At 41.2% G+C, this 288,358-nt stretch overlaps 3 protein-coding genes and 1 pseudogene across 6 annotated transcripts in view; 1 reads left to right on the forward strand and 3 right to left on the reverse strand.

Annotated features, from left to right (window-relative positions):
* Positions 1–9,866: 9,866 nt before the first annotated feature.
* STIM2 (stromal interaction molecule 2) lies at positions 9,867–136,253 on the reverse strand. Of its 4 annotated transcripts, XM_058670241.1 has the most exons (12): positions 135,681–136,246; positions 89,104–89,234; positions 62,619–62,733; positions 40,031–40,142; positions 37,603–37,718; positions 33,702–33,879; positions 33,206–33,383; positions 27,011–27,178; positions 26,291–26,391; positions 25,816–26,054; positions 15,447–15,720; positions 9,867–11,551 (listed from the first exon to the last, which is right to left on the reverse strand). In XM_058670241.1, the coding sequence occupies exons 1-12, from the start codon at positions 136,072–136,074 to the stop codon at positions 11,074–11,076; spliced, it is 2,484 nt and encodes an 827-aa protein (XP_058526224.1). In that variant the 5' UTR covers positions 136,075–136,246; the 3' UTR covers positions 9,867–11,073. The 4 variants fall into 4 exon arrangements, with proteins under 4 accessions (XP_058526224.1, XP_058526221.1, XP_058526223.1 ...); XM_058670238.1 differs by lacking the exons at positions 9,867–11,551; positions 15,447–15,720 and having other exon boundaries at positions 25,920–26,050; positions 26,287–26,391; XM_058670240.1 differs by lacking the exons at positions 9,867–11,551; positions 15,447–15,720; positions 25,816–26,054; positions 26,291–26,391; positions 27,011–27,178 and adding an exon at positions 30,994–31,230 and having other exon boundaries at positions 135,681–136,253.
* A 29,812-nt stretch (positions 136,254–166,065) lies between these two features.
* On the reverse strand, positions 166,066–166,800 carry LOC101525008 (acidic leucine-rich nuclear phosphoprotein 32 family member E-like; annotated as a pseudogene).
* Positions 166,801–211,912: 45,112 nt separating this feature from the next.
* On the forward strand, positions 211,913–217,013 carry LOC101528615 (ret finger protein-like 4A-like protein 1). The gene is given in 4 exon segments (XM_004579332.2): positions 211,913–211,977; positions 215,951–216,008; positions 216,107–216,505; positions 216,507–217,013. Coding segments are annotated over 4 exon segments (1,029 nt in total).
* Positions 217,014–231,336: 14,323 nt separating this feature from the next.
* Positions 231,337–288,358, reverse strand: part of TBC1D19 (TBC1 domain family member 19) — a 97,950-nt gene continuing 40,928 nt past the window's right edge. Inside the window, exons 10-21 of the mRNA XM_058670242.1 lie at positions 285,438–285,476; positions 283,810–283,922; positions 277,754–277,828; positions 274,465–274,527; positions 266,195–266,279; positions 263,962–264,006; positions 250,188–250,220; positions 245,061–245,170; positions 242,146–242,237; positions 238,445–238,560; positions 232,742–232,812; positions 231,337–231,752 (exon numbers count right to left, since the gene is read on the reverse strand). Coding sequence (XP_058526225.1) covers positions 231,678–231,752; positions 232,742–232,812; positions 238,445–238,560; positions 242,146–242,237; positions 245,061–245,170; positions 250,188–250,220; positions 263,962–264,006; positions 266,195–266,279; positions 274,465–274,527; positions 277,754–277,828; positions 283,810–283,922; positions 285,438–285,476 — 917 coding nt within the window. The 3' untranslated portion in view covers positions 231,337–231,677. The remainder of the gene's footprint in view (positions 231,753–232,741; positions 232,813–238,444; positions 238,561–242,145; positions 242,238–245,060; positions 245,171–250,187; positions 250,221–263,961; positions 264,007–266,194; positions 266,280–274,464; positions 274,528–277,753; positions 277,829–283,809; positions 283,923–285,437; positions 285,477–288,358) is intronic.

Here is a 288,358-nt window from a genome sequence, read left to right on the forward strand (position 1 = left end):
AAGAAAAAAAACTTTGTATTTATTTTATTGGCAAGGCCAATTTACAGAGAGGAGGAGACAGAAAGATCTTCCATCTGCTAGTTAACTCCCCAAGTAGCTGCAACAGCCAAAGCTGACTCGATCTGAAACCAGCAGCCAGGAACTTCCTCCAGGTCTCCCATGCAGATGCAGGGTCCTAAGGCTTTGGACTATCTTCAATTGTTTTCTCAAGCCACAAGTAGGGAGCTGGATGGAAAGTGGAAAAGCTGGGACATGAACCTGTGTCCATATGGGATCAGAGCATGTGCAAGGGGAGGATTTAGCCACTATGCTATCGTGCTGGGTCCCAGTGAAGGAAATCTCGATGCATTTTCTTTTCAATTTAGAATTAGACAAAGATATTCACTCTTACTGAATCTAGTACTGAAAGCTTCAGCTAGAGCCTTTGCTGGGCAGGCAGGAGAATGGCCAACAGGAAAGGAAAAAGAAAGACATCCTGTTTGCAGCTGCCATTGTTCTCTACAGAGAGAAACCTAAAGAACCTACAAAGAAATGATTAGAAATGATGAATAAATTTAATGCCTTCACAGCCTGAAAAATCAACACATAAGAACCATCGGCACTTTTATACACCAGCAGCAAATTCAATGAGAAAGACATAAAAGTCATCCTGTTCACTGCAGCTACTGGGTGTATTGGGAGCAGAGGAACTCTGGAAATAAATTAAAGCAAAGATGTGAAAGACTCTTACAAGGAAAGTTACAAAACATTGGTTACAAAGTAGAAAAGGACACAAAAAATGAGCAGACCTCCCATGTTCATGGAGTGGAAAAATCACAATTGTTAAAAAGTCAAAATGATCCAAATCAATTTGCAGATTCAGTGCAATTCCAATCAAAATAATACTGATGGGCCCAGTGTAATAGCCTAGTGGCTAAATCCTCTCCGTGCATCCTCCAGGATCCCATACTTCCCATTCAGCTCTCTGCTTGTGGCCTGGAAAAGCAGTAGAGGACAGCCCAAAGCCTTGGGACCCTGCACGGGTGTGCGAGACCCAGAAGAAGCTCCTGGCTTCAGATCAGCTCAGTACTGGCCACTGTGGCCACTTGGGGAGTGATCCACTGGATGGGAGATCCTTTCCTCTGTGTCTTCTTCTCTCTGTAAATCTGTGATTTTCCAATAAAAACAAAATAAAATAAACTCTTAAAAAAATAAAGTGACTGGCCTCAAAAAAAACCACAAAGCAATCCAAAGAGTCACAGGAAAGCACGGAAGACTCCTAATAGCCAAAGCAATCTTTAACAAAGCTGGAGCTGAAAAACCAGACAAGGGGGATCCCAGTTAAGAAGCTGCTGTGCAGCAAAGGAAACAACGAGCAGAGAGAGACAGAGACAACTGACAGGAATGGAGGAAATACTTACAAACTGTGTGTCTGCCAAAGGCTTCCCATCCAAATTATCTAAGCAACTCAAAAAAACAAGCAAAAATAAGCAACCAGTGAGGAAATGGACAGAGAACTTTTCAGACCTTTCTCAGAGGAAGAAACACAAATAGTCTCACACACACACACACAAAGAACAGTGCCCAATGTCACTCTCCATCAAGGAAAAGGCAATGAAAGCCACAGCTAGAGTGAGGTCTCATACTCACATAGTGTATATATTGGTATCTTTTAGGGGTTCTGTCTCCCTATGGGCTTGTAGATAAGTCCTTCCCCTTTCTTTACGGACAGTCTTTAAGATCATCGAAGCACGGTCCAGCTCGCCACAGTGCACAAAATTCAGACACCCTGACTGTTTGCACACTGTCATTGCCTGCTTCCACGTTCCAGTAGCTAATTTGAGCACACATCTTACAGATAGGCATAGCCCCAACCGAACACATCTGTGCCCGTGTAAGAAGAGTGTGCTGACCTCTTTGTCGGATTAAGCTTTTACATACTGAAACGAAATGTTTCCATAGTGTTTTGTTCTTACTGAAACTCAAAATTCAGGGATAAGTTTGTTGGTTTTTGTTTGTTTGTTTCTTACTAAGTCTATTTTTGGAAGCTGAGTAGTCTCCTGTATGGAGTCTACAAGTACTCCTGTTTTTGCTAGCCAGAATATAGTCAGAAAAACCAATTGCATAACCAAAGCTACACTTACCATGTCATAGGACAGTAAGTCTCATTTGATCAGATGTGATGAGCCCTCCAGCAGGGAAAGAGCTGGGCTTCATACATGGAAATGAGGCTCACAAAGGCTTCTCACGATGCGAGAGTGTTCTGTGGCTTTGGGAGCATTGGACTTACAGGTGGAGAGAGCCATTTCCTGGCTGACCAGGTGTACTAGCAGATCAGGAGCGGGTCAAGGAGATAAACAGGTACTTCAGGCATAAGTGGTGGAAACACAATGCTTGCATTTTGCTCAGCCTCAGAATACGAGCACACAAGTGCACTGAAACTCCATTGAAATAATGGAGCCTGTTGAAAACAAAATAACAGACTTCCTGTGAGTTCTCATGACAGAGGTTAGTTTTCTGGCTGGATTTCTTAGCTATATTTCAAGGGAATTTGTATATTAATTAGCACACCTTGCTTTAATAATATTAATGAAGCAGAACAAAGTAAAAGCTCAACAGCTTTTGTGCTCAAGAATAATCTTCAGGGATTCCTTTTGATCACAGAGGACAAGGACTTTGAAAAAGAACGCAAAACCTGTGACAAGCACCCTAGCATAAGATGTTAGTAAGGGGATTTGGGCTGATAGGCATGTGGGAACTCTTTGTATTACTATCTCAATTTTTCCTTGTAAACTTGAACTATCCTGAAATACAATTTTGTTTTATTTTGCTTTTTGGTGTTTTTTTTAAATCAAATTGCTACTGAGATGAAGATTTGGTGGTTGGTGGGTGACATGAAGCTACCTCAAAGATTTCAATAGCTCATCATAGAAACAGGAAAGCTGTTTCATTAGGGCAATCTAGGAGTCAGGAGCTGGAAGGGGAATTGGTTTACTAACCTACAGCTCGAAGTCAAGGATGAATGAGCCAAGTAATGGGGCATTGGGGCGAGGCATTACCGAACTTGGGACCACAGGGTAGAGAAATCCAGGAAGTGTCTGGTGCACACAGAGCATCGGAGTGGTATCAGGAGAGTAGGATCTGGGAGGATGCTGAAGAGAAATGGGAACAAGGGTGCCAGCACCCAGAGGAGTAGGTGGCAGGTGACAAGGGCAGGGTGTGAGGTGCACAGGTGGGCCATTCCATGGTGACCTGGCTTCTGTTTGAGCAGCATAAGCATTTAGCGATCACGCAGGTAACCAAAGATCTTAGGGTAGGGCCCAACATGGCAGCCTAATGGCTGAAGTCCTTGCCTTGCACACGTCAGGATCCCATAGGGGTGCTGGTTCATATCCTGGAGGCCCCACTTCCCATCCAGCTCCCTGCCTGTGGTCTGGAAAAGCAGTGGAGGATGGCCCAAGACCCTGTGACCCTGCGTCCACATGGGAGACTTGGAAGAAACCCTGGCTCCTGGCTCCTGACTGGATCGACTCAACTCCAGCCATTGCAGCAGCTTGGTGAGTGAATCGTCAGCGGGAAGATCTTCCTCTCTTTATATCTGACTTTCCAATAAAAATAAATAAATCTAAAACAGAAAGAAAAGAGATCTTACGGCCACTTGTCCAGTCTTCGAGGTGGGAGGCAGGGCAGGACTTCACTGAAACACGTGGAGGTGACAGGAGGCTCACATTCGGAAAGGAGCAGAGTGCTCTGCGTGGGGATAACACGTGCATAACTCTTGGATTTTCCCTAGATTTTTCTGTGTGACCCAGGGTCAAAGATCACATAGTAATATTAATTTCCTCCTTAAAGAAATGTTTATTTGAAAGGCAAAGTTACAGAGAAAGACAGAGACAGAAACAGATCTTCCATGTTCTGGTTTACTTCCCAGACAGCTGCAATGGCTAGGGCTGAGCCAAATGGGAGCCAGGAACGGGTGCAAGGGTTCAAGCAGCTGGGCCACCTTGTGCCACTTCCCCAGGCCATCAGCAGGAAGCTGGATCCGAAACAGATGTTTTCCTCTCTGAAGTCTTTCGATTACCACTACCTGGGTGACTCAGACTTCTCCTTGTGTGCTGCTGTTCACCTACAGAGTTAATCTCCCGATGACTCCCTCAGCAAAACCCTTCTGGATCTTCAAAGTACATATGACATCCTTTATAAAAACCTCACAGCCCTGTGGACGTGCTGTTCCTAGCCCTAGTATCTGGCATGGGAGGTCAAGTATTATGATCTGACTCGTTTCCTTGTCCAGCAGATTTAGACTTACTACATGAATCTTGAAAGAACAGCATCGAATCACAACAGAAACCACTCTAAATCCCAGATGTGTGGTATAGCCAGTAAACGCAGGACTCAGGAAAGGAGGCACAATGAGGCCTGAGTGGGGTAACTCACTCTACTGAACACATACTATTCCTTTTAGGCGTATTCTGACATTGCTCATCAATCAGAGTACTCCTCTAAAAGCGCTTCTCCAAGAAAACCTCCTAGGCACACCATACCACCTTGACCTCCTCTTTGGCTCCCTTCCTTTACGAGACAAGAAAAATACAGGCTCACCTGTGTTGGATAGTAGTCTCATTCTCTAATTATGACACTTTGGAGGCTCTTAACCTGGGACTGGAAGGCAGCATAGCCTCTATTCACTTACTCATTTTTCCAGCACATGATGCATGCAGTATCCCCAAAGTCCTGGCTCTTGGAAGTCCATATCTACGTAAAGCAAGGTGCACACCCCATACCCTTATGCAATTCAGTCTATTGAGCAAAATAAATAAATAAATAAACAAACAGATCACTGTGACAGGTGACAGGTGTGATAAGCACTGCAACTTGTGGGCATTTCACGGAAGTGATCCAGACTGGGGCATGCAAGGGAGACTTCCTAGAGACACTTGAGCTCAGTTGTAGACTTGGGAGCTGATGGCCCAAGTTGGGAGAAGACTTCCCAGGCAAGAGGAACAGTGAGAGCAGTCAGGGATGTGGATGCGAGGCAGCCCGGCTCATTCTCAAACCACAGGAAGTGATGTGAGAACCATACATGGCCGAAGGAATAACAAGCAAAGCCCAGAGCATTGGCTCCTTTAGCCTCTGCTTATCTTATCTGACCGGCAGTAGAAGCCATAGAAAAGTCTTGTTCCAAGAATCGATTGTTTCATAGGAAGTTCACCACTGAAGGATGAAAGGGAGTAAGGTTGGGTTCAGATAGCTTTTTGAAGCTTAATAAAACGAAAGAGCAGCATCAAGTGTAATATATTCAGAGAACGGGTGTTTGATATTCAGGGATTAGAGGGACAAGTTTGGTGATTCGATGCTAAATGTACCTTTTCCTCCCCTCCTCTTTTTGCCCTTACTGAAATTCCCATGCCAAGTCTTATTTCCAGGTTCATTTTCTCACTTTTAAAGGTCAAAGGCAACTTCTGTGAAGAGTAGTTCACACCTAGCCTTTATTTTACAGCCCCTAGCAACTCTTCCTTTCCGTTTCTTGCCAATACTTATTTTCTGCCGACAGTTGCACATCTTGAATGTTAATAGCGTTTTTCATGATCAAAAATTACATTTTTTACAAAAGCATTCTCTTTCTGGAAAGCTTTTCTAGTCCCTAAGGGCTATTTATCTTTACTCTTTCCGGAATGAGGCCACCATAGTTCATGGGTCACAGGCCTGTAAGAGGCTGTCAGCAGCTAGCATTCCCATAATGGGAAACAACCCATGTAGATTTAAAAAATTTATTCACTTTTATTTGAAAGGAAAATTTATAGAGCAAGATAGAGAAAGCTTCTATCCACTGATTCACTCCCAAAATGGCTGCAACAGCCAAAGCTGGGCCAATCCAAAGTCAGGCGCCAGGAGCTTCCTTTGGATTTCCCATGTAGGTGCAAGAGCCCAAGGACTTGAGTCATCCTCCATTGCTTTCTGAGGCCATAAGCTGGTGCTCATATGAGTTGCTGGCTTGCAGGCAGAGGTTTAACCTGTTGAACTCCTGCACCAGCTCCCACCAGGTGGTTATTTTGGAACTAAGGCTCTAGTTAAAAGTGTGGTGATTGCTGCAGTTTGTCAGGCCACCACTTGAAAAGCCTATATCCTACTTTAGAGTGCCTGGCACAAGCCCTGGATCCCCCACACGTTTGATGCAGGGTGAAGGGGAGTTTGGGTCACGCACATAGACCTGGATGGAGTTCCTGGACCCTGGCTTCAGCCTGGTCCATATTTGGCTATTGAAGGCATTTATGCAGTGAACCAGTAGGTGGAAGCTGTCTCTTTCAAATAAAGAGGTATTGTTTAAGGAATAAACACAGGATAGTCTTGTGAAAACTGCAACACCAGAGGGCTGCCACATGACAAAGTATCTGAAACTAAAATGAGGCCACCTACAGCAACAGAGGAAGAGCTCCTTGGATCCAGGGCAGACATCTCAGAGTCCCGTTTAGGAATTAGAGTCTGCAAGAGCAGCTCATGGAAAACATGGGCAGCAGGTGCACAGACTTGGACAGTGCAGCCTCTGTGACCCTGGGGGCACACCTGCAGTGCCCTTCTCCCTGGTGCCACTGAGCAGCTGCCTTATCTTCTGCTTGTTGCTCGAGTTGCAAGTTTGTGACATTGTGATAGGTCTGCTAAAGGTTGAGCAATTGGATTAGCAGACATTTTATGATAGGATGTGGGCGCTAAGAACCCAAGCTATGCGCCGAGGCCAGTCAGCAACGTCCTGTCTGTGTATCCAGTGAGCACTTGCAGAAGGACTCCCTGAGAGCCACTTCTGGGACTCAGACAACTGCAGAAAAGCTTAATGCTGGCACTGTGGTGACATTTTCCATTTGGGCCAGATGCCCATGTGAGTCACGGTAGGCTCAGGCCCCCCTCGACCAATCTTCAGGACACCTGAGGACCAGAAATGTGGGCAGCATAGTTCCTTCATCAGGGGCCAGTGTTACTGGAATCCTATCTGGAGTCAGTTCGAGTCCCAGCTGCTCCACTTTCTACCCAGCTCCCTGCTCAAAAGCCTGGGAGAGTGGCAGAGGATGGCCCAAGTCTGTGAGTCCCTGCACCCTTGTGACGGACAAGATTTGTGGCTTCAGCCTGGCCCAACCTTGGCTGTTTCGCACATTTAGGGAGTGAACCAGCAGGTGAAGATTTCTTTCTCTGTAATTCAGCTTTTCAAATACAGGAATAAATCTTAAACAAAAAAAAATTATTGATAGCACTATCAGGGACTATCCATGACGACTCAAATGCAATGCTTTTTTGGCTAACAACTTATCCCATGGTCTGCACCCTCATAGCTCCTTATCAAGTGTTGCTGGAACCCAGTAATTGCAAGCTCATTTGCAGGAACTAGACTACTGGTTGGTAGGTCAAAAGCTAACTTGTTTTTTTGTCCTACATGTGTTCACCACGATCAATCTATTCATCCTGGACAAACAGCCATTAATTTGATTTATCTTTAGTAAGTATTTTGAATTATAGAATTCTTCTTTATGGTTGACATTTCTATCGCTCATTAGAAGGATTTGGGGCTTGGTTTCTTTAAAAATAGGCTCTTGTCCTATTAGTCTTTACACCTTGGAGCTTAAGCAGGGGGGTGTGGGAGAGAGTGGATGGTAGGGGGTGACACTCAGCCATTTAAGATCCCAAAACAGAACAGTAAGTCTAAAACTGAAAGCTAAGAGTTCTTTTTCATCACCTATACCTTTAAGTGTGAAGCATACATATTCAGGGGTTAACACGGTGGCACTGTCACTTGTGAAACTGGCATCTTTCATTGGAGTGCCTACTTCCCACCTGGCTTTCAGCTACTGTGTCTCAAGGAGCAGCAGATGTTGGCTCAAGTGGGTAGGCCCTACTGCTATTCATGTGGGAGACCAAGATCGAGTTTCTGGCTCCTGGCTTTTGCCTGGCCCAGCCCTGGCTGCTGTAGGCATTTGGGCAATAAAGCCAACAGCTGGAACATTTCTCTTTTTCATATAAACAATCTTAAAGAAAAAATCAAAACAAAAAGGAATGCACTTAATCTTTTGCACAGTATTTCAAATGTAGCTATTACATTTGAACTCAATGAGCAAAAAAAAAAAAAAAAAAAGGACAAATCACTGAAGTGAAACATATAAGGCTAACAAAACAAGAAAAAATTTCCAACCTTTCTAGTTATTATTTAGGTCTTAGCTACACTTAAGTATTGGACAGTAAAGAAATTTATATGGATAAAAAAAAAAATCTCAAAAATTGTTATACCCAAGATATGCAAGTGAGACCATGTTTGACAAACACACACACAGAAAAATGTAAGCTACATATTATATTTCTTATAATTGTCCAACAATATATATCCTAAGAAATCACAGTGCTGGTCAGAATGTATGCACTCATTCAGAACATGGTTTGCCACTCAGCTCTGTGACCTTGCGCACATTATTTTCTGGGTTGTTGCCTCATTAGTAAAAAGATGAATCAAAAAGAAAGCAATAGTGCCTACCTTACAGTGCTGGTGTAAAGACGAAATGAGAATATTTAGTAAAGTTTAAAACAGAGTCTGGTATACAGAGTCCTCCCTGGGTGTGAAACGCCATTACTCCACATATCAGAGATTTGTAAACAGCCTGATGTTTAATGACAAAAATGGTTTAAAGCTCATACAATGATATTATACAGTCATTAGAATGCTCATGAAATCTTTAATGAAGTTGGAGAAATGCTTGTACTAAATGAACGAGCATAATATAAATTTCAAGATAAAAGATTTTAGATATGCAAAATATACACCAATATGTAGAAAAAGATCTAGCACAAAAATACCAAATTATGAAAAGTGGTTATTTTGAATAGCAGATTGTGATCTGCTTGAAATTGTTTTCTTAAATTTCTGTCATTAGTCTCTTTAGTAACAGTAAGAAAGGTATTTTAAGACGAAGAATACACCATGAGGTTAAAACAACAAATGGGTAATTTAAAAAATTGATAAAAATGCCCAACTTTTCACATATAAGTTTTATAAAATACAGAAATTAGTGTCGCTTTCCAAAGCCCAATCATTTTCTGTGAAATTACAAATATAAAGCATGTGTTAAAGAAAGTCATATACATGTATGTTAAGGCAGTGACTATTCCCTGACTTGAAATCCACACTGGCCCAAGGGCATCTCCCCCTGCTGGGTGGGCGGCCGCGTGGGAGCTGCAGCCTTGGACAGCTGGACCCCGCTGTGGACTGCTGGTCCTCCCAGCCTCACCCTGCAGCCCAGTGGCTTTTGCCTTCTGTGTCCACCAAATCCCAAAGTTCCCCTCCGCCTTGCATTTTCAAGGCAAAAAACTCCATTCTGGGAAAGAGAAGGGTGATAATGCTTTCCTTCACTGTAAACTTTCCAACTCTTTCTGCAAAGAGTTTTCACCTTCTTATGTTTCTCAGTTTTGCCTTTCATTAGCCCCAAACACCACTGTTTAAATCAGCCAACAATTCCATCTGTGTTAAATCTAAACTATGAACCTATATGAACGCCACTTGACCTTAACAGTTTTCAACAGGAGGGAAAAAAACCAATCACAATTTACAGGAGACTTGAGGAAATTGCTCATACTCTTAAAGGGTTTCTTTGAAGCCAATCTAAAAGAAACCCTTTGGTATCAGGATTTTCACTGATGCAGGTGGCACTGCCATGGACATGTGTGCAGGCTGGAAAACCAAGCTAGCTGCCATGTGTCTGCTGTTCACCCAAACATCATTCACACGTGTCTTTATGACTAGGGGTTTAGAAATGGTTTGAGCAGAAACTCCCCCAGGTGTCAACATTAAAATCCTCTTTGCTGCTCCCCGTGACTCAATCCTCACAGCAAAAGTTACCCTTGTAATCTGTCAGCTTAATGAACCCAGAGCTTTACAAATTAAAACAACACAATCTAAATGCACCATAAATTTATATTTGTTAATCTTGATATTAGAACATTTAAACATTTCAAACTACATAAAAATATGACAAACAATATAAAATAGAAAGAAATTTGTTGACAACTTACTTCCAAAACATCACCGTTTTCTTATATTGCAATTTAGCAATACGACAGCTTACCCGGCCCTCCAGGAAACATACAGTGTTTTTAGTGGAGTGTTATCAACGAAAATCAGCACAATCCCATACAAGAACGTCTCCAATTTATTATCTTTTCCACAGTACAAATTTTTCACAAGCCATAAATCCTTTGCAGTTATTCAAAGTCTGTAAACAAGTGCCTGGCTCCCCACAACCCCCAACTCAGTTTAAACTTGTGAATGTTTTAAGTCCTTCACTCAAGTTTCAACTCTTTGACTTGCATAAGGAATAAAGAGCCTTTTCTCTTTAAATTATTCATATTTTGTCATACAGCCTGCAATGCAGTAAATCACAGTGAAAGCCCTGGGGGGGGGAACAAAACAACATGATCTTTATAGCAGAACTTGAAACTTTATAGTAGTAAATGCATTGAAAGAGGCTTCCCATAATAAAAGCATGGGTTTTCATTTCCAGAAATCAAGTCAATTTAGAAACCCTAGGTTCTACTTAAAAACTCATTTTGATCTCAAAGTGAAAACAGTCCCCTACCACAGTCATTTTATAAACTCTATGCAGTTTCACTTGCAGGGATTTTTTTTCCAGTCTGGAAAACAGTAGTGCAATTAAGTTTTACTTATTTTAAGTTATTTAGTCCAGATGTAAATAAGCTCTGTGGAAAGATAAGAAGATGCTCTGGTAAACAAGGAACTCCTGCAAGCCCATGCTGGCTCATGAGTCCCTTAAAGCTGAAGTCCATAGTGGCTCTCAACAAAACACTGTATTTACATCACTAATAATGAAGCAGAAATAAATAGGCAGAAATGACTGTAAACTGTCCTGCATGATTTTTTGATAATAACTGCCTTGACAAATCGATGATCTAGTCACTGAAATAAGCAGACAGTAGACAGCTGCCCTTAGGGACAGTCCACGGGGGTGGGTCCGGAGAGCCCCCATGGATTTACATTCCTAAAATGAGAACACGACACGGGAGAAGTGCAGATGCCGCGTGGAGGGAGGCCCAGCGTCTGACTGGTCACTTGGACTTTTTCTTAAAAAGGCTTTTGATTTTAGATGGCTTTTTGCTCTTCTCCCCGTTGTGACAGAGGTCGTGCGGGATGCTGCCGATCAGGGCCACAGCGGGGGCCTCCAGGGCCGCTTTGCTGTCCTTGCCCGCCGAGGAGCACGACGTGTGGCGGGGCTTGGGCACTGGGATGCCGCTGGAGAGCTGGTTCATGCTACACGACTTCTCCAGGATGCCATTGTACACCTTGCTGGCGGGGCTGAAGATCATACTCTTGGTTTCTGTCAGCCCCATGCAATCAGGGGAGCCCCTGGAGAGGTCGGCGGCGACCGGAGACTCCCCACGGGAGGAATCCTCCAGCGAGGTTTCATCCCGTGAGACCTTCCGAGAGGATAAGGTCTGGTATATCTCCAGGCTCGACGGAGGAGACTGCTTCCTTCCGATGGAAGAGTTCAAGGAGTCACACTCGGAAGCTGTGTCTGGCACCTCCCTGAAAGAGACAGAGCAAAGCTAAAGGCTTGGGACCTCGGCGTCCCTCAGTGGCCTGGCTGGTGGGCCAGCTGCCACGGCTTCCATCGGTTCATCACTCCCATTGAAAAGGGGGAAGAACGTTATGGCTGTGTGCACATTTTTGCAACAAAATCAGAAAACTTACTTTATACAGCTTATCAAAATTCATGTTGAATTTTCAAACTATAATAATGAATTCTTAAATATTCAGATGAAAGATTTTTAAATTTTACAGGTTTCTGGGGTGTGTGTGTTAGGATTTCAGCGATGCAGGTAACACTATTTAGACACTACATTTTGGGAAATATCCACACTGCCTGTAATTGCTTACTTACTGCCTGGTGCAATGCAGCTTTCTAAAGGACAGGCAGCATACCCTAGACTCAACACAAGCTCTTCCAAGCCTGAGAAGGTGAGTGGGTAGCCGGGGTGCAGCAGGCCGTGGGAGCGTGTGGGAAGTGAGAAGGATGAAACTGCTTAAGAAAACAAGCATCCACCAATTGTCCGAGGGTCCTCCTTGTGAAATTCCCCACCTCCCCTTCTCTCCACAGTGCGAGAGAGAGCAAACAGGAGGAGAAAACTGTTGCCAGCCATTCACAACCACCACTTAAATGACTGCACCAGCTGCCTCACTGGTCTCCTTGCTTCCACTCTTGTTCTGCCCTCTCAATTACTCTCCCAAAGCACTAATAAAGTGATCTTTAAAAACACAATCAAAACAACCTTCATTGGCTCTGAACTCTCCTTCGGGAGTGGAGCCGGAAGTCCTTGTCAAAGCCGGCACTGCGCTGTTTGCCCCCGGCCCTCTCTCCAAGGGCATCTCTGTTCTTTCAGCTTGGTTCCTGGGGTGTCCTGGAGGCTTTGTGCTCTCTCTTCCCGTGGCTAGATGGGCACCTTCTTCTCTACGTAACTTCTGCCTTTCTGGCTGTTGTAGCTGCCCCAAGCCAAGGCCAGAAAGTAGCGTTCTGTTTCCTTTACCTGACCCTAGCACCCCAGAACTCAGGAGTAGTTACAAGGACATGCCCAGAAGGAAACACTTAGTAAACACGAAGGGGAGGGCTGTCTTTTTAACTGCTCTATTCCGTGTAATAGGATAGTGGTACCCTCACAGTGGGTACGTCATAAAACTTGGGTAAATGGATACAGTCAGATCGTGAAGAATCAGGATCCTGCCTTACTTCCATATACGCTGAGCCCACTGTCAATTCTGTTCATTTCATGAAAGCGACCATGAAGGACAATGAAGCATGAAAGGCAGAGACAAGGTGAAAAAAAGTTAACAGCTGAAAGCAACAAAGTGGGAGAAGGAACAGAGCTGAATACACCACAGAAAGGTACGAACATTTACGCTTATAATCCATCAGCAGGGATGAGGCCAAGACCTCGTATCAGCTCAAGCTATCAGCAAGTGCACAGCACACAGCAAGGACTGCACTCACACGCATAGTGAGTGAACTAAACTACCGCTGCGGATGGCCTACAGTTACTAACACTATGGCATCTGCTTTGGTTTCTACATTTAGAAGTCACTGAATTTCTGTAGCTATATCTACATAGCTGACTTACACATATACATGAAAACTGTCTTTCCTACACACTATGCTTCCAGAAGGCACAGAAGTCCCTGAGCAAATACTTACAATGTTTCCAGATAATACCTGCATGCATGTGTGTAATTTTTCAGATGCTTTGAAAATCTGATAATGGCCAGTGTGCTATCAGAAGGTAAAAGGCAGTTCAGATATGAAGAAATGGATTAACTCAAGAAAAAACCCAAAGCTGATCTGATTATGATTTTATGAATTTACTTTCTTTTGTGTGCGTATCTTGATTTGTTCGTGGAATTCTAAACTAGGTTAGAAATACTTATTTTAAAAAACGGTCTCTAAATATGAACAAAGCACATAAAGATACAGGCCTGGACTCCAGTCCTGGTCCTGACATTAACCAGTAGCATAACCATTTAACAAACTAGTTAATTTTGCTAGGCCTTAATTTTCCCATCTGCCAAAGCAAGAGAACTTCACGCATCTCTGATGTTACTTCCAACTTTCTAATTCCCAACCAGCCAACCAACCACACAAAGCATTCCTTCTACAGAACTAATATGATTTGGAGTGTAGGTTTTGTATAACTGAACACACTCTTCATGGAGTGTGCCCTTTTGTAAGTTTAATGTGTGTGTGAACAGATTTAATTAGAGGGAGGTTTAAATGGTTGTATGCACACCTACACACAGTTCATACAACATGAAGATTAGTAAATCCTATTATCATTTTGTAAGGATTCCAGTGACTGAATAGTGAGAAAGTGAAATTGAAGGGGAAATGTTTTCAGAATTGAAAGTTTTCCCTTGTTTATGAACTAGCTACGAATTCCTGACACTGCTATTTGAAATGAAGGCTAAAGATTTCCTTTAATGCAAAAAACGTCGTACTGGAGAGTGTAGCACTAGTTTCCCTAACAATTTCCAAAAGCCACACAAATTGTTTTACCGGCATGGCTGTCCCACTGGTGACTCTATATGGCCAAGAGTCCCTTACAAAGTGCTAACTACGCAGAGGTACATCAATTTCTCTGACTGCAACGGGAATACAACACAAGGATCACTCCTTAGAAATGTGCTACAGTGATCTCTAACTGGGCAATTTTCATAACTACTAGGAAAGACAGTTATGGATAGAAAATGGTTACCTAGAGAATCAGATGAGCTATGAGGGACACTGAGGGAATACAGCTCATGACTTTTCTGTTGGGGGGATCATAAGACATCAGAGTCCCAGGGCTACTGGGTGGTAAAATCAGAAACTAGCGCAAAGTTTTCTGTCACTCAATACCACACTGCTTCAGGAGCTCAGGACTCATGCAGCATGGCTGTCCAGGGGCTGTAGCAGCAGCACTACAGCCGCTGCCCTCTGCTGGCTAACGGAGGCAATGACCGACACCTTCCTCCTCTAAGTTGCTTTTTTTTTTTTAAAACCTTTGGTAAGTGGCACTGATTGTGGGCAAGTTCCAGCACCTAACAGAATAAATTATTACATAGCAACAAATATTTTTAAAACTAAGTGGCATTTGATGTTTTCTTATACTCAAGCATAGTGAAGCTCATGTTTTGTATTTTACAAATAAAATTGCTTATATGGTTAGCTTGTGTTCAGAGATCTCAATTAGCTGTGCCCTGTGGCGTCTAAGTAGTTGTATCTCAAATGAAATGTCCGTTAAGCAGAATGCTAAAATGGTCCCCAATCCTCAAACACACAGAGGTGCGGCAGTGAAGGCATTGTGCAGATAAAATTAAGACCTTCAACGAATTAATTATCATACGGAGAGATGATGAATTCAGGTGAGTGTGGTGACCACGTACAGAGGAATAGTTGCAGAGTGAATTTCCCTGTGGCTGGCTCTGCAAGAGGTCAGAGGGCAGGGAACATCAGGCATCCTTCAGGAACTCAGATCAGCCTCCGGCTGACAGTGGGCAAAGACGCTCCTACTTTGGGGTTCTATCCACCAGGAACTGAATGAACTCTGCCACACAGCCACATGAACTTTGGGAAAGCTTCCAAAATTCCACATGAGCACACAGTTCTGATAATACCATGGTTTAAGTTTGCTAAGAACCAGAACAGAATGAATGAATGAATGAGTAAATAAATAAATAAATAAACCAACCAACCAACCCAGTCCTGCCAGGCTTGGCCTTATAATGCAGGGAACTGAGAGCTGAGACTGGTGCTGTCTGAAGCCAGTGAGAACGTGTTATTTTTTTCTGCAGAAGCAGAATGCTAAAGCTGGGTACCCGCCGCCCTCCCAGAGCACTTGGATCAGTTCATTTCCTCCCGGAACCCCCCACACTGCACTGCCTTCATTGCCAATACCATTGCTTTTCAGCAGAAAAGTAAATCGCCTCCTCCTCCTCCTCGTTCCGGTACAGCGCAGGGCAGCTTGACACGGAGAGGATGTCTGGGTCGGGGGAGGGCAGTGCGTGCTGTGCGTGCTGGGGAAGGTGTGCAGGCCGAGGGAGAGGGGGCGCAGGCGCCTGCGGAGCAAGCTGAGCCCGCTGAGTCTGCGGCGAGGCGGGCACTATGCTGCGACGAGAGCGGCACAAGCTGCCTCTTCTGTTCAGTGAGCTAGTAGATTTAGTCATGGTCCCTGGAAAAGACAGACAAAACGCTCAGTCAGTGCCACGTCCCCTTCACGGTGACTCCACACACACTAGGGAAATGATGTGATTCCAACTACACACATAGGGAAATAATGTCACCAATGCGCCACCATTTCATTTCCCTTCACTGAAGTAACTGCACATCTATCACCATTTTCTATCACCTACGCTAGGAAAGTTAATAAAAATGTAACAAAAATGAAAATATCAAAAAAACTGAAAGAGATTGACACAGACACATTAGGTTTTAATATAAACCCTAACATTGCTAATTACAGAAGTGTGGAAATTTTCAGTAAGTTTAGAAATCAGTATAGCATACTAACATAGGATCTGTATTTCACTGCAAACCTTTTTTTAAGAATTAGCATTCAGGGCCAGGCATGGTAGCCTAACAGGTAAAGTCCTTTCCTTGCATGCACTGGGATCCCATATGGGTGCAGGCTCTAATCCCAGCTGCTCCACTTCCCTGCCAGCTGCCTGCTTGTGGCCTGGGAAAACAGTGGAGGAGGGTCCAAAGCCTTGGGACCCTGCACCCATGTGGGAGACCTGGAAGAAGCTCCAGGCTCCTGGCTTTGGGTCAACTCAGCTCCAGCCGTTGCGGCCAGGTGGGGAATGAACCAGTGGTTGGAAGATTTCTTCTCTGTTTCTCCTCTCTGTAAATCTGACCTCCCAATAAAAACAAGTAAGTCCTTAAAAAAAAAAAAAAAGAATTAGCAATTAGCATTCAGACAGGAGAACCATAATATAAAGTAAGCTAGAATTTTACCAATGGGTATGTCTTGAGGTAACACAACTTATTTGAACTTCAAGGAATTTTAATATCCATATAGTCTCAGAGCTAACTAGGCACAGCCAGGACCAAAACTTTTCTCTTCTGTACTGAGTACTGTGGAATGAAGCAAGCCTTAAGTCACCCTGTTTCTGCTATCAATGTCAGCCAGACCCGTGCAGTTGGTAAACAAACTTCACCCACATCCTCAGCGTCTGCACTGAATGGGCATTCTACTTCCTTCTTTAGCTGAAATGGAGCTCACCAGAGAACCACCTCCCCAAGTCGAGGCTGGCTGCTGCTGCAAGCCTCCTGTGTTACAGCCCTGGGATATGTGGTCAGGGGCTCTTCAAGCCCAGTGCTGTCCTCTGCACCTTAGAGCGCGTGTTCCTGTAAAGCTCATACTGTCCAAGAGCTGGAGTGTTCTGCGTCTCCACCACGGGCCTCTCCCCGCCCCTGTCTGCTCTCTCCCAGCAGTCCACCATGTGACTGCCACCCACACCAGCAACTCCTCTACCACATAGTTCCTTTCTCATCTCCTCAGAGCTTGGGCTCTGCCTCTCCACCCACATGCACCACTTGTCTTGCTATCAGTCAGAACTGTTCAGTCTATAAAACTCCAAGTCATCACATCTCATACTTAGATTCTAGTTCCGCTTCTTTCCTTCTGGCTCACACATTTTGTTCCTCCCATTTTGCCATCCCATTCTTAACCCAAAATCCAAGGGTCTTAGTTAAGGATAATTTCACTTGCCTTTATTTACATTTCTATCTACTTTCCACCAGCATTTATAAATAAGTACTGAAAAGGTAATCCTAAGAAACAAGCAAACAATAGAAGCAACAAAATAATCTCTACTTCAGACTGACTTCCAGCTGACAGCTCTCTCTTCCTTCACACCCCTAAGGTGAGATTTACTGAGGAGTAACTCATACACAGTAGAACTCTCCAGGTTTTGTGTACTAGTCTAGGAAGCTGGACACACATACCATCATTATAAAGAGATGGCAAATTTCCATTAACCCAAACAAAACTCCTGTGCCCCTCCCTAGCTTCCACCCACCACTAACCGGTTTTCTGTGAATTCCCTACGTTACCACTGCTGGTGGATTAAAACCATTATGCCACTTTCCTAAATATCCTTCCTGACCCTTCACCTTTTATTTACTGTAAAATGGGGAAAAACTGACATTTTGCTGATTAAAATTCCTAAAGATTTATTTTTATTGCAAAGTCAGATATACAGAGTGGAGGAAGAACAGAGAGGAAGATCTTCTGTCCGAAGATTCACTCCCCAAGTGAGCGCAATGGCCAAGGCTGTGCCAATCCAAAGCCAGGAGCCAAGAACTTCCTCTAGGTCGTTCACATGGGTGCAGGGTCCCAAGGCTTTGGGCCGTCCTCGACTGCTTTCTCAGGCCACAAACAGGGAGCTGGCAGGGAAGTGGGGCTGTTGGGATTAGAACCTGTTCATACGGGATCCCGGCACATTCAAGGCAAAATTTTTAGCCACTAGGCCACCGCACCGGGCCCTAATGATTAAAATTCTTGAGGCTAAACGCTAACACGGAATGGACTGCCCGTGTAATGTAACCTCTTCCATCTCAGAGGTACACCTCTCTCTGTTCTATGGACCTTCTCTCCTGTGTCCCTACCTCCTTGTCCCCGTTTTACTCTTGACCTGGTATCGCAGGTCTTTGGATAAATGACAACTTCTCCAATGCTGGAGTCCAGCTCCAGCCGAGAGTTCGGAGCTCGGGAAGGGTGCGTGGCGTCGGCGATAAAGAAAGACACAGACACTGACACTTGGTGCGTTCTCACTATATGCTTTTTTCTCCAAAAGAAGCTGTCCTTTTTATTTACTTAGACACATCACTAGCCTCTGCACAAACGTTTGATTTTTTATCTTTAACTTTAGAACTAAGACAGCATACGCAGATGTTCAATTAATTTTTACTTCATGGTCAACCAGGTGCTCTTAAAGATAATTCTGTAAGTTACCATAATCAGTTTCTTTAAAGCATACCATTATTCATTCTTCAGAAGTAGCCATTAGGTGACAGCCAGAACTCCAAGGCCGAGGCACAGATGGTTACCTACTAATCAGTAAAACATTCCTACCTACTACATTTTATTTTCACAACTTATCTATCACATAATGGGAAAAATACATCAAAAGAAAAAGAACATAGGGATCTAAGGCAAAAAATTTCAAACATTAAATCCCCCTACAACTGCAAACCCTACAACCCCATAAACAATTAAACAATAATCAAAAGTATATCTCTGTGATGTTAGTAGAATTGCCATATATTTCCTCTAGTTAAAAAATTATAAAAACGGCTAAAACAGCTGCATTTTCTATGCTCTAAAAGTTGCAAGGACAGGCTAACCTTTAAGGTCACAGTAACTATATTTTTTTGCCATAGCAGTTTCCACTCATACTCCCATAATTCTGTTAGTTTGTAAAATTCTTATTAAGCCATTTCCCAGAAGGCATGCTATATGTCTGGGCCAGATTTCAGGACAATGGGTAGGTACACAACAAGGTGTCCAGAAGTGGCATGGGTTTAACTGTACTCCTGTGCGCAGTTAAAGGCCCACTCACCAAGACATTATCAGTAACATTAACTCTCAAGCTCATATTACTTGCCAAAGCCATCTCACAGGGGCAAACAATGCCTCAACAGATTACAAGATTCTTAGTGGGGTGCTTGAGTGTCCATGCAAAAGGGCGGTGAGACTGCATCAAGGTGGTCAGAGAGAAATCCGCTGGGCCCTGCCAAACAGCTGGAAGCTCCCCCGGGCCCTGCCAAGCAGGGGAGCTGTTCTCTTCACACCTTCATGCCATCTACACCTACTGCACGGTCCCCTGCACTCCAAGAATTTTTCTAATCTCTTCAGGTTTCAGGAGTTTCCCCTGTTACGCTCACTTAGTAATATATTTCCCTGCCACACAACACATCTCAGTGCATTGTTCTTGTCTCTCCTCGATTGGACTCCGTGTTCCACAAAGATAATAATCACGAATCATGATCAGTATTACATTATAACATGCAGCACAGGGCTGGGCATAAGGTAAACATCCAATAAGACTTTACAGAGTAAACCAAATGCCTGATGCTAACAAAGACTGCCAGCACTACGAGAGAAAGCTGCTGCCTGGAAACCAGCATCACACAGGGCTGGTGGTTTGTGTCCTGGTTGCTGCACTTCTGATTAGCTCCCTGGTAATGGCTTGGGAAGAGCTGGGGAAAATACCAAGTGTTAGGTAACTCTGTGTAACTTTTCCAAAAAATAACTAAATAAATCTATCCTTAAAAAAATAGCATTAAATGACCTGATGGATTGAAATGGAGAAAATAAGGCAAGATCAAAGGCAGTATTTTAGAATTTTTATTATCCCTCTCAATAGTGAATAAGTTTTTTTTCCAAATATAAACAATATTGACTGGAAATATCTGTAAGTAGTAGGCAAGCAATCATCAGGCCCTTCTCTCACTGGTTTGTTGTAACAGGTCATAACACTTGTGGAATCATTGGAAATCTGCAGTCTAATGTCTAATGTTCTCACTTTGTGGAAGGAAGGAAGGAAAGAAGGAAGGAAGGGAGGGAGGGAGAGAGGAAGGAAGGAAGGAAGGATGTACGGACGGACGCAAGGAAGGAAGGAAGGAAGGAAGGAAAGGAAAGAAAGAGGGAAAGAAACTACCTCTTACAAATGCTAAAAGTATACTGAGCCAAATACACTGGTAGTGTCACAAAATTCACAGATTAAAGAGCAGTGCACTTTGGCCCTGAAATACACTTTCATTTGATGTAATGTGAATATGAATGTTTCATGATACCTTTGGGTCATTATTAATCCTTAATGAAGACATTCCTACCAGTGATTTGTAAGAGCAAACGACACAGTAAAGGTCACTGTATAGAAATTTATTTCTGAGGTAATTTTTTATTTCACCAGAACCCACCAAAAATAGTAAGTATATTCTGCTTGCTCTAACAATGACGGGCGAGATAACCTGGTCAGCCATCCTGTCCTAACACACAATGAATACTCCCCAACACTGTTTGAATAGGAATAAAATACAGCAACAGTTTTACATGCATAGCTGAACACTGGCGCCACAGAGAGCCTCAGCCGACCACTCCATGGTGCCGGCCCCTAGCTGGCGTATTTTTAAACTCCATCAAGTTCAAGGCATGGCAATGATGATGACAGCCATTTAGCTCATTCCTAAAAAACAGAAGTTTCTGGGAATTCAACCATATCAACGCAGTGGTTTTTTTCCCCTTTCTTACATTATAGGTACCCTTTAAATATTTTTTTTCTAAGATTAGGAAATAAAAAAGAAATCAGAAGCAACCAGCAGTGTGGGATAGATACCTGGTGATTTCCCATCTCTTGCAGAGCTGTCTAATGAGAGGAATGAGTAAAAGCCCTGTCATGGTGGGAGCAGGCCCGGGTGACGCCCTTCTGCAGCCTGGCTCTAGGGCTTTGGCTGGCTTTCTCAGAAGACTGTGCTAGCAGACAGATGTTTCCCTCCTGTGACCCTGCAGAGTTGGTCAGTAAAAATGTCCTGAGCATCCCCCAGGCTGCTGCCCTAACCACTGTTACAGCTCCATCTTTAGACTGCCTCAGTTTGTGCCTTCAGCATGAACTGGTGAAACTGGGGGCATCTCTTACTCCAGCTGGGTACTTTTCTGTTTGTTTCTATCGGAAAGTCAGATTTACAGAGAGGAGATACAGAAACATCTTCCATCCACTGGTTCACTCTTCAAATGGCCACAAAGGCTGGAGCTGAGCTGACCCGAAGCCAGGAGCCTGGAGCTTCTTCTGGTCTCCTATGTAGGTTTCCAGGTCCCAAGGCCTTGGGCCATCTTCTACTGCCTTCCCAGGTCACAGGAAGGGAGCTGGATGGGAAGTAGAGCAGCCAGAACACAAACTGGCACCCATATGGTATTCCAGCACATGCAAGGCAAGGATTTAGCCACTGAGCCATTGTGCCAGGCACCTTGCTCCACTTCTTCAAGCAGTGCTTTAGGGTCTTGATCTGGAAATTCCCACTGAAAGTTCTGCTCTTGTCTGCAGCTTGCCTGTATGCAGCAGTCTTGGCACCTTCCAAGCAAAAAGTTGGTGCCTCTAATTTTCCACCAAGATTGTATATGCTGAGCTGATGTTCAGGCCTGTGATGCTGGCATTTGTTTTTGCTGTCAGTCTTCTTGCAGGGAACAAAGGAAATAAAAATTTTCCTTGTAAATTGACCTGGGTGAATTGCTGCTGCAGGCTTCATTTTCACCATTGTCTCAACCCTTTAGAACAATTTACTGGGGCCCAGCGCAATAGCCTCATGACTAAATCCTTGGCTTGCATCTGCCAAGATCCCATATCTGCACCAGTTCATATCCCGGCTTCCTGCTTGTGGCGTGCAAAGGCAGTGGATAGCCCAAACCCTGCACCCATGTGGGAGACCCAGAAGATCCTGACTCCTGGCTTCAGACTGGCTCAATTCTGGCCACTGTGGCCACTTCAGGAATAAACCAACAGATGGAAAATCTTTCTGTCTCTCCTTTGTATATATCTTATCTTTTCAATTAAAAAAAAAAATTGAAACAGAACAAACCAAAAAAACACCCCACATGCTACCGGGCCTGGAGTGGTAGCCTAGTGGCTTAATCCTTGCCTTGTATGTGCCAGAATCCAATCCCATACGGCACTGGTTCTTTTTCAGGCTGCTCCAGTGTCTCATGTGGGTACCGCTTTATGTCCTGGCTGCTCCACCTCTGATCACACTCTCACTCCTGGCTTGTGAAAGGATGACTCAAGTCCTTGGGTGCCTACGCCCACATGGGGAACCAAGAGGAAGTTCCTGGCTCTTGGTTTTGGATCTGCTCAGCTCTCGCTGGCCAGTCATTGTGGCCACGTGGGAGTGAGCCAATGAACAGGAAGAGCTCTCTCTGAGTTTCACCTCTCTGTAACACTGCCTTTCAAATAAAACAATAATAATAAAATAAATCTTTAAAAAAGGAAAAAATGTAAACGTCAGATTAACACAGGGAGGAAGAGCCAACACGAATAAGTCATTATTGGGAACAGAGAGATTGAAGGGCTTTTGGTTTTGTTTTACTTATCATTTCTTTGAGACAGAGAAGGAGCTCTGCTCAGCTGCCCCACCTCCCACAGACCTTCACTGGGTCAAAGCAAGGAGCCAGTGATTTCATCTCGGCCCCCATAGTGCAGCAGAAACAGCCTCCCTACAGCCCTCAGGGTGGCCCCCCAGGCTCCACACCAGCAGCAAGCTGGAGTCAGGAGTCGAGAGCCAAGAACTGACCCTACGCACACTCTGATCAACTATGTAAACATCATCAAAAATAAAATTTAAAAATTCTAATACAGCAAAACACAACTTATTATAAAAGCAGTACATCGTTCAAAAACAGTTTCACTGATATTTTTCAAAATTTACATAAATAAAATTCATGAGACTAAATAAAAAGAAATGAAATTAAGTAGGGCATTAGTATTTCTATAAAACTATGTGGGGGCTATGGAAGCAGAGAGCTGGACCCATTTTGGAATCTCTGGAAGGAAGGTTATTACCAGTGGGCAGGGATGGGGCAGGAACGCAGCTGGGACAACTGTCTTACCCATACATCAAGAGACATATTTAGATTTCAACCTCACACTATGAACAAAAATAACTTCTAGGTGGATTAAAGGACTAAAGGATTAAAGGAAAATGCAAGAACTTTTTGAAGAACAAATAGCAGTCTATCAACTTATGAAACAGAAATAGAAAACCCAAGTCAAATGCACAAATTGGTCAGCAAAGCCAACAGAACCACCAACCTCAGATAAGCAGAAAGCATCAAGAATGATTCCTGCTCAGGGAGCAAACTTTGGAAGGATTCCACAAAAAGACAAGCAATTCAGACTAAATCAGGACAAATGCAACAGATAAAACAGTAGTGAACCTTGGCATTCACCAAGGAAACAGACATTTAGAACTAGTAAGGTGGCACTTCACACCCTATCCTGTGACCCCCAGGACTGGAGAGGACACAGTCACACAGGTCCTAAAGGAACTGCGAGTGTAAAACGGGTCAGAGACACACTGAGGGCAACTTGGCAATGACTAGTGAGAGGTGTCTTTCCAATGACCCAGCAATCCATTTCTAACCGTCCCTGCTGAAACTCCCATCATTCCCAGAGCAGACAGCAAAGAAGATCTGCTGCTGAGCCATTTGTAAGAGAGGTAGGAAGAACCCATTACAGTCTGAAAACCAGAAAAAATGTGGTCCTTTACCACAATTAATTGTGCTTAACTCATCCTAAACAGTCTCATGAATCCACATGTAAACATATTTTTCAGCAAAAAAGTTATACAGTGACCTCTACAGTTTAGTAATAGATATGCAAATTTAAAATTATACAATAATTGCAAATATCACTATGGATGATACCTATGAAATGCAAAGTACAACAGCTCTCAGAGAACACGCCATGTAAGAAGGGCGCAAGGGAAAGCTTTGTGTTCAGATCCTCTATCATGACTGACTGCAGAACAAGACAAACCATGGCACAATATTAAGAATGAAGGGAGGGGCCCGGCGCAGTGGCCTAGCGGCTAAAGTCCTCACCTTGAACGCGCCAGGATCCCATATGGGCGCCAGTTCTAGTCCTGGTAGCTCCACTTCCCATCCAGCTCCCTGTTTGTGGCCTGGGAAAGCAGTGGAGGATGGCCCAGAGCCTTGGGACTCTGCACCCGTGTGGGAGACCAGGAAGAAGTTCCTGGCTCCTGGCTTTGGATCGGCACGGCACCAGCCGTTGCACTCACTTGGGGAGTGAATCATCGGATGGAAGATCTTCCTCTCTGTCTCTCCTCCTCTCTGTATATCTGACTTTCCAATAAAAATAAAGAAATCTTTAAAAAAAAAAGAATGAACAGAGGCCTATTCTTTCCAGCCACTGAATGACTTTATAATGGAGCTTTTAAATAAATTATTAGTGCTTCCACTGCGAAAGCACTTAGCAAATACTAAAAATAAATAAACAAATAAATAGATAGTAGAAAACAAGGGACATCCACGTCTATGTACAAGGATGTTGACATTGCCTGCATCCTTCTCTAGGTACAAATAAACATAGACTGCATTATTCTTTGTATATATTGTTACAGTTTTTTTTTTAAAGATTTTATTATTATTGGAAAGCCGGATATACAGAGAGGAGGAGAGACAGAGAGGAAGATCTTCCGTCCGATGATTCACTCCCCAAGTGAGCCACAACGGGCCGGTGCGCGCCGATCCGAAGCCGGGAACCAGGAAACTCTTCCGGGTCTCCCACGTGGGAGTCCCAAAGCCTTGGGCCGTGCTTGACTGCTTTCCCAGGCCACAAGCAGGGAGCTGGATGGGAAGTGGAGCTGCCGGGATTAGAACCGGCGCCCATATGGGATCCCGGGGCTCTCAAGGCGAGGCCTTTAGCCGCTAGGCCACTGCGCCAGGCCCATTGTTACAGTTTTTGTTTTTTAATTTGCACTTAACACATCACAGGCAGGTTTTCTCAGAAAATGTATACATATCCATCCATGAAGAAGGAAATAGCTGCGGCTGCTCAACAGGATACAAAACTACGGGGTCCTCACCCCACTGCACATGCTACGCTCCCACCACAGGTTTCTTCCCAACTAGACCCAGCAATGTTTCTAAGCTTAGGAATGGTGTACCACCGAGGTGCCACTAGATGGAGACAGAGCTCTCAAATTGCAATCTTTAGGCTGAGGTTTTTTGTTTTAACATTTATGTGTTTGAAAGTGAGAGTGAATGCGTGAAAGAATTTTTTTCCATCCGCTTGTTCACTCCCCAAATAGGCAAGGCCAGGCCAGGGACCAGAATTTCATCTGATGTCTCACATGGGTGGCAGGAACCCAAGTATTTGGGACATTATCGCTCCTCCCATGTGCCTCAGTGGCAGCTGGATTAGAAGAGGAAGTGAGACTCAACCCAGACCCTCTGATACGGGATGCAGGTGCCCCAGGGAGGGCTTAGCCTGACGCAGCACAAGGCCTGGCCCAGCCCAGCTCCAGGCTTCTTAACCATGTCAGCATACCTTATACGTGTGAGACGAAGAAACACATATGCATATGTACGCACCTCAGTAGTTATCCTCAGAGTAGGCACTTACCTTTCTATGAACAAAAGGAAAAAGCAGCAAACGAAGGATGGATTTCAGTGTACATGACTTCTAAAAGAGCACAGTTGAAAATGACTGTAACACCTGTGGCGCTGCATCCTGCCGCACTCCGCACTTACCAGGAAACTGTGACACGATCGGGGGTGTGTCTTCGTCCAAGTCATCGACTCCTCCAGCAATCGGGTAGGGTGGGATGGAGACTCTGGGCATGACGACCCAGCTGTGGTCTGAATAGAGGGAAGAGGTCAGGCTGGGCAGCCCCGAGTTATGGGCTATCTGAAAGCCACAGATCTTCTCAATCTGTTGCCAGCGAAAAAGCCGTTCTCGCAAACAAGTTGTCAACTCAGAGAGAGCCTTCCTGGAAAAATCGAAATGGGAATTACTTGTTGCATCAGGAGTCTTTACTACGGCACTGGCAAGAGGCAATCTCAAGAACAGACCATAGCAGTTAACTCATTTCAAGAAGAAATGACTCAGCATCGGAATCAGTGTAGGTTATATAATCATCTATGATTAAATGATGCCTTAAATGTGAATGGCCCGTAATGACTTAACTCCACACAACGGCAAAGGAACAGCTAACAGCGCACTTACTTTGCTTCCAGAATCTTGTGGTCTACTTCGTCCAGGGAGGAGCTGTGCGCCACGTGGAGAGTCCCAAACACCGTGTTTCTCTTCTTCTTAATTTTTTCTGCCTAGAAACGGAAGGGGAGAAAAATAAGACAAGGTTTGCAGGTAAGTTTATTTTGGTTTTGAATATAATGATAATCATTAATCTAGTGGAGAATTCTTAGGCAAGACAGAACCCGGTTTTCTAAAAAAGAAAACAATCAGTATACTTCAGAACTCCGTTCTGGAGAATTTTTCTCTCAATGGTTTAGAAAGACCTGAATGTTTAAATCAGAAGAATATTCACTAAGTCCTGCTACAATGGAGGGGTTAGTGAGTGAAATCGTTTTTTTCCCTAGAATTTAGATTGTCTTATTATACAAAGTTTAGTAAGTGTCAAATATTAATTTCTAGTAGCTACTAACCTGAATCACATTTGAAGCAGCAGCCTAAAGGAGAAAAGCTCCGTATAAAACATTCATGATAGTAAAAAAAAAAAAAAAAAAAAAGATGACTTTTAACTGCCACTGGGGTCATTTGGAAAGGTATCCACCTCTATAAATAATTTTACTTTAATTTCAATTCAATACATGTCAATTCAGAAAAGAAACTGCAAAAGTAAGTCTTCTCTTCAGACACTTGTATCTGCTGCATTCCTCTAGCACTCAGCTGACCCCAATTGTGGACCATCCATAGTCTGCTTACCTCATCCTTAGCAATAGCTAACTGCATTTCGGCATTCTGTCTTTTAATATTGTAGTACTGGACTTCCACCTCATGTGTTAACTGAAGCCACTTCTGAAGCGCGTCTGGAACAGACCAGCTGCTTCTCAGTTCAAATTCTTTTTCGGCCTTTTTTAGGGCCATGCGAACCTGGAAGAAAAGAGGCAAGAAGAAAGGATTTAAAATATATTTCCAACATCCAAGCTATAAACAAAAAAAGCAATTTTAGTTATGTTCTCTGTAAACATCTTTTTAAATCACTATGTCTAAGAATGATACATTTTTAATATTAAGATAGCAGGCCAATTTTTTTTAAAGATTTATCCATTTTTGGGTCCAGTGTGGTAACCTAGCAGCTAAGTCCTACCCGTACATGCACTAGGATCCCATATGGGCTCCAGTTCATGTCCCGGCTGCTCCAGTGCCCATCCAGCTCCCTGCTTGTGGCCTGGGAAAGCAGTTGAGAATGGCCCAAAGTCTTGGGACCCTGCACCTGCATGGGAGACCCAGAAGTAGCTCCTGGCTCCTGGCTTCAGATCAGCTCAGCTCCGGCCATTGTGGCCACCTGGGGAGTGAATCATTGGACGGAAGATCTTCGTCTCTCTCCTCCTACTCTCTGTGTATCTGACTTGTCAATAAAAAAAAAAAAACTTAAAAAAAAGATTTATTTATTTTTATTGGAAAATCAGATTACGAGGAGAAGGACAGATCTTCCATCTGCTAATATACTCTCCAGGTGGCAGAAATGGGTTGGAGCTGAGCCAATCTGAAGGCAGGAGTTCCTCCCGGAACTCCCATGCAGGTGCAGGGTCCCAAGGCCTTGGGCCGCCCTCAACCACCTTCCAAGGCCACAACCAGGGAGCTGGATGGGCACTGGAGCAGCTGGGACATGAACTGGCACCCATATGGGATCTCGGTGTGCTCAAGTGAGGACTTTAGCTGCTAGCCGACTGCACCGGGCCCAGCAGGCCAAGTTTTAAGTGTCTTAAATCCCAAGTAAAGTTATGAAGCCAAAGAAGATAAAGCAGACTTCTATATGTCTTCAAGCATCAAATTTGTTTAGCTTTTAAATTTTGTATTAGAGTTACTGAGAGAAAAAAAATCCACATATATACAAATTAAAATGGACCATACTCATTCCTAGTACAGTATGAACAGAATATAAAGAAACATCCAAACCTAAATGACCAGCTGTTCTATTTCCTCTTCTAACATTCCCACATGGTTCTACGATATAGCTCCGTAATTATACATTCATTTCATTATAACGACAGAGTTTACAGACAGGGAAAGATTGGCAGAACCATCTGTTGATTCACTGCCTAAATGACTGGAACAGGGCAGAGCCAGCCTGAAGCCAAGAGCCAGAAACTCTGTTCAGGCTTCCCAAATACTTGAGCCACCACTTGCTATTTGCAGGTGTATTAGTGGGGCTGTCAGTCAGAAGACCGGCAGCTGGGGCGCAGACGGGCGGCCATACGGGGTGATGTTACGGGTGGCAGCGTAACACCCTACGCCACAATGCTGGCCCTTACACACTGACCCTTACATTACTAAGCCTTTCCTCGTTAGCTTTCTATTACATTTTTCTCTATATCAGTTATTTGTCACTCTATCTTCCTTATAGAATCAGTTTTGCCAATTCTGTAAATTCACTGTTTCTAATATATCAGAAAGCAGGTGAGTATTCACAAATATGCATAAGGAAAACACATTCTAAGTAAGAATCCACTGGAGTTTTTCTTGAGAAACTATGCATTGTCTTCACAGCTTTCAGTGTGAGGATGTCACAGTATTTTTTCTTTCCACTTGCCTCTTAAGGTAAATCAGAGAAAACTGCTCAATGTGTTAAGGGGAAATAACTGAAGGAGAAAAAAATTTCTTTTTTCTTTTTTTTTGGTTTTCAGATTTATTTATTTTATTTTTATTAGAAAGAGAGGAGGAGAGACAGAGAGAACGATCTTCCATCTACTGTTTACTGCCCAAGTGGCCACAACTGCTGGAGCTGAGCCAATTCGAAGCCAGGGGCCTGGACCTTCTTCCAGCTCTCCCTCATAGGTGCACAGATGGGAAGCAAAACAGCCGGACATGAACCAGTGCCCATGTGAGATCCTAGCATGTGCAAAGTGATGATTCAGCCACTGAGCCATTGCCCTGGATCCGGGAGAAAAAAAAACCTTAAGAAAAACTTTACTGAAGGACACAGAAGGAAGAAATGGGTCCCTCTTGCAGTGATTTAACTTAAAAACTAGCAAGAGCCCAGGCTACGGCTGCATGGAGGCACATGACAGGACATGGTCCTGTGCCAGCACACCCGAGCAGGCCAGACTGAGTGTGGAGCCTGCTGTGGCACACTCGAGCAGCCTCATTTTCCTCCAAGCTCCTAAGGTAACTGGGCCCCACCCACACTGGAGTGCACAGGAATGTTTGGTCTGAACAAACTGCGTTTATTTAAATAAACTTCATTATGTGCCAGAATAAACCAAGAAGGGGACTATATACAAACTTCGGGTACAGAACTAGAACAGCTGTCAAATACCGTAGAAAAAAAGAACTGTGTAGAAAAATATTTAACTCCATTTGTTTTTCAAACTCACAATGGGACAGTAAATAGACGATTGAAAAAGAGAGGCATTAAAAGTAAAGGTAAGACGGCACTTAATAAGAATGTACCCTAAGCAACATGTGCCTGGCAGGATTCATGGTGTGTCCATGGTTAGTAAGCCGGCAGGGTAAGCTGGGTGGCGTCCCTGCTAAGCTCCCAGGAAGACAAAACTGGAGCCAGGTCCGTGACCTGCACTTCTACGTTAACACCAAACTGTGCGGCAGCAAGCGCCCTCTTTCCTTCCTTTACAAGACTTAAAAGCCGTATTTTCTAGTTCCAAGAAATTACACAGAGAATCATAAAAAATTTCAATCAAATTATTCTCTTGAATGTTTTTCTTAGAGTTACTTGCATAATTTATTTCTCCTAAAAGAACTCACAAAGAAATACACTTCAAAATACATACTGATAAGCGTAAGCTGAGACTCAACAATGTTTATAGTGATTGTTAATAAATATTTCACACTTGTACAAATATTAACCTTATATACATGTCAACTTCTTAACTGTTTTTCTCTGCTATCATTTACATATTTATCACTTAACCTGATACCAAATCCTCAGTCTGAATCACTTTGTTGTTTTATGGTGAAACGGACAATGTGAAAATCATGCAATTAATATTTTTTTCAAATGTTGAAGTACTTTTAAAAACTATGACACTGTTACTTACATTGTCTTTGTATCTTAGGAACAAAATAGAAGTTATACAAAAAAATAAATGGTATCAAATAAAAGAAGTGGTCTATGTGAATAAAAACCTGGTGTCTAGATCCAGCTCTGCAGCGCTCACCCCTGTGATCTGCAGCAGGGCCACTGCGACTCTCACTATCTCACAGAAAATCGTGGCCTCCAACCTGTCTTAGCTCTGGCTCCGCACACAGTTTTTAAAGAACAAAATAATTCCTCTTCAGACTACTAAAATCACACAAAACCCACAACATGTAAAGTTGTCCTTTCAGTTACCAGTAAGTCTTTGTTTCAGGGGAAAATAACACTACACGAAATATGTGCCAGCTTTCCCTGCCTTCTAATTTTGAGAAGATAATTATTCCCCTACAAGATACAGTAATTCTTCTAACTATCGAAACATGGGTTAGGTACCATCATACATAAAATAACTTCTCAGCTAAACTCAGGTGTATAAACAAAGCTTTTAACAGCAGTAGGGAAGACATAAACTTCAGGATACAATGCAAATATCTTGCCTGTGACGTAAGATAGCTAAATAGCCCAAGACAAATTATTTAACATAGAAATCTCATTAGCACATGAGAATAATATTCATGAATTGCAAGGATTATGCAACAAAGTAGTTAAGCTGCAGTTCTTTAAAGACAATAAAATTGCATTTAATAAAAAAAAATTACCAGCAAACCACTGACCACATATGTAAGATCCACTTATGGCATAAAGTCAGTCTCCAGAGAAACTGGATTTCAGGGGTAGGCATTCGGCACAGAGAATAAGACACCTCTTGCGACGTTGCCTCCCACACCAGAGTACCTGCTGCGTGTCTCAGCTCTACTTCTGATTCCAGCTTTCTACCAACACGTACCCCGGGAGGCAGCAGGTGATCAAGCAGTTGGCTGGGCTCCTGCTACCCGTAGGGGAGAACTGCAATGAGTTGCAAACGCTTGGCTTTAGCCTATCCCAGTCCTGGCTATTGTGGGAATATGGGAACACACCAGAAGATCCAAGCTCTCTCATGCCTATCTGTGTGTCTGCAGCTCTCGGCCTTTCAGATAAAATAACTTTTTTTTCCCCTAAAATTGTATTTCCTATTAATAACTTCTCCTGAAATAGTTGCAAAAGATTTGTTTGTTTGTTTGTTTGAAAATCAAAGTTAAGAGAGTGACCACCCATCTGCTGGTTCACTCCCCAAGTGGCCACAAGGGCCAGGGCTGAGCCAGTAGCTTTATCGGGGTCTGCCATGTGGTGGCAAGGCTCCAAACACTTGGGTGGTCTTCTGCTGCTTTTTTCAGGCCATCAGAAGAAAGTTTTTCAGAAACATCACAGATAGAGGCTTAATGTGCTTTACCACAATGCTGGCCCCTAAGTCATTTCTTAACCGACTCAAGTTCTATTATGTTGGTATCGTAACCTGAGGGGCTACTGTGGTGTAAAAGGTCTCCACATGAAACCTCATGGGAGGCTGCTGCCTTTTCTTTCTGAGTCAGACTTCCCCACTGCTGCCTTCTGAGTCGCTTTCTGAATCTGCAAAGTTTAGAAAAACAGCCAAGAGTTTGTTGGCAGTACTGGGAACAAACTAAGACACAGGTGGCTCGAATGGGAACAGGCTGGGAGTTCTCCCAGGAGCGAAGCTCTTGACACATAACTTTTGGACATGGTATGATTTCAGTAAGATTTCCTTGCCAACAACCAGAGTCTTTCCTAGTTCTATACAGATATGGTTGTCAGGTATGTGCAACACCACCACAAAATATGTTCAGGATTCAAAAATGTATTCCTTCCAGGAAAGAACTCCAAAACACAGATGTCTGGGCGGGGAGGGAAAGAGCAGTTAGCAGTGACAAAACAGACTGCTGTGCTCAGTCACACAAACCCTCCCAAAACGACAATCCTGAAAGAAATGGCCAGAGTACTTGTATTTTTCATGAGGTGAAATGAAAATGCAGGCTTCCTGTAACTCTGACAAACGACTGAGAAGGCAACTAGTCATAAAGCAAAGTGGGACATGGACTGTCTAGGTTTTAGCCTCTGGCTTACAACTGAGTCGCTCTGTTTTTGGGCAAGTGTTCTAATCCTTATTTTGTTGCTGAGTTTCTTTGAAGACCAAGTAGCAACGAGACTCTGGAAGCAGAGTGGAGAAACGCATGCTCTAAGGACAAGGCAAGGGCTGCTGGACAGGACATGGATGAAAACGACCTTCCCTACAGCATGCAGCAGGATCCCAGCCTTCCACTCCCATGTTAGGCTCTGGCCTTCTCCAGAACTTTAAGACACTAACTTTGTGTTTACCAAAGCCACTATGTTCATGCTAACATTTTACAGTAAAATTAGAAAACTAATACATCTGTCTATAATTAAGTTTTTCAGAATATGATTGCTCTCAAAGCACCTAGGAAATGCTAGAATGCCTACATTCTATCTTAAGCATTTGAACAGGAGAAACAGATATTGGCAAAGGTATATTTTAGATCTTAGAAAGCTTAGCAGATTATATTCAAAGGCATTTGGCAAGATTCAAATGGATTTTTAATAAAGATCTACTTATGCAGAAATTTTTAAATTATATGGACTTCATTATACCAGATAATACTCAAAATCAAACAGATTACAGATACTAAATTAAATATCTCAGTTATACAAAACAGATTACATAGAATCAAGTAAGATTTCATGAGTGTACAGGATGGTAACCTTACCTTTTACTACTTTGTTATTTTATGAAACAGACTTTGATGTATGCTAATAATACAAAGACATGATTCTTTTATTAAACGGAGGGATAATATCTAACTGAACTAAATATAAGAGACTGAATAAAAACGGATCCTGTATCTCCAATGGAGAGCTGTCTCCTGATTAAGTCTGGAGACCGGCCATACCTGCTCAAGCTCCTGCTCTGCGTACTGGCGCCGACTGAGCTCGCACTCGGCTCCTTCCCTCAGCTCCCTCAGCCTGCAGGCCTCTTCCTTGGCATAGTTGATTTCATCCATCATTTTGCGCTCCAGATTTTGCTTCTCCACAGCCACATTTCTGTTTTCTTCTTGTGCCTTTTCAAGCCTAGGGAACAATAGTAATGGATGATCTTCAATCTAAGAGACTTCTAAGAAATCCATCATTATTGAAATCAAGCTAAAAGTAAAATTCAACTACACATTTAACTTCATCTATATCTGACTTAGTTACACTGGTCTTCTATGCATTTATTCCCAAGCATTATTTAAAAGATGTCTGTAGTTAGACAATTTTATGATACTTTTCTAAACATGAGATAACACATGCAAAATCCTAATATGTGCAAGCATAGGATCATACTACATTTTTACAAATTGTAATGTCCTGTGTAAATACCAAAGACTTACAATTTTTGGTACTTACCTTTCCTGTAAGTCCATGAGACTTTGCTCTGCAGTTTGCAGACTCTCTAAGTCTTTCATCATTTTTGCAACATGTTCTTTCGATGTCTTATTCTGTGTATAAGCAAACCAGCATCCTCCAACACCAATCACTATAGAAACTGTGAGGATGAAATCCTTCATCCAATTATGAGGGGGACCTATGAAGACAGTTAAATTAATCTTTGATTATAATAAAATGGATACACAGAGGTACTTCTTATGGTATTTTTTATTTTTAAAAATTGTATTTGTTGGAAAGCAGACACACAGATAGAGATCCTCCATCTGCAGGTTCACTCCCCAGATGATTGCAACAGAACAGCTGGAGCTGGGCTGCACCAAAGCCAGGAGCCAAACATTGTATCCAAGTCTCTCATATGCAGGGCAGGGACACAGCTAGTTGGGAGCATTACCTGCTACCTCCAGAAGTACACATCAGTAGGAAGCTGTGATGAGTGCCACAGGAACTGAAACCCAGGCAACTCTTACAACAGATGCAGGCATTCTAACTGATGACTAAGAGCCAAAAATCCTGAATCTCTCCTTCCTATCTACAAGCTCTACCCTTTTAAAATCAGTATACGAATTATACCTGATACACTGTTAGGCCCACCAACAATGCATATCCCTGCTAGTGATGGAGAAGACCTTGGAAAAGCACCTATGTCTCCAAATACTGCTAGGATGGTCTCCTGTGGCATAAAGGGATTGCAAACGCCATCATCATCAGCATCCCTTTTTTGTCAGATACCCGTCATGCTTTGAAGCACAAACTAGAAACCCAATCATGAACCCGAAAAAGCATTTGCCCCAAGCGTGAGGCTATATAACTAATTAGGTTAATCATTGGTCTTCAATGGTGGGTGATTCTTGGTTGTCAAGTGTGGGAGTAAAGGGCTGGAGGAAGTTGTGAACAGAAGCCAAGATACTGCTCCACATCCTACAGTACACAAGAAAATCTTCTTCCCACTGCCACTGCTAGTAACAAAGAATCAGCCAGCCCAGAATACAAAATGTGCGAAGTCTGAGAAACCCTGCGCTACGTAGCCCTAACAAGCAAGACTTCCCTCTTTGCTGTTTCAAGCCTGGTGTGAATCCCCAGCACTGTGTATGAGGTAAGCAACAGGGAGCCAGGACCTGTGGTCTATAGTGTCCCAAAACACAGAAATTGCTATCCATATAATTTCCATATTGAGCCCTGACTTTCAATGTGTGCTAATTTTCAGGGAGCTCTTCTAGAAAAATACAATGTGGTTAATCAACAAAATACAGTGCATTATTTCAGTGCTCCAAAGAAATAAAGTTTATAATGAAAGACCAACTAAGTGGCCAGGCCTCCAGCAAGAGAACACTACAGGTGTGATGCAGTAAAGAGTTTTACAGAGTCCCCTAATTCCTGTGCTGAAGGTCCTTGGGTTTGTTTATGTTTGCAGAGCATGCACAGACCCGGAGTGTGCGGCATTCCCGGGTGTGCACCCTCACCTAGTGTGGAGGAGACACACTGCAGCAGGCTAGCGACTCTAAAAGGTCAGTCTTTATTTCTATCTTAAAGTGGTTTGGTTCGGGCTCTACTGCAACTATGACCCCTGCTCTCTGACTCTAGGTGAAACAGAACGGCCAGGAATAACAATAGGACAAGTTCTCAACTCTATAATAAGCAACATAAACTGGAAAATATATCATTGTTCATTCGACACTGTTGCATTTAACATGAATGTGGGCTTGTGCAGGAGGATATGATTATGGGGCTCCTTCACTCAAATAATAATTTTCAAACACATTTAAAGTAATGCATCATTAACTTCTTAGTTGATTTATCTAAACAGTTTCTGTTCACAACATTCTCTAAGACCAGTTCAATCCCTTTTCAAATGACTTGATAACATTTGTATTTTTTTTGTTTAGAAGGTGATTTGTTTCCAGATTAATAAAACATAAATATTTCTGATAGAATTGAATATAAAGACAAACTCTAGGCCTTAATTTCTTTGTCAATTGTCAAAGTGAAAAAAAAATCAGAATATCACACAAGACAACCTCTAATGGAGTCAGCTGAGAACTCAGGGCAGGGGAAGGGCTAGAAAAAGGATCAGCTCTGAGGAATGCTTGGTATTTCATTAGTGTTGTGTTTCCTTGCATTTGCGATTTCCACCCACACTGCATTTCCACCAATTCTCACAAAGGGGAGTTCCAGCTGCTGGACCAGCTGCTCACTGCCTCAACCAAGAGCCACCAGCAAAGCCATGGAATCCATTCAAACCCCACCCATCCCCACAACCCTCGGAAGGTATCACAAAAAACTGCAAGTCTGTGAAACCCTGCGAGCCATGCGAAATTTCCTGATTTATAACTTATGGAAGGTTCTTGGTTGTGTGCTTCCACCACTCTGGCACTCTGGCTCTTGGCTTCCCCAGTACCTGCTTCCCGCAGACGCCAAGGACAGGAAGCCCCTGAGCATGGCCCTGCGTGTATATTCCCCACCCTCTGTTCTCTGCCTGGGTGGGACAGTAAAGATGGTATCACTAAGATGCTTTATATTTCTAATTTGTGTACTTTCAAGAGTTCCAGGAGAGGTGAGGCCTAGCAGTAGTGGAATGTGGGCAGAGAAGCCAGGGACAGGTGAATGTCTGCAGCTTTGTAAGTGTGTCCAGGCTGTTCACTGCATGTCTCTTAGGATAACTTATATTGCTGGGGAAGCTGGAACATAGATCTTCAGTTTAATGGATGGAATTCAGGGTAATGACCCATTTGTTCCTCTTGGGGTTTCAAGAGGATTGACCGGACTACATATGGACTTGTCATTTGCTAATTTCTAGTGGACCCTGTTATCACTAAGCTTGATTAATAAAGACTGCTTAATACACCCTAAAAAATAAGTTATGGCAGAAATTTTCCTTGCATTAATTTTACTATTCCTTTAAGTCTTCTGAAAAACATAATACTCCCTCTCAAATCTTTATGAAATCTGAAAATAAATGAAATAAACATATACTTTATCTTTAGGGCAAAAAAGTTTTCCTGTCAAAGAAGAGGTAGAAAAAGTTTATTTTCTTTGAAAGGATGACACAACACTACTCAAGTAACATTATCCACTTTGGGGACCTGCCAGGATAGTCTTGCTACCCTATAAAGCTAATCATTGCTTTTGTCTTTTGTCCACACCTTTAAATAGTCTTTTTTTTTTTTTTTTTTAGTTCATAAAATCATTAAGAACTACCACTTCAGAGCTGGCACTATGGTAAGACAGGTAAAGCCACCACCTGCAACACTGGCATCTCATATGGGCACCCAGCTGTGTTCCAGCTACTGCATTTCCAATCCTGCCCATGAAGAGCAGCAGAAGATGGTCCAAGTGTTTCGGATTCTGTCATTCATATATCTTCCCAATGTGGGAAGTGAAAATGAAGCTCCCTGGCTCCTGGCTTTGGCGAACATCTGGGGCGTGAGACAGCAGGTGAAGAGTTCTTGCTATGGTTTCTCCCCCTCACCCCAACTTTCAAATAAATAAATAAGCCGTTGAAAAAAATGTCTGTTTCAAGGATTCTTCAGTGAACATTCAGCTAAAATTAATCTTTAGAGTGCTACAGAGACTCAAAGTTTAAATCAAGAAATTCTAAATTATAGTTTATCATTATTTTTTACAACTGTTTACTATAATAACCAGTTTTAAAAATTTACACTCTGTGTTTCAATGGCAGAAAACTTCCACCTCATAGATCTTTTAAGATAATATTAGTTTTCCTCTGACAGATAATCCTTCTGAGACGTCTACTACATTTAGTTTACGATCTTCCTTATTTTTATCTTTCTTAAGTAACACAGAGTTCACTGGATAATTTTTTTTTTTTGGTACCATATTCCGGGTAAGAGAGAATACTAACGTGTAAGAGGTCCAAACAAAACCACATCCAGTGCCTTGAGCTGCAATTTTTGTCGGTGGCTCCGGTCGCTGATTTTCAACTGGGAGATCATAAATGAATGTTCATGCACTGCTATCCTGTTTAAAACAATGCACACATTAAATAAAAATACCTCTAGTACATAATATTTGAATATTTGGATTAAAATTTCAATATTTTATATATTAGTGATGATAACTGTAACAGCTTATCCATTTTTATTTAATTCTTAATACATGTTTCCTAACTCTATCAATGAGAACTTAAAGACTCCTGTATGCTAATAATGCAATTGATGTATTGATGAGCTTTTTTTCTCTCAAGCAAAAAAAGATTTATATTAATGAATATTTTACAATCATTAATTACATCTGGCATTTTACTATCATTTCATTAGGAATGGCAAAAAACACAAGTTATTTAGTATCAATGGCAGATTTTAGAAAATTGTCCACAATTTAGATCATGTTGATTTTCTTTTAATGTATCTGTAAAACTTTACAACCTTATATTATAGGCTTTAAGTGATTTTAAAACTGAATAAAGCACACAGAAGTCACATTAGGAAAGTTTTGAAAATACCTGAATGAATGCAACGATAGATATATGAATGAATCAATATCATCAGTAGACCAAATTTAAGAAAGACAACGAGTTGTAAAAAAAAAAATAATAAAACTATGTTATGGGATTTTATGCAAGAGATACTATGAGCCCAAGTGTATGGAGATGTCAGGGAAGGCCACCCGGGTCTGAAAGGAATGAGGCAGCCTGTGTCAAGTGTGTAAGTGTGAGCTCTGGTACAGTAACTATTATAGATTACATAAATATACATAATTTTGGTTATTAACAACTAACAGAATGACAATTTCTCATTTGAAATGTGCAGATCAAAAGGGTTTCAGATTCCACGTTTTTGTATTTGTGAATACTTGCACGTTCATGCATGCACAAACACAAACGCACAAACATAGACCCACACTTGAGATGGGACTCAAGTCTCATCTGTTTTTAATGCATACATTACACATGTGGCCTGAAGGTAACTGTATTCACCGTTTCTGGTGTACCTGGGTTTTCATGGATATCCTTTGCATGTGAAAGTTTACACTTGTAACATTACATGCATATACTTTAAAAACTTTCACATGAACTAATAATGTCCTCTAACATTTAAAGTGACTCATTAATTATCATTACCCTATATTTGGGGTTTGCTCTTTTACTCAAAAAGGTTTCAATGGGCTGATATGAAAATTGAACTCATACCCTTGTACCTTTTCTATATAGGAAACTGTTCATTATTTTAAAAATTAATCTGGTAAGTGCATAAAGTTGTCTCCACAATTCTCTACCATTGAAAACTTGAGGTTTCTCTGATAAACCTTACTTAAAGAAAAAAGAGGCTATGACATTTACTGACAGAACATTTTCAATCTGGCTATTTTATTTTGTGTTGCTGTTCAATATAAAGAAATTTCCCAAAAGACAACATAAGAAAAACCATTATGGGTTTCTCCCCTCTAAGATAACATATTTATTGGAAAACCCTAATACTATTTTAATGCCCTGGCCCATTTTGCTTAATTTATTTTATTTATTTTTGTGTTTATATGTAAAATAAAGTCTTGGAAAAATATTCAACATGTTTCTGACCTGGAGATTTTTAATCTACAAAATGGGTATGATACTCTATAACATTTTATTCAAGAGATTTAAATGAGATAATACAAATAACTTTCATGTAACATACATTCTAAAATGTTGCTACTATTTAATTTTATTTATTAAACTTCAATTTTAATTGACGTATAATTCATGGCAATTGTAACTACGTGGTTATAATGGTCACTTAAAAAACACTCATTAGGGCTCGGCAGCGTGGCCTAGTGGCTAAGGTCCTCGCCTTGATCCCATATGGTTGCTGGTTCTAATCCCAGCAGCTCCACTTCCTCTCTATCTCTCCTCCTCTCAGTATATCTGACTTTGTAATAAAAATAAAATAAATCTTTAAAAAAAAACACTCATTAACAAAGATCTGTGCATCAATCTATTCAAATATTTGTCTTAATGAAAATGCATCAACATCAAAAGAGAGTTTGTTAGCTCTGTCAGGTGGTCAGAGTTAGACCCCTTGATGTTATTTTAAAAAGATATAGTTGACCCATATTCTAACTCTCAAAATTACTTTCCTTGGGAATAAAGCTTTTTAAGTGCTTGATTATTTAGACAAAAAAATCAACTACATTAGAAAACTCACACCTTTGAAAGACTAGAATGGATATAAGATTTTCTTTGTGCCTTCAACCACAGAAGTGACTAAGTAACCTACAGACTTAGCACTGAAAAATTACATCTAGTAAATCCATCTCCATGAGTAGAGAAATATTCTTGAATAATAAAGACCCACCTGGGAAGTGTTGTTCCTTTGACATTATTGTCTCTAAAATTCTTCTCATACTGTGGTAGTTCAACAAATTCTATCAACCACTGAAGTGTATCCTCAAGGGTCCAATTATGAACTGCAAGGGGTACAAGAACAAGGCACATTTTCAATACATCTGCTTTCTGAATTTTTACATACATTTGTTTATGTACATGTAATAACTTCAGAGGAAATAAAAGTGTTAGGTTGAATTTTCAAATCAATGTTATCAATGGTACTAAAATGGTATACAGTCTTCTCCGAGAAGTTAGAAACAATGAGAAACATTTTATTACCCTTAAAATTATATTATGTAAAGCACGAGAGATAAAAATAATTAGAAAAAGTATTGCCATGATTAACTGTAAAATAAACCCTATACAACATTTATTTAGAATGAAACACTCCGTCATCTTCCTGGCTGTAGAGAACACAGCATATATATACTTCTTCACTTTATTCTTATAACACTCTAATAAACCTGCGTACCAGGTTGCATTCTAAGCACCAGGCTAGCAACAGGCAGACAGCAGCAAATGAGACAAAGTACTTGCCCTTGTAGAACATAAAAATCCTTTGGGATCAAGATGGGACAACTTATAAAAGAAAGGGGAAGGAAATTTCAGATAGTAGTGGGTTATTCTGAAAGAAGGGAATGATGTCAAGAGAAAGCTGCTCTGAGGAGCTGACAACCGAACTAAGATCAACAAACTGCCAAGGGCCATACTCTTAGCATCCTGGAGAAAAATACAGCTGTCAAAGGGAAAAGCTACTGTAAAAGAAACAAAGTCTAAGGGGACAAGAGAGTGACTTTCCTGAATTCTGGGTTTCTTCTCACTTCACTAACAAGGAAGGGGGTAAAATCATCATCACTCTTGGCTATGGAGAGTGGGCTGTATAGGGTAAGGTTGGACACAGGGACAAAAGCAGATCATTTCTTTCCTGTCAGGCAACAAAGGTTACTGAGAAAAATGCATGTGGACTTGGACTCTGCTGGCAATGCAGAAGAAAGCACCACGTGGTCACATGCTCCGTGGATAAGACCAACAAGATGAGCTGAGGAAACAGACAGGTTGGCAGCTAGGGAACGTCAGATGCACAAAGGGTGCTGGCATGAACTGAGGTGGGACAGTACGGGGAGAAGCTGATTTCACAGACAAGCAAGGGCAGGAGATGGCATCTGAAAGCCAGTTCTGGACACGTTCTTCTTGAGTATGTGTTCAACATGAAAGTACAGACAATATAACAGCAGTCAGAGGCACAAGCCTGGAGCTTCAGACAGAAGTTAAGGGGGAGTGATGAACATACAGTTCAGAGGGTCTCTGTGCAGAGCATGAAGGACTATGGCCAGTTTGTTCAAAAGAAACGGCAAGTATGCTTTAAAAACAAGAGGTTCATATTGTCTGCACTTAATCTGAGGACTTGGGAAAACAAATAAAACCAACCAACAAAAGCAGACCTGGGAATTCTGATGTATACACTTAAATCTTAGGGAAGATCGTTCTAACTAAAGAAAATCATAAATTCACCTGGCAAGAAAAGTCAGGTTGCATTAAACTTTCATTAGAGAAAAATTATAAGTCAGTCATAAACAATTAAAAAAATCTTATTTAAGAACTATATGTGGCAATTAATAATTTTACACTAAGACAAAGCTGTCCCTGAGTTTTCATGTTCTCTCCTTGTGCTCCTGCTGCAGAGCTAGGACACCAGCCTGTGGCTGCTGCATCCACACAGCCAGGTAACTGTGGACATGAGGCAAAGGCTCAGCCCCTGGCTGCTTCCACTGCATTTCAAACCTTCGCAGCAGCCCTTCTGAGTTTCCTCCTATTGCAAATGAACTGCATTGAGAAGGGCCCCGGCTCGGCTGCCAAGAAAGCCACAGCGCAGCTGCACCTCACACACCCACACAGAAACCTTAGCCAAGAAAACAGGATGAGATTCTCTCTGCCATTCCTCTGACTTCAACAATGACTAGCCCCTAATCTAAACACTTCAGGATCTCAAAACACACCCTCCATTGGCAGCAAGACAGTAAAGGGAAAAAATGCAAATGAAAAAGCATACATATTTCAACCGCCTAAATCCTAGTAGTAATACTCTAACAAATAAAAAATGCTGGTGGTACTGCAGTAACTTCCTTCACAGTGAATCTTTAAAACACAGTTCACACAATTTACTTTGTGGGAGGTTCACTTTTCCTTTTTGCTGTCTGGTTTCCTTGATGATGTCACACAATATCCTCATTTCTGATGACCACAGCTTGCATTTTAAATTGGCTTTCTCTGCTTCAAATCCTCTGCTGTCTCTGACGCTTCAGATGACAAGCTCTCCTTCCGCAGAGTTCACACATGCTGTTTCCTCGAATGAGATCCTCATTTGCCATCCTTCTGCCTCATTTTTGCTATTTTATCACAAATCCATATCCTGGCTAACACTCTCATTCCTAAAGGAAGCTTTTCCAAATATTGGTATGTGACCAGAAATCACTCTGTACTTTTTATGTGTACCATTTAATCGGTTATTTGTATGATTATTCCCTGAATACGTGTTTACTCCACTAAAATACAGTGTCTTGCTCACTACTCTGTCCCTAACAGCACGGCACACAGAAGGAAATCAACCATAACATCTTCTTCTGTGTTGGACACTGCTGAATAAATGAAAAAATATTCAATTGACAACTAGTATAAAAATCTTTTATGTCTTCATAAGGGGATTCAAATCAACAAACTGATTTTCTGTATCAGGAATTCTTGGTGACCAAGGAGTCACTCATTTAAGAGCTATCTGGTTTCTTACCACCTGCTTCTTACAGGATTTTTATATATGGTTGTTACTAAGTTACATTTCCACCAGAGGGCAGGCAGAGAAGGATATGGTATTCCTTAAAAAAGACCTGTAACTGCAGAGCTATAGAAATGCTAGTTTCTACCTTGTAAAATTAAATTCTTCCTGCTTGAAATGGTAGACAAGCGTATAATTTGGTGTCTCGCTATAATTTTTAGCAATTTACTCCAAGACTAAAAAGAAATCTGGAGACCTTATTCCCAATCGTGTCACTGATTTCATGCTGACCCTACAGCCAGGTTATTTAACCATATGGCTCAGTTTCTTAACATACATACAAAATACTACCATTGAATTAGACTTTTAAAACTCATTCAAATTCTGTTTCTATGACTTCACTATATAACTCCACAGTTAGTTGTATGCATAGGGTTAAGCCACCTCTTGTAATACAGGCATTCCATATCACCAGAGCAGCAGAACTGTCAACTCCACTTCTCATCCAGCTCCCTGCTAATGTCCCTGGGAAGACAGCAGAAGAAGTGCTTGTTTCCCTGTCTCCCATGTGTAAAACCCAATGACATTTCAGGCATTCATTAGGAGAGTGAACCAAATGGATGGGGTATCTCTTCGTCTCTCCCTCATGCTATCATTCTGTTTTTCAAATAAACGCATAATTTGGGGCTGCTACTGTGGCTTAGTGAGTAAAGCAACTGCTTGTAGCCTCAGCATCCCGTATGAGTGCCAGCTGGAGCCCAAACTGCTTCACTTGCAATTCAGTAATCTGCTAATGTGCTGGAGAAAGCAGTGGAAGATGGCCCCAGTGCACAGACCCCTGCACCTATGTGGGAGACGCAGAAATTCCTGACTCCTGGCTGCAGACTGGCCCAGCTCCAACACTGTGGCCAGCGGGGGAGTGAAGCAGAGGACGGATGATCTCTCTCTCTGTCTCTCCCTCTGTCTCTGTAATTCTGCCTCTCAAGCAATTAAACACATCTTCAAAAATAAAAAATAAGTACACAATTTAAAACAAAACATTGCTAACAAACTGTTAGTCTCGAAGGGTAAATTGCAGGAAAAAGAAATAACTCCAATAACTTTCTAGTTATCAATAAAAGCTTGCTAACATTTATTATTAATTAGAAATCTGGAGATCTGCAAATGTTATTTTGCTACCTTTTGACATGGACACTTTTATCTTCATATTGATCCTAAAAGTTTATGAAGAAGACATCAGGATTTAACTTGGTGCAACAGGTAAGTAAAGGATCAAACCAGATTTTGCATTAAGCAGTTTCTTAATTCGAAACCTCCTTGCAGTGAGCGGAGTGGCCTGCCAGCCAGCGGGGCAGTTTCAGCACAGAGGTTATGCCAGGGTCACACTGGCTGCCATGCATGCAGTCCTCTGCAGACACCATCTTCTCCCTGCCCCAGCCACACCCCCGCTTTGCAGGCTCTGCAACTCAGATCAGGAACAGCAACTACGCAAGGTGCAGAGGGAGCACCACAAAAACTCAATGGAGCTAGGGCAGTTTGTCATAATGGAGGCGATTCCTCCAACATGAAGAGGGGCTGTACAGTCTGAAAGGAAATATGCACGGAGTCACGCAATTCCAACTTAGAGCAGGATTCAGAAACAAAGGTGGGGGGGCAGCAGAGACATGATGATGAGAAAAAGCAAAACTCCAGAAGATGCAAGGATGTGGATTCTTCTTTTCATTGCCCCATGACCTTGCTGCTAACAGGACAATTTTCTAAACAGGAAATAAAGTTTCTGATTCTTCACTGAAGTTTCCGTTTCTTCCCTTTCTTGAAGTCAGTCCCACCACCATTTATACCTATTTTGGATACCCATTAGAAAAAGGATACAGGCTGTGACCAAGCAAAGAAGGTTTGGTGACAGCTGTAGGGTCTTAGTAATGGGAACAATCCAGAGATTTGAAGGGTTGGAAATAGCTATCAACAAAGAAGTAAAGAAGCTGGCCTTCCTGCGGCCACCCAGCTGAAGCAGTCATCTAAAAGAAACACATGAGTCATGTGTAGGTATACTCTCAGTTGGACAACTAGATCATAAGTAGAAGAAACACTCCAACTGAAAGCATCTTCTGCTTCCCAGAATTTCCATAGGGCTTACTATTTCTGTCAAATAGCACATCACATGTGTTCCCTTATTTTGTAACTATTTCTTATGTTCTTACTATAATGAAAACTTCCATGAGACAAGGATAATCAGACCAGGCATAAAATTACCATTTGAACTTTTAACTGAGTGTCTTTTTCTTCCTTTATGAATTTTGCTTTCCTTCCTTTTTAAGAATCTACTTGCTGTGTTCAACATGATGGCTCAGTGGCTAAATTCTCACCTTGCGTTCTCTGGGATCCTATATGGATGCCATTTAATGTCCCAACTGCTCCACTTCCCATCCAGCTCCCTGATTTGCGGCCTGGGAAAGCAGTAGAGTAAGGTCCAAAGTCTTGGGACCCTGCACCCACGTAGGAGACCTGGAAGAATCTCCTGGCTCTTGGCTTCAGATGTGACCAGCTCTGGCCACTGTCACTACTTTGGGGAATGAACCAGCAGATGAATCTCTCCTCCTCTCTGTAAATCTGTCTTTCAAATAAAAATAAACCTTTAAAAACAAAAACAAAAAAGAATCTACTTGCTATTCCATGGTTTTGTGAAGATGACACTGCTTTCATGGTAGCTCATTTCAAAGTACTGGAGAATCCTTGGCTCCAGAATAAGCGCATGGAGCCCTATAACACATTAGAGGCACCAATCTAGATCTCTGTGGTTGACAGCATCATAAGATGAGAATTCATAGGCTGCCAACCCATTCCCTGCCTTAAGCAAACCTCATCCAGGCCAGTGTGAAAAACTAACTCCAATTAAAAGATTAAAATAATTGCATATATTTATTCCTTTCATCTGTAAAATGCAATCTTATAAAACCAACGTACCCATGTAATCGTGTATTAAGTTACAGGCCTAAAAATACAAAATTGCCTTATGAAGTAGCACCATACAAATTTTCACCTGTTATATTTACCAAAGGTATTTGGTATGATAAGAATCTTAAAAATGATTTGTGCAATTATTTAAACATATTAGAAAAAACCTAATTTCTAAGAATAAACCATTTTTATACATGTACAACCATACTAACAGTAACATTTTGTGAGGAACTGGTTAAGTGCCAATAGCTACTCTAAATCCTTCCAGAAATGATCTCATGGCATTCTCTCAACCACGCTGAAAGTAGGTATTAGAAGTAATATTATAATCTTCAGTTTACAAATCAGGAAGCTGGGACACAGAATGCGTACTATCCAAATTCAAACAGCAAATAAGCAGTGGAAAGTTTTCAGCATTGGATCGCCTTACTCCAGTGCACTCCTAACCATCCTGTACTCCCTCCTCCTAAACTTAAAGTTGGTCACATAAAATGTTTATAGAACAAAGTCCTATATTTTGAAGTTTGCCTGATAAAATTAAAAAGTTATAGTCTGAAAACATTTAAAGCATTTAGCATGCTTGTGTAAAATGTTGTATTCTAAAATAATGCAGGAATATACTCATATTCACCTCTTTGATATTCCATTTCAACTGAGAATTTCAAGTTACAATAACCTCAGAAACCCCCTTTGCGCTGAGATAATCTGTCAAAGAAAAATCTAATTAACCTAAGGTTCATAACAGCAGGGCTACGATAAGGAAAATAAATTAAATGTAATAAACATGAAAGAAAAGAACTTTTTTAAAAAATACAAGCTGAAGAAAGAAGTTTAAGTCCTTCCACATTTCATGTGGACTCGGTTGGTTTTCTAGGTTACGTGGTGTCACTCAGATCAGCTGCTCAGCACAGTCAAGCAGGCTTATGTGAGAATGTGAGCTCCTCATGTGCACGCTGCTCAGCAGGGCATGTCTTTGTAACATGTACAAATTCCTGCAGCATGCTATATCTGGATACCTAAAACCACACCCTGAACTTGCTAAGCTCAGATGTTAGTAGATGAACCAAAGAAAAACATACACTTCTTGCTCAGGATATCTTTGCCTTGTAGCAACCAACAATTTCTTGTCACAGGATAAAGGTTGGTAAATGTCTGAAAAGTCAGAACTTAAAAATTATCAAGGTATTCTCTTCCCTATTTCCGATATAAACCACAATTCTATCAGCATTTTTACTACAAGTATTGTGAACACCAAGGCCCACAAAGATGGTGAGAAACAACAAAAACAACATACGTTAAAAAAATGGATGCTGGAGAAATATTAAAGCCCCAACTCTTACAATTGTTCTAAAGATCTACATACAAAGTGCACTTGGGTATAATTACTACAAATGTGCTCTACAAATAGAAACATAAAAAAGGACAAGTATAGGATCAGAAATGCCATAAGTCAAGAAAATTAAAGGAATGTCATTTCTTCGTATATCATTCAATAAAACCAATTGAGGTCAGTGGCTGTAAGAAATATGATAAATCACGCTTTCTTAAATATGTCATTACAGGCATAACTGAGGCTATTTATCACCGTAGCAACACACTGGCTAAATCTCAGATATTCATTCTTCATTTTACATGCAACTTTATACCTCTTCTTTTATTATCACTGAACTGGGAATAAAAATGTTATTTCACATCAAATGAAACTCTTAAAGGACAAAGAATGTTCCCCGTTCATTTCTACATTCCTCACATATTTCTAACTCCACATGTCGAACTGCAGGTATATAGTAGAAACTCAATCAATATCATCAGACAAGCGAATGGAGAACAAAGCGAATCAAGGATGTCAGGAAAATGTCACCTTGACTTTTCCATCACAGCAACATTTGTAGATAAAGCAGCAAGTGGACTCAAAGTGTGATGGAAGTTCACAAAGTGAAAAGCCTGCTATTATCCAAATAATATATTTTTACTTATTTTTATTTTATTTATACTTTTAAAAAGATCTACTTTTTAAAAAAGATTTATTTATTTTTATTGGAAAGGCAGATTCACAGAGAGAAGGAAAGACACAGAGAAAAATCTTCCATCCACTGATTCACTTCCCAAAAGGCCACAATGAGCAGAGCTGAGCTGATCTGAAGCCAGGAGCTAGGAGCTTCTTCCTGATCTCCCACATGGGTACAGGGTCCCAAGGCTTTTTTTTTAAAAGATTTATTTATTTTCATTGCAAAGTCAGATATACAAAGAGGAAGAGAGACAGAGAGGAAGATCTTCTGTTTGATGATTCACTCCCCAAGTAGCCGCAAAGGCTAGTGCTGTGCCGGTCCGAAGCCTGGAGCCAGGAACTTCCTCCAGGTCTCCCACACGGGTGCAGGATCCCAAGGTTTTGGGCCGTCCTTGACTGGTTTCCCAGGCAACAAGCAGGGGGTAGCTGGATGGGAAGTAGGGCTGCCAGGATTAGAACCAGTGCCTATATGGGATCCTAGTGCATTCAAGGCAAGGACTTTAGCTGCTAGGGCCCAAAAAGATTTACTTTTCTTAATTGGAAAGATTTACACAGAGAGAACAAGGGAGGGAAGGAAGGAGAGAAGGGAGAAGGAAAGAGAAAGAGAGAGGAGGGAGGAAGGGAGGGGGGAAGGAAGAGAAGGAGGAGGAGAGGGAGAAAGGGAGAGGAAGAGGGGAGTGGGGACGAGGAAAGTGCGGAGAGGGAGGGGGCTTCATTTTAACTAACATTACTGATGGAAAAAGAGTTCACTTAACTATAAGCAGTGACACAATGATTACAACATTATATTACTCAGTAGCCTCCGCATTCACAGGGGACTTTTGTCAACAGCTTCTAAGTTACATGAGGAGGGCAAAATGTGAATAATCAACTTGTGCAATAAAAGCAAACTCTCTGCAGAGGATACCTGGCACCATAATAGAGGATTGAACAAATCAATTAACGAACCCAGCCATATGTTGGCAGTGAAAAACTGGACAAACAAAGAATCTAAGATGGCTTATGTCAGCCAGTGGATTTTGCAGCGACTTCATCATGCTTGGAATGGTGAGACTGGCAGCAATTCATAACTGTTGAACTATCAAAGCCACCTGAGCAGGACCCTAGGAGTATGCCCCACATCGTGGACCTGGGAATGTTGTGAGGCTGGGTGGGGCTTCTCCCTTTATCTCCCCCTTTACCCCAGATACAGAAAAAGACAATGTGGAAATAATGGTCTTACCCACTTTCCTATAGCCCTTGACCCTTTGTACCCTAATCAAAAAATACCAGTTGAATGAATGAGCAAATGAAAAAAAAAAAAAAGGGCAAACTCTCAAAGCTCTCAAAGACAGTTCTGTTAAAACAAAGTCACAGACTTCTGCAAACTTCTTCCTATTTATTCTCAAATTCATTTCACATCTTTCAACTACCTAGAGTTAGTAAGTTGTGTAACAGGGGCTAACAGTGCCTGAGTCTATCCAATGTGGACAGTGGGGAAACAGTACCTGAAAGCCACAGTGTCTGAAGACAGCTATCGACAGAAGGACTGAGAAAGAAAGCCAACACAGTGAAGTCAACACTGCCAGGTCTTTAATTGTTGATGAAGCGGGTAGAGTGAAAGGAATGTAGATATAACCCAGGGGTGTTGGACGGATATTGCAAATAACATATATGCATAAAATCATGCTTTTTAATACTGAGACAAAAACAGTGGGGATGGTAAGTAGGCAGGTATGGATGTGTGTGTGCACTTAATTAAAATCACCAAAGAAAATAGTAAGCTGCAGTCCGGCACGGTATCCTGGTGCCTAAATCCTTGCCTTGCATCTGCTGAGATCCCATCTGGGTGCTGCCAGATCATGTCCTGGATGGTCCACTTCCCCTCCAGCTCCCTGCTTGTGGCCTGGGAAAGCAGTCAAGGATGGCCCAAAGCCTTGGGACCCTGCACCCACGCGGGAGACTCAGAAGAAGCTCCTGTCTCCTGGCTTTAGGTTGGCTTAGCTCCAGCCATTGTGGCCGCTTGGGGAGTTAATCATCGGACAGAAGATCTTTCTCTCCATATATCTGACTTTCCAATGAAAATAAAATAAATCTTAAAATAAATTAAAAAAACCCAACTCTTTACAACCATGTAATTCAGTGGTGTTACGTGTTCATTGTGTAAAACGATCACCACAATGCATTCCCACAATTCATCTCTTGCACAATTAAAACTCTACACCCATTAAAGAACTCTCCATTTTTCCTTCCTTCCCCCAAAGCCCTTGACAATTAGAAATCTACTTTCCTTCTTTGTTGACTTTCCTTTCTCTAAATATCCCATATAAATCATAAATTACCGTATCTGTCTTCTGTGATTAGCAGATTTCATTTAGCAACATAAGTTTGTACCAAGTACCAGGATTTTCTTCCCATTTAAGGTTTAATATCCTATTGCCCCTTTGTTTATCCAAGCATCAATGGATACTTGGGCTGCTTCAACATTTTTTCAAGACATTCCATATGTGTCACACCAATATTTAAATTGATTTGTTGAAGATTAATAATTTTCTCCTTGCCAAATCTACTGTTTTTTCCACATTACTTCTATCAAAGTCCTGCTTAGATTTACTTAAGAGAATAAAAGATAAAAGATGCTACTGAACCCAGAAAATAAAACGGAAGTTGAATTAAAAGCATGAGCAAAATATATGAGATCCCTAGTAATAGCTGTAACAGGTAAGAACAGAAGGAATCAAATTAGTCACAGGATTTACAAGATAAACACAAAACATCACTGGGAGGATGATATCATTCTTACTGAGACATAAAATGCATATTTCCATGAGTACTTTTGGCAGACATTTTGCAATACGGTAGAGTATCCTCTCAAAAATATGACCATCCATTCCTTCCTAGAGACACTCCTCTCTGGATATTCACAACAGCCTACCTTCCCATCTCTTTCCATGTCTCTGACGGCTATTACTGCTTGCATTAGTCCCTCACCTTTATCTAACTGCCAGTGTTCCTCAAGGTTATCATTTTCTTTCCTTTTCCATCTTTTAGTAAACTTGATTATACTCTTCTGTAAGTGACTCAAAACTCTATTGTTCATTTTATTTCAGAACATAACCTTTAAGCCACTATGTACTACTGGTGATAAACACCTGTCTTACACTTAAAAAACCCATAAAATGGTGACATTTGATATTTGCTTTTGTCATACTTAGACCCTTGATTTCAAATTTGATTATACTATGCAATAAGTATGGTCCATTATCAACATCCTGCAAGGATTTATATTGCTACCAAAAGAGAAACAGAATCAGAATCTGTTATAGAAAAGATGCTTATATTTAAACTATGAATCCAGCTGAAAAAGGCAATATAAGCTTTATTTGATATGTTTCATCACCGTGAAGATTTTTAAGTATGATATGTGTATCCGTGCATGCATAATCATGTGAGATTTAGTCTGTATAAATATTTATTTGCTTATTCATTTCTCTACTTATTGGAGAGGCAGAGACATAGCTTGCATCTGCTTGCTCATTGCCCACAAGCCTGCAACAGCCAGGACCAGAGAAGGCCAAAGTTAGGGCCCAGGAACTTGAGCCAGGTCTCTCACTTGGATAGCAAGGATCAAACTACCTGAGCCATCACCTGATGCTTCCCAGGGTGAACAACAGCAGGAAGCTGGAATCAGGAGCAAAGTCAAGAGTGAATCTAGGCACTTCAACATGGTACCTGGAAGTCACAATCTGTAGCTCCATCACTGAGCCAAAATCCACTCCTGATTCACAGCATGTTTTATCAGCCATTTTCTCTGAACTATGTATTCATATATCTAATAAAACAAATTATATAAACCTTTATAGTTCAGAATTACACAGATAAAATTTTTTAGCAATGAACCACAACCATATTCAAATCACCAGGTCTGGCTAATTGCTAAAAAAATTTAATTTTTCAATGTATTTTAAATTTATATTACTTCTCAAAAAGTTTATTTTAATTTAAACTTTGTCCTATTTAAAAGATTTATTTATTTTTATTGGAAAGGCTGAATTATAGACAGAGGGAGACAGAGAGAGAGATATTCCATCTGCTAGTTTGCTGCCTAAATGACCACAACGGTTGGTGTTGGGCAGGTCCAAAGCCAGGAGCCAGGAGCTTCTTCCAGGACTCCCCACATGGTACAGGGGCACATAGACTTTGGGCTATAGTCTTCACTGCTTTTCCAGGTCATCAGTAGGGATCTGGATTGGAAGTGGAACAACTGGAACTCAAGTGGTTCAATATGGGATGACAGGCAGAGGCAGAAGCTTAGCTTGTTATACAGTCTCTTAAGTTACATTAATTTTATTTCAGTAGCTTCTAAAATGTTAAATTACATCATGTGATTTAGGGGTGGAAGGTAAGCATAAGATTTGTTAGTAAAGGAGATGAGTTTCTTGGGCTGATCATTTTTGAAGAGAACACAATTACCAACAAGACTCTTAAGCAACTGCACCAGGAATATCTGTTCCATGTAAAGTGGAGCTGAAGATAGTCTTCTGCAATAACATATATTTTCCACAGCTATATCTTACTCTAGTTTACCCTTCCACATCGCTAACCAAGGACTGATAAAGGAAAACTTGGCACATATCCACATGCAAGTGATTCCCTGCTGTTGGGTAAAGGGTGGAAAGGCAGAAAAAAAATAATCCAACATTTCAAAAGTCTAATGTTGATAGCTCATCATAATCACACGTAAGATAGAAAGCCCTCATTTCTACCTTCTGCAGAAGGTTCTGGCACTGTATCTAAACAAGGTATACCTTGAGTCTTTGAGCACAAGCTGAGGAGAAATGTACCAAAAAAAAATTCAGGTATAAAGAAAATCACAGTAGGGCAGAATCACAATCTCAGGGAAGTTTCATCAATGAATGACATATTGGGAAACTCTGTTGTGGGGTGGAGAGAAAATAAGACTCAAAACATGCTTACTTCAATGATCCTACAGAACAAAACTTCTCAAATTTTCCAAACTAAAGAAAGATTTGATAAGTAGTTTGTCTCTGCATTCTCTTCTCAGAAGCAGACCCTATTTCAGAATACAGTCAAGAATGATCTAGAAGATGAAGATGAAGATGGAATTGCCTCAAAGTATATTCCACAAATTAAAAAGGCCTAATTAATCCTGGAAAGTTAGCATACATAGGGAACCTAAATTTCCAAAATTCAAGCACCGTAAAGTAAGAGAACAAGAATGTCAACAATACAAGAGAAAAGGGGTCTGATACTTGGTGCAGTGGTTAAGCTGCAACTTGGGGTGCTCCCTTATCAGTGTGCCCGGGTTGCAGTCCCAGCTCTTGAGATTCCAACTTCCTTCCAACGTGAACCCAAGGTGGCAGCAGGTGATGGCGCAAGTAATTGGGTTCCTGCCAACCACAAGAGGAAACCTACACGGAGCTCCTGTCTTTTCATTTTTTCAATCTGGCTGATTATCAGCCATTGTGAGATTTTGTTGAGCAAGCAAATGAATGTGAGATAATTCGCTTTTCACTGTCTCTCAGATGATTTTTTTAAAAGCAAGAAAAGGAGAAATAGAAAAAATAAAAACAAAACAGTTCGCCTTGATGGACAGATCTGAAATGAATACAGGATCATCATTACAACAGATCAGCAATTTAGTTTGAGTGCTCTGAACTCATCTGGATAATATTACAACAAGAAGGAATCTATTCGATTATAAAAGAACAAAAAGCACATTCAACATAAAGCAGAAAACCCATCCTGATTAATATATAAATGTGCTTGACTAAACTGTAAATTATTCAAGAAATGCTGACAGTGTTTCTCAAACAAAAAGTGTTGGGTTGATAAGGATGACTAAGCGGTCTATCCAGAGAAGCACCAGAGTCTCTGCCCTTGTACATACCTACGATGTCAGGATACGCTGAGAGGGCATAACGATGGACTTGTGACTGTTCTGGAAGGACTATACTATTGTGGTTATATAGGGGAAACTAGTGTGGAGGAAGGACTTGGGGAGAGGGTGGAATCCCACAGTCTATGGAACTGTATCGTAAAAAAATGGTGATAATAATAAAAAATTAAAAACAAACAACACAAAAAAGAAACTGAAAATATGTACTTTTTAAATTAATTTACTTATTTCAGAGACAGAGTCACTGGGGACCCATGCATGGATTCAGTCCTTTAAGGCCTGCAATGCCCCGAGGAAGGCCAGGCAGAAGCCAAACACAACGTTATCCCTGCCCCCAATGTGGGCGACAGGGATCCAGCCCCCTGAGCCTTCACTGCTGCCTCCCCAACACTGCATTCCAGAAAGCTGGAGTCAGGGGCCAGAGGGAGGGATAGAACTGAAGTACTCAAATGTGGGGTGTAGACATCTCAATCACTAAGCTGTATTCCCGTCCCTAGAAAAAAAAACTTCATGATGTAACTTTTATTAGTGGTATAAATAATGGCATCTGTCATTCTGAAACTGGACTCCACTTCAACAACCGGCCTCCCAGTTTCCTGTGCACTATTTGTATGGACAATGAGAACCCAGTAAATAGTTTAAATTATGCCTAACAAATATCCTAAATGTAAGAGGATGGCATGAACGTTGAGAAGTATTAAAATCTGATTTACTAAAATGGTACCAGAATTTGTACTGTCCTAAGAGACATATTTTTTAAACATCATCCATTAATCCAGTGAACAAGTGAGGCGATAAAAGGCACATGTCCCTGAAACAACTCCCCACCTTCCCTGACCTCCGTAGGCAGAACAGCCTTCTCTTACTGCATGGAGCCTTCCACATCACCTCAACTACAGATCACAGGACTTCCCTTAATTACTTGTTAACAGATTTTCCTCCATCTGCAGACTATGCACATGAGGAAGACAGGAAATGAAACTATGATAATCAATATACTTATAATAATGTTCAAAATTAGGCACTTATTAAAAAAGATTTGCTGTATGATTCAGTTCAAAGAATCTCTTCAAGCCCAGTGGGTCCAAAAATCACAATAAGGAAAAAACAAAGCTCATGCCAAGCACAAGGTGAGAGCTGAATTCAATATTTTTTTGAAAGACATGTCAAAACTCATTATGTTTCACTCTTCTTACTAAAAATCCATCTTGCCATAACGGATTTTCCAAAACAAGATGCTATGGTAACTCCTTAATACAACAATGATAAAAATGCTAACAGGCATACCACTATCAGCTCCCACACATAGTACAAATATTTCCAATCAATCAATTCTACAAGTCTTTGCTACCAACACCAAGCTCCCTAAATATGGCATTCCACGCCCTGGTAAGCACTGGGATATAAATGGCATCTTGTCAGTCTGGGAGTCAACTGACAGGTTTAAGTTGCACATTTCACTTTGTCTGGTCTCCCTATTTCCTCAGTTTCCCTTCTGAGACATTTCTTTCAGCTTTCTCAGTTCACAATGGCCCATGAATATGCCGTGGTAATAACAACAGACATTAGTTGAGCCTTTTCAAGATGTTAGGCAGAGGTTCAAGCACTCTACATATGAAAATTCATTTCATTCTCAATAATCTGATGTGGTAGGAAACTTTTATGTGCACTGAGCACATAACAAAGCTAAGACACATGTAGCGTCTCTGGCTCTTGGGGCTGGTGTTGTGGCACAACGGCTTCAGCTGCTGCCAGCAACACCAGAGCTGGCTACTTCACTTGTAGTCCAGCTTCCAGTGGTTGTGACCGGAAGGGCAGTAGAAGATGGCCCAAGTACTCGGGCCCCTGCCACCCAGGACGGAGACCCAGATGGAGTTTCAAGATCCTGTGCTTACCTGGCAAATCTCTGGCTATTGTGGCCCTTTTGGGGAGATAACCACTGGAGCAGGATCTCTGTCTCTCCCCATCTCTCTCTATAACTATGTCTTTCAACTAAATAAACACATAAATTTTTAAACAAAAAGTTTCTGGTTTATAAATTATATTATTTGAGTAATTTAGCATGTTAAATCTACAATTGCAACTACATATTTACTTTTATTTTAAATGCTAATCCATATAGCCTTCTCTTCCTCATTTGTGCATTTTTCACTTGATTTTAGCCAAAAGGCTGAGGAGCAAAACAATTTTCACTTTTAAAATCTCACCGAGGAGCGACTGCCTGAATGAAAATTCACCTGTGGTAAATCTAGCATCCTTTAAAATTCCTTAATAGTACCAAGTATTTACTTAACTCTACTTATACTGCTATTTAAACTTATGTACATGCAAGATATTGTGAAACTCCTTGGAACAAAAAGAAAACAAAAATGTTTTACATATCCTATACCCTAGTAGTGACCTACAGGCATATTGTTAGTACACAAATACATACGTTGCCATCATTAGATTTCACAAAGTTCCCTTGTTATCTGCATGGCTTTCATTCCGAGTTACTCTTGTGATAACATGTGAACATCATGCACTGCTTTTTTCACTTACACTCTTTTTTTCACTCTAGTTTTACTGCAACCAATAACACACAGCTTTAAAAAGCTGACAGATTTTTACCAACTTTTAGAAATCCATTTATACTTTCATATGCAGAAGAAAAATTAAAAGGACAATAAAGGATCTATATAAAAGAATTATTGATAATTCCCTTCACTTTCAGAAATTTTATCATTGTAGTCAGAAATCTGTTTACTACATTTCCTTTTTCTGGGAAGTTAGTTTATGAATGTTTATTATATTTTGTATTAACATGATGGCAGTACTTCAATCTGAAAGACAATCAGGAATTCTGTTTAACGAAATGCAAATCAACTCTCAAACTTATTTGTGACTCATAAAAAATTATAAAGCCATGTCCAGGCAAAAAAGAATGATGAACAATAATATTGCATTTTTCCTGTCATTCCTAAACAGGACAAAAATGTTCTGGGTCATTTTCTCACTGGTTAGGCTTAAGACACATTTGGAAATAGTATTAAATGTCTGTATCTTTTCTCTTAATTTCATTTCCTTTAGGATCTAATCCTCTAAAAGAAGAATTACAATATTTCATAAATTTCCAAAAGACTATTCAACTTGTAAAGCCTAAAATGACATGGTGGCCTTAGGTATCTTAAGACTCTTGTTGAACAGGATGAAAATACTACCTCATGCTGTCATAATACCTTAAAGACCTAGCAAATGCTAATTTTAAAAACAGTATATTTTTATTCTATTGTAGATCTTAAATCTTGTACCTAAATAATTTACTATCTACACTTATCTTCAATAAGTATCTAGCTTCTATTCATCTTATCAAAAATCTATCTGAGGGCCCGGTACGGTAGCCTAGTGGCAAAAGTCCTCACCTTGCATGTACCGCTGAGATCCCATATGGATACCAGTTGGTATTCCAGCTGCTCCACTTCCAATCCAGCTCCCTGCTTGTGGCCTGGGGAAGTAGTTGAGGACAGCCCAAAGCCCTGGGACTTTGCACTCACATGGGAAACCTGCAGCAAGCTCCTGGCTATTAGCTTCAGATTGGCTCAGCTCTGGCTGTTGTGAACTAGCTGATGGAAGATCTTTCTGTATGTCCTTCTCTTTGTAAATCTGACTTTTCAATAAAAATAAAATGAATATGAAAAAAATCTATGTGAAACCTATATTAGTTTTTAAAATGGCTTTCATTTTCACTGGACTGCTGCCATGCGCAACTTGGCCAAGTATTCTCCACATCAACAAAAAACTGTATTTAATCACTGCTAAGCTCTGCTATCCGGAGGCAAGGTCAACTTCTGCATAACACATTTTTACTTTTCCCCCAACTGAAAACTCCATGAAAAGATTGTGAGAACACTCTATCATTTGGATATTTGCACATTACAATGGTAGAACAAAGCCAAATCTATTCATTTGATTGATGAATATTATGAAATTGAATGAAAACATTAGAAAAAAAACTTTAAACATGGCTGAATATGTTTATTCAGCATTACTAGTAAGACAAGTCATTTACCAGGTATCTACCAGTTGTTGCCAAGAATACTTTTATTACAGTATTCATTTATATCACGCAAGAATTATACAAGAGAATTTTAAAATGTGTTTAATATTCATAAACAGAGGAACCATGATTTAAAGTTGCATAGCTTTAAAGCCTACACATGCCACGTCCACTTCGAGCAAAGTTTCAGGTAATGAGACAGAACTGTGGCTCAGCAGTTCAAGCCAACACCTGTGACGCTGGCATTGCATCTAGCACTGGCTTACGTTGGGCCACTCAGATTCTAATCGAGCTCCCCGTGACTCCCGGGAAAGCAGCAGAAGACAGCCCGACGGTTTGGTCGCTGCCATCCGTGTGGGAGACCCATGCAGAGTTCCCGCTTCTGGTTCCAGCCTCATCCAGTCCTGGTCACTGAGCCTGAAGTGGGTGAAGGAATTCTCCTTTTCTTTGTCATTTAGCCTTTTAAATAAACCAAATAAAGAGAAAAAGAGGTGGCTGCGTGTGGGGAGGAAGAAAGGGAGGGAAGAAGAAAGGCAACCAAGGAGCTGCCATTTCCTTATCCTCTTTCAGAACTTCAGCTAACCCTCACAACCTACCCCAAACACCAGCTCTGTATAAACCTACTAAAAAAGTAATCATTCTTTTCAGGAAACTATCTCTACATCCTAAACTTACTTCTATTAGTATACACTTGTTCTCATAATTATATGCTTACTTTGTGTTTCCCAGGCAGCTATTTGTACTGCATACCCTGGTTCCATGTTTTTATCCTGAACACCCAGCTTCTGGCGCAATTCCTGCTCAGCAAGTTATAGGCACACACAGTACATTCTGCACAGGCTTCTGTAACATGAATTAGCTTATGTGAAACTGTTAATGAGTTGCATTAATATTAAAAGTCACATCACTTCATATGTGATTTTTTCCAACCACATTAAAATCCTGCATCACAAAGTAACTGCAATACCAACCCCAACATAGCACACTAAATGCTGCATCCATGCAGCACTTCTTGCTCGTAGTTCAGTTTGCGCACAAGTTCACTTGGGAATGTGTGTTGCCCAGTCATCGCACACAGGTACTTTGTGCCTGATCTTCATTTTTAGCAGTCCTTTTTTGAAAAATGTATCTATTTTTTGTCTATGTTACAGGTTACCATAGGAGATCATCTTTCCCCCTTCCAATCTCCCCCGTTTAATGTTAAACCTACCTAATATTTCTTCCAATAAGTTATCTTCATTGCGTTTAAGATAAATGACTGATCTACTACAGCATTCATTAGATACAACTTCTCAAATGCATTTTAGCTGTACTAGTATTTTTATTGGTAACTAGTGCTCCGGTTAAAAACTGTAAAGACTTTTTTTTAAAGATTTCTCTATTTGTATAGGAAAGTCAGATATACAGAAAGGAGGGGAGACAGGAAGATCTTCCGTCCAATGATTCACTCCCCAAGTGGCTACAACAACCGGAGCTGAGATGATCTGAAGCCAGGAGCCAGGAGCTTCTTCTGGGTCTCCCACGTGGGTGCAGAGTCCCAAGGGTCCTCTACTGCTTTCCCAGGCCACAAGCAGGGAGCTGGAAGCAAAGCAGGGCTGCCAGGATAAGAACTAGTGCCTATATGGGATCCCAGCGGCCGGGTCAAGGTGAGGATTCTGGCTGCTAGGCTACTGTGCCGGGGTCCAAACTAAAGATTTTGAGTGCCTGGCTTCAACCTCATTTTACTCCTAAACTGTCATATTCAAGTCTGCAAAATGTAACTTTTCTATGAATGTATGTTAATGCATTATAACAGAATGCCTATAGAGAAAATACCAGGGTAAGTAAAGCCTAGCTCTAGGTCTTGGAGACACACAATGATGGAAAAAGAATGAATGTGGATTGTGCATATACATGGATACACACACACGTACAAATTTTTGTACATATTCAACTAAAAACCTTAAATTATGAATTACTTGAAGTATAACTGCTACTCCAACTATATTCACATATTTTCAGAAGAACCATTCTTTGTTTCCTAAGAGAAATCTTATATAGAAACAAAACAGCCAAACGTAAACCCACCTATCCAGCAGGCCCTGTTCACAGGAGACTTCCAGGAACCCTTCGGTTCATCAAACTAGGACTTCAAAACTAGTACTCTAGCAATAATGCCCCACCCCTCCATGACCCCTTCAGTAAATAAGGAGTCTGATATGGGTTAGGAAAATCAATCAGGGCACCATTCCAGGGAATGCCTGAATCCCTGAACTCTTCTTCCTTTTCCCACCCAAGTAACTGTGTTAACTGGGGCCCTCAGACACTTCCTCACAGGCCCTGACCATCTACTGAACTTGGATGGACTGGTTTAGGACAACTGGCTGGACTGAGGGGGAAATCATATCCCCATCAAAAGCTTAAGATTTCAGAAAGTGAACATATAATATATAAGCCGAAAGAAAAAAGAGGGTTAAAGAAGCTGTTCAACTTAAAACTGCTGTAAACTAAAACACAACAAGCAAAAATTCTCAAAGATTATAAACAAGAACATCAAAGTCATTTGGGTGGGAAATCAAAACGTGAGGACAGAGTCCCCTCAACTTGGGATAAGTAAAATACACAATACTCCCAACTCTGAAGTTCATTCTTAGGAGCAGAAGAGAAAGAAGGGAGACACTGAAGCACCATGACAGTCAAATTTACAACAGCTCAGAAGCTGATAAATGATATCAGGAAAAGACAGTATGAAGCTAAGAAAGATCAAGAATGCTTGCAGTTTTAACTAGGCTGGTCAAAGTGGCCTTCACTGGAAAGAACCCTTCTCAAAAACGTTAACAAAGGAGGTAAGGGTGTTACCCAGAAACTCCTGGATGTGTGGAATACCAAAAGGTCCAGCTTGAATGGAGCACAGTGTGTGAGGGCATGGATGCAGAAGAGCTTGTAAGAGAAATGACTGGGCGAAGAGGGGGTGACGTAGAGGCGGACAGATCTCTATACGATTTCGGCTTTTACTCTCAACTACTAGAATGCACTGATCAGAATTGATTTATACTTTAAATAGGCTTGTCTGCAGAAAGAATTGCCTACAGCAGAGTACAGGGATACACAGGGTAAACCATTAGTAGGTGGCTGCTTCAGTTACCTAGCAAGAAATGCTTCTGCCTGAACCACGGGGGGCAAAATTAGAATTTAGTAGTCAAATACATCTTTCTTCACACATGGTCAAGTGAGTACCACTCACAGTACCATATACCCCAATCTTAAACATACATATACTCTTGTAGCAACAGACTCTGTAACGGAATCTCTGTAGCGATAGCAACATGTTGCTGAGCTATTTCTCATGATGCACCATTTAATCTCTTCCTTGTGAAGTTTATACTCTTATTTCTATTCCTATCAAAGTTGATGTTATTTTTAGATGATGTTAGGAAGGGAAATAAGAATTTTTAGGTCTATACTTTCAATTTCAATCTTATTCTTCTTCACCTTATTTTATTTTCCTTGTATCTCAGCAGATGCCCCTTTTGAAAAAGCTGTAAACAAGCTAAACTTTCTTCTAAATTAAGGAAATACTGTGCACTGAGAGTTTTCAACATGTTTGCTTTTTCAGATGTTACCACTAACAGCCCAGTAAGTTTATTATTTCCTTACATTCTTACTTGGTAATCTGCTCCCGCTTTCAATTTTATTTCAGTATGCAGATTTTCAGAGAAAAATGCATACTGCAACATAACTACTTGACTTACATAAAAGAACAGGAATTTCAGAAAAAGACTTTATGGTTGCCTGTGATACCAAGCTAAGGCGTCTGATAATAGAGTTTTCCTACTTTCCACAGGTAACTTAAGAACTTAAAGGTAGAAAAAGGAACAAAACATAGTTTTATTATATAATTAGAGCAGATCCCATTACCTGCAGTTTCACATCCCTGGTTTCATTTACGCATGATCAGATCATGGTCTGACCTGCAATCATAATCTGATAATGTTAATGGAAAATTCCCCAAACAAAAAATTCCTAAGTTTTACATTGTCATTGAGTTGTCTGAGAAGATCTCTCCCCACCCTGCTCAGGACATGAATCATCCTTTGCCCTGCACATCCACGCTGTATATACTTCCCGTCCATGGCAGCTGAGAGCAGAGTGGCCACATCCACATTAAGTTTTGCTACAATTTTACTTTCTTATTAATTTTTGTCATTAATCTCCTAATATGCCTACTTTGTAAATTAAATAATGCATGTGTATGTACATTAAAAAGCAGAGCACACACAATGTGCAGTACATTCCATGGTGTTCAGCTAGGGGTGTCAGAAGGATGTAACACATAAAAGTAGGCTACGATAGCCAAGCACTTCAAAGGGATTTACTTAAGGAAAAGGTTAAAAGTTTCGGCCTTCTAAAGATGTTAGAAGCTGTTCTCCAGAACTGAAAAGAAAACAGGGTTTCCACACAGCTGTTTTATTAAATCTTTTATTTTTTATTTTTTTTTAAAGATTTATTTTATTTTTATTACAAAGTCAGATATACTGAGAGGAGGAGAGATGGCGAGGAAGTGGAGCTGCTGGGATTAGAACCAGCGGCCATATGGGATCAAGGCGAGGACCTTAGCCACTAGGCCACGCTGCCGAGCCCCTTATTAAATCTTTTATAAAGATGCCATTTAAAAGCTGAAACCATGCTGCACAACCATTCTCTCAGACATCTCATGTCTCTAGTGTAACAAAATATTTGAAACAGTCTGATTATTAAAGATTCTAAGGAAAATAAGATAGATCAAAATAAAGCAAACAAAAATATTTGCCAAAATTTAAAGGCAAAATTATAGCAATTAAAGATTTAATAGCAGCTAAAGCAGAACATGTACACAAAGGGACCCAGACTGATACAACAGTCTTACCTTCTGATGTTTTCCACTGTTTCCATAAATCTTCCACAGTTATGTGCTTGTCTTCCCTATGCAGATGGCTGTGTTTATTTGTAGCATCCTTGTATTTCATATCTTCTCTGATAAACTGTGGAAGAGAAAACACTAAGTCAAATATACTTAAACTTAATCTCAATATAATGATAAAAAGAAGGTAACTATTTTTCAGACAGTAACACTTTTTTTTGGTATTTTACAGTCACACTATGCTTAATGCATGTAAAATATATTTAATGAGATGTCTTGTGCTACCAGTCCTAACAATGATGACAACAGCTACAGTAAAAACACTTAGTCAATGCTTATTATTTAACAGGTACTGATCCAGCAAATGCATCCATATCTCTTCAAACAGACACAGACAATCATCTAATGCGATGGAAGTTCTATTAGGAAAGTATCAATTATTGCCATTTCATAGGAAATAAAAGGACTACAATGTTTAATTGTGTTGCCCAATGTTGGAAAAATAATGAAGAGCAGGGTTAGTATTTCAAGATCAAGCCATCAGATATTCAACAGTATATTTTCTCAATATTGTATTCTACCAAATATTTAATAATATGGTATTTTAACATATAAAAACACTATTCTCTTAATTAGTATATCATATTTCTATATTCTCTTGCCTTCTAAGTTATTACTTATAACTGAAGAGTACTTAATTATGGCCTTTTAATGCCATTAAAACAATCTGTTCTACATCTCTAATTTACTAACCTGTACCAAGATAATAGGATTGTTTTTCACAAGAAACAACAGCTGAGATCATAACAAGTTGGATCATGGTTGGCTGATGCTCTGTATTTTTAGGGTGACAAAAACACTAGTGTTGAAGGCATCGTTTCATTGGCAGTCATAATGGGCCGGGGGGGGCGGGGGGGCGGGGGGAATGAAGCCAATCAATTTGCAGAGAAAAAGAATGAAAGGAATGGCACTAGGAACTACCTTGGATTCTTTAAAGGTGTTTTAAAAACTTAGCTTTTATGCATTTATTTTAGAGGAAGAGAGGAAGAAAAGGAGGGAAAAAGTGGAGGGAGGGAGGGGGGAGAGGAGGAGGAGGAGGAGGAGGAAAAGAAAGAGAGAGAGAGAGAGAGAGAGAGAGAGAGAGAAAGAGAAAGTTGGTTAGTTGGTTGGTGGTTAGTTCACTCAACAAGGCCCAGGAGCTGGGAACTCAGTCTAGGTCTCCATATAAAGTAGCAGGAACCAAGCCAGCTGAAGCATTTCTGGTGCCTTCCAAGTGAGGACTGAAAAGGAATTTGGACAAGGCGCAACCTTGGCATCCCAAGCAGTGTCTTACCAAGCAATGCCTGAACTGCTGTGCCAAGTGCCAACACTATCTTGGTCTTCAGGGCTCTGGGTCACACAAGTTCTATCATGCTTTCCATGATATAAACTTGTACTTCCTGTTTTGTTTGAAAATGTCCAAGTTAAGACCTCCATACTTAAGAGCAGTAATGGATCAACAGAATTAAGCATTGAGACTCCAGTCTGATAAACAAAAGTGACCTAAGTTGTGATACCTATAAGTTTCTCTTCTGTAAAATGAGTAAAATAAAATCGCTTACCACAGTTATGAAGACTAAGCTTAGATCCATGCACAGGATTTATTAAAGTGTTAGACAATTAAATATCTGGAGCATGGGCCAGCACTGCAGCACAGTGGTTTAAGCTGCTGTCTGAGGTGCTGGCATCCTATATGGGTGCTGGTTCAAGATCTGGGGTGCTCTCCAGTCAAGTTCCATTGTTAATGTGCTGAGAAGGCGGCAGAATAAGGTCCAAGTGCTTAGGGCCAGCACCAGAAAAAGTTCCTTGCTTTGGCTGGCCCAGCCCCAGTCACTGAGGCCAAACTGGGAGTGAACCAGTGGATGAAGACCTCTCTGTGTTTCTTTCTCTCTCTCTCCCTTTCAAATAAATCAAACGAATCATCAAAATTAAAAATACTCATAGCGATATTTAAACAGCTATATGCATGTGTGAGTTCTACATCTACAATTCACACAACCATGGGGGAAAAAAACAATCAAAACAAAATAGTATCCATGCTAAATATATAAGACCATATCTTTATGCCACCCACTCCAAACAGTATAACAATATTTAAAAGCATTTTCATTGGACTAGGTGCATGTAATCTAAAGATGATATCAAATATATTGGGCAGACAGACACAGGTTACATACAAGTGCATTGCCATTTCATAGAACAATTTCGCCTTTCTAGGTTGGTATTCACAGTGAATGCAAGCACAAATCCCTCAAGGACACTGACAAACAACCATGCACGAGTGTGGTGTTACTGTTGAAGAGAAAACTGAATAAATGTAGTTTCAGTCTCATTATAATGGGTATGTTTAACACAGATTTTGGCGAACGTCTGAATTTAGTAAGTAGAAACGCCTGATACTCTTTAAGATACTGTGAAATAAAATCTGTAACACAGAGACTGGAGAAAACCACTTCTCTTCACTGTGATACAAGCAGAGACTTGCCAAAGGACACCTGTCATCAAAATCACACAATGTCCAATGTGCATGCAGCATGTGAGGTAGTTAAAGCAGATGGATTCCTTACAGACAACTGCGGGGCCTTCCTGCCTTGAAAATACTACTAAAATAGTTTAGTAGACTGTTTCAGAGACAGATAAAAGAATACCTAATAAGTACTATCAGTCTCACTTTAAAAATGAAAAAAATAAATAAAGGAGCATTAGCAATTTATCCTATTTCATTTAACTATTTAAAAAGATCTACTATTAAAGAAAATTTTATTCTGAAGTTTAAAATTGTTACCACTGGGCCAACCTGGATGGTCTATAAAAATTCACTACTTCCTGAAGTCAGAAAAGTGTTGTCATGCTAAGAAAGCACTAACTGCTATGTGCCTCTCTCTATCCTAAAACCGTTACGTTAAACAGCGCCGCACAATTTCCTGGTTATAATCTGGAAAATAAGCAGTTCATTGAGGGATGTCTAGAAAGCCAAACATCACGTATTGCATGCATTTCCTAACTGAAGACAAAGATGATTATAAGAAGCAATTCTCTCAATACATAAAGAACAATGTAATTCCAGACATGATGGAGATGTATAAGAAATATCACATTACTATATGAGAGAATCCAGTGAGTGAGAAGAAGTTTAGGAAAAAAAATGAAAAAGAACCCCAGCTGCAGGTACTTTCCTAGGTTGCACTGTACCGAAGCAAGTGTTACACTGCTGGGAGAAAAGCACCTAATAGCTGGCAGGCATCTGGGCCTGATTAATGTCATATTTGTATTAACTATACCAGTGTGCCAACATAGTCACCTATTCTATTTTTTTTTAAAGATATATGGTGGCAGATACCAGCACGCTAACAGACAGGGTCTGGGGGCCTGTACACGAGTGTGAGTGGGTCCTGGGTAGGCAGGCAGGGCACAGGCTGGTACGGCACACCACCAGAGAACAGGGCACAGTGGGGCAGCGGGGGAAGCCTGTGGATTGCTCAGGGGAGTGGGTCTGGAGATTTGTGGGAAGGAGAACTACTGAAGGAGAACGTGACAGGTGAGGAGTGACTTCCGGGGGACTTCCACCAGCCTGGCTGCTGCAGCGGCAGGTGAATGAGAGGGCGGAGACATGGTGGTTTAAGCGCTGGAAACCAGAGGACGTTTTGGGGCCAAGCCAATACACCCGCCCAGCTGGGAGACCTGAGCTGGGATGGTTGGTATTAACCACTGCCTTCTGGCACACACAAAAGCCATGGTTAGGAGGCCTGCCTGGCAGGGCTTGACCACAACACCCACCTTGTGGGTACTGGGGAAGTGGGTGGACCTTGCTAGGCTGGGCCATGACACTAACCAGCTCACGAGAGAACTGGGTCTGGGAGCAGATTCTCTGGGGGATTTGTGGGCTCACCCCTGTGGGACTGTGATACCAGCTGATTTGCTTGAGGGATGGCGTGTTGATGGGCTGAGCTAGACATGACCATGAAACTCAACAACACTCTTGGGTACTGGGGTTGGGGAACACTCCTGGCTGGTCCAAGCTGTAGCACCAACAGGCACACTCAAGAACTGGGTATACGGAGATTGGGGAGGGGCGTGACCTTGGGCCTGGGGGTTTAAACTTCAGCAGCACCAGCAGGAATAATCCGCCCAGCCTGGATTTTCCCTGATCTAGTCCACATGAGGCACATAGGTGTTGCAGCCCTGTTTAGTCTGGTCTGCCCCCATCCCAGCCCATGCTCTCCAGTGGAAGTAGCTGTCTGGCAATGGGAACCCCTCTGATTTCCCCCTGCCAGCTCTGCCCCCTCCCTTCCTGGTTCTCACGCGTGCTGGTTGGGCGCTGCGGTCACATCCGGTACTGAGCAAGAATCTCAGAGCATGCCGCACATCTGGGACTTGGGGTGGGTGGGAAACTGGGTGGGGTTTCCACCTTAATACCCCCCTTTACCTCAGATACATGAATGAAACAATATGGAAATAATAGTCTTACCCCTTCCCTATAGCCCTTGAACCTTTTTTTCCCCTAATTAACTATGTAAAGATTGTCAAAAATATAACAAAAAAATCAAATTAGAAAAAAAAAAAAAAGAATTGGGTATACGGTGGGCCAGACTGCAACATCCACCAACACACACAAAGGCTGACACTAAGGAGCAGACAGCCAGGTAAGGGCCTAGCACCTGCCTGCTCGTATGAGATCTGAATCTGGGAATGAGACTTGTGGGGGAACTTGGGGAACTTCCCTGGTGGGCCATAGCTCCCATTGGTGAGCATATGAGTCAGGGCTGAGTGTTGGTCAGGCTGAAAAGGGCTGTTTCACTTGTTGGCAGGTATGTGGCTTGGCTCTGTAGGGGACTGACTGGGCAGGGCCAGGCCAAACAATAGTAAACTGGCATGTGTTGGAGCCAAGATGGAGTGTGGGTCATGCTGAGCTAGGTTAGGTTACCACATGTACCAGTATGCATGAAAGACAGGAGTGGGAGCAGCCTGGGTAGGGCTAGGCTGCAACTCCCACCAGTGACAGTTGGGACTGGGGCCAGGCCAGGCCAGGTCAGGTCAGGCCAGGCTGAAGCATCTAATGGCAAAGGCCAAGTTGGGTGATGTTGGGCTGGGCCAAAGCAGCCACTGGCATGCACAAGATCTGTGGCTGGGAACAAGGCTGGTCAGGGAGCTAAGAGAACAAGGACACCCCTGCTGAGCTGTGGTTCCCACAAGTGAGTGCTAGAGCAGAAATGAGTGGCAAACTGGGCTGGACATGCCTGTAGCATCCCTTGGCATAGGTGTGGACTAGGTCTGGGGTTGCCAGACAGGGCTAGGCTCCAGTACCCACTGGTGCTCACAACAGCCAGGGAAGGTGTAGGACGGGCTGGGCTAGGTCTCTATATCCAGTGAATCACGTAAGAGCTGGGACTAGGGGTGGATCATTTGTAGCTGGGTTCTAACACCCAACAGTAAGAGCCGGGATGTGTATGGGCTGGTCAAGCAAGGCTGCTGGGACAGGAAGTGGGCCAAGTCAGGCTGGGTCACAGACTCACCAGTGTGCTTGAGATTTGCCACTGACAGGTGACCCAATAGGGCAATTTGGGGAATTCCTCTTTCAGAATGCTGTCTCTGCAGATGAGGGCAATAACCAAGGCTAGGAGCAGCCCAGAGCAGGCTGGGTTACAGTACCTACTGGAATACATGTGGGTCAGGTCTATGGGTAGGCCAGATTGTACCAGCTTGTAGCACCCACTGCCAGATGTGAGATCCTGGATGAGGTACAGGAAGAAAGGCCAGGTGGGTCACAATATCAGCTGGACTGGGCTGCAGCACCCACCAGCATGAGCTAGAATTGGGGGTAGGCTAGCGTAGGTCAGGGTGAATCAGGCTGCAGCATCTACTGGTAGATCCTGAGGTGAGGCAAATCAGGCCAGTCCAGGCCACAGCCCCTACCAGCACGTGTAAGACCTGGGATGATGGGGTGAGGCAAGCAGGGCAGCTGCAGAGGCTCTCCTGCTGGGCTAGTGCTTATTGGTAAGCATGAGAGCTGTGAATGGGCACAGACCAGGCTGGGCAGAGTTATAACACATGTTGGCCGGCATGTTAGCTGGGTTGGAGAAGAGCCAGGCTGGGCTAAGTGACTGTATCCACTGATGTATGCATGAGCCAGAGTAAGTGCAGGCTGGCTGGGCTTCACTGCAGCATCAGTTGGCAAGTGCTGGGAATTGGGACAAGTCCGTCAGACTAGACCACAGGACACCTGAAAAATGCAGGGCAGTGAGCCCAGTAGGGAACTGGGCACCTCCCTGATAGGCTGCAACTCCCATTGGTGAGCATGAGAACCAAGACTGGGGGCAGGCATGGCTAGATAGGTGATGGTACCCACCAGCATTAGTGTGAGCTGGAAAGTGGGGTCAAGCTGGACTCCATACATTAATGTGTATGAGAACTGAATAGGATATGGGATATGGGACAGACAGAACCAGTCTGGTGCACACAGTGGTATACACAGGGACTAGGTCTAACAGTGGGCCTAGAGGGAGTTATTGGGGGGTCACTCTGACTAGGCTGCAGTTCCCACTTGCATGCATGAGGGAAGAGTATGTGGTGAGCCAAGTTAGGTTGGGCAGCACCATCCATTGATTTGCATAAGAGATGGGGCTTGGGCAGAATGGACTAGGCGACTGCAACCACCAGTGTGTATAGGCTGATGTGGGTGATGGATTGATCTGGACCACACAGTCTGGCAGACACCTCTGGCAATGTTTCTTTGGGAAGACCTAACAACTTGACCACTGGAATCAGAACTCCACCAGCATTTGTGGTCTGACTGTGGAGTTCAACTGGGTCTCAATAGTTGCTAAGACCTGTACGGTAAACGCCATGGTCAGAAGCTCATTGGGGACATAACAGCTAGTTCATTGTGTCATACAGAGGACATCTAGTATCACGGAGGCCAGAACAAATCGGACAGCTCTCCTGGATAAGTATCTGGGCAAAATGAGATGCTAATGTGGACTGTCAGCTGATGGACACTGGAAGGATTTCCTCAGCCTTGCAGCAACAAAATCAACAGCATCTCAGATCAAAATCACTTAAGCAGTATCTTCAGAACATGTCTACATTGAAGACCCTGAGATGACATCGAGAGGTCATCCCTTGTTCCTGGGTACTAATGAGGTCGGGCTGCTGGGAGCGGCCCTTTTCGTTTCTCTCTCCACTTTTCCCAGATTCCAGAAGAAAAAAGGAGATTGGAGGTAGTTGTCTCATCCACTTTTCCCCGTTTATCAACCTTCCCTGCCCTAACTGGTGATCCACATTACCCATGTATTGCATCCCTCTCAACTACGTAAACATTATCAAGAATAAAATGAACTTATTATTTAAATTTTTTAAATAATTAATGTTTTTAAATTAAAAAGATATAGAACCATAACAAAAGATCAGACAGCTCAAAAGAGCAAGCTTTCTCAGAGCTCAAGAGTGGACTGTTGAGAGCTAACATATTTTCTATGAAGATTTTTCCATAAAGACTACAAATTTATTGACCAAACAAAAAAGAAAGGTAATTCAGCAGATATTAAAATCCAAACATTCAAAAAGCTTTTAACAGAAAACTCAGGTTAATGTGACCAGTTTCTGTACTTTGACAGGAACATAACTCCTGTCCCATCTCTTATCAGTGTCGCTCTGTCGCTATAGCACCAACCCAACTCTTAACCCCATCCTCGGCGCTAACAGACTCCGAAACCCTCAGCCAATGCCCAATCTCAACAGACCAAAATGTCCAGGAGGCCTCATGACTACTACCAAAACTACTTAACTAAGATCACAGTCTTTTCTTAGATAGCTGGAGTTTTTAACATTATTTTTAATATTGACTCATTTGACTCATCACTCAATAGACAAATCTAAGGTAGATAATAAACGCATGCAATCAACTGGCTTGAGATATTATAAAACAAAGGTTTTTTTAATTTGGAATTTGCATTATCAGATTGCTTTTTTTCAAAACCAATACAGGACCTACACGACTCATGTCACAATTACTGTGGATTATTTTTTATTATAAACTAAGTATCTCTAATAAAATAACCCATGATTCAATTACTCTGCCTACTAACAATCAAAATAACTACACTAAATTGTCATGAAAAAGAACTCAAAAATAAGAGTTCAGACACTAAGGCAAATTGTCCTCTATTTCCTGTTCTCATTTGGAAATGAAGCTCCTGACTCCCACCTTCAGCCTGGCGCAGCCCAGCTGCTTGGTCGTTTGGAAACTGAAGCAATAAACTGAACCACTATATGGAAGGTCAACCTAGAATTCTTGCAAGACAAAAAAATAAATAAATAAACATTTTTTTAGAAGTATAAAAATGAAAATAACTAAGCACTGTAAGTTCCATAATACTAGAAAGGCTAAAGGGATTTCCAGAAAAGTGGAAATTGGAATCCTCTAAGACCTAGCAGCACTGTAAATGAAACCACATGGAAAAATACGTGCATCCGACAGCAGACCTATGTGACTTCAGGAGCGTTGTCAGAAAACAAAACCAAACATGTCTTTTACACAAGTGTGGAAAACAGCACGTCCATGCACCTGCAGGAGTACAAACAAATGTAGCTTTTGTGGAGCGTAATTTCAACATTTTCAATTAAAGTATTAAATGTTCATTGCCTTTAATCCGCTTTTCAGGATTTATTCCACAGCAACACTCATACAACTAAAAAGTTCAAGAGTGTTCTGCCAATATTGTTCATAATGGAAATTCTCTAACTACATCAATTTCCCACCACTAGGACAATTATCAAACTGTGACACCAACATGGAAATATTTTTTAAAAGTATCCATTGATTCTTAACAAGAAAGAGACACACATAGCCATCTAGCCTTTAATAAAATATTATCAATTGATCACTTTAAAATTTTTCAGGCTGACTAAAAATAATGGCTGGTTCTTACTTGTCTAATATATTACAAAAGAAAAATCAAAGACTCTGACGTACATTTTCACTCTCATAACTTCCTGGATGCCCTAAAGCACTGCATGGAATCCCAGAGAACAACATGGAACTACACTAAAGCAGACACTCCTAGTGTAAAGTTACTCCTAATGTAAACTGTATCTGAAAAACAGTTTTGACTTATTTTGTATCGACAAGAGTATCTGAACTTCGGTTGTTTATGAAGAATAAAAATTTATTTTTCTCCTACTTCTGGAGGCTGTAAAGTCCCCAGTCAAGCTAGCAGCATCTGGTGAAGGGCCAACAATCTGTGACCTCTTACTTGGAAAGCAGCATTCATTCATTCATGTACACACACACACACACACACACACACACACACACACACACACTAAATGACCTAAACACCTCCCAACATTGTTGCACTGGGGAACACATTCAAATCAAAACAAATTTCTCTGAAATGTGAATTTGTTGTTGAAGAGAGAAGTGAAAGTGTCTACAAAGAAAGGTACTTTGCAAGGCACACAGCTTCTACAGATCTGAGAACATAGTGAGACAGAATTTACATAGTGAAGATGTTTCTACTTAAAATCAACTGAAAGCTGTTTCATGTCAAAGAATCATTTAGTTTGAATATTCTGAGAATGAAATAACTATCACTGGTTCTGTTTTATGTTAGAATTTTAACTATCTAATATAGTTGCAGAAATACATTAGCTACAAGACTCAAACAGTCTGATGAAGTTTTATATAACAAAAATGCATTGTATACATGTTTATGTGTTCCTATGAACATAACCAAACGTTAGGGGAGAAAACCCAAAGCAGTAAAACTGCCTGCCAACAGCAGGATGAGCAGAAGGGCTAAGAAGCAGACATACCTACCTATAACATGGGAGCACCAGGGATGTCAGCATTTTAAATGCCACTCCACTTCTTATCCCACTCCCTATCATGTGCCTAGGAAGGCAACATAACACAAATACCCAGGTCCCTGCCATCCACATGGGAGACCCAGTTGTTGTAGTCATTTGGGGAGTCAATCAATGGATAGAAAATCAATTCTTTTTATCTCACTCTCTAATTCTATCTTTGAAACAAATAAACAAATATTTTTAAAATAAAATCACTACCTGAGCTAACATGCATGAGTTAACAAGTTCAACAACAAGGAACTGAACCAAGACTAGGGATCCAGGGTGGAACACATGCAAACAGACCTAAAACTGAGAACTATTCCTCAAGTGCAACTGATTAAAGATTAGTATCAATTTCTTTAGAAAGTAAACAGGATGCCAATTTTATAACTACTATGTGGCCTTTATTTTACTGTACATAAATATTGTAATAAGTTAGATAGTTCTTAGTGAAAAAGGAAATTTATGTAGCAATTGTCAACACAGATCCTTTTTCTCAATTTATCTAACCACCAAAAATATTGCTAATTAACTACTTCAAAATGCACAAAAACCTGTGAAATAAAGGACCATAATTTAGATCACAAACAGATCATAACAGTAAATTCTCAAGTGGCTACTTAGAGATATGAACACAGCTATAATTCTGAGAAAGTCTTGTGGTACTCAGCATTCAAAAATATCTCTAAAATTTGGATAACAAAGTCTAGATAACAATGTATAAACATTAATCTTTCAAGATTCTGTGTCATGCAATAAAGTATAATAATAATATATAACAAAAGGAAAAATAATTCTATCCTAAATCAAGATAAAGTGGTATTGCCAGATTAAGGTGTGAAACAACAAATACATTGCTTGTACTGCATCAATTCATTATGTATGTACGCAATGGGTTATTCATTATCATTCTATATTCATTCTGTTTTGTAATTTCTCTTGCTTTTATTTCTCTGAAAAGCTAAATGTATTCTTCATTAGTCAAAGACTCAACTTGCAAGAAGTTACTAGCCCTTTGTTACCCCAACATTAGTCATTTATACTTTAATGAATTAATTACACTTTTTATGGCGCCTATAGGGTAAGCAGAGTAACAGCTAATTTATCCAGCTATGTCAGAAAGTTACGGCACTTGTAGAATAATGAAGGCTGCTGCTTTTAGTGCCAAAGCATTCTAATTTTATACACTGTTAGTAGAAAACATTCTAGCATAAATTATTTTTTACACATGAAATATGTTCAAGGTCATCATTATGAATATCACTATTTCCTGCAGTCTCATGCCCATATTTTCCTCGTCTCCAAGTTGCTTCCTCTGTGGAGAACTGAGGACACCTGACCAACAAGAATGTCCCTATTCCTGTGACTACAACACTGCTGGAGGCGGGGACACTGCATCAAAACAAGTACAGCCAAAATGCGACCCAGCCAGCACATTTTTCTGAAACACCTGGCCAAGTAAGTTCTGCTTTTTTTTGGTGGGGAGGGGGCGGCTACAAAACCAAGAGATTTATGAGTTGGAGCTGTTGATGACTATCTGGCTGCCACACAGGAACAACCAGCTTAAAAACACAATCAATAAAGGAAAATGAGACATACAGTTCTGACCAACAACTGTTTCAGCACGTGAATCTAACCACACCAATCAGGCCTGGAGTCCTGACACCCAACATGCTTCCCTTTACATTTCAGCTTATCAGAATGGGATTTATTTCCCCTACAATGTCTCTCCTATGCAGTGTTTACAGAGTATCAATTTTTTTTTTCATGCAACAGAGAAATCCCTGTTGATATTATTGTCAACCTCTAATCATTTCCTTAGGCTGGACTGTTAGAGACAGACACACAATTCTAAGGCTCATGATATATACATTGTCCTGAGAAACGCTGAGTGAACTTACGTTTCCTCCTAGCAACAGTATTATGCAAGAGTTCCAAATTTAACACAGTTCTGCAGTCATTATCTCTTGGAAAATCAAACGTAATATATATATATTTTTTAATTTCACAATTTTGAGCTTATTAATTTGGAGACATTCGCTAATCATTCGTTCTTCTTCCATGAAATGTCTATTCCATAAGTACTTTATATATGGCAATGTGTGTCATTCTCTTTAGATAAAGCAAAGAACAGAGGCAGAGGAGAAGTGGAACACCCTCCTCACCACATCCTCACTTTTGACATTATCTCAAAAGGGCACAGGGCATGATGCTACGGCAGTCATCATCAATCAGAAGAGAGTCAATGGAAAAACAGCTAATAGGGCCTTGCACATCACTGAACTGCTACAATAACCTTGACACCATCAAGCCCATGACTCACAATACTGTATTTTCAAATATTACACTCATTGCTTAACCCACTTTAAAACCTACTATTATTTGAAGCCAAAATCATCTAAAAATATATAGCTCTCAAATAAAAAATGTTCCTACCTTGCTAGCACCATCACTTAGGACTAGTTATGATATTCCACTGTCCCAATAACTGGGTTTGAGTCCCATTCTGATCCAGACTGTACCTTCTGACTAAGGCAACATCTGAGAGGGCTCAGGTACTGGCCCAGGTATTTAGACACTCATCATCCACACAGACACAGGCTGAGGCCCAGCCTCTCAGCTTAGGCCTTGTTCAGCCCTAACTGTTACAGGCATCTAGGAAGAGAACTAGTGGGTAAAAGACAGCCAGTCTCGCTCTCTCTCTCTCTCTCTATCTATCTATCTATCTTTCTATCTTTCTATCTTTATTTCAAATACAAATATAAATTTTAAATTTCAATGCTCAAATAACATACTTCTTAGCATGCGGGACCAGAAATTAGAAAACAGGCCCTGGTGCAGCAATTTTCAGCAGTCACTTTGAACACGCACATTCACTATGGAAGGTGATTCTAGTACTGGTGCTCCATTTCCAACTCAGCTTCCTGATGCTGTGTCTGGGAAGGATGGCAGATGATGACCTAAGTGCTTCAGTCCCGGACCTTCATGCTGGAGATACAGAGTTCTGGGCACCTACCCTCACAGCATGGCAGTCATGATGACTGCTTGGGAAGTGAACCCATGGATGCAAGAGCCTCCCTTCATCATTCTCTCAACTAAAAAAAAAAAATTTTTTTAATCTCTAAAAGTCATAAGTGAAATTAAACAACTGAACTTATGAGTGGTAAAACCATAACAACTGAACTTATGAGTGGTAAAAACATAAAGTTAAAAATTATCCCCACTAACATGAATCACATATGTTTAATGAGATACATTCTATAAATACAAAAGATATGAAGGAGAAAGGTTTAAAGCTGTTCTCAGTAATTAAATCACTGTTGTTAACATTCATTACTAATACTATCCTCAGACTGTTGTGTGCATTCTCAGGGATAAATCTAACAAATAAAAATCAGAGCTTGCAGTGTGATCACAGGAAAACATGAGGATAAGAGCAATAAAGTTAGAGAAAAAGAAACCCTGTAATACTAAATCTGTCAAGTCCATACTATCCTTTTAAAAAATTACAAAGTACTTCTTGAAAAGACACAGAAACAATGACGAATGTAGCACTGCTAGTGTCTCAACTGAGGTCTGGCAGATGCTGAATCCCACTAAAAGCAATGAGGTCCTTGAAGAAATAGTTGAAGAGACAGACGCTAGGGGTCAGAAAGGTACAAGATGAATAAAAGATCTTTGTGCATAGAATAAACATCTTACATAACACCACAAAGAGTCAAGCATTTATCCTGTGTTGTTACACAGAGAGTTAAGTTACTGCCTGCAACATCAGCCACCCATGGCATCCATTATGGATTCCAGTTGAAGACCTGGCTGCTCCACATCAGAATCAGCATCCCGCTAATGCTCCTGAGAAGGCAGATGATCCAAGCACTTGGTCCCCTGTCACCTAGGTAAGTGATCCAGATAAACTCCAGACTCTTCGTCTAGACCAGGCTCCAGCTGTTACAGCCCCATTTGGGGAGTGAAGCAACAGAGGCAAGACACCTCTCTGTCTCTTTCTATCTGTAACTTTACCTTTCACAGAAAGAAAGGAAAAAGAGAGAGAGAGAGAGAAAGAGAGAGAGACAGACAGACAGACACTGAGTAATTCCAATAAAAAGAACAACAGAATTAAAATACTGGCATTTTCAGCCTCTAACAAATTCATGGATTGTGGCAACAATCACTCATGGCAGATGCAAACACAAAACAGTAGGGCTAAGGCTAAAACCTTTGTTCCACTTGAGGAATTTTATGATGCAGCTGTTTAAACAGGAATTACACTATAAGAAATGAGGACAAGAGAGAAGTGATATGAGTCATGGAGGAAAACTAAGACTCAATTATGAACACTTAAAATGATTATGAGATATCCAACTGAAGAGAGATGCTGATATAGGAAGATGTGAAAATCTGCACCTAAAGACTCCAACGAACAGAGGGAATTTAAAGTCTAGAAACAGACTAAAACAACCAAGGACATCAGTACAAAAAAATGTGTACATGGAACTCAGTAAAGAAACTAAAACAAGAAATAATATGAAATAAGTGAAATGAATGCAATACAGCTTCTGTGAGCTAAGCATGCCATTACTCAGGGAATGTGGATATATACAAATGAATTCTGCTTCCTCTTCTCTCTCACTGGCTCTTTCAATTTCTTACATCCACGACTTCTATCATAGATGACACAGCAAGGCCCTTGCCAGCTGAAAGCCTCAACTTCTAGGCCTCTAGAACTGTAAGAACATCTTTTTTTCTTTTTAAGTTTACCTAGCATGTGTGGCACACAAAGTGACCCTAAGACAAAGTATATCATGTCACTGGTGAGGGATGTGAGACTGACAACCATTCCTGCCCAGCAGCACAGGGCACAGGAAGAACAGCTAGGGCGGCGAGTTCACGAAAGGGCAAGAGGTGACAAACAGAGAACAAGTACTTCTCAGGAATTCGTAATAACTGAAGAAGAAAGAATGGGGCAATCAGGAAAGGAGAAAGGCTTAGTGAGAAAAGTTATTTTGCTGTGCTCCTAAGGTGGAAAAAAATAATGGCAGAGTTCAAGAAGGCAGGAAAGTTTCAGAGAAAATGGAAAATACAGTGCTGATGAGAAAAACCGTTAGAGCATTGCCATAGTGCAGGGAGTACAGAAGAGATACAATATACAAATTTACTTTACAAGGAACACAACAGTGAATTCTCAGGAATAAGGCAGAAGACAGAGTCTGTGGAAACAAACCCAGATGGGCAGTCCCAGTGCTTACATATTCTCTAACAATGTGACAAAAAACTTCACAAACCCAACCCCAGCATCTTTCATCAGCTATTATATCACTGAGATATTAAATACACTGTAACACAAAGTATGGGAGATGAACTAGAGACAGAGAATTAAAAAGAAAATCAATAATTCTACAAAGATTTCACTGTCTTCCATAAAACAATGTTCTGGTTCTCAACTGCGTTCATCAAAATGTTCTATTCTCATTTAGGGTGATGCTTACATAGTTGTGTAGCATTTTCAAAATTCAAACTAAAATTTCTGCATTACATTTTAAGAAAAATACATCTGAAATCTTTAAAAATTTTAAGAAATTCAGTATCTTATACAACTACAATTTTATCTATTAGAATATACTATTTGCTTTTAAATGCACCATTACACTCTCAGGATTTCTAAGAAAGCAAATTATTAAGAGATGTCACAGTTCCAAAGAAACCCAATGTAAAGGAATGAAACTGTGATTTTATGATTTGATTACTGCTTAAAGCCCTTGTCTATACTCCTGTGGAATAACGGTGTTCTACTCCGTACTTGCTGAATGCCATAATGATGCATTAAGACCGTGATTATGCAGTAAAATGTTATTGCAAAAATTTTTTTAAAAAAGGAAGAAGGTGGGGACTGAGTGAAGGAAGGAAGGTTGGAGATACAGTTGTCTTCTCGGAATTGTATATATGAAGGCCCAGCTCAACAGCCTAGGGGCTAAATCCTCGCCTTGCATCCACCAGGATCCCAAATGGGAGCCAGTCTGTGTCCCGGTTGCATCACTTCCCATCCTACTCCCTGCTTGCGGCCTGGTGAAGCAGTCAAGGATGGTCCAAAGCCTGGAGACCCTGCACACACACTGGAGACCCAGAAGCAGCTCCAGGCTCCTGGCTTTGGATCGGCTCAGCACTGGCTGTTGCAGCCACTTGCAGACTAAACAAGCAGATGGAAGATCTTACTCGTCTCTCCTTTCTGTAGATCTGTCATTCCAATAAAAATAAATATTTTTCCAAAAAAAGTTTATGAAATACTTGATATCTGTTCTACTTTTTAAAGATCTATTTATTTCAAAGTCAGAGCTAGAGAGAAAAGGAGAGACAGAAACAGAGATCTCCCACCCACTGATTCACTCCCCAATGGCTGCAACAGCAGGAACTGAGCTCATCAGAAGCCAGGAGCTCTTTCAGGTTTCCCAGACGTGTGTGCAGAGGCCCAAGTTCTTCAGCTGCTTTCCGAGTTACATTGCAGGGGAATGGATTGGAAGCGGAACAGCAGGGACTCAAACAGGTGCCCACATGGGATGCCAATGCTGTAGGAGGAAGCTTAACATATGCCATGGGACAAGCCCCGTTCTTTTTATACATATATTTTTAAGATTTATTGATTTTTATTGGATAGGCAGTTTTGGAGATACACAAAGATCTTCCATCCGCTGGTTCATTCCCCATAAGCCAGGTCTGAATTTCTGTGAAGCCAGGAACCAGCAGCTTTTCCTGGATTTCCCACGCAGGTGCAGAATTCCCAGGCTTTGGGTCATTCTCCATTGCTTTCCCAGGCCACAAACAGAGAACTGGATGAAATGTGCAGCAGCCACAACATGATTTGAAATGACACCCATAAGGGAGCCCTGGTGCTTGTACGCCGAGGATTAGCCAACTGAACCACTGCACTGGGCCCAGTTGTTTATAATAATAATAAACTTCTAAGTCGTACCAAAGGACCCAGTGTAGTGGCCTAGTGGTTAGTCGTTGCCTTGGGGCCTGGCACAGTGACCTACCAGCTGAAGTCCTCGCCTTGAATGCACCAGGATCCCATTTGGGTGCTGGTTCTAATCCCGGCAGATCCACTTCCCATCCAGTTCCCTGCTTGTGGCCTGGGAAAGCAGTCAAGGATGGCCCAAAGCCTTGGGACCCTGCACCCGCGTGGGAGACCTGGAAGAGCTCTTGGCTTCCAGCTTCGGATCAGCGCAGTACTGGCCGTTATGGGCACTTGAGGAGTGAATCATTGGACAGAAGATCTTCCTTTCTGCCTCTCCTTCTCTCTGTTTATCTGACTTTGCAATAAAAACAAACAAATCTTTAAAAAAAGAAAAAAAAGTCCTTGCCTTGCACACGCTGAGATTCCATATGGGCCCCGGTTCTAATCCCGGTGGCCTCACTTCTCATCCAGCTCCCTGCTTGTGACCTGGGAAAGCAGTCAAGGATGGCCCAAAAGCCTTGGGACCCTGTGCCCATGTGGGAGACCTGGAAGAAGCTCTGGGCTCCTGGGTTCAAGTCAGCTCAGCTCTGGCGTTGCAGCCACTTAGGTGGTGAACCAGCGGATGAAAGATCTTCCTCTCTGTCTCTCCTCCTCCTTTCTGTATATCTGAGTTTTCAACAATAATAATAAATACCATGGACTACACAAATAAAATAATCATTAAATGATACCAGGAATTTGCACATAGTATAACTTAATGTCTTTCTTTTTTCTATCATTTACTGATTTTTTTAGAGAAAAAAAGTTTAAAATATTCTGTTAATGACTTCCAGGATAATAAGTAAAACTCATTTATTTCAGCGTGAAAAACATATATTACAGAACTGCTGACATTCTAGACTGTCAAGCTATAGCCTATACAGTTTAATTTCCTTCAGTCACCACACATATACTATGTATCTAATAAGGGATAAAGTGAAATTCAGACTGGACTAGATAAAGTGTATAAAACAGAACAAAGTAAGGTTAAAATCACAAACCAACAAATCACATGGCAAAACAGTGCAATGAATGGGATTACTCTGTCTTTAAAGCGCAGTTGGGAGAAGGTAGCAAAATAATGAAAGAAAAAAGTAGGGAGCACTGTATGGAGAAGGTTCTGCTTATCTGAACAAAACATTTAAATCAAAATTAAAAGGTGGCTATCATTTAAGAAGTTAAATGAGAGACAGAAAAATCTCAAGGAAATGATGCCATACGTGTGAGAATACAGGATGTGTAGAAAAAGCCATCTGTCTGCGTCACCTTGGCTCAACAGTTGACAAAAAAGATGTGTAATAAATGACTGTGGGTTAGAAAGGCAGATTATGGCCAGACCCTAAAAGACAGTGAGTGGCAAGCTAAGATGCGCAGACTCTATCTGGTTGACTATACAAGTAATTCTCAGTGTGGTCACCTGGAACCTGGTGGAATGGCAAATTCCTAGGTCTCTTCACAAAACTGCTGAACATGGAAGCCTCAGGGCAGGCCTGTGCTTTTCCCCCAAGTAACTGTAAAGGATGCTGAGATTCAAAATCACAGGACTATATGGGTCCAATATTAGTTGCTAAAGAGGGGAGAGAATAACACTATGTCATCTTTACCAAGCAATAATGGCTCAAACGACTTAAAAAGAGGAAAGACTGGTTAGAAACAACTAATGATCATAAAATTCAACAACTCAGAGAAGGCAAAGATGAGACTAGAACACTGAACTGATTTAAACAACTAATGTCATCAGCAAAGTAAAAAACCATACTTAGGAAACTTTTTTTCAGAGAAAGCAGTGACATTTTTCATATGAGACTTTCTAGAAAGGAAAATGTTATTAGGAGAAAAAGCAATGAAAATGTTAGCATTTATGACACAGAGTTGGAGGTCCCAGTCAACTCTGAGCCTGGAATGCTATACAAAATCCATGATGGAGCACTTGTAGAGTGATCATCAAAGCTATGGCTGGCCATATAAATGGTCAATAAAATGTCCTAGAAAATTGAAACGAAGAAGAGGCCCAAAGACAATAATCTTATGGAAATATATTCTACTCAGAGTATAAAAAAACTAACATATAAGAAATTAGAGAGCCAGGAAAAAAGCAAGAAGGAAAAAATCAAGCAAGTTTTTTTTTTCTTCTCATCCATCCTTAACACGCAATAATCCAGATAGGGTGACTCACTATGGCGTATTAGGTATCCTACATTTTTGTTTTAGTGCTTTTTCCCTACCCTGTCCCCGTGTCTTAGAAGTACTACCTATAATCTCAACCCATGAGAACCATACCTACCCTAAGAACATGTGGAAACATGTTATGGGGAGTGAACTCTCCTCACGCACACTATGTGACCTAAAGAGCTGCCTTGGTCTAAGCCTATATACATGGCCACCACCTGTCATGGCCAGCTATGCAAAACACTGCTGAAAATTATATGAAACAGTATAAACGATTTGTAAACCCTCATGTCAAAATTATATATGCTCAGGGCCCGGCGGCATGGCCTAGCGGCTAAAGTCCTCGCCTTCAACGCCCCGGGATCCCATGTGGGCGCCGGGTCTAATCCCAGCAGCTCCACTTCCCATCCAGCTCCCTGCTTGTGGCTTGGGAAAGCAGTTGAGGACGGCCCAATGCATTGGGACACTGCACCTGCGTGGGAGACCCGGAGGAGGTTCCAGGTTCCCGGCATTGGATCGGCGCGCACCAGCCGTTGCGGCTCACTTGGGGAGTGAAACATCGGACGAAAGATCTTCCTCTCTCTCTCTCTCCTCCTCTGTGTATATCTGGCTGTAATAAAATGAATAAAAATCTTAAAAAAAAAAATTATATATGCTCATGTTTATTATTTCATTCCAGTTGGAATGCCTACTATCCAAAACTAAAATAAATAAATAAATAAATAAATAAAGTTAACAGACATTGGTGAAGTTTTGGAGAAAAGGATACCCTAATGTACTGTCAGTAGAAACGCAAATTAGTGCAACCATTATGGAAAACACTATGTAAATTCCTCAAACAACCAAAAATAGACCTGCCATACGATCCAGCTTTACCACTTCTAGGAACATAACCAGAGGAAATGAAGTCAGCATATGAAAAAGATACCTGCACTCTCATGTTTAAAGCAGCCCAATTCACACTAACAAAGACACAGAACCATCCTACATGTCCATCCACTAAAGACCAGCTAAATAAAAAATATACAACATACTATTAGCCAGCCATAAAAAAACTGACACAACAAAATGAATGGAACTAGAAATAGCTAAACTAAGTGGGAAAAAAAACCAGACACAGAAAGATATCACATTTACAATTACATGTAGAAATTAATATAAATACAAAGTATAAAAATGGTGTGGGTGTTGTATCATTTGATATATAAATAGTGGTAAATATTGTCTCCACTGAATTATAGCATCTACATGATAATCTTTCTTTCCACACTCTAATGATCATTGTATTGAGAGTTTGTATTTTATATTAACAAACCTATTTTCAAGAAAAATTAGGGCTCGGCGGCATGGCCTAGCGGCTAAAGTCCTCGCCTTGAACACCCTGGGATCCCATATGGGCGCCAGTTCTAGTCCCGGTAGCTCCACTTCCCATCCAGCTCCCTGCTTGTGGCCTGGGAAAGCAGTCGAGGACAGCCCAATGCAAAGGGACCCTGCACCCACATGGGAGACCCGGAAGAGGTTCCAGGTTCCCAGATCGGTGCGCATCAGCGGTTCACTTGGGGAGTGAATCATCGGATGGAAGATCTTCCTCTCTGTTTCTCCTCCTCTCTGTATATCTGACTTTGTAATAAAAAATAAATAAATCTTAAAAAAAAAAAAGAGCAGGTGGGTGTTTAAAAAAAAAAAAGAAAAATTAGTGTATATGTACAGATAGCATTTACATATTAAGTATATAATGGCAAAATACTTAAAACTGTTAAAATTAGAAAATGTTTCAAAAACTTGAAACTTCAAAAGCAGTTTGGTACTACTAATTCTTCAAATATGTAACTATAATTAATTTCTGTAACACTTCTGAAACTGTGTCCTCTGTTCAGGAACTCCACAGAAAATCAATGTCCACAGGCACAAATAGCCTATGTTAAAAAGGCTTAAGCCCAAACGTGCTCTTCATTAATCTCAGTGTTCTTTTTTTAAAAAAACAAGATTTCCTAACCTTGAATTAAACACAATATTTATTTATTAACCGTCTGTTTGAAACTCAATGGTTCAGAGAGAGGTCTTCCAGCTGCTGGTTAATTTTTCAAATGGCTACAAGGGCTGTGGCTGGCGCAGACTGAAGTAGAGCATCTCTTTCAGGTCTCCCATGTGGGCGGTAAGGACTCAAACGCATGGGCCATCTTCTGCTGCTTTCCCAGGCAATTAGCAGGGTCCCAGATAAGTAGCAGAGCAGACAGGACTCAAGTGGGTGCCCCCAAGGGAAGCCAGCATCACTACCAGCAGCTTCATTACCTATGCCACAATACTAGCCAACATATGTTTTACTTAGCTTAATTTGGTAATCACCTCACATTTGATACATGTATCAAATCATACATAATCACATACATTTTTTGGTCAATTACACCTCAAAAATGCAAGGGAAAGAATTTTCTCCCAAAAAGCAAGGAGCTTTCAGAAAGCCAAAATAAAATCTATCACTAAAAATATGTTCGAAAAATCAATGAAAGGATCAGCGAGTACTAGTGTAATGTAAAACATTTTTCATCTGAAGAATTTAAAAAGACGAAAAAAATCATCTAACTTGCAAAAGGAAAAAGGAACAGGAAGATTTCTGAGTGTCTCTGTCATGTTACTGGAAAACATGCTGTGCAATATTCACAGCCTTGGAGTGATGCACTAATCTGAAGTAGGTCCAAGGTTTACTAACTGCACAAATTCTGTCAACAACACTCAGATCCATTTAATAGACTTGGTGAGGGAACAAAATATAAGCCAACAGTACAACAGAAAGCAGAAGTCTGTGGTCAACCAAAAGATGAGGGTAACTATATGACTCGTGTGCCTGGGAAATCCTGATCGTCACGCACAGTCCTTGTATAATTATAATGTCACAAATGGGAAAATAACTCAGCAGCAGTTGGTAACAAGCTGAAAAATCAACAGATCGGGAGTGAGCCCAGGAAAGTTAGCATAATTGTAAGGCATGACATAACAGTGTGGATATTCAATTCAATATATGCTGAAACAGGGCAGATTCATAATATAAGAAATACTCTAATTATAAAATAATAAGACACTTTCTTAAGATCTGTCTCAATAAGTTATACAACGATTCTTAATAATCAAAAGCCCTTTCTCATCCCAGAAAAATACAAGTACTGCCTTGCTTTATAGTAATTGCCTGATTTTCCCTAGAACATAAAAAGAAAAATTCAAGGTAGACTTTGTCAAAAGCAAAATCACCAATTACAGGAATAGAAATATTTTTTCAAGACTTTCACAGTAGTCAATGGACTGTGACTGATGTAAAAAAAGTCATCAAAGTATAAAGAAAAAACAGTAACATTTATTACAGTACAAAGAATCAACCACGAACCATTTCTTCTTGGAGAGAATTATTTTTAAAAAAGGAACAGGATCTGTAACTCTGAGTTCCAAAAGGTCAAAATAAAGAATTCAAGCTCTTCAGTGTCCAGAAGGCTTAATTTGATGGCTCTCAGATTTCAGTGGCCAACAGAATCGTCCCAGAGGATTTGTTGAAAGAGATTACAGGATTCCTCCCTGTGCTCTTGATTCAAATAGGCTGGGCTGGGGCTTGGCTGTTTGCCTTTCTAACACATTTTCATGTGAAGATACTGCTGTTGATCCAGGAAAAATATTTTTGCTCTATTCCTTAAAACAAGTTCTCAGAACTGAGCCAACTCCTTTTTTATCTACTCCTCTCCACTGAGGCCCGAGGATTTGGCTACAATAATCTTGTAAGCTCTTCATCAGTTCCTAAATTAAATATCAAGTATTAGAATGCTCCAACCTTTTCCCTAGTTTACTTCCAAAACACATGTTTACAGATGGGACAGGGGAAAGGGGAGAAGACAGGATGGGGCCTCATATAATTTTAAACTGCAGTTAAGCAAAACGAAACAGAGAGGCAACCAAAAAGGCACACAGTGAGCTTCTTGACATTCCTTACATTACTACTTCTTACTGGAATCATGGTAAGTAAGTGGTCATCACAAAAGTAAAAGTACTTGAAGTCTTATGTGTAAGAAACTTGCATACAGTGACAACCAGCAGCAGAGAAGAATAAAAAAAATCATTAGCAGTATCTCTCTGGAATTTCCTTTCTTGAAAAAATGCCAGTCTGTTGTGATAAAATTGGAATGAAGTCTGTATGATTTAAAACTTGACCTTGCTTTACATTCATCAGCGAAGAAGCAGAGGGACTGTCCAGCCCCCACAAGGAAATACAATTGGATCCACTTAAGAAGGAGAAAATATTACAACTTATATCTATATTTAATCTCATTTTTTATTTTGTATTTTTGTGAATATTTGAAATGGCATTAATACTAACGCAGTAATTGTATGTTTATATACATGGAAAATACATTAAGTACAAATACAGAATACTTATATAGAGCCATTTAAAGGGGCCAATGCCATGGTAAAGTAGGTTAAGCCCCTGTTTGCAGTGCCAGCATCCCTTATAGATGCTGGTTCAAGTCCCAGCTGCTCCACTTCCAATCCAGCACCCGACTAATGTGCCTGAAAAGGCAGGTAAGATGGCATAAGACCTTAGGCACCTGTACCTGTGTCAGGAACCAGGAGCTCCAGGCTTCTGGCCTCAGACTAGTCCAGCTCCAGCCACTATGGCCACTTGAGGAATGAACCGCAAACGGAAGGTAGGTCGGTCAGTCAGTCAGTCAGTCAGTCTGGCTGGCTGGCTCTCACTCTCTCTGTCTCTCACTCTCTCCCTCCCTCCCTTTCCCCTCTTCCTTCTTTTTCTGTGTTTGTGTGTTTCCTTCTCTCTGTAAAGCTGCCTTTCAGATACATACAGAAATAAATCTTTTAAAAAATAACAATTTGGAGTACAGAGTCAAAAGCTTTTTACTGATACAAGTGCATAACAACAGACTCAAGAAATATATGGGCTAATAGAACTACCTCTGAGCTCCAGGAACTCATTTCATTTGTTTTTGCTCTCAGAAGTGTTAAGTGACAACAATGGAAACATTGTATTTTAACACTACAAGCAACCAATGCAGGCAAACATATAGCCTAACCAACTGCACCATGTCAGTCTCTATGTAATTTAAGTGCATTTTACATTTACAATACATCTCAGCTTCAAAGGCTTAATATTCATATCAGACAGTAGATTTCTACATTCTTTTCGGTACTAGCATCAAGAAATACTAAATTTGCACTGAAACATTATATTAAAGAAATATAGAAGGATTATGGTTTTAAATAAAAATTTAATCATAACAGAATCCTAGACTTCAATTTTTAATACACATTTCCAGTTTTAACTTTTTCTAATAAAATACATTCTATAATAAATGCTATGAATAGGAGGCATTTAGCTTAACATTTTAGCCTAACACTAACATCTTAACTGAGGGGCCAACAAAATGGCTTAGTGTGGTAAGTCTACACCTGAGACACCAGAATTCTACATTGCAGTGTTCATTGGAGCCCCAGCAACTCTGCTTCCACTCAGATCCTTGCAGATGTATGTATGAAAGCAAGAAGGGATGGTTTAAGTGCCGGCACTCATTTGAGAGACCTGGATGCAGTTCCAGGCTCCTGGCTTCAGCCAGGCCCAGACACAGCAGCTCTAGTCATTTGGGGAATGACTCAGTGGATGGTGGATCTCTTTGCTTCTGTTTCTCCTCTCTCTGTCATTCTGGCTTCCAAATAAGCAGAATCAGTAGTGTTAAAAAAAAAAAAAAAAGACACCAATCACCAATTAGGATACTCACACCCCACACTGGAGTACCACAATTAATGCAGATGTTGGAACACAACAGTCATGCCTCAAGTAACTGGATTCCTCTGCACCACTTGAGAGATCTGAACTGGTTCTCTGCTCCCAGCTTTAAACCCAGCTCGGCCAAAAAGTGCCACTGAATGACCAGATATTTTTTTCCCAATTTTATTTGAAAGGCAGAGAGAAGAAGACAGGAAATCAGATGAGAAAGGGAGAGCTTCCATCCACTGGTTCACTTCGAAAATGTCTACCACAACAGCCAGGGTTGGACCAGTCCAAACCCATGACCCTGGCCTCAATCAGGATCTCCCATGTGAATGACAAGGATCCAAGTACTACAGCCATCATCTGCTGCCTTCTGCATTAGCAGGAAGCTGGAGCAGAGCAGAGCAGCTGGGACTAGAATCAAGCATCTTCAATGTGGGAAGATGCAAACAACCCAAGCAGTAACTTAATTTTATGCACCATATACCTACTCCAAGAAATTTAAAGTTGGAGAGTTGAAGGGTTTGTTTTGTTTTGTTTGTTTTTCACAAGTACTAAGTTTAAATCAAAATAACAGCACCATAAAAATGGCAGGCAGAAAGCAAAAAACTCAGGTCAGAGTGTGAACTGGCTTAGACTTCAGTTAGAAGTAACTGAAAATAGATTACCATTCTCAACATGAATGTTTGGGGCATGCCAAAAAAACAACATTCAGACAATTTCACTGTTAGATAACAATGGTTATCAGAGGATATTCCTGATACATAACGTTTCATAATGGCATAGAAAATAATGTAACTGAGTATTATATAAATACACAAGAAATATTTCAACAGAGATAAACACAACAAAGGTTCAAGAGGACTGAAAAATGACCGAAGGTTCTGGTTAAACTGAGAACACAGACACAGAAAAAGAAAACTTTCTATTAAGAAACTTAGAGTGAAACTTGAGCTGGAAAGCAGATGGCAAAGCTTTAAAACTAAACAGCAGGTATAGCAAACAACTAAGCCGGTGGCCTCCAACAAAGCACACCTCTTGGTTATCTGTGTCAGGGGTAATATCCCATGTAGACTCTGATCTGAGCCAAACGACTGCCTTCAGTCAATTTGATATTGGCAGCAGAGACATGATAAGCACTTGCGCACGGGAACTTGTCCTCTGGGAACACTACCACTTGGAAGCCAGCTGTCCTGCAGGATAAAGCTTGAGCTGGCCTTCTGAATAATGACAGGTATGTAGAAAGAGATCATATCAGGCTGCCTCCACGACTCCTGCCCAGCAGCTCCAAAGTGAATACACTTCCCAATGACCTCAGTCCATATCTAAAGGAACAGAAAAGCTGAAATAATAAACTGCTGTCACTTTGACCAGTTTTGTGTAATTTGTAAAGCGGCAATAACTAACTGAAATAACCAAACAGGATCCAGAAATATGATAGAAGATTATAATAATAATAATAATAATAATAATAATAAATCAGCAAGACCTATACAGACATGCAGGGCAGGGGCAGAGGTGGAGGGAAGACGTGAAAATGTAAATGCACAGGACAAAACTTAAACTGAAAAAGCTAAAACTGAAGATGCTGAAAATGAAGGAGTCTATGAGGAATAAAGAAAAAAACTTAAGCCCAGAAACTTGGCCATTGTGTTCTAAGAGAAAACCAGAAGTTTTCCACCTACTTCATCACTTTCATCTACTTCAATTCCACCATCCTTGTCATCATCCATCTGTTTGTGTATCATCTGAAGAGCTTCCAGACTAAATCTGTCTTCTTCCGTGAAGCACGGTGGACTCAGTGTCATGCAGGGATCTGCAACACAGAAACGGGCAACTGGTTACTGCCCAATATCAACTCAGGCCATGCGTGACTACAGAACGTAGCTGAAAAAAACAAGCAACTCAACTTCAGACTCACTCTAACTAGAGGCTTAAAAAACGCCTACCATTCTCTATATCCAAAGTGTAAAACAGAAACACAACTCACTGAAAACAATCCAGTTCCAATATTAGCCAACTGCAACTAGGAATTATATCTAAAATTTTCCATATCTTGAGCCATTTCTTCTTATACAACTCATTATGTATGTATTAATTATTCCTTACAGAAAAGTCACAACAGCCCTACATAAAAAAACTAAAAATTACAGAATATAAAGTGCTATTCTTTTACAATCCAGTTTAATTAAATTGTAAATTTTAAAAAGGAACCAAGAAACCAGAAAAGGAAAAGCAGAATGTTCACAATTCTGCTTTCCATCTTCTATTTAAGATAATCTAACAATCCACACACATTTTTAAATATATATACATATAATATCCTAGGTTAAATAAGAAAACAAATGATTATTTTTGTGTTGGTCTTCATGTTTCCCTAAGGCATTGGTCAAACTCCTCTGAATTATGTGGTAATTCCAATATTTAGATTGTCAAAAATTAACAAATTAGAACACATACTGTATTTTTCTATGGCTTGAAGTTAAACTGTTGAAAACTACTTCTTGTTGACCTAACTACTGAACAACTCATATAGTGCAATGGAAAAGTACTGCCACAGCCACACTTACTCCCAGTCTGGCTGTCCAGTAGACTGACAAATTCCAGGAACTTAATATTCTTTCATTTATTTTTATTTTTTCTTTATTTGAGAGGCAGATAGACACAGTTCCCATCTACTGGATCACTCTCCCAAATGGCCGGGGTTTGGTCAGGCTGGAAACTCCATCTGGGCGGCTGAGGTCCAGCTGCTTGAGCCGTCACCTGCTGCTTCGCCGGGTGTGCACTGCAGAAAGCTGGAACTGAACACTGATTTGGGATGCAAACCCCAACAGTCCATTATTGGATGTGGGCACTGCAAGGAGGACCTTAACCTCTATATCAAGTGCACTCCCCAATTATAGCTTCTTAAAATGTTATCAGAAGCAAACATGTGTTCTAGTGGTTAGTACATCCATGTCCATTCCAGAGTGCCTGGATTTGGTGCCCAGCTTTCATTCCTACTCTAATTCCTGCTAGTGCAAACCCAGGAAGACGGGAGATGATGGTTCAAGTATATGGGTTCCCAGCATCTACCAAGGAGACATGAGCTGAGTCTCTGGTTACCAGCTTGTCTGGCCCAGGTCAGATTTTAGGCCACTGCGAATATTTGGAAAATTAACCAGCAGGTAGAGGTCTCTCCCTTTCTTCACCCTCAAATAAATAACCTGAAACAACAAAATATCATCAGATATTTCAGGGGCTTAGAAAACTTCATGGAAAATGCATATTATGAAGAAATATAATGGATTTCAAAGGATTTCTATTCCATAGTGTTTTTTAAAATATCCTTTCATTTCTACAGATAAAGTTCAATGCTGTTAACAGACAGGGATTAGCCATAATTGTTATTTCATCATCAGTAGTTAAAAATCTGTTTATTTTTAACCCTGTTATGAACTGCTGTCAATGAACTGTGGACAAATCACTTGCCCTGTGTCTTAGTCATCTCATGTAGAATAAAGCAAGTGGGACTGTGGCTGTTGCACAGTGGCCAAAGCCCCTGCCCGTAGCGCAGGCATCCCATATGCACACTGGTTGGAAATCTGGTTGCTCTACTACCAATCCAGCTTCCTGCTAGCACACCTAGGAATGCAGCAGAAGATGGCCTAAGTGCTTGGGCTACTGCGCCACCACGGGAGATGCTGCTAGAGCTCCTGGCTCCTGGCTCCTGGCTGTGGACCAACCCAGATCTAGAAGATCTCTTTCACTCTTTCCACCACTCTCTCTTTTCCCCCTCCCTCTTTCTTTGTAACTCTTTCAAACATTTTTTAAAAGGAAAATCGGTAAATATTTAAATGAATATATCACAACTTTGCTCCCAATTCCAGCCTCCTGTTCATGCGTATCCTGGGAAGCAGCAGGTAATGGCTCTAGCGGTAGCATCCCTGGCACCCACAGGGTATACCTGGACTGATGTCCTAACACTCGGCAACTGGGTGAGTGAGCCAGTGATGGGGTGCTCTCCGTGCTTCTCAAGTCAAAAAGGACAGGCTAGCATTTTGCTTTAAATGGACTAAGACATAAAGAGGTAAACTTAGAGAATTCAAGATGATCTGTAGTCAAAGATCACACCTGAAGAAATGTCTTATGTTCAATAGCATTTTTTTTAAGTAAACCATGGAGCACATAGTAATACCAGCGGTTCAATGTGAATACAGACAGCACATGAAAAGAAGAAAGAGAGTGGTAAGAGGCTAGATTTCTAAAAACACTTTCTCTTACTAAGCAATTTGGATTTTTATTCTGTAGACTATGCGAGCTCAATGAGCAGACTAACATAACCGAATTCATTACAGAAAGATCTGGTGACACTGGAAGACAGATGAGGGGAAGACTGAGAGGCACAGCTGTGGGGCATTGCAGTGGGAATCCTGGCAGCCGTCAACAGCCATGCCTCTAAGGGACGGAGAAGGTAGACAATCTAGACTAGTCTAGTATTTGGCTTTTGGCCAGGCTGGAACAGCAGAAGTAAAAGCAGAAGCAGAGGATACAGTGAGATGATCTATTTCTCCACAAAAATGTCTTATTTCCTTTAAGATACAATTACTTAATTATGAACTCTTATTATATATATCCTACTCTGTTTTCACTTCTTTCTGCTCTTCCCTTCTACGGTAACTGAGCAAAAGAGATCACTTTAATTCAGATTTGCTGGCATACATTTCCTTTTAAATACACAATTTATTTATGAAACAGCTGTGCCTATAATGTATCCATCATAATGACTGTAAAGACAATTGCTAAAATTATTCTCATCTGCCAGTCACAGACAACTATTACCTTCACAAAATGCGCATGTTCCCATCATGTTCTCCATACCTAGAGTGCTTTCTCATTTAAAAGGAATTCCTTCCTCCTTTAAATATCAACTGAGGTGCCCCATTATAGTCTGCCAGGCCCTGGGCTAGGTGCCGGACACACAATGCAGCAGTAAGACATCCTCCCCTCAGTGCCCTCACCATGTTCCATGATATGAGAAGTCTTTCTAGGGATCGAAGCAGCATTTTGCACTGAGGAAAAAGAATCACCTGCAACAAAACCAGATTAGCAAAAGCCAGAAATCAACGTTTCTACTAAATTCCACTTTTGCTCCTCTATTCAAAGTGAAAAAACGTGATTTTTCGTAAATAAATGACTACTAAAATTAATTCACTAACAAGAAAACCTACATTCTAGGACTCAATTGTATTTTTTTATTGGAAAGGCGGATATACAGAGAGGAGGAGAGACAGAGGAAGATCTTCCGTCTGATGATTCACTCCCCAATCAGCTGCAACGGCTGGAGCTGAGTCAATCCGAAGCCAGGAGCCAGGAGCTCTTCCGGGTCTCCCACACCTGTGCAGGGTCCCAAGGCTTTGGGCCATCCTCAACTGCTTTCCCAGGCCACGAGCAGGGAGCTGGATGGGAAGTGGGGCTGCTGGGATTAAAACCAGCATCCATATGGTATCCCAGGTGTACAAGGCAAGGACTTTAACCACTAGACTATCACATCGGGCCCGGAATCTATAATATTTTACATACGCGATTTAATCCCTAACACTGAGGATGGGGCAAGTATTAACCCCCTTCTCAAGTAAAGGGAATGAGGTTGAGCAATAACTTGTTTAAGATCACACATCCACTACCACATGGGATGGAATAAGTCCAAATCCTCCCTCACAGGATCCAAGGGCATCAGAACAACAGCCAGGAGCCCTGAGCGGTCCACAGAAACAGAAGAACAGTAAACTTCCTTTGGGACTAGGGAGGGGAGCTTTCTCGGGTCCTCGCTTGGTTCCAACTTTGGGTACACACCCTCTCTGGCAATGACCATCAGGATCGCTCTGGACACCCTTCAAAACAAACAAATAACCAAACAAACAAACGAACAAACAATCTAGAATAGACAGAGAACAACAAGGAAAGCTTAGAATCAGACAGGAAACGGTCAGCATGGATTCACTTATACCTCACTAGGTGGGACACAAAGATTAGTTACTCCTCCCTAGGGCATTGAGGATTTCTCTGCACACCCCTCCTAAAATTGTTCTGCACCTAAACTGTTGACATATGTCTTGTTAGAGTTATAAGCCAGTCTAGATTTCCCGAAAAAAAAAAAAAAAGAGCCAGGTTCAGCAAAATTATGCTTCAACGCAATAAAATGCTACATACTATAATGAAAATAGACACGAGACAACTGAATAGTAATCTATAGCCATTTTAAGATGTATAGAACCTGGTTGTACGTAAACTAAAATTGAAATGTCAATGAAGAAGTCATAGGATGTGGTTAAGAACTTGCATTTTTTTTAATATATTGCTTACTCAATACTATGTCAATTAATTCCATAACATTATAAATTGTTGCTGATGTTATGTTGGGGCTTTTAACTGATCGGGATGATACTCTGCGGGATCTACCTTTAGACCAGAGATGGTCTCCCCAAGAAGCCGCTGAACTTCTCTGGACAATAAGATGCTGGACTCTATGCTTGGTATACGCTTGCAATGAAAGAATCTCAACTGAAGTTGAACTGTGGTTATGCAACAAGGTGGAGGACTCCACCATGGGGGGAGGGTTAGGGGAGGAGTGGGGGGAACCCCAGTACCTATAAAACTGTGTCACATAATGCAATGTAATTAATAAAAAAAATCACACATCCAGAAATGAAATCTGGAATTAGGGAGACAGTGTGATGGCTCAACAAATCCTCCACCTGCAAGCGCCAGCATCCCACATGTCTGCCAGCTCATGCCTGGGCTGCTCCACTTCCTATCCAGCTCCCTTCTTGAAGCCTGGGAAAGCAGTGCAAGACAGACTAAACCCTTGGGACCCTGAACCCATGTGGAAGACTCGGAAGAGGACCTTGGTTCCTAGCTTTGGATCAGCTTAGCTCTGGCTGTTACAGCATTTGGGCAGTGAACCAGCATACCAAAGAATTTTTTCTGTCTCTCTTTCTCTCTGTAAATATACCTATAAATAAATAAATAAATAAATAAATAATCTTTTTAAAAAAAGATATCTGAAATTCTAAGCACATCTTGAGATCTTCAAATCCATGCTCAAGTGTCAGGATAATGAACATAAACATACCAGGATCAGAGAAGAAATCAGAGGAGATAGTCAGGACATGGCAGAAATGTGTCCCATGGAAGGGGATCACTATACACTTCTGGGATGATCTTCACAATCCAAAATATTTGCATTTACCTATATTTTCTTTTCCTTTTGATAATGTATCTCACCTTCAATTCAAATTTCCCTTGAACAAACCATTTTAATATATTATTTTGTATCATAACTCTACCCAAAACATGACTATAAGCCCATACTATATTAATATTTTATTCCTAATATCTACCTCAAAAACATGTATTTATTCAATGATACAAACATATGTAAATATTAGAATACAAGTAAGTAAAATCATAGACACAAGTAATTTATCTTAAAACTATGTAAATGCCAAACTTCAGGTTAGAATCTAGAAATATAAAAAACAAAGTAGTTGAAGTAAATACAATGAGACATCTGAATAAATATGTAAGGGTGGTAAAACCAAAGACGTAGTCATATCTACATACACGGCAATAAAAGGATTCTAAGTAGAAAGTGACATTTACATGGATTTTTTTCCCCTTGAGAGGCATAGAAAGAGCACTCTCAAACCCCACAACGGCGGGGAGGGGGCATAGGACTCAACTCCTCAGCCCAGGTTTCCCACATGAGTGGCAGGAACATAATGACTTGAGCTATCCAAGTTCTAACACAGCAGAAGCTAGAGGAGCCGCCGGCAAGCATGGAGCCTAGGCATCCTAATCAGCATGTGAGCCTCTTAGCCAGTTCTGCCAGCAGGCTAAACGCCTGCCCCTACACTGATGCTTGAAGGACAAGCATTCTGCAGGAAGACAAGTGTAGGAAAGCACATAAACTGATCATGTTTATTGTACTAACTGAAATAACCATTAATTATAGAGTACCCATATCCTAAAACATAAATACTATGCACTTCACTTTGCCTACAAAGGCATTATATCCATTTAATTAGACAATTAACAGACTGATGTTCAAGGATCCAGCACTCTGCCAAGGGCCTGGTTAAAGCGGCAGAAGATGGCCCAACTGTATCACCCTGGAAAACCTGGATCCTGACTGCTGGTTGTATCTGCTCATTCCAACTGGAAAGGTTAATCAATGGATGGAACATAAAATAAACAACCTTCCCCTTTCCTCTCTACACATTACCTTCTCCTCTTCAGCACTTCATCACAGGGCACTCTACTCTTTTATCACCCAGTGTCAGGAGATTACCAGCTTTATTTTATCACTCCCCATTCCATGGTGCCTAAGAAAGTGCTGAAATACCATCAGTTACTTCACTACTTACCTGACTTTCAATATATTTCCAATGTCTGGAACAGAAATCTTGTTAGTACCACACTTCAGTTTAGAGCTATTCAGTGCTCCACTACATCCTAAAATATAATGCTTATCTACTAGTTTCTCACCACCTTCTCTGAACTACCAGGAACAGCTGTTGTTTTACTGCCTCCATGGTACTGTTTTTCCAGAACATGATGTTAGAATCACTGTCTGGTCCCAGCGTGATGGTTCAGTGGCTAGATCCTTGCCTTGCACACACCGGGATCCCCTGTGGGCGCTAGTCTGTGTCCTGGCTGCTCTCCACTTCCCATTCAGCTCCCTGATGGTGGCTTGGGAAAGCAGTGGAGGATGACCCAAAGTCTTGGGACACTGTACCCTCACAGGAGACCCCGAGGGGGCTCCTGCTTCAAACTGGCTCAGCTCTGGCCACTGCAGTCACCAGGGGAATGAACCGACAGAGAATCTTTCTTTCTGTAAATCTGCCTTTCAAAAAGAAAAAAAACAAAAGATCTTTTAAAAAGAAATCATTGTATGTAGCCTTCACAGATTGGTTTCTTTTACTTAGATGCTAATGAACATTTACATTTTCTCTGTGATTTTTCGTGGCTTGACAGCACATTTCTTCTTAGCACTAGATAATATTTCACTGAGTGCCCCTGTTTATTAAGTCATCTACCAAAGGGCATCCTAGTTGCTTTCAAGTTTTCCCATTGTTAACAGAGCTGCTATAAACACCCACGTGCTGCCTTTTGTATGAACATAATTTTTTTACCTTTTTTGGATAAATATCCACAGATGCAAGCACTGGGTTATATGGTAATAATGTGCTTAGTTTTGCTAGGAAATTGACAAACTGCTTTTCAAAGTGGTTGTACCATTTTACATTCCCATCAACGAACAAGGAGTTGCAGCTGCTCCACATCTTCACCAGCATTGGATGACGCAACAGCCTGAATTTTGATCACACACAGAGGTGTGCACTGTACCTTTATTTTACCTGGCACCTCCCTGATGACAGACCATGGGCAGCATCTTTTCATGTGCTTATCTGCCAGCTGGTACACTACCTTTGGTAAGATAGGGCAGTCTTATTTTAATCTAAACATGCATTGTGCAATCAAAGAAAGCTTTCCAAAACAGTCCAGGCAGGAAGTTATAGAATACAAACTGCAGAACTGAGTGCAAATTTAAAAGGTAAAAGGTCATACTGAAACGACAACAGAGTGAGAGAAAGGAGACAACTATGACTGACATTCCAGGTCTAGAAGTCATGTGGTGAAACAAAGGCATACCTGTGTTTGACCAAGTCAAGTAACACCGAATCACAAACAGCATCTGCATCCACTGTGAGTGATTCTAGTTAGCCCTTCCGGAGGACCATATTCTGTATTTTGTGATCCTAGTCGACTGATGCATGTGGAGAATGAGTTTAGAAATGCAAGAAAATTAAAAGCTTAAGAAAAAAATCTGAAGCTGAATAAGCAAATGCAAACTTTAGAGTTCATTTATTTCTCATAAATCTTTCTAAGTCAGCAAATTTCTTGCAGAAAAAAACAGCTAAGAAGGGGAGCCAGGTGACTCTTAATCACAAACCAATGACTACAGCCCACTAGCAGTGTACAACAGCACATGCTGCCAAGAACCTGTAGGCTTATCGTATTGGCAACTATTTATGAATCTCATGATTAGGATAGTCTTAATTACCACCACTGAGAGAAAGGCTTAAAATAAATATTGTTTGTATTCATTATTTCCACTAATAGCTTAAGTATTTATCAAATCATACTTTAACCTGCATATTGGCAGAATAAATTTTCTTTTAAAATGTTCAGAGAAAATTCTTTGCTGTCATTTTGCAGTACACCCAACAGCTGACGGGTGAATAAAGCCTCTGACATCCTGTCCAGGCCAGAGTTCATGTTAACTTCCCTCCCACAACTAGCATATCATATAATTAACAGGTATTTCTGTATGTCTCAAAACTTACAGTAAATAAATTAATGAGGGTGACTGCACACTTCTTGACATAGGAGTACATTTTGGCCTATTACCTACTGTACTAACCAGTACCCAATGTCAGGCATTCAAGCCAGGCCACTCTTCTGAGAGTGGCTTATGTGCCAGAACAACAAGCAACAAATAAGTGGCAACTAGATTGGTATATGCAGTCCTATAAGCGAAAATTCTAGAAGTTATATTATCTACTCAAATTTTTGAAAATTGAACAGTTAAAGATCCAGAGCTTACCAAGAGAGGGTTGGAAACCAACACAGTTTACATGCTGTTCTGAACACAAAATAAAGGGCCTTTGCTGAGGACTCCTTCTGACTGATGGTGCCTCTCTGGACCACTGAATCACCATAAGCAGGAACTTCATGTCAGAAAATATCTACTAATTTACCTGGACCCTGCCAAAAAGAAAGGCAGTTTCTCTGTTCATAGCTAAAAATGCCCCTAAGAAACTGTCACATTCACTTATAGCTTCCCAATGCTTTAAGTAGAGGAGCTTATATAAAATCAATTCCTTGGGTTTCTCCCCCTTTCCAGGGACATTTTTAAGTTCACCAGCTTCTGACCTGATTATCTCACAGCCATTTATCCCCTGACCTCACCATTCCTACCAGCAGCCTCCCAGCTGTGACTCCAACTTCCTACAGAGCAGCCCTAGCAGGCAGCAATGAAGACTCTAGGTACTGGGTACCTCCTACTCCACTTCACCCCTCGCCCGGGGGTAGGGGGTTAGTCCCAGGACTGCATTCTGTCTCTCCAAAAACTACTAAAGGTATGTAACTTCCAATGAACATTTTGAAAATACTCATACAGATGCTTTGCTATGTGGTTAGTGAAATTATGTTTAACAATTATTTTGGAAAACTTCTTAATGTTTAAAAGTGAAAATTCTCATTGCCAATTGAAAAGCACAATCTACTACAACACCAATTTGGTCTCAGCTATAATGGATAATTTCTCTTCATGTGATGTTACCGGAAGATTTACATTTATTCCGATCACAATGGAGGAAGGGACACACAGGGCTCTGCAGAGTATGCTGATGGCCACAACAAGAAAATGAGGCACACATCCAGAGATTCTGACGGTCAGTGATATGCATAAACCAAGTATGTCTTAGTTGTGAGCTGTGTATACAATGCTTAAACAGCCATCTAACTCCTCCAATCATGAAAAAAAGAACAGTAAATGTACAATTATTACATTTATTGAAACTCTGCTAATAATTAAAATATCAAAGCATAAAACACCATAACAGCCTAGTGTCTGAAATTTTTATATTATTTTAATTGGCACAGGGTGACTGCACATGTTTATGGGATACAATGACATTTCAATAGATATGTACAATTACAATGTGTGCAATATTTTCAAATTTGAAAAATATCTCCTTGAATTTTTTAAAATAGCTTAAGACATCCAAAAGTAGCAAAGAGGAAATTGGAGGCCTCACTATGCGTTCACAGCCAGCAAAAAACTGCACCGGGGAAGTATCCACTTAATAATTTATGAGAAGATTTATTTTATTTATGTATTTGAAAGGGAGTATGACAGAGAAGAACTGTCAGAGGAAAATAAGAGTTCTCCATCCATTGGTTCACTTCCCAAATGGCCACAACAGCCAAGGCAACACCTAAGCATAAGCCAGGAGCTTCTTCCAGGTCTCCCACATGGAGACAGGGACCAGGCTCTTGGTCAGTCCTGAAATGCTTTCCTGGGCACATCAGCACAAAGCTGGACAGGAAATGAAGCAGCCAGCACGTGAACCAGGTGCCCATATGTGATGCCAACATGGTAGGAAAGCCACAGCGCCAGTTTCAGACCCTTAATTTTGAAGATCAGAAAATTTATTCTACCAAACCAATTTTCTACCTATTCTTTCTCATAGAATTTTTTTTTTATCCCATTGAAGTCTAACAGCTGTTTCGGCTTTAAAGTGATAGAAGTGGAGGAAGTTCAGAGTTAAGTCACTAAAGAACCCTCATATATAGCAACTGTTTGTAAACAATATGTAAAGTAACATATTTCTTAAAGTAATCCCTTCTCTATGAAAATCCTGACTCCAACTTTTCAATGTTGACTAAGAGCTTGCTCTCCCACACTGCCTCTCCAACACTCTATCTCAGTACCACATTTTGTGGAAGATAACACTAAGAGTAACATTTAATCAGTAAATTAAAACACATTTTTATCAACTAACACTACTCTTCCAATCAAGGAATTCTTTTAAGAAACATTGTCCAAAAATCTTCACAAAGAACACATATGTAACGTCTTCTGAATATTCTTATCAACAGCAGAATTTTCTCATTCGTGATGGGTTTAAACAGTGGAAATGGTTCAGGCAATGAATCTGCAGAATAACATGCTTAATTTAAATGAGGTTTCAGATTCCAGTAAAAAAGATACGCTCATGTGCTCTATAAATTATAAAATAAATTCAAATCCATTAGCCCTCAAGCTTACTTTATATTTTTTGGCATATCCATTAATAACATTTAATTTTTAAATAACTGCAATCTGAAAAGCAACTGCAAAAACATAATTTTATAGATGAATAGAATTAAAGAAATAAAACTGCTCTACATATACATATATCAGATTATGTATTTAATATTTATATGATTTAACATTTAAATAAAAAGGTAATATAAGCTAAGACACCTTTCCAAAGGGATTAAAAATACTATTCTCTCAATATGAACTAAATCTAATACAAATTACTGAGCTCTGTGTTTGGCTCAGTACTCTAGTAGTTCCTTCACCTAGCACTCTGCCTAGAATGTACCAAGCAAGCAAGCACTTACTGAGTGAATACATCAATAGAGAAACTTTATATACCATGGACTTAGCTAAAATATATGTGCCTCATTTAATCACAACACAAAAACTTTATATGGAACAACCAACAAAACAACATTAACCAAGCACTTCAACTGGCAGCAACTCCAACTTCACACTTTCTCAGGTCATGCTTTTTAATTTCTTCACACACCAGGAAGACAGTAAGAGGCAGAATCAGAGAGAGAGAAAGCAAGAGCGTGAGCGCGCTAGCTTCAATCCACTGGCTCACTCCCCAACAGCCGTATCAGAGCCATTTGGGCCAGGCTGAAACCAAGGGCCCAGAGCTCCATCTGGGTCTCTCACAAGGATAGCAGGTGCCCCAAGTACTTGGCCATCTTCCACTGCCTTACTAGGCAGACAGACTAGCAGGCCAGAAGGGAAGCAAAGCAGCTAGACTCAAATCAGCACAAAGATACGGCATGGCAGTGTCGTAAACAACCACTTAACACTCTTTGTGGTGCAATGCCAGCCTCTGTAAGGCCATTCTTGCCTGTTTTATCACAGACATCCCACCCAACAACAGCGTATCTGTTGATCTATCTTCAAAATACTATCCAGACTCCACTCCACATGGAGCCACCACCATCTCCTGCACACACGACTGTTCCTCATGTGTCACTGTTCTTTCTCCTCTCTTGTCACAGCCACTCCAAATCACTCCCCTGCAAACATCCTCAAACTCCTTGCTCTTCTTTATTGCATCACACTAGATCTGCAAATCCATGACCTGGTTTATTCTAATTCTCCAACAACTCTGCACTGACATCCGTGCATGTGAACGTGGCTGACCATGATACTTCTAGTTAATAAGCTCAGACTTCAATGCACCCTTCCTGCTATCAGGTAAGCACACTATAACTTCCTACTCCATGTCACTCCTCCCTGGTCCTCAGTCCCAAATCCCCCTCCCCAACACCACTCATAGCGATGAATCTGTTCTCTGTACTTCACTGACAGAAAACTTCAGTTAAACTATCTGAACAGAACTTGTATAAACTCTTACGATCCACTGAATCTCCTCCAAGTTCACACTCTCATACCAAGGCTCAACCGCACTGCCATAAATGAATTATCCAAGGTTCTATCCATGGTTCTATATAAATCCCTATATTTGTAAACAAAACCTCATCCCATTTATACCCTCCAGAGCATCACTTCAAAAATTCAACCATAATAGTTTGCCCTCAATGAACTGCTGTGGAAGGAAGGAAACAAAGGAAGAGAAGAAAATATTAAAAACTTTCCTAACTGGCCATCTCCAATCTTTCTCCTTCCTGTTTCTCTTAAAATATACTCCAATCATCCTTCTGTTCTCACTATTCCATCAAAACTGTACTGAAACTCACCCCTAACTTCTAAATAAGAAATCCAATGGTCAATATGGCCATTCTCATTCATCACAGTTAATTATTTTCTGCATTTGGCTTTCAGAACAGCACCATATCCTTGTTCTCCTGACTGACTGGTCCTTCTCAGGGTCTTTTTGTCGTTGTTACATATTTGTGAGGCAGAGAGAAAGATCAGCAAAGCAAGCTCCCATCCACTGGTTTACTTCCAAAATTTCCACAATGCCCACACTGAAGCCAGATGCCAGGAATGCATTCCAGGTAGGTTCCTTTCTTATCTAATCCTTTCTCAGTTACCAGGATCTACCATTTTCAATGAAACATGACTTTCCTAAAAGAGAGAGATAAAGTTTGACATCCTTTAATGTATAAATAATGCATTATCATTGAAGTTATCAGAAACAGCCTGCTGCTTTCTCTGTTCTTCCTCCAGACATTACATCAGAAAATGCCCTTTATTAACATTCTTTTCAAGTCTAAGCTGAGTTTGGCATTTAGTATTCTATTTTTGGTAAAGATTTATTCATTTTATTACAAAGTCAGATATACAGAGAGGAGGAGAGACAGAGAGGAAGATCTTCCATCCATTGATTCACTTCCCAAGTGAGCCACAACGGGCCAATGCGCGCCAATCCGAAGCCGGGAACCAGGAACCTCTTCCGGGTCTCCCACGCGGGTGCAGGGTCCCAAAGCTTTGGGCCGTCCTCAACTGCTTTCCCAGGCCACAAGCAGGGAGCTGGATGGGAAGTGGAGCTGCCGGGATTAGAACCGGCGCCCATATGGGATCCTGGCGTGTTTAAGGCGAGGACTTTAGCCACCAGGCCACGCCGCCGGGCCCAGCATTTAGTATTCTGAAGATAACAATTCTGAAGATCTATTCCATGTTCTTATTTATTATCACTAATGTAATCTATTTTGTTTTTACAATTTTATATCCTAACACCCACCTGAATCAGGTATTCCAATAAACACAATTAAGAAATAAATAATATTTAAACCATATAGGAAAAAGTAGTTTGGTAAAATATTTCACAAAAATCTTACATGTTTTTGTGTTCACAAAACTGCTTAGCTTGTAGGACTTCATAAACAATAAGCATCCCAAGAGCGTCTCTAATTAAACCACAACTCCAACTCACTTGCAATAAGCACTCTCAGAGACATGAATGTGATAGTGTCAAGATTTGTGTTTTGTGGAGAATGTTCAGGAAGTTACAAGAATCTGGATTTAAGGACAACAGACTACAGGCAGGCAGATCAGGAAGATCCTTATCCTGAACAGTAAGAGCCTAAATTAATACTGGGTCAATGAGAGGCAGAAAAAAAACAGTTACTGGGCCAACACCCCATAAGGGTGCCAGTTTGAGCCCCAGCTTATTCACCTCCAGCTCCCTGCTAACAGCCTAGGAAAGCAGCAGCAGATGGGCCAAACACTTGGGCCCAGCAAGAAAGTGGAAGACTGGGATGAATGTCCTGGCTTCTGGCTTCAGCTTAGCCCCGGCCCAGACCCAACTGTTGCAGCCATTTGGGGGAATGAATCACTGTGTGGAAGAGAGCTCTTATTTTTTTTTTTCTCTTTCATTCTCTGTAACTGTCTTTCAAATAAGTAATTTAAAAAACTTACAAAGCAAATTTTACTAACTCAAAGAACTCTCCGTTGTTCCACTATAAGTGTGCTGCCTAACAAAGAGACATCGACCAGCAGGGAAAAACTCATTTCTTGTTAAACATAAAGACAAACTACCATCTTCCTTTTTATAGTTTGTAATTTTAGGAAAACACATCTGACAATACAAATTGAACTTCCAAGTGATTATACATGAAGAATTCAACTAACACAAGCAACAGAAAAACTCTTCTTACACACAATCCAAGAAAAAGTTATTACTTGCAGGTTGGACTACAGTAATAGCCCCCTCCCAGCTAGAGCACAAGGAAAGGACAAGAAGCAGGGTGGCATCAAATAGGCTGGCCTACAGGACACACAGTAAAAAAAGAAAGACTGACAATTACTGCATTCTTCCTGTCTGCAGAACTCAATCAGAGAGTTCTAAGAAACGATTTCAAAGGCTCTAGAACGAGATGAAAGAAGGCATTCATTAAACAGGGCTGATCATTTTAGGCAATATTAGCTCTGCTTCCTGACTGCTGTCACTGTGCAGATCCTACACTGAAAAGCCTTGTTTGCATTATTACCATAATCCAGGCACAAATTCAGCTTCCATCTAAAGAAGCTGCTTTGTCACTGAAAGATGTGATTTCTACCCTAAATGTAGCTCTACACATCAGCAATCAGATGATCGATCAGCAGACGAGTTGGTCTTCTCCATGTAAACATTCAGCTCTCCGGATTTCTGACAGGAAGGGGAAACGTGACAATATCCTCAGAACACTGTGTAATTGTAAAACTCCATTTTCCTCCTTTCCACCTCTTCACCTCACCACCGAGAGGCAACCTCATCACACCTCCCATCGCCTTGCTGTAACACCGTCCTCATCTTTGCCACAAGGACACCAGAAAAGCAGCCCCTCTTTACAGCAAAACCTTATGTTGAAAACATTAATCCGTCACATCACTCCTTCTTCTGAAATCCTCCAGGACTCCCCCAGCTCGGCAGCATGAAATACAGGTGTCATCGAAGGACTCATGAACAACTCTAAAACTTACTTAAAACATGTGCCCCGTATCTTCCACAAAACCATACAGGGAAGAAGCCTTGGGATTTGTTAACACTGCCTCAGCACAACTTTTAGCATGTCCCCAGCCGTATCATCCTTTCAAACTTCCTTGGACAGAAGAGGTAAGAAGGGAAAGAAAAACGGGGATAAGGACTGAGAACCAGCACTGTGCCTCAGGCAGAGGCCAGGGAAGAGGCAACAATGGCAGGGAAAGGAAGGGGGGCACCTTGAGGGACTTCCTTTTCCTGCTCTAGTTTCAGCTTAGTGCTGCTGGGAGCAAGGAAACAGGTCCCCTCCGGGGGTTAAGAAACCACAATTACCACACCAGATAGGAACCTGCAGAGCTCACCTAACAAACCTTTCCCAAGCAAAATTAAACTTGAAGTTTTGATGCCAATTACAAAATTTTGCAAAAATTACACTGAAGTGACGATTTTAAAACTAAATTTTAACTCAATTTCCAGTACAATTTAGATTGCAAGCAAATGGGACCTTACTTTTTGCTGTATTAGATGAATTTTAATCCCTGAAAAGTGTAACAAGGCTCGCTTTGTCTAGATACTGAAGGGGGAAAATCCAATAACTACTTTGACAGCAGTTTTAATTACTGGTAACTTAAGAAACCAGGTTCTTAAAATTCCTTTTCTTCTCTTGTCACAAGTACTTTTCTATTAAACTCTTGGGAATGACACATTCAACTATACACCTGAAGCAATCAGTTTCTCTTAATTACTAAGCATTTCTTTTGAAGGAAGGCAAAACAGGAAAAAACCCAGTAAGTGGGGAAGCAGGAAGCCTGGGTTGTAAAGTCAGTTCTGCATTCTAGCTACTACAGATAACCTCTGGCATCACCCTCCTTTGCCCGCTCCCCGCCCCCAGGCTTCCACTGTTCACAAACTGGAGAGACTCAGACACATCTCAAAGCTTCCTTACAACTCTAACTTTCTTTGAACATTTTACCTACATTCACTAACCTTAAAAACTTTCCATTTACATAGCTGAAAAATTTATAACGCATTCTCAGTTCTTCTTCAGGAAACTGCAGGAAGTAGGTAATTGTTTTACAAATAAGGAAGGTGGGGCCCAGAAACTGACATGCCCAAGATAATCACCGGCAGAGCCATGGGTAGAAGTTGGCTCAAATTCCTTCAAAATTCCTTAAAGATCAATGAAATATATATGAGAAATCTTACAAAAGTGAAAAACTTAACATACACATTTAACTTTACTAAAGACACACATACATATGTATATATTTAAATGTGATATTCAGTAAGTAACTTCTTAGACAACAGGTTTATAGACTGTATCTCCAAAAGAACAGAGAAAAAAATAGACCGAGCATTCAATAAAACAGTAGCAATCAGTGACTGAGTTTTTCACTTCTGCTAGCTTTGTTATCACAGGGGGGGCGCTATGTTTATTCTATGCTTTGAAAAAATTACACATTACAAAAATCTAGAAATTATCCCTACTAAGAAAATTCCCAAGCACAGATGGCTTCACTAATGAGATCTAGCAATAATCAGGGGCAAAAGAATCCATAGAGGAATAATCTAAAAGTTAAGAACGTACCAAGGTTGCTAGATTTCTAAGAATTCAAAATACAAAAGTCAATTTTATTTCTAAATACATAGACGATGAAACGATAAAGAATACATCACTGAAAAGCATCACATACCTAATAAAATTGCACAAATTATAAATTATACACAACCCATGTAATAAATGCAAAATAACTAAATTGTAAAATCACTGTTTTGTAACCCCAAATACTGGAACGTGGCAACAATCACCAACAGTTATGAAAGAATAATAGAAACCCATTAGATGAAAGAATACAACAAAAATTTTTCAGGTAGAGATGCAGTTGACAATACCTGAATCTAATATTTAAACTTACTGGTAAAAACAAGGGAACAATCAAACCTTATGTGATTCATGATGCAACACAACAAGAAGTACAATTCCTGTCTGAAAATGTATGCCAAAATCTAACAACTCGCTAAGTCTTACTATCAGCTTAGAGGAAATGAGATTAGAAGTTGAATGACACAATAAGGAAGGAATCAGCCAACCACACATACTCAAGAGGACACATAACACAATTTCTACAACAAATCAACTGCCCTAGGAAAAAATAGCTGTGCTAAGGTAATACATAACTCAATTAACGAATTACTACGTGGATTCTGATTCAGACCAACCATTGTTTAAAACACTTCAAGAGTAAAACAAAAATAAATATGGACTAAGTATTAGATGACATTCAGACTTAATGTTAAAATAAATATGGCAACCTGTTGGTTGTATTTTTTTCAAAAATGCATATTAAAACAGCGATGTTGGGGCCGGTTCGAATCCCAGCTGCACCACTTCCAATCCCGCTTTCTGCTAATGGCCCAGGAAAGCAGTGGAAGATGGTGGGCTCCTGAACCCTAACAGGAAACCTGGAAGAAGCTCCCAACTCCCAGCTATGGACTGCTCTTCCTTTGCCTATTGCAGCCATCTGAAGAGTGATCCAACAGATGGAAGATCTTTCTCTGCCTCTCTCTCCCCACCCCTCTTACTGTAGCTTTCAAGCAGAATAAAATAAATCTTTAAAAAATATTATTATTGGAAAGTCAGATATACAGAGAGGAGGAGAGAAGCAGCCACAACGACCAGAGCTGGATCAACCAGGAGCCAGAAGCCAGGAGCCTCTTTCATGTTTTCGCACGTGGGTGCAGGGTCCCAAGGCTTTGGGCTGTCCTCGACTACTTTCCCAAGCCACAACGAGAGAGCTGGATGGGAAGCAGGACCATCAGAACTAGAACCGGCACCCATAAGGGATCTCGGAATGCGCAAGCAAGGACTTTAATCACTAGGCTACCAAGCCAGGCCCATCAAGTAACATAAAATAAATCTTAAAACCAAATAAACAAAACCGGCACTGCAGGAAAAGGCATCTGGTGGTTAAGATACTGTATCCTGCATGGATTCAATTCCCAGTTCTGGCATTTGACTCCAGCTTATTGTCAATGTAGGCCCTGGAAGGCAGTAGTGACAGCTCAAGGAATCAGGATCATCTTCCATTGCAGGGTCCTGGATCCTCACTCCAGGCTCAGCCCAACCCTAGCCATCACAGATTCATACACATTTGGAAAGTAAGCCACAAGACAGGACCTCGATTTCTCTGTCTCCTTCTTAAATAAATAAAAAACACTAATACATAATGAAATACAGCTGAAATGTCATGCTATCTAAGTGTCTGACAAAGACAAAATATGGTAACTGCTCAAGCTTGACAATTCATTATACTATTTCAACTTTTGTATTAACTTGAAATTTTTCATAGTAATCAAAATCCAATTAGAAAATCAGCAAAAACATGCAGTGTGCATCCGGCACAGCAATAAAGTACTGACTGGATATCCACATCCGTCTCAGAGTTCCTGGTTCCAGTCCCAGCTACGAAGCTTCCAATTCAACTTCCTGCTAATACACACCACGGAAGAACAAAATGAGGGGTCACAAGTACTTGGGTCTGAGCCATGCATGTGGGAGATCCAGATGGAGTTCCAGAATCTGTCCTCAGCCAGGTTCAGCCCTGGCTACTGGTGGCACTGAAGGAGGGTATCAGTGAATGAAAAGATTTCTCTGTTACTCCATCTCTCTCTCTCTCCCCATTTCCCTGCCTTTAATGATATATGTATACATAGATATAGATAGATACATAGATGATAGATATAGATACACACACACAATGAGATGGAAAATAAATACATGAAAAAAATGTTCAACACTGGAAGTCAACAGAGAAATAAAAATTAAAACCACAATGAAGTACTACCAGCACTTACTAGAATAGCAAAAAGTAAACCACACAGGCAGTATGAAATGTTGGTAAGGATGCAAAGAAACTCTCTCTCATATTTTGCTTCTAGGGATGTTAAAATAGCACAGAAAACTGACAGTTTCTTTAAAAAGTAAATATATACATATCATGTGGTCCAGCCAGCTCATTCCTGGACATCTGTCCTAGAGAAATGAAAACATATTCACACAAAGTCCTGAACATAAATGGTCACAGGAATTCCTAGGCAATAGCAGCATCCTGGACACTACTCAAATGCCCTTCAATGACGCAATAAGGTTAAACAGTGTTATAACCATACAATGGAATACCATACAGCAATAAAAAAGATACAATCAATGGCTGGAATCAATTTTAAGCATATTATGATGAATGAAAAAGGCCAATATTAAGTAAGTAATATTAAGTGAGTTACTTCATATATTTTTGAAATGACAGTACAAAAGTAGAGAACAGGGATTTGGGAATAGGTGTGATTGAAAATGAGAAACATGAGGGATTTCTCTGTAATGAAATAGCAGTTTCATAGGCTGACATGGTAGGGGCTGTTGGTGCACAGTGTATCAAGCCACCACCTGTAAGGCTGGCATCACATTTCAGAGTTCCAGTTTGTAACCAGACTATTCCACTTTTGATCTAGCTCCCAACTAACTCACCTAGAAAAGTAGCACAAGATGGCCCAAGTACATGGGTCCCTGCCACCCAGGTATGTGGAAGGCCAGCAAGAAGTTCCTGACTCCTGCCTTCAGCCTGGCCCAGTTGTGACTGTTAGGGCCATCTGGGGAGTAAACCAGAAGATGAAAGACCTCTTTCTCCGTCTCACCTTGTCACTCACCTTTCAAATAAAAATAAGTAATTACGGAAAAAAATAGTAGGTTTCACAGATCTATACATACAGATGGCCATACCAAAATTTAAATATTATACACACAAAACTGCTGAAATTAAAGTGAAGTCTATGATCTAATTAACTGCATTACACTGACATTAACTTCCACTAGTTCTGATAATATAGCATATATTTGTGAGTTTCCTCTGAGGAAAACTTCCAAATTTCAGATGAGAAGATTCAATGTTATAATGGGTACATAAGACCACTCTGTAAATTTTGGCAACTTCTTCTGAGTCTACAGTTAGTTAAAAATACAATTCTCATTTTAAAAAACAACCAAGATGAGAATAGAAATCTAGGCATTATTCCACGTAAAAAAAATTAAATTTTCACATACAGATCAAAGTATGGAAGGTAAAATCCTAGGACTGTCCCTACCTCTTGTGTGCATTTTGTATTGCTTGCTCACTTCTCTTGAATTCAAGCAGGCCTTGTGAATGTAAGAAGCTATCATGACTGTGATTATGTTAGATTAAATGGCTGAAAGGATTTTACACAAGTAATTAAGGGCATTAAACAGCTGACTTTGATTTAGTTTCAAAAGGACATTTATCCTGAATGGGTATAACTTTACAAAGTGAGACCTTAAAAGCAAAGGAGCAAACTGCTGTGCTGTAGAACAATCAGCTGATGCTATGTACGACAACTGGCCAAAAGACACCAACAAATGAAAATCAGAGTGCTTGTCCAACAATCTGAATGAGCCTGAAAGACAACTTCACACTCCAGATAAACACACAATCCAGTCTTATATCTTGATTTCAACCTGCCAAGACTACATAGGGAGCCCAATCAAACCATGCCCAGACTCATCAGCAGTAGAAACTTGGATTAACAAGCACATGTAAATTGAACATGCTGCATGTGTGCTGATTTACTATGCAGCAATAGAAAATGAACAAGCTGGATCTGATTATTATTCCCTAAAATATACGCACAAAAGAAAACATGGCTTTGAGTAATAGTAATAAGCAAAAATGGATCCACTTACTTTTTCAAACTACTGCAAAATTTATATAACTTTAGGATCTTATGTCCTACCTGAATGATACTTGAAAATAAACTATCCAAACATTCCCGCAGTTTGCAATTAAACACTACCTGGCTTCAATAAATGACAGAACAAGATGGAGAATTAAAACTGGTGAAATTTATTTATAGGCAAATTTGTGACTTTTTAGTTTTTCTCATCCACAGTGAGTTTTAATAACCCAATTGAATGCTCTTGCCAATTCCTAATCATATTTAAAAACTTCAAGAGCATTCCCAAGTTCATGATTCTTCATCAGTAACAGAAGAAAAAAATGATCATGGACCTATGATAATACCTATTATCCCAAAGAACAGGAAATGACAATACCATTTTAAAAATAAAACACCTGAAAATCTAAAATGTGGAGAAAGGATCAAACCACTGTGTCTAGAAGTAAATACAACAACGTGAAAGTCCTCTTTGGGGGGGAAAAGTGCTGTGGCAGCCATTCAAACATGTATATAAGAGCTGGCAGTGTAGCATTTCAGGTAAAAATCTCCATCTACCGTGCCAGCATCCTTTTTGGGCACATGTTCAACATCCAGTTGCTCCACTTCCAATCCAGCTCCCTGCTCTTGTGTCTGAGAAAGCAGCGGAAGAGGGTCAAAGTACTTAGGCTCTTACATCCACATCGGAAATCCAGAGAAAGGTCCTGAGTCCTGGATTCAACCTGGTCCAGTCTTGGCTACTGCAGCCATTTAGGGAGTGAAATACGGATGGAATCTTTCTCTCTCCCTCTACCCATCTCTCCTCCTATGTAACTCCTCCACATAAATCTTTAAAGTATGTATATCTGTATAAATGTTTATATGCATACATACATACACCCCAAATGTACAGACTGAAAGATTCAATGTTAAAAGAGGCCAACTCTTCTAGAACTGATTTAACAGTATCAATGCAATTACAGTTAAATGCCCAGTCGGTGCTTTCTCCCAGAGCTTGACAAGCTGATTGTAAAACTTCTATGAATATGTAAAGCGCAAAGAGCCAAACAGTTTTGAAAAAGAAGAAGAAAACTTGCCATTTAAAAATATTAAGACTATAAGATGACAGTAACTTGAAAACATTGTAAGCATTGTCAAAGCAACAGAGAAATAAATCAGTGCTAGAATAAAGAACCCAGAAACAGATTCACACAATTCAGACACTTGCTTACAGAATGGGTAGCAGAGATAGGAGTGAAAATTAAACAGAGCAGAACTAGCTAAATATCTACATAAAACGAAAACACACATACACACGTGTACATAATTATTTGTGGAAACAAAATTCAATCTGAAACACAAACTAAATAGCTTTAGGCAAATAACACGGGATAACATCATCAGAGTAGGAAAGGATTTTTTTTTGATGGGTTGGAGTAAATTATTTGGTAAGTCTTCAGTTTTCTGGAAATGACTACAATAGCCAGGGCTAAGCCAGGTCAAAGCCAGGAGCTTTATCTGGATCTCTTGTGTGAGTGCAGGAACCCATTAGCACATGATCAAGCAAATGGACTGGAAGTGAAGCAATTAGGACACAAATCAGCATCCACATTGGATACCAGCAATATAGGCTCAACACACTAAGTCTCAACAGCAGCCCCAGAAAGGAATTCTTAAATAAGATACAAAGTCAGAAACCCCAGGTAATATGCTAATACAAACATCAGGAACTTTTGTACAGGAGGCAGCTAAAATCCACCTGCAAGTTCGGCATCCCATAAGATGCCAGTTCGATGTCCAGCTGCTCTATTTCCAATTCAACTTCATGTTGATGGCCTGGGAGGGCAAGGAAGGATGGTTTGAGACCATGTGGGAGACCTACAGGAGGATCCTGGCTCTGGGCTTTATCAGTCCAGCTCTGCCCAGCTTATGACCATTTGTACAAGTGAACCAGCAGATGTAGGGTGTCTCTCTCTCTGTCTGTCTCACACATACACACACACACACACATTCTCTGTAACTCTTTCAGAATAAATAAACTTCAAAAAAAAGAACTTCTGTTCACTAACAAATCATTAAATACATAAAGACAAAACTTCAAAGAGATTTTGCAAAGACAGAAATATAAAACTTTGGAAAAAAGTAAGAAAAATAAATGGACCACTCGACAAAACTGACAGAAGACTTCAATAGACAAACTCTAAAGGAAGGAATCTTGAAAATGGGTAATATGAAGTGAGCCTCCAAGTTTTGAGTGAACTATACTCTTAATTCGTAAGATATCACGGAATTTAAAAGAAGATACAACCCACAGGAGAAAATCCTTTAAAAGACTGAAATATCAACTACTATGGCATGAGGAATAGCTCAACAGTGTCCCCAAAGACCCATACTGCTTTAGCTTCTCTCTGCCCCTGGTTCACAATGTGCTCCCAAGTCCCCATGTCCTCTGCCACTGTCCGCCTCCACCAGACACCAGACTACAGAGGAGCTGCTGGATCTTGGACTGTGAACCTTCAAACTGTGAGGCAAAATAAACCTTCTATCACAAATAGCATCTCTTGGGCCTTCTGGCTAAAGTAATGAAAAGCTGACTAATGCACTAACGCTGGTGATGCTTGGAATGGTATCAGATACATCCTCCGACAAATGATTTGGCATTCCTAAGCAAAGCTGATACCATCTGGCCCAGCAACATTTATTACAGCTTTGAGAAACTCACAAAGATGTGCAAGAAAGAGTATATTTACAGTAGCACTGTTCCTCAAAGACCAAAACTAGAAACAAATAAAATGTTCACTGGCAAAATGGATAAACAGTAGAAAATTTAAAGAATATAGGCAACACAATAAATGAAGGACAGCTGTACAAAATAAAATCTCACACTTTGCTTTGAGCAAATGAGGAACAATAACAAACCCAATAGAATGATGCCATCAATGTACAGTTGAAAAAATAAATAATAAAAATGAAAAAATAAATCAATCACAAAAAAATAGAATACTAAATATTATGTAAGTAAAACTGTAAGTGGCAAAAATCAAAGGAAGGAAATTATTGCAGAAGTAAGGACATCACTGGCAACAAGAGGTTGTGTTAGGAAGAAACCAATAGGAGGAAATGTGTAGGAGTAAAGTTTGACTTGTAGATTTGACGGTGGTTTTAAATGGTTTCCTTTATTGAAGTATATGCAAGTGCAAACAATTCATGAAAATGAAATTAAAATTTTGACATCATGCAGTTCTTTCATGATACATATTTTCCATGAATATTTTGAAGATTCTTCCTGTTCCTTTTTTGTTTTTCCTCTACATGTCACTAAGAAATGTTTCACTCTAAAACTTATCATAGGTATATATACCATGAATAAGATATAATGGATATTTCAAAAAGTTTGTTGAAAATGGAATTAAAAGATAGCAAAAATGAAAACCACATACATGTGAGGTTTTCAAAAAAGTTCATGTATTATACATATTTTTAAATGCATGCATTTTAATTTCTTCATACCAAAATAAACTTCTTGGAATTTCATTTGCCACAAACTTTTCAAAGTATCTTTGCATTAAAAGAGCTACTGGCTGTGATCAGGTAAACTAATGTGTAAGCTTAGAAAGTATATACACATCTTCAAAATTTTTAAAGTGGTTCATCTGGAAATTACTGCAGGTGAAAAACCATTTGAAATTTGTAATGAGTCTTCTATGACAAAATGACTAGGGGACAGCACTTGATTAGTCCTACTATTCTAGGTGTTGCCATGAACATGATTATATAGACAGTTAACATCTAACACCCATTTAAGCAAGGAGATTCTTCTTCATAATATGTGTAGGTGAGACTCATTCAGTGGAGAGACTTTAAAATTAACAAACCAGAAGTTTCCCTGAAAAGAAACGCTTCCATAAGATTACAGCAGCATCAACTCCAGCCGAGTTTCTAAGCCTTTCCACCTGCCCTGTGTATTTGGCTTGCCAGACACCACAACCCCATCAGTCAATTTCTTAAAATAAATCTCCTAATACACAAACACATTATTCATACTGGTTCTTCCTGTCAGAAGAACCTTAATGATACCAATTTGCAAACCAAGAGTATAAGTCCTAGAGGAACAGAATTCTGAGGATGAGTTTTCTGAATTGGTTTTAGTGTTTCTGACAATGGTTTCTATGATTAGACTTTAGCAAATTTACTCTAGTCTTCCAGTAGCACACAGGGCAGCAATAGTTCATGGCAAGGTATGTCAATAAAATGTACAAATACAACCATTATATACTACCAATGAAATGCTTAGAAAATAAGATTCTGAGAAATCAAACATTTGGTACCTCAGGACACCTATTAAAGTAACAAGTATAATGATTGTTGGCACCTAACTGCTAGGTAAAGTGGGGGGAAATAAAAGAAACCCACACATTGTAACATAGCAAGTTAAGCTGCTGTTTGCAATGCTTGCATGCCATACTGGACTGATTCAAGTCCAGGTTGGTTCTGGATCAGACCCAGCTCCCTACTAATGTACCTGTGAAAGCAGTAGAAAATGGGCTATCTCTCTTCTTCCCCAGCCCCCACCCCGCTCCCCCACCTTGATAAGTGTTTGAATAACTACTAACTATAGCCAGGTTGACCTACGAAAACTGTCACAGTGCACTGTTGTCAGCTTGGTGCCCTTACATATCTCACTGAAAAGCACAATTTTCAAAATAAAGATGGTAATAGTAACAGGATGCTTATGAAGACTACGTTACAAGTATCCTGGGAACAGCTGGAAACACGCCAACCCTTTTCCCAGTTTAATGTGCAGAGTCCTTGGACAGTGTACATTCTTTTAGTAAATTGTAAATTAAAAACTGTGATGCCCATATGGGATCTTGGGTACGTTAAAGGCGAGGACTGTAGCAGCTAGGCTATCACACCAGGACCTACTTGTTTACTGTCTTATCTACCACTTAAATGTAAGCTCACTGTTATATCGCTCTCATGCCTAGAACAATGCCTGTAAGTGTTCACTAAGTGTGTACAGAGATATTAGCCTTTGGATGGACACTACTGCAGCAAATTAAGCCTCCACTGGAGATGCTGGCATCCTACACTGCAGTGCACCGAAATTTTGAGTGTGCAAATAACACATATATCAATTGCAGTTGTTACTACACAGCTTAATTCCTTTATTCTATATTATATTCCCCTAATACTCCCTTTTCTCCCTTTGCAGAAGAGGTTTCTCTGATCATCAATTCCAATGATAAAAGAAGTACAGGGATAGTCCCTAGATTTATGTATCACAGGTCAAAGCTTGAAGGGAGACTAATGAGGTAAACGGCACACCTGCCATGCAACCAGACATCATGGGCCTGTTGAGAGGAATAATCATATCCAAGAGCAAGTGGCGACACAACAGTAACAACATTCGCAGTAGTTGTAATTTATAATTACTTCTCTGTGGCAAACTATCAATAACAAAACCCGTGACAAACCTGAGGAAAGGGGAAGCATACTTCGTCCACTGGAAAGCTCAATCCTTTCAATGACATCCCATTTTTACACACATCACCAGAGTGGAATGACAGTAAAGCATGAGTTTATGCCCAATCTTTAAGTTAAAAGAGAAGTCCTTGGGCCCGGCGACGTGGCCTAGCGGCAAAATTCCTCACCTTACACACGCCGGGATCCCATATGGTCGCCGGTTCTAATCCCGGCAGATCCACTCCCCATCCAGCTCCCTGCTTGTGGCCTGGAGAAGCAGTCGAGGATGGCCCAAAGTCTTGGGACCCTGCACCCACGTGGGAGACCTGGAAGAGGCTCCTGGTTCCCGGCTTTGGATTGGTGCAGCACCAGCCGTTGTGGTCACTTGGGGAGTGAATCATCGGACGGAAAATCTTCCTCTCTGTCTCTCCTCCTCTCTGTATATCTGACTTTGTAATAAACACAAATAAATCTTTAAAAAAAAAAAAAAGAGAAGCCCTTTTGTCCAGGACTACTTTAATCACCAATCACAAGACACAGTTACTAAAAAACCACAAAGGGAAAAACATTCAAACTCTTTAAAATTAAAAACTGCATATTTCCCCCCTCAAAAAAAAGCAAGATCATTTTTCAATATAACTATCAATGAGCACTCAAAAACTTAACCCTTCCAGAAAGCAATTTGGAAGTTAACAAACATATATAAATGTTTGTAACCTTTTTTTATAAAAATAAATACACAGACACACACATCTTTTAGCCTAATGGTAATTTTTTGGAATATAACCTTGGCATTCAAAATGCAGAAAATATTTATGTACATACATGTTTAAACAGTTCTTTTAAAAGAGAAACTGAACATAATCTATTAAACAATGAAAATCTACTCAACGATAAGAATAAACAAATGTTACATCATCTGTTCCATTTTAGAGTTAAGAAAAAGCTCAGGGTATTTTTCATATGCAAGAGAATTACAATGTGTCTTAGTCCACTCAGGCTGCTATTTTAAAAACACCTTAAACAAAAGAAATTTATTGCTCACAGTTCTAGGAACTGGCAAATCCAAGATTAAGACACCCACAGATTCAGAGTCCTCTGGGGCTCTTTGTTTCCCATGTGGCACCCTCAGCTGGTCCTCACAGGGCGGGCAGGAAAGGCAGAAGGCAAACAAGCTCCCAGGAGTCTCTAGTGTGAGGTACTAATCTCCTCCTGAGGGATTCCTGCCCCCTCTCCTCAGGACCTAAACACTTCTCCTCAGAGAGGGTTCAACTTTCCTTTTTCCTGGATCATTTTCCAAATGCCTGCAAGAGCCAGGACTGGGACAGGCCAAGTTTCCAACATGGGTGGCAGGAACTCAACTGCTTTACCCACTCCTAAGATCCACATAAGCAACAAGTTGAAATTTGGGAGCTGGCACAAGAACAAACACTCAAGTAATAGGATATGGGATTTGGGCACCATGACTGGCAACTTAACAGCTAGGCCAAATGCCTGCACCAAGACAACTTCCTTAATACTACTACACTTTTGAGGTTAAGTTGTAATAGTAATTTTGAGATGACATATACATTCATACCACAGTACAATTAAAGAAAATATTAACTATATACAAAAACACAAAAGTGAGGGGCTGATGCAATGGTACAGTAAGTTAATACCCCACTAGCTCACGTACCAGTTGCTCCAACTCCAACCTCGCTCCCTGTTTGTGGCCTGGGAAAAGCAGTAGAGGACGGCCCAAAGCCTTAGGACCCTGCACCCACATGGCAGACCACAAGGAAACACCTGGCTCCTCGTTTCAGATCAGCTCAGCTCCAGCACATTGCAGCCATTTGGGGAGTGAACCGGCCAATGGAAGATCTCTCTTCTTGTCTCTCCTCTATTTGTAAAATTGCCTCCCAAATATACATAACTAAATCTCAAAAAAAAAAAATACAAAAATGGTTCTTTCTGTAAAGTGAAATGCTTACTCTTTGCTACATTTGTCTCTATTTTCCAAATTCGTAAGATAAACTGTTTATTTAGAAGAATGGAATTAAATCAACACAGAACCAGCTTTTTTAAAAGAATCATGAAGCCCTGTGAGGGCAAAACAGTGTCTAAGCTGATGTGGCTGTGTATGATGTATGTGATGTGGCTGACCTGCAGTGCAGTTCCTTGTACTACACCTCATCTACAGAGCCACGTGGCTTAGTAACACAGCACAACACAGCATTCCTGGCTATTCAGCCTTGCAACTAGGGGAATGATTGCAAGCCACAGCTTGCTGCTGCTTCTGGAGCTCAACAACATAGGAGAATTCAATACTGTGTACCACTGGCCTGGGAAAAGGAAAAATTCAAAGTCTGAAGCACAGGTTCTATCGAATGCATGTCACTACCTTATTGTCACAAAGTCAAAAAACGTTAGTTGAACTGTCACTGGTCAGGGACCATCTGTATGATTAAAATTACATAAGACATTTCTTGTAAATTAATTCTATCTTGGCTTTCTATTATTAAGAAGAGAAAAACTCAAAATATAGAAAAAGGTCTTGGTCAAAAGATATGAATCAAGATATTCATTAGCCAGGTTATAGGGAATACCTATGATAAACCTATTGGACACTAGCTAAAGAACAATGTAAGACAGACAAAGACCCAACCATTCAGCAGCTTACACTCTATAACCACAGAAAACAAGTTAGTAAACTGTAAACTGTAATTTCTGGTTAGAAGTATTATTAAGGCAATTAGCAAAATGTTGTGTGCCCCTACTGAGGAGAACCAAGGTAGTAGAATGTTCCTATAGAACATCACCAGAGCTGAGCCCAGCATGATGGCTCAATTGCCTAAATCTGTGCCTTATGTGCCAGTATCTCATATGGGCACCAGTTCGTGTCCCAGCTTCTCCATTTCCCTTCCTTCTCTCTGTTTATGGCCTGGGAAAGCAGTAGAGGATGGCCCAAAGCCTTGGGACCCTGTGTCCATGTGTGAGACACGGAAGAAGCTCTGCCTTTGGATCAGCTCAGCTCCAGCTGCTCTGGCCATCTGCGTAATGAAGCAGAGGGTGGAAGATCTTTCCCTTTGTCTTGCCTTTCTCTGTAAATCTGCCTTTCCAATAAAAATAAATTCTTCTTCAAAAAAAAAAAATCACTAGAGCCAAAATTACGACAGTTTCTTTGATGATCTCCCCAATTAAACTGCCGGACTCAGAACCCTAACCATGAAAAGACAGAAGACAGAACAAGTCAATCAACCACCTCAGGCATTGGTTGGCAGTGAAAAACTAGGCAGAGACTCTATGTTGGACTATGTCAATCAGTGGATTCTTCAATGACCTCATTGTGCTTGGAGTGGCGAGATTGGCAGCAATTCATAAATGTTGAACTATCAAAACCACTTGAGCAAAAATCTCAGAGCATGCCCCACTTCTGGGACCTGGAGTGGGTGGGAGACTGGGTGGGGCTTCTCCCTTAATATCCCCCTTTACCTCAGATACATGAAGGAAACAAAATCGAAATAATAGTCTTACCCACTTTCCCGTAGCCCTTGAACCTTTTTACCCTAATTAACTACGTAAAGATTGTCAAAAATACAGTAAGAAATGGAAATAGTTAAAAAAAAAAGAAATTTTGAAAAAAAAGAAGTGCCACTAAAAGGGGGAGAAGATATTGTCTTACGAATATTTTTACAGACCGAAGAGACACTAGACTGTAGCAAGTAACAATCAAGAGGAAGTTAAAAGAGGCCTGAACCTGAGCAAACAACGAAAGCTGAGCAAAGCGCAGTAACTCGAAATCTAAGCACTGGTTACTGATGGAAGGTCAAGAGAGGAGAGGAGGCTTCAAAAGAATTAAGTAAACCTCCTGGGATTTGTGCTGCATCATTATTTACAAAGCCAAAACTTAGAGTAATAGAGTAGAATTAATTGCAGAGGAATATTACCGAGTATCTAACAGATGGAGCTTTACTGATGTTTATAGAAAGTTTATTTCCCTTACTGTCTACAAGGTAATGGTCATGACACCTAACTACTCAGGCCTCCAGTTCCCTCAAATAATTACTATAAATAATGCCTACTGCTCTAGAGTTGTCAGAGGATTAATGTGAACCTACAAAAAACACTTAACGTGGTAACTGTAACTTAATAAATTAAAGCTGCCAGAAGTCATGGTAATTATATCTCAGCACCTAGAATAGAGAAGGTCTTCACTAAATGTTTTGTAGATGAATACACAGGCTGATAAAAACAATGCTAGAGTAGCCCAACTCATCTGACTTAATCCCATAATCCTTCTACAAAGTTATACACCCTTTACCAAAGAAGATTTTAAAAGTGTAGGAGCCATGAGACTGAAATGAACTGAAGGACAACTACAGAACCCCCACTAGGGACTTTTTAGGACAAATTACAATCATCCAAGGTCCACAGAGTTATTAAACCCAGTCAAGCAGATAAACTGAAGTAAGAGATAATTTCTGTGTTGCAAACACAACTGAAAAGCTTCCTTGCCTATTAAATACAATGCAAACAGAGTACATATGTAAGGATTTAGTTAAACTGCAGGGGACCAGGCGTAAGTGTAGATTAGGATAATCTAAAACCTGGAAAAAAGTACAGAGTATATACCATTCAGACTTGTTTACTAAATCTATCCAAAGATTTCCTGTCTTATTCATTCAAATTCATTAGCAGGTCCAATCCACCTTGGAACGTAAAGAGATATGAATCACTAATTCCAAGTAACAGTTAAACAAATTAGTAAGTAACAAACCAATATGCTTCTTAGTGTATATAGTGTCTTCTAAATCTAAAATGGGTTTTCAAGCATCTCACAAGCTAGAGGAAATTCTGAGAAGAATTCCTTCAGCCTGTGGTTAAGATGCTAGTAAACATGCTCACGCCTGAGGCACATATTTGATTCAGTCTTTAAGTCACCATTTGGGACACCCTAATCCCAAGTAGGCCTGACTGGCTCAAGTCCTGGCTACACACACCACTTCCGATCCAGTTTCCTGTCCAGTTTCCTGCTAGTGCACAGCCTGGGAGGCAGTAGATAAACGATGGTTCAAGTAGTCCCATATACTCCAGGTTTCATCCTGGTCCAGCCCTGACTCCTCCAGGCATTTGGATGGTGAATCAGCATTGAAAGATCTGACTTTGAAGTAAAATGAAAAGAAATTTTAAAAACATTTTTGAACAGATGTCTGCATCCTTGATCAGAGGATATAGGTTTTCAACAGCCAACTCTAACTCCTGACTTCATCTTCCTCCTATTGGAGACAAGGGTGGCAACACTGATGGCTCAAGTGGTCCAGTTCCTTCCAGCCATGTGGGAGACAGGGATTGCGTTCCTGACTCCCAGCTCCAGCCTGGGCCAATCCCAGACATCGTGGGTATTCGCAAAGCAGCCCAGTGGATAACAGCTCTCTTTGTTTGCCCTGACACCATCCCCTTGTAGTTTGTCTCTCCAACACATAAATCAGAGAAACAATATTTTTTACATTTTAAATCCTCAATTATAATAAAAGGATGATAAATGGGGGTTCACTTTCCTAATTTATAGTCTGCAGATGATTCTCTACAAAGGTATTTTTCTTAAGTTAACATAAATAAGGGCCTTTGTGGGACTATACACTCTCACTCTGAAAAGTTCATTTATGCCAAAGACTTTGGTTTTTCAATTTTACTAGGACAAGGCTTATCAGGAACATTTCCATCATGATCAGGAAAGACTATAAACATATTATGTCTTGCTTTGGAATTTGCCCTTAACTAAAAACAGCTGCTGTTTATCTAGAAATCTTAAAAACTAAATACAAACCTTTATCTTACTATCTTTTCATTCCTGAGAAGAATCTCTTCTCGTTGTTACATTACAAATTAGAGGCCTGCAACATACTAACAGCTTTTACTCCTTTACTATTCTAATAATGAAGAAAATAATAACCCTAATTATTGAATTCAATATTTACTGCTTATGACTTTACAATTATTATCAGCCACTTCTCTGATAATAAACTTTGAAAGATTTCAAAACATAAACCTCAATTCTCCATACACTTTACAGCTTCTAATTATATAAGTCTGAACAATTTAGCATATATTATTCACAGATAACTGATTAAATTCAGAGGACCAGAATATTAGCATGTTTCTCTAATATTTCAAGTAGATCCCACTTAAAAAATGATTACCTAGCGGGCAGGCATCGTGGCATAGCGGGTAAACCTGACACCTGCAATGCTGGCATCCCACAGAGGCACAGATTGTGTCTGAACTGCTCCACTTGCAGCAGAAATGATCCAAATGGTTGGGCCCCGGAGGAGCCCAGATGAAGTTCCTGGCTCCTGGCTTCTGCCTAGTTCACCACTGGCAGTTGCAGCCATCTGGGAAGGGAACTAGCAGATGTAAAATCTCTCCCTTTGTTACCCCCTGTTCACTCCTCCACACCCCCACCCCTGAACTCTATCAAAATAAACACAGTGGAGGGGGAAAAAAGCACTACTACATAGCATATGGTTAAAATACATCAAGCTGGTTTCTAATCCTAGGGTTATTACCTAACTTGCTGTCAATACTAAGATTAGAATGCATGTATATGCTTTGCATTAAGAGACTTATCACTGTGACTTATATAATGGTTACTATAAATGAGTAAAAAGATTAATAAAACTGATATGCCACTCAGCTTCAATTAAAGGAGTCTGAAAACTGCACTGGTATCAGTGACAGTCATAAAACAAGGAAGTTGAGAGTTTGCTCTAAGATCATTTACTGTACATAGCAACATTACAAATGCACAACAAATGGCCAGAACATTAGAATTGTAATCGTGAGAGCAGATTTAATTAGTTTAGTTATCTACTATCCCTATAGCATCAAGGGAAAAAAAAAACTGTCTACCAATGGCAGACATGTCAACAGTTTAAAAGGTGTTAAATAAATATATTCCCCAACGAGCAGCACAATGGACCTCACAGGCAATGCCTAACTGACATCACTCTTCTAGTTTCACATTAACCAGAACTTCTAAAATAATTTTGAAAGTCTTTGAGACTGCAAGCTGAATAAAATTATTGAATTTTAAAGCAGCATTGTAATTACTTGCAACTCTTCAAAAACACGTCACATTATCAAAGCACAGTTTGCAACTAAAATCAAATGAGAAATATAGGAGTGTTTCAAAAATGTTACAAAAAGAATGGAATTAAAATGTAATTTTGCTGAAAATTTTTTGAAATCCCTTCAATTTCTTCATAGTGTGCACTTTGTATAAACTTTTAAAATTAAGTCTTCCTGTATTTATCATAACTGCTCAGGTTATGTAAATTAATTAAAAAAAGAACTGAAAGGTGATCCTATCATATTTTCCCACTAAAAGTTAGCAGTCACAAATAAAGATGCAGTAAAGTTCTTCCTCAAAGCAGTCAAAACACAACATGTTTTAAATGCCCATAAGGGCATCTCAGATAAAAAAGCGTGTCAACGGTTAAATCATAACAATATTCTAGATCTACTCCATGTATTTTAAAGCTGGATGTGCTGTGACATGGTAATATTTGTGAATCATTAATCACTATTCACAAGTAAGTTATAAACAACTACAATACATTTCAAAGACAAATCCTCAATCATGAAGTACTTATGATGCTTTATACAACTATGGAAAGTATTATGATACAATAAGTGACAAACACAGAAACAAAAAAAGTCATTAAGTAAATACATATATGTATCTAGTTAGAATTGCAGTAATAAGGGTATAAACTTGTGAAAAACTTCCAAAAAAAGCTCACCGGACTTCTCTCCTAGTCACCAGCTTCCCAGACATTCCCCTGCAAGGACAGCCCTCCCACAACAATTCAGTGAAGTATTTTTTAATGTTATTTGTCGCATTTTTATTTACTTGAAAGCCAGAATAAGAGATGTTTCTGTCCTCTGACTCATCTCTCAAATGCCCACTGTAGCTAGAGTGAAGCCAAAAGCCAGGAACTCCATCTGGGTGTCTGAGCCTTGGACCATCACCTCTGCCTCACAGGACAAGTGAAGAAAAAGCTGAAGCAGGAGCAGAGATGAAACTTGGTCTCAGGCACTGGGAGTGAGCATGAGCATCCACCCAAGCTGGCAGCTCAATACACTGTACCATAATGCCCACCCAAACTGAAGATAACTGAGAAGACTTTACAAGGAAAGAAACATGGGAGAAAAGAAGTCATATCATTCTGCCTATTACTCAATCTGCTGGCTTGTGTACAACTGAGGGTAAACACGGAGTATTCTCACAAATATTTACCAAATCAACGAATGGACCTTCAAATACAGAGAGGCTATACAGAGACGAAAGAAACAGAAAGGAGAAAATAAGACGTGTTGAGCCCAGTGCAGTAGCCTCATAGCTAAACCCTTGTTTTGTACGCACCGGGATCCCGTATGGGTGCCGGTTCGTGTCTCAGCTGCTCCACTTCCCATCCAGTTCCCTGCTTGTAGCCTGGGAAAGCAGTCGAGGACAGCCCAAAGCCTTGGGATCCTGCGCTTGCGTGAGAGACCAGGAAGAGGCTCCCGGATTCAGATTGGCTCAGTTCTGGCCATAGCAGCAACTTGCAGAGTAAACCAGAGGACGGAAGATCTTTCCCTCTCTTTCTTCTTCTCTCTGTAAATCTGGCTTTCCCATAAAAATAAAGAAATCTTCAAAAAAAAAAAGAACAGATGTTACCTATTTCTGCTTAAGAGTATCCTAATTTTGCTGAAGAATACTCACGATACACAGAACAGCAGGAGTTTTCCTCCACTACAAACTTCATAGAAAGTGTAGCTTGAATTGCCATTAACTGAAAATATTAGAAGTTTTATTAATCAAAGTTACTATGTAAGAGAATACAAGGTAAACTACAAGAAACTCCTCTAGCCCAAAGGATTCAACTAAGACTATTGTGCAATAATGAGAATAGGAAAGAAATAAGTAAACTGCAACACACAAATTAAGAATTTGTATCTAGTAGATTAGAAAAATAGCATGGGGAACAGGTGTTGTGGCACAGTGTGTTAAGCCACTGCTTGTGAAACCTGAAAAGCACATATGAGTACTGCAGTTTGAGTCCTGCCTCCACTTCCAATCCAGTTTTCTACTAATACGCACCTGAGATTCAGCAGATGGCTGTTCAGTACCTGGATCCCGGTCACTCATTTGGCCAACCTCAGAGTTCCTTGTTCCTGGCTTTCACCCAGCCCAGCCTTAACTGCCAGAGAACTAAGAAAATGAACCAGCATTCTCCGTCTCTCTCTCTCTGCCTTTCAGATAGATAGAAAGACAGAGCAAGCAAGCTCTAAAATAAAAAGTATGATTAAAAGAAATAAACAAAACAAAAAAAGATAAGCTAGAGGGAGACATGAGAAATTTACATTGAGCAAGCATTCTTTCCTGAACATTTCCAATACTTAGTCTTCACAACAATCCTCTGAGGCAGTTACACTCCCGTTGCACAACTGAGGTCTGAAGGATCAACTTATCCAGGACCAACTGATTGTGCATCACTTCCTCTACTCTTCCTTCCAGAAGAACCTCTGCTTTACCCCAACATGGGACAACAGTGTGCTCAGAAGATCAGGCCCAGCGACCAACCCTAGGAGGAGAAAGGCATCTATTCTAAACAAGAGACTTTATTTCCACCTGTCAATAACCCAAGTGGGACCAATGAGACATAAGCAGAAATACATGGGACTTCCAGGAAAGATTTCCTCCCTGCACTGGCATCACAGGATAATCTGAGACCTAGATCCCATTCCTGCCTCCCTCTACCTCTGTATATCAAATCAAATCACTTCTAATTCCAAAGTATCGTGTTAACCCTTCTCCAATCAAATTCTACTGTTACAATCCTAGTCCAAACCATCAGCTCTCCACTGGCCTCCTCGCCACCAGCTTCCCAGACAATCCCTGCAAGCACAACCCCCAGCACTCCCTAAAAACAGTAGTTGAGAGATCTTTAAAACATAAATCACGACGAAATCGGAACTCATATTTACTACTGGTAGCACTGCAAAATAAAGCAACCACTAAGAAGAGCATAATGGAAATTACTCAAAGATTAAAAGACCCACTACATGACCCAGTACCTATATTTCTGGATAAAGTTAAAAGAACTGGAAAGATTTAAAAATAATAATAAGTGAACATTCATGGTCTTAGCTGCACTGCTCTGAAAGAGGAAGCACCCCAAATGTTCATCAGTGGCTGAATGGATAAAGAAAAGTGAATGCATGTAATAAAAATGCTACTAAGCCTTAGGAAGAAAATCCTCTCACATGCTACAACATGACTGCAGCTCGACATTATGCTAAGTAAAATAAGCCAGTCACAGTAAGATTCCACTTACAGGAGGTATCTAAGGTAGCTAAATCACAGAAACAAAGCTAAAATTGACGTGACTAAGGGGCGGGGTAAGGAGAAAGGGAGTTAATGGATGTGGTTTCAGTTCTACAAGATGAAGATTTCAAGGAATCTGTTTCTCTATCATTTGAACATATTTAACACTGGCAAGCTGCACACTTACAGAGCAGGTTGCACGTCTTAGTCATGTGGAAATTACAAACACCTAACCGGTGTCTGGCACAGAGCACCACTCAGGATTTTTACTTGCTTGCTTGTCTGGTTTGGTTTTGTGTTTTGGGGAAGAAAAGTAATACAGAAAAATAAACAAAAAGAACACATATTTCAACAGATTTATTTTTAGTACTATAACTGACAAAACATTTTTAATAAATATTCTAATATACATATTTTATAGCCTTTATGCAGTACAGAATAAAACTCATACAGGGTGTGAGTTTGGCTTGGGAGTTAAGATACCATTTGGGGGACCTGCCTTGTAATATAGTGGGTAAAGGCACCTGTACCATAAGAGTCCCTTACAGCCACCAGTCTGTGTCCTGGCTACTCCACTTACAATCCAGCTCCCTGATAATGGCATGAGAAAAGCAGCAAAAGATGGCCCACATGTTAGGACCCTGCTACCCATGTGAGTTACCCAGATGAAACTCCTTGCTCTGGCTCGGCCAAGCCTTGTCCGTTGCAGCAACCCGGGGAGTAAACCAGAAGCTGGAAGATGGATGGTGTGCTCTCTCCCTGTAACTGATTTCAAAATAAATAAATTTAAAAAAAGAAAGACATGACTTGGAACACTTACATCCATATCAACAGTGCCTGGGTCAAGTCCCAGTCCTGCTTGTGATTCCAGCTTCCTGCTAATGTGCACCCTGGGATCGGCTCAAGCACTTGGTCTCTGCCACCCTCGCGGGAGATCTAGACAGAGTTTCAGGCTCCAAGCTTCAGCCTAGCCCAACCACGGGAGCTACAGGCCTAGGAGGAGTGAAACAGCAGATGAATGGTCTCTCTTCATGTTAATATTTCACAAAAGTAAAGATAAATTCAAAATTCCAAAACATATAGAGTACAACTTGGTGACTTATATACATATTGGGAAATATTCATCAAAACCAAAATCTAATTAATAAATCCATCACTTAATATCCTTTTTTTTTTTTTTTTTGGCATAGTGAAAACACTTACCCTCTCAGTAAATCTCACGTTGCAGCTTTATTAACCAGTCACATGCTGAAAATCTCTCAAAACTGAAGCTTTGTATCCCCAATCAACACCTCCTCACATCTCTGCCCTCCTGTCCCTGGTAACCACCATTTTCTATTTCTATGTAAATTTGGCCTTATTTTTTTTCTTACAGATTTATTTATTTTACTTGAAAGCTAATTACAGTAAGAGAGGGAGATAGAGGGGCCTTCCATCTGCTGGTTTACCACCTAAATGACCCCAGAAGCCAGAGCTGGACCAGTCTGAAGCTGGGAGTCAGGAGCTTCTTGCATGTCTCCCATGTGGGTGCAGAGGACCGGAGTCTTGGGACCTCTCTTACTGCTTTCCCAGGCCATCCGCAGAAGAGTTGCCTTGAAAGTGGAGCAGCCCCAACACTACCAGGCACAGACATGGGATACCAGCATATCGTGCCTGCCCTGTAATTTTGATACTGTAAGGTTCCACAAGGGTGAGACCTTACAGTCCATGTCTTTCTGTGTCTGCATTATTCCACTTCTCAGAATCTCCTCCAGGCTCATCCCATATTGCCACCAATGGCAGGATTTCCTTCTTTTTCAGGGCTGAATATCAAATTTGTGTATCAAATGTTCTTTATGTATTCACCCACCAACATTCAGTTCTTTTCAGTATCCTGACCTCTGTGAATAATGCAGAAAACAACATAGCAGTGCAGATGTCTTTAACATTTGATTTCAGTCTTCTGAGAAACAATTTTTTTACTTTTACTTTTAGATATGAAATCCAATCCTGAACAATTTTGGGATTACATTGTTACTGTAATGATAAAAAAAAATGGCCAATTTCATCATCCTCATCTTTATAACCCAGATCCTCACAAACAAATGACACAATAAAACACATGTCTAAAATCGCATGTTCATGCACACACACATATTTTCAAAGATTGGCTTTCTTACTTTAATCCTCTCCAGTTCTTTTGCAGATCCACTACATCAGACATGGAATCAAACACAGACTACATATCAAAGGTAGCATAAAAAGGCAAACCCAGAAACATCGAGGAGGGGCCAGCAGTATGATACAGTGCGCTATACCACCACTGGCTGGCCACTCTGCTTCTGCAGCCTGGCTCCTTGTCAATACACCTGGGAAGGCAGTGGAAGATGGTCTAAGCACTGGGTCTCTGTACTTAGAGAGGCCAGGAGGGGTTTCCTGGCACCTACCTTTGCACAGATCTGGCTTCATGGTCATTTAGGGAAGGAACCAACCACACATGGATTCATTCAGTCTCTGTCTCTCTCTTGTTTCCCTTTCACTGTTTCCATGTTATCTGTCCCCCGTACCTTTCAAATAAATGAATCTTCTGAAAAACCAGCAAGAAGTACCATTAACTGCATTAGATAAAGTCGATGTTTATAGTGTTACATTCAGAAAAAGAAACACCAAAAATTAACAGAGCTTGAATACTTAACGATGTCAAAGCAGAAAGAAGTGTTAAAGACAACATGGGTCAAGACAGTGGGAAACAGGAAAAATGACAAAAATGACATTAATGGGTTAAGTCGGAAGTTTACTGCTGGAAACAAGGAGTAAAGAGGGAGATTAAGAACTTCTAATTGCTCAGAGCCAAACGTCTTCCAAAAGGGAAGAAGACCAGTAGCAGGGAAGAAATAATAGCAAAAACATGGGAATTGTGAGGCACACAGTGTATACATTAGGAAAAAAGTCAAATAAGGGTTCAAATTTTTAAAACTTAAGTCACTTTTTACACTCAGAGGTTTTTTTTATTAAGTTGCTCAGCATTTCAAATACCATTAAGTATTTTTAAAATTAAAAACTCATCATTTAATTCAGCAAAAGTTTTAGAAGGGCTTCTATTCCATACTTAGGAAAATCAATAGAGTAGTGGAGAAAGACAGTGACGTGAATAGAGAAAATAAAAATAAATTGCATGGAGGCCAAGATCTATAGGCACACAGGAAAAATGTCTCTGCAAATACAGACACTTGGACAGGTACAGACACCTGAGTTTCAAGATGAAGCCCAAATCATCAAGTAAACTGTTCCACTGGGCTCTGCTGTTCCCCGGGTAAGAAAGTGAGCAAGATTTTAAGAAACCACCAAACAGCAACTACCACGCAATGCACAACTGTTCCCAGCCTGAATCCGAAGGTTGCTTCCCTTTACATAGGGCTATCAAAGTCTAGTAGCAAAGATAACGCTCTCGGAACCACCGCCACAGCAGTTGTGCAGGATCACCTCAAGGGATAAATGAAATAAAGCCAAAAGACAGATCAATCATTGGCTTGGGGTTCCCTAGCCCCAATACAGAACTTTCCTAGTAACGAAGTTCTCTGAGGAGGAAATGTTCAGCTAGAGGAACATAACACAGAGAGCAGATTTAGGAGAGAATCACCAGCAAATCAGTAACAATAAAACCAGTCAAGAAAAACAGTCACTGAAGGGAAGTATAAAACTAGGAATGATCAGTAAAGACTGAATACCCAGTATCTGCTAGTGTAAATGTCCAAAGAGGTAAGGAAGAGAATAGACCATTTAGATTGGAGTCAAAAGTCACCACATATAAGTCAAACTTAAAGCCCAAACAAGAATGAAATTCAAAAGTTAATTACGAAACAAACAGCATATCAGTACACGAAGACAGCTATTTGTAGCTATATGGGAATATTTCAACTTCAATCGGTCACAATACTAGTTCAAATTGAGAACAGTTATCAATTTCACACATTTTAAAATGCAGAATACTAAAAGCTTCACATAAGCACAGTATTGCAAATATATTATATTTGGCTACCAAAATTTTATTTTATTTGGTGCTGACACTATGGTATAGCACTTTAAGCCACTGCCTGCCATATGGGCACAGGATCAAGTCCCCTATAGATGCTGGATACTCTAATTCTGATCTAATTTCTTGCTAATGCACTTGAGAAAGCAGATAATGGTCCAACTGTTTGGGACCCTGCCACCTAACCTGAGGACCTGGATGAAGCACCTGGATCTTAGCTTCAGTCTAGCTCAGAGCAAAGCACTCCTCTAGGAACCAGCAACTGGGAGATCTCTCTCTTTCCCTTTCTCTCTCTATAGCTACAACTTTCAAAGTAATCCAATGAACTCCTAAGAAAAGAAAAGAAAAATCTAGCTACAATCTTATCCTGCTCAGTATTCCCTAGTTGCCTCTTCCTGTGTTTAGTCACATATATAAAAATGCATAACACATAACAGTTAAGAATGGAAATTTTAGTCTAATCTTCCACTTGTGGTTCTGACATCCTTAATGAATGCCAGTTCAAGTTCACGTTCCACTTGCTCCATTTTTGATTCAGTTTCCTGATAATGGCCTGGGAAAGCAGCAAATGATGACCCAAAGCCTTTGGGATCCTGCACCCATGTGGGAGACCCGGTAGAAACTCCTGGCTCCTGGCTTTGGATCGGATCAGCTCTGGCCATTGCAGCCATTGTGGAGTGAACTAGCAGATGCAAGCTTGTTCTCTCTCTTTCTCTCTTTTTCTTTCTCTGTAACTGACTTTCAGGCAAATTAAACAAACAAACAAACCAGAATGAAAATTTTAAAGGATAGCTCTGTGGCATGTGGCAACCATCCTACATCCAAGCCCCAGTTTAGTCCTGGACACTGTTTCCAATCCAGCTCTCTGCTAATGCTCCTGGGAAAGGAACAGCAGATGGCCCTAGTGCTTGGGCCTCTGCATCCACGCAGGAGATGCAGAGAGAGTTCTGGGCCCCTGCTTCAGCCTTGTCTGGCCACAAAAGTTGTAGCCATTTGGGGGAAGAACCAGAAGATGGAAGATACATCCAGCTCACTCATTCTCTCTGTCTCTCCTCACTGTCTGATTCTCAAATAAATGAAATATGTCTTTGAAAAATGAGAAAAAGCAACTTCAGAGTTACAGAAAACTGCCATCAACATGGAACTGCTACTTGCTAGGTGTGACCTTAGGCAAGTTACTGTAGCAGTTTCCTCATCAATTACATGATAAGAGCAGTTATCTAACAGGATTGTCTCAGAATCAAAACACTGATGTACACAAAGCACATGTGTAACAGTGGCACCTGGTGAAAGTGTAATGAAAGTACTCATTATCTAACCCATACTACTCCAAGCTCCTAATGAGCAGACCCACACCCTTCTTTTGTATTCTTTTCCAGGCCCAGTATATGACCTTGCACATGTGTTTAATAACTGCTTGGGTAATTAAACTTCGTCCACTGAAAACTAATCTTCTAGGCAAATCTTAACAAGGTAAGGTACAACCTCTAGTGAACATCAAAAATGGTTTGCTAATCATTTATAACCAGTTTACACTTTATCACATAAACACAAGCATAATTTTGAAAGTATTCATATTATCACCAATGACTAGATCAGTATCCACAAAGCTTAATACACCCACTTACAAAACAAAAGTCTACATAATCTAAAAACATCAACTACAAAGTAGGTTCTTAGCAAATTACAGAATTTCTGTGTGGATCCTCCTTTTTGAAAAAAATTAAGCTAAATCCTGTACCCACTTTCCCACCTGGTCCTCAATGCCATTCCTGTACCAAGCAATTCCCACCAGAGACCAATCAGCTCCACCGTGGGCCTCAAGCAGCGTAGCAAGGGATGCAATGTTTCCTGATCCATATTACCACTAATTCTTGAATATGTCGAAGAGATGAAATCAAATGGATACAAGTGAATTCTTCAAGCCTGTGGTTAGCAGCTGAAAATTAATTAGAGCTGAGGTCAACACTGCTGAAGAAAAAGACGGATAAAAACAACTACAAGAAAGAAAAAGGACAATAGAAGGCTGGTAGAATCATAGGCCAAATCCAGAAAAAGCAACTTCACAAAAGGAAGACTAAGTTTCCAGTATTGTGTGAACTACACTGTGAATCTAACTACTGTCACAACATAAACATTAACATATGTGGATCCACCGTAAAAATAGAACTTAAAGCAACTTAAATAAGCTATACACACACCAACTACTAATTAAAAACATGGTAAGGTGATAATACTTGCTGGCTAAGTGGTAGAAATGCAAAGTGAGATAACTAAAACTTTGTGTAAGATTTTTCTAATAACCATTATGCTACTTTCAGATGGTCCCATCCAACATAAGCAAAGCCTACAGCAAAAATGTAGCTATACTACTAGACAAGAGGTCCTCTAAATTGCTATTATACTTTGAATTGAGAATAGGTAAAATCTTCAATGCGAGTTTATAACTTTAAAAGGATGTATTTTAAAATATGTATGTTTATATGGTGAATAACACACCAAAATTAAATATTATAATTAAGATAAAAACGTTATATAGACAAGAACCTTGCTTCAGTTCAGAAAAACAGAATGATGGAAGCAGATAATTAAAAATTATGAGACATGAGCAATAAAAAACTCAATGTTTGAATTACTTTGCATATTTTGCCACAAAAGATAATTGTGTTTTTTATACAGTCATTACCCTTTCATGAACTATTCATCAGAGCAAATACCTGGATGAGATAAACCAATCACTCCCCACTAAGAATTTAATATTTATTGATTCTAAAATCTATTAAGTTAAAACAGTTATCAATTATTAAATCACTGTTTAAGAATATAATCAACAAGCTCTCAATCAGCAATCCCCAAAAACACATGTAATTAGAAGCCCATACATAACTTCATAAATATTGATTCCATGATACCAAAAAGTTACACAATGGATTCTGAAAAAGAAATACAAACAAAAAGGAAAAGAAATTCTTACACTGTATTTGTTACAATGACAAATCTTGATTTCCACAAGTACACTTAGCTTGCTCCAATCTAAGCACATACACACATACTAAACCCCAAAAGAAAACCCTGCAGAGTCAAATAATGCTTTCTAGATTTTAGTATAAGGAGCAAACTCTTGGGAAATTTCTAAAGATGAGGATGAAAAATACTAATCTGGAGAGGAAAACAGAGTGACTGTAGGTGCCACGTTGCAGAGATCCTAATACTGACAGCTACATGAAAACAAACACTAGACACAGAGAATAATTCTCTCGCATCCAAACATTTTCAACTTCCAAAATTCAAGAGGAGTTTAAGTCTGATACTACAAGTGCTCCACTCCATCTCTATCCAAGACACTGCAGTGGTTTGTGAGCTGGGTCTATGGTTCTACTTCCTGAAATGTACAACAGCACTAATAAATTATGGTCTGAGCTTAGCACAACATTTACAAATGGAGTCATAAAAGAAAGCAATGTTCATGCAATCCTAACTGGAAAGGAGCTCTATAGCAGCCACACAGTATAAAATGTCCAACACAGCCTACCTTCTTCAAGTACTGTGCCATTGATTCTATTCACACAAAGTAGCCAGCAAGCCAACTTGTACACTGTGTCAACTTGTACATTATGTCATTTTATGACCTTAAACTTAAAATGGAAACTTTTATCTTGTTAAAAAAAATCAATACTGTTACAAAACAGTAACATTAACAGTAATCCCAGGGGGGTGGTGGTGGTGGTGACAACTTTTAAAGACTACAGCACAATCTCATTTCATGTGATCAATTTTTCCTGTAAGATATTCATCCTTTATTTTCATAATAAATTTTAAAGCCTTAAAAATATAGACCGTTTATTAAAGCTCTAATTGAAATCAATTTTCTAGCAGCTATTAAGAACTAAATCTTCAGGATCCTTGGCCCTTCTAACAGCTACATTTTGATTAATCAAACTTCTCTGCTGGAGAAACTTGGGCCATGCTCCTATCTCTTCAACAAACTAAAATATTTCCGCTCCTCCCTCATGCATGATATTAAACTTTCAGTTGCATCTTACTTAGCTGCCTTCCTGATAACCACTATGCTACACTACGTTATTTTCCATCTTTTCATTTGGACAATAGAGTATTAAAGCATTGTGCTACACTATCTATCATCTAAGTGTACTCCACTCCTACTACTGGTTAAACTTGTAGTTATTTTATCCAAATCACCCAGTGATAGATTTGCTGGCCCCAGCTCTCAAGCGGGGCTTGACAGATATCAAGGTAAAGTTAAATATGCCAATCATCATGTTCTTGCCCTACAACTTCCAGGTGCTTGGCCAAGTTTCCCAGCATTTGTCTACTTGCTAGAAGAACAAATATCCTCTCATAGAACCCAGAGCATAGCACCTCTGCTCTAAGAACACAGCTCCCGAGGCTCCTCAGAGCAGCTGTGATCTTCCAGACTCCTGTTGGACTATCACGTTAACTAGTGACAACCATAGTGCTCCGCCGGCTCCGTTTTAAGTTTCAACTAATGCAGAAAACCAACAAATCCGCCCTTCAAAATAAAGGAAATGCCACTCTAAGGGTGAAAGCATTTAGCTCCACTTCTTTTCCCAAAGGAATTATCTTCGGACCTTACATTATGACTTAGACCACAACAGATTAGTCCTGAGTGACACCGGAAGGTTTTCTTCTACAGGATACAATATTCTGCTTAACCTTACCAGAACACGTTTGTAAGTTTTACTAACTGCCAGAAGCTTCTTCTATATGTAAAAGGGTGCTGGCGCAGTCTATCAGAACCGTGCCGCTTCAACCCAAGTCCCAGACATCCTGCACTCACTAAATGTTAGGTGCGTTCCTGGGAACCTGCCGGGCTTTCTGAGCCCTTTGCCACCGTGATGCTCCCACCAGCCAAGACTTCCCATCTTTTAGAGGGGCCTCCTTCCACCCCCTCAAAACGTACCCATGCGACTCGGATGTTCCTGTCTGCAAACACGGAACCCTCAATACCATTAGGTGTCGTGGCTCTCAAAGAATCCTCTTTAGCGGCTTCCCCTGGGACACTGCTCAGAGGGCTTCGAACTGCTGAAAGGCTCCCTACCAGCTGCCTTTGCAAAAGCAGCACCAGACACAGCCTCAATACCGCATTGCTGCTGCTGACTTTCAAACAGCTTAAGGGAGGCGGGGGGGGGGGGGTGCGGATCAATCTCCTGCAGACCCTGCTGGCTCTTCTGCAGCACGAAAGAGAAACCGCCGCAGTGCTCAGCTTGGAAGATCGGGGAGCCCCAGTGCAGGGCGGGGAAGCCAGTGCCTTCCAGAGGCTAGCCGAGGGCGGGGTGTCCGGGTGGAACCGGGACCGCCACCAGGCAGCGAGCGGGGACGCCGGCTTCCGCGTGTACCGGCCCCCGGACGTCCAGCCGCAGAGGATGGGCTGCGAGGTGCCTCCCCACCCCCGGCCCTCACCTGTCAGGAGCGTCGAGCTCTCGCCCGCCGCCGCCGCCGCCGAGACAGAAGTGGTGCCTGCCCCGGCAGAGCCCGCCGCCCGCCGCCCGCGGAGGTGCCTCGGCCCCAGCTCGCATCCGTCCGCCGCTCCGGCCACCAGCAGCCCGAGCAGCAGCAGCGCAGCCCAGCGCCGCCGCCGGGGCCGCGGCCAGCCCGAGGCCGAGGCGGGATGAGGAGCGCCGGGAGAGCGCGGCGCGGCCGGCACCGCCGGCCACCCGCCGGCTTCGAGAAGCGCCGCCGCCGCCACCGCCGCCGGCGACTCCTCGGGCCGCCCCCGCCGCGGCTCCCTGCGGGGCGTCAGCCTGGTCCCCTGGGCACCGGCGGCCTCTGGAGCTCGGATACCGGCTACGTTCATTGGTTCCGCTTATTTAAAAAAGTGAGGGGCAGAAAGGTGCGACGTCTTCAGGCCGCGCGCGACGCCCGCGCTGCCGCCGCGGCGAGCCCCACAGCGCTGCTCTGGCGCCGCCGCAGCCGCCGCCGCCGCCAGGCGCATCCCCCGCCCCTCCGGCCCGCGCGCCGCGTAGTACCACGCTCGGCCGGGACGCCTCCCGCCCCTCACACGGCCGCCCGGCCCCCGCCTCCCGCCGCCCCGCAACGGCGCAGGCGCGGTACGGCAGCCCTGCGCGTGCGCGGTGCCAGCCCCGCCCCCGGGGCGGGCCGCGCGGAGGAGGCGCCGGGACCCGGGACGCGGCGGAGGAGGAGGAGGAGGAGGAGGAGGAGGAGGAGGAGAAGGAGGTGGAGGGCATGGCCCCCTGCCCTCTCCTCTCCCCGGAGCCGACTAGTGGGTAGGAGGGTGGCGCAGGGACGCGTGGGGGGTTCCCTAGCAACAATATCTGCACAGGACAAGCTGGTCGTGGCCAACCGCCGCGTCCCGGTCGTTGCTCTGTAGGGGAGGGTTCCTTGTGGCTGGGAAGAAGTGCAGGATGGCAGGGTGTTGTTGCATTTGATTTGCTTCTCAAATATTTAACAAAGCGCTCTCTCGGTGCCAGGATGACACACACGGCTGTAAGCACCTTACAGACTTACACATTGTATCTCTGAATGTATGGTTGTTACCCTTGTGTTAGAAAAGAGGAAACGGGACGCCCAGCAACGTTAGCCAGCTTGCCCCCAAGGTCCAACCACCAATGAAATAGGAGCTGGGCCAGATTTACCTGCCCCTGCATGGAAACGGTGAAGGCAGTTGGCTGTAGCTTGGCACTCCTGAAGTCATCACCTCCCAACCCCCACAGCCTTCATGGTACTGAGCTGCCTGCCAGAAGGATGGTGCACACGTGGCTTGGCACAGCCTACCTGGAAGGAAAGAACATTCTGGGCTCCAGAATCTCTTGTAGGTTTTGCTCTGGTTGGGCCTGATCTAAGACAACAGAACTGGAACCATGCTCATTCAAACTTGTTGCCAACACAGTCTTCAGTCACCTCCTTTCAGATATTAAAAGTACTGCACGTAGTCTCACTCTAAGCCCTGTGAGTCAACACACACATGCTGTCAGTTAAGCTGTGCACGTAAGATTCCTAAACACAAAAGCCCTGTTGCTATTGGATTTTGGTGCCCTTTGGCGGGAGGGAGGTTGATTTTTCTTTAATTTGTTCATTGGCTTTCTGAAGTCAGCAAGATACTTGAATTGCACAATCTCCTGAAGATTTTCTTAGGCAACTTGGCCAAAATACACATGGATATTGTTCATGGTGGAAGAGCAGATGTGCCCTCCAGAAGAAAAGGGTCAAGAATGTCCTGGGCCAATCAATCCATCAACACTGGTTGCTTGCTTCTTGGGGGCGTGGTGTGCGGGTGGCAATTCATAAGGCAACAGGGAGATTGTATTTCCTATTTGCTGGATGCCCACCTCGAGGAGGTGATTCTGCAAGGGACCAGAATAGTTTAAAAGAACCTAGCGGACTTGTTTCTGACTCTGCAGAAGGCATGGCTCATCGGACACGTGTGGGCTAGGCAGGAATCAGGGAAAGGAGAGTCAGTAAAGAGACAATGTCGATTAGCTCAGGGATCTGGACTGCCAGCCTGGAGCATCTTACGGCCCTGCATGGGAGAGACACGTTACACCCATTGGACAGAGGCTGACACACAGATAAGGCACTAGTTCATCAGCGCTTAAACTAAGTGGACGATAACAATAAAGACATGAGCAAATTGATATCACCAGGACCAAGCTCCTTGAAACAGGGATGATACCGTGTTCTTTTCCTTCCTTTGCCTTTTTTCTTTTTTTTAAATTTTTTTTTAAGCTGGAGTGCTGGCACAGAAAGAACACTGGGTTTGGAACTGTGTTTATCCCTGTCACAACTACAGTCTCTAAGGGGCTTGGAAACCCCTCCAGCAAGCACTGGAGAGCCAGGGGCCAGGCATCAGTTCTGCATTTTACATCATCTTCATGGGAAAGTATTCCACCTTTAAATGAGCAGACCTTCTGGCTGCACAGAGAGGCAGTGTGGTTTGCGCCACAGCACACAAAGAACAACCCGTGCCCGGAATTCTAAGTGCTCCTAGTCGGCGAACCTAACCTAAAAGGCGACTCAGGTGGAGCAGGTGTGGTTCCTCCAGCTTTTAGTCTACCTCGAGCCTCCGCCTTCCCTTTCCCTCGTCATATCGCAGCTTTCTGCCTGCCTTTCCTGTGACCACGTCGAAATCCCTTCCCAGTCGCCGACCGCCCAGCCTGCACCTCTCAACGTCCCACTTGCACGATCGACCATTGTTTTTCACCAGGGCGGGACCTCAAAGGGGCTGTGGGCAACCTGAGCTTCCGCCTCACAGAGACGGGTAAAGAATGGCCAAACCACTAACTTTGCAGCCCTGTGACCCGTAATCCAGGTCCCACCCGTCAGTCAGGGAGCCCTGACGCCCGCACCGCGAGACTGCACGCAGGTGCGTTGCTATCCCTCGGGGAGAACCGGTCCCGGGCTCAGGGCAGGTGTTCTCAGCGTGTTCTTGGTTTAGAACAAGCCCACCCTGGGCTGCCTGCGTTGCTTGTTTTCATCTTCCTACAAACACATCCCCAACTCCTGCGGCGCTCCCAGCGTGGACACACCGCAGGCTCTGGGCTCGCGGCCCACCCTCACCTCCCCCTCCCCAGCACCCTCTGGCTCCTACCGGCTCTCCTTCAACCCCTCCCCCTGCCCGTCCCATCCCCACCCTCGGGTTCCCCCGGACAGCCCACGACGCGTCGCCAACTCGCACTTGGAGAACCGGATCTCCGGCCGCCCGGCAGCCTCGCGCATGCCCGCCACCGCTGCCCGGCTCTCCCCAGGGGCGCGGGGGCGCGCGCTGCCGCCTCGCCCGGTTTCCGGCTCCCACTGCGTGGGCGGCCGACAGCCGGGCGGTGACGTCACTGCGTGGGTGGCCGCGGCGCGTCGTCCGTGGGGAGCGCGGTGGGTGTGCATGGCTGGAGTGCATGACTTCCTCCTGCCCAGGGCCTGAACCGTGGGCTGCCTGGAGGGTGTCTTCAGCTTGCCCTCTTGGCACAGCTGGGGATCTTAGGTAGCTCTGGCCACCGCGTTGGGTGAGTCAGCCTGCTGGCCAACTTATCATTTTCCCACTCAGGCCCCACAGGTGCGTACGAGGGAATAGAGGTGCTGAGAACTTTTTGGAAACTTCTCCGGAGTGTGATGGTGGCTCTAGAGTTCCCACAATGAAAGCTTGACATGTGTTAGATCTGGCCTTCAAGTTGTTAAAGCAAGAGAATAAAAATGGCACAGTGCAAGTAAGTCCTTAGCAAAATGATTTTTGTTCCCTGAAACTCGATTAGATGTGGGATGTTCCTCAACTGGATTCATGGCGATAGAACAATCTCATTGCATCTTTCTCAGGGCATGGAAGAAGCAAGTGTTTTCAGAAAGTGACTTCTTGTGTGGAATGAAATCAAGGCTCCTTCAGAATTTTTAGCTTGTTAATGTAGGAATGAAAATTTAACAGAGCAATAGCAATTTTGCCAACCATACTCATCGAATTTGTGGAATCATTTCTGTATAGTTAGACCAGCTGTTCTTTTTAAATTTCAGATCTTGTATGGATGTAATTGAGCACATGATGTAAGCGTTGAAGCAGTAAGAGGGCTGACAGTTCCTTTGAAAACTGGAATTGTGATGGAGAAAGAAGTAAAATTCACAACTGAAAGTGGTGAAAAATGTTCCATTTGAACTCGGATGAATCCTGGGGTAGCAATGACAGCTCTGAAGATGAAAGATAAATCACACAACAGATAAAACATAAGCAAGAGGCTTGAGATGGATTTGATGAACTGGAAGAATGTGAGTATGATGTAGGAGACAACTAAGTCACATGCCTGCTAATCTAATCTTCATTTGTTTAAGACTGAGTATTCTAAAACCAAACCTTACAATGGTGAAATATATATTTCAGGCAGACTACAGTGCTGTGGGTCAAAGGCACCAATCAAATGTGTAGAATAAACAAAAAAAATTAGAACTGATGAGTTCTTAAGGGTACAGGTTATAAAGGTAGCATATCACTTAAAAGGGGCAGTTAAACGTGGTCTTTTCTTCTAGGCTCCACAGAAAGCAGGACCTTCTGCCAAGGCTTTTAGATCAATGATTTGAGAGAAACAAACATGAGGGGGAAAGATATATGAGTCAGAGAGGGAGAGAGGACCAGATCAGGAGGATCTGCCACTGAACTGGCCGCAGGTTCATTACCGAGACTGCCGACTGCTCAGTCTTGGGGGTTGTCTCCAGGGAGGACTTGGCTTTTGAATCATGTGAGAGGAAAGGAGACAGAAATGGAGCTCTTGGTTCTTGTCAGCCAACGTTTGCTGAAGGATCCATGACGCTCCCTGCACTTTGCAGTCATGCTAATTGCCTCTCCCGGCAGCTGCCAGAAAAGCCAGATCTCCCCAATGGCAGCAGAGTTATCTAAGCATGAGCTATGCCAATAGGCAAATGCAGACCTATGGCATGCCCTAACTACCCGCCTGGAGCCTGTAACTTTGCGGCAGTCTATCATCTCTGTAATAGAGAAGCCTCAGGAAAAAAGGCTGGGAGTTCAAGCCATTGCACAAGGTATTATTCAGTCATGCGCAAAAGCAACCTGAGAAACCTGGAGCAGATGGAACGTCACAACATCTTGGCCACTACCACTAAGACAGTCACAGAGCTCAGTAAGTGTCATCCCTTCTGTAACTTGTACAGTCACTATTCTGGGGTAATGTTCCTGGAGAGTGGTGCTAGCATCAAGCAGAAAACTCTGGTCAAGCAAATGCAGGAAGGTTCATAAGCTGAATTTGACACAGCAGTTATGGTAGGGACGTGGGAGAACCAAAACGTGAAAGGCAGAAGCCCTTCATGATGCATGCATCAAATACTAGATGCGCTCTAAAGATTAGCATATATTGGGTGCTAAGATCAAATTTGAATAAGTTAATCTCTATTCCAGGATCTAAGGATCTCACTCAACCAATAACAATAAAAGAGATAGCAATTGATTTCATTCATTTACTCACACTTTGTTAATTCTTTAATAATATCTGGCATTAATTCAATGCTGATTCTACAATCTCTGTTGTGGTTAAGTCAGCCTCAGGGAAAAGGACATGAACAGGCAATTTTGTTTTTAGAGATTTATTTATTTTTACCACAAAGACACACAGAGAGGAGGAGAGACAGAGAGGAAGATCTTCTGTCCACTCATTCACTCCCCAAGTGACCGCAATAGCCAGAGCTGAGCTGACCCAAAGCCAGGAGCCAGGAGCCTCCTCGGGGTCTCCAACGTTGGTGCAGGATCCCAAGGCTTTGGGCTGTCTTTGACTGCTCCCCCCGCCCCCCAGCCACAAGCAGGGAACTGGATGGGAAGCAGAGCCACTGGAATCAGAAATCAGAACCGGCACTCATATGGGATTCAGGCGCACTCATGGCGAGGACCCCAAATGCCAGGCTACCGTGCCAGGCCCAAACAGGCAGTTTTCGAAGGATGAAATACAAATGGCCAACAGACACATGAAAATATGTTCAAGATCTCTAGCTGTCAGAGAAATGAACATGAAAACCACTAAGAGGTTTTACCTTGCCCTGATTAAAATGGCTATCATCCAAAAATAAAAAACTAATAAATGCTGGCAAGGACATGGGGAAAAGGTACCCTAATTTACTGTTGGTAGGAGTGTAAACTAGGACAGCCAGAGTGGTAGTCAGTTTGGAGATTCCTTAGAGAGTTATAAATAGATCCACCTACCATATGACCTAACCCTCCACTCCTGGGAATTTACACAAAATGAAGTGAAATCAACACACAAGGGAGAGATTTATACATCTATGTTTATTGCAGCTCAATTCACAATAGAAAAAATATGGAATCAATCCAGAAGTCCATCAATTGATGAAAATGTGTTACACATACACGATAGAACACTCCATCAGCAGGAAGTGGGCATTGGGTGTGGAGGCAGAACTCCAGTCCAGGCACTAGGATATGAGACCCAGCTGTCCCAGCCAACAGCTTTACCAGTAGGCTGGACACCTGCCCCCATCTCAGTGCTCCCAACTCTGCAGTGAGAGTGGGATAACTGAGAGGGTGGGGAAAGGCTTTCTAACCTGAAGACAAAAGACAACACAAAGCTTGAAAGTGTGGATATTCACAGTATGGAGAGTCATGTTCTTTAGCATTATGGAAATCCAGAGAGAAGATGGCATTAAAAAGATGTCTCTCTAACCAGGACGAGGTAGTTACTATTTACCAAATTTTATTGGGTACTTTACTATGTAGCAACAAGAAAACATCTGTTCTCAAGGAATTTACATTCTAATTGAGGAAACTAAAGATAACCTTAGATCAATATATAAAACACACTGTGTGTCAGTTAATATAAATGCTAAAGCCAGGAAGGAAAGGGAAATGATTATCCAAGTAAAGACCTGGCCAAGCTGGAATGATTGTACAGATTTTTAGAGAGAAGAGCCCAGCAAACAGGTTTTGGGGAAGCATGCATGGCTTATTCAGGAAAAGCATGAAAGTGTAGACAGAGCAGCCAAGGAAGAGATGAATAGGTGATGTAGGGTCATAACATTTAGGGGTATAGCAAGAGCTTTACCTTCCTTCTTAGATGAGTTGGGAAGCCAGTGGAGAGTTCTCAATAGTCTTAAGTTGATCTGGCACACAGTTTTGTAAATTACTCCGGTTTCTTCATAGCAGGAATGCAGGTTGGAAGGTTCCTATTCAACCCAGTCAACATGACAACAGTCTGGACCAGAATAGTGCCAGAAGTAATGATAAAAATTGCTGGAATTCTTTATAATTTTAAATTTTATTTTAAATTTTATTTTTAATATTGCTAATATAATTGAGAGGGATGCCTGCTCATGTGGGCTTCAGGGTGGGGAGGGTCAGGTGTGGAGGAAGGTCAGTGAGACAAATGTCTCAACTTTTTTTTTTCTCCTGTGTCCATAGGGAAAGAGGAAGGGGAGACAATTCTTGCCATCAAACTGCTAAGCACCTGGGGGTGGGGGGTGGTCCTTTCTTGACACCCTAGAGACCCTGATGTGGGGGAAGTGTTCCAAGGCTGTAACTTGAATGGTTTTGATAGTTCTGAGACATTATTGGTTTTGTTGCACCAGGGTTGAGAAGCTCTTTCCAGAATCTGTTGCTTAACAAAGCCCACCTTAGTGCATTCACTGACCCAGGAACATGCTGCTGCCTTGGCTGGCAGAATTGTCCAACCTTTTCTGCCTTCTATTCTCTGACAAAAAGGTCGACATTCCCTGCTGGGCTAGATGAACTGGATATCATATCCCCTGGGTATATCTGGGCATGCTGTCCACTGCACAGGCATCAGCAGCTGAGGAGGCCCAGTCCCAGTACATGCACTTGAAAGTTGGATCACACATTCTGTGATTTTCTGGGATGGCTGGCACTTGAGTCCAGTGGTCTAGTTGGGAATCCCCCAAGAAACCTCACCTGGAGTGACCTCAGACTTGACTTGTGTGTGCCAGCCAGTGTAAGGTCAGGTTCAATCTGTCAACCACACCAGCTGTCGCGCATACCAGTGTTTGCCGCTGCCTGGTCAGTTCTGCTCCCAGCCCCATCTCTCATGTGAACTAACCAGTTTTGTGGCCTAGCTCAAACAGCCTGCCTCAGACCCAGTCCCCATGCATGCCAGCAGGTGCCATGGCCTCATCATTGTAACCCTCAATAATCCCCCATAGACCTTACCCCAGTCCTGGTCTTTGCACATGCCAGCCTCTCATGTGGCCTAGCTCAGTGCAACCCAGCCCATTGTCCCATCATCACATCCAGCTTTCAGGCACATTCATGGGTGTTATGGCTTAGCTCAGGCAAAATGGCCCCTAAAGCTAGCTCTCATGAATGCCAACAGGTGCCATTGCCTTGTCCAGCCTGGCCCAATCCCAGCCCTGTTTCTCGTGCCCACCAGCAGTAGTTACAACCTAGCAGTAGTATGCGCTCAGTTTCCCTGCCAGTTATGCTCCCAGCTCCAGGGCTTGCACTTGCCAGAGAGTACTCAGCGTGATCCACGCTGTCATGACTTGCACTCAGTCATGGCACTTGGCAGATGGTGCTGCAGCTTATCCCAGCTGCCTGCATCCATTCTTGTTCTTGTGCGTGCAAGCAAGTATGATAGCTTATCCCAGCCTGGCCCACCCCATTTCCAGCTTTCATACTCCCCAGTGAAAGCAATGACAAGGGAGTCCATGAAGTTCCCTTCCTGGCCTGCTCTCAGCCTTGAGTATTGTGCATGCCGGTGGGTGCTGTGGCCCAGTCTGAGATGGCCTGTCCCCAGTTTCAGTATTCACCAGTAAGTCTAAAACCTGGCTCTCATAGCTTCCCGACCTTTTGGCTAAGATCAAGTGTAAAACACAGCTCAGGCTGGCCTGCCCCCAATCCCAGCTTTCATTGGCAGGTGGGTGCAGCAGCCTAGCACAACCTGATTCACCTCCAGCCCTCATGTGACCTGGTGGGTGTTGTGGGTCAACCTGACCTGGTCTTTGCCCTGTCCTGGCTCGCATTCATGCCAGTGTGTGCTATGGACTGGCCAAGTCCAGCCCACCCCCAGACCCAGTGCAACCCCAGACCCAGCTCATACATGTGGCAATGGGTGCTGCAGCCCAGCCTGACCTGGCCTGCCCCACAATGAGAGTTGCAGCCTACTAAGGGAGTTGCTCAAGTTCCCCTACCAAGTCTGCTTCCAGCCCTGGAGCTCGCATGTGCCAGTGGGTGCTATGGCCCAGCTTGACATGGCAAGCCTGCAGTCCTGGAACAAACCAGTGGGTACTGTGGCCTAGCCCCACCGGGCATGCCCTGAAGTCCTAACTTTTGTATGTGCTAGTAGGCATCAGGTGATGCTATTCAGCCCAGCTCAGGTCTCTCACAGGTGCCTTGGCCTAACCTAGACATGCCTTCTGGTTTCCCCCTCTAAACTGCTCTATTTCAGCTCTCTTTCCTAGCTGTGAGTGCAATGGCCCAGTCCGTGGAAGACCCCTGAAGTAATTCCTTCCCTGTCAAACATGCCCTCAGCCACTCCCAATCCAATACATCCCCAGACCCCCTTCTCTGCATGGTCTCCACACCCCACCACCTGCTCCTAGAGACCTGGGTGGAATGTTCCAGCCCAGAGCTCACCGCATTCTCCAAATATCTAGATAGATAGATAGATAGATAGATAGATAGATAGATAGATAGATAGATAAGCAACTATTCTGGAATGGTGGTATTATTAGTACAAATTTGGTATTAACCATTCCCAGGATGCCCACCAACTACTGATTGCTTTTCTCTCACCAGTGTAACACCAGCCTAGGTACAAGGCAAACTAAGCAGCTGCCTACAGCTGGGGAGTTCCTGATACATTTTAAAGGCAGAATTAGCAATATTTATCAGCCAAATGAATACAGTGTTAGAGAGAAGAAAGTCAAGGACTATACTGAGATGCTGGCTTGAAACAAGAAAGAGGATATGGTTGACACAGTCTATATGGAAAAGGCTGTAGGCAAGTATGAATGGTGATAAAAGATAGCTAGAGGGCCCGGTGCGATAGCATAGTGGTTAAGGTCCTCACCTTGAACGTGCCAGGGTCCCATATGGGCGCCAGTTCTAATCCCAGCTGCCCCGCTTCCCATCCAACTCCCTGCTTGTGGCCTGAGAACGCAGTCGAGGACGGCCCAAAGCCTTGGGACCCTGCACCCGCGTGGGAGACCTGGAGGAGGCTCCTGGCTTTGGATCGGCGCAGCTCTAGCCGTTGCGGCCGCTTGGGGAGTGAACCATCGGACAGAAGATCTTCCTCTCTGTATCTCCTCCTCTCTGTATATCTGCCTTTACAATAAAAAATAGATAAATCTAAAAAAAAAGATAGCTAGAAAGTCAGGATATTTTTCACTTGAGACATCCAAGATGCAATCACGTGGTCACTTGGGTACTGAAGTCTGTAATTCAGAGAGAAAGCCCAGGCTATAGATTTAAATTCAGAGTCAGGGGCTGACACCATGGCATCATGGGTTAAGCCTCTGCCTGTGGCACTGTTGTCTCATGTGGGTGCTGGTTAGTGTCCCAGCATCTCCACTTCCAGCCCAGCTCTTTGGTGATGTGCCTGGGAGGTGTTGGAGGATGGCATGGATGCTTGTGCCCCTGCACCCATCTGGTGGGCCTGGAGGAAGCACCTAGCTCCAGCTTCAAACCAGCCCACCTCCAACGAACCAGCTCAGCTTCAGCCGTTCCATCCCAGGCCCAGCCATTGCAACCAATCTACAGAGAATCAGCTGATTTCTTGCTCTCTCTATCTCTTTTTCCTCCCTCCTTTACCTGCCTTTCGTATCAACACAAAGCTGCCTTGAAAAGAGATATTTTAAAACAGATAATAAAGTCACAAGTCATGGCACATGGAGTGCATTTAAATCCATGAGCGTATCATACTCTCTTCACACAGTAGTTGGTGCATATAAGAGAACTGGTATTCACCTTGGCACGATGACTTCACTGTCACAGTATTAATACCAAACATTTACTTAACACCAAAGAGGTTTTAGTTTCATTAATGACAAAATAACCCAAAGTAAGTTTATTAAGGAAAATTCAGTAGCACAACTTTGCCAAAGCTTGTACTGAGAGCATTTCATCATTAAATGAAAAGTCTTTGGAAACAGTCAACCCTGGAGTCGGTCGATTCTGTTGGCCTTTGAGAAGGTAAATTACACACCAACGTTAGAGCTGTGGATGTGCATTAGGGTTCTCCAGAGAGATGGAACCCAAGAAGACAGACCAGACTAGAATGGGCTAGGATAGCATAGGACAAAACACAGGAGAAAAGAACAAAACAGCCAGCTGAAAGGGGCTTTACTGGGGGAATTGCTCAATGATTGTGGAGGCTGAGGAGTCCCATGACAGGCTGCCTAAAAGCCAAGGATCCTGGGGAAATTGGTAGTGTGGTAATGTACAGGTCCAAAGACTTCGGGAAGAAGCCAGTAGTATAACTTCCAGTCTACAGCTAAAGACCCGAGGACCCCAGTTCTGCTAGTGCCAATCCTAGGATTCAAAGACTTACTATGTCCAGGGCCAAATGTTTTTAATGGGTAGAGGAAGATATTTCGTATAAAGCAGTAAATTTGTAATCTTTGGAAAACATATTTGGTCAACTCTTGCATGTTAAATAAAAGATCTTGACATTGTGAGTTCTCAAATGTATGTGTGTGTGTTTGAGAGAGAGAAGAGAGAGAGAGAGAGAGAGTGTTTTACTAGTGAGCCGCTTGAAGGATAATTGGCACATCAGTTTATAATTTGAAAAAGCTAAATCTAAAATATATTTCCCTATCTAATAAGCAGTGTGGTTAGACAGATGGAAGAAACTCACATCACTGTAGTCATAGGGGCAGAATAGGTGGGCAAGGACCTGTGAAAAGGCAGTGACTTCTATCATAAAGGAAAAGAAGGAAGTAACATTGCCAACATTCTTTGGCTTCCAGGGAGCTCAAAGTTGATTTCGCTTGGAAATTTTAACCATACAGCTGCGTAAACCTATGCAGTTTACTTTTTCCTCTAGATGATCTTATCTGTTGTATAAAAATGATCATTCTTTAACATACAATAAAAGACAAGAGGCAGTTGGGTTGTGATGCATAATTTGACATGCCTGCCTTTGGTATTATCAGGATGCAAATATACAATAAGCCTGGAGTGTCTGGAGTTCAGTGTATGGATCTCTTCTCCAGCTACTCTCATTCCTTGGTGAATTCATACAACCACATCACCTGAAATGCCATTTATATTAGAGTTCTGCAAGAGCAAATGATTAGAAACAGTGGGAGATGGTCAACCACATTGGCTTATGGAACTAGGCAGGCCACAATCTAGTTAGAAAGCTGGGAACCAGAACAATTAGTGATAGAGTTACCGTCTGAGAGAATGAGAAGACCAAAGTCTTAGTTCAAGCAGTCATGCACAGAGAGGGTAAATTCTGCCTTTGTTCACTTTGTCTTTCTGTTCAGGCCCTTGAAACTGGAAAATACCCACTTATGCTGTGGAGAACAATTTGCTTTCTCAGTCTGCCAACTGAAGTGCCAAGTCGGCCCAGAAACTCCTTCTCAAGTACACTCAGAAATAAGCTTTGACCAAATATCTGGGCATCCCTTGACGCAATCAAGTTAACACATAAAGTCAAGAACCACAGCATGTCTTAGGGGTTAACAAATTCATTTCTGCAGCTCAGAGATATCTTCAGGCTTTTAGAATCATAATTTTAGCACCAGTTAGATGTCTAATAAACCTCTCAAATTCTCATGTTCAAAAGTCATGCTCTTAATATTGTTCCCCAAACTCATTTTTCTCTATAGTCCCCATCTTTCATCCAAGGACCACTATATCTTTCCCCCACATTTCCACAATGACTCACTCAGAAAATCCTGTTGATTTTACCTTTGCATAGAAAAATAATTGGACTTTCCCTTACTACCTTATAACTACTTCTCTACTAGGAGCAATCATTTGCTCTTGTCTTAAGTTTTCCGCTTAATTAGTTTGCCTGTCTTATCCATGCCCTCCAGCATCTGTCTATTCTATTTCTTTTTTAAATCTGAAAGCCAGAGTGACTAACAGAGAAAGATTCTGCTATCCACTGGTTCACTCCTACAAATGCCCACAACAGCAGAACCTATGCCAGGATTAAGCCAAGAGCCAGAAACTCCATCTGGGATTGCCAGGTGGGTGGCAGGCACAAAAATACTTGTGCCCCAGGACATGAATTATCAGGAAGCTCTATCAGAAGCACAGTCAAGGCCTCAGACCCAGGCATTCAAGTATGAAACGTGGTTGTGTTGCAACCAATGGCTTAACAGTGCCTACCTTCTGATGCCTTTTCTTGGCAAATATAACAGAGATCATGTAACCTCTCTCCTTGAAACTCTCAAACAGCTTGGAGTGAAGGTGAGAAAATGACCACCAGGGCCCTTTGTAATTTGGTTGAAGTCCTTCCTCAGGCTTGATTTCTGTTACTTTCCTTTTCATTCATCCTACTCAGGGAACAACCCAGGCCCAGGCTTGCCTCAGAGCCTTTGCATTTGCTTTCCCTATTGCTTGCATCGCTCTCCCAATAGTGCTTCCTCCTTCATCTACTTCCTTCGGTTTTTTTGCACTGATGTTCCCCACTCAATGGGGCCTTCTCTAACAATACAATTGAAAGTTGGAACCCTCACATCCACCTACAGGCATTTTTGAATGGCCTGGACCACATTTGTTTCCTTCATAGACCTTATCATTACCTAAAAGATGGATTATATGTACTTACAATATTGCCAGTCTCACCGCAAGAATGTGTGTTACACAAGGGTGGTCATTCATCCCCTGAGCTAGGAGTGTTCCTGTTAGAGTAGATGTTCAACTCCTTTTTGGTGGATGCTCAATTAACTAGTGGCTGAACACATAGATCTGAAATATAAGTAGTAATTTCTGCTGAAGATCAGGAGGGAAAAGAACAGGTCATTCATAATTCTGGCATTGTGATCAAGAAGCAGATCAGTGAGAAAGAATACAAAAAGGGAAGAGTCAAGAATTGAAATCAGTCGTAGGAGTAGATAGATAGCATCATCGAGAAGGGAGCCTGAAAATGTGTCACAGAAGTATAGAAGTGGGGCCAGTACAGTGGAGTATCAGACTGATCCTCCACCTGCAGTGCTGGCATCCCATATGGCCACTGGCTCTAGTCCCCGCTGCTTCACTTATGATTCTGCTTATGGCCTGAAAAAGCAGTAGAGGATGTCCAAGTCCTTGGGTCCCTATACTGACAGCAGAGACCCAAAAAGGAGGTCCTGACTTCTGGCTTCTGATTAGCTCAGCTCTGGCCTTTGCAGCCATTTGGGCAGTGAAACAGCAGATGAAAAACTTTGTAATAAATAAATAAATAAATAACCAAAAACCCAAACTTTTGAAAGATACAAAACCTATTTTAAAACTTTAAAAATGTAGAAGAACTGCAACAAGGCACCATACAGCTGGCCCTCCACATCTGAGGACTTTGCATACATGAATTCAACCAATCACTGATCACTCTATTTTGGAAGGAAACACGGTATCTATGCTGAACATGCAAAACTTTTTAAAATATTTGTGTAATAATTTTAAAAACAAAGTTATATAGAGAGAAGAGAGAGAGATCTTGCATTCACTGATTTACTGTCCAGATGGCCACAATGGCCAGGGTTGAGCCATTCTGAATTCAGGAATAAGGAGCTTCTTCTAGGTCTGCTACGTGAGTTTCTGGGATGCCAGCATTGGGCATCTTGCTGCTTTTCTAGGTGCATCAATATTGGGCTGGATTAGAAGCAGAGCTGCTGGGATGCCATATGGGATGCCAGCATTGCTGGAGGCAGCTTTACCTTCTGTGCCATAATGCCAGCACCAAGCCTTCTTTTCCTTACCATTCATGTCTAACCAACTGCTTACATAACACTTGCTTTGCTTTGGCTTCTGTAAGCAACCTAGGGATGATGTAAAGTACAAAGGCTACACTTAGGTTATTTGCAAATATCACACTATTTTATATGACACAGTTGAGTATCCACACATTTTGGTATCCCTAGAGTCGCTAGAACCACTCCCCGTTGCATCAAGTGTTATCAAACTAGCCATAAGGTTAGGACTTGCACTAAAACATGTTGATAGCAGTAAGACATGCTAGTTGTTTTGGAAAATTTAAATGTAGATCATCTTATACCACGTATCTAGTGAAGATGGCTAAAGTAGTGAATGCAAAATAAAATCAGCAAACAAATATCCTCTTCATGGGAATGAATTGTATAGTCTTATATAATTACAAATGTAGCAACTGATATATTTATTCTCATTCAAAAGAAAAGTTCCCCCATATCAAAAGAAGCACAACCAAAATGAAAACACTAAAATAAGTAGAAAAACCATGCAGTAAGTTTGGCAATGAAGACGATTTTATATTAAAAATACTGTTAAAATAATAGTCTTGAGTTTGTAACACATACAAGGGTAGAAAATGAACGCAGACATCTCACAAAGGTGGAAATGTAAGCAGATGAATTCACCTACTTAGTTAATAAATGAGGAAATTCCAGTTATAACAACAGTAAGATTTTTCTGATATTAAGTAACAGGTAAAAATACATAATTATGGCAGTTGAAGTGTAAAAGAGGATTACTTACATGCAATCAGTAAAACACTCCATGTTAGAAAGCAATTAAAATATACAATAATATATTCACAGTAGCCAAAAGGTAGGAACCATCCAAACTCCTGTGAGCCAGTTAATGATAAATCAAATGCGGTGTGCATACAGTGGACTAGTATGAAGTCTTAAAAAAGAATGGAAATCTGATATGTGTCTTGGAGGACGTTAGGCTAGAGAAAAGAGGCCAGAACCACAAGGACAGTGTGTGAATCCACCTCCACAAGGGCCTGCGCTAGTCCATTTGCAGACAAAGAGTACAATAGTTGTTGCCAGGTCTGGGGAGGGGAAGAATAGCAAGTTATTGTTAATTAAGAGCATTTGGATTTGGGATAATGAAAAAGTTTTTGGAGAGGGATAAAAGGTAATGGTTGCATAACGTTGTGAATGTGTCTAATGCCAACTGCATTGCAGACATAAAAAATGGTGAAAATGTGCATTTTTGTATCAGGCATAAGTTGTAGTAATGAAAATTTCAAAAATATTTAAGAACTTTAAAATGACTTCTAGAATATGATTGTGGGAATGAATCAAGCTTTAAGCAAAGATGTTTACCAGAATGCTATTGATCATTGCAAAACAACCCTTAGAAACAACTTATTGGCCAAATCAAAGACAGCACAGTCCCTAAAGCAGCTGCCCTGGGATGGTGGAGGTCCTGTTGTTTCTTGCTGTATGTTTTATCTCTTACCACCTTCCTGTGCTTGGCACAGAGAAGACACTCAACAAATGCTTTTTAATTAATTAAAATGGTGAAATATGATGTACGAGGGTATTTACAAAGGATTTTAATGACATAGGAAAATGGCAAATAAAAAAAAACAAAAACAGGATAAAACTTGTATACATAACTTGATTTAGCAGCATAAAACAAGGGTTCCTGTTATGTGAAATACTGAATTCCCTTATTGTTTAAGCGAGTCTGAGCTGCAGCTTGTTATACCTGAAAGCACCCGAACTGATCCTTCCACCCACACAGACACACTGCCCATAAAGGGTTTCTCCTGCTTTCCCAGAGCTCATTCCGGAGCAAAGCGGAAAGGAGTAAAATTTGTGGTATTATTCTTTAAAAGTTACCTGACAGCCAGGGGAAAAACAGGAAAAATGATTTAAACAAAACACAAAAAGCAACTGCAGCACCATAAAGTACAGCTGGCTGGAAGCATTTAGTGAGGTTCAGATAGGTTCACAATCTGGAATAACTTTTTTAGCTCTTCTTCTAATAATGGATATTTGTAATAATGGTCTTGAGTCACCAATAAAAACGTCCAAGTTGTTCAAACTATTCTGTTTGAGAAGATGACACATTATATAATGCAGTTTGGAAGGATTTTCATTAACATATTTAAAAGTTTTAGGGCTTTCTTCCAGAAATGCGAAGGTATTTTAGTTGACACTCGAAAAATCATATGTTTATGTTGGAAATTGGTTTCTCTAAGATTTGGTGTGCAAGCAGACCACTGAATGGGGGTAGGGTGGGAAGAGAGCTTACGTAAAATGTAGTTTCTGCAAGCCTTTCCCCCCACTCTAGTGCTTCTAGGATGGAGCTGAGTTCTGGCATGTTCAACAGATGCCCTATATGATTTGTTAGAACTCCTGAGAATTGAACTCCACGGACATAATTTGAGGATTGCTAAATAGTTCTGTACCTACCAAACCTCCAGCTCCAGACATACTGTTGCTTGCTACTCCATACAAGAAGCAGGTGCATCCTGCTGCTTGTTCTCCAAGAAACTTGGAATCCAGTGGAGTGGTGTTGAGGTGGTGGTATCCTTCAGGAGTGGAGCTTGTTCAGAAGCAATCAGATCACGGGCTCCACCTTTATAATGGATTGATACTGTCCCAATGGGATGGGTCAGCTCTCTGGGACTCCATTATTTTCTGTGAAAACTGGCTGTTGCAGAGGGAGTCAAAGATAGACCCAAGCTGTCCTCTGGCTTTCTTTCTCACCACGTGGTCCCTCATGCCTGAGACTTTCTGCTTCTCTGCTGTGCTATGATGCAGCCTGATGGTCTGATCAGGGTCTGATTAAGTCTCTTTTCTTTATAGAATGTCCATTCTTGGGTATTTTGTCATCACAACACAACAGAGACTAACACATGACTTTGTGTCTTAGCTTAAAACAAAGTACTAGCCCGCTTACAATGTGCTGCTATATTCTTAAGGTAGTTGCGGGTTATACCTGTCCTGATGTAACTCAAATTATATGATCCTGTTTTCAACTTTAAAATACTCCTGTTCTATCACTAATTAAATTAAAAATGAAATTTGAGTTAACAACCATCAAGTTTCATCTTTAAGTTGATATGAATGTCATGTAGGATTGTTATTATTAGCTCCTGCACTATCCCTCCTCTCTTGCAAGACACTGGGCAAAGTACTAGGTGAATATAGGGGAGTCTTAATCAAATGTATCATATGATTGAAAAGCTTGGGGATACATGGGTTTATTTGGACATTGCACTGTTATTCTGCTCCCTGAGTGAATTTGAACAAAAGAAGCATGAAATCTAAGAAGTATCATGGTAGCATCTTCCCAGAAAGTTCTATTGTAGGAAACAATTCACAGTTTTTCCACTTGCATTATAACATGCTTTCTGCAAGTGAAAGACATTTTTTTCCTATTTCGTCTTATTCCCCCACCCACTTTCTTCTCCAGAACAAGGCCATGCTCACAGTGAACCCCCAGCAAACTAGATGTCTCTCGAAATACAGCATGCAGGCTACTTGAAGAATCCGTCCATTCTTCAGAACCCAAAGCCTATGTCGCCTCCTCCAGAAGTGTGAGTGTCTTCTTTCTCTGTGGTTCTACAGTTGCTACTGCAGCATTGAGTATGCTGCCCTTTAGTTCCTCATTGAAATGTCTGTCTTGTTGAGTAGACCATAAGCCAGCCAAAGATAGGCCCAATATCTATTTAGGAATATGGGAGAGTGAGCAGTGTTTGGCAGCACTGACAAACTGGACTCTGGCGTTCTCTAATTGAGAGAGTAATTGAGAGAGTGGAGAGGATTAACTCTGTTCTTAAGATGTCAAATGAATATTCAGCAAATACTCTTAAAAGAGTACATAACTGGAGCTGCTGTTATGGTTCCCCAGGTTAAATCACTACTTAACATCCTATATTGGAGTGCCAGCTTCCAGCTAATGTGCCTGGCAAGGCAGAGGGTAATAGTTCAAGTACTTGAATTCCTGCTCTCCATGTGAGAGATCTGGATGGAGTTCCTGGCTTCTAGCTATGGTCTGGCCCAAACCCAGTTATTGTGACCATACAGGGAGTAAACCACTCTCTCTCTTTCTCACCCTGTCACTTTGCCTTTTAAATAGAGATATGTATCTTTAAAACAAATAAAGCAAAAAAAGTATAGATAATATTTAATTAAGACAAAAAGGAAATATAAAGGAAGCAACAGGTGTGGGGGATGAGCTCAGATAAGAGCACTGGGAGTAGTCTGCACCCTGCCCAGGACTGTGCAGGTTGTCCTCAGAAATGCCTATCTGGGGAGGAGGAACTGACTTGCGCTGTTTATTCTGAAAGAGTTGGGAGCAGCCATCAGTAAGCGAAGGTCTGATATACCCATATACACAATTTATGGGATTTGACGAAGAATGAGAGCTCAGGGTCCCTTATTGAAAAACAGAAAAAGTCACCTTAAATGTTCCAAAGGTACTAAAATTTTTAAAATGTGTTTCTCTCTTCATGCCATGGCATTTCTTTAATTTACAAAATTTATTGTTTATTTGAAAAACAGAGTTACAGAGAGAAAGATGGAGAGAGACAGAGAAAGAGAGAGAAAGGTAGTTCTTTCACCCTTAGGTTCACTTCCCAAATGGCCACAGCAGCTGAGACTGGGCCAGGCACAAACCAGGAACCTGGAACTCCACCCAATGTGGGTAGCAGTGAGCAGAAGGACTTGGATCACCTGGTAAAGAACAATTTAAAGATCATCAGCACTTTATCAGGTTCATCTTTGCATGCAAATAAAGACTCTTGAGACTACCTGGGCCCCTTCTTGGGACTCAGAGAGTCAGAATGCATCTGGACCTTAAACATGCCATGATCCCCTTCTCATCATCTTCTAGAACCAGTTATAACACCTCAGCAGGGTGGTATGTAGGAAGGTAGGGGAGTTGCGATGGAGGGATAAATGAGCCCCAAAAAAGTGTTGCAAACTCTATAGTATATTGTGGTAGGTACTTGGGTCTTGTGCCAAGAGGTTACTGCTGATGATTCTCCTACTAATGGCCTGTGGTGCCACCACTGTTGGGTGGAAATTGCTGCTGCTACCAGGCCATGTCCTAGGATGCAATCTGAGTGCAGGAACAACAACTGCAAGCTTGCCATATATGCACTCAGATCCTCACAAGGACAGAGGGCATCCGCAGTATTGGGAGGGCAGATGGAGAGGGCAGGCAGAACCCAGAGTGGGTTGTATAGAGAAATGAGCGGCCAAGAACTTCTCCCAGGAAGTAGTTTGTAGCAGCACCACACTTCAGCTAGACTGCTAACTCCCCAGGATACACTCCAGCACCCCATGGGACTTCACTTACAAAACACAAATCCAGAGGTAATGTAAAAATGTCAAGACAGGGCCTGGTACAATGGCTCAATTGGCTAAATCCGTGCCTTGCAATTGCCAGGATCCCATATGGGCACTGGTGCTTGTCTTGGCTGCTCCACTTCCCATCCATCTTCCTGCTTGAGGCCTGGGAAAGCAATAGAGGATTGGCCAAAGCCTTGGGACCCTGCACCCATGTGGGAGACCTAGAAGAAGCTCCTGGCTTCTTGCTGCTGGCTTTGGATTGGCTCAATTCTGGCCATTGCAGCCGCTTGGGAAGTAAACCAACAGATGGAAGATCTTCCTGTCTCTCTTTCCTCTGTAAATCTATCTTTCTCGTCAAAACAAATAAATCATTAAAAAAGAAGAAGAAGAATGTCAAGACAGCACCCACAGATCATTAAATCCCCAAGTGTGGAGACCTTCTGAGTGTGAAGCCTTATATGACTGCACTGGTTGCAAACCCATGGAACCCTTCTCTATGACATTGCCCAAGAGAATGGGAAAATGGAAAAGAACCAAATAATTGCTGGGAGGCCCTGATGTGGGAGGGTAGGTGGTGGGAAGATACCAGTGAAGAGCAGAAACCAGCAGCACACAGAAGGAGCTAGGTCCAGAGGCTGAAAGAAACCAGACACCAGTTATAAGAGAGGCCTCCTCTCAGGGATCTACAGAAAAGTTTACTTCTCTCATGAACATTCATTAAAAACGTAGCTGGTGTTTAGAAATTGGAGGCCTTCTCATTAAAAACCAAAAAAATAAAAACAACTCTCTCTTGCCAAAAATCCAAATCATTCAACAGTATTGCATTCACACTCCACCACGGCCAAGACCAGGCAGAGATGAGCAGCCGCTGTCCCTTAGCAGGTACATAGGCCCTCCGGAACAACGGCTTCCTGTGCTTCAGCAGCAGCTGCCTGTGCAGCTGGTCAGGATCCAGCTTTGCCCAGGTCCACAAGGCCTGCAGGCACATGACTATGGAACTGCAGGTCTGCACTTCGCGTCCAGTGCTGCACAAAGGTCAAGTAGAAGGGACCTAAAAGTAAAACAGGTCACTGGCTTTTAGAAAGCTGGAAAATATCAGTAATCTTGATGAGAACAGTCTGAATGGGGTTTGGCCTGGAAGCCAGTTGGCAGTGGGCTGAGAAGTGAATGGGAGGTGATAAAGTTGAGACAGCAAAGGTAGAGACAAAGTTTTCAAGTGTTCTTTTTTGTGTTATAAAGAAGAGTGATGGAAAGTAGATGGAACCCCCACCCCCAACTATTCCTCTTCCTCCCTCCTGCTCCTTCCCACACACCCTCCATAACTAAATAAAGAAGTAAAGCAACATGAAATGAAGAAAGAGCTCTGTTTGAAATTTTACACTTTAGAAAAAATAATCAATTCAAGAGTAGGAGTGGAAATTAACTGGCATCTTACTGCTCGCTGTTAACATGTCATACCCAAGAATATTAGTCATGACTATAGTCATCTCCCGGGACCCTTGAGGGATTGATTCCTGGATTTCTCTCAAATGGCAAAATCCACAAATTGTCACGTCTCCTTATATAAAGTGGAAAGTATGGGATACACTTTTGGCACAGTGATTAGGGTGCTTGGGACACCCACATCCCATACTGGATTGTGGGTTCCAGCCCCAGTTCTGCTCCTGGAATTCTGCTAATGCACACCCCAGTAGACAGCAGGCAGTGATGGCTCCAGAGCTTGGATCTCTGCCACCAATGACGGAGACAGATGGAGTTTTCAGCTCTTGGCTTCAGCCTGGCCCCTAAAACCTCTAGGGACATTTGAGAAGTAAATCAGTGCACATGAATACACTCACTCTCTCTGCCTCTCAAATAAAAAGAAATAAAATGACATCGAGTTAAATATAGTTCATGCACATCCCTTTGTATGATTTAAATTATCTCTAGATGATTTATAATACATAATGCAATGTTAATAGTATGAAAATAGTTGCTGTACTATATTGTTTAGGGAATGATGGCAAGAAGAACTAATCTGTGCATTTAATACAGACACATTTTTCCCCTTTAATATTTCCAGCCTGTTGCTGATTGAATCCGTGAACACAGAACCTCACCCAGGCAGAGGGCTGTCTGTGTAACTGCTGGTAGTGGTGGGCGTTTGAGGCTAATTCATAGGCTTCTTTAAGCTACTTCAAAAATTTTTATCCTGTGACCGAATGGTTTTCCTTAATGACAAATTTTAGGGAAAACCCCAGTTTGTTTATATTGTAGAAAACAAAGCAGAGTTATACAGTTTAGGAGAGACTCTAAAAATGTATTTGTCAGTCCTGTATTAAATACATTCACATATACACACACAAATACACATGTATATATCTATGGATCTTAAAGAACAGTGAACTAGTCAACTTGTAAAATACGGTGTAGAATAAGCAACACTGCCTCTTTCAGTTGTTGAATAAATGAATCTTAAAATAAATGATGACATCTGTTTCCACCTACTGCCCTGTTGTTGGGATGTTTTAAAGGCTTGTTTGTTCACACAGATTGTCATTGGAAAGGCTGATATTTTATTATGCACATATTTAGGTTTGGACTTAGCAGGCTCTCTGTTTCATAAAGGGTCTTACTTATACCTTATCCCAAAAAGAGCTTACCTAGAATAGTGAGGGCTCTAATACCTCTTAGCTAGAAATGCCCTTTAACTTGTGAGCAGATTCTGAGAGATTTTGAAGTCAAGTTCTGGAACCTCTATAGTCATCAGATTTCAACTCTGGCTTCTACTTGTCTGTCAAAGCCCAGGAAGTCTGTTCACTGCCCCCGTGGCCTTCTCTTGCCAACTGTTTACAGAGTGCGGTCTGTGAAGTTCACAAGGGTTGTGTGAGATGGTCAGCTCTCAACACATAATGGTATGTGTTGGAATGCTGGTGATTTTGAATGAAACTCAAGAACATGACACAAGCTGCCCTTGTTTAAAAAAAAAAGCAAGAAAATTATCATTGCAGTTCCTTAGGTTAGTCAGCTAGCCTTTACTTAATACATTCCTAGATTCTTTAGGAAAATAGCCCTGCTCCAGCATCTACTTCTACTAATACTAGTCAAACAGACCATTGCCTACAGAAAGTCTGCATTGATTCATTTTCTATTACCATAAAAAAACAGTTGAGGCAAGTACATTAATGTGTACTAGTGAGTTTTCATCATTACCATGAAAACCTAAGGCAACTAGCCTTATAAAGAAGAAAGCTTTATTTTGATCACAGTTTTGGAGCTTCAAGCCTAAGCTTGGGTGATCCCATTCATCTGGCCTCTGGGTCAGGATGTCAGAGACAACAGCAGCAACGCATGTGGGAGTGAATAGTCATATCTCAAGCCAGGAATAGAGAGAGTGGACCCAAACTCAGGCTTTTGTAGCAACTGTGCTCAAGAACTGTCCTCCCAGAGCATACTGACAATGTCCAAAGGGCCATCAATTACATCCCAGCCCCTGAAGGTCCTGCAGCTTCCCCAAAATGCCACCCTGATGACCAAACCATCCTCGCATGAGTTTTTAGGGGAGATTGGATATGCAAACTAATATTCAAACTATAGCCAATGGGGACTTCATAAAGAAGAAATGTGTGTTTAGCTCAGTTTGGGAAGCTGAAAGTCTAAGATGAGGTTCCTGGTTGCATTGAGGAGCTTGTGGCAGATGGCCTCAAAGTGATGGCAGAACCTGTGGCAGCAAATATGGCCAGCAATGAAGACAGAGTGTGGGGAAGGAGCTGGTCTTGTTTTGTAATAACCTACCCTCTCGGGCACTGTTAATTCCTTCTGAGGCAAACACCCCATACTGCCAAAGACCTTAGCATCCTCCACTAGAACTAACCTCTTACTAAAGTTCTACCCTCTGATACCATTGCACACCAGGGTCAAGTTTCCAAGACATGAGCCCTTGTTGGACAAGCTGTATCTAAACTGTAGCATTATGTCCCAGCTCCGCAGATTTATGTCCTTCTTATAACACAAAGTGAATTCATTCCATGCCAGTGGTCCCTTGTCATAACAAGTCCATGTCTAGAGTCTCCTCTATGACTCAGGGCCACTTTCATTTATAAGTCTACAAAACTAAAAAATAAATGATATACTTTAAAGATAAAATGACAGGGTAAGTTCCAGGTTAAATAGTCCTAGATATATGTTTAAAAAAGTGGGGGTGGGGTGAGGTAGTGGTGGTCACAGGCCCTCAAAAAGATTGAAATCTAGCAGACATTATATACATTTTTAAGAGTCACAAAGGAAGAGACAGATAAGGCTGGTTCATTCTTGCAATAGCCTTAATGATCAGAGCTAGGCCAGGCTGAACTTAGGAGCAATGAGCTTCATCTGGGTCTCCCATATGAGTGTCAGGGATCCAGTTACTTGGGTAATCTGCTGCTGCTTTTCCTAGTGTGGAAAAGATGGAGTTGGATCAGAAGTAGAACAGCCAGGAGATGAACAAACATTCAATATGAAATGCAGGTGTCACAGGCAACGGCTTTTCCTATTTCATAATGCCAGCCCTGATATTCAACCTGAAAACCCCAAGTCTAAGATCCTATGTACACTGTGGTAAGGGTGGCACTCCAAGACTTAAGGCAACCTCGCCCTTATAAATTTTCTGGCCCCAGCCAGTATGCCTGTTGTTTTATACACTGATGTCTGCTGTTTTCCCAGGTGGGTGTTCTGTGCTGGTTGCTCCAATTTTCTGTGCTGTTAGTTGTGGCTCCACTTTCATAACCTTGTAGACCTTGCCTCACTGGGAGCTCTTCTATGGTAGTTCTACTGCTGCAGCAGATTTCTGCCTGGTTATGACATCTCAGTTGGAGCTCTATTTGGCCCAGCTGCAAAATCAGAATCAATGGCTTAAGTAGCCCAATGGCTCAAGTCCTCGCCTGGCATGTGCCAGGATCTCATATGAGTGCTGGTTTGTATCCTAATGGCTCCACTTCCCTTCTAGCTCCCTGCTTGTCGCCTTGGAAAGCAATTGAAGACAGCTCAAAGTCTTGGGACCCTGCACCCACATGAGAGACCCTAAAGTGGCTCCTGGCTCCTAGCTTCAGACCAGCTCAACTCTGGCCATTGTGGCCACTTGGGGAGTGCACCAGCAGACAGAAAATCTTCCTCTCTATTTCTCCTCCCTTCTGTATGTCTGATTTTTCCAATAAAAATAAACAAATCCTAAAAAAAAAAAAAAGAAAGAAATGACACCTGCATCCTACCTTGGAGGAACCTGGGTGTGATTCTTAACTCTAAAAAAAAAAAAAAAGAAAAGAAAAATCAGAATCAATATTACCAAGAAGCTGAGACCTTTTGCTATCTGCATGGTGGTTCCTGGGTCTGTTTGAGCCATGACTACAGTAGCTGTGGAGTGGGTTTCAGTTTCAAATCCCAGAGAAGAATCTTAACGTGGCCATGAAAAATGAGCTCTTACGGAATACCCCAGTTTCTTTTCCTGAAATTTTTCTGCCTTTCTACTCAAGCCTATGATGGTAGGGGTGGCCTACAAGATTTCTCAGATGCCTCAAGTCTGTTTCTTATTGTCCCGACAGTTAGTATCTGTGGTAATCTGCAGCAAGTAGCCACACATCTGCAATTGCTTATACTTTTTAAAGAAACTTTCAAAAAATCATTTTGAGAAAGAGAGAGAGAATTTTGTTTGTTGATTCACTATCCAAATGCTCCCAAAAGCTAGAGTTAGACCAGTCTGAAGCCGAAAGCCTGGAATGCCATCTGGGTCTCCCACATAGAACTCAACTCCTTTAGCAGTCATCTCTTGCCGCTCACAGTACATGTTCTTTCCCTGGTCAGACTTCAAATATTCCAAAACTTTCTGTTTTGTTTCCTTTTGCTTTCCTAATCTCATTATGAACCTCATGAAAAGCAGCCAGCAATAGCCACATCGCAGGCTACATTCTCTACTGTTAAGAAATTCCATCGACCAAACACCCTAGGTCAGTGCTCTCAGATTTGGCCTTTCACAAAGCTCTAGGTCATGGACACAGTCCAGGCTTAGCTGCTTCATAACAGAGATGGACTTTACTCCAATTCTAAATAGGATACTCTTTTCCCTCTAGTTTCTATTCTTGGTCTCCTGGACTTTGAGCCCTTAGCAGAATCCGTTATACTCCCTTTTGACAAGTTTAGACTTTTTCCAGTTGATTTGTCAGAACTCTTCCAACCTATGTTCCTAAATTCCAAAGTTTCTTCCACATTTTCAGGTGTAATTATAGCAATGACCTTTCTCCTCAGTCCTAATTTTCTGTAATAGTCAAATTCCATTGCTCTAATGGAATAGCTGAGTCTAGATTCTCTATAATGAAAAGAAGTTGGGGAAACATTGAGGCCTCTTGAAGTGTTAGTGCTTTGCTCTTAATTTATCTGCTAATTTTGTGCATGATGGCCCTCTCCCCCCCCCAAAAAAAACACCAAACTTCCTTGATTTGTACACTCAGTTGCATATCTTGGCATGTAAGTCTCACTTTAATAAAATGATCTCTTAAAAAGACACACACATACGAGAGGTTATAAGAACTCTGAGGATCTTTTCAGCTCTTACCACACCAAAAAAATGTATTCTCAAAATCCTAACATACTCAGGGAGACCCTCCCCACCCACCCAATACAAAGAAAAAAGAAAAATACAAGAGGCTCATGAACTCACAGCTTCGAAGGCTGTAAGTCCAAGATTGGATAGTCCTCCTATTTTGGCCTTTGCAAAAGTCTCATTGTTGAAATGACCATCATGGTGCGAGCATCTGTGAGAGCAATCACATGGTGAGACAGGAAGCCCAAGAGAAGGAAGGAGCCAGTTCTGTTTTTTCCTGATGGTTAATTCTCTTGGGAAGTATTGAGGGTCCTGCTGAATTCCTTCTGAGGGCAGTGCCCTAGTGAACGAACCACCATCCACTAGGTTTCACTTCCCAAAGGTTCCACTGCCTTACACCATTGGCACACTGAGGACTAAAGCTACCAGAATGTGACCCTTTGGGAGACAAACCATGTCCATCACCAGCAATAGCCAAACTTGCAAGTCAGTAAGGCAGCTTTTATGCATATGTCAACAACCAGGCTCCTTCCAGACGGAGATATAGGTGGTAGGGAGAGTTACGCTAGTGGATATGCTGGATGGAGGGAGAGAAGAGCTTTGTGGTTAGCAGAGGAAATGGACAGGAAAGAAGCAAGAGCATGCAAACATAGGCCAGTTTTACTGTCTTTCCTCGTTAATCAACCATTCTTTGGCTAGGGAAAATATAGGTTCTGTCCTCACTAAATCACCAAAGCTAGTATCTGCAAATACAGTATATTATTCTTGAGTATTTATTTTCCTTTACACCTTACAGACCCATTTTCATGAAACAACTGAAATCTGAAATGCTTGTACGGCACAGAAGAGTTTTGGTCTTCCTGCTGCCTATCTCCTGGCTATTTCTCTACTTTCTTAGTAAGCCAGACCATCTTTTGCCTCTAACACATTGTTTTTCTTTCCTTCCCCACCCCCCACACACATTCATTATTGTAGATTTGGCTTCTCTGTTCTTGCCCTTAATGATCTCATACAATATCATGTTTTTTCTTTATTCTACACAAACGCAAATCATGTTATGTAGACTCAACCTCTTTATCAAGTTATAGAACCAATGTCAATGAGCAGTGGGTAGTGGAAAGAACTACGAAGTTGGAATTTAAATCAAATGAGATCACACATGTGAAAATCCCAACTGCTCTCTCTGTGCCAATTGTTGTTTTATGCTTTCCATAGCTTCCAAGTCATTTCATTCTGTTTTCCTGGCCTTCGCTGATAGTCCCACTTTTTAGTTAAACAGGGGGTAATGGAGGTGCCATTTTGTTTTCTTCTCACATTCATATAATCCAACCAAACACCATATAAATAGTGTATTTCTTTTCAAATTTTTAAGGTTTTACTTATTTTTTTAATGTATTTTTATTTTGAATTTTGAATTATGTGGTACAATTTCATATAGGCTGGGATCCGCCCCCCCAAACTCCCACCCCTCATCAGATTACTCCCATTTTGTTACAGTAGTATAGACCTTCATAAGGAATCATAATTCTATCAGTCTCTTATTTAAGTGTGGTTTTACTTATTTGTAAAGAAGAGGAAAATAGAGAAGTGTCTTCTATCCATTGGTTTATCACTTGAGTAGTTACAGTAATCCGAGCTGTTCCAAGCCAAAACTGCAAGCCAGAAACTCAATTCAAGTCTCCCTCATTGGTGGTCATGACCTAATATCAGCAATCACTTGCTACATCCCAGGGTGCACATTAGCAGGAAACTGAAATCAGGAATAGAGCCTAGAACTTAAACTAGATGCTCTGACATGGAACATAGGCGTCTCAGACAGTCTCAGTCAGAGTGGCAAATGATCACCCTCTATATACTGTCTTTCTGAGTCTTTTGCATTCTTTCCCTCTTTCCAACATACAGTACATCTCATGAAGCAGAATGATTGCTTTGTTCCAGGCTCCTGTTTCAGCACATGATTCAAGGCCTCGGTGAATCTCCATTTTTTACCAAAATCAGAACAAACTCTCCCACCCAGTATGTGCGAAAGAGACCCTTTATGCCTGTGTGGATGTTTTTTAACATCTCATTCTCCTGTTCAATCACGTTGTCCCAGATAACAGGTGGTCTCTTATTCTTGAAAAAAACCCCTCCAAGTTCTAGCCCCATGGGATTTGCTCACATCAGCCTCCTCTGCAAAATGCCTTTCTCCTGTATCTCCCACCTTATGTTTAAGGATGTATTGTCTGGGACTAGCTGGAGGTAAAAGTTCCATCTGCTGTCAACCAAGAAAGACTGGGGGTGAACAGCACTTGTTGCATAAAGCCATGTCAATAATAATATCTGAGCCTCAGAAAATAGTCAACTTCTTTCCCTTTGCTTGTTTGAAACTCAGGTCTGAAAAGGAGATGAGGTATCAAACTTAAGGTTTTCCTGGTTACTCCACAAGTCTTCTGTTTTGAAATAAAGGAAGGGGAATAAAACAAAGAAGGAAGGTGATCATAAAAGAATTATTGAGAAGAAAAAAGAACACCTAAGAAACAAAATAAATAAGCATGGGCATGTCATGATCTGCACTCTGAATAAAGGGCTCCCTGGATGTCTCTAGATTTAGTATAAGCAACTTTTCAGAGATAAAAATCTTATCAGTCACAAGAAACCCATGAACTACGTTATCAAATAGAACTGCCACACAACCTGTGAACACAATTGCTGGACAAGACCTTTACAATTCTGCTTCTGCTTGCTAAATGACCCCTCACAAAAAGCATCCAAATATCCATAGCCCAAACACACGTCACTTCTGTCAGCTAGAGATCCCTGGGTCAGCCCTAAAAAGAAAAATAACGAACATATTCAAGCAACTACTATTATTTAATACACAATGGGTCTTAATCTTTGTTAATTTATAAGTAACCTTAAACAACTTGAATAAAATGCAGCATACTGCACCTGTGTAAAAGTGATTGTGTTTTAAGTATGAGTTAAATATGACAAGTACAGTGAGCCTGAACTGGAAAACTGAATTCTAAATAAATTCCTAGGGAATCTCACAGTGGAAGCCAATGGAAATGATTCTCTACATACAGTATGATCATTAACAGACTAGTGACTCTTATTTGGGGTGATAAGGCAAAAATAGTAAAACCAAACTTCTATAAAAAGTTACACATTCTTGGGCCTGGCATGGTAACCTTGTGGCTAAAGTCCTCACCTTGCACGCGCCAGGATCCCATATTGGCACTGGTTCATGTCCCGGCAGTACTGCGTCCCATCCATCTCCCTGCTTGTGCCCTGGGAAAACAGTGAAGCACAGCCCAAAACCTTGGGACCCACACATGCATGGAAGACCTGGAAGAAGCTGCAGGCTCCTGGCTTCGGATGAGCTCAGCTCTGGCCGTTGTGGCCACTTGGGGAGTGAAATCAGCGGACAAAAGATATTTCTGTTTGCCTCTGCTTCTCTCTGTGTATCTGACTTGCCAGTAGAAATAAATAAATCTTTATTAAAAAAAGTCACACGTTCTCTTCCTAAGGGACAGCTATCACACACAGAGAAACAAGGGAAAAGGTGAACACTCCATTGCACACCAAGAATATTAAGGAATCTGGTCTCAGAATGATCTAGTCTTCTTATTCCTCTCCATCAATTTCAGCATCTCGTTTCCTCTTCTTCTCTTGAAGACATTCTTCTTCCTCCTCTTCCTCTTCTTCTCCTTCTTCAACATAGTTATCATCTTCTTCATCCTAGATCTCTTCTTTCATTAAGTAGGAGAGGCCCACTTTTCCCTCTGCTGCTTCTGAGCCTACTTCATCTTCATCCTCATCCTACTCTTCTTCCTCCTCCTCCTCAAATCCTTCAGGGGGACCAGCTTCATCGTCTTCCTCATCATCTTCTTCATCATCATCCTCATTGTCATCCTCTTCTGAGTCTGGGCCTCATTATCCTCCTGATCAAACCCATCCAAGTATTTGATTTGCTGCAGCAATTCAAAAATACTTCCTCTGTAATCTTCCTGATTTGTGATCTCACAGTTAAATAAGTCCAGACTTTTCAAATTTTTAAGATTTTGCAGAGCTTCAACTGTACTGAGATATTTGATTTCTCTTTCCACTCAAACTGAGGTAGGTCAGATTTGGATATTTCTCTGTCAGCACCTCCAGGATTTTGGAAATTATATTGTTGCTGAGTTCCAACTTCCAAAGTTTATTTAAGCTGGGCAGCTGAGTCAATGAACTGAATTCCACATTAGCCATACTGAGAAACTCCAGTTCTTTAAAGGTGTCATTCAGTCCTTCAATTTCTCTATTGACACACAGGCAGTTATCAAGGACCAGCTCTGTCACCTCCTCCAGGGCTCAGTTCCTTAATTCCAGGTTAATCCTCTTCTTCATGTCTGAGTCCTCTTCCTGCTCTTCTGCCGTTACCCTCCTCCCTTCCCCTTTATTGCCCTTCCCACTACCCCCCAAGCCTAAAAATTTTAAAAATTTGGAAATGAATAAAAATAAATGCAAATATAAATGGCTATTATCACCAGCTAGGTGTGAAAGAGAAAGAAAAGCATAGCAAATGAAGTCCTAGGAGTTGGGACTCTAACTCAGCTGCCGCCACCTCCTTGGCCACACACCTGCACAAACACACACACACGTACACATACACAAACACAAACAGAACCGCAGTTCCTTTCCCTTCAATGACTGGTCAGAGACACCACAGTTTCCTTATGTACTTGTTTTTCAATGGTTGAGTAGTATTCCATAGGGTGGATGTACCAGTGTCTTTATGTATTGTTTTTTTCAATAGGCATCTAAGTTGTTTTCATGTTTTTGCCCTTGTAGATTGTATTGCTGTAAACATAGGATTACAGGTCACTTTCTCACATGCAGGTTTAATTTCTTTTGCATGTATTCCTAGAAATGGGAGAGCTGGATCATACAGCAGTTTTATTTTTAGCTTTTTTTTTTTTAAACACTGTTCATACTGACTTCCGTAGTGGTTGTGCTAGCCTACACTCCAACAGTGAAAGAGGTGTCTTTCTTCCCACATCCATGCCAGGAGGTGTTATTAGTAGAGTTCTGAATGTAGGCCAGTCTCATTGGAGTTAGGTGAAATCTCAATATAGTTTTTATTTGTATTTCTCTGCTAGCTAGGGAGCCTGAACATTTTTTCACCTATTTATTAGCCATTTGAATTTGTTCTTTTGAAAAATGCCCGTTCATTTACTTTGACCATCTCTTCACAGGGTTGTTTGTTTTGCTCTTGTTGAATTCCTCAAGCTCTTTATAAATCCTGGATACTAGACCCCTATCGGCTGCATAGTGTGCAAAGTTTTTTCTCCCATTCTGTTGGTTGTTTCTTTATTTGGTTGATAATTTCCTGGTTATTCTACGTATGTCTGAGGTATGTCTGCTGTTATCTCTCTCACACACACACACACACACACACACTTTGCTTCAGTACACAAAATGGCACCCAGTGTGCCACTGGTCTGAGTCTGGGCCATGAAATCCACTCTGTTTCTATACCCAACTGCTTGGGCTTTGCTGCTCTGCTTTGGTCAGATTAAACAGAGCATCAGGATGGGCAGCTCTATGGATAGATTCTCCTCTTGAGTTCCTGGAGAATTTCTTTCCTACTTGGCTACAGGTGAGCTCTTCTTTCCAAAACCTGTTGACAATCAGTTCTACTGCTGGCTCTTGTGCGTGACTGCACTTGTGTTCCACCCTAGCACTTGTGAAGTCTGATTACTGCAGTTGGTCACATGCATCTGACACCCACTGATATCAAGTCTTGCCTTGCTGTCTCTGTGTGTGTCCCACAGCTAGTGTTTGGAAGCAGCCTAAGGACAGAGGGCAGAGCGTGATGCCATTTAATTGCTTTTCCTTACTCAGTAATTTTGAGGGTGTGTGCTTTAATCCGGAAGAGTGATTTTAGTTTTGATTGAATTTTGTGAACCTTTGGCATTTTGGTGTAGGGCTCAGCATTTTTCTCTTTTCCTTCAAAGTCATGTGTTAGAGTGTTCCTGCCCTTAGAGGGCAGATATGAAAGGTCCTAATCAGACAAGTGTGCAAAACTACATGTTAAACAGTAAGACCCAACATCTGATTATTCTCATGAGGAAAAGCAGAGCTCAGAGTCTGGCTCAGGCTGCCTAGGGAAGAAAAGGAACCGTGGGCTGCTGGAGCATCCAGATTTCTATGCTCTGCAGTTGGACAAGCAGCAGCCTGAAGCCTGGCAGGCGTGACCAGTGTTTGCACTGTAGGAGCCTGTGATTCTGTAGGATATCAAGTTACCAGAAGAAACTGAAGTCTACTTGTGGAGGCTGAGGGAGGGACTTCCCACCCAGGGTGAGGCCTTAGGGGAATAGGATTATATTACTGCAGTCATTTGGAGAAAAAAAAATATGGTATCCTTGAGGTGCAGGGAAAGACAAATCACAAACTAAAGAATCCAGTTTTTCATCTTATACCCTACAAACATTTGGCCCACAAAGTCTTCAGGTTTAACTGTTAAGATATTTACTTGTCAACGACGCAGAAATGTTTGTTGAGATTAGTTTCCTTTCAACACAATGAAGACTAACAGAATTATATGGTCAGGCATTTAAACAATTTATTATCCATTTATTTATTTGAGATAGAGAGAGAGAGATGGAGAGAGAGAGAGATGGAGAGAGTTCCCATTCGCAGGTTCACACCCCACGTGCCCACTACATCTGAAGCTAGGCTAGGCAAAAGACAGCAACTGGGATTTACATGGGAGAAAGATACTCAACCTCTTGAGTCACCATCTGCTGCTAGAACTGGGAGCCAACTTAGGACTTACAACCAACACTCTGAGATGTGGGTGTCTTCACTGCATGGCCGAAAACCCATCCTAGACTTTTTTTTAAGAAAGTATCTTGAAGTAGTTACACATTATTAAACTAGAAGATTTGTGAGCCTGTTGTTTTTATTCAGTGGCATCTGCAAATCTTTGAGATCAGCAAATTGCTGCCATGAGCCAAATATGGCCCAACACTGTTTCGTACATACAATTTTATTGAAAAACCACCACACTAATTTCTGTATGTGTTATCTGTGGCTATTTTTTCATTGAGACGCCGGGATTGTATAGTCACAGCCTAGATTAGGTGATCTGAAAAGCTGAAGATAGGGCCTGGTACGATAGACTAGTTGCTAAGGTCCTCATCTTGCATGCACCTGGATCCCATATGGGTGCCAGTTCATGCCCTGGCTGCTTAACTTCCCTTCCGGCGCTCTGCTTGTGGCCTGGGAAAGCAGTCGAGGATGGCCCAAAGCCTTGGGACCCTGTGCTCATGTGGAAGACCTGGAAGAAGTTCCTGGCTCCTGGCTTTGGATCAGCTTATCTCAGGCCTTTATGGCTGCTTGGGGAGTGAACCAGCGGGTGAAAGATCCTTCTCTCTGTAATTTTGACTTTCTCACAAAAAATAAATTAAATGCTTTTAAAAAAAAGCTCAAGGCATTTGTCATCTTACTATTTTTAGAGCAAGTTTAACAACCTCTGCCCCATAGATTCTATTCTCCAGAATCAGTTTTTGGGTCCCCTTCAGTCCCTGTGGTCAGACCTGCTCACTTTCAACACTGAGAATGGAAAGACAGTCCCTGTGATGTATTAAAACCCCACGAAATGAAGATACCTTATTTGAATAGAAATAGGACAGGATTAATGATTGAGTTTCTTTCTTACTTTTTCTTTTTTCTTTTTCTTTTTTCTTAGAGGAAAAACTTAGGCAGAGTTTCCAGTTGACCCTGGTCGTGATGTGTAACATTTGTATTTGTGTGTCCTGTGCATTCTAAAGGGTAATTACCTTAAAATAATTGAATAGAAAAAACAACGATTCCTTTTTTTGTGTGTGAGTTATGAACATTTAGGGTACTCGATAATAGCTAAAGATTATCTGTTTGGGTTGAATAGTGGGCCTACCCACGTGTACTTCAACTTTGCCGTTTCTTGAGTGTGAGGAGGTCTGAGGCTGACCTGTTGGGTTCAGGCAGAGTGCTGCTTCCCAGAAGAAGGCAGAAGCCAAGACACAAGCCAATTAGAGTGGAAAGTATCAGGACAACAGCCGTGAAAGCACACCTCATGGGCAGGTGCTTGGTTAAGGATCTCGGGGCTGGCGATACCGGAGTGTGGGCCCTGCCTGTGTGATGTCAGATGCACACACTAACTTTTGTGAATCTCTGGGTTGTGAGTCTCGGGTGAGGGGATCCTCAGGGATAGAAAACAGTTGCAAAGGTCAGAGGTGATAAAGATCCCCCAAATACGCAAAAAATGCACAGCTCTCAGAGTTTTGTAAGGGTTTAGCACCTGATTATAAGGACTTAGCTATTTCTTATCTCTTGGTGTCAGTTGTGTAGCAACAGTGTTCTGCAGAGGTAGGATGTCATATACCTGTATGGTAAGAGAGAGATAACCCAGCCGAGTCAAAGATGGAAACCAGAAACCCTCTCCTGTGTCCCGTTGGAACTCTAAGCTACAGAGTCTTGGCTAAACAAGAGTGTTTAACCAGCCCATGTAGGCATTGTTTATTCAAAGAGCAGAGGAGGTGATTTGCAAGTGTCTATCAAGTGGAATAAATGGTTATTTAATAGCCCCTCCATATTCAAGTGTGAGATTGAGTGCCACTATCTGAGGCTTATCTTTTCAATGCAGCCTCTTTTGTGGACCATGGCCTCTGAAGGTCTCCAGATGGAAGGGCCACATCCCCAGTGTCTCATCCACTGAATTATGTTCCCGGAATGTTTTACAGGTGTGGAGGGGGAGCAGAAGCTATTACCAAAAGGTAAGCTGTAACCACTGCTGGTTGAGCCCTGTCATACCGGGACTTGCAGCTGACACCTGGATGAGTGGTTATATTGCTTACTAAAGTAATTCCAGGGCACTAGTCCCCAGCTGCCTAACAGTCAGCCCCGCTCTTTGTCCTCCTGCTTCTCCAAGTGCTGCCAGCAACCAACACAATGACAGGATTTAGTCTTGTCCAAATCAAAATAAACAAAAAAGTCTTATCTGCTGCCAGTAGACTCACCGTGAACATGAAATGATTCATCACTCAGCCTCAATACTTCCTCTGGTAGATCATAATTCTTTCTATAGGTCTGTGATCAGTATATCTTTCTTTTCTATCTGCAGTTGGAGAATTGGAAATTCCACTTCAGCATGTAGTTTCCTTTCCTCCTCCCCTTTCCTACCATGTCAAAGGTACTGGGCCAAGAGTTAAAGAACATAAATGTTGGGATGAGTGTTTAACACAGTGGCTGAGTCTCTGCTTCGTAGGCCTGTATCCAGTACCGTAGGTGGCTGGTTTGAGTCACATACCCATCTCCATTCCAGCTTCCTGCTAATGCTTAGCAGGTGACTGTTCAATCATTGGGGTTCCTTCTGTTGCAGACACCCCCCGACTAAATTCCAAGCTTCTGGTTTCATCCTGGTGCAACCCTAGTCTTGTGTGTAGCTCGGCAAATGAACCAGCAAGTGGGAGCTCTCTCTTCCTTCCTCTCTTTCTTCCTTTTTCCTTATCCCTTTCAATCAATAAAAATTTAAAATTGTAAAATTCATATTAATAAGAGTGTAGGATTCAGTATTAGTTCAGTTTGCCTGAGGCTAATTACTTGACTGCTATGGGCTGTTTTCTTCAGATACAGTCAGGGAGCTTAGGACAAGAAGATTTCCAAATTCCATTCTAACTCAAAAATGTGATTTTGTGGTTACTTTGGAGTACCTTGGAACATTCAAAGCACCTCTGATCTCCTCAAGCAGGAACAAAGAGCCATGAGGGATGTTGTGTATAATTTAAACAACTGGACTGTGATAAGCTTTTCCCATGATGGCCTTGAGTGCAGATAAGCACTTTATAAGAAACTCCCCATGAACTCACTGAAAGTCCCAATTGGAAGCTCAAAATGAGCACCTTCCAATGACTTGTGGCTTGAGTTTCATGCTTCCTTCCAAGTTTGAGTTCGGGACATCCAGAGGGTGCCCCAGTAAGTTCCATAGCTCTCGAGACAGAATTGGTTTCATGAAGGTTGTAGATACAGTGACTATGGGGTATAGAGTGCACAGAGATGCCATCTCCCTTCTTGGCTCTTCCCACTCTCCTGCCCCACCGCTTCCGTCACCTGGTAAAAGTTAGCATTGACTCGGTACCTCCCAGCTGCTATGCAACGGCTCTCAGGGCTCAGATTACTGGGAGCACACTGCACGCTCTGACCTAAGTCCTTCACATATGTCCAAGCTACTCCTTCACTCCTAAGAGAGAAATTCTTTCATTATCCCTGTTTACTCATACAGAAACAAAAGCACAGAGAGGTTAGGTAACATGTCCAAAACTTAACAGCTATTAAGTGGCGAGAGCAGGATCTGAAGGAAATGGAATACCGGAACCCACACTTCTAACCATCATACTGTACTGTGATATATGTGGGCATGAAAAGATACAGGGTACTGTGTCTTCAGCTGGAGGCTTTCAGAAGGTGATTCCATCATGTGTTTTACCATCTAAGGGTATGCATGGCACTCCAAAAATGACTGGAACACATAAGAGTTTCTATCTGCAATCTTTCAGCACAAAACTACAAAGCCCCCAGATTAAATTAAACACCCACAGTGGTTTCAGAACTGTCTTTTCACCTCAGCTCCCATCATGCATTTCTAGAAGGTCTGCCAGGAAAGCAGTCAACCTGGAGTTCCCAGGTTGGGTTATCACCATTTAAGGCAACTGAGGCGGCAGCCTAAGAAGCAGCAGCTAATTGCCTTGATGGACATGATGTTGAGTCTAGTTGGGAGCTGTGATCAGAAGGGGTGTCCCTCATACTCTCACATGCAGCCAGTTGCTCCTCTCCCAAATCCATTATATGGAAAAGGAGCTTGAAGCTCAGAACCCTTGTCCTGGTTTCCAGGGACGCTGGCTTGAGGAGAGCCCGGAACACAAGCAGACCTGGGATTTGTGACCTGCCACATCTGGCAGTTTTCAATCTACGCTTTAGCCCAGAACTATCAACTCAATTTCCAACAAGGTCTTAGAAGATCTAGTTCAGTTATTTCTTATAAGAATCTTCAGGGATGGATTTGTTGGGCAGTTTCAGTTTGTCTCAAAACCCTCAAAAATATGGAACTTAGGGATGGAGAAGAGGGTGCCGACCAAATGGTACTGACTCCAATGGCAGATCTGGTAACAAAGAAAAGAGAAATTGATGAAACACTAATGCTTTTGAATGTGAGCACTTTTTTTTGTTTGTTTGTTTGTTTTTAACATTTGCTTGTGGTAAAAAGAGAGAGAGAGAGAGAGATCTTCTATCCACTGGTTCGCACCCTAAATGGTTGCAATGTGTGGTGCTTGGTTAGGTCAAAGCCTGGAGGCAAGAGTTTCATTTAAGTGTCCCATGTAGGTACAGGGGCTCAGGTACTTGGACCATATTCTGCTGATTTCTCAGGTGCATTAGCAGGGAGCTGGATCACAAACAGGACTTGAACCAGTGCCTCTATGGGACTGCTGGCATCGCGGGTAGCAAATTAACTCGCTGCACCACAGCACAGGCTGTGAAGGTGAACGTTTCAATTGCAAGAAGGTTGAAAACAAAATGTTCCCTACCTGTTGAAACATTTGTTGGTTAATGTTGAGGAGGGAAGAAGGGAAGAAAGCAGTGGTCTGCATGGCTGCACCAGAAGAGACAGGGGACAGCCAAGCTGTTGTGGCTGAGAGTTAAACATTAGTTACCTTTCTGGACAGTGCGAATGAATAAACACATTCACAGTTTATAAAAGAAGTTGTGAAACCTGCAAAAGGGGAGAAAGTATTATATAACTAGTTCAGAGGAGAGCCTTGCTTTGGTCAGCATCTCAGTAGGGGGTTGAGCTGCATGGCTGGGAGGTTCCCTCCTGTTCCCCAACTATTATTATTTCTTTTGAAGGGTTTATCTTTCATTGCTAATAACACTTCGCTCTCCTCCACTCTCTCCATCTACGTCATTACCCACACCCACAACCATTATAAACATCTACCCAACACCGAGCCACTAACCTTCATGCAATAACAGCCGTATTTTCTCCCTACTGATGAGGGCTGTAAAGCCTGAAATGTCATTCTGTCTGCCCAGCTTTACTGGATTTTGTTGTTAGGGTAGCTGAGGATCCAGCTGAAACCCAATCTAACCAACACTCATGGACATCAGCTCTGACAGTGACGTGGCGAGAATTTTGAAGGATGTAGTGAAGGGAGATTAGTGGTAGTTAGGCTTGCAACAGCTCTAGCAGTAAGGAGAGGCATTGGTTACAATAGAAAACATGATGTGAAGCAAGGCCATTCTGTTTACAAAAAGGTTCACTTGCTGTTAGCAGACAGTAAATGTGCCAACCTAGATCAACCTGGAATTGTTTCAAATATCCTGTTTTTTATGAGGATTGCTATCCTAGAACATGGATTAGACTCTAAGACTAGATTTAAATGATGTACAGGAGAAGAAGCAATGTCCAGGGGACATTAAATTCACCATTTATTACAGAGATGTGGTCTTCAAATTTGAAAAACAAAATTCACCTAATTTTTGGCCTTGCATCTGCCTTCCACATTGAAATAAGGAGGCTTATGTTAAATGTTTAACTCCTCTGAGCTTCCCTTTCTGCACACACAGACATTAAAAATCAACCAACAATCAAGGAGCTACAGTCAGTGTTGTGGAATAGTGGGTAAAGTTGCTGCCTGTGGCACTGGCATCCCACGTGGATGCTGGTCTGTGTACCATCAGTTCCAGTTTTGATCCAGCCCCCTGCCAATACACCCGGGGAAAGCAGCAAAAGATGAATGGCCCAGGTGTTTGAGCCTCTGCCATTTATCAGTCCTGGCACAATTTTGGAGTGTCTGAGCCTTGGCTGTGGTGACCATTTGGGGAGTGAACCAGCAGATAAAAGATGTCTCTCTATATGTATAAATATACAACCTTCTCTCTCTTTGAATATATATACATATGTGTATATGTACACACATACATCTCCTCTGTGTGTGCATGTGTGTGTATATATATAATTTTGGTAATATGTATATGTCCTTTTTTTCCTGTACTTCTGACTTTCAAATAAATAAGTAAATATTTAAAAACAAAATCAAATGGCTGATTCTGAGTTGCATCACTTGTATCAAAGTAAATATCGAATATAAATTTGTTATTACAATCAGTTCCCACTTGTAATGCTTTTTGAGAGTTCAGTTTACCTGATCCTTATTCTGTGGCTTTACTGAATCCATTTCCTCACAACCTTATGAAGTAGGTATTATTATCCCCATATTACAGGAGAGAAAAATGAGATACAAACATTTTAAAACAATTTGTCTGATTTCACGTAACTACTAAATGGTATGTCTGGGTTGAATGCAAAAAGGCTGGCTCCAAATGTCTCTAAGAGTAGCTACACAATAACACCTCTTAGGTCATTGTACTTAGCTCAGTGATTACAGAAAAATGGATAGCAAAAATGCAGAACAATAGGCCGTGGGTGTTTTTAAACTAGGGCCTGGAAAATGTCAATGGGAAAATAACAAAAATGAGTGATGAGGCATGCCTCTATACACCCATTTCCTCCTGGGAGAAAGGCAAAAGGAACTCAACTCTTTGGCTAGGACATAGCAAATCAGAAAATTTCAATATAGGTAATGATAGAAGAAGAAAGCCTTCAACTTGATTAGTAATTGAGGAACCTGTAATGTCCAGTGTGTACAGAGGAGATGGCAATGTATAAATCAAAATAATGCTGTGGCAGACAACTTGGCCATGTTGCTTGTGAATCAAAAGCCTTAGGCATGCATTTGTCTGCACAGAAACTCCACTTCCATGAGTTGATCCTCTAAAAGGGTGCCTCAATAGATTTGCTTAAGTATTACTTATAATAAACACTGGAAAAACCTTGGTGTAGAATTTATTATGCATAAGCCATGCCAATTTATTCTGGAGAATGATCATGGATGTGTGTAAAACAAGTAAAGAAAATAACTTCTGTTAATAAGAAGGAATTAATTAACCAAGCCATAATGCAGTTTCATAAAGGCGAAATTATATTTGTAGAAGGCCTCGAATATGTATTTGAAAGTCTCAGCGAACATACACTACGAGGTTAGCAGAGTTTGGGATTTCCAGATTTTCTGCCTTGAAGATTCATTAATTCTATACTGAGGTAAATAATATTATTATAGGAAATAGAAGGAAATATTTAGAGCAGAATGAAAGATTATTTTGCCCCATATTAGTAAAAATTCCAAACTGCAAGTGACAGAAACCTCATCTCCAACTGTGCTACTAAGAAGGAAGTAATCATTTCACCTGCTTTGGGGATGACCAGATCCAGGTCCGTGATTCTCCCAAGGCTCAGTGCTTCTCTCTTTATGGCTTGTCTCCTTTCTTTCCTCTCTACTGCTGCATTGTCAGCAATGTTCTCCCCTTAAGCAGTAAACATGTCCATTAAGATGTTCACATCTTTCAGCCCCACGCAATAGCCCACAGCTAAAGTCCTCACCTTGCATGTGCCAGGATCCCATATGGGCACTGGTTCTAATCCCAGAGGCCCTGGTTCCCATCCAGTTCCCTGCTTGTGACCTGGGAAGGTGGTCAAGGATGGATCAAGGCCTTTGGACCCTGCACCTGCAGGGGAGTCCTGGAAGAAGCTCTGGGCTCCTGGCTTCAGATTGGCTCAGCTCTGGCTATTGAGGCTGCTTGGGACGGACGATCTTCCTCTCTGTCTCTCCTCTTCTCTGTGTATCTGCCTTTCCAATAAATATAAATACATCTTTATTTTTTTAAAGATGTTCACATCTTTCTTCCTCAGCAGCCCCCCCTACTCCCTTGATGGCCTTTTCAGTAAGAGTTAAAATAATTGCCTGGGGCGTATTCTCATCTGCCATCTTGGGATCATGTATAAAACCCAATTAAGTCAAGTGGCCCTGTGAATGGAATATCCTGATTGGTTATCTGGGTCACATACCCATGCCTGGAACCAGGAAGTATAGTCAATCAGGCTGGCATGAATTCAGGGAAGGGTCGGGGTGGCTCTGAAGGATCACGTGGCATTCATAAGAGAAGGGGGACTGGGTGGGAAAGCCAACACTACACCATGCCAAGTGAACAGAAAAGTGCCCTGTGTGTTCTTACAAGTTCTGGCACCTTTCTCATGAGCCCAGATTGGATTGTAACAGCAACAGTCAACACAGTCTCAGGAGAAACGGAGGTTCATTGGTTTGAGCCAAGTAGCACCCAGTCCCAGGCAGGGCCAGAGCTCTCCAGACTGTCCAAGAAAATGGAAGAAAGCCATGTTTCCAAAGAGGTGCCAGACAAGAAGAGGAGGGTTCCACGCAGCAGAGTTGTGCTGCATCACAGCTGTAAACTGTCCAATTGGGCATTTTTGAGTGGGAAATATGTACCAACTAGTTCTGGTCGTGCCTTAGAGCATCCTTTGTGTTGCAGGTGTTCAACCACTTTCCAGCCGCTATCACCAAGGTAGATTATTTAAAGGCATGTTCACAACCCATAGGCACCTCCTCCCCCAAATCCTTGCCCTCCCGACTTCCCACACAACTGTATAACCCAAATACAGTTTTTTTAAAGTGTATTTTCATGACACTGTGTTTCATGAAACATACAGGGCTGTGAAGTGTCAGCCCCCTGCCAGGAGAAAAGTAGAAATTGTAAGGAGTTCTGCACTCTTGTCTCTGGTGTTTACAGAGTAGGTTCAAAGTCGTGTTAAGCTAGTCAGAAAAACAAACAGAATGATCCTGGGGTTGGGGAGACTTGCAGGAGACGGCACAGACTAGGGAGGGGCTGTGCTTTCACTGCCCGCAGGGAATTAATGGAGCTCCTTTGCGAGCCATCCTCTGCTTCTGTGATAAATAAACGTGCCTCTGCTGGAGAAAACACCAAAAGCCTCAGCCTGGGTCAGTGGGGGTGGAGGGGGCGCCGCCGGTGCTGATGTCATCGCAAAGGAGGGACCGCCTCGAAGGCGACGTGATTTCACACGCTCTGCCCAGACAGCAGCCGGGCCTGGCGGCTCCAGTGCCTCATTTGTGATTCCATGAGGCGACAGTTGCAGCAAAACGCCCATCTTGTTTCACAGGAGTCAAAGCAACTCTGCAAAAGTGTCAAGACATGTCAGTGAACACAGGGGACCCAGGGAATGAGAATGGCGGTGGTGAAGAGAGAAGAGGGCTGTGCAGGGTGGGAGCAGGGGACTGCCTGGCCACACATAGTGGATGGGCCCCTGGCTGTTTGTGCAGGGTGAACAGGCTGGGATGGGGGTTCAGACAGCCACCCGGAACTCTGCTATGACTTCCTGACTGCCGAAACACAGTCATAGAACATTCTGGCAATTCCACCTCTGAGTAAGGCTCTGTGGGAATAGGCAGTAAAGGGAGACTTGGGTTTTCTAATTGTAGATTCTTGTTAAGCTTGTTTTGTATGTCGAGGTTTCTACGCCCCAGAGGTAGGGGCCTGTGAACATGGCTGAATCTCAGAGTAGTCATCATGTGCAAACTACATAGGAAGTGCTACAAAAACCTAAATTAATAAATATTTAAATAAAGGTCCCCAAAGCATAGAGTTATAGCAATTTCATTAACTGTTGAAGTGATTACTCATGGACGTTCTGTTCAGCTGGCAAACAACTTCAAGGCTAGGTTTTATTTCTCTTCTAAACATCTCTGAGTGAACATGAGGCCCGTTGAGACTCAGAGCCAATTGTGCAGTAACTGAGTCACTCATTGCCCAATGATTTCAAAAGCAGGCCCTTGAAACAGTTTCAACCATGATTGTGCCTCAGGTAGAAGGCAGGTGCAGGTAGGCATTGTTGCTACAATGTGGGGTGGAACCTTCTGAAGAAAAGGTGGCAGGAGGGGCTGGCATTGCAGTGCAGAGGACTGAGCCACCCTTGAGATGGTCACATTCCATACTGGAGTGCCCGTCCAAGTCCTGGCTACTCCGCTTTAGATCCACTTTCCCGCTGGTCACATCCTGAAAGGCAGCAGTGATGGCTCAAGTACTTGGCCTCCTGCCACCCAGGCCGGAGTCCTCTATGGATATCTTGGATCTTGGTTTCAGCCTGGCCTAACTCCGGCTATTGTAGTAATTTGGGGAGTGAACCAACAGAAGGGTTAGCTCTGTGTGTGTGTGTGTGTGTGTGTGTGTGTCTTTCAAATATATAAACAAATCCTTAAGAAATTGGAAAGGAAAGGAAAGGTGGTATAGATGTCATGACCTTTCACCAAGGCTGGGACCACACACTTTCATGCACCACCCTGGGACTGCCTGCATCACTACAGCTGCAGCCCTACCCTGTTGGAGTGTGGGCCTGGGGCACTTGAAACTAGAGGAGAGTGAATCCTACTCATTTGGTAGACAGCCTACAGTCACAGTCTTCTGTGCCTGTGGATACTCTAGGCCCAGAAAATATAGCAGCTGTAAGAAATCCCCATCCTGACAGTGCTTCCAGTCCAATAGGAGCATGGCTATCACCTGCTACAGTCAACACATACATTAGATGGTGTATGTGCTGAGATCAAAAGGAAAATACACAGGAGAGGCAGGTTGAAACTTGCCTTTGTAGACAAGGCAGCCAGGGAAGACATCAGCAAGAAGAGTTATTTGAGCTAAGAACTGAAGCTGATAGGAGGAAAGTTATGTAGATGACCTAGCAAATGGTAGCTTTAGGAGGGGGAAAATACTCTGGCCCTGAGTCATGCACTATTTGGGCCATTTGAGAAATAGCAGGGGGTAGGGCAGTTGCAAAGGAACTATTGAGGCTGGATACAGCATTTGTGAAGGTCAGAGAGGTATCTGGTCTCTAGACTGAGCAAGATCTGTTGAACTGGCCTAAGGAGCCACGGAGACAGAAGCCACCGGAAGCACAACTGCCATGCCTGATTTCTAGGTTAACAAGATGACTGTGGCTGCAGTGTTGACCACAGGCTGCAGGTGATAAGAACAGAAACAGGGAAATGGGAGCTTTGGCTATGGGGATAACCAAGGCTTTGGCAGCTTGACTCAGGGTATTTGTGGTGATGATCCGAAACAATGAGATACTAGTTGCATATACACTACGTTACAGCTTGTTCCTGTGTGAGCACTTCTCTTCTCTCTCCAACATTCCCCATTCCCCACTTTGCTCAGGGCAAACAAGCAAAACAACACCAAGGCCAGACTGGGGCTGGGGACCCCCGGCCACACCAATCTGCCTTGCAGGCACTTGCCAGTGGACCTTGGGCCCTTGCTGCTTTGATCTTTCGTGCAGCACCTCTGGGACGCAGAACCTCCAGGGATACTGGAAATGAGTGTCCAAGGTGGGTGCAATTGGTTCTCTGGTTTTAGGGAACAGTTAGTCTTGGCAAGTTGCTTATCCTTGTTCCTCACAACTGTCCCAGGATGTCACAGCCTGCTGTGTTCAGTGTCAATCTTCCCGGCATCAGAGATACCACAGCCACGATTTCCATAAAGGATTCTTGTTCATAAGAAGTAAGCCCTGGTCCTGACTTTCCCCTGATATCAGGGAGGATGTATTTTGACAGGGTGGCCACACCATGTCCAGTGTGCCCAAGGCCGAATCCCTGCTACCCAAATCATGACGGGCAGTTGCAGTGCTGTGCTCAGGCCAACAGGCCTGGCATCAAGACAAGTGTTCAAAAGGAATTTTAATAATATAAACTTGGCACATGATAGCTCAGAAATATGCACAATAGGAAGTTTTTTTTCAAACTGAAAAGTAAGAACCAGTGTTGTGGCACAATGTGTTAAAGCCTCTACTTGTCATACTGGCATGCCATACCACAATGCTGGTTTCAGTTCCAGCTGCTCTGTTTCCAGTCTAGCTCCCTGCTAATGCATCTGAGAAAGCAGTATAAGATGGCCCAAATACTTGGGCCCTGCACCTACATGAAAGACCCAATAGAAACTCTGGACTCCAGACTTTGGACTGACCAGGCTCTGGCCATTGCAGCTATCTGGGGAGTAAACCAGTGGGTGAAAGATCTGTTTCTGTGTGTGTCTCTGCTTCTCTCTCTCTCTAACGCTGCCTCTCAAATGAAAATGAACAAGTCTTTAAATAAATAAGTACATGTGGTATTTTAAATGTTTTAAGGTAAGACTCTGGTATCCAGCTGGGAGACCGTAGGGTGTGTCAGAAAGTCCAAGGAGCTGTTATTTGAGCTGCACATGCCACAGACTGGAGGCTGACATTAGCGTGGCTCCTGCTGTGGACCACTGTACTTACCATATGACGCAAACACATTTGAATCTGCTTTGGAAGACATTCGCTAACTGTATTGGGGCTTTCTTTTTTTCCCCCAGTATTTAATTGTGCTATAATTTCAGACATAGAAAAGTTGCAAGACTAATACAGTCATTATGTATATCTCCTAGTGCTAACATTTGAACATGACTTTCATATATAGACACTTGTGCACACGCATGTTCTCTCTGTGTGTGTGTCACTGAGCCTTTCAAGAGTCAGCAGGTGGCTAACTTTTCCCCAAGTTGTTTGGGGCTTTTCTGATTCTGACATTGGAAGTTTTTGTCTGGGGAATACACCAGGCCCAGGTAGACCAAAGCAATCGATCAGTTCCAGCCAACATGTTCATCTACTTGTAAATATTTTACAGCGCACATACTTAAAAAAGGACTAACCACTGTATTGCCATCAGAATTTGGTGATTAACCGATATAAAATGCTATTAAATTCATATACATTTTTCAGATTTTCGCCAGACTTTCTAATAATGAAATCTATAAAGGCAAAAACTTAGACTGAATTGCATTCACCTGCATGCTTTTTTTCCTATTCCTTAGTCTGCAAAAGTTTCCCAGTCCTTGTCTTTCATGACACTGACAGTTGAGAAGATTGGCACCCACATAATACGTAAACTGTCCCTTTGTCTAAGTTTATTTGACATTTTCTCATGAGTGTATTTACATGATTTATTTTTGGCCAGATTGCTACGCATAGGGGTCCATGGCATTGATCTAGCTCACTATGAAATGCACTAACTTTTCCCACTTGATAGAGGGGGTTCTGCCATCTTTCTTCACTATAAAGTTATTATGTCTCCTTCTGGAGACAGGGAGGTATTTGGAGATTACATGAATATCTTCTCCCACTTGTTTTATTATCCATCAAAGATTCTTACACAAATCAGTGATCTTTATGATGAGTTGCTCAATGGTTAGACTTGTGAGATGTTTAACAATGGAGGATCTATTCTAGAAGTAAATGGCTTTATGTAGGAGAGAAGCAAGACACAGACAATTACAGTGCCGTGTAGCAAGTGCTCTATTAAATATAGCAAAGCAAGATTTGACAAGTTAGAAACCCCTGGGTCAAATCTATCCTAACATGTATTTTTGCAAGTACAGTTTTATAGGATCACAGGCATGATAATTTGTTTTCTTACCTATTGCCTATGACTGCTTTTGTGCTACAATGACAGTTAAGACATTATAAAAAAAAAACCACAGAGTCCAAAGCCTAACATACCTTTGTTCTTTGGCCCTTGCAGAACTCTTCTGAGCATCGATAAAAGGCTTTTGGGAAGAGTTCCACTGATATGTGGATTTCAGCTCTGTTTTCTTCATACATAGGGAACATTCATCCACTCTGTGACTTGCCCAAAGTCAGGTGTATTCCTAAACTGCATTCTAGCCATACATTGGGCTTCCTCATCTAGGTTTCCATGCCCACTAAGAGGTGTCATGCCATCTCTTACTTAAAGTGATTAACTTTGTGGAATTTCTGGAAAGATTTATTTAATCAATTCATTTATTTTAAAGATAGAGTATCAAGGAGAGGGAGAGAGATCCCATCTACTGGGTTACTCCTCAAATGTCCATAACATCTAGAGCTGTACCACCTTGATGCCAGGAACCAGGAACTCCATTCCAACCTCCTCCATGAGTGACAGGGGACCAAGCACTTGGGCTTTCATCCACTGATTTCAAAGCAGCAAAATCTGGAAGCAGAATCTCAAGTGGAATAATTGGGATTCAATACAGCACTCCAATAATCAGAGCTGACATCACAAGTGGTGGCTTAGCATGCTATACAATGACACTGTTCACTGTATATTATATAAAAAAAAGTTTAACTATGAACTATCAAGAAGAAAGAAAATGATACCAAGTCATAGTAAACACAATTTCTATAAGGAGACTGACCAAAATCTTTGCATATCAAAGCAAAGTAAGCCCTGCATGATGTCCTCTTTGTTTCTTGCACATATTTGATACAATAAAGCTCCAAGGAATTTGAACATTTCTCAAGTATGTAACATGAACATAGTATCTGTTACCAGATTTGGTAAGACTAGCAATAAGAGTTATTAGGAGGCTCAGTGTATTAATTAGTTTCATTTACATGTGAAATTATTCTTTTTCCAGGGTGTATTTTGTCCATTAGCACTCTGCTCCCCCACCCCCAGGTCCTCTGTAGCATTAGGTTCAGTTGAATGCATTGCTCAGAAAGCTGTGTTTTGTGATAGGAAGAGGAAGTTCTGCAAAATCAATTAGCAACTCAAAGTAATTTAATCTTGTTGATTGTTCTCGTCTACAGGGAACACCCTTCTGGGGCTGGAATGACCAGCTCCAGGATGTCTAGGCCAAGCCTATGTGATTAAAGTAGAGAGGAGAGTTAAATACATTGGTGGTGAATTTTGGCTTTCTAAATTGACCTGGGTGTTTCTAAAGCCTATGATTTTTCATTGGTAAAACCCATCCGACGTAGAGATCTGCTTGAGACAGTGTTGGGAGTGAAGAAAGTGTTAGTGAGTTCTAAGAGTTCTTACTGAGATTGGGCAGCTGTAACCAAATGCTGGCCAGAATGCTGAAGATGTGAAAGAACCTAAAGACTAAGCCCTGGAGAGTTACATGGTAGCAGAGGGTGTAAGAGCAGGTTGAGCTTCAGAGACCAAAGCAGGGGAGCCTTTGGCCAAGATTCAGGAGGATGATACACATTAAGCCCAGTTAGCAAAGCGCGAAGGCATTCTGAAACAGATGGCTAAGAAGGAGAGAAGGCCTTCTGGCTCTAGTCATCTGTAGCCATCCTGGGCTCAGCACAGGACATCCACTGGTACGCTTTGCTGTCAACAAAGCAAATGCCCTTTTGTGCAGAATCATTGAGGAACAGGATTTCAAAGTTATTAACATTCCACTTTCTGCAGAGTTCCATTTCCATCAGAGTTTCCTAGATATTTTCATAAACATCGATGTTATTATTACTGAACCCTCAGAGATAGACATTAATTAAGCCTCTTTTATGGATAAGAAAACCAAGGACAATAAAAATAAAATGACTAGCCCTAAGTCAGCCAATCATCCAGTGAAAGCTCTCAGAATTTCAGATCAATGCATTTTTTTAAATAAATTTTTAAGATCGATTTATTTTTATTACAAAGTCAGATATACAGAGAGGAGGAGAGACAGAGAAGAAGATCTTCCATCTGATGATTCACTCCCCCAGTTGGCTGGAGCTGAGCCAATCTGAGGTCAGGAGCCAGGCACTTCTTCCGGGTCTCCCATGCAGGTGCAGAGTCCCAAGGCTTTGGGCCGTCCCAGACTGCTCTCCCAGGCCACAAGCAGGGAGCTGGATGGGAAGCGGGGCTGCCGGGGTTAGAACCTAGAACCGGCACCCATATGGGATCCCGGGCATGCAAGACAAGGACTTTAACCTCTACGCTATCGTGCTGGGCCCCAGATCAATGCATTTTGTGGGATCTGTTGGCTCAATTAGTCAACGTACGGAACAAAGCAGGGGTCATGCCAGGTGTAGGCAGGATGCAGAGTAAGAACCTGTTAGGGACTTGCAGCGGCCTGCAGGTGGAGAGCAAGGCTTACCCCCTAGGGAGGGCAAAAGGGGAGGATATAGAGGTCTTGGCTCACTGAGTGTTAATGGCTTTGACGGTTGGGAGTGTCTGGTAGGTGCTGAGGCAGAAAGGAGACAGACAGAGTTAGTCAGTGCACAGAAGTGGGGCAAAAACAGCTCAGCTTCCCTCCCTCCCCTACATCCAGTACCTGTTGCTGGCCATCCACGTAGGCTGCATCCATGATCAGAGAACAGGGCTGGGGAATGCGGTAGGGAAGGAGCACTAAGAAGGGATTCGCTAGCACTTCAGCTTTCCCCAAATACAAAACCCCAAACAAATCCCTAATGTTTGACATTAAGTTGAATATAACTTCTACAATCTCAGCTCATAATTCCTTATCTCCAACCCTTTAGGGCAGATGCATCCCAGAGGCAGAATACTTCACATAGTGTGCGTGGATTGCAGGCCATGGGATGCCCCCAGCAGGCTTGGGGGCACTGACCCATAATAAATCAGTCATATCTCTGCCGTACAAAGCAGGACTACTTACTATAAATGAGATAACAATGATGATACACAACTTACCATTTGCCTGGGTCCGTGTTGGCTGTCATGTGACTTTCAATGTTCAACTTAACTCTCACCAAAATGTGAAGTTTTAGGATTTTGAAATTGTGGTCAGTAGTTTAACTTTCAGTGTTCTCAGTTTTTCTTTAGGGGCTCTTTTGCCTTTACTATAGTTACTGGGTGTTCTGACATAGTCTTTTCTTATTACTAAGCTTTTTCTATTTTTTTCTGGATGCTAGAAAAATGGGAATATATGTCACAGAGTTTTTAATATTATTAATTAAAAGATAAAAGAGGATAGCAGCTCCATTTCCCCATCCTGGAAGTGATTCACAATGGAATTCCTTTAAATAACAAGCATCCTGGTATTACAAGTCGGCTTTGTTGGCAAAGCGTACAGTGAATCAGAATCTTCTCTGTGGCTTTGAATGCTACAAGTGAAGACAACTTCTCCAGGTCTCCAGCCCGCTGGAATGCTGGTGCTGTCTGGACTGCTCAGGTTACGCGAGGGAGGGAGGGATCTTTTCTTGGAATTCAGTGGGGATCTCTAGTGGCAATTGGGCTGGTAGGCGTTCCTGGTCCCTAAGCTCTGAAAACGACAGTTCTCAGAATGACTGAACAGGAAGCCTCGCCCAATAGCAGAGGAAGCTGAGGAAGGAAGGAAAGATGGCAGTGCTGGGGGAGGGTCAGCACATGAAACAATAAGCCAAGTCATAGCCTTGAACTGTGCGGTCCATCTGGCCGGAGGAAGCGGTCCCACGCCTGCTCTCTTTGCTGCCTCCCAGCACTCTCCAGGGATCCCACCTTCCTGCAGTGCTGGGTTCTTCCTGATTGCCCTGACTCAGGAGTTCCCTGTCTTGGAACATCTGTATGCAGTGTCCCTATCTCTAGAGCCTTTTGTCTCCTTACTCTTCATCACTACCAATGCTGCTGCTCAACAGTGGCCCCGTGACCTTCAGAGTCAACATTGCTGTCTTTGCAAGGAAGTTAACTGCTGCCCTTTCTCCACTCTAGCAAACTGTGGAGTGGTTTTGCCTTTCCTCATATTAACCACTTTGCATGAAAGGGACTGTCATTCTCACATTAAAAGCACTCTTCTTTTACTACATTTTCTCCTTAATTTTCCCAGCATTTATTGGGAAAAAAAACCCTATGGCAGACAGTGCCAGGCTTGGGAAATTGAATATAAAGGAGATGGAGTTTCTGCAATTGGCAGCTCAGCGTCTGTTGGGAAAAAAAAAAACAGGCAAATGTCAAAAGAGGATGGTCTTTGAGCTTTAGAGAAGACATACACAGTTACCCAGTTTTGGTGTGTTCTCATCAAGTGGTCAGGGTCAACTCGAATCTTCCAAGACAAGTGGAGGTAGACTAATGAATCATGGGTGAAGGATGTTACTGGCAGAGAACATCTCACAGCACAGGGCCAGCAGTTTGAAGGTCAGAATGTATTCCAAGATAGCAAATAACTGGTATGGACTTCAATTGAAGATAGGCAAAATGGGGCGGCAAGAGAAAGCGTGGGGAAAGGTGAAGTTGCATGATCAGCTTTCACATGTACTCATGTTAATTTTGATTTGAAAGACTGAGAAACAGAGATCTTTCATCTGCTGATTCACTCCCCCAAATGCCCACAACAGCAAGGGCCACACCAGGCTGAAGCCAGAAGTCTAGCCCTCAGCCTGGATCTCCCTCATGGGTAGCAGGGATCCAAGGATTTGAGCTGTCATCTGCTGTCAGCAGGAAAATGGAAAAGAAGTGGAGAAGTGGAGAAGCCAGGGCTCAAATCAGGCACCCTGATAAGGGATGTGGTCATCCCATGCGAGCATCTCAACTGTGGCATAAAATGCTTGTCCCTTTAGTGTAGCTATGTATCCACACTGTTCAATCAGGTATCTCTACTGCCAGTAAACTCAATACCAACCACGATGCAATTTCACCCCAACAATGCCTGGCAGTTGCAAGCTCCTCGCTATTCACAATGACCTCACTGACTGAGCTGCCCTTTGGCCTCAAAATAACTGGATCAAGTGGGCAGAGCAAGGGCTCATATCCATTCTCTATTGGATTGGGAGTCAAAACCTTATTTTTTGGATTGTAAGTCCAGTACTCACTTCAGTGCATCATGCTTTGCAAATACATGAAAGTGACTACTGCCCAACAATGGTCAAATTGTTTATATTTATGGTGACAACTTTGCAATAGCGTAGTTAGTTCTGAAAGTCAAGAATCAAGCTAGATTTCTGAAGGAATTTTTGAGTTTTAAATTTCTTTTAAAAATGGTCTGTTTTAGTGTGTAATCTTAGATGTGAATTGAAGTGGGAATATTTTATCTCCCCTACTGTGGAGTGACCTGTAAAATCTACATGGGCAGAAGGAGGCTGGCAGAATTGAAAGCACCAAATGCCTACTGTGTGCCAGGCAATGTGTGCATATCATTACTTTACAGAGGGAAAAATCAGGGCCCAGAGCAAATGAGTAAGTTGCTCAAGATTACACAATTAATTAGAGCAGAGCCAGGGACACAATCCAGGTCTTACAGACTCCACGTTCTTTTGCTTCAGTAAAAGTTTTTGACTGGTTATTACTAAGAAAATCTATGATAATTATTTTTAGAAATACAACCAACAAGGAACAGTGCACTCAGAGGATATGCTGTGGGGTCCTAGCTCACATCTTGCAAGACATTTCCATCAACTTCAGTGTGACCAGTGGCTGGGAGCCCTGACTCTGGAGCTCACCCCTGACATTCAACTTTAGCTGATGACTTAGCACTTACTGTGCAGCCATTGATGATAAATCATCTCCCTCTGCCTCAGTTTCCCTTCACTGCTTCAGTTTCATTTCACTAAAGTAAAGCTAAGAATATAATCCTTGCCTTTAGGGTTGCAGTGCACATGGAAGTTAATGATCACGGGCATAGAGAGGGCCTGTAGTAAGCTCAGCCATAATTCTTTTTATCAGTCTGCATTTTCTGATTAACCTGACATATTCAGGAAACTAATATGCCTTCAAATGCATGGTCTGGACTAGAAAGTGTAGGGTTTGACCTGAAGAGAGTAAGCATCGAGGAGAAAGAGAGAGAGAGAGAGAGAAAGCACTGGGAACCTTTTGTCCTGAATGAATTGATGAATTGATAATGTCACACGTGGATGGAAGAGAATGAACTTGCCAAGCAAGTGGCACACTGAGGGGTGGTGGTTCTCGTAAGAAACATATTTTGGTCTGTGGTTTCTCTGAGCCATTTTTGTCTTTGCCAAATGACCCCCTTGGGGAAATGAGGCAGTTTGATATATATATAAATAGCCAAGACTCAGGAGAGGAAGTGAGAGGCTTCCCTGGAGAGGCCAGGGCAGGGGCGCTGGAGCTCAGGGTCAGGCCCAGCACCTGGTGCATGGAGTGCATCTGGGGCGGGCTTCAGTGGCTTTTGTCATCAAAGGTCTCCCACATTGCTCCTCCAATGGAGGTCATTGTCTTGATGGCAAGTGATAGCTCTAGAATCTTAGGTCAGGGTGAGCTGAGCTTACCTGAAGCAAGAGATTCCTAGTCTCTTTATCTTTAGGTTGAAGGTGATCTTTTCCCTGTAAATTCAAGGTAAGGAGATCTCTGGATCCCCACCACGTCTGCCAAGGGGACCCTGTCTGCTAACACCTCACTATGTTTGTTCTCTGGAACAAACATCTATCACAGAGGAAAGGAGAAAGTAAGCTTCCAGCATCAGTGTCACGAGAAGGAGGCATCTTGGAGTCTTTGTGCACCAACACTGTTGGACTCTGTATTAGCTTCATGTGGCTGTCATTATAAAGTTCCACAAACTGGGTGACTTATAACAACAGGAACATATTCCCTCATGGTCTGGAAGACAGAGATCTAACATCAAGGTTCATCCCTCCCTGAATGCTCTGGGGATGAGCCCTCCTTGCTTCTCCCTAGCTCTGGCATTGCCGGGGATCTTTGGGGGTTCTTGGCTTCATGGCTGCAGATCTCCCTGTGATGTAAGGAGTCTTCGGAGTCCTGTGATTGTGTCTTCACATGTAAGGACACCCACTGCCTGGTATATCTTCATTCCAACTGATTGCATCTGCAAACACTCAGTTTCCAAATAAGGTCTCACGCTGAGGATCTGTGTGGACTTGAGTCTGGCAGGACACAATTCAATCCGGGGCAGGTGACTTCTTAATGGCAGGCACCCTGCCAGTTGGCTTGCATGTAAAGATGACTAAGATCTCCATAACCTCATAGCCTATTGAGAACCAGGAGCAAAGCATTGCCGTTCCCTGAAGGAAATACAGCTAATACCTTACACTTATGAGCATTTATTGAGTGCCTCATGTGATTTTAAGCCAAGTTTTATGTTCATATAATCCTTCTTTTACAGCCTATAAAGGCAGATCCTATTAATATCTCTGAGACTGAGTCCCAGAGAGGATGTGTAACCTACCAAGGATCCGGAAGCTACTTCCATTGTAGTAGAAGTCAGTGCGTTTGAGTGGAGACAGATCAGGAGCAAAGGGGAAGGCAGGGGCAAAAGAGTGAAGACGAGTGTTCTAGGTAGAGCTGAAAGCCTGCACCAAGGCCCTGCGTCAGGCACAAGCTTAAGTCGTGTTTGTAAGAGAGACAAAGGAGGCCACTGCTGCACCAGTCCAGTGCAAGGGCATGTGCAGCGTTCTGAGGTTCAAGAACAGTTCCCAAGCAGGTGAGGCCTGTGGTGTGGTTTGTTTGTGAAGCCCCCTCTGTGCGTGGAGAATGGGCAACAGTGAGCCAGAGGGAAGAAGGGGTTGCAGGTGGATGTGAAGAGTCAAAGGGATGAAGAAATCACTGCTTTGGGGCCTGAATGACTGCATGGAGAATGTCGCCAGAAGGCAGATGGGAAAGATGGGGCAGGGCAGGAGCTTGGATCTGAGGAGGCTCAAGTTCAAGTTTGAGTTCACTGTGCCTGCTGGGCAACCACTGCTCTTCAAAGCCCGAGAATTGAATCTGAAGGTGGATGTCTGGAATGAGGTGTCCGTTGCAAGGGCTGGAGCCACCAATACCTAGGGACTGGTTCCAAAATTTAGTCACCCAGTTGAAAAGCCTGGATGACTTGTCTAAAATTCAGGTTGCTAGGCTCTGTCTTAGATCTCCTGAAGCTTGTTACTGGGGCAGGGTAAGAGATGAATGGTGACAGGTTACTTTCACTAAGCACTTCCTGTATGCGGACACTGCACACTGGCGTTCTATTTCAGATCTCGTGAGAATTCAGTGAGGCAGATTCATCTCCCCTGGGTGCTGCAGATGCAAACACCCCGGCTTGCACCAGCCGAGCAACTGACTCAACGTCTCCCAGCAAGGGGCAGCCCCATGGTAAGAGGGGCTGCTTCATGTGCTCATGTGGGTCACATTAATCCCACGACTCCCCTATGCTCTCAGCCCCTTCCTTCTCCCCGTAAGGGGATTGCACCACAGCCGGTGGCAGTGGCTTCCCTCCAAAGAGCAATGTTCTGGGCTTTGTCCTGAACCTAGGTTAGAATGTTTTAGCTGTCCATCCATCTCCTCTCAGAGTAAATATTTAACTCGGATTTGAATTTTTCCTCTTCAACCTTTCTAAATAAAGATGAATCTTGCCTTCTGGACTGTGTCTGCCACTTCCCGTTTATTTGCGAGCGCTATTCGTCACACACAGCACGAGGGCTGTGGAATAGCTGACAGCCTTGGCTGAGCAGGGGGACCGCATGCACCCGCCTCGGCGGCTTGGGCTCTGCCCTCCTGGCTGGGCCAGAAGTGTCCCTGGAGCTGCACCCCGGAGTTCTCCAGCTCTTCCACATTTCCGTTCACCTGAGGATCTGGTTGGCTCCCTCCAGGTGAAAAACTCTAAAGGGAAATCCCATGGATTTCCAGATGCTGGGGTGGATGTGTGAGAGTTCCCATCAGGCATCGCTGGCTGTGAAGGTTTTCCAAAAACGTGGCTGCAGGGCTGTTGAAGAAAGAAGTTCCTTTCCCTGGGCCCTCAGCGACAAGTCAAGGGCCTCATGAATTCCATTTGGTTTCTGGAAAATGCCATCTCTCCCATTGTGATCTCCTCTTCCTTTTTCTCTTGGAGCTTAGCTGGAGTGCACCAACACGGGCTAGTCATCAGGACCCCTGTTCAGCAGGCTCTATGCCGCTATTCCCTCTCCCGTTCTCGCCAGCAGGCCTCTCTCCTTCCTGTTCTGCCAGGAACCCCACCAGCTTGCCAAGAGCCACCCAGGAACAGATTTCCTCTTTAATCTGTGGCATCTGCTCACCCACTCCTACTCCCTGCTAATCCCTCCACATGCGCTGTGTGCCACAAATGGGCAGGAGACAACTGGCAGCCAGACCGTAGGGCTGATTCATGGCACTCTGGCCACTCTCAGCTGCTCTGTTTCTTTCCCGGCGGCAGGAAGGCAGCCCTTGTACCCAGCACAGTGACACTTGATCGCGCCCTGGTCACAGGGCCAGTTCCAAGCTCCCACTCTGGGAAGCCAAGGCTTTGTCACTGAAATGTTTGCACTCGTCGATTTTACGCTGATGACTTAGTTATATTTATCTAGGAATGGTTATGATTCAAGCCATGGGAAAGTCAAGAGGCTTCAGTGGTATTTCTGGTTCAGTAATGGCCTTGGTAAGTGGGGCCTTGTTTTGAGCCCGCCTGTCTCTTTCTGAAAAACAAGGAGAAGTTCTTCACGGATACCGATTGCTTGGGAGGACTGGCGTCTGCTTACCAAAGGATTAATGTATATTTTTCTCTTTCTTTTTCAGCTATTCTCCAGATCCCTCAAAGCTTCCTGGGCCTCCAGGAAACCTTTACAGAGAACTTAGTAGTGACCTGTCTCCATGCAAGCCCCGACCCCTGTGTAGAAGCCCTGAGCCCCAGTGTGATGGCATCAGGAAAGGGACTCTGAGACATGGCTGCATTGTCATGCTGGCCGTCTTGTGAACGGTATCAGAACCCTCCCAAGAGGAGGAACTCTCACCAAAGTGTCCTGTCTGCAAGCCAGAGAAGGGTGACTTCATTAGAACCCAGGCTCTTGCGTCTTCATCTTGAACTTGAATCCCTAGAGCTGCAGAATGTGCATCTGTTTGCATCTGTTTGAATACATATAAAAGTGCAGAGATGTATGTATGTTACTCGTAACAGTTGTGGCTATATGGTTTCCTGAAACAATTGACAGTATTGTCACATATTCCCAGTTAGAAATGTACTAAAGAAGTCTACGGCCATACCACCCTGAACACGCCCGGTCTCGTCTGATCTCACAAATGTACAAAAGTCCTCACATTCACTTAGTTATTCAGCTATTTTTGGTCTGATCTCTGGGTTAGCAGTCTTCCCTGGATCCCCAATCTAATGTTTATCTGCTAATTTAACGTCCTAGTCTCTCCAGGATGCTATCACAAAAGTTACGTATAAACAACAGAAACTTCTTGTTGGGAAGTTCAAGATCAAGGCACCAGCATGTCCAGTGTCTGGTCATGCGTGCCAGTCCTGTATGGACGGTACTTCCCTGGCACGCACAAACTGAAAGGGGTGAAGAGGTTCTCTTAGGTCTCCTTTGTTAGGGCTCCAATCCCATTCGAAGGGCAGTCTTTGTGACTTGATCACCTCACTAAGGCTTCACTTCCTGTTCCATCACTGTGGGGCTAGGATGCAATCTCTCTGTTCTTTCATAGCTTCCAATTTTCCAGTTTTTATTTACAAGGTGTCACCAGGGGCTGGTGTTGTGGCGTAGTGGACTAAACTACTGCTTGTGACACCAGCATCCCATATTGAAGTGCCCGGGACCGCTTACCTTCCAATCCAGCTTGGAAGATGGGTCAGTATTTGAAGTTCTGCATACCACCTGGGAGGCCTGGATAGAGGTCTGAGCTCCAGGTCTCTGCTTGACCTAACCTTGGACCTGGAGGCCATTGGAACTAATGCTCTCTGTCTCTTCCGTATTGTCACTCTGCTTTCTAAAATTAAGAAATAAAGCTTAATAATAATGAAAATAATAATAATAATAAAGCTCTTATTACCTTAGTTATTACATGTGGTGTTCTGGTATTGTTGCTTAAATTTTATATCCACTTGACGGAATAATCAGTCATCCTAACATTCTAATTTAATATCTAAGCTTCTCCCACTGGATTGGAAATCATTTAAAACAACAATTTGAACTATCAGTTATATATGCAATTTACATACAGCTCACCTTTTGTTAGGTGATTTAAAAAAAAGATGTGTTTTATTTTTATTGCAAAGTCTACAGAGAGGAGGAGAGACAGAGATGAACATCTTCCATCTGAGATTCCATCACCAACTGGCCACAATGGCCAGAGCTGTGCTGATCCAAACCCAGGAGCCAGAAGCTTTTTCCAGGTCTGCCATGTGGGTGGAGAGTCCCTGGCTTTGGCCCATCCTTGACTGCTTTCCCAGGATGGGAAGCAGAGCCACTGGGACATGAAACAACACCCATATGGGATCCCAGGTATGCAAGGACTTTAGGTACTAGGTTGCAGCAGCAGGCCCTGTTAGGTGACTTTAATAAGCTGATATTTTATAAAGATTTATTTATTTTTATTGGAAAGGCACATACATAGAGAAGGAGAGACAGAAAGATCTTCCACCTGCTGCTTCATTCTCCAAGTTGCTATAATAGCCAGAGCTGAGCTGAACCAAAGCCAGGCGCCTGGAGACTGTTCCAGGTCTCCCATATGGAGACCTTCCCTGCTTTCCCAAGCCACAAGCAGGGAGCTGGCTATGAAGTGGAGCAGCCAGGACACGAACCAGCACCCATAAGGGATCCCAGCACTTGAAGGTGTAGGATTGGCCAATTGAGTGGTTGTGCCAGGCCCATAAGCTAACACTTTTTTAAAAGCAACTATTCTGCCCTCTATTATTATTATTATTATTTTATTTTATTTGAAAGGTGGAGTTACAGAAAAAGTGACAGAAAAACCAGACACACACACACACACAGACAGAGACAGAGAGAAAGATCTTTTATCTGCTGGTTCCCTCCCCAAATGGCCACAGTGACTGGAGCTGAGCTGATTTTAAGCTGGAAGCCAGGAGCCAGGAGCTTCCTCTGGATCCTCTGTAGGGTTCAGGGTCCCAAAGTACTGGGCCGTCCTTTGCTGCTTTCCCAGAGCATGAGCACGGAGCTGGATCAGAAGTGGAGCAGCAGGTACAATGAATCGATATCCTTACAGCAGCTGGTGCCAGAATTGAAAGTTAAGCTGTCCACTCCCCAGTGCTCATCTAATAAGTTGCTACTTTTACAACCCTCAATACAATCCAGTTTGGGAAGACTTTTGTTACTTTGCAAAGTTGCTTTGTGGCTTGTTCTGCAGTCTAGCTAACCACCGGTCTTTCTGTGTGTCACAATCTGATTTGCTGGACACGAGAAGTCACTTTGGTCCTATTTGCAACCATAAATTTATGGCTAAGTCTGTTCGGAATTCTCTGTTGATTCGTTGATTCACTTGAGAATCCTTCAACCCAATGGAAACACGAACAAAACAGCCCCACAGTTTCAAGACAATATAAAAATGGCTCTTAAAGGATGTGCTACCTCACTCTCGACAAGAAAAACAACAAATGAAAACTATGCCCAGAAATAATTTTTCACCTCTTGAATCGGCAATAATTCAGAGGTTTAATACCGCACTATGTTGATGAGCTTTGAGAGAAGACCTTCTTATTCATTGCTGGTAAGTTCCTAACCTCTTGGCATAACCTCTTTGCAGGGCAATTTGCAAACATTCCAAATGCAAATTCCCAGCAATCTACTGTTGGGAAATTATTCTGCAGAATATGGTCTTGCATTGGAAAAATGGCACATATTTTGCAAATTGCCTATAGCAGAAAAATACTAGGAACAATCTCAATATTCTTTGAGAGGGGACTAGTCAAGTTATGGTCTGTTCACATAATGGGAGCATGAAACCACCATATACTAGAGCACAAGGAAACTTTTTTTCACTAGAAACAGCTTAGTGATGCAATTAAGCAGAGGAGTCCATCTGTAACAATGTGGAAAACTAAGATTCTGTATTCACATTTACTTGTGTGTGCAAAGAAACATTGGAAGGATACATGTGGGAGGAGCTAAGACAGAACTGAAGAAGTGTAGATCAACAATAGTACAAAGACTTTTACTGTTTCATGTTTAGCTTAATTTTGTATTAAATTTTTACTTCCTCAAATATTTACCTTAGCTATTTTATTTATTATTATTGGGAAATCAGATTTACAGAGAGAAGGAGAATCAGAAAGATCTTCCATTGGCTGGTTCACTCACCAAGTAGCAGCAAAGGACAGAAGTCAATCTGAAACCAGGAACTAGGAGCTTTTTCTAGGTCTCCCATGTGAATGCATGGTCTCAACGCTTTGGGCTGTCCTCAACTGCTTTCCCAGGGCACAAGCAGGGAGCTGGATGGGAAACGGGGCCTCCAGGACACAAACCGGTGCCTATATGGAATCCTGGCATGTGCAATGTGAGGACTTTAGCCACTAGGCTACCATGCTAGACCCTATCTTACCTGTTTCCAAGTACTTATTCTTCCATATGTGTTTTTAAGATTTTATTATTTGTTTTATATTTATTTTTATTGGAAAGTCAGATATACAGAGAGGAGGAGAGACAGAAAGGAAGATCTTCCATCTGTTGACTCCCTCCCCAAGCAGCCACAACAGCCAGAGCTGAGCCAATCAGAAGCCATGCCATTTAAGTTGATGAAATTGATAGGTCTATGAAAGTTGCACATTGATGACTGCATATGAATGAATAAGCATGCTTATTCTTGGCTTCTAGACTTGTTTAATCTACTTTTGAACATTAGAAGTGGCTGCTAAATTTTATCAAATGTGTTTTTGGTACTGACAGGTGTGGTTCCTTGATTTTTACCTTTCCATAGTGCAGCAACCTGTTACACTGATGCCCCCAAACACCTTCCAACTCTGAACTCCCACTTCTGTGAAGGTCCTTCACACACTGACTTGACATGTGGCTTTAGCCAATCAGATACGAACAAGCACAGTGCAAGTCAAATGTGATAAGCACTTACCTGGTAGAATTGGTCCTCTTGGAACCTTGCCTCAGAAGCTAGGCACTGTGTGTGATGAATCTTGGGCTATCCAACTGGATATGGGGAGGCCATCTTGGATGTTCCAAAGACAATCACAGGCGTGACTTGCTTATGCCATACAGAGCTTTACACCCAATCAACCACAGAATCACCAGAAATAACAGATTGTTGTTGATTTAACCTCTTGGTCTTGGGTCACTTGTTATGTAAAAATTGATAGCTAGAAAACAATAATAATGAATTTTGTGGCTAATCTGATACTAAGTTATTAGCAATTTTTCAGAACAACCTCCAAATTCTGATGTTAAAATCAGCAAGTCATTCTTTTGATTCATTGCTGGACTACACTGATTTTTTTTTTAAAGTTACATTTCTGTTTAATTAAGTTTTGTTAAATTATACAACTTTTTACATTTATGTAGGGCCTAGAATTATTTAAGTTACATTTCAATTATTCACTTTCAAAAGTTAAAACTCAGCTATGATACTGTCTGGGACAGAAACCTATTTCAATGGTGGCTTTAAATGCACCTTTTCCATTTTCTGAATGGCAATTAATGTTTTTCTGGGTCTTTTATGATTACTTTGGTATTTTGTGTATTTAAAAGAGCATGCACTTTCCTTATGCTTTCAATTATGTATCCGTTTATGCCTTTTAATTTCTTCTGTATAGGCGATAACTCTTTGGGGTTTTATCTGTTCTTTAACTACCTTATTGAAATCTATCCAAATCATGCATTTTATCTTTACTGATCTCATCTTTCTAGTTTTTGGGGGCAGCTTATTTTGTTGCTTTTAAAACAGCTTCAGTGGTTGCCATGGTGACATTTCAGGATAGTTCTTTGCCTGTAGCGCTGGCATCACATATGTCACAGTTTAAGTCCTGGCTGCTCTACTTCTGACCCAGATCTCTGCTGGCCTGGGAAGGTATCAGAGGACAGCTGATGGCCTTAAGCCTCTCCACCCACGTCAGACATTCAGAAGAAGCACCTGGCTCCCAGTGTTGGATTAGCTTAGCTGTAGCTCTTGTGGCCTTTTGGGGAGTGAACCAGCAGATGGAAAACCTTTCTTTCTCCATTTATATATGTATGTATGTACACATACACACACACCTCTCGGTAACTCTTTCAAGTAAAAAAAAAAAAAGTGAATCTTTTTTTAAAAAATAAAGTGTCAATTTAATATTTGGAAGATTTTACAAAATAAGCCTGCATATTAAGAACAGCCACAGCCACTCTTGACTGAACTGGTAACTTTTTCCTTCAAGAATAAATTGAAGTAAGTACTACAGAATAGATGCTAGTGTTTCTGGTTGCTTTAATATATGTAAACTCTTCTTAGAAACAGAACATCCACATCTCTTTGGGGACACCTCCTGCATCCCCAGTCTATGTGATTTCATCCCTCAGCTCAGGGTACCGGTCATGACTCAGGCTTAGGTCATCAGAGTGCTATGTATGGCTGATCCTAGTGATTGGCCCAGAGAACGGACCCACAACCCAAACAGGCCAATCACTTCTCTTCCTGTTGGCTGGAACGATTGGGAAAGTGACTGCCTCTGTCGTTCTGAGATTTCAGATGATGTCAAGCAAAGTTGTCTGGAGCTGTTGGAGACTGTCTTTGCTGCCAAAGAGTTAGCCTGAGAATGAAGTCAACAAAGAGGAATGCACGATGAGAGATGGGTTGTTAATGACATTAGTTATACCGGTGATAGTTGTGCTTAGAGCTAATTAACTCCCTTTGAGTGTTCGAGTTCCGTAAGAGCACAGATTCCCATTTTGTCTAGTGAGCTTGCTTTGTGTTTCTATCATACGCCATGGGATTAATTCTGACAGACACAGATCAGCAGGTGTTCATTGTTCAGGTGTCTAGGCAGACGGGGTCATGGCAGACCATGTACCCTAGGCCTTGCTTCTCCAACAATCTCAGCTGCACTTTCATTATTCCAAACTCCCTCATGCCTTGAATCGGCCCCTTCCATTGGTCTTTAGCACTGCAGCTTGCATGTAAATAACCAAATAGATTTTCCAAATCTCTGGCTGTCAAAAACAAAAAGTTGTTTGAGGGTAATGGAAAAAATGCTTTTACTTAACAATGTAGGTTGAATACTTTGATTTGGGAGACAGGCAGACCAGCTAAACTCGTTGGTTACAGAACCATCTCCTTAATATGGGCCCACTGGCCTGGAAGGCAGGATGGCTATGAAGAGGCCCTCTTGGCCAGGGTAGAATGTGTTGGGTTCTCAGGTGCCAGGAGAGGAGCTGAGCTCTAGGTGTGGCTGGCTGGAAAATCCGGCCAACTCATCAGGTCCCTGTTTGAACCCCGCACTCCCATTTGGCCAGGGATCCTCTGCAGACCTTGCAGGGAAATAGGGTAAATAAAGCCTGTCCTTCAGGAGGATCACATTTTTTCCAGGATTTGGAGAAAACAGATTACTTATACTGTTATTTTCAGAATAAAAAGGAACTTGTATGAGACTTTTTAAGACGTCAAGGAAGTTTTATGCTTATGCAGGGCTGCTTCGGCTGATGCATCCCGTCCTTCCTGCTGACATAAAACCATGATATAGTTTCTCCTCTTCTTGACCACACGCTTCCCTCCAGTCGTGCCTTTTTAATTGGCTTCCTTTATCGAAAAGCTCAAGGCATTGTGTCTGAGTTTATTGTCTCCTGCTCTCTTTGACCTGCTCCCAGTTTGTTCTTGTTAAGTCCCTAGTAACCGCCATGTTGCTAAGACCAAAGGTCCATTATCTGCTCCCAGCTCCATTCTCAGGTGTAGAATGTGATCTGCTTTAATAAACTCTTCTGAAGCCTCTCTTCACCTGCCTTTGCTACATGGTGCTGGGGGGTCTCTCACAGTGGCTATTCCTTTTCTGTGTCCCTTGCTGATTCTTATCATTGCCCAGAGCATTTGAAATGGAGACTCCTTTGGGCTTCTGCCATATGAATGTGTTCTCATCTGTCCCCAGTCTGTCTCACGACTCTAAATACTATGTAGATGCTGGCAGATTCCAAATTTTTATTTCTGGTCTGATCCTTTCATCTGAATTCCAACTGCATATTTGATGTCCCTTTTTGGTTGTCTAATAACATGCATGTCTGACTTAACACACCCAAAAAAGAAACTCCTCAACTTTACTCTGTCGAGTGACTCCTGTCCCATTGCGTTAAGTGGCAACTCTTTCTGCTTTTAGGTCTCGAACCATGGAGTCATTACAGGTTTTACATCGATTTGTCAGAACTTATCTTGGCTCTATGTCCCACAGATATCTAGAATTTCCACAGGTACCAGCCTGGCTCCAGTTGCCATGACCCATTATCTCTTGCCAAGATAATTGCGTTAGATACTCAACTGATGGATCCTCTGACTCCTGTCTTAGTCCACTTGAGGTCATCCTACTTCTTATAGGCTGAGTGATGGCTTTAATGCATTTACCACACTGTGCCACTTCTCTGCTGGAATCCACTCCCAGCTCACTCACAGTGAAGTCAGATGCCCCGTGTTGGTTCTCAAAGCTCTTTTAATGTGGACTCTTCTCTTCACCTCTTCCATACCAGCCATGCTGGACTTCCTGTCTGTCACTTCTTGTCACAGCAAGCCTGTGCTTGCTCCGTATCTTCTCTTCTTGGAATGCTGCTCTCTTACATAGGCATTTGCTTAAACATTTTCCAATGAGTGCTTTCCTGTCATTTTCTCACCTTGACTCCTGATACTACCCTTGGTATTACTTTTCCTTTATTTTTTTCCTTAAATATAATCACCATTGAATACATGATAATCTTATTTATCCATTTTCTCTGTATACATTGCTTGCTAATAAAAGCTCCATGAGGGATTTTTTTTTTGCCCATTTCATTCAGAGCTGGCTCATAGTAGGTGCTCAAAAATTTTTTGATTGTGATCAATCATTAAAGAAACAATGGTGGCCCGGCGTGATAGCATAGTGGTTAATGTCCTAGCCTTGCATGCGCCCGGGATCCCATATGGGCGCTGGTTTTAATCCCAGAGGCCCCGCTTCCCATCCAGCTTCCAGCTTGTGGCCTGGGAAAGCAGCTGAGGATGGCCCAAAGCTTTGGGACCCTGCACCCGTGTGGGAGACCCGGAAGAGCTCCTGGCTTCGGATTAGTTCAGCACCAGCCATTTCAGTCGCTTGGGGAGTGAACCATCGGATAGAAGATCTTCCTCTCTGTCTCTCCTCCTCTCTGTGTATCCACCTTTCCAATAAAAATCAATCTTAAAAAAAAAGAGAAAGAAACAATGGGATCGGTTTCTTCTTCATCATCATCACCACTGACTACTCTTTCCTTTCTCTCCATGGGAGGCAGCCAGGAGCGGTGCAGGGGTTAGAACAGGATGGGCTACAAAGGATTGGCAGAGATTTTATGGAAAGAGTATTTGGGAGTGTGTGGTACGGACAGAGAAGATGCTGAGGCAGAGTGGAGGGAGCTGCATTCGCAGTTACGAAAGACCTAGCAAGGACTTTGGGGTTCACATCTTCATGACTGGACCGGAAAGACACCACAGTCAGAACCACACACATCTGAATCTGAATTCACCATTACACAGGCTCAGTGAACACCTGCGGTTATTCTTCCTAATATAAGTCATGTGGCATAATATTCGTTGCTATTAACTTTTGCCACATGAGTGGAAATTAGAAGCATTATTTTTGCATACATACCACATCAGCTTGAAAGAAATGTTTGAATTCTCTACCTCATTTCAAGCATAGTTCTTAGAGGAAAGTGTGGTATTTTGCACCACTCCTCCCAAGAAACACGGGCTCAATATATTTTTGTGTATTAGTATCCTTTTCCTAAAAAACACAAGCTATGCAGTTATACAGCAAAAAATATATATACTGTGATGGTATAATGTAATTCGATATGTGAGGGGACTTTAAAAAATCCGTGGAAATTGGAATTGAAAGACATCTATTTTGTGCAAAAAATTTTTGTAATCTGCACAGTGGGGGTTCTTCAAAAAGTTTACAGAAATGAGTATTATGAGAAAGCTATAAATTTCAATTTTTTGCAATAAATTAAACATTTTTAAATTTCATTTTCCCTCTGTTCTAGGGGCTTTACACATGGTCATTGATTTAATTCTTACAATATCCTTAAGAGGCAGGTTAAAAACTGCCATATCCACCTACAATGAATCTGCAGGATCTTAACACAGCTGAAGTTTTGCTCTTAGTGGGAGCTCAGTGGAAGGGTTTGGCAGGTAGCTTTCCACTTGGTGATTCAGGGTCCCGGCACCTGATGGCTTCTGTATGCCCAGGGTCCGAAAGAAGGGATAAAGACCTTGTAGAGGAGGCTCCTAAGAGGTTGCTGTGCACCAGTCTGGAAGCGGTCCATCACTGTCCCTCCATTCCACTGGCTGGAGAAGTTAACCACGTGGAAGCCTAAATTGCAAGGGAGACTGGGCTGGGGAGAATGGTGGCTACACAGTCAGGAGTGGAATTTTATTGATGCATATCAGTTTAGACCAAAGGCAGGGACACTAGTATTCTATTTTCCACAAGGGGAAGAATTCCAAGGCATAGCAGTTCAAGAAAAACCAAGGGTAAGTGAGTGATGAAGCCAGGATTCAAACTCAGGCCACCCGTCTCTGGAGTTCATGATTTTTTTTTTTAATCACTATAAGGTGTGGAAATTCACTGAGGTCATCTTGAGGTGAGAAAGAGCCACCCAAGTACCTGTGGATTAAGGAAAAGCACTCCTGGGATCCCCAGGTCACTTGTACTCTTCCAGCTCCCCCTTGCTCTGCTGCTGGCCAAGAGCCCAGCAGGTGCTTGCTAAGTGGAGCCAGACTCAGGAACCCTCCAATTGCAAATACCTGTCATTAGCAAGAAGCCTCCTAGGCAAAGGCAATGTGAAGGGAAGCAGGGCCGTGCAAGGGAGGCTAAGCGGAGGTGGGGTGGGGCGGGGCAGGGGGAGGGAGGTAGCATAGGGCTTTCAAAGTATTCCACTTTGGCATATTTGATGTCTTTCTAGAGGCCTTGCTCAGAACATCACAGATTCCCTCTCAGGGCCAGGACAATGCAGAAGGGCCCCAAGAATTTTTCTTCTACTCTCTTCTCTGCAGTATGACTTGGGACAAATAACTAGGTCATGTTCTTTGGGGCATAAGTGAGGAATTGAGACAATGTTAGAAGACACACAGGCGGTCTTAGGACTCAAGTCTCTGATTAAAAATAGGGAGTTCTCTTCCTCCCAGATGCACCCACATGCCTCGTGGAACAGGGGTTGGCAGACTTCCTGAGATGTCTGTAACCTACACACAAAAAACTAACCAACTTTCTGCTCTTGCTTTCCAAAAACAGTAGAGCATTGCTCCCCTGGACTCTGCTGCCTCCTTTGGAAGGAAACCTTCCAGCACTGTCATGGTTCCTGTGTCAGCCTGGTGTTGCCTGCTTGTCTGGGAAGCAAGGCGCCATCACTCGGTCCCTGGGAGCGGCCCGTGGGCTGGAACTGTGCCCCCAGATCAGCTTCAGCCAGCCTTTACCCAGGCCTGGGCAAGCATGAGTCATGCCCACAGCTCTTCTGATTCATAGGAATCATTTGACATAGGAAGCTTGGGGCCCTGATTTCACTCTGTACCATCAGATCTTTCAGAATCATTCACTTAGCTGTCAGCCCGGGGGTTCTGTAGGCAGGTTCATCTGCTCCCTGCTGAAAGGAGGGGAGTTGGCTGCGAGCATCCTGCAGCAGTTCTAGCACAGGAAGGCATGGCTACTTGCAAAAGGTAAAGAGAACTATAAATATTGTGAGAAAAAAAAATGGAGCTTGCAAGTTTAAAGGAAGTTGGATGTTGTCAAGGTCAGTCCGTGGAGGAAATGGGGCCCGGAGGGAGCCTTCTTACTTCCCCCGGAACCTCCATCAGCTCCAGCTGACCTCCTGGGAAATGCTGTAACTCCTTCACATCTGTATTCCTCTCAACTCAGGCGCCATTTGCCTGTGCAGCCCCGTGCAGCTCCCTTACAACATTCGTAAGCCTCCAGCTTCCCCAGGCAGTGCTCCCACCTCCTGCCCAAGCCATTAGCTTCCTTCCCTCCCATCCTCCGCCACTAGGCTCAGCTTCACCCCTTTCTTCAGGCCTGACTCTAGCAGGGGAGGGAGCCATGTTTTATTATTTTTTTCTGCCAAGGGCCATGTAGATATTTATAACATCATTCTCGGGCCAGACAGAATTATTGACTTAGAAATTAGCCTGTATAGATTTATTGAATTTCAAATCCTGCCTGTGGTTACCTGGGCAGGGCCAGACCACATGATTTTGTAGACTTTTAATGGCCAGCGGACTGGACACTCCCCATCCTTGCACAAATCCCTTATCCACGTGGAAATGTTTCTAGACCATGACTAATATTAATAAGCACATTTCCTTTTTATTGTGTGCCTTACATGTCAGGTGCCTTAGAAACTCACCAGACAAGTATTATTGCCTCTGTTTTACAGGTAAGGACATAGAAATGGAAAGGGTTAAAGACATCTCCTGAGGTCATGTAACCAGTAAATGACTAATTGCCTTCAAATGTGCCTCAGTAGGTTGCTACACACCTGAGCCTTCCTACCCTGTCAACTGACCATTCACTTCAGTACTCCTCCCCCAGATCCTGCCTAGAGCAAGGCTGCTGTCTCTCTTCTCCTACATCCTGGGGATCTAGGAGTTCAATGCCCTCCATTGGCAGAAGAGTGCCCTGCTTTTCCCTGCGTAGTGTAGGCGTGACTTCTCCATACTGCAAGTGGGATCAGGTGCCTCTCGTTTTAGGGAGCTTGGAGGCTCCCTGACGGCCGGCTCATGGTTGCACACTTAGCTATCACGGGCAGCTGTTATCCCTAGATGTAGAGGTGACCAGGCTAGGAAGCACCCCTCAAGAAAGGGCCAGAGATCAAGGACTAGAGCCCTGAGCCTGCATCTGCAGAATCCAAAGGGGCCCTGTGTGAAACTCCTAAACCCTCTTTTTTCAGAGACACATTACTATGAAGTAAATCCTGGTGTGAGCAAGGACTTTTAACCTTGAGATCCTAATCACAGGAAGTGTAGAGTTCAGCTTCCTAAGCAACTGTAATTCTTTTTCTTTCCATCCTGCCTGCCCCTTTATGTTACAGTTGGATCTCTAAGTACTGGGGTGCAAAGCCAAAATACTCTTAAAGAGTATTTTATTCTGAAAACTCCCAGAGAGCCTGATGTCAGAGAAAATGCTAAAGGCAGTCGGAGTCTGAACTCCAGTCGAATCCTGTGACACAGAAAAATGGATAGTTATCTTTATGGTCAGATGTCAGGGACCCAAGTTCTTGCATTATCTTCTGTTAAGTTCCCAGACCCATTAGCAGAAAGCTGGATCAGAAGTGGAGTAGCTAGGACTCGAACCACTTCTCCCTTCATAAATTCAGAAACTGTTTAGTACTAGAACATGAACTTGCTATCCAAGAAATATAGACACACCCACTGTGCTTTAAGATTAAGATCTTCCATGTTTTGAGGAGATTCATGGGATTCCTCTGAGCCTGGGTGACCGCAAATGTTGCTTTCCTGAAGCTGGGAGTGATCCCGGCCACACGACCCTTGGCTCTGAGAGCTCAAAGCCCTAGGCACTGTGGAAGTTGAGGAGAGCAGAAGTTTACAGGGCTTCCTTGCGAATGTCTACTGGGCATGGCAAGAGACACGCAATCAAGTAGTGTAGGAATGACTCCAACAAAGGTTCCTGTTGTGTTTTCAGCTGTAATTGGTTTGCTCAGTCATTCACTAGCCTGGCATTCCCAGCAGCCTGAAGAAGCCAGGTGCTTGAAACCAACCGTGACCGAGGATCTGATGCTGGGCTTTTGCCAGGTGCCCCTGGGCAGTCACAAGAGAGCCACAGGCCTGAGAGATAAGACTTACCAACAGGCTTTCATCTCTCACTGCTCTTCCCATTCTGGAGTTACAGAAAGGCTAGCAAAGACCAAGTCAGCAAGATTCTTCACCATGCAGCCCACTGCAGGGGAGAACTCTCTGAGTTCTTAGCGACCCTTGTCCTGAAGCTGTCACCACAACCTTTGTCTCAGCTTGAGCAAAGAAGGGACAGAGTCAATATTCCTGGCTGGAGTGAATGCACCCATTCAGGTGGCTTGCTATATCTGGGACAGATGATGGAGCTCTTGAGGGTGGACAACTGGGGAGGCTATTTGAACCCAAAGTCAGTGGGGTAGTTGTAACACATCCAAATAGGTTAGCAAAGTGAGTTCGCTGGAGGAAGCTGGCATGGTCCAGCTCTCTGCAAACAGGACAGGAGCTTGAGGAGAGCCTCTAAGAGGCGGCAAGAGCAGGAGGTCTGCACCTGGAGGGTCTCCACCACAGCTGGTGGGCCATGTCTCCTACGTGAAGGATGAGCAGTATCTCTGTCTCTTCAGTTCAGAGCTGTGAAGAGCTTCATCCGTGCCCGTCTCCCTGTCTTGTATCTCCGCTCTCTAGCTATTCTTTTGACATCGTATTGCCAATTTTTACACTTCCATTCAAAAAGCATACTCATTTTATCCCCCAGAGATGTAAATTCTTTTTTTTTTTTTACAAAAGGAGACAAAATAGGATTGGTTAGCATTCTTCCCAAATAGCAACCCCCCTTTTAAGCCCCCCTTTTGTATCTTGGATTTAGATATACTAGTTTATTCAGATATTCCTGAACTATCAAAAACATTTTTGGTAGACTTTCAATCTGAAACTCAATGTTTTTATTTTTCATGCATTTCAATAGCAAGTGTTTCTCTAGTGCGTAGTAAGTCATTGTCAGTGATCAACATCAAGACCCAATCACTCTTCAGGGCCTTAATTAAATCTTTAATCTTGAAACCACACGGTAAGCTTCTTTATTCAAAATACTGGTAGAAAAACACAAGCAGGCTTCATTCCTGGGCTGTAGCAATGCCAGTTTTCCATAATCTGACCTTCCTTTGACATCAGTGGAGCAGAACATTTTCTTCAAAGCAGTGTATGTATTTTTATAACCAAGATGCACAAGATGATGACAAAGGATTATCTTCGGTCATTAAAGATGCCGGAACATTCTTTATTACAGATGGAAAAAACAGCCTTGTGGTTAGTTATGATCCATGTTTGAAGTGGACTTCTCTTTTGTTGTCACAAGGTGTGGACTCTAACTATAGGGTTAGAAATATCTACATTTTTAAGGACCATTATTTAAAAGCAGATTAAATACATGACGCATTTATCTACAATCCTATTTCTTATTATAGTGGAGAGTCATGTGTGATCATAAAAAAATCTAACTGCATTCACAAACAAGAAGACTTTTTCCCCTAACCAATGTCAATCTCTTCTCCTCAGAAAGTTTGTCGTATTTCCTTCAAGATGCATGTTCTGGTTTATTCTTTCATGGACTTTGTTTTCTAATAAGCAAAAAGCTGCAGTGTGGTTTTTACTCCATTCATCATTTTCTTCCAGAATACGAATAAATGATCAGTTAAAAGTGAAACGAGCAGGCTCTGCAAGATGCCATGTCAAAAGACATTTACTTTGACAATAAAGATGTCAGTTTAAGCTTTCTCCCTTAAGCACAGACTGCCCAAGGCTAAACCGAAGATAGGGATTGCAAAGGTACATGTGGAATTAAGAGTTGAAATCCAACTTTTGTGTGTGGTGGGGCAAAACTCAAGCCTGACCACTGCCCGTTCCCTTTGGCCTCATTCTGGACAAAGGGATAAGAAAGCTCAGTGCACCCTCCTTTGGCTCCAATGGGCAGTCCAAATTGCCCAGGATTATCCAATATGTAGGAATCTTCAACAAGAAAGAAAACCAAGAACCTTTTCCATTTCTTCAGTGACACATTCAATAGAATGTTATTTAACTTGCTGGCATTTTTAATTTCTATTTTTCTTTCTGTTCTTGATCTTGTGGCTTTTCATTCAAGGGGATGCATAGTAACCGTGTAGTAGAGATTATCATATCCAGATGTGAGGACACAATGCAGTATACATCTCTACTTTTACCTCAAAGATGGACTCCCAATGGAATTATGAACTATATCTTGACAATAGGATGCTGGACACTCTGCCATTGTCCATGCCCGCAATGATGGACCTATAACTGTTTATGAAGAACTATACTAAAGTAATAATATAGGGGAACTTGGGGTGGGGGAAAGGATTTGGAGATGGGGTAAGGGAAATTCCAGGGCCTATAGAACTGTATCATAAAATGATAATATTAAGGAAAAAGAAGTAAAATAAATTTGAAAAACTACCAAAAGAAAAAAAAACCCACAACGAAAGCCCTCAAGGTACTCATCTTTCTCTTCACTCTCTGAAGCTGTTTTTCGATTGCCTTCACTTGCCAGCCTTCTCTGTCCCTGCAAACCTCATTAGATGCATAAGAGGGTTTTCTTTGTCTTGTGTGTGTGTGTGTGTGTGTGTGTGTGTGTGTGTGTGTGTGTGTGTGTGTGAGAGAGAGAGCATCAGTTTTGACACATGAACCTAATTTTGGGTGAGGGGGTAGTGCATGCTGCCTTTACAACAGTGCAGTGTAATTCCATTTAACTTTTAACAACATATACACACCCATGTGAACGGGGGGAAAGACACAAGAAATATGCTAACACATTGATTGTAACGATTTTTTGTAATAGGATGTGGGTTTTCCCTGTTGCCATATTTTCTAAAATTACTGCTACAAAGGTTACACACACATACATGCATACAGCTCAGGCATTTAGTCTGATTCCCACACTGGAGAACTTGGGTTCAATATTGGCTGCAGTGGTGCTCGCTTCCAATTCCTTGCAGCACAGGCCTTGGGAAAGAGGAGTTGATAGCAAGGTTCCTGTCACCTACCTGGGAGGTGTGCATTGTGGTTCTGGCTGTAGATGCAGTAGTCATTTACGGCATGCTGCTGGGGTCCATGCAGTGGGTGAGGGTGAGAGGAAGGTGTGAAGAGAACCGCTTCCCTGCTGGCAAGGCCAGGAGGAGCTTCCTGCTGCATGGCAAGGTCTGGCAGATGTCTCTCCAACCTCTTCAAGGCAGTTTCACTCTCCTTGGCAGGGACACCCGACCACCCTACTGAGAATTCTGTAATTTATTGAGGCATTGTTGTTTGCCCCTGGTTTTTACAATCAATGTGAGCTTAGGAGTTGATGTTGCTGATAACATCTTGGTAAATGGGCCTTTAGCAATTCATGCTGTCTCGGCCACCCCCATTGACCATATGGCTGGAAGAGCTCAAGAATGTTTGTACTAATCTTGTAAAACAAGCTTTTAGACTAATCTAGGGTTGTTAAGCCCATGGTTGTAATGGGAATCTATGTTTAAGGTTTTTTGTCTATGATCTTTAGGTTTTTCCTTCTGTGATGCATTTTATCCTTTAACTAATGAGATAAAAGTTGTAAAATGAGGAAGGTAGTAGGAATGTGTTACTGATTGATATGCACCAGCTATTGTGAACTTCCTGACTGCAAGTGAAACAAATGGCAGAGTTATCTTTAGAGATACCCACTTGACCACGACATAAAAAGTCTGTGCCAGAGCTTGTGACTGCTTCTGTATACATAAAGGGGACAGCTTTTGTACATGGTCCATTATGATCATGAAATTGTAGTGGTCCATCTTTTCTCTTTATCTCTTTCAAAACATGACTCCACACACCCTTCTGGAACTCTGAACTCCGCTGGAGCTGGCCTCTGGCATTATGCATCAGTTGATGGAAACTGTCTTTTAAATAAAAAATTTCAAAAGACAGATATATTCATAAACAAAATCTGATGAAGCATATGATACAGAAAAACTATTCTGTCTTAAGTGAGGTGAAAAATGCTCAACTCATTTTGATTAGCTGTCAAATTTACCTCATTCCATAATACAAATATAGAAAAAAAGGTCAGGAAGCAAGGTATGCCAGCCTTGTGGTACAGTATTACAGCTCCTCTTTCTGTATCAGCGCTGGCTTTTAAGTTCTAGCTGTTCTGCCTCCAGTCCAATTCCCTGCTAGATGTACATGGGGAAATGGCAAATGATGGGCCAAACATGTGGTCCCTCCCACCCAGATGGGGACCTTAACAGAGCTGTGGAATCCTGGCTTCTTCCTGGTCTAGCCCTGGCCATTGAGACATTTAGAAAATGAAAGGTCTATTTTCTTTTTCCTTTTTCTTCTTTTTAAAGATTTATCTACTTTTCTTGGAAAGTCACATTTACAGAGAGAAGGAGAGACCGAGAGAAAGATCCTTCATCAGCTGGCCAGCTCCCCAAGTGGCCCCAATGGCTGGAGCTGAGCTGGACTAAGCTGATCTGAAGCCAGGGGCCAGGAGTTCTCTCTGGGTCTCCCAAGCAGATGCAGGGTCCCCAGGTTTTGGGCCATCCTTTACTGCTTTTCCAGGGCGCAAGCAGGGTTCTGGAAGGAAAGTGGAACAGTCGGGACATGAACTGGTGTTCACATGAGACCCTGGCGCATGCAAGGTGAGGACTTTAGCAGCTAGGCTATCATTCTGCTTTTTAAACAAACAACAGCAAAAACAAAACAAAAGAAAACAACACACACACACACAAAACTTACACAAGGCTGTTCTTGTTTTCTCTTAAAAAACAAAAGAACTCCTGCTGCAGTACTTTGGTGACTGAAGTCCTTGCCTTGCATGTACTGGGATCCCATATGGGTACTGGTCCATGTCCCACCTTGCTCCACTTTCCTTCCAGCTCCCTGCTTGTGGCCTGGGAAAGCAGTCGAGGACAGTCTAAAGCCTTGGGACCCTGTACCCATGTGGAAAGACTGAAAGAATCTCCTGGCTCCTTGCTTTGGATTGGCTCAGCTCTGGCGGTAGCAGCCATTTGGGGAGTGAGTAAACCAGCAGACAAGGATCTCAGAGCTGAGGGACTTGCTGTATAAGGAAGCACAATTAAGGTACAGAGTTCTTGATTTGAAAACCCCACTTTGTGATCCAACCCCCTTTCCCTCTGGAGGATTTGAAGAGGCTGATCCCACGATGACAATGATGATGGCATCACCCAGGGAGTAGTTCTCATCTTTGAGCCTGCATCTGAATCACAAGGCAAGTTTGGGGTGCCACAGATTTCCAGATAACCCACCCGAGACCCTGGCCCTGCGATGGTGGCTTCATCATTCTTCAAATTTTACCAAGCAGTGTTGAGGCTGTATCCTGAGGCACTGGGACCCAGTGGGTGAGAGCTAAGACCTTAGTCCTGGGCTTTTCCAAGACATAGGTTCAAAGCCAAGATCTTGCAGGCCTTAAGAATTCACCTAAGATTTTGGATGCAGAAGGTTGCCAGGGGACGTGCATGGCCTTCCTGAACCTTCCAGGCTGCCAACAATGGGTAGACTACCTGCAGTAGACTGCTTGCTGGACTGTTTCTCTCCTTGTCTTCCCTTCCAGTGTTACCCTGCTTCCTCCCCTGTCTTCTGTGCCTAATTAGCTACTCTTTAGGTGAACTTTCACTTGGTCAATTATTCATTTAAGATTCAGAGCATTCATTGTTTTAGCCCTCAAAAGCCTGCCTTTAAGTAGTACCCCCAAGGGAGGTGATATGAAGCTTGGGGAAGTGAAATAAAAAGCTTAGCTCTGCTTAGACCAGTCCTGAGAGGCCAGTGACTTGCACCAGCAGCTGACTAGATTGTTCTAAGTGTGCTGGGCCTGCCGTAAGCTGGATCAGTGGTTTCAGCAGAGCTGTCGAATCCCCTCTTGTGCAGTGAGGCCTCTAGCTGTCCTTTGGGAAATAACATAGATGCACTTGGGTCTGATGTGGGGAGCGGGGGTTGGGGGGCTAAAGCCGCTTCTGGGATTGGGAGGGGCCATTACAAGATGGTGACTGGCCCAGGGCCAGGAGGCGGAGCTTGTCTCACCAGCAGGTAAACAGAAAGTCACAGGGATAGGCTAATGCCCTTGCTGCGATTATGTCATTGCTACTGGCTTATCAAGCAGCACCAAGTGGACCCACGGCGAGAAGTGATTGGTGGAGAATGATGTAAAAGTAGCCAGTAAAAGCTAGGGATGGACGATGGATAACGAGAAAGGCGGAGAGACTGCAACGGAGAAAGACGCGGACCAGGAGAAGAAGGATGGGCGGGAATAAGGGTGGCGGAGAGAGGGCTGGAGAAGCGGGAGGAAAACTAAGGCCAACAGGGAAAGGGGCAGCGGAGAGAAGGGTTTAAACGCGGCAGCTTTTGGCAGTGAAGGGTCAGGTTGTGGTTCCGGCTTTTCCCAGACCCTCAGAGTATGCCGTCATTTTAGTGTCGCTGCTGGGCGGCAGCAACTGGTGGCCCGTACGGGGAATTTTTCAGGCCAAAGACAGACAAGAGGGAGCACGACAACCAACAGTCTGATGCCATCAGTGGAGAGGAGAAGCCTGTGGTGTCTGAGCTCAGGGACTCTTGTGGACCTCAGAGAGGCTTATCCTGAACAGTTAGAAACCCACAAAATTATAAAGACTCTCAAAACCCTGGAAAAAACATGTTATTTCAGAAAGTCAATGGATTGTGGTGGAAATAACCAGTTGTTACAAGGTATTTTGTTGCATGCTGATACAGGTTGCTCAAAAACAAAACAAAACAAAACAAAAAAAAACCAATAACCAAGTCCCAGATAACAAACTTGGAAAGTCCCAGACAGGACATCCTAGGTCTGCTTTCCCCATCCTATACCAATTCTGTTCTCTCTGTCAGAGCTCAACAAAGCAAACCAGTTTGTTCCATTCAGGAGACTAACGTCTGGCCCAGTGGAATTGTGCAAATATTCCGTCATCTCAGAAGTGATCATTAAGGCCATCAAGCACATCTAGAGCTCAACCCAACACAGATCTACATCATATGAGGTAAGTCCCACACCACACACTGATGACAGTTGCTTAGGCCTTGGAAAGGAGGAGATATACATGAATTATAAGGCGGAGTGAACACAGGGCATGTTAAGTCCTGCCATACTACAGTCCTCAGACCAAGTCTAGTAGGTCATGAAGGGAGCCAGAATGAAAAACATATCAAGTACCATCATGCCATGTCTCGTAGGCGCTCATCCCAGTGGCCCTTATTCTCCTGGCTAAAGTTCCTCATGGCTGTAGCCTGAGACTTTGCCATTTGACTTCTATATTCAGTAAGCTACAGGCACCAAGTAACGCTGGAATATTGGCATACAGAAATCCCGGAGCAAGTTACAATAATCATCCAGGGAAGGAGAAAGGACATGGTGAAGGCACACACAGCAGCGTGTGTTGGCCAGAGTGCCTGCCTGGGGAGGCATGTGAAGCCTGGTTTTGGCTGGAGCCACAGACTCAGCGAGTCAGGCGTATCTGCTGAGCTCAACATCAGGTTGAAGGAAACCTATTGGGCCTGTAGCACTCACCCCCTTCTTCCTGGAGTCCCTTATTGGTATTATTCAGAGTTAGCATGTGGCACAATGCCTCCAAGAAGCCTGCCTGGACTCTACTGGCTGTACGGGCTGGCACTGCTGAAAGAGCCTCCCTTTCAAAGTGTCTTGTTACTCCAGGAACTCTGAGAATTAGCAGCAGCTGCCATCTGGGACTTGCTGGAAACCCAAAATTTCAGGTCCTTCCCTAAACTGCTTTGTCTGCTATTGGAAAAGCATCTACCTGTCTCCCAGGAAGAGTAAAGATGAAAAGAACTGACTTAAGCAACTCTGGTTGTATTCACAATCAACTGTGAGGTTTTGAAATACTCTGTGCTGCTGCCTGGGCTCCATCCCCAGAGACTGCGTTGTGTGGTTGGGATTGTGGCTTGCAAGAACCACAGGCAGGGCTTATCAAGATTTCAAAATGATTCCCAGGAATTCTAATATGCTGCAGGGTTTCGGAAATATTACTTAGTTAGAGTGCCTCCAGATTTTTCTCCTACATCAGTGTTTCTCAAATTTTTACTTAGTACAGGAGACGCCTGTGAATATGGTAAAAAAAAAAAAAAAATCGGATTCTCATTCTGTAGACCTGAAGTGACGGTCTGCATTTCTGCTTCCTCCAGGTGATGCCAATGCTGCCTGTGCAAGGATCAGCCTCTGAAGAGCAAAGCTTGAAGGCAGGACAGTAAAATGCAGGAGACACCAAAGCATGCAACTATTTTCCATTCAATGCTTGAAAGACCTCAGCAGTTTTCTAAACTATCTCTGTTGGGTGAAGCTTTTAGTGTACTCTTCCACTATGTGATTTCAAATCGATTTTTTAAAATTTTGAATTGTAGTTCTTAGAATTTGTCTTGTTTCCTTGTTTTGTTTTTAATAAAAAAAACTTTGGGACGGTTTATCACTTTATGTCTTCACAGCACTACTGAACTCTCTTACTGCTATTTTTAAAACGAGAAGCCTTATATCAGGAATGAGCTGAGCTGACCTGTTCCAGTCCTCCCTTCCAAGCTGTGGAGCCTTGAACATGTCACATAACCTTTCTGTTGAAATCAGCTTTCTGCTATGGCAACTAAGATTAGGGACAAAAGCTTCTTAAACAGGAAGGTTACTAGGGGGTGCATGCAGATTTGAATGCCACAGTCCAAGACTGGGCAACCCTGTTTGCCTGGCATCTGATATAGGTGGTGCAGAGTATGTAGAGAGGGAGGACCACAAGGAGAGGCAGGAACCAGAAAGAGCACCTGAGTTGAAATTAGCTTCAGTACGCAACCCTCCCACGACAAACACATTCAAGGGCAAGCTGTCAAAAACCCAGAGGCTTCCTCCCCCATCCAACTCCTGGATACCATAGTTCGTTATCTCCACACTTAATCTATTCACTATTAATGTAAGGTTTTGGGGACCACGGCATCAGTACCTGAGGTATTTTGGAATCCTCTTTTTATCCAGATCATAAGGCTTTCTGATGATTAGTTTACTCAATGTAAAAATAGGGCTAGGAGAGCCTGATAGAGCTATGTAAAGAAATGAAGTAAGCACCCATCTCAAGGCTTCCTATAGAAAATAAAAACAAAATAAATTCTAAAAACTTTCTTAAAATCAGAAAAATGCATTTGGATTCATACTGGAAAAGCTCCATGATATGAAAACAAAGCCACTGATACTAAGCTATAGTTTAGGATACTGCTTGGCTTACAGTTAAAAAAAAATCCTTAGTAAATTTAGGTTGAAAAAAAAGCAACCAGTAACACATAAGGGAAGGATTTAGATTACCTACATAAGTGAAAACAATAGAGTAACATAGTGAAGCTATTCAAGGAAAGAAAATGTGATTTTATATCCAACTTAACTTACTTTCAAGTAAAAAGAACACGTAGTAGAAGCTGTTAAGCAAAGTGAGCACATTTAAATGTGAACACTGTAGACTATTTCCCCCTATGAGTACTTCTTGAAGAATCTACTGTAAAACAAGCTTCAGGCAGACAAAATGCCTAGCAAGATATTGACATAAATACTGGCGTGCAATAAAGTTAATTACAGAACTATAGGGGTTACCTGGAAGAGGACCTATTACATTCTTATTATGTATGCTGATAATGTAGATACAGTAACTAGAGTAGGGCTGGACCCAGGAGAATCTATGATAAATGCATTTAAAAACTGTTGGAGAAGGTAGTTCTATTTTCTTAAGACGGTTGCATGTGAATTGCTGGATGAAGCAAATAAATCAATCTAAACACTTAATTCAATTGTCTCTTATATCCTTAGGAACAATGATTACCACTATGGAGAAAAGAACATACAAGGGTACTTCAAAAAGTTTTTGGAAAGTGGAATTAAAGGAAGAATATTTTGGTGCAAAACCTTTCAAAATTCATGCATTTTCTATGATTTTTTTTAAATCAATGGTATACATATATTTCAAGGGTTTTGTACCAACATAGGCTTATCTTTTAATTCCATTTTCATGCAATTTTAAGTGCCTTCCCATATGTATACATATACACACACATATACAAATATATCTGCTCACAGAGAAAAGCTCAAACACTGTTGAGATTGGAATTTCCCTCTCAACCTTTGAAAAGGCCTAGTGATAATAGTCAACCTAGCAGAAATGAATGCCCTTGAGATATTTTTTCCACTAAAACATATCAGGACTTTTTTGAGAATTGCATTATTTTAGGTTTGAGGTGGAAAATATCCAAGATGAACCGGGAACACTTTGTCCTCCCAAACAGCAAGCAAGTGCCCAATGAGGGCCAGAGTCAGCAGCTTCTTTCAAGGAGCTTCGCTGACCAAAGATGGGGTCCTTGAACTTCAATAAGGATTAAAACTGCAGGAATTGGGGAAGGACCTGGAGGCAGAGACCCAAGCAGGAAGGAGATCGCCGCCATGGTCGAGCGCTTATGAACAGCAGCAAGCTGCCGCTCCTGTTATAACTACCTGCAGGACCCGGTGTACCTCAAGCGAGAGGGAGCCTGGTGGGGACGGGATCCTGTGTTTCAGCTGCCCTAAGGTCTCCAGGCCGAAGGACATCAAGCCCATTCGCCAGATGGGGGTGCTGGTAGAAACTTTTAAGCAGCTAGAGCCCCTCCTGGAGGAAGTTTTGCAGATGAACCCCAACGTGCGGAAATTCCAAGTGGACGTGACCTTGGATGTGGACACAGCCAATGAGTACCTGTTCATTGCTGAGGACCTGAGGAGCGTGGGCTGTGTGTCTTCCCCTCAGACACGGGAGGGAGAGTGCCCAGAGGTTCGACATCCACATGTGCGTGCTGGGCTCCCCACGCTTCACCTCCGGCTACCATTACTGGGAGGTGGACGTGGGGAGCTGCCAGGAGTGGGACGTGGGCATCTGCAGGGACTCCGTGAATCGGAAAGGGCCCGTGAGGCTGAGCTCAGAGTGCGGCTTTTGGATTGTGAGCCGGAGAGACTGTGAAGGCTTCACCACCAGCACCGAGCCCCCGACCATGCAGCCACGCATACAGCGGGTGAGCATCTTCCTGAACATGAATCTTAGGAGCGTCTCCTTCTACAACACCACAGAGGGAGTCCACATCGTCACGTTCACCAAGATCCCCACCGACAGCCCGCTGCGGCCGTTTTTCGCTCCTAGGAGAACACCGGACGGCCAGCAGGGCTTCCTGAGCCTGCCTCCTGTGGCAGCCGGGGGGCTCTCTGCCCACCCCAACCCCAACCTCTCCAGCTCAGGACGAATCAACCTCTGTCCACAACAGCCCGCTTAGGAAACGGAAACTGTGAACCAGCAGCCGTTAAGATCTGTCTCTTTCTGTAAATCTGCCTTTACAATAAATACTTAAGTTCAAAAATGAAAAACAAACAAACAAACAAAAAAACCTATAGGAATTGAAACCCATAAAACACCTTCTGAAACCCATGGGTTTCCAATGGTATTTTAAAAAGCCGATCACCATTGCGTACTGCTCAAGACCCAACACACTGCTGTGATAACTGTGCAAAAGGAGAGATCCAAGCCTGTTCTGGCTGTTCTGCGTGGATGTGTCTCAGTCTGCTTGGTACTTCCACAATAGTCTACCAGCAACGGGGCAATTCATAAAGCACACGTCTTTTGGCTCACAGTTCTGACCCTGGGAAATCCAATATCATGGTGCTGGCACTGGCAAGGGTCTCCTTGCTATATCACCATATGGCAGAAGGACAAAAAGAATACCCGTTATTTAAAACATTCAACCAAGCCAGGAGGGTGGAGCCCTCTTAAAAGCTCCACCATATCAGCACTCACACTGTTATAGCAACAGCTAAAGTTCAGAGTTTTGTGGAGGACAAATATTCAAACAGGAACAGTTTGAATTATTCAAATGCAATTAGCCATTTCACCATATTAATGCGAGGGAAAAACAATAATTTATCTCAGTGATATTTAAACAGGTATTTTCAGTTTTTATTCAAAGCTCTCAGCAAACTTGGAATGGAAGGGTACTCCCCGACGGAAGATAGCCATGTAGAATAAAACCTGTTGCTCACACCCTACCTAGTAAGAAAATGTTTTCCTGCCTGGATGAGGACCAAGTGAGGTGTCCTCACTCACAACTTCTGCGCAACGTTTTGTTAGAAATGTTAGCCTATGCAAACAGAAAAGCACAAAAAGAAATGTGGTGGGATGGGGGCAGCACAGTGGCCTAGCAAGTTAATCCTCAACCTGCAGTGCTAGCATCCTGTCAGGGTGCTGCTTTGTGTCCTAGTTGCTCCACTTCTGATTCAGCTCTGCGCTATGACCTGTGAAAGCAGCAGAGGATGGCCCAGCTGCTTGGGAGACTGCACCAGCATGGGAGACCTAGAAGAAGCTCCTGGTTTTGGATCAAGCCAGGTCCTGCTGTTGTGGCCACCTGGGGGTTGAACCAGTAGATGCAAGATCTCTCTTTCTGACTCTCCTTTCCATGAATCCGCCTCTCAAATAAAAATAAATACATCTTTAAAAAGGAAATAAAAGATAGTGATGTTGAAAAAGAAGTAAAACTATCTTTTCTTATAGATAGCATTATCATTCATATTGCAATATTAGGGAATCTACCAAAACCCCACTACAAATAATAATTTGTTGAAACTTCAGAATATAAGATACACACACACCCCTGTATTTGGTGCAGAGGCTAAGTAGCAACTTGCAGTGCTGATATATTCCAAAGGAGTCAAGGAGTGATTGAGTTTAGGTTCTGGCTCTGTTTCCTTTTCTTCACTCTGAAAGGCAGCAGATGAGATTTCAAATATTTGGCTTCCTGCTGCCTACATGGGAGACTTGGATTGAGTGCCAGGATCCTGGCTTCCACCTGGCACTATCTTACCTGCTGTGGCCACTTGGGTATTGAACTACGAGACCGAAGATTTCTGTCTCCCTCTCTTCTTCCTCTCTCTCCCTCTCTCTCCCTCTTTCTCTCATTGTATATGCTGTCTGCCTTTCAAGTAACAAATAAGTAGAATAAAGATTTTTTAAGACTTGGTTTTTAAGTTACATAAAAAGATAAGTAGATTTGGGAAAAACTCTGACAAAAATGTTCATAATGTGTATAAACTAAAATTGAAATGTCAATGAGGTGGTCACAGAAGGTGGTTAAAAACTCGCATTTACTTTTAACATATTGGTTACTCATTACTATGTCAATTAATTCCATAATGATGTAAATTTTTGCTGATGGTATGTTGGAGCTTTTAATTGATCGGGATGATACTCTGCTGGTTCTGTCTTCAGACCAGAGAAGGTATACCTAAGAAGCCGTTGAACTTGACTGGACAATAAGATGCTGGACTCTATGTTTGGTATATGCTTGCAATGGGGGAATCTCAACTGAACTTGAACTGTGGTTATGCAACAAGGTGGAGGAATCCACCATGGTGGGAAGGTTTGGGGAGGGGTGGAGAGAACCCAAGTACCTATGAAACTGTGTCACATAATACAATGTAATTAATGAATTAAAAATAAAAATAAAAATGTAATTAATGTAATTAATGAATTAAAAATAAAAATTAAAAAAGTTCACCTAAATGATTAATATCCAGTCTATCAGTCTCTGACAACAACTCTAAAAACTCAACAAACAAAAAAATCCAAGCCAGTTAATAGAAACAGGACTTCAATGCACAGTTTTCAAAAGCAGAAACACATATAGCTAATAAGCATATGAAAAAAATGTTCAATATCACAAGCCATAAGGGAAATGCAAATCAAAAAACCGCAGTGAGGTATCACCTTAGCCTGTCAGGACGTCTGTCATTCAAGATAGAGAGTAATAACTGTTGTCAAGGATGTGGAGAAAGGGGAAGTCTTTTCTACCGCTGGTGGGAATGTAAATTAGCCACTGTGCATAACAGGATGGAGATTACTTTAAAAGCTAAAAACAGACTTGCCATATGATCCAGAAATCCCACTACCAGGTACATCCCAAGAGACATGAACAGACTTGCCATATGATCCAGAAATCCCACTACCAGGTACATCCCAAGAGACATGAACAGACTTGCCATATGATCCAGAAATCCCACTACCAGGTATATCCCAAGAGACATGAACATGTGTGTCAAAGAGGTGCTTACACCTCCATGTGTGCAGTGCCACTGTTCATAGTAGTTAAAATGTGGATTCTAAAGATGACCAGCAAAGATGAATGGATGAAGAATGTGACATATACATAACAGAACATTATCCATGTATAAAAAAGAATGAAATTCTGCCATTTTATTCAAAATGGTTATAACTGTAAATCAACATTGCACAAATAAGGTGGACACAAAAGGACAAATACCACATGATCTGTCTTATATGTGGTAACTAAAATTAAAATGGAAAAAGAAGAAACAACAGTAATAAAAAATGCCAATGCCAGTATTGCTGCAAATAGATTTTTGCTAAACTATTTTTATACCTTTTTCAAACCAAAAGTTAAAAATATTACAGAGGCATAGTTTAATGGTCTTTGATTATTTTAAAATTGGCTGTATATGAGTGAAACCAACTTTCCACTTGATTAGCTTATGATCCTTACCTGTATCACCTCTGAAATAGACCTCTTTGCTTCTTACTTACTGAGATCTTATTTAGTGGGTCATTAAGCCCTTGGCTGTGGAATTAGTTAAAAATATGTTGGGGTCAGTACAGTGGCAAACAAGGCTAGTCTTCTACCTGCAATGCTGGCATTCTGTACACACTGATTTGTGTCCTGACTCCTGCACTTCTGATTTAGCTCCCTTCTTGTGACCTGGGAAAGCAGTAGAGGATGACCCAATGCCTTGGGCCCCTGTACCCACATGAGAGAGCCAGAAGAAGCTGTTGGCTCCTGATTTCAGATTGGCTTCAGCTCCGGCCATTGTAGCTGTCTGGGGAGTCAAACAGTGTATGGATGATCTCTCTGTCTCTAATTTAGTATCCCTGAGTCTTAGTTTTAAGCTTTGTTAAGTGGGACTAGAATTATATCTAGTTTACAGTGAACTTTTTTCCAATAATGAGGGAAAACCATTTTGAGTATTCTATCTAATGTTCTATGAATTAAGAGCTTTTCTGTTCTGGCTGGTGAGGCAAGGCGCTATTCCAGGACTGGGTGAGCTCAAGGGCTTGGTACCTGTGATCTTGCTGTGTAATTCTGCCTTGGCCTCATGTAGTTTCCTAATGTGCCTGCTCTGAGGATAGCTTCTAGCGAATGTTTGTTTTACAGATTTTGGGTTTCCTCTCTCTTTCTCTGCTTCTCTGTCCCTTCAATGTTTGCTGCCTTGGCTTCCATAGATTCTCAATGCCATCCCCTCAACTCAGGCATGTTCATTCTGGATGTAAAGTTGAGAAACTGGGTTAAACAGGTTTAGGAACGCTCAGAGTCTAATGGGTTAACATTGTTAATATGTACATTTCTACAAGGAAGATATAGCATGAAACATTTTCCAAAGGTATTGGTCGTGAAACCTTAAAATGGCAGAGTCCTACTGTTACTAGTTTGCTGTTGTTGGCACCTATTAATTGTGTATTCCTCAATGATAATAATGGCTTTTTTTCTTGTTACAGTGTCTAGTATTACATGCTGTATATGTATCATACAACTTAATATTTGGAGTAACCAGCCCTGCTTGGTGCTGATTTACATTTTGTAGATAAAGAAATTAGGTTTATTGTGGCTAAATAGTTGAAGTCCCTATCTGGTAGAGTATAAACAAAAAAAATTATGGCAATATGAAAATATTTGTCTGCAACATTAGTCACCATTCCTTCAGTCAACGGTCCAAGGGTTTACTACTTTGCATGGTTGTCTACAAAACTCCTCCTCTCCATTTTAACTATCTCACTCACGTGGATTAGGTGACTCCTCCACAGTAAACAGAGGCCTGAGAGTAATGTTAGGAGGTGTCAGCCACAACAATTGGATGTTCATACTGGTCAAAAAACTACTGGCAGTCTTCAAGACAGGTGTTGCTCCTACTTTTTGACAGGCATCACTCAATTTTGTCCAACAGACGATGTGCTGGGTTGGCCTTCTGTACTCACATGCAGTGTCTCCTTACACCCTTTCTGTACTTGGCCATCAACCTGGCATTATCCAGACCTTTAACAGAGTTGAAAATGGAATCTTACTAGCTGTCTTCAGGTCTAAATTCTCACTATTTCCACATGTGTATTCTGTTCTTACAATTTCTTTAGGCTCTTACACAGGAAATAACTTTTTTTTTTATTATGTTGAGGGAACCCAAGAATTCAAAAAATAGCATGACTTTCTTTTTTCCTCTCCTCTGCCTTACCTCAACCCTGTACTTTGTCTTTCTTCTTCATTCACCCAAGTTGCTTGTGGAATATTTTATGCTCTGAGGGTGAAAATTAAACTGCGTATTACTCAGTTGCTTTCTATTTCAAAGAAATTTAGCAGTGATTCCATTTATAAAGGAGGGATCCTTTTGATAAGTAATCAAAACAACCTGTCTCCATATCATAACTGAGTAGAAACAATGAATGGGCAGAAGCTAAAAGAAGGAGGGAGGAAAACTAACTTGCTGGATGGGGAGAACAGCTAAGTCAGTGAACAGCGCGGTGCTGCAGTGGAGATCACACTCCTGCTCTCAGGCTGACTAGGATCAGCCCACAGCCAGCTCCTAGAGGGGGTGGCTGCCCCGCCACAGACAGAAACCTTCTGGATGAGAGCGGTAGAGTTCACTGCTCAGTCACCTCTGAGAGGATCAGTCCCAGCAATACAGCCTTGCTGACCCCACTTGTCATCAGAACTCCAAGCTCCTTAGGCATCAGTTACCTGAACCTCATTTCCTTAATTCAACTGAACTCCACCCTCCGACCCCTAAACCTCCCTTGCACAAACTATTCCCTTCTTCCTCTTATAAGTCCCACTTCCCAATGCGAGATCAATATACCACACTTTCCGACCTCTTCTGTGAAGGTCTACTCACCTTCTCACTTACAGAAAAGCAAACTACAAGACAGAGACATGGTTTCTCTGAAGTTTTGTCAAGCGAATATTTTTCTCTTACCCAAAGTGCCTCAGCACCAGACTTCCTCCTCAATGCCAACTTGGGAGTGTTATTCCTCTTCCCTCCTGAGCCCCTTCTGCTCCATGTGGGCTCACACCATCTGCTGATGCCGCTCTTCCCCCTCCATGCTGCTGTCACCTACTGGGAGTCTCTAGGTCTTTCTTCCTCATTCTCAGGAAAGTTAGCTGGCAACTCTGTTTTCTTCCTTGTCCTTACTCCCGTCATCCTTCTGGGTGACTTTAATATGAATGCGGATGAGTCCTCTAACACCAGGGTCTTCTGGGATTTTGACTTCCTCACCTTTCAGTGATGTTTTCTTTTACTCTACCTCAGTTATCTACCACTTCTTACATCATAGCATCAACAGAAATTATAACATCCGCAAAATTTCATATACAAATGCTTTATTCTGACTGCAGGTGTTAACCTCCCAACTTGCTCGCCATCCAAGTATCCTCCTTGTGAAAGTGCCTTGCTGTTTTTGATGTAACCTGCAATCCATCCAATCATCTTTGTTCACATCCATCATCAATTCCTACTACCTTTCGCTTCTCTTCTTTTCTAATTTATATTCCATGACCCACCATTTTCATTTCTTCCTTGCAAGCCATACCTTCTTTGGCCTGCTGAGTGATATTTGAGGCCTAATAAATCAAAGCCTAGTCTGTGAAAGCATGAGAAGGTCACACTCGCATTTCAATACATTTTTGATTCTGATAAAGTTAATTCCTGGGAATGTAAGCTAGTTTACATTAAGGACTGGCTTTATGAGAAATGAGATGCAATCTTATATGGTTACCTACAGTAGCACTCAACAATTGCAGTCAGGGCTTCCTGTGGCCCCTGGCTCCATACTAAGAGATCCAAAGCTTGAGCTGAAGAGCAGTACAGAAACATGTTCACCGTAGGCAGCCGGATTCCAAGTAAAAGATGACGCAAGGAGACTGACCTTTTGTGCCGCAATTGTGTCCCAACCTCATCGATAATGGAATTGATGTAGTGGGTGTGAGGGCCCAGCTACAACCCTGGAGCATTATACCGGCAAGATCCCTCATCAGGGAAGGAAAAAAGGATCAATTTCTTCCAACACCTTTCTTGTTCCGTCACTCTTGCTGCAATTCCTGTGATCTTCTTCCTGTCAGCATCAAAGCCGTGGAAGGAAGTCTTCAAAATACTTTTATCTTGTATGCAGGAGAAAATGAATGGGCACCATCAGCTATTATGAAAGAAAGGGAATTATAGCAACATAAACTTGTATTTCTCATCTGTTACAGTTTATGTGGCAAATCCTACTTATCTGAGGGGAAGAGGATTAGTTCCCTCTTGTCATCATAAGAAATGACCACAAACTCATGGACTTAAAACAACAGACTCACTGGCTCACAGTTCTTAAGTTCAGGCTCTAAAAGGAAGGTGTCAGCATGGCAAGTTTCTTCTGAAGACTTTGTGGAAAAATCTGCTTCTTCTCCAGGTTCTAGAAATGGGATGCACTCCTTGGCTCATAGCCTTTCTGTCATTTCCAAAACCAGCAGCGCATCACATTCAAATTCTTCTCTGGCTCATACCCTTCCGCACCCTCTTTCATGTACAAGACTTATTACATTGTGCCCACTTGATCACGCAGGCTAATCTTCCTGCCTCAAAATCCTTCACAGCATCAATATGTCCCTTTAATCATGTAAAGTACATAGTCACGGGTTTCAGGAGTTAGAACATAAATGTTTTTGAGAGAGCAGAAATTTTTCCTACCATGGGAAGAATAGCACCATACCTTTGAGGAAAAAAGGTTATAGAACTCTATTTTCACACAGTACTGTCTTTTACTATACCGTTACTGAAAAAGAATCACAAACATACCCATACATACTGAATGTGCAATGTAGTGTTTTGTTAAATTATTTAACGTTGGTTCAATAAATATCAAGTTAGTACACATTTAAGAAAATGTTCTAAGGATAAAATGTTGAACTAGGCACAGGTGTTTGGAATAGCACTTGAGATGCTCATATCCCACGTTGAAGTTCAAATTGTGGCTCCGTTCCCAACTCCATCTTCCCACTGACGCACACCTGCAAGGTAGTGGTCGATGGCCCAAGTGGGTGGGCTTTGCCATCCACCTGGGCTAGGAATTCCCAGTTCCTAGCTTCTGGTTGGCCCACCTTCAGCCTTTGCAAGCAAGTAGCAAGCAAATGCATAAAGGAGAACTCCATTTATTTGTTGGTCTCTCTACACCACAAATAAATACATAATATTAAAAAGAGAGTTGAATAAGAAAATAATTTTGTAATTATGATTACATATAATAAGGCATTGCTGATGTCTGAAGCTAACCAAGTCAAGAAGCATGGTTTTAAAAAGCTGCTTGGATGATCAACAACATAAAACTTATCTGGTCTATTTTTACTGAATGTCAATTTCTCTCCCAACCTCCTATCTCACTTCTCCCCACTATTTTATAACCTAAATTGGTCACACTATTACATTGATGTATATTTTAGAAAACTTGTTACACTTATTCAAGAAAGCAGTACCTTCAGAATGTCTGCAACACTTTCATATTGCATTGCACTTTGCAGTTATGAATAGTATATAAAAAGAAAAGGCATACAGATTTGAAAGAAAGCAGCAAATTTTTCTTTATTTATAAATAACAAGTGTAAATGTAGAAAACCCTAGGGAAGCTACAACAAAGTATTGAATTCAGCAAGGTCTTAAGATAACAAGATTAATATAAAATCAACTGTATTTCTAGATATCAACAAATCAATAGAAACTAAGCTAAATCACATTTAGAAGAACATTAAAACGTAAAATAATAAAAGATAATTTCAACAATATGTGAAAAAACTGTGAACTAAAGACTATAAAATATTGTTGAATGAAATGATAGAAGACCTAAGTAAATGGAGTACTATATCATAATTATGAGTTGGAATACTCAATATTACAATATTAATTGTTTCAAAATAATCCATAGATCAAATACTATCAAATGCTATCTCAATAAAAAATCCAACAGACTTTTTTTTTCTTCTGTGTTTTGGTGCAATTGGAAAAGCTGATCCCAGGAAATACATAGAAATGTAAATAAGTTAGAATAGCCCAAATAATTTTTACAGAGGTGAACCAAGTTAGAGGACTTTATATCAGTTTTCACTTTCTATAAAGCTACCAAAATAGGAAAGTATAATACTGAAGTTAGGGCATAACTCCATGGAACAAAGTCCAGACTCCAGAAACCAGCCCATATTACATATAATGAATTGGTTTTATACATGGATAGCAATGTAAAAGAGGAAGGACAGCCTTTTCAGTAAATGGTGTCTAGTGAGTATCAATGCTGATCTTGCACAACTAAGAAAAATTAACTTGGAAAAATAGACAATAAACCTAAATGTCTGAGTTATATTTTCAAAATTCCTGGGAGAAAATGTAGGGGGAAAAAACCCTTTGTGAGCTTGACTTACTGAAAGATCTCTTGTACAGCACACACACACACACACACACACACACACACATACACACATAAATGGTTATACTAGATTTCAACAAAATCAAAATATCGACTTTTTAAAGGATAAGAAAATTAAGAGATAATTTTGGGAGAAAATTCTGCAACGCATAGAGTGTATTCTGAATAAAGAATTCTTATAACTTAAGATAAATTGATAAATAAGGCCATACAATTTTAACAGATATTTTGCAAAAGAATACTGTTGCAGAAATGGGAAACGAGCACAAAATGATGCCCAACATCATTAATAATTAGAGAAATACAAATTAAAATTACCTATCAGAGTGACTAGCATGATAACAAAAATTAAGATTTGGAATGACTAACACTCTCCTACAGTGCTAGTAAAAATATAAAATGGTAGGTCCACTTCGGAGAAAAGTTCGGAAACCTTTTAGAAAGTTAAACATATGGCTCAGAAAGTCTGTTTTCAGTATTTACCCCGGAGAAATCATGATATACATCTGCATGAAGGCTTGCATGCAAATGTTTGTAGTAGCTGCATCCACAATACACCAAAATTAAAAATAACATAGAAGTATATTAACAATGGTGGGCAAATTGTATAATATTCATACAATGGAATTGTACTCAGTGATAAAAGGAAATGAATGATCATGCTAGTAATCATACTACAACATAGTTGAATGTTAAAAACCTAGCTAAGCAAAAGAATCCAGACACAAAGAAAACATACATGGGATTGTATTTACATCATACTCAAAAAAAGGTCCATCTAAGTTTAGGGACAACTAAATGTAGCTGAGTGGTTACTGGGGGTGAACGTGTGTTTGGGAGATTGCCTGGAAGGACTGCTGTGAGTGACAGCTGTTGCTCCTAGGCTGTGGTTGTTGTCACATAGGCACATATTTATCAAACCTTACAGAACTTTAAGTCAATGATATTTTACATAAAATATGCAGACACTTTTGTTTTAGGCAAATTAAATTTTGGTAACATTGATTTATAGTAAAAAGTTCAATGAAGCACTGCCATTATTTTAATCACAAAATATTCTTCTCCTGTGAACTTCTATAGGTAATTCCAAAATCAATTTGGGAGACAAAATAGCTATGTGACACCAGACTGGTAAGTTATTACTCTGAACAAAGAAAAGTTTCCCAACCAGTAAAATGAGTGAATTAGATTAGATGACTTCATTTGTTTATTCCATGAGCATTTATTAAAGTCTATGATGAGGCAACCACTATGCTAGTTTCTAGCATCACACAACTGAAAAGTAAGTCATTTTTGTTCCTAAAGAGTCAGAGAAGCAGTATTTCCTGATGATACAATACCTGAATTTGATTTTGAGGTATAAGAGTTAGTGAAAGGTGAAGAGAAAGCATTCTAAGCAGAGTAAGCTATGTGGGTAAAAAGCCAATGGTGAAAGATGGACCCTGATATGGGAACCTGAGGCAGCTTAACAGATACAGAATGTAGAATTCATCCTAGCAACATCATGGTTGTATCTTGACTGCAGGAAAATTTAAGCTTAGTTGAGAGGTACATAGAGAGGGATTTTGTACCAAATAATTATATTCATATCCTTGTGGATAAGCTAACAAGAAAAAAACCTTCCCTAAGTTAGGATCCTTTCTGTTGCAGAGAACATCTATTGGCTCATGGCACCAACATGGCCCGGAATAGGCTAACGGTGTGATTTGAGGAGCGATGTGGACAAAAGGTAGCCTTTTAGCTTTCTACCATCCCAGGAGATAACAGCTCCAGAACCGAGATTCTTTTGTTCTCATATTCTGCTTCCCTGAAAACCTATAGTCTTATAATCATATTTTATTGGACTCCACCAATCTTAGATTTTGCACTGATCCTGAGGAATACTGAAGGATGGTCTGTGGTCACTGCTTGACTCGGAGCAGTGGTCCTATGGCGAGGGATAACTTCACCTGAAGCACATGGGAGATGGTATAGATTTTCAAATAAAATTGCAGCCTTTGTGAATGAAAGAGATAAAATACACATAAGGATTTATATTTTCAAGATAAAAAAGAAAATCCCAATACTTTTTAAACCAGTTAGGGGACACAAAGATATATGACAGGCAAACGTCTTCTTGCATATTCCATACCTAGGTTGAACCAGTAAAAACTGCCTTGAAAATGAAGTGATACAATCAATTACTCGGTGCAACAGGCACCATATAAGTGCATGGAGAGTTTTATGAGAGAAGAAGGAATAATTAATTCTCATTTAGGGGCTCTAGCATATTTTCCCAACATAAGTTTTTTGTTTGTTTGTTTGTTTTTTCGGAGTGGGCCTTTAAAAATGTACATCCTTCAGGCAGCAACAGATGAGTACTGTGGCCAGTGGGGGATTAGCATGTAATCTGAAAAGGCTGAATTGTTAAGGAGCTCAGGGCCAAGTTGTCAACATTTCCTGTACTGTTACAAGAGCTGGACTGGAAACGATGGTGGTTGTCGAATGTTTGAAGCCTAAAAAATGATACAGTCATATCTGATGAGAACTATTAGAATGGATTAGGTAACCTCTTAAGACAAGAAGAAGGGGTAAAGTATGGCTGGGGTGTAGGTGAGATCAAATTAAGTCTGGAAGTAGAGAACAGAGGAAAAGCAACCCTGAAGGCCTGATGTTTTGTCTGCAGAAAAGGAGCCAGCACACTCTGAGTGTGAGGGGGACACTATGCAGTTAAGAGAAGCTCAAATGTCACTTATGCAGGACACCACATTGCCCAAACACACTAATTTAAATGATTATCCAGAAACTCTTCCATGACACGAAAGTATAACATATTGTATTAGTGGGCTGAACATCAGAAAAGGAAATACAATCGGCTCTTCCACCAGCAGGGCCAATGGCTGTAAGGGAGACCAATTAAGTGTGTATCTCAAGTCACTCAGGTTTCTATGATCACTGCCAGAGCAAACACGAATTCAGGGCTGTCAGCAACTGGTAGAAAATGGTACAGGAGGGGCCCGGCGGCGCGGCCTAGCGGCTAAAGTCCTCGCCTTGAACGCCCCAGGATCCCATATGGGCGCCGGTTCCAATCCTGGCAGCTCCACTTCCAATCCAGCTCCCTGCTTGTGGCCTGGGAAGGCAGTCGAGGACAGCCCAAAGCTTTGGGACCCTGCACCCGTGTGAGAGACCTGGAAGAGGTTCCTGGTTCCCGGCATCGGATCGGCACGTACCAGCCCGTTGCGGCTCACTTGGGGAGTGAATCATTGGATGGAAGATCTTCCTCTCTGTCTCTCCTCCTCTCTGTATATCCGGCTTTCCAATAATAATAAAATCTTTAAAAGAAAAAAGAAAATGGTACAGGAGAATGCAAGTAGAAAAAAGCCAAGTGAAATATTATAAGGAGATGTGGTTAGAAATGAAGTGGGCAAGGCAGCTGTAGTATTTCAAGAAGCAAAGAGCAGCACGTGGCCAGCAGGGGTTTGTGAGAGCAGCATGTGTGGTTGCCTACCAGGTCTGCTTTGGGATTTAGATTCAGAACTAATACTTAGTGCCACCTGTTGCAACTGGAACGCCTGCTATGCCACAGTCCATCTCATTTACAGACAGTTGTGAACGATCAAGTAAAATGGTACAGATACTAACATAGCTGGACCTTCCTATATTGTCTTCCATCATCTGACTTGAAATGTCATATGTAATTACTGAGAGTATCTTACATGTGCTTGGTGTTCTGGAATGAAAAAAACACTTTAAAGAATTTTCTCATTTGGTCTTATATACTCTGTTAAGTAATCAAAGCGGATAAAGTGATTTCCAACTATACATATTTCTCCTACATGCTCAAATTGCAGATACAAGGTGGTACATGATCTGAGGGCTTATCACTTGAACTAGAATTTCCTAGTCCAGACTCCTAGATGACTACATTGCCTCTTTTAAAAAAAAAACTCATAAATATTTTATAAAAGGAAGAAGCAAAGCTGGGCATTTCTGTACACACCTCACCCTGATCGTTTAGAACTCAGTCTCTTCCAACTGCTGTTGCTCTTTTCTTACAGAGGGTTAGGAGGGAGATGACGGTTACAGTTACATTCTTGTCCCCTTGATGAATGTGTATCTGCACACACAGCATGGCAAGGCAAATGATTATAACTGTATCAGCTTCACAAGCAACAAGATGGGGATTGCTAAGGACCAATTGCAGGACAAACTGTTATTGATTGCTCCGCAAATCAATAGGTCCCTGACGAATGCATTTCAAATTTTCCCATTAATATAGTAATATATCAAACTCCACCCCTCCTGCAGGCTTGTGATAAATCTCATGCATTTTCTAGTATATACTGTCAAAACAAAAGTGACATGAAATACACTTGGGTAAAACAATAAAATTTTAGGCAACAAAGCATATCAATCTATTGATATATAGTTTTATTAAGCTAATCAACATTTTCAACTTCTAAAGATCAAAAGATAATGGCTTTTGGGCCTCCCCACCCCTCCTGCAAACTATTATTTTATATTTTATAAATGGTATGTCTTTTAGGAAGTAATATACAATAAGGCTCTTGACTTATGATAAAGATCAAAAACAAGACTGATGCCCTTTGCAATGCTTTCAGTTTCTGGAGTCTCCGTTACTTACTTCAAGTTTCTCTCAGCTGCTCTGCCTTGGAAATAAATCCACTTAAACCAAGCTTCAGCACAAGTGGACCTGCCCTTCCTTCCCTTGGGTGTTCAGTTGTAAACTTGCAACATGACAGGATCTGGCAACAGGTCTCAGCAGTGTCAAATCTTCCAAGCAAGAGGAAGGTTGGATCGTGTGATGAGAGCAGCATATTGTTCTTCTGACTTTCAGAGCATGAAGAATAAAATGTGAAATGGAGGAAATCATATTCGACCTTCCCCAATCGAGTTAAGGGAGAAATAAAATGGAAAAATGGGGAGGGATCTGAAAATCCATGATGAGTGAATAAAAAATAGTAAAGACCTCATCTATTCTCACTTAAAAGTATGTTACCCAAGTGTTCTTATACCTTGCTCCCCATCTCTGGTTCTCAGAGAAGGGCGATTTATAAGACAAAACATTACATCATCTAGAATAACTTATAAGCAACGCCATTGCCTAAAAAGCTACATTACCTCTGGAAGTTTATTATAGTATCTTTAGTTCTTATTGCATATGTTGTTACATGCCTGTTACAAGCCGGAATTTTCTATCGTATGCTCAATTTAGCAGAAGTCACATCTATTGCTTTTCTCTTGAAAATCAGCACATGCAATGCAATATTTGGTGTGCAGAGTTATTGTTTCAAAAAGTGAAAAACTACTTGGGTGTAAGTGAGGAGAGAACATGATCTTTATTGGCTTATGCAAAATTTAATTTTGGTTTTATGCAGACTTTGCATAGTTCATGATTATCTTCTAATGAAAAAGCTAGTCTTGTTGTCAGTGACCTTGAAGAAGATCAGGTGATGGTAGCAAACAAAAAAATCTGAAGAAGAGGCATAACTTTTAAAGTAGAAATGTCAGCAAGAACTGCCTGAAACGAGAAACAAAAGGGATTATTAATAGCAAAGTGACAAACAGGAACTAAGGAGCCACAGAAACGCCACAATAGTTTGGAGTCAACATATACTCTAAAAATCTTCAGCTGTGTCTTCCATCTTTTTACCATCCCCTTCTCACTGCTGATAGTTTAGTGGTAGTACATGTGCAAAAGGCCACAACGTGCAGCAGAAAATAACCCAGACTTCAGCCTTGGGCCTTCTTCAAATACACAAGGTAGCATCAGTTTATAACAGGTCTAACATTTCAACTTGCTTCTATAAATAAGCGTACATTATGAGTCCTAGTCTTGTTATTTTAGTGTAAGAAGCAACTGACTTCAGGAAATCATTCTCAACTGGAACTAATGTTTATTCAGTTGCAAGAGGCATAAACATCCTCTTCCCTTTAAACAAAGACCACAGGCAGCTATTTTAAGAATAAAATGGACATTTCAATGAGAGAGAACAAGACCAAAAAGAGTAATATGGTAAGCTCTATTTAATTGAGCCATATTTCAGGTATATATTATACCAATGAATAAATTAGCAATAAATAATTAGCTTGCAGTTTAGAATAATCAAAGAGGCCGATGAGCCGTTAGTGCATCATCCAATAACATGCTCTTTAGCTCCCACAACTAGCTTTTTTATTGTTGTTCCATAAGCATAATTCATGCATGTGACTTACCAGAAAATGTACATGAGCCTCAATAATTGCTATTAAAACTACTAGCTATCTAACTTCTTATCATTGCATAATGGTTCCTGTACCTTATTTATGAGCCCTTGATAAAAAGGTTGTGTTTAAGTGATTAGTGAAATGTTAATGTTAAATATTAATTCCCTGCAAACCTACAGGTTCTACCCAAATTAAAACATTCAGCTGTAATAACGTGCGTCCTATGCATTAGGCACTAAAGTGACAGTCTGGAAACCTCTCAGAAACTATTTTCATCTCCCTCCCAGGGAAACTTATGCTTACTTCAGCTGCAGCCAGTGATGTCACCTCCATCAGGTTCACTGCTCGGAAAGCAAACACAGCAGCTGCCAGGACTGGAAAAGAATGCACACTATGTCAACTGCTGGCCTACTCAGCAGCCCTGCACACAGTCACTACAAGGGCCTCAGAAAGAGTACGCTGTACGATGCCACCCCACATTCCGAGTTACAGGCTGTGATCAGCAGAAGTTGGTATTCCAGAGAACAATGCCTGGTGGATAAGCAAACGGAATCTGAAGGTTTTGGGAAAAAGAAAATTCAGCGGTTTAATCAAAATTATCTTTAGAAATGGTTCTTTCATAGCTAAAATGAAAATGAAAATGTTGAGAGGTTTCCAGTGGCATGAAGGTCTGCTGACTGTCTTTAAATTAAGGTTCTTTTTGATACAAGTGTTTCTCACTAAAAAAATGCAGAGGCTTCTGAAAATTACACAGAGACCACACTTTAAAATAGATATGCTTCATATGTACCAAGATGTCCTGAAAGAAACATGGCAATAGGACCTCTTATAAAAATACACTTTATGCCATTCTGTTCTATTTATACTGTTGTACCTCACAGTGACTCTAAGACAGGGTGCCACGAATGGATACATCACTGGACAGGGCTGAGAAGGGACCAATCTCAATGGTGGTAACAGGAAAAAGCTGAAATTTTGTCAAAAAGACTACTGTAGAATATTTTGAAGGTTAATAACACATATCCAGCAGGAACTAATGTTTGGATTATGGTTTCCACTCAACATACGAAAAAAGTAATGCCAGAACGCAATATTTAGCTTAATAAATAGACTGCCATAAACACCTCCTTGTGAGGGAGTGAGTCAAAAAACAGAGGGACCTGAGTGAGAGGCAGGTGTTCTTCAGAGACGGCACTGCCTGGGATAACTCCTGACTCCCCAGTGCTCCCTTTCCTCCATCACCAGTGATAACACATTCCCCACCCAACAAGCAGTTGAAATTGAGAAAACAAATGATTAAAACAAATGATTAAAACAAATGATTAAAATGATTAAGTAGTTGAAATTGAGAAAACAAATGATTAAAAATTATTCAGAATTGCTTAGAAGAATGGCTCTCGATTTACTGCATAGCTAAGGCAAACACACACTTTTTATTTTAAGAATAATAATAGTAATAGTGCTAATGCTAAGATTATTAGCACAATCTTACTAAATTAGCAACTGTGGCACAGTGAGTCAGGTGGAACATTCAAACAGGTGGCAAATAGCCAACCCCCAACCCCAGCTCTGGCATCTAGGCATCTAACCACCATGTGATGACTCCTTTGAAGGGGAAGGTAAGCATTAGTGGCTCATCCCTGCCGTCAATCTCTGTGTGCCTTCTGAAGCAACAACAGCCGAGCTGTCCATCAGAATGGTTTTCTGGGGCTGAGCTGAGGCATGCTGAATAGGTGATTGTGCCTATGGAGCAAAAGTTAGGAAGCGGGGCTCTTCCTTTCTGTAGAGGAAGGCAGCTTGTAACCAGCGAGTGCAAGCACAAGGCACTTTTCTAAAGGACCAGAGAGTTTGGATGGTCTGGGGCAAAAGCAACAGAAACTGTTAAAGAAGAAAACTCTGGAGGAAAAAAATAGATGGTAGGCAGTGTTTTAACAAAATCTACAAAGTCAATAATCTGGGTTTGTTCAGCTTGTAACAAAGGCTGTCTGGGGCAAAGAATTTACTCTTTGGTTGACAAGCAGTAACTCAAGTATTTTCAAGCCATTGCACGTAGTTATGTTTAGAAGAGTATCAAGCAAACAATTCCTGTGGACCACCAATGCTTTTCAGCTTCCCAATACCTGGAACCATATTTTGTACAATGGAGACATTTTAGAACCTAAGGACTACAAACCCTATTTCCTTTTTTTTTGTACAATTGAAAGAGTTGCCAAAAGTAGGATGGCCAAATTTTATCTTGTGGCAGGAAAGAGTTTCAGGTAGCAGGAAGCTGATTTCCCAAAGGTAGAATGGGCAGTGGGAGGGGAAGGAGCAGTGCACTAATTGACCTCAGCATCCAAAACATCCCGAAGGTCTGTGTGCTCACAGCCCTTATTTATCTTGGTGTCACATCACAGAAGTTCCTTTCTGATGCTTCATGTTTGGTTTGCCCAACCCTCCCATAGAATAGGTTTGTTCGCCCAAGACAAAAGGTCTGAATTTTGGGTTATTTTCAACTGAAATCACACTTCAGATAAAATGTAAAAACTCTGATATATTTTTGGTCTTCTCACCTGTTCTCAGTACTTTAAGCTGAAGCAGCTCTATCATGAACATGAAGGTTATGAAGATACCTTTACTTTATATTATTCCTCAAAAGACTCCAATTCACGGTGAAAGCCAGTGATATTTATTCAGATAGTTTTGACAATATTTCACTTGATCAAAAAAGTTGGTACCAAAGTATTCATTACCACAATACATGAAACAATCAAATCTCGTAGCTATACATCTTCATGAAATGACCACATGGCTTTTATATGAATTTCATGGTAGGGAAGCTGCCTTTAATCTAGCTCCAGCTCTAGATGTTGTAGAATTCTTCCCTGTTGATTCTTAGGAAGCATTCAGGGAGCAGGTGCTCACAGCAGGGTGTACGTCACTTTTACCTGTCAGTAACTCTGTCCCAAGTGGCAACATTGCAGCCTTATAGCACACATAGTGTTCAACATGCACTCATTTCTGCTTTCTTTTAGCTTGGTTAGAGGCACAGAATGAGACAAGTCTGAAAGGTACTACAATTCAACATTTCTTTCAACTATAAAGCCTCTTGATTCTTCAGTTGACAGCAAGCCCATTTTATTTTTTATTCCACTCTTTAATGTGCTCTTCTGTCTTCTTCAAATGATACCCAATGGTATTTAAACTACTCTGCAAAATTTCTGGAATTCCCAAGGGAGAGTTAATTAGATAGAAAGTCTAAACTCCTGTCACTTGAAAAACAGTAGCAGACAACAAAGCTACTTAACCTGAAAAACAGAAGATTTGGGGAAGAGGCAGCTTGGGAGTAGAAAAAGCTTGACACATTTTTAACAATATCAACCAGAAATGAAATAAGCTTCATAGTAAGGTTAGGACTATTCAACGCTGAAGCATTCAAATACGGGATGAACACTTCTTGTCAGAAATGTTTTCAAAAGTTGCAATGGTGGGTGTTTGGCACCAGAAATTAAGATACCACTTAGGGTGGCTGCAGCCCGTATCAGAGTGCTTGAGTTCCATTCCTGGATTTGTCCTTGACTGTAGCTTCCTGCTCATTTGTACCTGGCAGTCAGCAGGTGATGGCTCAAAAGGCTGGCTCTCACTACCCACTCAGCTCCTGGCTCTCAGCTTTGTCCTGGTCCAGCCCTGGCCACTGGGGAAATTAAGGGAAGTGAACCAGCAGATGGGAGCTCTGTCTCTCTGCCTCTCAAGGAAATACAAATCAATAAAAGAGGGTGGAGTAGGTGTTTGAGATTGCCAGGAAATTGAAATAATAGCTATGGGTGTTTACAATAATATGTGGAGAGTAGAACATTTGGCAGTGTTTTCTTACTGTAAATTGACAGGGTTATGAAATCACCTCTTTGAGGAAAATAAAATAAAAAAAATAAATATCACCTCTTTGTGGAAATAATGCTTAATTGAGAAAGACTACAGTTTGGGGATTCCCCAGTTATCCTAGTAACACATTCTCTCTTTTTTAAAATATTTATTTTTTTTATTGGAGTGTCAGATATACAGAGAGGAGGAGGGAAAGAGAGGAAGGTCTTCCGTCCAACGGTTCACTCCCCAAGCGGCCACAATGACCACAGCTGAGCTGATCCAAAGCCAGCAGCCAGGAAGTGCACTGAGGGTGCAGGGTCCCAAGGCTTCGGGCCGTCCTCTACTGCTTTCCCGGGCCACAAGCAGGGAGCTGGGAGTGAGGCAGAGTAGCCAGGACACAAACCGGCACCCATGTGGGATCCTGATGCATGAAAGGTGAGGACTTTTGCTGCCTGGCTACAGTGCTGGGCCCATAACATACTCTTGAATTCTGAGATGTCTACAAAAATTAGGTGGCATTTCCAAAGGGAAAATTAAATAATAAAGTCCTGTGAAGCCCAGTTATTTTGGGGGTAATAAAAGATATCACTGACTGATGTTTTTAAAAACTCCCAGTATCTTTCCTCTCAATCTGAGTTTAAAAAATATTTAGCTCTTTTATTTGGAAGGCAGAGAGACAGAGTCTCATCTGCTGGTTTACCTCACAAAAGCCCACAATGGTTAGGGCTGAGCCAGGTGGAAGCCAAGAGTGTGGAACTCAATTCCAACTTCTTCCCCAGATGGAAAGCGACCACGGCACTTCAGCCATCACCTGCACATCAGCAGGAGACGAGGGTCAGAAGCGGAATGAGGACACAAGGCCAAACAGTCCCATAGGCGATGCAGCTGTGCTGTGATAAATGTAACCATTCCTATTGTGTATACGGGAAGCAAAATAATATCATTAATAAGAAATAGGTTCCCTTTGTCTTATCATACAGTTGCTTTTGGTGTGTATCTGTTGTAAGAACTGTCTAACTATTAAATGACAGGTGAATCTGTGGCTTCCTGAAAAAGAGAGGATGTATTTTCTTTAGCCTGAGAAAATACTTCAGAGCAGAAACCACAGGGTCTTCTGGCCACCCAGCAGCCACTTGGCCTCATGTCTCAACCCTCTGATCTTTGCACACCAGAAATGGACCCCATTTGTTTCTGTGCCACTGGCGGCTCCTCTACCTGCACTGGCAATGGCAAATTCAGAGAGCAAATGCACCTGCTGCAAGTGAGGCTACTGTAAATGATGCCAGCAGAGCTCTGCTCCTTGACGGGAACCACGGCTCATTGCTGCTTCTTCCATGAAATATGAAATGAAATGAAAAAGAGCGGGGAGGGGAAAAACACAACTCCAGGGCAGAAGTCAGAAAGTTTAGCAAAAACGAAAACGTTTTTAAAGAAAAATCTCTTTATTTATTTATTTGGAAGGCAAAGAGACAGAGAAAGACAGAGGCAGAGACAAAGACGTTCTATTTGCTGGCTCATTCTACAAATGTCTGTACCAGGTAGGGCAGAGCTGCGCTAGGCCAGGCTGAAGCCGGGATCAGGAAACTCACTCCAGGTATTCCACACGGGGGAGCAGAGATTCAAGGACTAGAGTAATCACCAGCCGCCTCCCAGAGTGCACACCGGCTGGACGCTGGAATGAGCGGAGCCATGTTTTGAATAAATTCACTCCGATCACATCAAATACTACAGCTGCAATAGGCAAAGAACAAATGGCAACAAGCTGTGGAAAGCCACACTTTGCTGCAGATTTCCCAGGATGCTGGATACAGCAGCTGTGGCTGGAGAGACTGGGAAGGGGACAGTGGGAAGGGAAGGTAACTTGAGGGGCGGGGAATGGGAAGGGAAAACGACTTTCCAGGGAACCAAGAAGAAGGGCTAGGGATGCCCGGTTGAGCTTAGGAAAAAGTGTCACATTGTGCAGCCTTAATGCTTATTTCCAAGTCTGATAAATCTATCAAACATTAACAAATTAAAAATGAGAAAGTGTACTCCTGTTTCTGTTCATAAAGAAAAAAAAAAGGTGATGACTGTAGATTCAAACTGCAGATGGTCATTTTAGGGAAGAGAAGGATCTTGCTTCAGAGAGGGCATGTAATTTACAAAGAAGTAATCGAGCCTTACCAGCAAGAATTTCCAAAGAGTTATATCCTAAGATTCTGTCCCACAAAAGCAAAAGTTGATCTGTAGCTAAATATCCAGAGAAGGCACGGGCCATCCATTTAAATGATATGCGAAGTCTGCAAGCAAAGAAAAATGAAGATTAATTACACCACTAGATTTTTCTTATCAGAAAGGCAATATCAGAAGAATCTAACTACTGTGCTTTGAGAACCTTGGAAGCCACTAAGGCATTTAAAACTCAAGCATTTCCCCCAACACTAAAAAAGCACGGCAGTGAGAAACTATGAGTCCTTAAAATGGTCCAAAAGTATGAAGCAGAAGTACATATGATCACTGCTGAGCTTTGCTCTTTATAAAACTCCTTTCTATATCATGCTTAAGATTTATTGGTTTGTTTGAAAGGTAAAGTGATCAATAGATAGACAGATGGATGGATAGATAGATAGATACATAGAAAGATAGAATCTCCCATCTGCTGGTTCACTTCCCAAGTGGTTACAAAGGCTGGGATTGAGCGAGGCTAAAGCCAAGAGGCTGGGCCTCCATCTGGGCCTCCTGAGTGAGTGGCAGGGCCTGAGCACGCCAGGTACATTGAACAGGAGCTGAATCAGAAACAGAGCCTCTGGACACAAATGTGAGCTCTGATCCCAGGATGCCACTGTCAGGAGTGGTGCCTCTATCAGCTGCACCGCAGCGCTCTCATCTCCATTGGGTCTTTCGGAACATACATTGATTAGCCAGCAACGAGCTCATCTCCTAACGTTTGTAACAGTGTCAGGTAAGGCACGATAACCTGTAATTTGAATCTTAATCACTTCTATAATTTCATATTTTCAATTCTTATATTCCTATGTGTCAAAAACTGTTACATAGAATGAATAAAATAAAATAGTAAAATGAACAAAGACAAATCGTTTTAAGCTGTTAGATACATTAGGGATGGACATCTGACCTAAAATCAATTCATCATTTTAATAAGGAACATATCAGAACTATGACAGATCAACCACGAAATTCAGTTTAATTTCATTTTGCTGAAAACAAAAGTTTCTAAGATATATGAGATTCCACTATTAATAATTTGCTTATATTCTAACAGCAATTTTTAAAAAGATTTATTTTTATTGGAAAGTCAGATATATGGAAAGGAGAAGAGACACAGAGGAAGATCTTCTATCCACTGGTTCATTCTCCAAGTGGCCACAATGGCTGGAGCCTCGCCAATCCGAAGCCAGGAGCCAGGAGCTTCTTCTGGGTCTCCCACGTGGGTGCAGGATCTCAAGGCTTTGGGCCATCCTCGACTGCTCTCCCAGGCCACAAGTTGGGCCTGGATGGGCAGTGGAGCAGCTGGGACATGAACCAATACCTATTTGGGATCCTGGCACATGCAAGGCAAGGATTTAGCTACTGGGCCATGGCACCTAGCACTCTTATTACACGTTATCGCTAAAATCAGGAAGTGAGCTTTGGGGTTTTGATATCTTGACAACTAGCTTTCCACATGTCTGTGTTATCTATAAGCATCTACAAATGACATGACTGACTTTGAGAGGTGCTAGCCAAATCCTGTGATGGAAACATTATAACTTCATGTCAATGAATGCCATTGCTATTCTGGTAAAAGAGAAAAAGGGATTCAAAATTGTCCTTAGTGTCGTTGTACCAATTTTCTAAGACTGAAAAAGATTCCCGAGTTTCAGAAATTTCTCAGTATTTGATAATTATTGTTCTAATGTAAAAAGGTACATTTAAGCCATAGTACCGATACAAGAAAGACACAGAGAGAGAGAGAAACAGAGAGAGAGAGGGTGAAATCTTCTGTCACCTGATTTACCCCCCAAATAACAGCAACAGCCAGGGCTGAGACAGGCTTTAGCAAGGAGCCAGAAACTCCATCCTGATCTCCCAAATAGGGGGCAAGGGCACAAGTGCTTGGTCCTTCTTCCACTACTTTGCCAGATATGTTAGCTGAGGGCTGGAATTACAGGCACAGAAGCCAGCATGCAAACCAATGCTTTGATATGTTGATACGAGATACATACAAACTGTGCCTTAAACCCAGCACACCTCAGTGTCTGCCCTGGAGGTTTTTCATCTGATTTTTTTAAGATATAAAATTAGCTTTAATGCTTCTTGAGTTTGCTTTGGAAACCTGTGCATATCTAAATTTGACATAAAGTTATTCATAATAATTCTTAATTAATGAGTACCTCTTACTGCTGAGATTAGTATTTGTATTATCACCCTTTTTCTTGGTATTTCTGGCTAAAGACTTACCAATTTCCTTCATCTATAGAAAGAACTGCTTTCAGTTCTAGTGAGTTTTTTTTCTATTTTACAAAAGCCTTTAAAAATGATATTTACCTTAAAATCAGAATTTCTACACTTCCTCCTAAAGAAGAATTTGAATGCTTACTGTCATTGAAATAAATTTATTCCTTATTGATTAAAATGTATAAAAAGGCTAGAAAAATTAAGAATTCATTTCCAGCAACAAACTGAATGTCTTCATCCTTTATATTTTAATGCTCATTTCACAATAACAAGCAAGTCAATTTACAATAAGCTTATGAAAAGTTCTTGTGTTCATTATAAAATATATATGTCACATTCTTATTTTCCAATGTTAATTATTAACAGAATTCTGGCATTTAGTGGCCTCAAAGGAAAGACCATCAGTTCAGTTTTTTTCTTTTTGATGGACAATATGAAGTATTTTTTCTAAGTGGCATTTCTGAGATGTCTGACATTCCATGATGCTTACAGAAAGGAGGTACCTGTCTTCCTGTCTTTAGCTCTATAATCATGCCATCTTGAAATAAGTTCACGAGGTAGGAAATCTGACTTTTAAAATGAAGAAACAGAATCATCTTGATTTAAGGATAAAGAAATTGAGACATAGATGAATTATATAACTTTGCCAAGATTACGCAGCATAACTGAAAGGAAATTTGAATCTAGGTTAAATTTCCACCCACTCCATCATCCATCTGCTGTGGATTCCATTCTGGTAAGAGATGTACTACATTCTTACATTTCCTATGAACACCTTTAGCAGCTTCACAGAGCTCATGCTTTTTTCAAAAAGGCCTTTCTTCACAGAGTAAAACAGTTTCTCCAAGAAGACAGGAATACAATGCTGATAAAACATTCAGAGATTTCTGTTGCTTTAGATTTTTTTTTTTTATTAAAGAGAGAACCAGTAATCTAGAAGTCCAGAACTGCTCCACATATTCATCTATAGCTCACTCTGAGATCAAGTAACAAAATTCAAACTTTTAGAAGGAGAAATCACAGAATACAGAATGGGTAGACAGCCAATCTGGCTTCCTTTGACAAGAGATAGCCAACTTTAACCTATGTAGCTTTCATAGGTTGTTCTCTGGTAAATTCAGCCTACAAAGTATTATCACATTTCTCTGGAAAGTATTTATTTCCCTTAAATTTGGACAAAACATTTCATTATGAATAGTGATTAACTCGTTTTGGCGATGCTTGTGCTAGCCATGAAATCGTAGTGTATAAGACTTTATTATGCTTTTAGTATGCCCTTACAACTTACTTATTCATAATTATCATTTTATTGATGAAATAGCATAATTTCTCTAAAGCAATACTGAATCTTTGCAAGTGCTCTAAATGCTGAGAAAATAGCTTTCTGACAGGAAATTATCCTGCAATAAAGGGAGAAAAATACTCACGGTTGAGCCCCAATTTCTCGTAAATGATAGAAGAGCTGAGGGAGGTAAGTTTGAAGCAGACTTTCAAACAGCAAACAGAGCGACACAATACCCTGGGGACAACAGTAAATCAGAAGAGAAATAGAAATTACAATAGTTAAAGTTTTTATTATGTCAACAAATGAAGCAAACAGAGTATGACAGATGGCATCCACATAAACACCCTTTACATTAAGAGCTGATAGGAGATGCATGAGTGAAACGCACAGACTGTATTGAAAGATGATGTTTCTCCCTCGTGAACCGCCACACTCAAGGCAGGCGACGGTCTTCCGTAACACAACATGCACCCAACTCCACCGCCGCCCCCCCACATGCAGTACTTGGGGAGTCTGAACGAAATATCACTTTGCAGATTTTCTGTCACTTTGCAAACTGTATATTTGTGAATATCACTTGGGCCCAGTGCAATTAGACTTTTTTCCGGTTGCGTCCCAGCGTCTAGGCACTGCCCTGGTGTTACAGCTGTCCTCTTACTCTTTCCCTCTATTTATCTTTTCCCCTTCAGCCTCACCCACTGGGGAAATATTTCTTGTTTTTCTCAAACTTTCTTTGAAGTCCACCCCCAGGAAAAGATGGCTGACGGCATGATATGTGCATCAGGAAGGAGCAGCAAGACATTTTTTCTTCTTCTTCTTTTTTAAATTGAAATCTACTTCTTTAAAAGGACATTATTTGTAAACTACAAGAAGTAACCGGTTTAAGCAGACGGTTTCTCCAGCGCATTGTTATGTGACTACTCTGAATGAAGTCCCTCTTGCAGCTCAGCAATCCTGGGTGGGATTGGGGGGGTCGATCTTAAGTTTTAATCCACTTTTTGAGTTGTTGAAGAAAAAACACTGTCATGGTTTCAAACAGTTCAGTGTGGCTGCAAGCCGCAAGAGGAGATGACCACTTACAAGTCCTGATTCAATTGTGCAAAGAAAGTGCAGAGGAGTTCTGGGCCAATGAGTTATCTGAAAAGGACATCTCAGGGCAGGCTTGGAGACAGAGAAGAACTATCCAGAACTGCCTCGTGCCAGCTTCTAGCTCACTGTATCAGGAGAACATCTGGTGTGTTCTTCCTTTTTTTTTTTTTTTTAAAGATTTATTTGCTTTTATTGGAAAGGCAGATATACAGAAAGGAGGCAAGTCAGCGAGGAAGATCTTCTGTCTGCTAATTCACTCACCAAGCGGCAGCAATGGTCGGAGCTGAGATGATCTGAAACCAGGTCCCTGGAGCCTCTTCAGGGTCTCCCACATGGGTACCAGGTCACAAGGCTTTGGGCTGTCCTCGACTGCTTTCCCAGGCCACAAGCTGCGAGCTGGGTGGAAAGCAGGGCTGCCGAGATTAGAACTGGCACCCATATGGGATCTCGGTGCATGTAAGGAGAGGACTTTTTAGCTACTAGGCTACTGTGCCGGGCCCCCCACCTGGTATGCTCTTAAAAACGTAGATATATAAAATGGTACCGAATATTAAATTCAAAAGTCTGAAATCTGTTCCCAGGGATAAGATAGTAGAATGCAGAAGGATTAATATTATTGCTAACATTTCAGATTATTTTAGGTTAAACATTAATGTAAGACAAGAATTCTTGGAGAGAGAAGAAACTCAAAATAATTCCTGGTGCTTTATTTAATCTGTAACATTCTGGAAATGTTAGTTCTAGCTTTCACTAGGAACTAACTAGAACTGAAGACTAGGGTAGGTGGGATAGGAATGCATAGGATTACACTGGGGTGGGGGAATAAAGAACAGCTATTAAATTTAGTAGCAGTAGCATGGTCTTCTCTTTTGAAAAATCTGGTAGCCAAGACATACATTTCCACTGAATGTGCCTCCTAGAGAGCTAGTCAGGTTAACCAGAAGTGGACCAAAGCATGTTCAAAGTACAACTGAAAGAAACTGCCTTTACTCAGGCTTATGGAAAAATGAAAAAAAATATATGATAGGGCCCGGCGCGCATGGCCTAGCGGCTAAAGTCCTCGCCTTGAACGCCCCGGGATCCCATATGGGCGCCAGTTCCAATCCTGGCAGCTCCACTTCCCATCCAGCTCCCTGCTTGTGGCCTGGGAAAGCAGTCGAGGACAGTCCAAAGCTTTGGGACCCTGCACCCGCGTGGGAGACCTGGAAGAGGTTCCTGGCTCCCGGCATCGGATCAGCGCAGCACCAGCCGTTGTGGCTCACTTGGGGAGTGAATCATCGGACGGAAGATCTTCCTCTCTATCTCTCCTCCTCTCTGTATATCTGACTTTGTAATAAAAATAAATCTTAACAAAAATATATGATAAGGGAACAGCCAAAATAAAACAAATAAAATGTTCAACCTGTTTTTCCTTGATTCTTATATTGAAGAACTTTATATTGAATAAATGCAAAAGGCACTGATAATTAGCCAAACAAAAAACTGAAAAGCAACTGACAAATAAATGTTTGATTGTCACTAACAGAGATGGTGATGATCACAACTATAGCATCAATAACATCAATAACAAGGCCTTTCTTCTTCTTTTTTTTTTACAACAGTCATTTCCTTTCTGAGCACCTGCTAAGAATCAATCAGTAACATTCAGCTCTTTAAAAAATATAAATAACCTCATTTCATGAATGGGGAAGTCAGTCAAGAAGGCAGGCATCTTCATCAGGGACAAGAACCCATACTATTTGTGTTTTTCTCTTAAACATGAAATAATTTAAAGGTAGTTGATAAGAGACATTTTCTCCTTAATAATAGGATATTTAAACATTTTCTTTTCCATTATCATTTAAAGCATGCTGCCTGGCATCACAAATTAAATTTTATTCTCTGTAACCTAATTGGCAAGCAACTTTTTCTGAAGGGAAAGAAAGAACGGAATAGGGTTGGGTTTGATTTGATTTTCCTTGAACTTACAGAAGGATGAGAAGAGATGGAGTGGAGCCTGAAGAAAAAGCGCACATACATCTCCCGGAAAATCTGATACAATTTGTAAGGTTCGTGGTACAGAAAACAAAGTGGTGCGACTGAAAGAGAAAAATGGATACTAGTGTAACATTGCTAAATTTAAAGTTTAAGTTTGTGAAATATCAAAAATAAATTAGTTTATGGTGATCATAGACATTCATAGATAAGTTTAGAATTATAGATAATTTTTTAGTTTGGAAAAGAATATATATAAAAAGTTCAAACAGCCACTAAATATCATAAAGAAAGGGGTAAATTATACACTGTGCAATCTAGACTAGAAATGACATAAAGGAAAAATATAAGGAACTGAAAATTCAAAGTAATTTTAGAAAACTACATAAAATCAAGTCTCTTTTTTAAACTGAAGCATTAAGAAAGTGACAGACAATTCAGTTTTACTTGTCCCACAAAGGACTTGGGTCACTTTTCAAATTTTAATTTGGGGATTTAGGTAATTACATTATAAGATGATTTATGATTAGCTTTTAGAATTGTAGTCTTTCATAAAGTCAACATTTTAAAAAGGTTAAGAATCAGTATTCCATTATGGGTATATATTGGCCTATCTCCATATGAACCAAGACAGTTTTCATCAACTTAAAATAAAACACTCTTCAGGAAGATACTTTTTTTTTTAAAGATTTATCTATTTTCAGAGAATCAAGATGGTGCAATAGGGTAAGGACACGTTTAAACAGATGGAGAAATATTAGCCAGTGTGAAGCAAGGAGGGCACATTCCAGGAAACAGGAGAGGACAGAATGACAGCAGAGGGGGACCTGGAGACTGAAGGACACAGGAAAGCAGCAGACACAATGGTGTGGTGTTGCAGTGACCAATACCCCAGTGGCACTCAGTGAACGGCGTTCTGAATTGCACCTGCAGCTACAGCTACACCTGCAACCAGGTGGGAAGGGGCATTTACTCGGAGCTCAGGAGGTGAACCCAGAGAAAGAGCTGCTCATCCTGCCAATGTGTTTGCAATGACCAGGAGCAGAGACAGAGCAGCAGATCCCAGACGGATGGTGCAGGAACAGGGTGGATTTCACACCCAGGTCCGCCCCCTAGAGTTGTATTGGGCGCCATTTTGTTTAAGGAGGCAAGGGCTATGGACAGTACTGCACATGCAGTGAGCTGGGAGTGAACTTATTTCTGGCTCAGCAAACTCCAACAACATGGCTTCCTACAGGTTCCACCCAAGATAGGTCTAGGTAACCCTCAGACTTGATAGCCAGCGGACCAAGAACTCTAGTAGTGGCCTATCAGGCACCATTACATGTAGTGTGGCAAAGAATTTAAGACTGCAGGGAAAACAGTGAGTTGGGCATGTGCTAAACTTGGTGAAAAGTAAGAGCTCAGTGCATTGCACCGGTCCCACAGGGAAAATAATACCGAATATAGCATCGTACGGGTCAAAATAGGTCTGTGTGGCCCTCAGACCTAATGGCCAACAGGTTCCAGCAAGATCAATACCAACAACAACTTAGCTGTATGAGACACTGGTGTCTTCTTAATCCTGGAATCTGCTCCAACCGGAAGTGGGAGAAAGGTTGCATAGACAATGGTGCAGCCTCAGCATGGTATCACAGGAGATGGAGATTGGTGAGCCAGGATTTGAGGCTACGGAGTTCTTTGTGGAAATCTAACATAAGTACCCAACCCTGGAACTCGCTGGAGGGAGTGGCACAAATGACTGCAAACAAAGAGCCATGTACCAACTGCAATAAGTAAAATCGAACAATAGACCTGTGGGTGACAGAGCTTAGAAACCTGCCCTGAGGAAAAGATAACTTCTAATAACCAGAAGTACAATGACCAAGAGCAAAAGAAGAGACAAAGGCACAATGAATATCACTGAAGACTCCCCTGTAAAGGAGCGAAATCTTTTGCCAACCTCAGAGTTCACTGAGGAAGACATTGAGAAAATGGGGGACACAGAATTCAAAACACTTGTTATAAAGCTTCTTATCAACCACCAGAAGCATGGAAAGCAGGCATTCAAGCATTTCAATGAATATGTCACAGTAGAAATGAACTAAATGAAAGCTGATACATCAGAAATGAAGAATACAGTGGAGCAAACTAAAAGTACAGAGGAGAGTTTCCAAAATAGAAGGAAGGAGGCAGAAGCAAGAATCTCCAAATTAGAAGATACTTCCTGTCACCAGGGAGAAACAAACTAAAAGCTGGAATCAGAGCTAAATAAGGCCAAAAAAGTATTCAAGAATTGAAAGACACTATTAAAAGGCTAAATATAAGAGTTATGGGAATCCCAGAAGGTGCAGAAAGAGAAGCTGGGTTTACAAATGTATTTAATGAAATAATAAGGGAAAATTTCCCTAATCTAGAGAAAGAATTGGGAAACAACATCCAGGAGGAGTACAGAATTCCCAACAGGCTTGACCAAAAGTGATCTTCACCACGACACATGATAATCAGGCTCTCTCAATCAAACATAAGGTAAGATCCTGAAATGTGCATGTGAAAAAAATCAACTGACATATAAAGGAATGCCAATTAAACTCACAGGAGACCTCTCACAGGAAACTCTTCAGGCAAGAAGAGAATGGAGTGACAAATTCCAGATCCTAAAAGCAAAAAATTGTTGGCACAGGATAACGTACCTAGTAAAATTTTTCTTTGTCTTTGAAAGTGAAATAAAATTCTTCCACAGTCCAGAGAAATTAAAAAAATATGTCTCTTCCAAACCTGCCTTACAAATGACACTTAAAGATATTCTCTTTTCACAGAAAAGGAATATTGCCGAGCAAAACCAAAGGCAAATGTGAAAAACGTCTTAGTAAAATAAAAACAGAAAACGAAATCAATGAACAACCCATTACTAAAATAACAAAATCAAATTACCACCCATTTGTATTATTCCTGAATGTAAATGGCTTAAACACATCAATCAAACATCATAGATTAGTAGACTGCATTAAAAAACAAAACCCATCTATTTATTGCCTATAGGAGACACATCTCACCAACAAACATCAGTGAAAACTGTACCTCATGGATTTTGATTTTTTTTGTTAGTTTCATCTCTTCAAAACACCTTCTTCTGATTAAATTCCTCAGTGACTCATAGATCATACAGTAGCATCATTTTCTTCAAGAAGGTGCTTGATTTTCTTTTTAATTTCTTCAGCAACACATTAGTCACTCAGTAGCATGTTATTTAACTTCATGCTGTTGTTAATTTCTTTTTTCTTCCTGCTGTTGATTTTGCTTTGTGGCTTTTCATTTAAGGGGATGTATAGTAACTGTGTAATGAAGACTATCATATCTAGCAGCATGTTATTTAACTTCATGGCACTGTAAATTTCTATTTTTCTTCCTGTTGTTGATTTTGTATTGTGGCTTTTCTTTTAGGGGGTGTGCAATAACTGTGTAATGGAGACTATCATGTCCAGATGTGAGGATAAAATGCAGTATGCATCTCTACTTGCAGACTAAAGATGGATTCCCAGGGAAACTGTTAACCATATTTTGACAATAGGATGCTGGACACTCTGCCATTGTCCATGTCCACAGCGATGGACTTATGACTGTGTATGAAGAACTATACTAAAGTAATGATATAGGGGAACTCAGTGAGTGGGAAGGAATTGGGGAGGGGATAAGGGAATTTCAGGGCCTATGGAACTGTATCATAAAATGATAATAATAAAAAGAAGTAAAATTTTAAAAAAGATTCATCTATTTTCATTGGAAAGACAGATTAACAAAGAAAAGGAGAAACAGAGAGAAAAATCTTCCATCTGCTGGTTCACTCCTGAAATGTCTGCAGCAGTCAGAGTTGAGCCAAAGTGAAGCCAGGAGCTAGGAGTGTCCTCTAGGTCTCCCATGCATGGTGCAGGATCTCAAGGCTTTGGACCATCCTCTACTGCTTTCCCAGGCCACAAGTAGGGAACTAGATGGAAAGTGGGACAGCCAGGATATGAACCAGAGCAGATACAAGACGCCATGCCTGGAGGTGGAGGATTAGTCAGTTGAGCCATTGTGCTGGCTCCCAGGCAGATAATTACTTTGTCTGGTGGATGTTAAACTAAATCAGCTCCTGCTATTAAGCAATACAAAGAAATGAAAAGAATTCAAACTGGAAATGAGGAATTAAAGTTATCCCTGTTTGCAAATGGCATGATTCTCTACATAGGAGAACCAAAAGACCCAATTGACAGACTATTGGAACTCGTAAAAGAATTTGGCAGGGTAGCTGGATACAAAATTAATGAACATAAATCAATGGCGCTAGTATACACAAATAACTCCATGAGTGAGAAGCAACTTGTATGCTAGCTTGGAAAGTTTCATGACATTTACCATAACTATCTGATGTTGAACACTGAACTGTTTCTTGCAAAGAAGAGGTTAATTTAATTGCTGATGATAAACATCGACATGCTTCTGTTTATTCTTTAAAGGTAGGGGGAAGAAATGGGGATGCCAGCCTTTAACAAATTTATACATAACACACAAAAATTTTAAAATTCAAAAATTAAGTCATGATAGGGTGCACAGCATTTTTCCAATCTCCATTCTTTATTGTGCTTTTCTTGTATTCCTCATTAAGGGGTGAGACCTAGCAGGCATGCAGAGCTCCCAAGCTTACACAAGCCTTTTCCTCCTCAGGATAACGGATCCTGCAATGTTTTTGTTGCTACACATCCCACAATCACTGAGAAATCACGAGCTTTATCTTAACCTTTCACCTTCTGTCTGACTTGCTGCTTTTTTAGAGACTCAGAATTCATTCAGAAGACCAAACAACTTGATTTCTCACTAACTGGAGCTAAATATTAAGGTAGAACTCCATTCCATTGGCTTATGATATGATAAACCACAGTAACTTTCACAATATGTTCTAATTTGTCAAACCATAATCACTTGAACAATTATGCTAACAATTACCCTAATCTTTTAAATTTAAAAAAATTGGACATACAACGAAAATAGTAAACACAATGCCCTAAAATACTAATAAAAATCTGTTAAGTGTGTGGTTGATGCAACATAAAGTGTGATTTTTTATATTTAATTTTCTAAATTACAATAAAACAATGAACTTACCATACATTGAAAATCCATGAAAAGGGATGACACCTAAGAGATAAAATATTTCCCTTGATTATTAGGTAAATGTTAAAAGATTATAACTGAAAACAGAAAGATTTCCTACTTTTTCCATGAATTTTGTTCACGATTGCCAGAAAACCCTAGTGATGGCAATAATAAAAGATGTTTTTAATACCTTAGAAAAGCTAATTAGAAATGTCCACATATCCACCCAGTTAACTTTTTATTGATAGTGCAGGAAAAAATACAACTTTGTATATAGAAAAACAAGATAACATAATAAGGCAGATCACAGATCGAAGCAGAACTTCAATATTACCCCCTAAGCCACAGATTATGTCCCTGTTGGTATAGCTTTGTTATGTACCTTGGAATCCAATCTGCTCAAAGGCATTTCTTGAAGAAAATACCAGGAAACTCTACTAAGACATCATAGGAGGTGGTTTAAGAGAACTACTGACTGGAATTTGGAATGAGTTCGTATAATCTTTGGCAAGAATTATAAGTTAAGTACACATAATTTTCAAATAAATTCTCAAAGCCTAACTTGATATGCCAAACATCTTCATATTTGAAGGAAAAAAATCAGAATTTCTGCAGCTTAACTTTCCAACAGAAGTTCTGTAATGTATAACCTTGTATATTTAACACTGTTCTAAATCAAGTTGCAAAAACACTACAAAAGAAAGTTGAGAAGTTCACTTTTTAAAAAAAAAAATTGCACAGAAATGTTTTATCTAATTGACGTGTTCAGAGGCATGCTCAGTGTGGTAGGTCACAGAGAATCAGTTCTGGTCAGTGATAGTTCAGTCTCAGCTTAAGATATGCCCAGCGATAGAGTACATGTTAATTCCCCATGCAACCAATCACAATTTTGAGTTTTGATTCAAGTTATTTCTGATACTAAATTGTCATTGTTACTTACTATCCCTGATGCTAACTGCAAAAGTAACACAAAACAAATTTCTTTGTACCTTCTATAATACACAAAACTCCCAGAAACATTTGCTCTCTCCCTCAGCCCACTGCCATCATGTTTTTTGCTCTGATGCCTCTTGGATTTCGTTCATCATTCTCCAGATGAAGTAGTCTCAAGCAGCTTCCTGGTTTTATTTCCTCTGGTTAAGCTGCAGCTCACTGCAATCCTTAAAATGTGGTGACTGAAACCCGTAAGCATTTGTTTTCTCCCAACATATCCCTTAGCTAAGATGGCAGTAGAGGGTTATATTCTTTCAGTCACGTTCCTTATTTGGTGAACCATTCCAATTGGAGATAGCCCTACATTCTCATTCTTTTATCTAAGATACTCCTTTTGGTTTCATTTTAATAGAAAATTTGGTAAGTACCCTTCACCTAAAGCAGTATAAAAATGCTAAGGAAGCAAGTTGTGAGGCAGAGATGCACTGCCTATGGGCTTTCACACTGATACCAATTCAGTATTTGGCACCTCTTCTGTTAAATGAAGTGGGAACTGGTAGGGTCCATTCAAACCTATCACTTGGAGAGCTCTGAGGGCCTTTCTGGTAAGTTTCCAAACTTCTCCACCTTCAGTGCTCTCCTCTGTAAATCCAAGATATGGCACAAGCCACATATGATGAAATGAGACAATGGCTATAGGTTGGTCATTAACAAATACATAGATGAGACATGTGAAAATGTTGTTAATGCTAAAATTCAAAAATCAGTATTTTCTTTAGTGTCTCTAGGAGCAGTTTTATAAAAAAGTTTAAAAAAAGACATATCTAACCACCTCATTCTTTTAAAGCTTTCCTATTGTTGAAGTATTTAACATCCAATTGTAGCCCTCACTTTCACCTCACTGACAGAAACTCTCTCACTTATCTGTTCTTTATAACTGCTGTTTTCTCTTTGTCACAGTTGTTGCCAACCTGTGCATAGGTCTAGGCTATGTGTAGTGAGCAAGCATTGGATTTTACATTTTTTGACGATTATTTACACAAACAACAAAGAATACTATGGGATAGAGGCTGTGGTTAAGAAAAAAATATCTACCATCTGGTTGGGTTGTTAAAGCCCTACTAGGAATTCTGTCCCATCAATTTCCCCTCCTTTCCTCTCCACGTGTTGTCATTGCATAGAGATGCACTGAGTCGCTGGGCCAGACCCTGCTGCCTTTCCATTAGACACAATAAACTCTGTAGAATATGTGACTACATGTCAGATAGTAACATGTGCATGAAAAAGAGTAATTGAGAAAAAGGGCAAAGGCAGCCTTTACAGATGAAAGGGCTATTGATGCTGTGGAGGTGTGACTGCCTGGAAGGGATGACCTGGAAGCCCTAAGCTTCTCATAAACAGAGAAGGTTTACTGAGACCAACTGGTCTTGGCACAGTAGGGGTCTACTCTTTACTCCTACTCAAGGAATAAGAGAGGCAAGGGATGGGTTGATCTTTTCACGGGATTCCTGTCTTGGGTATCTCCTCCAAGAATACCCTCACACATATAATAACAACAAAAATCACCATCACAAAAGTCTCTTTTCCTTTCAGATATTACTTTTCCATCATACAGTTTTAATTTTCACCCATCTCTAGAAGTTGAGCTTAAGTTTTAGAAAACAACTATATTCATTTTCTTTACTTCTTTCTATAACTTCAATATTGGCCATGTGTTTTCCACTGCAATGACTAAGTTCTGATTGCTAACCCCAGGAGTCTCCTCCTTTTTTGTATGTCTGCCTCACAGCCACTGAAAGTTCCTTCTGAAACTAGAGCCATCAAGGCCTTGAGGCCACTAAACCAATGAGGCTCTTGGTCTCAGAAGTGTCTGCTGTTCAGGAGTTCGCTGTTTCACTTGGTTTTGGCTACTTCTCTCCCCTCTTGATTTCCTTAAAAATGCCTACCCTTTGAGACTCTGCAACACTTGTCTTCTATCTCCTTTTATCAGTGTTCTCTTTACTAACCAATAATCCACACTTTGGAAGCCCAGTTACCTGAAACTTCTTCTGATCTCTCTTTGTGTAATGAAGTTGCCACTTCTGTAGTCATGTAAGAGGGGACCTTTTGTGCCATCTTCAGTTCTCTCGTTTCTTCTTAGCCCTTATACCTCCATGTGATTATGTCCATTTCTGGTGGCCATTGAGCTATGGGGACTTAACTGTTCCACATAACTTCAGCATCCCCACATGTACAACTCTACTCCTGCCAAAGTGATTTCCACCCTATAACCTGTGGGCAGGGGACAAGGGCTGTAAGGCAATACTTCCCTTCACCTCTAGTTCTATCCCTGCCTCACTCCCTCAGGATTTCCTCTTAGAAATATCATCTGATCATTCCCAATATCTAATAATCAAGCCATTCATTAATCAGTGGCCTTGTATGAGTTCACATGCCCTCAGTCCTTCTCTGTGCATGACACCACGCCATTTGGCTTTCATCACTTTCTATCAGTAGACTAAGTAACCAGTTACTTAGCAAGGAGCTCCAGAGGCCTGTGCTGAGGGCACTGCAACTGTCTTGCACTGGCTTATCCCTTCATCGGAGCTCATGTTTCTCCTTTCAAGCCACACCGCTGGTATTCAAGACTCTGAAATTCCCAGCCCAAAGTCCTCTAAGACAGCTTTTTCAGGCCTGCATGGTCTCTTTATGAGTATATATCCCAGCACAGAGAAGAAGCCAAAGGATAGCTAGATGTGGAAAGAATGACAGAGGCTAGAAGGAAAAAGGGAGTGTTGTGTGAAGGGTGCAGGGTAGGCAGGATCCAGGATGAAAGGAGGTGGGGACAGCACAGGGAGGAACTGATGAAAAGTCTGAGAATTTCGAATTTGAACCTGGCCTTTCAGACTCTTAAGATGACCTATGCATCAAAGCAAGAAAACGGCAGGTTTTAGCAGTTTATTAGACTCATTCAAATATAAATATTTAGATTTATAGTAAGTCAGTCTTCATTTTTACTCCTGCCTTGGACCCTATGAAAATTAGGGATAGTGCTGCCTTTATTTACAACATGGGGACAAAACCAATTTAGTGCTGAGGATTATATCTGATATTTGATATAATGGGCATAATATTTGATAACAGTTTCAGTACTCAACAAATGTTATTTCCCTTCCTTGATCTTATCATCATATAATGATTCTTTTTCATTATTCTCTCTAACTCCTTTGAGTAAAGGAACAATTTGTTAATTATCTCCACCTCAAGGCAAGCACAATGCCTACAGTATTAGATACTCATTAAATGGTTGCAAAATAAATATATGAAACCCTAGAGAATCTGCCTTTACCACTTTTTTTTTAACCATTTGTCTCCTTCCTTATTGTCAGAACCCAAATTCAGGGTCTGAAGAACTCTTACTATCATTCTACACAGTTTCCTAGTTGGTATATCCCCTTTCTCTAAACTTTCAGCTTTTCAGCCAACTTTCACAATGGCTCAAGTAATCTTCAGAAAATATTAGTGAGACCACAAAAAAGACCTCCATGTTGCTATTTCCACTGATTAGTCACATATCCAGCATATCTTACTGAATTCCTACTACATCAATTAACTACTACTTGAAGAATCTACTTGATAGCCTCTAGAAATACTCAAAGGAATATGAGATTGTCCCTATGGTCCAAGATGTTTCTGCTCTCCTTTGAAATATCACCTTATTGCATGTCCAAAGCTATTATCACCATCAGAATTCACCATATCCCACTTAGCCTACCAAAACCTTACTACATTCAGCTACAACTTCAGGGAAACAATGATCTCTTCATCATAATTAAGTGCTCATTTGCTATGTTCTCATAGTACTTTGTTCATATTTCCAACAATATGATTTCAACATATTTTGTGTTATAATTAGATGTTTTAACAGATTGTACCAGAGGATAGGAAATATAATTTGTTCATTTTTGTATGTATCTCATGGTACCATGCACATGGTTGATGATGAGCATATGTTTGATGAATGAATGAGCTGGTGCATAGATGGGTAAATGATGAATAGAGAAACAGCAAGAAAAGTCGTGTTAGTTTCCATTGTGGGCTTAACATAAACCAGCTGAGAAACTTTAGTAAGGTCTTTGAACCTCCTAAAAGTCAGTTACTTTTCTGACATATAAAGCAACAAAGAACTGTTGCTTGAGTATAAGATTTTATACTAACAATTATAACTACAGTGATATAACTCTGAGGCTTGAAGAAAATGAAACACATGAAGATCTTCCCATAATAAGATTCTTTACCAACTTATAAACATTACAAACTGTATTAGATTAACATTAAAGGTCATATGGATGCTTAATTGACACTGTAGTCACCAGCTTATTTTCACGGAGTGCTTAGGAGAGTTCAAAGGTCATTTTTCTTCTAGTCTCTCATTGTTTTTCTTTGGTAAGTCTCCATCTTTTAAGATTTAAAAAATATACTTGAAAGTCAGAGTTAGAAAGACAGATACAGAGTTTGAAAGAGAGAGAAAGCAAGAGAGAGAGAGAGAGAGCGAGAGAGCGAGAGAGAGAGCAAGCATGCTATCCACTGGTTTATTCCCCGACTAGCCACAATAGCCGAAGCTGGTCCAGGCTGAAGCAAGGAGCCCAGAATTCCATCTGGGTCTCACTCTGCTGCCTGGGCTATCTTCTGTTGCCATCCCAGACGCTTCAGCAAAGATCCACATCAGAAGCAGAGTAGTTAGGGCTTGAACTGGTGCTCCAAAGAGAGGCTGCCGCTGCATGGAGATTAACTCCACAGCACCAGGAGGCTGGCCTCACTGATGTGAAAGGAAAGCTAAGATGAATAATACGTTAACAAATTCAAGATATATTTTGGTGCCTTACTGGAATACAAATATGTCTTCTCTCCTTCTAAATACTAAATTTCAAATGAGAGTATTCTATAAAACCCTAATATATTCTTACTTCAAGAATAATTTCAACTTCCTCTGATAAGCCACTGCAGAAACACTTCAACAACCAGGTAGCAGAAATGAAAACCTTGTTATCATTATTTCCAACTTACACAACTAATTATTAGGCATCTGCTAAATTTAGGAACAAACAGATCAGAACAGGAAGGTTATAACGAATGAATTAGTGGATTGACAAATAAAAATAAAGGATGTATGCCTGTATTCAGATGATTTGTGCTTCGGCTCTCACTTTCACTCCGAGGTCTGAACTCTCCGGCTGTCCTATCATCAGGTCACATGCCATTTGAAGCAAGGATGCTTCACACTGTGGATTATCTGCATCTTCAGCATCCAGCCCAGTTTTGTCTACAGGTGAGATGCTCACTATGTTAATGATGGCAAATTGAGTATTTGTAACTACAATCAGGCATTCCTAACAAAAAACACTGAAGTATAAAATTCATTTGCACATAAGAAATTAAAATACAGCATAGGAAGTCTTCAACAACTCAATGTTGAAAGAATAACTAATTCATGAAGCTGTAATGACATGAATTTAAATCCATAGATAGTTTGAGTCTTTTTTGGGTAAATTGCCAACCCTCTCTTAATCCCTATTTTCAATCCTGAAATGAAAATAAACAAAGTCAATTTCACTGCGTTACTCTTAGCATAAGTGAGTTCATATTAAAAGTGCAGCAGCATAATATTTAATACACATGATGCTGAGTAACATGGTAAATTTATGTTTTCTGTGGGGAAAAGACCACATTTTAGTATTGTCTTAAACCTAATAAAATCTTTTCTTTTTCCATCAGTGTTGAATAACTTCAGTTAAGAGTAGCAAGGGTTTTCCCACAAAAGCTACACACAATCTAAGCTACACACAATCTACTTTGTCGAAGAAAGGGCAAAGTCAAATTCTGACCAAAAAAAAAAAAAAAAAAAAAATGATGAGACCTAAGAGGCAGTGAAAAATCCATGAACATGCTAGGGTGCATACCAACTAGAACATTTCTTTGATCTTAGACGTTGTCATGTTCTTGGCTGGTTTTTTTAAAAACTCTTTCTTTTGCTTCTCATCATTTCAGCCTTTCAAGGGTCAAGTTGCATTAACCTGGGTACTATCCAACAGTGCTTCCAAAAACATCAGGACACAGAAGACATAGTACATCTTAGTCCTCAAAGTTCTACAAGTCTGCTACGAATAATTACTCTGAGATCCTAGCCTTCCCTTAAGCAGCTGAAAAAAGTTTAAAATATTAACTGCCTGTTCCCTTTGATATAAATAACCTAAGCAGTGTTTTAATGGGGCTTCAACCAAAGCTCAGGATGGTGAACGCTGTCAACAAAAATAAATCTTGAAGTAGATGAGATATGAATAGCAAATATGACTCATATGATACCCCAAGTATTAACATGCTTTGAGCTTGCTGTATATTCTTCCTTTCCTTTCTCATTGTCTCCACCATGTTTAGCATTTATAAGTACACAGTAATTCCTGCCCCTTATTTGCTTCATTTTCACCTCAGCTGAGAGCAATGGCTACACTCTTTGTTTACGACTATGTAGCTTAGCTCATTTAATTCATTTATTGAGATAGTTATTTTATCTGTTGCTTACCATACCACATGCTGCATACAGGTTAGAGAACAGGACAATGGTTAAATTGTTTTCTAGCTACTTCTGTAATCTTTCTGAATTAGAACTTCACCCTGTGACTTATTTATTTAATTACTGTAAATGATAAGTACACATTGCTACTTCAACCTGACATTTATTTAAAAGGAAATTTAAAGCAACACACTTTTCTTATTACTTCTAAAAGCCTTTCTAAGTCCTTGTTGTAAGGGGCTGTTCTATGTCCTGCAGGATGGTTAGGAGCAGTCCACCCTGTACCCCGAACTGTGACAACAATGTCTTTAGACATTGCCAGTATCCTTGTGTGTTGCATTTGTGTGTGCTGGAATTAACTTCAGTTGAGAAACACTAACTCCAGAGTCCTGAAACATCCCTTCACAGTGTTAACCAGCAATTAACTGTTTTGTCTAGCCTGTCAGAAACAAATGGAATTAGCAAAATAGAAGGACTATTTATCACTTGTAATCAAGTTTCTGTCAAATCTGAGTGTGTTTTCCTGGAAATTGGGTCTCCTTGCTTCTATTTTACTAGCACTAGGTACCATTTATGCTTGAACAGATCATCCAGAATGATCCAAAGTACAGTATTAATCAGAAATTGGAGAAGACATGTTACTGAGAATAGCATCAAAAAGTACTCCTAAACTCCACCTCTTCCATAAACTAATGTAGTTGGAAAAAACTTCCAGAATTAATTTTCTGAACTTTAAAATACAACAATTTATAACCAGGGGTATTTTTAAGGAAGAAAACATCTCACTAAGACAGTGTTAGGGAATTTTGAATCCTCTGCTCTGTAGCTTGGCATGAAGATGGCAGCTCACGCTCCTAATGCAGCTTGACGGTGCCAAAGGCAGCAAAACAGATCTTACAGATCTCGTATTCACAAATTGTGCTTTTTTTTTTTTTTTTTTTTTTTTGAGTAGACTAGCAGCTACTTAAGGGATTGGTTCAAGAGTTTGTAGTTGTTTCACTAGCCTTGTCTTAGAGCTTTCTAAGGACTGAAGCAGCCTGCCAGGCTGCATTTGTCAAAAGCATTTAACAGCAAATACACTAGAAACAGCCATCTGGGAGTAAGAATAACATCTGGGATAAGTACTAAACATATTGAAGGGCCTGGGGAAGAAGATGTGTAGGGGAATAAGAGCTTTGAAAAGTTCCTATGTACAAGGAGCAATGTGGAAAAGACTTTTTAGCTCTGACTGATTGGGGGGTCTGTGTAAACAGGAAGTGAAGGCTAAGGCAGAGTTGCATGTGACCTGGTTGTTATGCCGTGGAAGTGTGCCCTATAATTAAGTCAATCTGCAAAGACTGTAGGAGGCTGTTTTCTTTCAATTTTTCATAGAGGATTTTTAATGAGATCTCCATAAAATCACTAACTGGCCATTAAGCTAATGAAACAGGGAGCTAAGTGGGAACAAAACAGGGAGTATCTTTACAAAAGTCACTACCGACAAGGAAAAATTCTGGGGAGATGGAGAAACTGATTTCCAGAGTTACAATATTACAATATTAAAGATATCTTCTTTTCAACAATCAAAAGAATTACTAAGCATGAAAAGGAAAATAAGTACAGTCCATTAGCAAGGAAAGGAGACACAAGAAACTGGCTCGGAGAAATCTAGCCGTTAGACTTGCTAGAGAAGCCTTTCCACCAGCTCCTCTCCTACTGAACCTATCCTTTTCTTGTATCCATCATTGCTCACTATCACCAGTCATACATCTCCGCGTCCTTTACACCGACAAACTTGTTCCTGCCTTCAGCCTTTGAACGTGCTGTGTACCTCCTCTGGCATGTTCTTCTCCCTTGAGTGTCATGACTCCTGTGGCATATTTTGGTCTCTGTTCACATTCTACTTTCTCAGAAGCACCTTCCTGATTACATCATCTAAAAGTGCCAGGTCTTCATGAACTCCATACAATTTCTGTTCCATTCACTCCTCACTTCATCAGTCTCTGAAATCATCCCCCTTTTATGTGTCCCTTCCTAGAGTCCTAGGCAATGGATACTTTGTGTCATATACTACAAGTCACCTACCTAGAACAGTGAGTCAAGACACGGTTAAACAAGAGTTTATCAAATGAGAAAGAGCAATGTGTGCAGGTTGAACAAAGGAGAAAGTATCCTTAAAATAGCTTGTGACAAGTTTCCCTCAGCTCATAAATTTTGCTCATGAGCTGTTTAACGAATATAGCAGAGGAAATTTACCCACTGATAACACCTCAGAGCACCTGAGCAGCACCTGCAGTCATCACCACCTGCAGTCATCACCACCTGTCGTTCCCCTCCCAGGTGTGTGGGGTCAGTAGTGTGAAAGCCTCTGCCTCCACCTGCCATCACTACCCTCACTGCCCTGACTAGCACTGAGTGTGTCAGTGCGATGTGTGGCCCCCTGACACCAAGGAAGTTTGCCAGTTTTATTGGTAACACTCTTTGCGATTTCAAAATAATGCCAACTTTGCAGCAGTTAGAAAACAGGCAGCTAATAAAAAAATTGTTGCTTATTATTGCCTAAGGTGAAGAAAATACAACACTAGACTGAAGGGTCTTTGCCTCTTCTTTTTGTGCAACTGTTCTGGTAACTTTTAAAACTTGAGAAAATAAATGACAGTAGAACTGAATCTATGTACAGGTCTAGGTTTATCCCATTAAGGTTTAATTTTTTTAAAATCTGGATATACATTTTTATAGAATTTAGCATACAAGGGTACTCCAAGAAATGTCTAGTAAAATAGATTTAAAACACAATGCACATTTTTCCGTGAACTTTCTGAAGTCCTCCTGAAAGTATCTTTTACCTTTTCAATACCTTACGTCTTTTCTTTCTTCTGAAAGACACTATAATTAGGCATTAGGATACAAGTGGTAAGAATATTGGTTCTGAATTCAGACAATTTTGGTTCAAAGCCCTGCTCTGTCACTTACCACCAGTTGGACAAATTAATACTCCATTTCTTTATCTATAAATAGGAATATTACTGACTGCTTCATAGAGTTCTCATAAGGATTAACTGTGCTACTATATATAATGCACTCAGTGCATTGCCTGGAATTGGGTACTACTTGGAAAATGCTAGGTACTGTCACTACAAGTATTTGCTACAATGACTATTGTAGGAATATGTATTTCTGATGCCTCAAGTTTATCATTAATATCTCAAATTATAATACTCCACTTTTTGTGAGATCATTGATTTTTACATTAAACACTCCCAGACTGATTTGTTGGAATTCACTTCTATGCTATCTATAGTGTTTTCATTTTTCCTTTTTGAAGTCTCTGATTTTTATTTCTCATTGTCATTTACTATTTTTCATATCTATGTCAGTCTTTTTCCTTGCCTCTAGTTTTATAGGGAACAGAAAAATAGTAAATCAAGTTTGTTAGACTTCTGTATTAAGTAAGATCTCATGTGTTCTACATTCAGTCGATCAAACACTTCCATGAATAAGAATCAAGAACTTGCGCTCTTTAGTCTGTTTACAGGTAGTGTATTGTTTCTTAGAAAAAGATACTAGAAAATTTAGCTTCTATGGTGAGGTGCAACAAAGGCTACATGTAAATGTTAAAACTGTAAGTATTAATTCCAAGTAAATACCCACTACATACCTAATGCATGAAAGACACTAGGGAAAAATGAGTGACATTGTATTGAACTCCCAGCACTTCGATATTTTTAGTGAGAGAGAGGAAAAAGCATACACACAAGCAGTGTCAAAACAACAGACTACGAGGACTACAGAAATGTCCACTGGGTAATGTGGCAGCCTGAAGGAAGGGCTCAGCTGCCCTGGGGAATCACGGAGAGCTACCCGGCGAGGAACACATCCTTTGCAAAGATGTTTTTGCACAAAAATAAATTTATCTTTAAATTCTATCTCCCATAACTTTTTAGAAATCCTTGTATAGCTATGTGTGAAGAAAATACAGTTTGACATTCTTTGATTGTAAAAATGAGATAAGCACTCCAGTGCCAACTAAACTGTATCATAAAAACACAAAAAAAGATGGGATAGGCAAAGGTCAGAAATAAAGGTATGGAGACTCAAAGGTTCTCATCTGTCATGCCAAAAGGCTTGAACGTTACTCTTAAGAGATAAGGACCCATAAGAAAACTTTAAGAAAAATACTGATTTTTACATGTTCCTTTTAGAGGCACACCTCACACAGCACTGTCAAAGAGTCAGCCTAGCAAAGGCTGCAGGAAGAGGGAAAGGAAGGTGACCATCGCAGTTAGTAAGCTAGAGACAGCCATTTCTGTATCTGTAAATAGGAATATTATTATCGACGCTTCTTAGGGTTCTCATATCATAAGGATTAAATATGCTACTATACATAATGTACTTACTGTGTTGCCTGGTATTTGGTACTATTTGGAAAAATCTTAGGTATTGCCTAACATTTCTCTGGTAGTGTCAAGGCAGCCTCTACAGAGAAAGGTGAGACATTTTGGAAGGTCCTGGCAACTTGTTACATTGAGGAGGGTACAACACAGAGCGGGACTTAGGGTGATGAGCAGGTTGCAGGCCTAAAGTTATTGGGTGGATGATAATGCAATTACCTGAGTGAGGAACAGGTGTGCTTGTGGAAGACTGCTCCTGATCTCTGTCTGCTTAGCTTATGTGGAAAGTCATAAGTACACGGCACACCGTGTCCTGGAGGAACCCCGGCAATGGTTTCAGCCATTTGAGACCTCAAGCTATTCTGTTCACTGCTCACGCAGCAAGAGCAGTGGGCTGCAGCACATTCTCTCTTTCTTGTCCTTGGATGAGTTGTGAGAATAAGCCAAATGCCACCCACAGCCTATGTGCCAGCCACACATGGTGAACGTGACCTGAGGCACAGCTTCCAGTCATGTGTGCAGAATGTGACCTGCGACTTGGCTGGAGGATCCAGAGAGACAGACATGCCCTCTAGCCAGTGACAGTGTCAATGTTGGGTGGCAGGACTGTTGGGGAATGCCCTTCTGGCTTCCCCTTTCCCCATCTGTATAAGTTTGTGCTCACTTTATAATAAATAGATCGGCTGTCTGTGGTGGTTGTTGTGGCTGAAGAAGAACATTATCACCTCACCCTCCAGTGGTTTCAGGGACCTGCTGGTAGGAAAAAATCCTCAAGATGTGTTCTTGTGTTTTATTATTGTGATTTCCTTTTTTGGGTGTTTTACTTCTGTAAAATATGTTTAGGTAAGTAAAAAAATGAGTTTAGGCTGTGAATACAAAGTCTGACATAATTATAAAAGAAGTCAGAAATGGAGATAGAAATTTTAGAAAAATTAACAAATGAAGCTGTGAGAACAAATGGAAGTCTTGAAGAAATTTTGGGAAAAGAGATCAAGGGGGAGTTGTTCAAAGGGTACAGAGGCAGACAGCCTACCAGAGAAACTGAGACACCACACAGAGAGGCACAGAAGGGCACCCTGAAGATGCCACACAGAGAGGCAGAGAAGGCCACTGAAGGTCAAGGATGAATATCAGATACCTTGGGCAATGAAGCTATACATGTTCAGTAACAGTTCATTTTCTAAACTCTCACTTCAAGTTGGGCATTCTGCTGTTTTATATTCCAAATGTCATTTAATCGATTATGCACATGCCACAGGTGAAGTATCTGAAGTTCAATGAAGTCATGTAACTTACCCCAGGTGATAGGGTGAGCTGGCAGAACCGGGATCTGAACCCAGATCTACTGGATTACAAAGCCCATGTTCTTAACTCTGCTGAAGTAAAAGAACTTCTTCAGGATGCAACTTAATATTAGCAAAATAAGGATTGCTACATATTGTTTCTCCAGGAATTATATCTTAAAAACTGTCTAACAATATTTAGTAGCTAATGAGGTAATTACACATTTGGTCACATTATATCATCAAACAGATTATTTCGGGACTGTGTTTTGTAAATCTTCATTTCATAAACAGCACACTGGTCAAACCATGAAAACAGTGCAACACAAGGCAAGCCCTTGAACTGATCAGAACACTTCTCCAGTCAAACCCAAGGACTAGTCGGTGTTGGTCAGTGGAAGACAGAGCATCCTGGACACCTAAACTTTTCAGCTTCCTCAAAGTTGTGTTATCCAGAGGGTTTAAACATAGTTGGACAGATCTACCACAAATGTGGAAAGAAAAGTAAAATAAACATTCGATGAAAGGCTATTTTATGTGATGAGTTACCATGCTTTTAAAGGTTGAGGACGAGGTGGTAATATTTCAGCTTGGAAAGTTGTAATTTCCCTATTTCCCACTAGAGGAAGCAGTAACATTGCTCTTACCATTTGGTGGATAAAAGACAGCATATTCTTCTAGTCCTATTTTTCCTAAAAGAGAAAAATCACAGAGGGTTTCAGTATGATTAAGTCAAACAAATCTCTAAAAATTAACTTGAGGCAAGCGCTCAGGCAATGTGCTGCTGAAGATGCCCATGCTCCACAGTTCTTTATTCCAGCTCACTGCTAATGTAGACCTCGGGAGGAAGCAGGGGGGCTCCAGTAGCTGGGGTCCTACCACCTCAGTGGGAGACCTGGGTTGAATGTCCTGCTCTGGAGTCAACACCAGGCAAGGTTCAGGAGTGAAAGAGAGTTTGGGAACCCTCTGTTTCTCTCAGTCTCTCCTGGGTAAATAAAAACTCGTAAAAGTTGTACAAAAATTAGGTCTGGCGTGGTCACCCAGCAGCTAAAGTCCTGGCTTTGCATGTGCCCGGAATCCCATATGGGAGTCAGTTCTAATTCTGGTGGCCAGCTTCCCATCCAGCCCCCTGCTGTGGCCTGGGAATGCAGTTGAGGATGGCCCAAAGCGGTGGGACTCTGCACCCTCATGGGAGGCTCCAAGCTCCTGGCTTTGGATTGGCACAGCTCCAGTCATTGCAGCCACTTGGGGAGTGAATCAATGGACAGAAGATCTTCCTCTCTTTCTTCCTCTCTGTATATCTGACTTTCCAATAAAAATGAAAATAAATCTTTAAAAAAAAATCACAAAATTCAGTTTATTCTGAGAATGTGCTAATAGTGAAATTTTCAAAATGACTACAGTCTGATCTCATTTCATGAAAGAATTTAAAAATTTGTTACCCAATCCTTTGATATTAGCAAACTCTTTCAACAGTCAAAATCAATAATACAAACTGAAGTACAATATAATCAAAAGAAAACAGATATCAAACTCCTTAAGCACATAACAAGAGAAGCAACTGTTTACCACAAAAATTGGTTTGCTAATTATAAGTAGTTCTAATCCATTCATAAAAGCAAACTTAACCTTCCAATACCTTATTAGTTTACATTTATATGGAACATGCTAAAAAGTCTTTAGCCATGTGGTGGTAATATTTTCTGAATCCTAAAGTAGTTCATATGATCTGAGGATAGGGATAAATATTTTCAATCAAAAATGTCCCAAATGATCAAGCAATACTTACTATAATTAAATATTACCAGAGGATTTAAAAGTAGCTTTATCTTAAAGAAAGAGCGAGTGAGAGCGAGAGAGACCGAGGAGGAAAGGAGAAAAGAAAGCATTATATCCTTAGAATTGTATCTATGAAGCACATCGAATCTGCCCTTCTGATGCTATTATCACATTAACATGAGAACTGATGAGACTGTGTTGTGGTAATTATCATATATTTGCTGTATTCCTGAACATCTAATGTACTAATGAATTACTTATCTTCAAAAAGTAGTTTTCCCTGAAAAGTTGAAGGGTTCTAAGTTTTTTTTTCTACTTTTCAATGAACAATCTTTAGTGAATATCTGTTTTGACAGTTTTTCCAACTCCACTAAAGTCAATGCTTTCTTGCACTTGACTGTAAAGCTCTCAATTAAAGTTCTGCTGTTGTTTATGTTAGAAGAGGTTGCAGAGAGGAAATAAACAAGAAGTACCAGCACTTTGTATTCGGGTGTAGACAATGGAACACATCTTGTAAGGAAAGAAAGGAATAATAAAAACAGACATATGGACAGACAACTGAACCAAGTTTTGAGAAGCAAACAGAATAGTATAAAATACTGTCCTTTAATCATGTGGCTTATAATGCAGACTGAACCATGAGACATTAACGTTTGTTTGCTAACTTTTCTGACACAGGCTTCATGTGTTTAGAAATTAGAACAGGAAAATTAATTATAGTTTGGTGGAGATGGTGAGGTATGGGCTAGTTCACTCAGAAGCCTGGGATTCAGTGGGGAGTGGGTAGAGGGATGGGAAGCCTCCCATGTAACAAAGTCACAGTAAGAAAAGAAAAGAAAAGTCAAGTCCAGCAAATAAGACAAAACAGTAATAGAGGAGAAAGAAAATGGGGACGAAAAAGGAGGTAAACTAAAATGCTGATTTGTTACAAGGTGCCTGGCCACTGACTTTAATGGAAGTACAAGAATGGCTATTGATATGATCTTAAGAAATTTAGAATAAAAAAATGGCCAACAACCATATATGGTACAAAATAAACATTCATGACATAATTTCATAAATCTTAATAAGAATACTTCCTTAATATAAGTAAGACTTTACCTCTTATGTATGACTTTGGTGGTGAAGCACAGTTGTATGCAAAGTGACCCAACACGGATGTATCACGGGAAAAACAAAGTAAAACCTGGGTATAATATTGGAAAAAAAAAGCAGTTAAACACAAAACAAGTAATTAAACATGGCTATAAAACCAGACAGCTAATTGCTGTCTCCTACTTGGGAGGCACTGAGGTGCACCTGTTCAAGTTTAGTAACAAGCCTCGCCAAGCGAAGTGTGCCTTCTATTGCTAAACCTGTGGCATCGCAGCGCGTGCAGGGTAAGGATATAGTCGCTAAGCCATTGAGCCAGCCCCTGACGTTACTACTGAAGTGCACTTATTAAGATCATTTGTAAATACACATATAAATTTTTCAAGCAAAAATGATTATTCATGCTGTATTAACACCTATTTTTATCTCCACAAAATAATTATGTGCACTCTTTAAATGTTGAAGAATATTCAAATGTATGGATATACAAAAGTTTATTTATTCTTCCTTAATAGTGAGCATTTTGAATTATTTCCGTTTGTCCCCAGTTATAAGCAATACTACCACAAATACCGCAAAGTAGCAATACTACTTCCTTACATCAAGGTCTTTATGTAAACCTTTAATGGCTTAAATTCCTGAAAATGGACTGTGTAATTAAATGCCACATGGAACTGTATCACAGAATGATGATGATGATAATAATAATAAACCTAAAAAAATAATAAAAACAGACACATAGACTAAGGGACTAGAATGGACTACAGGAATAAACTCCTGCACATGTGGTCGCATGATTACAACAGGGGAGAAAGGACTGGGCAGTGGAGGAAAAATAATCTTCCCACAATGTGTTCAGACAACTGGATATCCATCCATATGCAAAAAACCCGAGTTTTACATTTATATAATACTATACCCCAAATTAGCTCAAAAATATATCAAAAAAACCTGTATCTAGAGAAATGTTAGGAGGAAAGAGGGCAAAAATTCCATGATATGTTGTATATGACACCAAAAGCAAAGATAACAGAAGAAAAATATAAATTTGACTTCCTGAAAATTTAAAAAGAATTTTACATAAAAAGCATTGCTAATACAGTAAAAAAGCAACTCAAAATATGGGGAAATATTTGCAATCATGTACCTGTTAAAGCATCCATATTCAGAAAACAGATATTTTAAAACTTCATGATTAGAAAAAAAATTTCATTACTCTCAGATTATTCCAAATAATTGAAAGGGAGGGAATCCTTCCAAATGATTCAATTGGGATATACTCTTAGTGTGCAAGGATGATTCAGCATAGGCAAATCAATAAATGTGATACGTCACATTAACAATGCTAAGAATAAAAACCAGATGATTATCTCAATAGACACAGAGAAAGCATCTGATAAATTATAATATCCTTTTGTGATACAAATCTTAAGAAAACCAGGCACAGAAGGAACATTCCTCAATACAATCAATGCAATATAAGAAAAACCCAAAGCCAGCATCATACTGAAGAGAGAAAAGTTGGAAGCATTTCTACCATCATCCAGAACATGACAAGAATGCCCACGTCCACCACTACCATTCAGTATAGTTCTGCAGTTTTAGAGCAGGTAGGCAAGAAAAAGAAACCATGCAAATTGGAAAGGAGGAAATCAAATTATCAGTGCTGGCAGATGACATGACCCTTTACAGAGGTACCAAAGAACTCCACCAAGAGACAATTACCACTGACAAGAGAATTGGTCAAAGCAGCACAACAGAAAACTGACACACAAAAATCAACAGCACTCTTGAACACCGACAATGTTCTCAATGAAAAAAGAACTTGTAAAATCAAAACAATTCATGATAGCTATGAGACGAAATCAAACACTTTGGCATAAATTTTACCAATGATGTAAACATATCTACAATTGAAATGACAAAATATTAATGAATCGAAGATACCAAAATAATGGAAAATTCTTTTCCATGTTCTTCGATTGATTGAATTAACAAATAAAAGCTTGAAATAAGCACCCTACCTTACCCCCTATGAAAATATCAACCTACAATGAATCAAGGATCTAAATCAAGACCTGAAATGATCAAGTCTCCAGGGGAAAACACTGGGGAAATAGTACAAGACATTGACTTAAGCAAAGACTTCCTGGGCAAGACTCTGGAAGCATAGAAGAAAAAGAAAAACATGGGACTACATCAAGCTAACAAGCTATTGCACAGCAAAGAAAACAAAGCAAAGAGAGAAAAAACAGAAGAAAATATTTGCAAACCATGCATCTGATAAAAGATTAATACCCATAATACACAGAGAGCACCGGAAGCTCAACAACAACCACACAAGCAGCTAGGAAATGAGCAAATGGTAGGAACTGATATTTGCCCAAGAATCACCAACGAATTTATGAAAAAAACATAGGGATCATTAGTCATTAGTAAAATGCAAACAAAAACCACAGTGAGACATAACCTCATTCCAGGTAAAATCATTATTATCCAAAAAATTAAAAAATAGCAAATGATGGGCCCGGGGGGATAGCATAGTGGTTAAAGTCCTCACCTCACACATGCCGGAATCACATATGGGCGCAGGTTCTAATCCCAGTGGCCTCACTTCCCATTCAGCTCCCTGCTTGTGGCCTGGGAAAGCAGTTGAGGATGTCCCAAAGCTTTGGGACCCTGCACCTGCTTGGGAGACTTGGAAGAAGCTCTTGGCTCCTGGCTTCGGATTGGCTCAGCTCCAGCCGTTGTGGCTGTTTGGGGAGTGAACCATTGGACAGAAGATCTTCCACTCTGTCTCTCCTCCTCTCTGTATATCTGCCTTTCCAAGAAAAATAAATAAATCTTTGAAAAAATAAAAGAGCCTTCTGTCTTACAAACTGCTCTGTGGGATTTTCTTCCCAGAAAAAAAAGAAACCTCAATTTCTAACAGAATATTGTTCTTAATGAATAGCAACAAATAACTTCTACTTCTGCTAATTCAGATCCATACAAAAGAATTAAAAAATGCTACTAAGGGCCTGGTGCAATAGCCTAGTGGATAAATCCTCACCTTGTATGCATCAGGATCCTATTTGGATGCTGGTTCATATGCCATCCAGCTCCCTGCTTGGTGACCTGGGAAAGCGGTAGAGGATGGCCCTGCACCCTCATGGGAGACCCAGAAAAGGCTCCTGGCTCCTGGCTTTGGAATGGCTTAACTCTAGCCATTGAGGTCACTTGGGGAGTGAACCAGCGGACAAAAGATGTTCCACTCTGTCTCTCCTTCTCTTTGTATATCTGCCTTTCCAATAATAATGATTTTTTTTTTTTAAAGTGCTACCAAGGAAAGTTTACCTATCAATTGTCTGTAAGAGGAAAGTTTAATTTTTTATAATTCTCAAAGACAGAAGCTTGTTGTAATTGTTCTTTTATTACATATTGACGTTGATTTAAACACATGAATAATTAAAGAAAACGCAGTAGGTACATACAAGAGAATATCACGGAACTTGTAACGGGAAAAAGCTGCCAGATGTGACAACATGGATGAACGTGCACGACACTGTGTGACATGAGATAAGCCCCAAGAAAGACAGACACTGTGTGACATGAGATAAGCCCCAAGAAAGACAGACACTGATTCTGCTTCTACGAGACATCTCCATGGCCTGAGCTTAGCCACAGGAAGCAGAGAAAGCTGAAGAGGGATGCAGCCTGGAGGGTATAGAAAGATGCTTCTCAGTGATCACACATGTCAGTGGCATGAGGTGACAGGCTCTAGAAATCTGTTTTGCCACATAACGCCCATATCTAACAGCAACACAACATACCTACACAATATATAATTCATATTATGTGTTCTTCCCACAACATTAAAAATGGCTTATTTGATGCTGGTTCCAAGCGCACAAGGTCATGAGGCTTATGATGGAAAATTATATTAAATTTAAAAAGTACCATAACTTGGATTAAATATTAATAAACATGATAAAAAAGAGTATAATAGTGCTTACGAGGGGATAGGAAAAATGGGGGTATAACAGGAGGAATAATAGTTACATACAAAGAAGTTCTAGTGTTCCAAGCACAGTAGGATAACTACAGGTTACAGTAATGTATTACAAAGTTTTCAGGACTGAGAAGAGAGGAATTCAAGGGCTCTAAACAGAAAGACAGTACAAGGAGATGAACATACTAGTTACCCTGTGTAACATTTCACTGCAACACAACCCACACATGGATTGAATTATATGCAATTCATAAAACGTACAATTCAATGAAAAATTTAAACACTGGGCTTTATTCAAATAAAGAATATGTGAGCAGAAGAAAATAAAATTGCATGAAAAAACAATCTACTGAAATGGAATACTGGCAAGCTACAGATTAAGTAAAGGACTTGTTCTACAGACCGCATATTAAACTTTTGTAACTTAATAATAAGTAATATGTAATCTAATTTTAAAATTAGAAAAGAGTCTGTGTAGCAATTTCTCTAAAGAAGAAATACAAGTGGTCAATAATCATGACAAATGTTCAACATCTCTATTGAGATATCACTTCATATCCATTAGATGTTGTAATTAAAGGACAGATAATGGAAGTTTTGGCAAGGATGTAAATATATCAGAACCTTCACACATTGTTGTTGGAAATAAACAATGATGCAGTGCTTTGCAAACAGTTTGGCAATTCTTCAAAAATTTAAACAAAAAGTTGTCAGGGATCAGTGATCCTATTTCGATGTATTTGAGAAATGAAAATGTATAAAAACTCTGTATATGAAACATCCACAGAATTATTATTCATCATAATAGAAAGTTCCAAATGCTCATCCACTGCTGGACAGGTGGACAGAATATGGTTGATCTAAAGAATTAAACCTGTTTTAATAACAGAATGAATTATTGATACATATTGCGAAAATCAATAAACCTTCTACACACAAAAGGCCATGAACCCTGTGATTGCATTTACATGAAAAGTTCAGAACAGACAACTCCATAAAGACAAGAAATAGACTGGCTGCCCACAGTGCGGGCATGAGAGATGCTAATGGAAACAGAGTTTCCTTCTGAGGTGATAAAAATATTCTAAAACTGTAGTTGTACTTGCACAACTCTGAATATATTATAAAACACTGTACATTTTAAATGGTTAAATTTCAGGGTATGTGACTTACAACCAAATAAAGCTGTCTTTTAAAAAATTAAAAGTACTAATCCATAAGCTCTTTAAAGTACTATAAATAAAATCTATGAAAAGTACTACATAGTTCTTTACAAGTCCATATTAGATAGTCAGAACCTTGCTGTGTTTGTGCAAGCCAGAGAAGGTACAGTACATATTTAACAGAGCAGAAGGAAAACACGGGTTTATTAGGTAAATAGGGGAAGACAGATCTAGCCCTGACGTAGGAAGAATAGTGAACATGCGGAGTGAGAAAAGACAGGGTGGCTAGTTAGACCAAGTTCCAGAATGTCAGGGCAGAAATACAAACAGTGAGGTTGAAGAGATAGGCCACATTATGCCCTGACGGGCAGATGGGTGAAAGACTCAGGTCTTCTTCGTTTGTCACATGATGCTTGAGATGCACAGCGTTCTTCGAAGACCATGCATGGATTCAGCATTAGGGGAGAGAAATGACTGAGAAAGCTATCTATATTTCAGTTGTAACAGACACGCAACAAAACCCCACAGATTAATGTCAATAAAGCTGCCGTTTTTAGGAGAAAACAAATGGAATTTTCCTCTGTAATAAATAATGAAAATTCCAACAGGTAAAATCCTATGGACCTAAAAATTCTTGAGAATTCTTAATGATTAGAATTTCTTAATAATTCTTAATAAAAGAATTCTAAAACTCAAGTTTAAACAATAAGATCAAGCTCAATCAATGACTTTAGGGAAAACCCAATTGCTTTTTCGTATCAAACCACATAAATAATACTTTTGTTTGCTTTACTTCTGTCATGTAAATGAAGTAGGTCTAATTCAAACCATTATTCTGATAACAAGAAAGCCCATGGAAGTTTGGTGAATTGCTCAGAACTCTAAAACCATCTGAAGACAGATCTGCCAAAACATGAGCTAGACAAAAAGAGAAAAAAAATCATTCAGTTTTTGTTTTAGCATTTCTGAGATTCTCTCAGCGGCTTTTGCTGCTGATAGTTGGACTATGTGTTTATGAAGTTCTGCTGTTTCCTAAAGTTGCAGATTAGTGCCTCTTCATTTGGGAAGGCTTTAGTCATTATTTCTTCAAATACTTCTTTTTCTGTTCTCCTTTGGTACTCATATTCATTCATGATGCTTTCCTAAATTTCTCTAAGCCTCTGTTCATTTATCTTAATTTTTTACTCTTTGGATGGCAAATATCCATCAATCTGTCTTCACTGATTCTTCCCTGCTTTTTCAGATACACTATGGCGGCCTCCAGGGAATTTTTCATTTCAGTTACTTTATTTTTCACCTCTGGCATTTCCATTTTGAATGCTTTTATAGTTTCCTTATCAATCTTCTCCATTTGCCAACATATGGTTATATCTTTCTATTTAATGAATAGTTTCCTCTTTAGTTCTTCTCATATAATTATAATGGCTACTTAAAGTTGGTGTATGTGAAGTCCAGCATTAAGACCTTTGGGCTTGTGGTTATTATTGGTGGCTTACTTATTTGCTTAGTTTTTGGATAGGAACACTGATCCGCTTCTCTTGAATGACACTTCTGCTTTACGAGAAAGGGACTGGTTGCAGTTGCAGTTTTTGGTACTCTCACTTTGCATTTCCCGGGACAGAACCCCCAACCTCTCTTGGTTATTGCAGTCTTAGGCCAGATCTCTACTCTGTGAGAAGGGGGCTACTATCTTCTTAGGTGTATTGTTCTGGAATTGGGCATCTGCAGCAAAGAGCTGAGAGGAACAAGAAACATTGGCCACCTGCCCCTCTCGTGAAGAGCTGGAAGGATACTCCTGCTTTCTTGGCCATAATCAGCTCAAGTCCGTCACGCTGAACTGGGAGGAGGCGAAAAAGTGGGTCATGGCTCAAGAGCTACAAACTGCGTTTACTAAGATTTAGTAACTTTTGTTTTGAATAAACGTTTCTTCATTTGCTGACTTGTTGTATAAATAACCTTAGGATAGCTCCCAGAGACTTTAAATGTTTCTGTTTGTTTAAAAAAAAAAAAAAGCTTTCAAGAGCTTTGGTTTTCGCGTGGGATAGCTTGATGTAGCACCCCCTACCACTATTCTGAAAGTGTTAATTTCCCATTTGGTATTTCTGAAGCACAAAGATTATCAGTAAATCAGTATTACTATATAGATTAAGTATCAACTATAATTAAAGATTGAAAATTTACTGAGCACTAAAAAGTAGGTATATTGCTACAAATTAACATTTAGAAGCTTATTATATGTTTTAACCATTACTAATAAGTTACATATTAGAGAACAGAATTTAAAATAACACAATTCTTTTAAAATTGTGTTTACTTATCTTCAATTTTAACTGTAAACTTTGGGCTTTGAAATGTATGATAAAACTTTATGAGATCATTGCTTAAATTTATGTTTGCCTTAAATTATACACATAACAATATTATTATCATTATATTATTGTTAGTATTAACATTTACATGATAAAAACTTGTTTGTCTATACAATTGGGACTAACATGCAACATGCACATTAGTAACTGCTATGTGGAATCTGAATATTTCCTCCATAGTTTCGTTAACCTTTACTCAAAACCAAATTACTAATAAAAGTATATATATGTGTAACCTTTAGAAATATGTCACTTATGTAGCAAGGTCTACATGAAGCATACATTTTCTATTTATAATAAATCATTTCATTTAAGCAGTTGCAAAAAAGACTTCTGTAGGGATCCAATAATTCAAATATCAGCATATGAAGTTACTGGAGAACCGTCCTAACACCTCAAAATATATCCTAAAGGATAACATTATTTATTAAATATGTTTAATAGATATTATCATATGTTTTCTCTAAAGATCATGAGGTAGATTAAATATGAATTTGACATTCAATTCAAGAATTTATGCCCACAGCAATAATGAAAACCTATCTGCCAATACCTGGTTGTTGCATATTTAACCGAAAGGAACAGACCCAAAACTCTTTGGGAAACTCTTATTCTCTCACCTGCCCCCACAGCACAGAACATTAACCTGACACATTAACCCTTCAGAAAGGGCTCATTAACAGCTCAGGTATCCCCAAAAGTGTGATTAATACAACCTAAACTCAAAATACTATAGGTTTCAATTTTTAAACTTACCTGATACAAATAATCTTCGAACACAAAATAATAATCATCATTGCTTGCTGTCAACTTCACATCCTATAATTGAAAGTGAAAAGTACTGAAAAGAACCCAAATAAATCTGTCTACATTACTAAAACATGCAAACAATATTTAGAAACACTATTGCGGGTCCCGGCAGCGTGGCCTAGTGGCTAAAAGTCCTCGCCTTGAACGGGCCGGAATCCCATATGGGCGCCGGTTCTAATCCCGGCAGCTCCATTTCCCATCCAGCTCCCTGCTTGTGGCCTGTGAAAGCAGTTGAGGATGGCCCAAAGATTTGGGACCCTGCACCCGCGTGGGAGACCCGGAAGAGGATCCTGGTTCCTGGCTTTGGACTGGCATAGCAACGGCCATTGCGCTCACTTGGGGAGCGAATAAATGGATGGAAGATCTTCCTCTCTGTCTCTCCTCCTCTCTGTATACCTGACTTTGTAATAAAATAAATAAATCTTTAAAAAAAAAAGAACTATTACTATTACTAATCATTACTATGTCAATTAATTCCATAATGATGTAAATTTTTGCTGATGGTATGTTGGAGCTTTCAATTGACTGGGATGATACTCTGCTGGCTCTGTCTTCAGACCAGAGAGGGTATACCTAAGAAGCCGTTGAACTTGACTGGACAATAAGATGCTGGACTCTATGTTTGGTATACGCTTGCAATGGGGGAATCTCAACTGAACTTGAGCTGTGGTTATGCAACAAGGTGGAGGAATCCACCATGGTGGGAGGGTTTGGGGAGGGGTGGGGAGAACCCAAGTACCTATGAAACTGTGTCACATAATACAATGTAATTAATGAAGTAAAAATAATAAATAATTAAAAATAAAAAAAGAAACACTATTGCAATAAATGTATTACTTTGTGATTATAAACCTCTCCATTAGATTTTAACACTATTCTGTATTTTGCTAAATAATATATGTGATATATTATTTGCCCTTAAGTTTCTTACATACTCCAGGACTCATCAGTATTTTTAATTAAAAAATTTTCATCTTTCCATCTAATATTTAGTTGTGGAAAAGAAAAGTAGATGTAATTATAACACATGAAGCAATCATAACAATGTGGCCCTAAATTACTGCTCCAGTCTCCTTGAGGCGTCACTGCTCAAGTCTTACAGCGGTCGTCCGTGGTAGGAGGCGAGTGAGGGGCAGGGGCAGGGGCAGCGTGGAGTTTGGCGCAGTCAGCAGTTCAGATGCAGCTTAGCATGCCTGCATTCCATAGTGGAGTGTCTGGGTCCAAGTCCAGGCTCTACTTTTGTCAAGCTCTTTGCTAATGCAGTCCACATTCACAAAGGACTCATTTATTCCTGATAAAATTCATTATCTTTTTAGGCTCTCTCAGCATAGACTGATATTAAGTGAATCTCCAAACTACATCACTGTCCAGCAAAATACCAGAAATTCTTTGGTATTTAATCCTTCTTACTAGAAAGAATTTTTTTTTTCTTAAAGTAGTGTGATGACAAAGGTAAATGATATAAAACTGGACTGGGTATAGAAACAGGTAAGGTGTAAAAAAATACAGTTCAAATAGTATCATTTAATAATTTAGCTTAGGAAGGGTTTGATAATGTTCTGTATTAAGTACCACCTTATTCCATTCATGCCTTTAAGCACTAAATTAATTCTACTTTGCTTTTAGTTAAGTTTAAAACAAGTTTTGGGGTGGGTGAATGGTGAAGCAGTTAAGATACACCTGGGGGTCAGAATCATGCAGTACGCAGGTCAAGTGTCATCTGTAAAGCTGACATTTCACATGGGCACCAGTTCAAGTTCCGGGTACTCCACATCTGATCCAGCTCCTTGCAAATGTACCTGCAGAAGACAGCCCAACGATCTGGGTCCTTGCCACCATCTGAGAGAACTGGATGAGGTTCCTGCTTCAGCCTGAATCAGTGCTGGCTGTTTTAGCCACTTGGGAGAGTAAATCAGCAGATGGGAGAGCTCTCTCTCTCTCTCTCTCTCTCCCTTTTTCTCTAACTCTTTGAAAATAAATAAACAAATCTTAGAAAACAAAGATGCACTTGGGCAAGCTACATCCTGTATCCTGTACTGGCATTCCTGGATTTGAGTTCTAGCTTCATTTCTTATTCCATCTTCCTACACACCCTGCTGGGTTCCCACCATCATGTGTGGACACCAGATTCAGTTTCTGGCTGCTGGGTGCAGTTGCTCCCCGGCAACAGTAACCACTGAGAGACAGAACCAGCAAATAGGAAACGATTCTGTCACTCTGCTTCTTTCTTACTCTCTCACTCATTCTCCTTCAAGTAAAATAATTACAGACAAGACTTTGCCTTAGGGAGATACAACAAATTCTCAAGTTATTTATTTATTTTTCTGTTTTAAAATATTCTATTTGTTTGAAAAGCCAAGTGGCAGAGAAAAAGAGAAAGAGACAGAGAGATGTATTGGGGCCCGATTGAAGACAGAAGCCAAGAGCTCGGTCTTGATCTAGATGTCAGGGTTCAAAGGACTAGAATCATTCCTGCTGCTTCCCCACATGCATTAGTGAGATGCTGGATCAGAAGTGGAACAGCCAGAACTGAAACTGGAACTCTGACACAGAACACTGTCGCCAGAAGAGCAGCTTAACTCTGCATCACAATGTCAGCCACCTAATAATGTTCATCATCAACAGAGCCCAAGCGACGAAAGTCAAGAGCAGCCAGCTGCAGATACCTTCCTGTAAATACTCATGTTGTAGATGGTCTGGATCGATGCAACACCCCCAGTGGGCCAGAGCACTACTTCCATCTACATTTTTTCTGGGCCTGTTATGTACATTTTCAATCATTTCTGTTTGAGTACCCAGCCTGACTGGTTCAATTCTTCTTGATAGGACTCTGGCTGTAATAACTTGCACAACTCTACTCTTTGTCTTTTCATGAGCTGTTATTTACTTAGTTTTACTTATTTGAAAGGCAGAGAGACCAAGTGAGAGAATGTCACAGACAGAGAAGGCTCTCATCCACTTTTCATGCCTTGGCAAAATGCCTGCAATAGTGGGGCTGGGCCAGCCAGAAGTTGGGAGGTGGGAATTCAGTTTAGGTGTCCCAGATGGAGAGCAGGAACTCAACTACTTGAGCCATTTTGAAGGCCAGCCTCAGCTCTATATGTATAATGATCTAAAGAATGTTAATATTTTCACTAATATATTTCATTATAATTTAATGTAAGCCCTGCATATTAATGACTGTTGGTTTTAGTGATATTAATATGATAGAAAAATTATGCATACTTGTACTTACTTTATAAGTTAAACGGTCCACCAAAAGATCATACTGTATCACATTGGTCTTCAGCTGCTCATAATACAAAATATCCTGAATTTTAAAATAAGCAAAAAAATTAAAGGTCAATTATGTCAGCCTCCAACTTTAATAAATAATAGTCATTAATAGCACTACTCAACACAACATGAAACTTTTTTCTCAATTGTATACTGCTATGTCTGATCAATAGTAGATATTAATACACCTATTTTCCATTTCTTAGCATAATAATGGTGAACATTCAATCAATATTTTCTGAATACTTGAATTATAATTTAAGAAAAAATGCAATGTTTTTTAGTTCTTAGGTGCCAGGTTCAGTTTTAGTCACTTTGCCACAGTTAACTCATTGGATTAGCATTGGGTAAAGCTGGTAACTGCAATGCCAGCATCCCATATGGGTGCCAGTTCAAGTCCCAGCTGCTCCATTTTTAGTTCAGCTGCCTGCTACTGTGCCTGGGAAAGCAGCAGAGGTTGAACCAAATGCTTGGGTCTTGCATGCATGTGGGAGACCAGGAATCATCTCTGGGTTCCTTTGACCTAACCCCACTTCAGTCATTTCAGCAATCTGGGGAGTAAATCAGAAGATGGAAGATCCTCTTTTATCTTCATCTCTTTCTCTGCAATTCTGTTTTCCAAATAAATAAAAATAAATCTTTAAAAAAAAGTTCCCCTTAAAAAAAAGTTAACTCATTTAAACCCATACAAACAAAATTAAACAGTTATTATTCCTATATTATCTGGGAAGTTAAGGTCCAGAGAAAAAAGAAATTTGTGTGCCCAAGGCCACACAGCTAGCAAGACAGAATCTCAGAGAACCTGGCCCAGAATATATATTAAAAATTCGGAAAGATTGCCATATACTAGCTGGGTGGCTTAAGCATGGCAAATTGCTCCTGGTAACATAAGAGCAATCACACAACTAACACAAGGAATCAGCATTTTATAGTTAAACTATGACCCCACAATAATACAAAATTTTATTAATTTTATAAAATGATGAGATTAAACTATTTACTGCGAAAGGATGAGAAATACAAGGAAGAGAGGGAGGATGGAAAGGAAAGAACAAGGAGGAATGGAGGTAGCCAAGAGGAAAGAGGGAGAGGAGATAAAGAGAGGACTTAAGACTGATGATTTGACATCAGGTAAACAGTTGGCCCAGGCATTCAGATCAAGACGGCAGTGTCTGTGATGAAGAGAAACAGAAATACTACCTTAGGGATTTAGCCAACTCCTGTATGTCTCTGTATCTCTCCATGCATCTTATAAGCACTCAGCTCTGTTCTTAATCATATCTAAAGGCTGCATGACTCCATAGCCCAGACCCATTCGCCTGACTTTTCTCAAAGATATTACCTCAAACAACTGAGTTATGGGTCAGGGAGGAATATTTATTGTACATTCACTGGCCCTGCATTTTCTAATTTCTTAATCTAGAAATCTGCTTCATACGTAGCTTTTCACATAATTTAAGAATTGCTTAAAATATTTATTTTTTCTTGATATGTCCTTCTAACATTCAGTTTAGTATCTATCAAAATGTAACGTAAAAGAACTTACACACATTAACGTATAATAAAGACATATTAACATATAATAAAGACACTGTATATATAAGATGCAATTATACAATTAGGTTTTTTTTAAATACTTAAAAGTATTTTACAATTACTTATCCTGTAATTGTTTTCTTATGGTACATAATAAAGTAACTAAATATTGAAATTTAATGTTTTATTTAAATAATTGTAACATACTTAAGGTTCCAGATTAGAAAAGAGATAGCAGTAGTTTTGACAAGTCTCATGCACACAGAGAACCAACAGAATAAAATAAGACCTTTGTTCCTAAGTGATTTAGACATACGTTCAAATAGAACTCTCAGAATTCAAGTTAAGCTGCTATTGTAATAGTATCAACAAAGTGCAATATTTTTCATCCACACATGGACAGAATCCTATATTTTGCCACTTTTCATTAATGTCATTGCATGAAATCACTATAATGTAGAATTTGTAGAGTAATATTTTTGGAAACATTGTAAATTTCTTTTTGAAATGGTGGCAATTCTTCTACACAGAGAGGATTTTTTTTAACCTACTTCCTGAATAGTGAAGTTGACTGGTTATACACAGAGTTAGATCAACACAAAAGTTATATCTACAATAGAACCCAAAACACTCAAACAAAAAGACTCAACATAAACATAAACCTATTTTATAAACTGTTACTTCTAAAGTGTCACCACAAAGATCAGCAACATCTTTTGGTCTGAAACTGCTCTGGAATAAACCATAGGCCTTCGGGGCAGGTCTTCGGCACAGCAGTGAAGATGCAACTTGTTATGCCTGCATCCTGTATCAGAATATCAGTGCATCAGCACTCAAGGTCTGCTCTGCTTCTGGGTAGAGCTTCCTGTCAGGGACTCTACAGTGTTCAAGGTCTGCTCTGCTTCTGGGTAGAGCTTCCTGTCAGGGACTCTACAGGGTTCAAGGTCTGCTCTGCTTCTGGGTAGAGCTTCCTGTCAGGGACTCTACAGGGTTCAAGGTCTGCTCTGCTTCTGGGTAGAGCTTCCTGTCAGGGACTCTACAGGGTTCAAGGTCTGCTCTGCTTCTGGGTAGAGCTTCCTGTCAGGGGCTCTACAGCGTTCAAGGTCTGCTCTGCTTCTGGGTAGAGCTTCCTGTCAGGGGCCTACTGCAAGCCACAGGTGCTGCCTTGCAGTACTGACTTCTGACTCAGATACCTGGGTCACTGCCTCCTCTGTGGGAGACCCACTGAGTTCTAACCTCATGGCTTCAGCCTCATGCAACCCTGGATGCCAAAGGTATTTCAGAAGGAAGTTAGTAGTAGGAAGCTCTCCTCTTTCTGTCTGGTTCTTTGCTTTTCAAATAAAATGAAAATAAATCATTAAATTCATCTTATACTTGTCACTATGGCTATTATTAAAAAAAATCACTGGCTTTATTCTTTCAAAATGGAAGCAAGTGAGTTTTGACTAAGCTATTTACAGATGCAGATTTAAGACATAAAAATACATATACATGATTTATAAAAATTAGAGGCCTAGCTTTCATAATAGATATTAATATTGTTAGATTTTCATAAGAAAGCCATAAAAATTATAATTAACTTATAATATAATTAAACATAATAAGTAATGATGAGTACTACCATTTAAGTTAACCATTTATGTTTTAGGTGTTGTATTAAAGACTTATACCTATTATTTCATTTAATGCCCACAATCATACTATAATATCAGTACTATTGCCTATAGTTTGAAGAAATTTGGTGAACCACCTCAAATGACATATTTTTAGAATGTTGGGGGAGCAGGATCCAGGAAACTGGATCTATCTGATTTCAGAACCACTGTTTTTAGTCACGAGCCGAGGGAACTACTGATGTTTCAGTCATTCAAATTTTCTGAAAAGTTGCCTTCATTGACTAATAGACAAAGAAACAAAAAATCCCCATTGAGAATACTTGTAGAATAATCTCTGTGTAAGATAATTTTTCTTTATTGACTCTTTAATCTGTCTTCTCTTGGTGATTTCTCTGATATTCATATTTCTGCACAATCTGACCATTTTTAGGTCCATAAAAAGTTTATATTTCCAAGACAACTATATTGACAAAGAATTCATTTACTTATGTTGTTTGGGCTTCATCTCTTGTTATTTCAATATCACAGTGCCACCTCATATCTTCATTGATCTAAACTACCAGACGCCACTTCTCAAAATTTAACTCAGTTTTTCTTGTATGAATAAAGTCATACTATTTAAATATTACTAACAAAATTTCCTATTTAAGCATGCTGGTTAACTTATACATTAAATCATACCTTAGAAACCAAAACCACAATAATTTTGGAAATAAAATGGTAGGTAGATAATAGATCCAGAAAGGAAAGTTTCTAGTTTGAGCAACTGGTCTTTGAAAAACAAGCACCTGCCATGCAGCTGGAGTGGGGGAGGAGCTAGGAGGAGCTGGGCGGAGGCCTGAGCATCTCAAACCTCGGGCAGCCATGCTGCCCGGGGTGCTCGGGTGCCCTGCCACGAGTCCAGCCTAGCACAGCCAGGCTTACCACCACGTACGTAAGTACGTGGGGTGAGCCACTCGCGGGCGGCCAGTGCGCCATTTGGCGCCAGGCTGCGCCTGCTGGCCGCCCAGCCAGGAAATTCTGAAATTTAATTCCTTTGATATGCTACAGGAGTCACTCCATGCTGAACCCACAGTTCTCTGAGAATGTGTATTAGTCCTTAAGAGTCTCAATGGCAGTAAATCTTCCTCTGAAGAACCTATAGTCACTTTATAGTGCAGATTACCAACACCAGTCCCTTTAAAAGCAAAATTCTGGGCTTGTCCAGCAAGATACCCCATCACCTGATAGGAGGAGGGATCAGCAGAGTGGTCACAGAAGGCAAGACTATGACATTGTCTGGCATTTGAGAACCATACTCGGGGCTAGAATGTGTCAGGTATGGGTGGACCAATCCCTGTGCAAACTCTGACCCCACTGGATGGTTTAGAAGGGCCGGAGGGGTCTATGCAGGAGGCATGACAGTCTATGGGGCACGCTGGGCTGACCCAGAGCAACCTCTGGCATACTTAACACTGGCTGGGAACAGGCCTGGTTGGGGAACTTGGGGGAGGCCTTGGCTGGGTGGAGGTTACCAGTAAGGGGCGCAGGAACTGGAAGGGGGCTGAGTTCTGGTCGGGTCACAGTTGTACTCCCTTGGCACAAACATGTATTCGGACTTGACGCACCATGCTGGGTTAGACCGCAACACAGTTTGGTGCTCTGGAGGACCAGGGTAGATGTGGGACGGATTCGGCTAGGTTTCAACCCCAACTGAGCCATAGATGAGCTATATGTGGGTATGGATGAGCCGTGGCTGGGCTGAAACTCTCAACAGCAGGAACCAGAATGGGTTGAAGAGCGGTACTGGCCAAAGGACCTGCTGGTATGTGTGAAACCTGACACCAGGAAGGGGTCTGATGGAGGAATCTGAACAGTTCCTCTGAAAGGACACTGACCCTAGAAATAAACGCAGGAAGTATGGAGGTAAACAACCCAGAAGAGGCTTTGGAAAGTGACCCACTGGCATACATTTGGCTCAGGTTGGGGGCAGACCAGGCTGAGTCGGTTCACGTCATCCACTGGCAAATCCGAGTGCTGGAACTGTGAGGGGGCCTGGCCAGGTTTGGTTGCGATAACAACAGTACAAAACACCAAATGCCAAGGTGAAATGACCTGTGCCAATAGGGAATGCAGCACCCAACCAGCACACCTCCCACTGATTTAGATGAGGGACGAGTGTGTGATGGGCAGAGCCGGGAAGAGCTGCAATACTCATCGGATCCAATGGAGGTCGGGGCTCAGAATAGAACCAACCCAGGGATTACAACCACCAGCTGATTGGAGTGATGGACTGTGGCGGGCTGGTGCTTACTAGTAGTGTATTTAGGAGCCTGGACTGGGAACACCTCAAAGTTTCTTTGGGGATTCCCCTGAACAAAATGGAGGAATCAAACATTAACCAAGAAAAGATAGAAGATGGAATAGATAATTAACCACCTCAGATATATGTTTGCAGCGAAAAACTGGACAAGGGGAAACTCTAACATGGACTATGTCAATCAGTGGACTCTGCACCAGTCTCATCGTACCTGGATTGTTGCTGATCTAATTGATCGAGGTGACGCTCTGCTGGCTCTGCCCTCAAACCTGAGACGGCCTCCCTAAGAGGCCGTTGAACTTGACTGGACAAGTGGGATGCTGGACTCTGTATGGTGTGAGCTTTTAATTAGGGAGTCTCGGTGGAACTTGGGCTGTGGTTATGCATCAAGGTGGGGGGACTCACCATGGGGGAGGGGTTTGGGGTGAAGGGGGGAGAATCCCAGTACCTATGAAATTGTGTCATGTAATACACTGTAATTAATGAATAAATGAATAGAAAAAAAAAAAAAAAGAAAAACAAGCACCAGTACCTGAGTTTTGGCCTATTCTTTTTCCTTCTTACCTCAGGCTGACTGGAGATATTCAAAATGAGGGCCCACAGCTCAGCTCGCAGTGCCGTGGGACTTCCTTGTCTGATATACTGCTGAGCAGCAGCACTGTCCTGTTCTGCTAGGACTGTCAAAGATACATTCAAATCTCATTAGAAAGTTGTAAGAAACATCACTGAATTGCTTATTATAAATGTTTTGGGAAACAAACATGAACTTTTATAGCTGACATAACTATAACATATCTTGACCTTTTACTCTATGAATATTATATGACCCCACTGACAGCCCTACAAGCTGAAAGCCTTAAGCTCCTTCACCTCTTACCCAGTGTGACAAAGGCTTTTTAATACAGGTAACCTTGAAACCTTTGATTGAATTATTATGGATTTGAATTATCGATGTATGTGTGTGCATATACATATAAAATAGATGTTGGATTCTATGATTAAATCCAGATATATATATATATATATATATACACACACACACCCTGTAATACTCTATTAAGTCATGAGTGTTCTAATAGTTGGCAGCAGAGGGGTACCACAGCTAAGAGCTAAGATCCACTCTGTTAGATGAGTTGCTAGGCCTAGTAAAATCAACAGAACAGAAGTCTAACTTTTTTTCTTGAGAAGCAAAACCAAAGATCTAAGAATCTTCTAAGAAGGCAAAATATACTAATAAAATATCCAGGTTCACAAAATTAGTATACAAACTTTTATATTTCATTTTTACCTTCTTTAATGAAAAATACCAGCTATTCAGTCTGAAAATAATACCCCAAAAAGCCAAATACAAAAAAAAAATCACACTATATCCAATTGTTGATGATTGTCTAGGAGTACAGCTTTCTTATATTTATCCTTAAAGGTTTGAAACTGCAAAAAGTTATATACCAAATGAAAATGATAGGACAAAAAGCAACAAAAGAATCATATTAAATAGCATAATAGATGAAATAAACTTTTTACTCCACAGTTGCATTTAATGAAGGTGTCAGCTCATACCAAATAAAGGCTTATGAATATTATTTTAAAATTGACCTAGGAAGTTTTGTATATGACAATATAATTGCCATACAAATCTTATTCTGACACGAAGATTTATGTGTACTGCACATTTCAAAGACATAGGAGAATTCATAAAAATGACGAGGAAAATGTTGAAAATATGCAGAAAAGCTGTTAGCTACAATGCTAAGAGTCACTTGGGTTACTAAGTCTTACCATTGGCAACAATCAGCAAGAACTGTTTCAGTTACATGTTCTGCTGATGCAGGAACATGGTCTTGTTAACTCTAATGAGAAGCGTGTGGGTGCATCAAAAGCAGATCCTGCCTTCTGAATTTAAAACAAAACTCTGTTGAACAAATTAATCTAACCTCCTTGAGGATAGTGTGCCTGCATTTCTGTCTCAGGGAGCTAGCTGCATACTTCATTGGGCATTCATCGATAAAACAAACATGATACATTTTCTTGCTTCCTAAAGCTTCCCTCATATTACCAGTACAAATATTACACTTGTTTTTGTTTCAGGATTTCAGAGATATAATGTAGGACATAATGGGGACATATAATGTGCACAGTGACAAACGACAACATAATTATTCAGAACTCTGTGAGTAAATTTAAAAACTTACCTTTTTGACCAATTCGCACATGCTCATTTTCAAAAAGTTCTAAAAATGTGAAAAAGAAAATTATTAATCATAAATATGCTCAACCACACTTAGAACAACAGCTCCGTTTTTTTCTGTAATTTATTTTCACATTTTATTATTATTATTATTATCATTTTATGATACAGTTCCATAGGCTTCTGGCATTTCCCTTATCCCCTCCCCAATTCCCTCTCCCCCACCTAGTTCCTCTATATCATTACTAAAATACAGTTCCTCATACACGGTCATATGTCCATCATTGTGGGCATGGACAATGGCAGAGAGTCCAGAATCCTATTGTCAAGATTTAGTGAACAGTTTCATTGTAATCCATCTTTGTCTGGAAGTAGAAATGCATACTACATTGTATCCTCACATCTGGATGTTAGTCTCCATTTCACAGCTACTATACATCCCCTTAAATGAAAAGTCATAATACAAAATCAACAATAGAAAGAAAAATAGAAATTTACAATGCCATGAAGTTAAATGACATGTTACTAGATATGACAGTCTCCATTACACAGCTACTATACATCCTCTTAAATGAAAAGCCACAAAACAAAATCAACATCCGGGAGAAAAAGAAATTAACAACACCATGACATTAAATAACATGCTACTAAATGACTAATGTGTAGCTGAAGAAATGAAAATCAAGAACCTTCTTGAAGAAAATGATGCTACTGTATGATCTATGAGTCACTGAATGACTTAATCAGAAGAAAGTGTTTTGAAGAGATGAAACTAACACAAAACAACAAAACCCATGCCATATAGTTTCCGCTGATTTTTGCTGGTGAAGTGTGTCGCTTCTAGACAACAAATAGATGGGTTTTGTTTTTTTAATCCAGTCTACTTATCTGTGATGTTTGATTGAGCTTAAGCCATTTACATTCAGAGTTTAATATGTATGGATGGTACTTTGGTCCTGTCATTTTAGGAATGGGTTGTTCATTGGTTTAGTCTTCTGTTGTCATTTCGCTGGGATGTTCTTCCCATTTGCCTTTGGTTTTGGTAGGTGCTATTCCTCTTCTCTGTGAAGAGAACATCTTGAAGTATCATTTGTAGGGCAGGTTTGAAAGAGGCAAATTCTTTTAACTTTTCTTTACTGTGGAAGAATTTTATTTCATTGTCAAAGACAAAAGAAAGCTTTGCTGGATATGTTATCCTAGGCCGACAATCTTTTTTTTTTTTAGAATCTGGGATATGTCACTCCATTCTCTTCTTGCCTGTAGAGTTTCCTGTAGTAGCATGTTGTTTAACTTCACGGTGTTCCTGATCAGGTATATACCATAAAACACACATACTGCACCAAGGGACGTGTGCAAAAATGTTCACAGAAGCACTATTGACAATAAGCAATCAGTGGAAACAATTGAAGGGACTGTCAGCAACAGTCCAGATGAATGGTACTGCAGTTAGACAAAAGGGTTAGAACACAACAAAGGGAATATATGACTCAAAATTTTACACAACACAAAGGATCTTTAAAACAGCACAAAATAAGACACCAAAAAAAAAGAAACACATAATACATATTTTGTGATGATAAAGCACAAAAATAGGCAAAACCTTTGATTGCGCAGTCATCTCAGTTGTCCTCAGTGGAGATGGATGAGAAAATGCGTAAGTGCGACATGTGGGATGCTGGGATGCTGCTATACTCTGTTTTTGATCTAGCTGGTTATACAAGTGTATTCACTTTGAAAAACGTCTCATTCATACAAATATTCTTTTAAAAGTTATATTAAAATTAGAACAAAACAAAGAAATATGGCATCATGGCAATGGGGTGGTGGGAGGAGTGACTTTAAATCTTTTATCCATTCCACAGAAAATTAGTTGCTTAATGTTATTTCCTCCTCCTACTCACCCCCTGGGGAAGGAGGAGCTATAGATTGCATTTGATAGATACCATAGGAGTCGGTAACTCTTTCCAAAGAATGAAATAATCGTGTGTTACGGGACACAAACTTATACGTGTTTTTTTGTTTGTTTGTTTGTTTTTAAGTAGAGCCTAGGTCTCTGGAAACTTGGCAGTCAACTTTGAACTTAATGCTTACCAAGTCTGGCTCGAATCAGAACTCGAGCAAAGGATGTCCACACTGCAGGTGGTGAATCAACCAACTGCACCACCATGCCAGCCTCTTTGGCTAATATAATTTAACACAGTTTTCTATAAAGCCTGTTCTGTGACTCTCAATTGTATCCAGCCAAAGACAAAATCATACTGTAAATCCTGGATATTAGTGCCCTGTCTGTTGTGTAGTGTGCAAAGATTTTCTCCCATTCTGTTGGTTGCTTCTTTTTCACTTTGTTGATCATTTCCTTTGCTGTACAGAAGCTTCTTAGTTTGATGTAGTTGCATTTGTTTATCTTGGCTTTGACTGCCTGTGCTTTTGGAGTCTTTTCCAGAAAATTTTTTCCCATTCTTTAGAGACTGCTTCCTATATTTTCCTCTAATAATTTGGTGGTTTCTGGATACAGATTTAGGGTCTTGATCCATTTAGAGCTGTTTTTTGTATAACGTGACAGGTGGAGGTCTTGCTTCTTACTTCTGCAGGCTGCTATCCAATTGTCCCAACAGCCTTTGTTAAAGAGACCAGCTGTTTTTCCCTGGATTATTTTCAGTTCTCTTGTCAAATATTAGTTGGCTGTGCGGGATCCCTTCTGGGGTTTCTATTTTGTTCCACTGATTTTCTCTGTTTCTCTACCAATGCCATATTGTTTGATTACTATGACCCTGTAGCATTTCTTAAGGTCTGGAATTGTGATCTCTCCTGTTTGATTTTTATTCTTCAGGATAGCTTTGGCTTCATGGTCTCATGTGTATCCAAATGAATTGTTGTATCATCTTTTCCACTTCTGAGAAGAATGATGTTGGGATTTTTATTGGG

The sequence above is a fragment of the Ochotona princeps genome, chromosome 11, assembly GCF_030435755.1.
Source record: "Ochotona princeps isolate mOchPri1 chromosome 11, mOchPri1.hap1, whole genome shotgun sequence".
NCBI lineage: Eukaryota > Metazoa > Chordata > Mammalia > Lagomorpha > Ochotonidae > Ochotona > Ochotona princeps.

Excerpts from the sequence above, each read along its gene's own strand:
- STIM2 (XM_058670241.1), bottom strand. The coding sequence starts at position 136,074 with ATGAACGTAGCCGGTATCCGAGCTCCAGAGGCCGCCGGTGCCCAGGGG. Across the intron at positions 62,734-89,103 it reads AAGTAGATGAAAGTGATGAA|TTTATCAGAGAAGATATGAA; the intron begins GTAGGTGGAAAA and ends TCTCTTCCACAG. Across the intron at positions 37,719-40,030 it reads AAAGGAACAACACTTCCCAG|GATAGCAGTGCATGAACATT; the intron begins GTGGGTCTTTAT and ends TGTTTTAAACAG.